Below are 288,358 nucleotides of genomic sequence, written 5' to 3' on the forward strand. Positions count from 1 at the left end.
ACTAGCTCTAGCCATACCATTAACCATAATCCTGATCCCAACTTTAACCCTAAGCCTAAAACAACCCTAAAACCTAACACTAAGATTAGCCCTAGCCCTAAAACTAGCCCTAAACTAAACCTAACCCTAGCCATAGCCATAGCCCAAATTATAACACTAATCCTAACCTTAGCCTTAACCCTAATTTTAACCCTAAGCTTACACCCTAACCTTAGCCCTAAACCTAAACCTAACCAAAGTGGTAGCACAAAACACTAAACCTGACCCTAAACCTAGCCCTAGCCCTAATCTTAACCATAACACTAACCCTAACCATGGCTATAAACCTATCCCCAGCCCTAACTATAACATTAAACCTAAAGCTAACCCTAGCCCTAACCCTAAGCCTAACCCCCTTAGGTTCACCCCTGGCCATGCTAAGCGCAGCACACTAACCCTAATCATAACCCTAACCCCAGCTTTAATCTTAAGCCTAACACTAACCCCAATGGTAGCTCTATACATAACCTAGCCCCAGCTCTAATCCTAACCCTAGCCCTAGCCTAGCCCTAATATTTATCCCAGTTCTCCAGGTGATTCCAATGTGCACCTAAGGACCTAGAGCAGGGGTGGGCAAACTTTTTGACTCGAGGGCCACAATGGGTTCTTAAACTGGACCAGAGGGCCGGAACAAAAGCATGGATGGAGTGTTTGTGTGAACTAATATAAATTCAAAGTAAAGGAGCGGAGGGGAGAGCAAGAGAACCGGATAGAACAGCCAGATCCAGCCCGTGGGCCGTAGTTTGCCCAAGGCTGAGTCCTAGAGGATAAACCAAACCCTAACACTAGCCTAGCCCTACCCCTACCCCGAACCCTAAACCTAGCCCTAGCCCTAATTTTAACTCTAACCCTAACACTAACCCTAGCACTAACCCAAACCTAATGCTAGCCCTAAACCTAACCTGAAACCTAACCCTAACTGTAACCCTAGCCCTACTCCTAAACCTATCCCTAACACTACACCTAGGCATAGCCCTAACCTTAACCCTAACCCTAACCTTTAGCCTATCCTTATTGCTAACCCCAACCCTAAACCCAGGTCTAATGCTAAAACTAACCCAACCCTAAAACCTAAACCTAACCCTAGCCCTAGCCTTGGCCCAAACATTAACCCTAAACTCAACCTAACCCTAATCCTAACCCTAGCTCTAACACTAACCCTAAACCTAATCTTAACCCTAATTCTCTAGGTGACTCCAATCTGCATCCATGGACCAAGATGCTAACTCCAACCCTAACACTAGCCCTAGCCCTAACCCAAACCCTAAACTGAATCTTAATTCTAATCCTAGCCCTAATCTTCACACTAAGCCTAACCATAAATGTAGCCCTAGCCCTTCCTCTAACGGCTAACCCTAACTGTAACCCTAACCCTAGCACTAGCCTTAACCACAATTCTAACTGTAATGTTAAACCTAACCTTAACCCTCACTCTAACCCTAGATCTAGCACTAAATATAACACTAACTATAAACCTAATCCCAGCCCTAAACCTAACCCTAACGCAAACCCTAACACTAACCCTAAACCTAACCCTAACGCAAACCCTAACACTAACCCTAACCATAGCCCTAGCCCTAACCCTAACTCTAACCCTAAGCAAAACCCTAAACCTAACCCTAATCTTAAACATAAACCTAACCCTAACCACAGGTCTAACCATAAATCTAACATAACCCTAAAATCCAACCCTAGCCCTAATTCTTACACGAATGCTAACTTTTCCAGGTGATTCCAATGTCAATGCAAGGACCCAAATGCTAACCTCATCCCTAGCCCTAACTCTTACCCTAACTCTCCAGGTGATTCCACTGTTCATCCAATGATCCAGATGCTAACTCCAAACCTAACACTAATCCTAGCTCTAACCTTAACACTAATCTTATTCCTAATCCTTGCCCTAGCCCTATTCTTAACACTAACCCTAACCCCAAATGTAGCCATAGACCTAACCATAAACCTAGCCTTAGCCATAACCAAATTCTAACTTTACCCCTAAACATAATCCTAATCATAACCCTAGCCCTAACTATAACCCCAACCCTAACCCCAACCCTAACCCTAACCCTAACCCTAGCCCTGGCCCTGGCCCTAACCTTAACCCTAAACTCAACCTAACCCTAATCCTAACCCTAGCTCTAACACTAACCCTAGCCCTAACCCTAACCCTAACTCTACCCCTACCTCTACCCCTACCCCTACCCCTACTCCTACCCCTACCCCAACCCCAACCCAAATCCCAACCCTAACCCTAACCCTAACCCCAACCCCAACCCCAACCCCAACCCCAACCCTAACCCTAACCCTAATTCTAGCCTTGCCCTACACCTAACCCTTACCCTAAACCCCAGGTGATTCTAATGTGCATGGAAGGACCAAGAGGATAAAGTAAACTGTAATCCTAGCCCTAGCCATAATTTAAACTCTAACCCTAACCTTAAATTTAACTGTCTTCCTAGCACTAACATGAACCCTAACCCTAGCCCTAGCCCTAAACCTAACCCAAAACCTAACCCTAACCCTAAATTTAGCCCTATTTCTAAACCTATCCCTAACCCTAACCCTAGCCTTAGCCCTAATCTTAATCATAACCCTAACTCTAACCCTAGGCATAGCCCTAATCTTAACCCTAAACCTAACCCTAGCCCTAACCATACCACTAACCCTAATCCTAACCCCAGCTCTAACCCTAAACCTAAAACAACCCTAAAAACTAAACCTAACATTAGCCCCAGCCCTAACAATAATCCTAAAATAACCCCAACACTAAACCTAGTCCTAACCCTTACCCCAACTCTCCAGGTGACTCCACTGTGCAACCAAGGACCCAAACACTAACCCTAACCCTAGTTCTAACAGAAACCCTAATCTTAGCCTATACCAAACCTAGCATGAGCTCAAACCCTAACCCTAACCCAAAACCTAACCCAAATCTAACCCTAGCCCTACTCCTAAATTTATCTCTAACCCTAGCCATAGCCCTAATCTTAATCCTAATCCTAACCCTAACCCTAACCCTAGGCATATATCTAATCTTAACCCAGCCCTAATCCTAGCAATAACCATAACACTAATCTTAACCCTAACCCCAGCTCTAACCCTAAACCTTAGATAACCCTAATATCTAATGCCAACCCTAACCCTAACCCAAACAGTAACCATAGCCCTAGCCCTAACCATAACCCTAACCCTAATCCTAATCCTAACACTCGAGCTAAAATTAACCCTAGCCCTAGCCCTAATTCTAACCATACCGTAACTCTCCAGGTTATTCCAATGTACATCCAAGGCCCCAGAATCTAAACCTAACCCTAAACCTAGCCTTAGCCCTAACTGTACCCCTAAACCTAATCCAAATCATAGCCCTAGCCCTAATTTTAACACTAATCCTAACCCTAACCATAGCCCTAGCACTAAACCTAACCCTAAACCTAGCCCTAAACATAACAGAACCCTATCCCTAACCCAAACCTAACCCTAGCCCTAAGCTTAACCTTAACCCTAACCCTAGCCCTAATCTTAGCCCTTGGCTTACCCCAACCCTACTGCTAACTCTCCAGGTGATTTCAATTTGCATCCAAGGACACAAACACTAACCCTAACCCTAGCTCTAACCCTAATCCTTACCCTAAATCTCCAGGTGATTCCACTGTGCATCCAAAGACCCAGTCCCTAAACCTAACCCTAACCTAAACATAACCATAACTCTAACCCTACTACTAGATCTAACACTAAATCTAATCCTAACCCTAACACTCCAGGAGATTCCAATGTGCATACAAAAGAAACAATAACAACAACAAAAAACCTAACCCTAACAATAGCCCTAACCCTCACCCTTACCCTAAATCTTCAGGTAATTCCATAGTGTCGCTTACCCTAACCCTAACCAAAGCCCTAGCCCTAGCCCTAACCATAACCCTAACATTAATCCTATATAATGAAAGCGTAATACGCAAATCGACTGGACAGCAGAACGACTGGCCAGCGCGGGGCAGGGCCACTGAGCAGGCAGTGCTAGGCCAGCCAAAGTGCATGCCTGCGGGCAGAGGGAGGGGATGATGATCAGGGAGTGGCGGCAACCAGTGGTGGCAAAGGGGCAATGGGAGGGGGCAGGGTTGTCTGGCCATCCCCTTATTGGCCTGCCTAGTCGTCTCCTGCAGAAGGAGGCCACCAGCCACAGCAGCTGTGGTGGTAGGGGGCGGGACTGCCTGCTCGCCAGCCAGCACCATCCCCTGATCGGCCCATCCGGTCGCCTCCTGAAGAAGGAGGCCAGACTGCGGCTTAGGCACACTTCCCCCCATCAGTTGGACATCCCTTGAGGGCTCCCAGACTGTGAGAGGGCACAGGCTGGGCTGAAGGACTCCCCCCTCCCCTGCCCTGAGTGCACGAATTTTTGTGCACCAGGCCTCTAGTCCTAAACATAACCCTAACCCTAACACTAACCCTAACCTTTACCATAACCCTAGCCCTAGACCTAACCATACAACTAACACTGACCTTAAACCTAACTGTAACCTTAGCCCTAAGTCTAACACAAGCTATAGCCCTAAAACTAACCCAAACCTTAACCATAGACTTTGCCCTAAACATAACCATAACCCAAACCCTAACCCTAACACAAACTATAGCCCTAATCTTAACCCTAACACTAAACCTAACCCTAGCTCTATACCTAACCCTAACTCTAGGCCTAAACCTAACCCTAACCCTAGCCCTAACCCTAAACCTTACCCTAACTCTCCAGGTGAATCCAATGTGCATCCAAGGATGCAGATGATAAACCATAGCCTAACCCTAAACCTAACCCTAATCCTAACACTAGACCTAGCCCTAACATAATTCTAACCCTAGTGCTAAACCTAACATGAAACCTATCACTAACCATAACCCTAACCCTAGCCCTATGCCTAAACCTATCTCTAACCCTAACCATAGCCTTAGCCCTAATCTTAGCCCTAATGCTAACCCTAGGCAGAGCCCTAATTTTAACCCTAACCATACCACTAACCCTAATACAAACCCCAGCTCTAGCCCTAAACCTAAAACAACTTTAAAGCCTAACCATGACACTAGCTCTAGCCCTAAAACTAACCATAAAATAACCCTAACCATAAACCTAGCCCTAACCATAACCTTTACCCTAATTCTCGAGGTGATTCCACAGTGCATCCAAGGACCCTGATGCAAACCCTAACCCTAATGCTAGCCCCAGGCCCAATGTTAACCCAAACCCTAAAAATAGTGCTAGCCCTAACCCAAACCCAAACCCTTGCCCTAAACTTAACCCTAATCTAACCCTAGCCCTAACATAAACCTAACACTAGCTCTAAACCTAACCAGAAACCTAACCATAACCATAACCATAACCATAACCCTATCTCTACTTCTAAACACTAGCCCTAACCATAACCCTACCCTTAGCCCTAATATTAACCCTAACCCAAACCCTAGGCAGAGCCCTAAACTTAACCCTAACCCTAGCCCTAGCCCTAACCATATCACTAACCCTAATCTGAACCCCCGCTTTAGCCCTAAACCTAAAACAACCCTAAAACCTAACCCTGACACTAGCCCTAGCCCTAGCCCTAAAATAAAACTAACCCTAACCCTAACCCTAACCTTTACCCTAACCCTTAGCCTAACTCTCCAAGTGATCCCACAGTGCACCTAATGATCCTGATGCAAACCCTAACCCAAAAACTAGCCCTAGCCCAAATCTTAAACTTAACCCTAACCCTAACCTTAACCCTAACCCTTACACTAACTCTCCAGGTGATTCCAATGTGCACCCAAGGACCCAGACAATAACCCCAACCCTAACCCTAGCCTTAGCCCCAACCTTACGCCTAACCCTAACCCTAGCCCTAATCTTAACCCTAACCCTAACCTTAGCCCTAGCCCTAATATTAGCCCTAACCTTAACCTTAATGTTAGCCCTTGGCCTACCCCTAATCCTAACCATAACTTGCCAGGTGATGTCAATGGGTATCCAAGGATCCAAACCCTAACCCTAGAATTAACCTTAACCCTTACCCTAAATCTACAGGTGATTCTACTGTGCATCCAAACCCAGTTGATAACCCTAACCCTAACCAAAACCCTAGCCCAAACTATAACACTAACCCTAACCCTTACCGTAACTCTAGCCCTAGAACTAAACATACCACTAACATTCACCCTAAACCTAACCATGAACTTAGTCCTAACCCTAACCCTAAAACAAGCTATAGCCCAAAACTAATGACCCTAAACATAGCCTTTGCCCTAAACCTAACTCTAACTCTAACCCTCGCCTTAGCCCTAATCTTAACCCTAACCCTAAACCTAGCCCTAACCTTTATACTAACCCTATCCTGAAACCAAATACTAAATGTAGCCCTAAATATAACACTAACCCTAACTCTAACCAAGCGTCCTCAAACTACGGCCCGCGGGCCACATGCGGCCCGCCGAGGACATTTATCCAGCCCGCCGGGTGCCGCTGCCTGTCCTGCTTAGCAGCTAACTCATCCCGGGCCTGCAGTGTGCATAGGAATTTGTTCATAGGTTTTTTTTTTTTTTTAAACTATAGTCCGGCCCTCCAACGGTCTGAGGGACAGTGAACTGGCCCCCTGTTTAAAAAGTTTGAGGACCCCTGCCCCTAGCACTAACCCTAACATTTATCCTAGACCTAGACCTAAACCTAGACCTAGCCCTAAAATTAACCCTAACTCTAGCCCTGGCCTTAACCCCAACAATAGCTACAACTTTAATCTTAACCCTAACCCTAACCTTAATCAGAACTCTTACTCTAACCCTAACCCCAGCTCTAACCACAAACCTAAACCTAAACCCTAAAACCTAACTCTAAACCTAGCCTCACCGCTAGCCCTAACACTGACCCTAACCTAACCCTAACACTAATCCTAGCCCTAGACCTAACGCTAACCCTAAGCACAACTCTCCAAGTGATTCCAATGTGCATCCAAGGACCCAACTCTAACCCTAACACTATCCCTAAACCTAATCCTTACCCTAGCACTCCTGGTGATTACAATGTGAATCCAAGGTACCAGACCCTAACTCTAAAACTAACCCTAACTCTAATCATAACATTAAACCTAACCTTAAACAAAACCCTAAACCAAACCCTAACCCTAACCATAACCACAACCCAAACACTAATCCTAGCCCTGAACTTAACCCTAACCCTAGCCCTACTCCTAAACCTACCCCTAACCCTAAATCTATTCTTAGCCCTAGTCTTAACCCTAACACTAGGCAGAGCCCAAATCTTAACCTTAAACCTAACCCTAGCCCTAACCATACCACTAACCCTAAACCTAACCCCAGATATAACCCTAAACTTTAGACAACCCTAAAACCTAATCCTAACCCTATCCCTAGCCTTAGCCCTAACACTAACCCTAACTCTAACCCTAGCCCTAAGTATAACACTAACCCTAACTCTAACCTAGCCCTAAACTTAACCTTAAACCTAACTAGAAACCTAGAACTAACCCTTATCCTAACCCAAGCCCTAAACCTAACATTAACACTAGTCCTAGCACTAATACTAACCCTAACTCTAGTCCTAAACCTAACCCTAACCCTAGTCCTAGACCTAACTTTAACACTAACCTTAAACCTAATTCCAGATATGACCATAACCCTAACCCTAGCGCTAACCATAACCCTAATCCTAACCCTAACCCTAGACCTAAACTTAACACTAACCCTAGCATTAGCTCTCACCACAACCCTAACCCTAACCCTAACCCTAACCCAACCCTAAAACATAACCTTAGTCTTAGCCATAGTTCTAACTCTAACACTAACCTAAACCTAATCCTAGCCCTAGCCCTAACCCTAATCCTAAAAATACTGGTGATTACAATGTGCATTCCAGGATCCAAACACTAACCCTAAACCTAAGACTAACCATAGCCCTAGCCCTAGACACAAACCTAACCCTAGCCCTAGCCCTTCTCCTACTCCTAGCCCTAACCTTAGCCTTAACCCTAACCTGATCCTAATGCTAATCCTAGCTCTAGTCCTACCTGTGAACTTAACCCTAACCCTAATCCTAGCCCCAGCCCTATCCTTAATGCTAATCCTATCTCTAAACCTAACCCTAGCCATAACCCTAGTCATAACTCTAACCTTGTCCCTAGCCTTAAACTTAACTCTACCCCTAAAAATAACCCTGGCCATAACCCAAACCCTAACCATATCCCTATATCTAATCCTAACCCTAGACCAGCACACACTATATCCTATAACACTAATCCTAACACTAACCCTAGCTCTAACCATAATCCTATCTCAATCCTAAAACCTAACACTAAACCTAGCCTGAGCCCTAGCCCTACCACTAACCCTTACCCCAACTCTAGGTGATTCCAATGTGCATCCAAGGATCCATACCCTACCCCTAAATCTAACCCTAACCCTAGCCCAAACCGTAATCCTAACACTAGTCCTAGCCATAACCATAACACTAACCCTCACACTAATCTGAGCCCTAGACCTAATTATACCAGTAACCCTAACCCTAACCTTAAACCTAACCCTAACCCTTATCATAACCTAACCCTAAAACTAATGCTAGCCCTAGCCATAACACTTAACCTAGCCCTAACACTAGCCCTAACTCTAACAGTAACACTAAACCTATCCTTAGCCCTAGTTCAGTGGTCGGCAAACTGCAGCTCGCGAGCCGCAGTTTGCCACTCTGTTGACCAATGAGTTTGTCATATTATACCCTTTACCTCTTTGCACACAATATGCCACAATTGCCTAATCCTCACAGCTTCCAACTACACGGTAACATTTATTCTAGTCCTGTGGTTGGCAAACTCATTAGTCAACAGAGCGGCAAACCGCGGCTCACGAACCGCACGCATGTGGCTCGCGAGCCGCAGTTTGCCGACCACTGCCCTAGTTGGTATCTTAAACCTAATCCCAACCCTAACCCCAAGCCTATCCCTATCCCTAAACCTAACCCTAGCCCTAAACTTAACCCTAAATCTAAACCTAGTTAAAACCCTAACCCAAACTCTAACACCAGGTATAATGCTAAACCTAACTCAACCCCAAAACCTAACCCTAACCCTAGCCCTAGCCTTAGCCCTAACATTAACCCTAAACTCAACCTAATCCTAATCCTAGCCCTAGCCCTAACACTAATCCTAACCCTAACCCTAACCTTAACACTAATTATCCAAGTGACTCCAATCTGCATCCATGGACCAAGACACTAACTCCAATCCTACCCTAGCCCTAGCCATAACCCTAACCCTAACCCTAAACTGAATCTTAATCCTAATCCTAGCCCTAGCCCTAATCATCACACTAAACCTAACCCTAATCATAACCTTAACCCTAGTGCTAGCCTTAACAACAATTCTAACTGTAACACTAAACCTAACCTTAACCCTCACCCTAACCCTAGACCTAGTGCTAAATATAACACTAACCCTAAACCTAATCACAGCCCTAAACCTAACCCTAACACTAATCCTAACCATAGCCCTATCCCTAACCCTAACTCTAACCCTAGCCAAAACCCTAAACCTAACCCTAATCTTAAACATGAACCTAACCTTAAACCCAGGTCTAACTGAAAATCTAACACAACCCTAAAACCTAATTCTAACCCTAGCCCTAATTCCTACACGAATGCTAACTTTTCCAGGTGATTCCAATGTCCATGCAAGGACCCAATTGCTAACATCAACCCTAGCCCTAACTCTTACTCTAACTCTCCAGGTGATTCCACTGTTCATCCAATGACCCAGATGATAACCCCATACCTAACACTAACCCTAGCCTTAACCTTAACATTAATCTTATTACTAATCCTTGCCCTAGCCCTATTCTTAACACTAACCCTAACCAAAAACGTAGCCCTAGCCCTAACTATAACCTTAGCCCTAGCCCTAACCATAATTCTAACTTTAACCCTAACCCTAACCCTAGTCCTAACCCTAGCCCTAATCCTAACCCTAAACCTAACCCAAACCCTAAACCTAGCCCTAAATATAACACCCCTCTAACCCTAATCATAGCCCTAAACCTAACCTTAACTCTAGCACTAACCTTAACCCTAACCCTCCCTTTAGTCCTAGCTCTAAACCTAACCCTAACCCTAGTGCCAGCCCTCACCACAACTCTAAACCTAAACCTAATCTGAAACCAACCCTAAAACCTAACCCTAACCCTAGCCATAGCCATAGCCCTAACTCTAACACTAACCCTAACACTAGCTGTAGCCCTAAACCTAACCCTAGCCCTAATCCTAACCCTAACCATAACCTTAACTCCAGCCCTAACCATAACCCTAACCATAACGCTAGCCATAACCTGAACCCTAACCCTCCCTCTACCATAACCATAACGATAACGATAACGATAACCATAACCATAACCATAACCATAACCATAACCATAACCATAACCATAACCATAACCATAACCCCAGGTCTAATGCTAAACCTAACCCAACACTAAATCCTAAATCTAACCCTAGCCCTAGCCTTAGCCCTGACACTAAACCTAACCTAACCTAAACCCTAATCCTAGCTATAGTCCTAACCCTAACCCTGACCCTAACTCTCCAGGTGATTCCAATCTGCATCCAAGGACCCAAATGCTAATCCCAATTCTAATCCTAGCCTTATCCCTAACCTTAACCCCAATGCTAATCTTAATCCTAATGCTAGAACTAGCCCTAATCTTAACACTAACCCCAACTCTTAATGAAGCCCTAGCCCTTATCCTAACCCTAACCCTAATGCTATAACACTAACCCTAACCCTAGACCTAATCTCAAAACTAACCCTAACCCTAACATTAACCCTAGCCTACTCCCTAACCCTAAACCAAGCCCTAGCCCCAACCATAACCCTAACCCTAACTCTAACCCTAGCCTAAACCTAACCCTAACCCTGGACCTAGCCCTAAATATAACACCCATCCTAACCTAATCCTAGCTCTAAACCTAACCCTAACTCTAGCACTAACCTTAACCCTAACCATCCCCTTAGCCCTAGCTCAAAACCTAACCCTAATCCTAGTGTCAGCCTTCACCACAACTCTAACCATAACCCTAACCCTAATCCTAACCCAAAACTAAACCATAATCCTAACCCTAGCCATAGCCTTAACTCTAACACTAACCTAAACCTAAACTTAATCCTAGCCCTAGCCCTAACCCTAACCCTAACACTAGCTGTGGCCCTAAACCTAACCCTAGCCCTAACACTAAACTTAACTCTATTCCTAACCCCAGCCCTAACTATAACCATAACCTTAACCCTAGCCATAACCCTAACTCGAACCCTCACCTTCACCATAACCATAACCATAACCATAAATCTAACCCCAGGTCTAATGCTAAACCCAACCCATCCCTAAATCCTAAACCTAACCCTAGCCCTAGCCATAGCCCTAACACTAAACCTTACCTAACCTAAACCCTAATCCTAGCCCTAGTCCTAGCCCAAGCCCTAATCCTAACCCTAACTCTTAATGCTAATTCTAACCCTTACCCTAACACTATGCTACACATTTCACAGCCTTTTAAATGTGAATTCTCAGTGTTTCAACACTTCGCTACAAATTTCCCAGTTATATACACTTGAATTCTAAGAGTTTCCCTGTATCAATGTAATTCTGTGTCTTTTTAACACTATCCTACACGTTTCCCCAACCATAACACCAATAGCCTACCTTAACAGTAATCCCATCCCATTCTTTGTGCTCCCCTGCCATATTGTTGCTGGTGCATTGCACCGTTCTGAAGTAAAGTGCCTTGTGGATCCATTTTCGAGTATCTATTTTCTAACATGGTCTTGTGTTTGTCTGTGTATTAAGTGTGGTAATTTTTCAGCCTCCAGATGACATTACTAGGATATAATCTTTTATTGGCCTATTTTTTTAAAAAAAAAGATTTAGCACTTATATAAATTAAGCAGAATTCTGTGGCCTGGACAAAATTTTTAATATTAAAACTGGTTTAAGTTTGATTAATGTCTTTTAGAGTTATTACCATAAAAAACATGTTTTTCCTAGATTTACAAAGAGTTTATAATATAATCATTTGGTTAAGTATATTTGATAATCCAAAGTTTAAATTTCAAGACTTTTTAACTAAGAGATGACTGAGTCATTCCAATGGGCCCTAGAATAACTCAAGGATTTATTATCTTGTCTTAAAAGAAATATTTAAAAACTAAATTAGGCCTATTTTAAATACTTGAAATTACATGGGAAGCTTTATCAAATAAAATTTAATAATAACTATTTCCTATTTATCCTATATAATAAAAGGCCAATATGCAAACTGTCCCCTCGATTGGAAGTTCGACCAGGAGTTCAACTGGGAGTTTGACCAGGGGATGGGGCCAGCCAGCCAACTGCCCACGGCCCCTCCCCCTGACCAGCTGCGGCCCCTCGCCCAACCAGCCCTGCCCCCAATCTGCTCCCCTCCCAACCCCAATCAGGGGCAGGGCTGGCTGGCCAACCGCCCAAGGCCCCTCCCCCTGGCCAGCACCACCCCCAAAGGCTCCCCACACCCCAATGGGGACAGGCTGGCCGGACCACACCCATGCATGAATTCATGCACTGGGCCTCTAGTATACATATATTGTGTTAAAGTAAATGTTATAGAAATTTCAGTCTGCTTCAGGAAGATACTTGCAAAGATTCAGAGCCAAGTTCAAACAGGAAACTCTCAAGGGTAGCAGGTGCTCTTTCTGCATCTATTGATATGATCATGTGATTTTTGTCTTTCAATGTGTTTATGTGATGTATCACATTTATTGATTTGTGAATATTGTATCAACCTTACATCCCTGGAATGAATCCCACTTGGTCATGGTGTATGATCTTTTTAATATATTGCTGGATCCAATTTACTAATATTTTATTGAGGATTTTAACATCTATGTTCATCAGGGATATTGGCCTGTAATTCTCTTTCTTGGTAGTGTTTTTATTTTATTTTGGAATTAGGGTAATTCTGGCCTCATAAAAAGAGCTTGGAAGTGTTCCTTTTTCTTGGATTTCTTGGAATAGTTTGAGGAGGATAGATGATAGGTCTTTGAATGTTTGGTAAAATTCCCTTGTGAAGCTGTCCAGACCTGGGCTTTTGTTTGCCGAGAGGTTTTTGATTACTGCTTCCACTTCATCAGTTGTACTGGCCTATTCAGGATTTCTGATTCTTCCTGATTCCATTTTAGGATATTGTATTTTTCTAGGAATTTGTGCCTTTGACTCAGATTATCCAGCTTGTTGGCATAGTTGTTCATAGTATTGCCTTACAATCCTTTGCATTTCTATGGTGTCAGTGGTTCCTTCTCTGCTTTCATTTCTGATTTTATTTATTTGGGTCATCTCTCTTTGTTTCTTGATGATTCTGGCTAATGGTTCATCAATCTTGTTTATCCTTTCAAAAAAACAGCTTTTGGTTTCATTGATCTTTTGTACTATGTTTTTTTATAGCCTCTATGTCATTTATTTCTGTTCTAATTTTTATTATTTCCTCCTTTCTAATTCCTGAGCTTTTTTTGTTGTTCTCTTTGTAGTTCTCTAACTTCTAGAGTTAAATAGTTTATTGTTAATTTTTCTTGTTTTTTTTTTTTTTGAGGTAGGCGTGTAGTGCTATGAACTTCCCACTCAGGACTGCTTTCATTGTGTCCCATGGATTTTGTATTGTTTTGTTTTCATTTTCATTTGTTTCCAGAATGTTTATTTCTTCTTTGACCTCTTTGGTAACCAATTCATTGTTTAATAGCATGCTATTTAGTCTCCATGTGTTTGATTGTTTTTTTATTGTTTTTACTAGAGGCCTGGTGCATGAAATTCGTGCACAAGTGGGATCCCTAGGCCTGGCTGGCAATCATGGCCGATCAGGTTCCCTGCCTCCCTACCGCACTACCTCCCCACCTCCCCTCCTCCCTGCCTCCCTGCCTCCTCCTTCCATCGCTTCCCATGTGCCACCAATGCACAGTTCCTCGCCTCCCCACCTCCTGCCTCCTCCTTCCTCACTACCCACACATCACCACTGCATGGTTCCCTGCCTCCCCACTTCCCTGCCTCCTCCTTCCCTTGCTGCCCCTGTCCGCTGCCACCCACCCCTGGTTCCCCATCCCAGCCCAGGGCCCAGCCCTGATCAGGTGATCAGGACCTGCCAGCTGGGGGTAGGGACCAGGAGTTTGGTCTGCAGGCCCTGATCTGGCAATTGGGGCCTGCTAGCCATGAGGAGGGGCCAACCACCACCCCGGCGGGTGGGCATCAGGCCAATCGGGGCCTGCTGGCTGGTGGGAGAAATGGAGGGAGGGACCCAGGAGATTGGCCACTGGCCCTGAGGAGGGAGTTGGCCCTTGGCCCTGCTGGGAAAGGGGCCACATCTGCCTCCACCCACCCTGCCTCCCCATCCCAGCCCAGGGGCCCTTCCTCAATCAGGCAATCGAAGCCTGCCAGCCAGGGGGAGGGACTAGGAGTTTGGCTGGCAGGCCCCATCGTCTATCAGGGCCTGTGAGTTGGGGGCAGCTCCTGCACTGAGCATCTGCCCCATGGTGGTCAGTGCACATCATAATGACCAGTCATTCCAGTCATTCTGGTCATTCTGGTTGTTCAGTCGTAATGGTCGCTTAGGCTTTTATATTTAGACTAGAGACCCGATGCATGAAATTCATGCACTGGGGAGGGGTCCCTCAGCCCAGCCCGCCCCCTCTCACATACTGGGAGCTCTCAGGGGATGTCCTACTGATGGCTTAGCCGCAGTTTGGCCTCCTTTTGCACGAGGCGACCGGGCTGATCAGGGAAAGGTGCCAGCCCCATCACCCCACTGCTGCAGCCACTGCCAGTCACCGCAGCCGCCAAGGTATTTTCATCAACACGGACTCCAGTCCCTTCACCATGAAAAAATGACAACTTTCTTTAAGCATTTTCAAGATGTGTCTTTCATAGGATATGACATTTCTTTCTTTATTTTTCTTTTTATCCTCAACTGAGGATATGTTTCCATTGATTTTTTTTCCCCTTCCCTCCGATCCCAGGCTCAGCCCCTGCCCAAGCCTAAAGCCTCCACCCCAGGCTTTAGGCTTGGGAAGGGGTTCCCCCTTACCCCTCTGATCACAGGCTCGGCCCCTTCCCAAGCCTAAAGCCTCTGCCCGATGGCTGGCTGGGAGTGACCTGGGTGCCAAGGAGGTTCCTGGGACCCAGGTATGTATGCAAATTAACCACCATCTTTTTTTGTTAATTTGCATACTCACTCTGATTGGCTGTGCGTGTAGCAGAGATACCGTCAATTTACATGTTTCTCTATTATTAGGTAAGACTAGAGGTCCAGTGCACAAAATTTGTGAACGGGGGCGGGGGGTGTGCCCTCAGCCCAGCCTGCACCCTCTCCAATCTGGGACCCCTCGGGGGTTGTCCGACTGCCAGTTTAGGCCCGATCCTTGGGATTGGGGCTAAACCGGCAGTCAGACATCCCTCTCACAATCCGGGACCTCTGGCTCCTAACTGCTCACCTGCCTGCCTGCCTGATCACCCCTAATTGCCCCCACTGCCAGCCTGATCACCCCAAACCACCTCTGCCTGCCAGCCTAATCACCCCTAACTGCCCCCCCTGCTGGCCTGGTCACCCCCAACTGCCCCCCCCACACACCAGCCGGGTTGCCCACAAATCCCCCCCTGCCAGCCTGGTGCCCTAACTGCCCCCCTGCTTGCCTGGTCACCCCTCACTGCCCCCCCTGCTGGCCTGTTGCCCCCACCTGCCACCCTTGCCAGTCTGGTCACCCTGAACTGCCCCCCCACCAGCCTACTGTTCAGTCATTTGGTCGTCCCTCACTAACCCCCCTGCTGGCCTGGTCGCCCCACGCAGCCTGCTATTTGGTCATTACTGTGACGGTGTCCTGGATAATTTGCATATTCCTCTATTATTAGTATAGATTGTAATTTATTTATAATTATGCCATTGTAATCTAAGAAGATGCTTGATATAATTTCTATCTTCTTGAATTTGTAGAGACTTAGCCTGTTCCCTAATATGTCATTTATCTTTGAAAATGTCCCATGTGCACTTGAGAAGAATGTATATTTGTAGCTTTGGGGTGAAATGTTCTCAAGAGATCAATTAAATTCATCTGATCTAGTGATCATTTAGGATTACTGGGTCTTTTTTTTCTGATTTTTTTTGTCTAGAGGATTTATGCAGTGATGTCAATGGGATATTAAAGTCCCATACTATGACTGTATTGCTGTTGATCTCTTCCTTGATATCTTCCAGAAGCTTTTTTATGTATTTGGGTGCTTCTGTATTGGATGCATATATGTTTACCAGAGTTAAATCCTCTTGTTGAATTGCTCCCTTTAGTATTATGAAGTGGCCTTCCTTATCTCTTGTAATGTTCTCCACTTTGAGATCAATTTTGTCAGATATAAATATTGCTATCCCAGCTTTTTTTTTTCATATCCATTTATCTGAAAAAATTTTTTAGCATCCCTTCACTTTTATTCTGAGGTAGATCTCTTGTAGACAGCATATACATGGGTCATGTTTTCTTATCCATTCAGCTTCCCTATGTCTTTTGATTGGAGTATTTCATCCATTTACCTTTAGGTTATTATTGATAGGTACTTTTTTGCCATTTTTCTTCTTTATGCCTGTGTTCCTTGTTTCCTTTCTATTTCTTCTTTTTATAGCAGTCCCTTTAGCATTTCTTGCACGGCTGGCTTGGTGGTAATAAACTCCCTTAGTGTTTTTTTGTTTGTTTGTTTGTTTGTTTGTTTTTTATCTGGGAAGCTCCTGATTTCACCTTCAATTTTGAATGATAGTCTTGTTGGATAGAGTATTCTTGGGTTCAGCCCCATGCTTTGCATCACTTTGTATATTTCATTCCCTTCCCTTCTGGCCTGATGTGTTTCTGTTGAGAAATCAGTTGATAGTCTAATGGGAGATCCCTAGTAACTAACTTTCTGTCTCTCTCTGGCAGCCTTTCAGATTCTTACTTTGTCATTGATGTTTGCCAATTTAATTATGATGTGTCTTGGTGTCTGTCTTTTGGGGGTCCATATTGTTTGAGACTCTATGTGCTTACTGGACTTGTGTGACCTTTTTCTTCCCAAAGTCAGGGAATTTTTCTGTCATTATTTCTTCAAACAGGTTTTCTATTCCTTGCTCAGCTTCTGTTCTTTCTGGCACCCCTATTATGTGAATGTTGTTTCATTCCACATTGTCCCAAAGCTCCCTTAGACTCTCCTCCTCCTTTTTAAGGTGTTTTTTTTTCCAGTTGCTGCTCTGCTTGGGTGTTTTAGTCTACCTTGTCTTCTAACTCGCTGAATTGGTTCTCAGCTTTTTCTAGTCTACTATTGAAACCTTCCATGTGTTCTTTATTGCAGCTATGTCATTCTTAATTTCATATTGATTCTTACACATGTTGGTGAATTTCTCATCCAGCCTTTTGAGCATCCTTATAACCATTATTCTGAATTCTTTCTCTGACAAATTGCTTGCCTCCATTTCATTTATTTAATTTCCTGGTGATTCCTCCTTTCCTTTCACATGGGGGTTGTTTCTTTGTCTTTGTATTGTTGCTGTTCCTTTGTGATTGTTTCTATGTACAAGATCAAACTACTATGCCACCAAGATTTTTTTAATTTGTCTTTTGTAGTAGTTATTTTGTGGGAACCAGTGATGCAGTCTCTTAGGTCTTCTGGTTTGAGTATTTTAGGGATGAACTCTACTTGATAACATTTGGGTTCTCTTGATGTAGTTGGGTCTTGAATATCATTGTCCTATTCATGGATGGAGTCTCCTCTCAGGGTGTCTGGTTATATGGCTTGCTCTTTACCTCATTGAGACAACCATTGTGGAGGTGCTGAGTGAGCAGTACAAAATACAACACATCCAGACATGACACAAAAGGAACAGAACACAAATGTACACAAAACACCTATAACCCCAATAAAAGTGACCACCATAGAAAAGAGAATTGTGAGAGAGAAAAAAGAATGAAAACGATATTGACAAAATAAATAAAAGTAAAGAAAAAGAATATGGGGAGAAAACACCATAAAACAAACAAATAAACCAAACACTGCACACAAAAACAATTAGAAAAAGAAGGGGCAGAATCTGTAGAGGCAGAGTTTAAATACAGAAAATAAGGTTAAGGAATTGTATGAATAGGGAAGGACCACAGTTTAGTATATAGGAGATAGAAAGAGAATGAGTGTATAAGAAGAAAAAATAAAAATAGAAAAAATTAAAACAATTATTTTTTTAAAGGAGAATAGAGGGGAAAGCAGATAGGCTTGAATTTAGAAAGTGAAACTAATTTAATAGTTAGGAGAAGAATAGAGCAAGAGAGAGAGGAAGAATAGAAAAAATTGAGTAGCAAAGAAAAAAGAGAAGGAAGCATGGAGTAGGAGCAGGGAAGAGAAAATGAGATATATTAATATGCCAACAGAGACTACAATAATAACTTATCAATAAATCAGATAAAGAAGATCAATTTTTAAAAAGGGGTAAAAAGAAAGGAAAAAGAAAAACTAAAGCAGGACAGGAGAAGAAAAACACTGGATGGAAAAGGGAGAAGCAAGGAAGAAAAAGGTAAAAAAAAAGAAAAAAGAAGAAGAAAACAAAATAACAATCCTATATAATAAAATAGTAATATGCAAATTGATCATAACTCTGCTACACCCACAAGCCATGCCCACCAGCCAATCAGGAGCAAGTATGCAAATTAACCCAACCGAGATGGCTGCGGCCTTGGAGAGAGCAGGAGGCTTGAGTTGCCCCCAGCAATGGAGGAAACCAAGCTCTCTCAGCCCTGCCCTGCCTTGGCCTCTGCTCAAGGCTACAAAATTTCAATTATAGAAGATAAATAAATCCCAGATACCAGGGCCTCCACTTGGGTCGCCGGGGGGCATGGCTGGCCTGCAAACCACCACAGGCCCCTCGCCCAGGCCACCTCACACCCCAAGGGAACCCCCACCCTGATCCAGGACACCCTTCAGGGCAAACCAGCCAGCCCCCACCCATGCACCAGGCCTCTATCCTATCTAATCCTATATAATAAAAGAATAATATGCAAATTGACTGTCACTCCAACACACAAGATGGCTGCCACCATGTGGTCAAAGATGACTGCCCCCATGTGGACAAAGATGGCCACCACAAGATGGCCAACAGGGGAGGGCAGTTGGGAGGGACCAGGTCTGCAAGGAAGGGCAGTTGTGGGCAATCAGGCCAGCAGGGGTGGGCAGTGGGAGGGACCAGGCTGGCAGAGGAGGAAAGTTGGGGGTGATCGGGCCTACAGGGAAGGGCAGTTGGGGGGGGACCCAGGCCTGCAGGGAAGAGCAGTTGGGGGGGATCAGGCCTGCAGGGGAGGGCAGTTAGGGGTGAGCAGGCCTGCAGGGGAGGGCAGTTAGGGGCAAACAGGCTGGCAGAGGAGCAGTTAGGCATCAATCAGGCTGGCAGGGTGTGGTTAGGGTGATCAGGATGGCAGGCAGAAGCGGTTAGGGGCAATCAGGAAGGCAGGCAGGCAAGCAGTTGGAAGCCAGCAGTCCTGGATTGTGAGAGGGATGTCCAACTGCCCATTTAGGACCGATCCCATGGGCAGTCGGACATCCCTCCAGGGGTCCCAGATTGGAGAGGGTGCAGGCTGGGCTGAGGGACACCCCCCCCATGCACGAATTTTGTGCACTGGGCCTCTAGTCCTATATAATAAAAGGCTAATATGCAAACTGTCCCCTTGACCAGGAGTTCGGCCATGAGTTCGACCAGGGGGTGGGGTCAGCTGGCCAACCTCCTGTGTTCCCTCCCCCTGGCTAGCCTGGCCTGATTGGCCCTTATCGGGGCAGGCTGGCCAGACCCCACCCATGCATGAATTCTAGTAAAATATAAAATAGAATTAAAAAAATAATAATAATAAATTTATTTTAAAAAATTTAAAAAGTGAAGTGTCATTTGCTTCAGCCAAGTTTTAATGCCCCATGGGGGCTGGTTTAGAACCCCACTCTTCTGTTCTGTCTTCCAATTCTGGGCTTCCTGTTAGGTACTTAGGTGCTGACCACTGTTAAGCACTGTTTTTGGCATTTAGCACCCTGTTGAAGCTCCAAGCGATCCACTGCTCCTCTGTTTGTGTCTTTCTCCACAGTCCTTGCCTGCAAGCAGGCAGGACCAATCTGCCTATTTCGCCTGTCTTCCAGCTGTCAATCTTAGTCACTCAAGCATCTGTTTCTGACAGGGCTTTAGGTGGGGTGGTGCTGTTTGGTTTTCTGGGAGTCAGATAGATGTTTCTTCCCTGACCCAGAGCTCCTCCTCCTCAAGTAGCCCAAAATATTACTCTGTCCTTAGCTGGTCAGAGATCCTTGTATGAAGACCAGTGGGGTTGGCTGGCAACCTGGAGTTTTATCAGTCTGGTTCTCAGATAGTGGGGCAGACTGGACCCTCTTCCAAACCAGTCACTGAGGGCTCTTTGAGGTTCTTCAGAGCCTTTGTTTCCTTTGTATAGCTCAAAATTCAGGCATGGTGTGGCAGGCTGTATTCCCTGCCTTGAGACTACTGGGAGGGGCTGGCTCTTCAGGAGAGAAATGACTGCTTAGGTTTGGAAGGTTATGAATGTCCCAGTGCAGGATCCTGGCCACATGTCCCTGCCCTGCTTCCCTCCACAGCCTCTCCTCAGCCTCCAAAAATCTGGGCCTCTGCCTGCACTGCAGTCTTGGGTGAGCATTTGCAATTGAAAGGTCCAATGGACTGGATTTAGTGAATAAAGGCAAAGACAAAACAAAGGCAAAACAACCACAAAACTGTGGGTTTCTCTCCCCCGGCCCCACACTGCTAGGGCCGCTTTTCAGGCCACCTTTCTGGATGCCTTTTTTCAAGGCTGTGGTCTTAGACCTAGATTCCTTGGCTGCCAGCAGCTTGTGGCTTTTCCTTTCCACAGTCAGATGTTACGCCTGTCCCCAAGGGACACAACTTTGGTACAATGCAGCTTCCTCCTCACCCTCTCAGCCCAGTGGTCCTGTGTCCGTCTCCAGCCCAGATCCCCATTCCTACAGTTCTCCAGGTGTCCTCTGCCTTCCTTGTTGTGAATTGTCTCCTCAGCTGTGTCTAACTTGTCAATTCTGGGTGTATGTTCTTCGATTTAGTTGCTGGCCTTGGAACAAGGTGCATGACATGTCTGCCTATTTGGCCACCATTTTCCTGCTTTTGAGAGATTTTTTTCAACCCCATCTTCTAATTCACTGATTTGATCCTCAGCTTTCATTAATCTGCTGTGTATTCCTTCCAATGTGTTCTTTATTTGTGGTATGTCATTCTTTATTTCTGTTTTCATAGTTACTGTATCTTTTCTCATGCTGTTGAACACCTTTACCATCATTATTCTGAACTCCATATCAGATAAATTTCTTATCTCTATTTCATTTATCTCTTCTTCTGAAGAATTCTCTTTTTATTTATTTGTGGGTTGTTTCTTTGTCTCCTCATTTTGGCTTCCTCTTTCAGCTTGTGCTCTGTATTAGGTAGATCTGCTACACCTCTCTCTCTCTCTCTCTCTCTCTCTCTCTCTCTCTCTCTCCCCACTCTCTCTCTCTTTTATGCAAAATAAAACTTTATTTCCAAAGATTGTAAACAACACACATACAAGCATACAAACAGAAGTATGTTCTAAAAGGTTGGCAATTTCACATAATGTCAAAAATGAGTATATGATGTTTGGAAGTCCTACAGGGATTGTCAAAGGGAGGTTTAAAGCCCTCGTTGGTGGCTCAGTTTTGGGGAATGTGGTCATGTACACCACAAAGGTTGCAGATTGGATTACCATTCAGGGCACATAGGTTTCAGGTTCAATCCCCAGTCAGGGCGAGTACAGGAAGCAACTGATTGATGTTTCTCTTTCACATAGATATTTCTCTCTCTCTCTCTCTCTCTCTCTCTCTCTCTCTCTCTCTCTCTCTCTTCTTCTCTCTCTATATCAATAAACATATCATCTGGTGAGGATTTAAAACAAAAGTATTTTACAGTGGTTAATACATAAAAGTTTATTCTTGAGTTATTTGTTATTAATTATTGTACACATTTGTATCACTACTGTCAACCTGCTTTTGCTCAGCCCTGTACATGAAAATTTTATAAAACCTGAGACAAAAGCAAGACAACTAGAATTCCCAAAAATTATATGGAAAGTAAATAAAACATGTATATATATATAATTGATTTCAGAAAGGAAGGAAGAGGGAAAGAGATAGGAACATCAATGCTGAGAGAGAATCATCCATTGGCTGCCTCCTGCACACACACTACTGGGAATCGAGCCAGCAACCAGGGCATGTGCTCTGACCAGGAATCAAACCATAACTCCTGACTCATAGGTCGATAATCAACCACTGAGCACACTGGCTGGATTAGAATGTGTTTCCTACCCAAACTTCTGACTTAGGTCAGTTAAATCTCCACAGCCTCCATAGAACTCAGCAAATGCAGCACAAAGATTCAAGGATACCCTTGCCTAGGGAACCAGAGTGTGTTACAACACAAAGTCAGAAGAGAAACTCCTGGTGGGGGTGTTTCACACCTGGGAAATTTTGCTCACAATGCCAATGGTGGTGACCAGATTGCATAGTCATGGTGGAAGCCATCCAAAATTGGTTTCAAAAGTTCACAGTGATGGTGACTCACCATATACCAAAAGAGTCTGAAAAAGTTTATTACTCACATGATGAGGTTTTTGCAGGAGAGTAGAGTGGATATTAGAGTAGTTCCCAAAATGACTGAGAACACAGGTAAAATGGACTAGCTTCTGGTGTTCATGGTGGCTACTGGGTGCTTCTGGTTGGAGCCTGCTGACACGAATGAAAACTTGCTTGATTGGAGCATCGCCCTGCACCCAAGGATGGAGCACCTGGACTTTCTCATCAGCTTTCCCATCAGGTGTAAGGTCAGAGAGGAGAGAAGGGTGCATCTTAAAAGCTTTCAATATTCAAGCATCAAAACTGGGATCAGGATCTTTATTATAAGTATCCCTTTCAATAACAAGGGAAGAAACTAAGCACATACCAAATTTCTTCCAAATTGTTCATCACTAGACTCTGATTATACTGATTGTAAGAGATTCTGAAGAAGATGCATTGGAGAAATAAGGCATACATTTTTCTGTAAATGTATCAGTGATTCCATACATGTATGACCAGTTATTCAAATTATAAAACGAAACCTCTCCCAACTCAAAGTCCAGGAAAATGCCAATCTTCTGCTGTCCTGTAGGGCCAGGGCCACATCTACGATTCCAGAGCTGATATTGCCAGCATCCATTGCTTGTGGATGGTGATATGAGAGTATTTCTGGGGTAAGATTATTTACACACACCTAAGAAATATTCACCTTTGCCACCTATTTTTACCACCCAAAACTGCCTGCCAGCATCAAATCCCTCAGAACTCAGGACAGCCGGGTAAGTAAGTACCTGGGGATCAGGCAGACCATCTGAGATAGTAAAATTTGGATGAGCAATTGCAAGATCCAGTGTCAAAATTACCTGAAACATGCTGATCATTTTATGCAGGCCCAATTAATGTGGGGGGAGAGTGAAAATCTCCTTTAATTCACATGAAAAGACTTCTGGGGTCTCCAGGTTTTCATTTCTGTTGTGGATACTTTCAATACCTATGAGTAAATCCATGTCTGTCTGCAAATACTTCTATTTAACTTAACAGATTGTTTAGTATGAACATATGGTATGAAATTTGCCTTCCATTTTTAATTAGTTTTTCTTCAACATCATTATCTTCTATAACAGTGGTTCTCAACCTTCCTAATGCCGCAACCCTTTAATACAGTTCCTCATGTTGTGGTGACCCCCAACAATAAAATTATTTTTGTTGCTACTTCATAACTGTAATTTTGCTACTGTTATGAATCGTAATGTAAATATCTGATATGCAGGATGTATTTTCATTGTTACAAATTGAACATAATTAAAGCATAGTGATTAATCACAAAAACAATATGTAATTATATATTGTGCAATATTTATTTCTAATTACAAATAAATGAAATTTTGTCTTGAAGCATGGTGTAGCATGGGTAACAGTCTTAATATAACAACAGTAAACTACATTGCTACATTTTGTGACAGTATGCATAAAAAGCCAACGTCAGTGCGAAGGTTGAGATTGCTTCTTTCTCACCAGATCAGAAATTCTCGGGGCAGTCTTTGCAAGAGCACAACGAAGATCATCTTCCACAACAAGTCTACTTCTGTATTTAGACTTGATAACCAACAAGGTGGAAAACCCTGTTTCACAAAGATATGTTGTTGGAAATGGAAGAAGAAGACGCAACACAGTCTCAGACAGAACAGGATACGACTGCAAACACTTGATCCAGAATTTTGTAACTGGCATTGTAGAGAAATCAGTCCTCGCTGCATCGCTGTTAATAAGTTCAATGAACTCCTCTTGTGCTGTCTCAGGAACATCTTCAACTTTGACTGTGAATGGGCTTCTGGCAAGTGCAAATGGAGTGTCACGTAGATTTGGAAAGTACGATGAAATTTCGTCTGCAAGCATGTGCAAGTGTTCTTTCACAGAAATTATCATCGTAATCCTTTTGTCTGGTTCAATGTCATGTTCCTCAAAGAAAGCAGATAAGGTAGGCAACATGTAAGTTTTATTTTCATCCAATTTTTTTTGCCAAAGCTGAAGTTTCATTTGCAATGATGGGATCTTTTCAGACAAATCGAGGCATGTTGCATTTGGTCCTTGCAGTGATAAATTTAACTCATTCAAGATGGCAAAGATGTCAACTAAGTAAGCTATTTTCTGCAGTTCACTTTTATTGCTGAAAAGTGCTTCGAACTGCGGTCTTGCTTTCTGACTAAAAAACGTTTTGAGTTCATCACGAAGCTCAAAAACACGTTTTAAAACTTTTCCTCTCAACAACCATCTCACTTCAGGTTGAAACAGCAGAGCATTGTTCGGCGCATCCAACTCGTTGCACAGTTGCGAAAACAGTCGACTGTTTAAAGTGCTCGCCTTTACAAAATTGACAGAACTTATGACGCTTTTCATTACTTCTTGTAACTCTTGTGGCAGTGTCTTCATTGCTAATATTTACCAAAGCATCATACAGTGAGTTCCGATGACTTTTGGTGACTCATTCAGTACCAAACGTTGAAATCCAGATTGACATCCTAGCATAGCTGGAGCACCATCTGTGCAAACACCACAAACCTTTTCCCAAGAGATCTTATGCTCTTTCAGAAATGAACCAACTGTGTCAAATACTTCACGTGCAGTGGTTGTTGTTTCAAGAGTTTTGCAAAAAAGAAACTCATCTTTAAAGTTGCCATCATTAATACTTCATGTAAACCAGTAACTGTGAACAGTTTGCAACGTCTATAGATTCATCAATCTGGATACTAAATATTGGAAGTGGAGCAGATTTAATTTCCTGGATTACCTGATCAAGAATATCAGCAGACATGTCATCTATTTTTCCGCAGACAGTGTCATTAGATAAGGAAATTGCACTCAATTTCGTAACAAATTCGTCTTTGATCATAACTCGAACAATGTCTTTGGCCACTGGCAACAGTAAATCCTAAGCAATGGAGTGAGGTTCATAGCTCTGGCAATTCTGAGTGCCACCAAATATGAAGCTTCAATGGCTGCTACGTTTTGTTTCTGGTACTTGCCAGCAGTGTCAAATCTGGCTTTCTTGAGTCCATCAGCTTTGCTTCTAAAATGGTTGGTATCCTTGCCGGCAAAGCTTGGATGCTCGCTATCAAAATGGCGTTTTAGTTTGTTTGGCTTCATAGATTCGGCTGATAAAACCTCACAACAAATAACACATTGCGGTTTCTCAATTCCTGCTGTAATTATTGAGGTAAAACCATACTGTAAAAAATCCTCACTATATTTTCTTTTCTTAATGTTTTTGTCTACACAATCCATTGTCATGGGATGGTTTGCTAATGAAAATAATATATAACAATAGCTTTAATAATACAAAAGATGATACATGGCATAGTTCAGTCAATTCAGTTCATTAAAGTTTCCTACAATTTACCATTCTCTGTGTTGTTTTTTTTACATACCTATTACTATCACAAGGGGGCGGTATTCACATCAACCACAGCTGAATATAAAAAGACCGATCAGCATCCAGATTAAGTTCCCATGGTACAGATTTTTTTTGGCAGTAGTTGATGATTTTACAGTACATGATTTTACATTTACCCAGTAATTATAATTCGTGAAGTGTCATTTTACCTCTAGTACTGCTGCTTTCAACACAGTAGCTGCTTTTAACAGAGTAGCTGCTTTCAACACAGCAGCTGCTTTCTACACAGTAGCTTCTCTCTACACAGTAGCTGCTCTCTAAACATGTGTGACTGGTCCACATAAGTACATTATGGCGCCAACCCTGTCACATATACCTGTATTTGTATGGGGTGTATGTGATGGGGTTGGCGCAATGATGTCATCATGCCAAGTACTTGTATGTGGGCGTATCTGCATGTGGGCAGACCCGCCTGGAGACGGATAGAGGAGCGGTGTCTGGGTTCCTAAGACCATCGAAAATATGTGTTTTCCAATGGTCTTAGGCAACCCCTGTGAAAGGGTCATTTGACCCCCAAAGGGGTCGTGACCCACAGGTTGAGAACCGCTGTTCTATAAGTACATTGTTATCAATTTCATCTTGATCTATTTCTAAGAAACACTTAAGTTCTTTACATTCATAGTCCAATTCCTTCCTCCATTTTTCCATCTTTCTCTTCACTTGCCAAGTATTTGCAACTTGGTTTTCATATACTGTCTCAGCATTTTCAAGGTGATTAGTGAGGGCCTCAATGTGTATTTTGAGCATCCTCTCCTGTGACTACCTGTAGCTTCCTGAATGGGTATCAGGGGCTGATTCTGGTGGTCGGGTGAGACCCTGCACTGGTGACACAACAGCTCCAGGTCATTCTCACAGAACAGGGTCAGAACCTCATGGTGCTTCTTACACAAATTATTTCTTCCTGTAATCTCCTCTTGCTCCCTGAAGTGGGAATCTGCTTAACAATATCAGTCATGTGACATAATTGGGTGTTCCTCTTCAAGTTCTTGTCAGGGCAATGGTGGAGGCAGACAATTCAGGGAAAGATACCCTGTAGATGGATGCAAGAGTGACAGAAGTTGTCCCCACAATCTATGTTCACTGGGTCTCTCAGGTAATCCAGGCAGATGGGGCAGATGGCCTCTGCCTGGAGCTTGGCCAGGGAAGCTGCAAAGGCCATTGTGCAGTGAAGGTGTCTATCAGAAGAGACTCTCTTCAGTCCGTGTGATCCTCCAGGAGCAAGGAACAGTGAGAAGCTGAGGTCTGCTCAGGCCTCCCCCTCTGTGGACATCAGTAGGAGCTTCTAAGAAGAACTCTTCTAAGAAGAGTTCCAGCTGATGTCCAGTCTTCCTGTCACCTTCTCCTTCTGTATTTAATGCCAGGTTGCCCCAAGTGAAAATCATCTGTGGACTCTGGTAAAAAACCAAGCACCATCCAAGTCATATGTGGTTTCTGGAACCTGCTCCTTTGAGTGAGTCTGTGAAGTGGGTCTCTAAGAAGAGTCTCTGAAGCCAGTCTCCTACCAGTTAAAAAAGCTGCTATGCCTCTCAATCTCTGGTGCAGGACAGTGTCAAACGCTGTTTCTGACTAACTAGATCAGGCAGAGACTCAAATCCTCCAGAGACCGCCTTTGGCTGCAGACTGATAGGATTCCATCTTGAATTGCCCTCAGGCAATCGTCCACAGGTGTGCCAAGAGCTTTTATCAGCAGGGTGGGGCAATTGCTTCTGCCCGGAGGCTAATGGTTATTCTCAGTCTCTTAATGGGTCTCAGAAACTACACAGCTGGGGCAAGGTGTTTTCCAATAGGGTGGGTCAGCTGTCTTCATTTCAGGCAAAGCCACCTGTATAGCAATTGCATGAGAAAGATGACCTCCACAGGGTGAGGGAATGACTCAGCACAGGAAACCAGGGTGTCTGCCTTCTGAACTCTAACCCCAAAGCCCCCATTCCTGGCTTTTGCTCACACAGCTTCAGTCCACTCTACCCTCCCTCTGCCAGAGCACAAGGTGAAAGCTCCACCAGAGATTTTGTTCACTGGCCCTTTAAAAGGGTGCCTGCATTTCCAGCAGTCACTCCCTGGCCGACAGCAACCCTGCTGCTTTTCACAGTGAGATGTTATGTGGGTACCATTCTCAGTTCTGCTGCTCTCTGCTGGGGGGCCCAGCTTGGAGATTAGACCCCAGAGTTCTCAGTGGCAACCCCCCACAGCTGAGATATCTCTCCAGAACTTTAGCTGCTGTCTGTGGGCACCCAGCCAGCCCTTTCTCACCTCTGCCCCACCTACCAGTCTCTATGTGGTCTCCACTTTTTGTCCTCGGTTATCAGGGTTCTCTCCAGTGAGTCTTTCATTGATTATTCAGGAAGTTTTCCTGTATTTTAGAAGCAATTCCAGTTTGGTCCTAGGAGCATGTCCATGCAGCATCCACTTACTCTGCTGCCATTTTTAATCCTCCTCTTCTTCCCATTTTTTAATTGGATTGTTTGTCTTCTTTTTGTTGAGTTGTATGAGTACTTTATATATTTTGGATATTAACTCCTTATCAGATGTATCATTTGTAAATATGCTCTCCCATTCAGTGGGTTCCCTTTTCAATTTTATGGTGGTTTCTTTTGCTGTGCACAAGCTTTTTACTTTGATGTAGTCCCATTTGTTTATTTTCTCCTTAATTTCCTTTGCCCTAGAAGATGTATATGTAAGCATATTGCTATGTGAGATATCTGAGATTATGCTGCCTATGGTTTATTCTAAGATTTTTATGGTTCCGGGCCTTACATTTAAGTCTTTTATCCACCTTGAGTTTATTCTTGTGTATGGTTTAAGTTGGTTGTCTAGTTTCATCTTTTTGGATGTGTCTGTTCAGTTTTCCACACCATTTGTTGAAGAGACTGTCTTTACTCCAATGCATGCTCTTGCCTCCTTTGTCAAATATTAATTGATTATAATGGTGTGGGTCAATTTTTGAGGTCTCTGTTCTGATCCATTGGTCTATATGCCTGTTCTTGTACTAGTACCAGGCTGTTTTGGTTATAATGGCTCTGTAGTATAGTTTGATATCTTGTATTGTGATCCTTCCTACTTCATTCTTCCTTCTCAATATTGCTGCAGCTATTCGGGGTCTCTTATGATTCCATATAAATTTTTGGAGCATTTGTTCTAGCTCTGTGAAGTATAGCCACATGCTAACCTGACAAACTCAGGGAAGGCCTGCATAGCAGTCTTGCAAACTCAGAGACCTAAAGTAACCACAAAGGATGGTCTGAAATTAAACTTTAACTAAAAGCAATTAAGGTGGGTAGTTATATCTTAGGCAGGTATCTTCACTGACAAGGTCAACCTTTACCTTAACTGAGCCCATCTGTCTTTTTGCATCTATAATAACATACCCTTTGAAATGTCTGGGTAACTTGTAACTTCCCTTTTTCTGGACCCCTTGGGACACAACCTAATGTGCAGGGTGCCAGGACAGATACCACAAATTCCTTCATTATCATGTTAATTGTTCCTGTACCCACCTAAGTATGTGTCTATCATTTTATTTTTTATCCAATCCCAGGAGTTTCCCGGATTTGCTTTCTCCCGCCTCTCTAGTCTATCACCAATGGATTTCATGTAACCCACCTATGTCCCTTTCCTTTGATTGCAATGTATAAATAAGATGTAACCCGCCATTCTCTGGAGCATTATCTCAATCCATCCAGGTTCTGCTTCCCAGCATATGTTGACAGTTTGGCTCAAATAAACTCACAAAAATTCTTTACAGGTTTCAATGTTTTTTTTTTTATGTTAACACATATGTCTCCTTTTCCCCCTGATTAACTTCCCCACTCCCTCTCCCACCCTCTAGCACATGCCTCCACACACACCCCTATTGTCTGTGTCCATTGGTCATGCTCATATGCATGGTTACAAGTCCTTTGGTTGATCTCTTACCCCCTCCTGCCAAAGCCTCCCCTGCCTTCCCTCTGAGGTTTGACAGTCTGTTTGATGCTTCTGTGTCTCTGGATCTATTTTTGTTCATCAGTTTATGTTGTTCATTATATTCCACAAATGAGTGAGATCATGTGATATTTATCTTTCTCTGACTGGCTTATTTCACTTAGCATAATGCTCTCCAGGTCCATCCAGGCTAAGCGTTCTTTCTTTTTTACAGCAGCATAGTATTCCATTGTGTAGATGTACCACTGTCTTTTAATCCACTCATCTGATGATGGGCACTTAAGGCTGTTGCCAAATCTTAGTTATTGTAAATTGTGCTGCTATGAACATAGGGGTGCATATATGCTTTCTGATTAGTGTTTCTGACTTCTTAGGATATATTCCTAGAAGTGGGATTACTGGGTCAAATGAGAGTTCCATTTTTAATTTTTTGAGGAAACTCCATACTGTTTTCCACAGTGGCTGCACCAGTCTCCATTTCCACCAGCAGTGCAAAAGAGTTCCTTTGGTCGCCGCCATCTGGAACCGGAAAGTGGAGCTTATCGGAAGCCTGAGAATCCACAACTGCGGCACCCACGGAACAGCTGCGAGCCCCAGAACAACGCTCCCCAATTGGCGCAAACACACGGGTTCAGAGGAGCTCTACACTCCACCACGGAAAGGTCAGATTTCGCCTAGGATAAGGTGAGGTCTCTGGTCCCAGCGCGAGAGAGGAACGCGCGTTTTGCGGGAGCTGGAGGACCAGGGAAGTCTGTGCCTAGAAAAATCGGTGGCTGCTGGGGCTGGCGTGATCTGTGAATGTGGAAGGGGGTCCTCAGAGCTGCTAACAGAAGGGCTCTCTAAAAAGCAACCCATTTTGATCTGAAGTGCAGGGACACCCTAAGAATTCCAGGGGTGTGCTAGACTTACGCGCAGCCACGGAGTGCGCACACTTGGGCTTTTTCCTCTTGAAATTCTTGCTTCTGATTACTAAGCCCAATTCATAGGTTCACCCAGTTGGGGACACCCTGGGAGACTGCAGGGGAAAGTTGTTTTTCTGGAACCTGGGGATCGGAGCGGGGAGTGACCATCGGAGAGCCAGCTCTGAGGCAGCCCACTCCCACAAACCGGCTCTAACACTCCCTAGAGAGGCCATAGATAAACCCGGAAGTCAATCCAGAAACACTGCCACCCAGGGGCTGAATCACAAATTGACTCTTGTGTAATCAAAAATAAAGGAATACGAATTAAGACACACCGCCTGCTTAAAATCAGGACTGGCTTACATCACTGAAGAGCAGTGGAACGCAGGGAACTGCAATACTGTCCGGACTGAGAAACAGGCGTGCCAAACAGAACAACAGAGGAAGTGAATGACCTTCACTACTCCACATTTTATTTTTATTTTTTACTTTTTTATTTTCATTTTTTGCATCTTTTACTCAAGAAACTAATTTTTTTCCTCACTTGATTTTACCTTTTTAATTATTACATTTTTATTTTCAATCCGTATTATTACTACTGCTATTTTATCTTTTTTTTTTTTAAGTGTCATTTTATTTTCTCTTCATTTTGTTTTGGGATTAATGTTCTACATTCTATTTTTATCTTTCCTTTAGCATCATTTTACTCTATCTCAAATCTACCTTTATGCCATCACTCTCTTCCTCACTTTTCCCTTTTCAGTGTCCTGTTTATCTTACCCCTTTCCTGCTTTAGATTTTCCCTATTCTTTCTGTTTACCCCCTTTTAAAATTTCACCCTACTTATATATCTAATCTCCAATCCCCTGCTCCAAGTCCATACACACCTCTCTCTTCGCTGTCTTAACTATCCAAAAAATTGTGTTTCTCTCTGTCCTTTTGTTGTTGTTCGCTTGAATGTAGATTATATCGAATTTTTATGCTTTTTTGTGAGATTGTTTTGCTTATTCTTCTTTTGTTTATTTTTTTGTTTGTTTAGTGCTTCAGCTTTCCCTTGCCTCACTCAATATTAGTTGGTGTTGTAGTTTGTATTAATCCCCAGGTACTTGTTGCTGGCATTTGCTGGGATAAGTGATTGTTCTATTGGAGTTTTATCCCCAATATATATAGTCTGTTTCCCTTTCTCTCTTAGTCTCTTTCTTGTCTCTCTTACTTTTTTTTCTTCTTTTTTTTTTCCCTTTTCCCAATTTCATTTTGACACCCCCCCTTTTTTTTTCTTCTTCTTTCTTTCTTTTTCCTCTTCTTCTTTCTCTAATATCCCCTAATTTGCCTTTCTCCGGTGGTCACCTTTATTGGAGGTTATTAATATCGTGAATACATTCCTGTTCAGTGCCTTGTGTGTTGTAACTGGTAGTGCTGTATTTTGTGCCTTTAAATTGACGCAGGAGAGAGAGAACTACATAACCAGACACCCAGAGAAGAGAGACCATGGGGAGACAAAGACACAGCCCGCATATGAAAGAAAAGCAGGCATCACCAGAAAAGGAAGTAAACGAAATGGAAGCAAGCAACCTTCCAGAAAAAGAATTCAGAGAAATGGTCATAAGGTGGCTGAAAAGAATGGAAGACAAATTCGACATTATGAGCAAGAACCAAGAGGAAATGAAGAAGAATCAAGAAGAAATGAAAAATGACATCGCTGCTGTAAAGAACTCAATAGAAAGCATCAAGAGTAGACTAGAAGAAGCAGAGGACCGCATCAGTGAGCTAGAAGACAAGATGGGAAAAAATACCCAAGTAGAGCAACTTCTAGAACAAAAAATTAAAAGGCAGGAGGAGAGCCTAAGGGAACTTTGGGACAACACGAAACAAAACAACATCCGCATAATAGGGGTTCCAGAAGGAAAGGAAGCTGAGCAAGGAATAGAAAACCTATTTGAAGAAATAATGACAGAAAATTTCCCTGATATAGAGAAGAAAAAACCCACACAAATCCAAGAAGCTCACAGAGTCCCAAGCAAAATGAACCCCAAAAGACCGACGCCAAGGCACATCATAATTAAATTGGCAAACACTAACGACAAAGTAAGAATCTTAAAAGCGGCCAGAGAGAGACAGAAAGTTACATACAAAGGAACCCCCATCAGACTAGCAACTGATTTCTCAACAGAAACTCATCAGGCCAGAAGGGAATGGAATGAAATATACAAAGTCATGCAAAGGAAGGGTCTGAATCCAAGAATACTGTACCCAGCAAGGCTGTCAATCAAAATTGAAGGTGAAATCAGGAGCTTCACAGACAAAAAAGGACTAAGGGAATTTATTACCACCAAACCAGCAATGCAAGAAATGCTAAAGGGTCTGCTGTAAAAAGAAAAAGAAATAGGAAGCGAAGAAGGAACACAGGTGTAAAGAATAGGAATGGCGACAAATAAGTACCTATCAATAATAACTTTAAATGTAAATGGATTAAATGCCCCAATCAAAAGACATAGGGTAATGGATTGGATAAGAAAACATGACCCATATATCTGCTGTCTACAAGAAACCCACCTCAGAAAAAAAGACGCACACAGACTGAGGGTGAAGGGATGGAAAAAGGTTTTCCAGGCAAATGGAACTGAAAAAAAAGCTGGGGTAGCAATACTTATATCTGACAAATTAGATCTCAAAGTGAAGGACATAACAAGAGATAAGGAAGGCCACTTCATAATACTAAAGGGAGCAATCAAACAAGAAGAAATAACTCTGGTAAACATATATGCACCCAATACAGGAGCACCCAAATACATAAAAAAACTCCTGGAGGATATCAAGGGAGAGATTGACAGCAATACAATCATAGTAGGAGACTTTAATACCCCACTATCACCATTGGACAAATCCTCTAAGCAAAAAATCAGCAAAGAAACATCAACCCTAAATGACTCACTAAACCAGATGGAATTAATTGACATCTTCAGAACATTTCACCCCAAAGCCACAGAATATACATTCTTCTCAAGTGCACATGGGTCATTTTCAAAGATAGACCATATGTTGGGACATAGGCAAAGTCTCTTCAAATTCAAGAAGATAGAAATCATATCAAGCATCTTCTCAGACCACAGTGGCATAAAACTGGAAATCAACTACAATAAAAACAACCCAAAGAAGTCAAACACATGGAGGCTAAACAGCATGCTATTAAACCATGACTGGGTTACCAGAGAGATCAAAGAAGAAATAAAAAACATCATGGCAACAAATGACAATGAAAACACTACAATCCAAAATCTATGGGACACAGCGAAAGCAGTCTTGAGAGGGAAGTTCATAGCTCTACAAGCCTACTGCAAAAAACAAGAAACAGGGGTAATAAATTACCTAACCCAACAACTCAAAGAGTTAGAAAAAGAGCAACAAGAAAAGCCCAGTGTAAGCAGAAGGAAGGAAATAATAAAGATCAGAGCACAGATAAACGACATAGAGACCAAAGAAACAATACAAAAGATCAACAAAACCAAGAGCTGGTTCTTTGAAAGGATAAACAAGATTGATGAACCTCTAGCCAGGCTCACCAAGAAGCAAAGAGAGAGGACCCAAATAAACAAAATCAGAAATGAAAGAGGTGAAATAACAACAGATCCCGCCGAAATACAAAGGATTGTTAAAAAATACTATGAACAACTCTATTCCAACAAACTGGACAACCTAGATGAAATGGACATATTCCTAGAAAAATATAACCTTCCAAAACTCAATCAGGAAGAATCTAAACAGCTCAATATGCCAGTAACTATGGAAGAAATTGAAGCAGTCATCAAAGAGCTCCCGGCAAACAAAAGCCCGGGGCCAGACGGCTTCACAGGAGAGTTTTACCAAACATTCAAGGAAGAAATAAAACCTATCCTTCTCAGACTATTCCAAAAAATTCAAGAGGAAGGAACACTTCCAAGCTCCTTCTATGAAGCCAGCATCACCCTAATACCAAAACCAGATAAAGACAACACAATGAAAGAGAATTACAGGCCAATATCCCTCATGAATGTAGATGCCAAAATCCTCAACAAAATTCTAGCAAATCGGATCCAGCAGTACATCAGAAAGATCATACACCATGACCAAGTAGGGTTTATCCCAGGAATGCAAGGATGGCTCAATATCCGAAAATCAATAAATGTGATACATCACATAAACAAATTGAAAGATAAAAATCACATAGTCATATCAATTGATGCAGAAAAAGCATTTGACAAAATCCAACACCCTTTCTTGATAAAAACTCTCAACAAGGTGGGAATAGAAGGATCATACCTCAACATAATAAAAGCTATATATGATAAACCCACAGCTAACATCATACTCAATGGGCAAAAACTAAAACCATTTCCCCTAAGAACAGGAACAAGACAAGGATGCCCACTCTCACCACTCCTGTTTGACATAGTACTGGAAGTATTAGCCATTGCAATTAGACAAGAAGAAGAAATAAAAGGCATCCAAATTGGAAAAGAAGAAGTAAAGCTGTCCTTATTTGCAGATGACATGATATTGTACATAAAAAACCCGAAAGACTCTATCAAAAAACTAACAGACTTAATAAATGAATTTGGCAATGTAGCAGGATACAAAATTAACGCCAAGAAATCTATGGCATTTCTATACACCAACAGTGAACTTACAGAAAGAGAGACTAAAAAAGCAATCCCATTTTCCATCGCACCAAAAAAATTAAGATACTTAGGAATAAACCTAACCAAGGAGGTAAAAGACCTATATGCGGAAAACTACAGGACACTGAAAAAAGAGATAGAGGAAGATGTAAACAGATGGAAGAACATACCATGTTCATGGATTGGTAGAATCAACATCATCAAAATGTCCATACTACCCAAAGCAATCTATAGATTCAATGCACTCCCCATTAAAATACCAACAGCATATTTCACAGACCTAGAAAGAACTCTCCAAAAATTCATCTGGAATAAAAAAAGACCCCGAATAGCCACAGCAATCCTGAGAAAGAAGAATAAAGTAGGAGGGATCTCAATACCAGATTTCAAACTGTATTACAAAGCCACTGTCCTCAAAACAGCCTGGTACTGGCACAAGAACAGACATATAGATCAATGGAATAGAATAGAGAATCCAGATATCGACCCAAACCAATATGCGCAATTAATATTTGACAAAGGAGGCATGAGCATACAATGGAGTCAAGACAGTCTCTTCAATAAATGGTGTTGGGAAAACTGGACAGATACATGCAAAAAAATGAAACTAGATCACCAACTTACACCATACACAAAAAATAAACTCAAAATGGATACAGGACTTAAATATAAGATGGGAAACCATAAAAATACTAGAGGAATCCACAGGCAGCAAAATCTCAGACACATGCCAAAAGAACTTTTTCAGTGATACTGCCCCTAGGGCAATGGAAGCCAAGGAGAAAATAAACAAATGGGACTACATCAAAATAAAAAGCTTTTGCACAGCAAAAGAAACCATCAACCAAACAACAAGAAACCCCACTGTATGGGAGAACATATTTGCAAATGGTATCACTGATAAAGGTTTAATTTCCAACATCTACAGGCAGCTTATACAACTTAATAAAAGGAAGATAAATGATCCAATAAAAAAATGGGCAACGGACCTAAATAGAATCTTTTCGAAAGAAGACAGAAGGAAGGCCAAGAGACACATGAAAACATGCTCAAAGTCACTTATTATCCGAGAGATGCAAATCAAAACGACAATGCGATACCATCTCACACCTGTCAGAATGGCTATCATCAACAAATCAACAAACGACAAGTGTTGGCGAGGATGCGGAGAAAAAGGAACCCTCGTGCACTGCTGGTGGGAATGCAGACTGGTGCAGCCACTGTGGAGAACAGTATGGAGTTTCCTCAAAAAACTGAAAATGGAACTCCCATTTGACCCAGTAATCCCACTCCTAGGAATATATCCTAAGAAACCAGAAACACCAGTCAGAAAGGATATATGCACCCCTATGTTCATAGCAGCACAATTTACAATAGCTAAGATTTGGAAACAGCCTAGGTGCCCGTCAGCAGATGACTGGATCAGAAAACTATGGTACATCTACACAATGGAATACTATGCTGCCATAAAAAAGAAGGAATTACTACCATTTATAGACACCTGGATGGAATTAGAGAATATTATGCTAAGTGAAATAAGCCAGTCAATGAAAGAAAAATACCACATGATCTCACTCATTTAGGGATAAAAAACATTATAAACTGATGAACCAAAAGATAGTTACAGAGGCAGTAAAGCATCAAACAGAGTGTCTAATTACAGCGGTAAGGTTAGGGAGAGGTGGGGGAAATAAGAGATCAACTGAAGGACTTGTATGCATGCATATAAGAGTAACCAACGGATGCAAAACATTGGGGGGTGAGGGCAGGTATGGGAGTGGGGTGGGGGGGGGCAATGGTAAGATATGTACACATATAATACCTTAATAAAAATTTGAAAGAAAAAACAAACAAACAAACAAACAAAAAAAAACAAAAGAGTTCCTTTTTCTCTGCATCCTAGCCAACACTTGTCATTTGTTGATTTGTTGATGAAAGCCATTCTAACAGGTGTGAGATGGTACCTCATTGTACCATTGGTATTTTAATAGAGATTGTGTTGAATCTATAGCTTGTTTTGTGTAGTATGGACATTCTAATGATGTTAATTCTTCCAATCCATGAACATGGTATATGTTTCCATTTCTTTGTATCTTCTATTCTTTTTTCAATGTCCTATAGTTTTCCAAGTACAGGTCTTTTACCTCCTTGGTTAAGTTTATTTCTAGGTATCTTTTGTTTTTGTTGCAATGGTAAACGGGATTGCTTTTTTTAGGTTCTCTTTTGAGAGCTCTTTATTGGTGTATAAAAATGCTACCGAATTGTGATTTTTGATTTGGTATCCTGCTGCCTTGCCAAATTCATTTATTAAGTCTAGTAGTTTCCTGGCAGAGTCTTTTCAGGTTTCTAGGTACAATATCATGTTATCTGAAAATAATGACAGTTTTACTTCCTCCTTTCCAATTTGGATGCCTTTTATCTCTTCTTCTTGTCTGATTGCTGTACCTAGGACTTCCAGTACTATCCTATGTAATAAAAGGCTAATATACGAATAGATGGAATAGCAGAACAACTGGAACAACCAAACAACTGAACAACTGGTTGCTATAATGAGCACTGACCACCAGGGGGCATGTGTGGAACATGGTGGGTGTTAGCCACGGTGGGATGGTGGAGAAGATGAGCAGGGGTGCCAGACCAAGGCAGGTGCCAGTCGCTGTCATCAGGGTGAGCCTTTGGTGGTTACTGAAAATTCTTTGCTCCCATGCACTGCTGTCCTGCCAGGTGCTCGCACCTGCTGCTGGTGCTGGAACTGTTGCTTGCATCCGCTGCTGATGCCCAGAGCCAGCCCCAATTGCTTGGCACCATCAGTGGGTGCAAGTGGTGGCTGCTGGCCCTGATCGCCCCTCAGGGCTTCTCCACCTCCCCCTGCTCCTGAGGGGCAATCGGGGCAGCAGCCATCGCTCGCACCCACTGACAGCGCCGGCCCCACTTGCACCCACAGCTGGTGCTGGAGCCACTGATCACTCCCGTTGCCAGTGCCTGGCACTTGTCCTAATCGCTCCATGCCATCAGTGGGTGCGAGCTGTGGCTGCTGGCCCTGATCGCCCCTGAGGGCTTCTCCATTTCCCTCTGCTCCTGAGAGGTGATCAGGATAAGCCGCTGTTTGCACCACTGATAGCACTGGCCTTGCTTGCACCTGCTGCTAGTACAGGCCCCAATTGCTCTGCGCCATCAGTGGATGTCAGTGGGGCCAGTGCCCTCAGTGCATGGGAGTGGTGGCAGCGGGAGTGGGGCAGCCGGCAGACAAGCGACCTGGGGCCATGGTGGGAGGGGCCAGGCAGGGGCACAGAGGATGGGCCGAGACCTGCCCCTGTGCCTACCACAGTCTCATAGACCACAGTTCCTTTCAAGGTGCACAGATTTATGCACTAGGCCCCTAGTGTTGAATAAGACTGGTGAAAGCGGGCATCCTTGTCTTGTTCCTGTTTTTAAGGGAAACACTTTTAGTTTTTGCCCATTGAGAATTACGTTGGTTGTAGGTTTGCAATATATGGCCATTATTGTGTTGAGGTATGTTCCCTCTATTCCCACTTCACTGAGTTTTTATAAAAAAAAAAAAAAAAAAAAAAAAGGATGCTGGATTTTGTTGAATGCTTTTTATGCATCTATTGATATAATCATATGGTTTTTACCTTTCAATTTGTTTATGTCAGGGGTCCTCAAACTACGGCCTGCAGGCCACATGTGGCCCGCTGAGGACACTTATCTGGCCCGCCGGGTGTTTTTGCCGCTGCTGCCTGTCCTGCTTAGCAGCCGACTCGTCCCGGGCCCGCAGTGCGCATGGGTGGAATGTGCGCCGCACTCTCCAACTCCCCTCCTTCTCTCTGTCTCTTAACTCCTCCTCTCAGTCTCGGGTGTGATCGATGAGTCACGAGCTTGCCTGTGCAGAGCCTGCTGCTGCCTGAGGACCGAGGTAAGAACAAGTTAGGATTTATTTTATTTTATTTTTTTGAAGTTAGGAGGTCTATTTTTTTTTTTTTTATTTTGTAGTTAGTAGGGCCTTTTTTTTGCGGTTAAGGGGGGCCTTTTTTTCTGGAGTTAGGAGGTCTTTATTTTGCAGATAGGGGGGCGCCTTTTTTTGAAGTTAGGAGAGCCTTTTTTAAGTTAGGAGAGCCTTTTTTTTTAAAGTTGGTTAGTTGGTTGGGGGTGGTTTCTAGGGGGGTTGCATCACAGTGATAACACAAATAGCGCTCAGTGCTAATGCAAATTGTCAGTGCTCAGAGGTAATGCAAATGGTCAGCGCTCAGAGGTAATGCAAATAGTCAGTGCTCAGTGGTAATAATTGTAAGTGCTCAGTGTTAATGCAAATGGTCAGCGCTCAGTATTAATGCAAATTGTCAGCGGTCAGTGTTGTCGCAAATGGTCAGCGGTCAGTGTTAATGCAAATGGTCAGTGCTCAGTGTTATCGCATGGGGGCCCCAAACTGGTAATCTGCCTAGGGCCCCATGGGAACTTAATCCGGCTCTGCAGACAGCAGAGGAGTAGGAAACCCAATTTAATTGACAGTAAGTGCATTTATATTTTGATTGCTATTCAGTTGTGTATGATGTTGTATGCTGTGTGCTGTGTAAGCCCTGGTTCACTGTTGCGATCTCTGAGCAGTGTGAGTTCAGCCAAAACTTTCCTATTGTTTTATGGCTGAACTCGCATTAGATTCGGAAGAAAAAAGGCATATGTGCCTTCTTTTTTCCTGCAGTGGAATCTGATTGCAAGGGTCTTCTCACCCATGTGATCAGATTCCTGTGCGAGTTCACAGATCGCAGTGCAGTTTGCACAGGGTAGTGTGAACTGGAAAGGTGGTGGAGGAACCGGCTCTGTAATTGTGCCGGTTCCCGCACCGGACCAGTGTGAGCCTGAGGTAAAAGCGGAGTTCCACCAATATGGGCACTGGTGAGGCTGAAATGATGTGGACTGGCAAGGCTGCATTGATGGACACTGATCAGACTGCATTGATGAGCAGTGCAGTCTATATGTCTCTGAGTGGGCAAAGTTATTGCTGGTATATTGTATTTGTAGCGCTGTATATATATATTGGTATTTTACTAATAGCAATTTGGAATCAATGGAAACAATGATATCAAAAAAGAGAAAAATTGACTCGGAGTGTAGGATATTCAAAGAACAGTGGACTTATGATTACTTTTTCATGCAGAACAAGGAAAGAGCTGTCTGTTTGATATGCCAGAATATAGTGTCTGTGTTCAAAGAATACAATTTGCGTCGACACTATCAAACTCAACATAAAGATAAATATGATTGTTTGGTCGGAGAAGTGAGAAAAGATAAAATATTAAAACTGAAAAATACATCGACAACTCAGCAAAATACTTTTGTGAAGCAGAAGCAGCTAAATATTTCATCACTGCGAGCAAGTTTTCAAGTTGCCAAGCTAATAGCATGCACTGGCAGACCATTTGTGGAGGGAGAATTTGTTAAAGAAGGCCTTCTTTCTGTTGCCAAAGAGATGTGTCCAGAGAAGGCCGATTCATTTAGTACAGTGAGTCTTTCAGGACCTACAATTACACGAAGGATCGAAGAAATGGGAGACAATTTGCATCAGCATTTGCAAAACTCCGCAAAAAAACTTTCCTATTTTTCCTTGGCACTCGATGAAAGTAATGGTGTTCGTGATTCTGCACAACTTCTAATTTTTATTCGTGGGACGAATGACTATTTCGAAGTCACAGAAGAGCTTGCTGCACTGCAAAGCATCAAAGGAACAACTACAGGAGAGGATATCTATGGAAAGGTTTGCCAAACTGTGAATGGTTTGGAGCTGGACTGGGCTAAACTAGCCAGTGTGACAACTGATGGTGCTCCTAGCATGGTGGGGTCTAAGAAAGGAGTAATTGCTCGCATTAACCAAGAGATGGACAAACATAACCATTCTCATCCAATAGCTATACACTGCCTCATCCACCAACAAGTGCTGTGTAGTAAATCACTGAAGTGGGACTCTGTTATGAAAATTGTGGTATCTTGTGTTAACTTCATTAGAACTAATGCACTAAACCACAGACAATTTCAGGAATTTCTGTCTGAGCTAAATGTTGCCTGTGAAGATGTTCTGTACCACACAGAAGTCCGTTGGCTGAGTCGAGGGAGAGTTTTGAAACATTTCTATGACTTACTTCCACAGATTACAGCTTTTCTGCTTTCAAAAAACAAAGAAGTACCAGATCTCAATGATGCAGAATGGAAATGGTACCTTGCCTTTCTGACAGATGTAACAGAGCTATTCAACAGTTTCAGTGTGCAACTTCAAGGAAAGGGGAAGCTCATCTATGATATGCAATCACATGTGAAAGCATTTGAAGTAAAATTAGGCCTCCTCATCAAACAAGTGAAGGAGGAAAATTTCTGCCATCTCCCCACAACTCAAAATCTGTCAGCGGAAAAACCATTGGTTGCATGTGAATCCAAACAAAACATGTGTGGATTCACTGGAAAAGTTACAAAAGGAGTTCCAATTTAGATTTAAAGAGCTTCATCTCCATGAACAGGACATACAGCTTTTCTGTAACCCATTTTCTATTGACATTGAAAATGTGGATACAATTTACAAAATGGAACTGGCTGAACTGCAGAATTGTGACTCTCTAAAAGACACATTCAAATCAAGCAGGCTTCCTAATTTCTATGCATCTCTCCCCTCTGAGACATATCCTAATCTCAGGAACCGTGCACTCAAAATGGCAACCATCTTTGGCAGCACTTATGTCTGTGAACAGACTTTTTCCAGAGTGAAACATCTGAAATCTCCAACCAGATCTAGACTAACTGATGCACACTTGCATCACTTGTTACGACTAGCAGTGACAAACATGGAACCGGCCATTGACCATCTCATTAGCCAAAAGCAGGCCCATAGTTCCCATTGAAATACTGTTAACTTTGTTGATTTAACTTTACTTGTTCTTCATTTTAAATATTGTATTTGTTCCCGTTTTGTTTTTTTACTTCAAAATAAGATATGTGCAGTGTGCATAGGAATTTGTTCATAATTTTTTTTTAAAAAAACTATAGTCCGGCCCTCCAATGGTCTGAGGGACAGTGAACTGACCCCCTGTTTAAAAAGTTTGAAGACCCCTGGTTTATGTGATGTATCACATTTATTGATTTTTGTCTAATGTACCAGCCTTGCATCCCTGGTATAAATCCCACCTGATTATGGTGTGTGATCTTTTTAATATATTGCTGGATGTGATTTGCTAATACTTTGTTGAGGATTTTAGCATGTGTGTTCATCAGGGATTTTGGCCTATAATTCTCTTTCTTTGTAGTGGCTTTATCTGATTTTGGAATTAGGAAAATGCTGGCTTCATAAAAAGATCTTGGAAGTGTTCCTTCCTCTTGAAATTTTTGGAATAGTCTGAGGAGGATCGGTGTTAGTTCTTTTTTGAAAGTTTGGTAAAATTAACCTGTAAATCCATCCAGTCCAGGACGTTTTTCTTTGCTGGATGTTTTAAATTACTTCTTCTTCTTTTCGTCAGTTGTTACTGGCCTATTCAGGTTTTCTGATTTTTCCTGATTGAGTTTTGGAAGATTGTAAGTTTCTAGGAATTTTTCCAGTTCACCCAGTTTGTCCAGCTTGTTGGCATATAGTTGTTCATAGTGTTTGCTTACAATCCTTTGTATTTCTATGGTGTCTATTATATCGCCTCTTTCATTTCTGATTTTATTTATTTGGGTCCTCTCTTTTTGGTTCTTGATGAGTCTGGCTAGGGGTTCATCAATCTTGTTTATCTTTTCAAAGAACAAGCTTTTGGATTTATTGATGTCTTGTACTGTTTTTCTTTTTTTCCTTTAAATCCCTATGTCACTTATATTTGCTCTAATTTTTATTATTTCCTTCCTGCTACGTCCTCTGAGCTATTCTTGCTATTCTCTTTCTAGTTCATTTAGTTTTAGGATTAGATAATTTATTAGTCCTTTTTCTTTTTTCTTGAGGTAGGCCTGCAGTACTATGAACTCCCCTCTTAGGACTGCTTTTGCCATGTTCCATAGGCTTTGGATGGTTGTGTGTTCATTTTCATTTGTTTCCAGGAAATTTTTAATTTCTTGCTTGATCTCATTGGTAACCCACTCATTGTTTAATTACCTGATATGTAGCCTCCATGTATTTGAGTGTTTTTTATTTTTTTATTGTAGTTGATTTCTAACTTCACGCCATTAAGATCTGAGAAGATGCTTGGTAATATATTAATCTTCTTGAACCTATAGAGATTTGCTTTGTGCCCTACCTAACATGTGGTCTATCTTTGAGAATGTTCCATGTGCACTTGAGAAGAATGCATATTCTGTTGCTTTAGGGTGAAATGTTCTATATATATCCATCTTGTCTAGTATATCATTTAAGGCACTGTTCCTTCTTAATTTTTTGCCTGGAAGATCTATCCAGTGAAGTCAGTGGGTGTTAAAGTCCCCCACTATGATTGCATTGCTGTCAATCTCTCCCTTCAAGTCCATTAAGAGTTTTTAAATGTACATAGGTGCTCCTATATTGGGTGCATAAATGTTTACAAGGATTATATTTTCTTATTGAATTATTCTCTTTAGTATTATAAAGTGGCCTTCTTTATCTTTTATTATGCCCTTTGTTTTGAAGTCTTATTTTGTCTGATATGAGTATTGTTACTCCAGCTTTTTTTCCCCTTTCCATTTGCATGGAATCCCTTCACTCTCAGTCTGTGTATATCTTTTGTTCTGAGGTGGGTCTCTTGTAGACAGCATATATATGGGTAATGTTTTCTTATCCATTCAGTCACCCTATGTCTTTTGACTGGAGCATTTAATCCATTTATATTTAAGGTTATTTTTTATAGGTATTCATTTATTTTTAATTTATTTTTATTGCTTTCAGAGAGGAAAGGAGAGGGAGGGGGAGATAGAAACATCAGTGATGAGAGAGAATCATGGATCGGCTGCCTCCTGCACGCCCCCTACTGGGAATCGAGCCTGCAACCTGGGCATGTATCCTTTTTTTTTTTTTAAATATATTTTATTGATTTTTTTACAGAGAGGAAGAGAGAGGGATAGAGAGTTAGAAACATTGATGAGAGAGAGACATCGATCAGCTGCCTCCTGCATGCCCCCTACTGGGGATGTGCCCGCAACCCAGGTACATGCCCTTGACCGGAATCGAACCTGGGACCCTTCAGTCCGCAGGCCGACGCTCTATCCACTGAGCCAAACCGGTTAGGGCTGGGCATGTATCCTTGACGAGGAATCGAACCTGGGGCCCTTCAGTCCGCAGGCCAATGCTCTATCCACTGAGCCAAACCGCCTAGGGCACTAATTATTTATTGCCATTTTAATTTTCTTTATGCCTATGATCCTCTCTCTCTGCTTCTTTTTAGAGCAGTCCTTTTAACATTTCTTGCATTGCTGGTTTGGTGGTAATTTACTCCTTTAGTCTTTTTTTTTTTTTTTTTTTTTTTGTCTGGAAAGCTTTTTATTTCACCTTAAATTTTTAATGATAGCCTCACTGGATACAGTAGTCTTGGATTTAGGCCCTTGCTTTTTATTACTTCGAGTACTTCATGCCACTCCAAGGGTGCTGGGTAGATTATATGATTTTCTGAGCTTCAGTAATCAGCTTTTTGCCAGCTCCCCTCTGCACTGGGAGGAGAGAGGCAGAGGCTGAGACACTTGACAATGAGCTTGGTACACAGGTATCAGGCCCTTCACACAGGGAGTTCATTGTTTTCCTCAATTTCATTGTAATTCTAATTTCTTTTTAATCAGTGACTTCTTATAACCATGTGTTATGAGGGCCTATGTAGGTACAAACAATAAAGCAACAGCCCAGGAATTAGTGGTGAGAAAGATGAGTGAAATGTCACATTTATTTGTGTGGTACAGAGCCAACTGCAGTGCTGTGGCTCAGGTGTGCTCTGCCCGCCCAGCATTTATCTCTCAACTCTCATTGCTCAACCTAGAGTCTTCCCCCCAGCCCAGGTCCCCACCACGTCCAGGGAGTATGCCAAGTCAGGGGTTGAAGTGCTGCTACCTCCTGGAGGGTAATAGTAACAGCAAGTGCAGGTGTCCTCACCCTGTGCTAGCTCTCCATGTCCTTTGCTGGCAGTGTGTTGGGTCCTGTTTACACACACATGCAGGTGAGGAGACCACAGTAGCAGGAGGTCATGGATCGAGCCTCAAACCCAAGTGCAAAGTGGTTCCGCCTCGCCAGTGCACGCTGGCCGCTCTCACTGAAACTCAAACCCCATACTTTCAATGTTGTGTGGTGGATCACAAATACCAAGGCACCTTAAAGAAAAGTCATGAATGCCCTTCTAAGACAAAGCAAGGAGTCTGTAAAGGTTGGGCCCTGGGCCCCCAGGCTCCCTCAGAAGACCCCGTAGTCTCCTGGGCCTTTAGGAAAACGTCAGGGAAAATGTGTTAGAGACTCAAAGTGATTCTAACTTTAAATACTAAAGGTTGGACTATAAAGTGGTCTTTGAATTGTGATTTCTCACTGCAGTGAAGGAATGGTATTTTTCTTGTAAAAAAATAAGGTTTTAAAATTGCTCATGGAGGAATTGGAAGATGGCTGCCGATGGGAAGGCAGGCTGCAAGATAGTGTGTAAGAGAACGAAAGGAGAGTGTGTGGACGTATGAGGAGTGTCTATTTGTGAGTGAGGGACAGCTATATTCCAAGGGACTGTTGGGGACTGCTGGATTGGACTCCCCTGACCAGGCAACCTCCACTGCTGCTGAAATCTCTCCCAGAGTGACCAGCTCTGCCACAGAGACCATGCCATCTTGAAGGGGAGAGTGGCTGTGATTGGAAGCCCAGCCTTACCTTCAACCTGGAAGAATCGGATACCTCCCAGGACTCTACAACCACAACACCCAGGGACTAGCTGCAAACCCACGAACACTGGATCTCAAACAGCACAAATATGCGAACTTAGACAAGCTCTGCACCTTCTCATGGAAAGGTTAGATTTCGCCCAGAGAAAAGTGAGGTTTGCGATCCAGGCTGGAGGGAGAAATGCATGCAGCGGGATCTAGAAGTTCAGAGGAAATGTGCGCCCCACCAAATCCATGGAGTTGGGGCCAGTGTAGTCTGTGAATGTGAAAGGGGGTCCACAGGGCTGCTGACAGAAGGGAACTCTAGAAATCAACCCATAGCTGAGCTGGGATCAAAAAGGCAGCCTGAAGCTTTACCAGTAAACCAGCTGCACTGTGCCAGGGGAAAAAAACATGCATAGAGACATGAGCAGAGTCGCACACAGTGCCAGGGCGAAAAAGTCATGAGTTCGCACATTTACTCTGGCTCTTTTTTCTCTTTAAATTCTTGCTTTTGATTACTAAGGCCAGCACATAGGATCACCCAATTAAAAACACTCTCAGAGACTGCTGGGGAAAGTTATTTTTGTGGAACCTGGGGATCAGAGCGGGGAGAAACAATCAGAAAACCAGCTCTGGGGCAGTCCATACCCCCAAACCAGTAGTAAGTGCAGCAAGAAAAACAAATTCTAAATACTGGGTAGAGAGGACTTATATCCCTGGATGTCAATACAGAAACACTGCCAACCAGGGATTGAATCACAAACTGATTCTTGTGTAAATACAACCACAGGCAGGCTGAGAAACAAAGAAATATTGCCTGCTTGAAACAGGATTGTGGCTTACGACACAGAGGAGCTGTGAAAAGCAGGAAACTTCAATACTGTCCTGACTACCTGACAGGAAACAGGCATGCCAAACAGAACAGTAGAAGTGAATGACCTTCACTACTGCACATTTTTATTTTTTATCTTTTACTTAAGAAACTAATTTTTTTCTCACTTGATTTTACCTTTTTAATTATTATATTTTTATTTTTAATCAGTATTATTACAAATATTATTTTACCTTTTTTAAAGTTTCATTTTATTTTCTCTTTATTTTATTTTATTTTATTTTATTTTATTTTGGGATTAGTGTTCTACATTCTATTTTCATTTTAACTTTAGCATCATTTCACTCTATCTCAACTTTACCTTTATGCCAACACTCTCTTCCTCACTTTTCCCCTTTTGCTGTTCTGTTTCTCATACCCTATTCCTGCTTTAGATTTTCCCTATTCCTTCTTTTTACCCCCTGTTAAAAATTCAACCTACTTATATATCTAATTTCCAATCCCCTGCTCCAAGTCCATACATACTTCTCTCTTCTCTTTTTTCACTATCCGAATTTTTTCTCTCTTCCTTTTTTTTGTTTTCTTTTGTTTGTTTTTTGTTGTTGCTGTTTTTCTTTATTATTATTTATGTTTTTTTGTTTTATTTTGTTTTGTTTTGCCCCTCTTTCTCTCTGTCCTAATGTTGTTGTTAGTTTGATTGTTGATTAGATTGGATTTTTTGTTTGTTTGTGTGATTGTTTCTCTTTTCTTTTTTTGTTTCCGTTTTTTCTTTTCTCACTTGTTATTAGTTGTCATTTGTAGTTTGCATTCCCATCTAGGTGTTAGTTGTTTGCACTTTTTTTGTATTAGTTGTTCTTCTATTGGAGTTTTCTCCCCATATAAATATTTTCCCCCCTTCTTTTTTATTCTCTTTCTTTTCTCTCTTACTTTTTTTCCTTTTCTCAGAATTAGGGGATAAAAAAGTGCATAAAATATCATTTATGCACTTTTTTTTTATCCCCTAATTCTCTTTTCTCTGATGGTCACCTTTATTTGGGGTTATTAGTATGGTAATTATATTTGTGTTCAGTGCCTTGTGTGTTGTGCCTTGTTGTGTTGTATTTTGTGCCTTTAAATCAATGAAGGAGAGAGAGAGCTACATAACCAGACACCTGAAGAAGAGAGATCATGGGGAGACAAAGAAACAGCCCGCATACGAAAAAAAAGGAGGCATCACCAGAAAAGGAAGTAAATAAAATGGAGACAAGCAATATGTCCGAGAAAGAATTCAGAGAAATGGTCATAAGGTTGCTGAAAAGGTTGGAAGACAAATTCAACAATATGTGTAAGAACCAAGATGAAATGAAGAAGAACAAAGAAGAAATGAAAAATGACATCACTGCAATAAAGAACTCAATAGAAAGCATCAACAGTAGACTAGAAGAAGCAGAGGACCGCATCAGTGAGCTAGAAGACAAGGTAGGAAAAAATACGCAAGCAGAGCAGCATCTAGAAAAAAAAAAAACTTAAAAAACAAGAGGAGAGCCTAAGGGAACTTTGGGACAACATGAAACAAAACAACATCCACATAATAGGGGTGCCAGAAGCTGAGGAAACTGAGCAAGGAATAGAAAACCTGTTTGAAGAAATAATGGCAGAAAACTTCCTGATATAGGGAAGAAAAAACTGACACAAGACCAAGAAGCTCACAGTCCTGAACAAAATGAACCCCAAAAGACCAATGCCAAGGCACATTATAATTAAATTGGCAAACACCAACGACAAAGTAAGAATCTTAAAAGCAGCCAGAGAGACAGAAAGTTACCTACAAAGGATCCCCCATCGGACTAGCAACTGATTTCTCAACAGAAACACATCAGGCCAGAAGGAAATGGAATGAAATATACAAAGTCATGCAAAGGAAGGGTCTGAATCCAAGAATACTGTACCCAGCAAGGCTATCAATCAAAATTGAGGGTGAAATCAGAAGCTTCACAGACAAAAAAGGACTAAGGGAGTTTATCACCACCAAACCAGCAATGCAAGAAATGCTAAAGGGTCTGCTGTAAAAAAAAAAAAAAAAAAAAAAAAAAAAAAAAAGGAAGCGAAGAAGGAACACAGGCATAAAAAATAAAAATGGCGACAAATACTTATCAATAATAACTTTAAATGTAAATGGATTAAATGCCCCAATCAAAAGACATATGGTAGCTGAGTGGATAAGAAAACATGACCCATATATCTGTTGTTTACAGGAATCCCACCTCAGAAAAAAGGACTCACACAGACTGTTGGTGAAGGGATGGAAAAAGGTATTTGAAGCGAATGGAAATGAAAAAAAAAAGCTGGGGTAGCAATATTTATATCTGACAAATTAGATCTCAAAGTGAAGGGCATAACAAGAGATAAGGAAGGCCACTTCATAATACTAAAGGGTGCAATCCAACAAGAAGATATAACTCTGGTAAACCTATACGCAACCAATACAGGAGCACCCAAATACATAAAAAAACTTCTGGAGGATATCAAAGGAGAGATTGACAGTAATACAGTCATAGTAGGAGACTTTAATACCCCACTGCACCACTGGACAAATCCTCTAAACAAAAAATCAGCAAATAAACATTAATCCTAAATGACTCACTAGATCAGATGGAATTAATTGACATCTTCAGAACATTTCACCCCAAAGCCACAGAATATACATTCTTTTCAAGTGCACATGGGTCATTTTCAAAGATAGACCATATATTGGGACACAGGCAAAGTCTCTTCAAATTCAAGAAGATAGAAATCATATCAAGCATCTTCTCAGATCACAATGGCATAAAACTACAATAAAAACAATAAAAAAAATCAAACATCTGGAGGCTAAATAGCATGCTATTAAACAATGACTGGGTTACCAGAGAGATCAAAGAAGAAATAAAAAGCATCATGGCAACAAATGATAATGAAAACACAGCAATCCAAAATCTATGGGACACAGTGAAACCAGTCTTGAGAGGGAAGTTCATAGCTCTACAGGCTTACCTCAAAAAACAAGAAACAATGGTAATAAATTATCTTACCTTACAACTCAAAGAGTTAGAAAGAGAGCAACAAGAAAAGCCCAGTGTAAGCAGAAGGAAGGAAATAATAAAGATGAGAGCGGAGATAAATGACATAGAGACCAAAAAAATATATATATATATATAAAAGATCAACAAAACCAAGAGCTGATTCTTTGAAAGGATAAACAAGTTTGATGAACCTCTAGCCATGTTCACCAAGAAGCAAAGAGAGAGGACCCAACTAAACAAAATCAGAAATGAAAGAGGTGAAGTAACAACCAATCCCACAGAAATACAAATGATTATGAAAAAATACTATGGACAACTCTATTCCAACAAAATGGAAAACCTAGATGAAATGGACATATTCTCAGAAAAATACAAGCTCCCAAAACTCAACCAAGAAGAATCAAAAAACCTGAATACGCTGATAACTACCGAAGAAATTGAAACAGCGATCACAAATCTTACAGCAAACAAAAGCCCTGGTCCGGACGGCTTTACAGGGGAGTTCTACCAAGCATTCAAAAAAGAACTAAAACTTATCCTCCTCAGACTATTCCAAAAAAATTCAAGAGGAAGGAACACTTCCAAGCTCTTTCTATGAAGCCAGCATTACCCTAATCCCTAAACCAGATAAAGACACCACAAAAAAAGAGAACTACAGGCCAATATCCTTGTTGAACATAGGTGCTAAAATCCTCAACAAAATTCTAGCAAATCAGATCCAGCAATACATTAGAAAGATCATACACCATGGCCAAGTGGGATTTATTCTGGGGATTCAAGGATGGTACAATATCCGCAAATCAATAAATGTGATACATCACATAAACAAACTGAGAGACAAAAATCACATAATCATATCAACTGATGCAGAAAAAGCATTTGACAAAATCCAACACCCTTTCTTGATAAAAACTCTCAGCAAAATGAAAATAGAGGGATCATACCTCAACATAATAAAAGCCCTATATGACAAACCTACAGCCAACATCATACTCAATGGGCAAAAACTAAACCCATTTCCCCTAAGGACAGGAACAAGACAAGGATGCCCACTTTTACCACTCCTATTCGACATAGTACTAGAAGTACTAGCCATAGCGATCAGACAAGAAGAAGAAATAAAAGGCATCCAAATTGGGAAAGAAGAAGTAAAACTGTCCTTATTCTCAGATGACATGACACTATACATAGAAAACCCCAATGACTCCATCAAAAAACTACTAGACCTAATAAATGAATTTAGCAATGTAGCAGGATACAAAATTAACACCCAGAAATCTATGGCCTTTTTATACACCAATAATGAACTCAGAGAAAGAGAAATGAAAAAAAAAATCCTTTTCACCATTGCACCAAAAAAATTAAGATACCTAGGAATAAACTTAACTAAGGAAGTAAGTGACCTATACTCAGAAAACTATAGGACATTGAAAAGAGAGATAGAGGAAGACATAAACAAATGGAAGAACATACCATGTTCATGGATTGGTGGAATCAACATCATTAAAATGTCCATACTAACTAAAACAATCTATAGATTCAATGCAATACCTATTAAAATACCAATGGCATATTTCAAAGATCTAGAACAAACTCTCCAAAAATTCATCTGAAATAAAGAAAGACCCCGAATAGCCACAGCTATCCTGAGAAAGAAGAACAAAGTTGGAGGGATCACAATACCAGACATCAAACTATATTACCAAGCCATGATTCTCAAAACTGCCTGGTACACAAGAACAGACATATAGACCAATGGAACAGAATAGAGAACCCAGAAATTGACCCAAGCCATTATACTCAATTAATATTTGACAAAGGAGGCAAGAGCATATGGAGCCAAGACAGCCTCTTTAATAAATGGTGTTGGGAAAATTGGATAGATACATGCAAAAAAAATGAAACTAGACCACCAACTTACACCATACACAAAAACAAACTCAAAATGGCTAAAGGATTGAATGTAAGACAGGACACCATAAAAATCCTACACGACTCCATAGGCAGCAAAATTGCAGACATATGTCGTAGCAATATATTTACAGACACAGATCCTAGGGCAAGGGAGACTAAGGAGAAAATAAACAAATGCGACTACATCAAAATAAAAAGCTTCTGCACAGCAAAAGAAACCATCAACAAAACAATAAGAAAGCCCACTGCATGGGAGAACATATTTGCCAATGTTATCTCCAATAAGGGTTTAATCTCCAACACTTACAGGGAACTCATACAACTTAACAAAAGGAAGATAAACAATCTAACCAAAAAATGGGCAAAGGATCTAAATAGACACTTTTTGGAAGAGGACATTCAGAAAGCCAATAGACATATGAAAACATGCTCAAAGTCACTAATCATCCGAGAGATGCAAATGAAAACAACAATGAGGTATCACCTCACACCTGTCAGAACAGCTATCATTAACAAATCAACAAATGACAAGTGTTGGCGAGGATGCAGAGAAAAAGGAACACTCCTTCACTGTTGGTGGGAATTCAGACTGGTGCAACCATTGTGGAAAACAGTATGGTGTTTCCTCAAAAAATTAAAAATGGAACTGCCATTTCACCCAGTAATACCACTTCTAGGAATATATCCTAAGAAAACAAAAACACCAATCAGAAAGAACATATGTACCCCGATGTTCATAGCAGCACAATTTACAATAGTTAAGATTTGGAAACAGCCTAAATGCCCATCAGCAGATGAGTGGATTAGAAAACTATGGTACATCTACACAATGGAATACTACACTGCTATAAAAAAGAAGGAATTCTTACCATTTGCAGCAGCATGGATGGAACTGGAGAGCATTATGTTAAGTGAAATAAACCAGTCAGTGAAAGAAAAATAACACATGATCTCACTCATTTATGGATAATAAAGAACATTATAACCTGATGAACAAAAAGATACAGAGGCAGAGAAGCATTGAACAGACTGTCAAATTACAGTGGAAAGGCTGGGGGCGGGGAGGTAAGAGATCAACCAAAGGACTTGTATGCATGCATATAAGCATAACCAATGGACGCAAGACACTGCGGCGGGGCGGGGGTGGTGGTGAGGGAATGTGGGGGGGGTAGGGGAAGCCGAGGGAAGGTCAAAGGGGGGCGGGGAGGAGACATATGTACTACTATTTGTAATACTTTAACAATAAAATAAAATTTAAACAACAAAAATTAAATTGCTCATGGAGTCGCTGTGCTGCATCTGCAGACACCTGCAGACAGATACCTGCAGACAGACACATGTAGACAGACACTTACAGACAGACACCTGAAGACAGACGCTTACAGACAGACACCTGCAGACAGACATTTACAGACACTTACAGACACTTACAGACAGACACAGACAGACATCTGAAGACAGATGCTTACAGACAGACACCTGCAGACAGACACCTGCAGACAGACACTTACAGACAGACACCTGCAGACAGACACCTGCAGACAGACACTTACAGACAGACACCTGCAGACAGACACCTGCAGACAGACACTTGCAGACACCTGCAGACAGACACCTGCAGATAGACACTTGCAGACACCTGCAGACAGACACCTGAAGACAGACACCTGCAGACAGACACCTGCAGACAGACACCTGCTGCCACCTGCAGACAGACACCTGCAGACAGACACCTGTAGACAGACACTTGCAGACAGACACCTGCAAACAGACACTTGCGGACACCTGCAGACAGACAGCTGCAGACAGACACAAGCAGACAGACACCTGCAGACAGACACAAGCAGACAGACACTTGCAGACACCTGCAGACAGACACCTGCAGACAGACACTTGCAGACACCTGCAGACAGACACCTGCAGACAGACACTTGCAGACACCTGCACACAGACACCTGCAGACAGACACCTGCAGACAGACACTTGCAGACACCTGCACACAGACACCTGCAGACAGACACCTGCAGACACTTGCAGACTGACACCTGCAGACAGACACCTGCTGCCACCTGCAGACAGATACCTGCAGACACTTACAGACAGACACCTGCCAACAGACACCTGCAGACAGACATTTACAGACAGACACCTGCAGATAGACACTTACAGACAGACACCTGCAGACAGACACCTGCAGACAGACACTTGCAGACAGACACCTGCAGACAGACACCTGCAGACTGACACCTGCAGACAGACACCTACAGACAGACACCTGCAGACAGACACCTGCAGACAGACACTTGCAGACACCTGCAGACAGACAGCTGCAGACACCTGCAGACAGACACTTGCAGACACCTGCAGACAGACACCTGCAGACAGACACCTGCAGACAGACACTTGCAGACACCTGCAGACAGACACCTGCAGACACCTGCAGACAGACAGCTGCAGACACCTGCAGACAGACACTTGCAGACACCTGCAGACAGACACCTGCAGACAGACACCTGCAGACAGACACTTGCAGACACCTGCAGACAGACAGCTGCAGACACCTGCAGACAGACAGCTGCAGACACCTGCAGACACTTGCAGACAGACACTTTCAGACACTTGCAGACAGACACCTGCAGACAGATACCTGCAGACACTTGCAAACACCTGCAGACAGACACCTGCAGACAGACACCTGCAGACAGACACTTGCAGACAGACACCTGCAGACTGACACCTGCAGACAGACACCTACAGACAGACACCTGCAGACAGACACCTGCAGACAGACACTTGCAGACACCTGCAGACAGACACCTGCAGACAGACACCTGCAGACAGACACTTGCAGACACCTGCAGACAGACAGCTGCAGACACCTGCAGACAGACAGCTGCAGAAACCTGCAGACAGACACTTGCAGACACCTGCAGAAGGACACCTGCAGACAGACACCTGCAGACAGACACCTGCAGACAGACACCTGCAGAAGGACACCTGCAGACAGACACCTGCAGACAGACACCTGCAGACAGACACTTGCAGACACCTGCAGACAGACAGCTGCAGACACCTGCAGACAGACAGCTGCAGACACCTGCAGACACTTGCAGACAGACACTTTCAGACACTTGCAGACAGACACCTGCAGACAGATACCTGCAGACACTTGCAAACACCTGCAGACAGACACCTGCAGACAGATACCTGAAGACAGACACCTATGAGAAATCCAGAGCCAGGAACTCAAGGAAGAAAAAGCAGAGTAACCAGACAAAAGCCAAGGGAAAGGACGACCCAGGTCAATATTGTTTCTTTTAGTGTATTATCATTATTATTATTATTATTTCACTATCTACTTGCCCCATTTTTATTATTACTATTTCACACCTTCACACTGCCCTGTCCCATGGACCTGGACATTGTGTGTCCACCTAGACCAGATTCTATGGGTGACCTTCCCCGCCGCCCCCTTCTCTTCTCTTGCCCTTGCCAGCAATCCCTAATCAGTCTTCCATTCAGAGAGCAGGCTCAGGTCCTCCAAGCATCTCTTAACTGCCTGCTTGCTTCCAAAGTCACAGGACGCTCCTGGTTTCCATGGTCACTTCTGGTCTGACCTTGTCAGCTATGACATGGCACCAACACACAGGCATGCAGCCGACCTTCTGGCCTCTGTGTTCCTTATGAAATCCGAGTCATTAGCAGCGTTCGTTGGAAGACCTTCCACAGTCTCCCATGCTGGCCCCTGCCTAACACAGGCTCTTTCTCATCACATCCCCAGGCTCCCCTTTCATTCAGAGGGTGAGGAGGGTAGGCAACAGGAATGAAACGGGCCAGGGAGGCCCAGGCCACCCACCCTCAAGTCCTGAGCACACGCGTGTCCTCCCCGGTCACTTGGCCCTGCTCTGGGCTTATGTAAAGTCTGGAGACACGCCTGCCATGTCCTTCACATCGAAGCTCTTAAAATAAAGCTTTTAAAATCCATCTCATCTGTCATCTACCTACGACTTTTTGTATTAATAGGAAGTACACTAGAAAATCCCTTAAAATTGAAATAAAAAATGATTCTAATAGACACGATGTGTGTATTGATCTGTTTTTATAGCCCACCATCAGCAAGTCACAACACTTCCTCTTTGGGGGAAAATGGAGACACTCGGCTGCAATCCTTCCAACGGGCACTAGAGGGAAACCTGATGGGGTTTACAGCTTCCTGACTATTGAAAAAAAAACCACACACACAAAACAAAAAAACAAAAAAACAAAAAACAAAAAACATCTGGGGGAAAGGCAAGTAACCCAGATGCTCTTGGGGCTTGTTTGTTTCTCTGGTTTCTGTGAATGTTTTGGTCCTTCTCCTCCTCACCATCTTACCCCTCCCCCAGCAGCCCCGAGGGTTTGAGGGTTCAAGTCTTTCACTTCTTGCTGCTGCCCAGGCTTCCCTGCAGATGACCACATGCCAGGGGGGTCAGGGCCACTGGGTAAATCTTTGACATGGAAGGTGGTGATGAGTCCTTTGCCTTTTCAGCCCTTTATACCTGGCGTGACCACGTGTCCTAATTTGCTGGGGACAACCCCTGTGCGCTGCTGCCTAGCCGTCATTGAGATAGCACCCCCTCTGCCCTTTCGGGTGCCCAGTTTATAGGGCACACGATCTGCTTCCTTCCTGCCTCTTTCCTCCTGACTCTGGGTACCCCCATCCTAGTTGGCTTCTGGGGGACCACCCCTTTCGAGATGTCAGGAAGGGAGTGATGGGCAGGCCTGAGCCCGAGACAGCAGCTCAGTCCAGCAAGGACAGGCTCCTGGCAATGCTCAGACAGGGGGTGGGGCTTTCTGAGGTGGGACATTCAGGGGATAGGAGCAGCAAGTTGTGGGAATTTTGGGGGGCACTCAAGCCATCAGAGGATGTGGTCGAAATGGCTGATTCTAAGTTTTGGGAAAGCCTGGAAAGAGTGCCCCCCACCTTTGCTGCTACCCCCAAACCCCAGCTGGGGGCATCTTCCTATCAGTACAAAGAAGGAGAAGCAAGTCTGAGGAGGGGCCTGGGGAAGCAGGGGACAGAGAACCCACAGGGGTCTAGACTATTTCATCCATCACAACCTCCTGGAGCCTCCTGGGGGTGAGGGGCATGAGAAGGCACCCCTGGATGGACTGCATCAACTTCAGGAAAGGAGGTGCAAACTCTGGGTGGGAAGTGGGGGAAAGGCTAGAACAGAGGTGGAGAGAGATGGACAGACAAGAGGAGAGAATCAGAGACCAAACTTCCTATTTCTACTCTGGACCTTTTGTATAAATGCCTTCATGCCCTGTGTGGCTCTGTGTGACCGCTCCTGCCGCTTAGCTGTGTGGTCAGGGCTCGTCATGCTGTGGTGTGCATCAGCACGGGTCCCTTGTACTGTCCATCATTATCCCACTGCACGATAGATCGCATCTCACTTGCCCATCCATCCATCAGTGGGCATTTGGGTTGCTTCCACTGTGGGGCTATTATGAACAGCCATTAACCTTTTCTTGGGTACATATGTCTCCACTCCCTTTGAGTATATACCAGTACATACCTACGAGTGGCATATACCTGAGACCCGTGAGGTTCTGAGGAAGCTTGAGGTCCTACTTGAAATACAGTGGAAAAGGAAGAGCAGAGGAAATGTTGATTGTATATGAACAGAAATGTGGACACGTGTTGACTAGAATGCCAAATTGGGTGAGTTTTAGAAAACTCAGGGGACCCAGCACCTACATGCGATCACTGTGGGCTCTTGCCAACCTCACCCTCAACCTCTCAGATGTGCCTCCAGGAATTGGGAACCCTGCCCAAGCTTGGCTGCACGCTCCCCAGTGGCCACTGGAGGGCGCCCGGACCACTCCCTGAGTCTCAGATTCCTGGAAACAATGTGGTTTCTGAGAGATTTTTCCCAGAGCTGAGCCACTGTGCTCACCCCAAAACTTCTCAAGGGGACAGTGGTGGGCTTAGACCCTTAACCTGAATCAGCAAGTGGATGGAAGACAGAGTAGTGGAGTATCCCTCAGCTGCAGGCAAAGCTCACCCCAGAGCAGTAGGGCCTTGGAATCCTTCCCTGTGGCCACTCAGTGACCTTGAACCCCTGTCCATCTCTGTAAGATGCTGAGAAGCGAGGGCATGCGGGGCCCATGACAGGGGACATAGGGCCAGCACACAGCCACAGTAGGCTCCACAGAATGGCCGCCATTGCTGTCTGGTTACCCTTTTGCTGTTTGACTGTGTGTAGGGGCCATTTAAAGAGATTCACAAACTCAGCAGCAAAGGAGATGAGAGTCCAAGTGGGGCCTTAGGCTCATGATGACCCGGAGAGATAGGATGGTGCAGAGAGAGGAAAACAGAGCGGGCGTGCAATGGGGCTAGGCTTCTGCAGAGGCACAGACTGCTTTCCGAAAAGTCCCCTCCGGGTTGGTCACAGTGCTGGGCCTGCCCCAGGCCATCTCAGGGCCTGTGAGGGGTCAGGAGGGGCTGGGGCCAAGAGCCAGTTCCTGGAGTTAGAGGCACTGGGAGGTAAAACAAGCATTTCAGCCCCAGAGCCTTCATTGCTTCTGACTCGGGCTTGGACGTGCAGAGTCTCCGATTTCTAAAGGGAACACAGGTTTCCCTGAGACACCAGGAGAGGGGTGCGCACACACACATAGTCACACACTCACACACATGTCCACACTCAGTCACACAGTTGCACACACATTCACACACATGCTCACACACACACTCTCACATTCACACTCCACTCACATACACAGTGTACACACACACTTGCACATAATCAGCACACACACACTTACATACTCACAGTCACACACACACTCACATACTCACATAGTCACATACTCACACACAACCACCCACATTCACACAGTCACATTCACACACACTAGTCATGCGCACACTCACACTCAGACACATATATACACACACTCACACACACACTGTTCACACTCACCCAGTCACACACACACACACACACATACACACAATTTCTCAGTGTGCCTTCTCCAGATTCCACCTTCTTGTTCATCATCCCAGCCATTCTGAGTAACTTGTGGTGACTTTTTTTGAGAGCTTGCTTTTCTTTTTAAAACAATGTATTGAGGTGTAAATCGCATCATATGGAATTAAACATTTTTAAAGTGAACAATTCACTGGTATACCCCATGGCGCCAAAGCAGCACCCCTATCCTCGTGGCCACTTTTTAACGCTTACTTCTTAATCATTTATTGGATGTCTACCATGAGGCAAAATCTCTGTGGTGCTGAGGATTTTTAATAGTTGAGCCTCCATAGACCAACTTCCTGAACCGTCTTTGAGAACAGAAGCATGGACTGTACTGATTGGTCAGACTGGGTCACAATCCCACCCCCAGCAGTAGGGAGGGGCCTTGGCTCCACCAGAGTTGGGGAGGAAACTACCCAGAGGAAACTGCAACTTTTGTTACCAGCGAGGAGGACTGAGGCTGCAAAACATGTTCACTGACTGTGAGTGTGCCCGCCCGGGAAGGCAGTGTCTGGGGCCAATGCTGTCACCTACAACCCCAGCACAGGGAAGCACGGGTAGCCGCGTGGGACCGGATGTGATGTGGTACGTGACCAACAGAGGGGTATAGCAGTACATGGGGCAGCCAAATGCATGGGGAGGAGATGCAGAAGGCTGAAGGAAAGGCCTCCGAGCAGAGGCGATGTTTCAGCTGGGTCTTGAGGATGAGTAGGAGTTCGCCAGGGAGTGCCCACTGGGCTGGGCAGAGAGCAAAGGTACTGAGACATTGACTGGAGTTTTAATCCTGACTCCTTCCTAACTTCCTAGGGCAAGTTACTTCATCTCTCTGAGCCTCAGTTTCCTCCTCTAAAAAGTGGGGGACAATCATAGTATCTCCCATGAGATCCGATGGAGGAGGAAATAGGATAAAGCTGGGGACAAAGCAGTGGACATGACAATATCCCTGCTATCCCGGAGTTTGAATCTTCTCATCTGTGAGGTGGGGATGATTGTGCCTCCTCTAATTGCCAGCAAGCTTAAGTGAATGCGTGCTCGGCTCAGCGCCACCTAGTGTTAGCTGTTCACCATTGTCGTTGCTATTGGTACGAAGTTCTGAAGATGATTGAGCGGTGTGGCCAGGGGGGCTGCAGGTGGGTAGGATGCCCGATATCCAAGTGCTAGCGCTGCATTCAGCGCCACGTGGCCATGGACAGCTCCTCCCTCCTGGCCGCCTGCACTCTGCACGTGTGACGGACAAGATGCCGCAGCTGCTGGCGGGATTGCTGGGGTTTGAACAGGAGGATCCTGGGACCCTAAGAGGAGCTGCCCTAGAGAGCGCTCAGAGAAGGGGGGTGGGGGGCGGAGCACGTGCTGTCCCTTGGGCTCTGAGGACCTGTGCCCGCCACACTGAGCCGGGCAGTCTATGGTCACACTCGGTGATGTTGACTGAGTCCGTCTCAGGCCAGAGACCCTGCATCCAAGTCAGCAGAGGCTGCGAGCTCCGGGACCCAAGAGGCCCCACGCAGTGGTTGGAGAGGGGTTATTGTCGGAGGCAGCGCTCAATGGACTTGGGGTGCGGCTGGCTCAGCCCTCGTTCTTGAGCTGGCTGGTCCCACATACCGTCCTCATTAAGCTAAATATTTCTGTTTTATCTTGTTTTTGAAAAAGGAAACATACATATCACTTGCTTATGAGAACGCATGTGTGGCAGTTAGTAAAGGCACCCAGGCAGCTCCTGCGCGGGACGCAGGGCCAGGCTCAGAGCACCTCCTTTCACCCTCCCAAGCCCATGTTACACCGAGAGCGCTGGTCTCAGAGAGGTCAGTGAGGGGCCCAGGGGCCCACGGCGGCTCTAGCCAGCCTCTTTACAACGTGGTTAACCGGCGGCCTCTCCTCCGGCTCTGCTGTCCCTTTAACGTCGCAGAACGTCCCTGGTACTGAGGTCCCGCATCGCGGTCTGCAGCGCGGGCTCGGGTCCGGGGAGATCAAGGTCACGGCGGCGCCCCTCCGCACCCCCGCCCGGCGGAAGGGCTGGCCTCTTGTAGCGGCCCCGCCCCCGCCCCGCCCAGCCGGTCCGCGCCTCCCGCAGCCCTAGCCCCGCGCCCTCGCCCCGCCGGCGCTTCCCGCAGCCCCGACTCCGCGCGGTGCAGGGTGGCCCTGCGGAGGCAGCCCCGAGCGGCCCTGCGGCGGGATGCGCGGCCGGGGCGGGGGCCGCGCCAGCTGGCCGGCGCCCGTGCGCTCGCTGCTGCGCGCCTTTGGGGCCCGGGACGCCGCCGCCGCCGCCCGAGGCCCGGAGCAAGGTAAGCGACACGGTGGGTGCCCGAGCCCTGCCCTTGGCCGCTGCTGGGTGGCTCAGATACCCGCTGCTGCGCCCCCAGCACCACTGGCTCGGACTCCCCTGCAGCTTGGGCGGGCGCCTCTGGCCCCAGACAAGGGCAGTGCACGCAGCAGTCCGGAGCGCTGGCCTTGGGGTCTGACCCCTCCTTGGCCAGCTGCGTGACTGGTGGGTGCTCAGGGCATTTGGCTTCTTTGTGCCTCAGTTTCCACATCTGTAAGAGGGGGGAGATCTTATACTTGAGTTGTGAGGCAGCAGCTGGGATCACATAAGCCCTGCTCGCCACCCAGTGAGAGTTCAAGCATGTTCTGTCCAGCGGGCCTCCAACTGTGCGGGGCAGGAGAGGCCAGAGCCCCTGCAGGCAGACACCTGGTCCTGGAGCGGGTCCAGGCGCAGTTAAAGGGACAGGATCTCAGGAGAGAGGCCGAGGAAGCTGGAAAATGGTGAGGGCCCACCTGGTCCAGGGAAGGGGAGCTGGGAGTGGGAGCGGCTGAGGCCCTGGGAGGAGGCCAGAGCAGCCCTGGGTATAACGTGAGCAGCAGGCTGAACCCTGGTGGGGCAGGAGCGTGAGGCGGTGTTTCCAGACTGGCCCCGGGAGAATGTCCTGGACCTGGGGCCACTTATTACAAACAGCCGGAGGCCCCACCAGGCTGCCCCTCAGCTTCCTGGAATCTGCATTTCTGACCAGCGCCCCAGGTGATTCCAGAACAGGTGGTCTGGAAGCTCTGGTTTCCATATTCCCTAGTTCTTATCAGTGGCTCCAACAGGGGTGATTCTGCCTGCCCCCATTTTTGTTTGTTTACAACTCCCCCAGTTACTATGGCATCTGGTGGGGAGGAGCCAGGGGTACAGCTGAGCATCCTGAGGTACCAGGACAGCCCCTCCCCAAGAGAAAAAGAAAAAGGACAAGAACCATCTAGGGTACAAGTCAGGGTGTGGAGTTGGGGAGATACAGGGAGTCACAGGAGGAGAAGGGGGGGTACTGGGGCTGTTGGGACCAGCAAGTGTCATTGAGAGCCTGCTGTGTGCCAGCTACTGGGTGGTGTCCCGAGGGTGAGCCGCCCATGGTGAAGCTCTGGGCACTTACTAATGGAGCACCCAGGCCCCCAGCACAGGATGGGTGGCCCTTCTGTGCCTCCACTAAGTGTGAGACCTTGTCCTCGGCTCTGGGGTCCAGCGGTGACCCCAGGACACACACGCTCTACTGGGCACGTAGCTCCCTCCCCAGCACCGGAGCACAGTGGGTGCACCAGGCTGCCCCACCAGGGTTCAGCCTGCTGCCACCAATTAGTGCCCTAGGGCTGCTCGGGCCTCCTCCCCAGGGACCTCGGCCCCCCACTCGCAGCTCCCCTGCAATGCTTGGGTCCTGCGTTTGCGCCAGCCCACTGGGGTTGGATTTTGAGAAAAGACGTTTCACATGCTGACCTTCAGCTGCTCACGGTGTATTCAGAGCCCTTGCAAGGGTGTGGTCTGCCTGTGGACATACAATTCCTGCTGCACAAGCTCCTTTCCATTGTTGGGAGTTTTTAAAATAGTTCTGTGGCTGCTGTCTAGGCCGTGAGGGTGGCAGGCTGAGCCACAGCTAACCCACTTTGGCCAAGTTGAGAAAGCTGGCCATTTAGGCTGTGGGTCATCAGATGTTTACTAATCATTGAAAAGGGGGCAGGCACTGACCTAGATGCCAGGATGAGGGGAGCAAGCAGGTTTGCTTCCGGGCCCCAGGAAGCTTTTCTTGGGGGGTAGGGAAAGGGGGACATGGGGGAAAGGCAGTAAAACGAAACCAAAGGCTCATTAGTGCAGGGACATGTGGGGAAGACTAGGCGAGTACAAGGCAGCATTGACTGAGGATGTGAGGTGCTTGGCCAGGGAAGGCTCTGCAAAGACGGGTGTTTAGCTACAGACTTGAGTGGGGAGAAGCGGGAGCCACGTGAGGATGGGGGTGAGAGCATCCCGGCTGGAGGAAGAGCAGGGGCAGAGGCCCTGAGATGGTAATTGGCTCCATGGAATTGGGGAGCAGAGAGGGTCATGAGGCCGCAGACCTGTGTGCATGGGGAGGTGGGTGGGTGCCCTGGACTCCAGGGTCAGCCATGGGCATTTCATACAGGCGGTCGAGGCCACTGGCAGGCTTTAGGCGGAGGACTTGCCTCTCCTGCTGTATGTGAGAGAGAGCTCATCTTGTGGTCCAGTGGCAGCGGGCTCAGTGGGCAGGGAGGAGCCTGCTGCTCTCAGGACAGAGAGGTCTAGGTGGCTGAGACAATAGGGCCTGCTGATGCCCCCAGGGCCTGAAAGCCAGGAAGCCACCTAGGTTTTGTGTCTAGGCACCTGGGGTGAAGGCTTGGCGAAGGAGGAGGGAGGCTGGTTGTGGGGGAGGGGTTGGAGGGAGGAGGATGTGCCTGTTTGGAGAGGCCTGTTGACATCCTGAGGTTGTGGAGTGGGCATGTCTGAGTCTGGAGCTGGGGGCAGTGGTTGGCCTGGAGCCCCCCTCGGAGGACCCAGGACCATGCTGTCCTCACCAGGAGTGGGGCTCAGTTTCTGTCTCTCGGTGTGGCGTCAGGCAAGACCCAAGTCCAAATACCAAATGTTGGTTTGGAGCCATCAGGGACCCAGGATAGAGCCCAGCTGTGTGCCCACAGCTCTGGGCATGCTAACGGCTGGACCGGCGGAGGTCCCCTGGCCCCTCTCCCCTGTGCCCACGAGGATTTGTCCAGCTGCCACCTGCAGCCTGGCTCCCAACTTGTGTGCAGCTTCCCAGAACTCTCTCTGGGCGGGTCCTGGTTCCCAGCCCTGGAGGGACAGTCATGGAGGGACGGTCATGGAGTGATGGTTGTGGAGGGACGGTCATGGAGGGACAGTCATGGAGGGACGGTCATGGAGGGACAGTCATGGAGGGACCGTGTGCTATTTCTGTGGCCAGTGCTGCTTTAATTTAGGAACAAATCAGCCAGCCATTCTTCCAGATTTCAACTTCTGATTGGAAGCTCTGACTCGTACTGGGATATTTCTGCACCAAATGAGTTTTTTTAATTTTAAATTTTTGGAAGGGAAAGGCGTGATCGATGATATCATGACACATGTCAGCTGATGCTCATTAAAAGTCGTGTCTTTGGGGCTGTCTGAGGCAGTTGGAAGTGGTGCTGTGTTCCCTGGCCAGCTCAGGGCTAGGCCAGGCTCCCCGAGGGCAGGGACTCTCCAGACCCATGTGGGCTCTGAACTGCGGGTTCTCCTGAAATCCTAATGACAACCAGCTGGACCAGCAGGCTTTTCCCGTGGCAAGTGACCAGACCTTTGGAAGCAAAAGGAGCATTTATCAGCTCAGGAAACTGGGTGTCCAAGGCCAGGCGGCCTCAGGGGCTCCAGCTAGTGTCCCCTTGTGTGTCCCGGTCTTGGCTGGGTCATGCTGCCCATCTTTGACCCCTTCACTGTGGCCTGGGAATGGGGGGAGCTGGACGGCTAAGGCCCAGCTCATGGGCCAGCTCACTGGCCCCACAGGCCTGAGATCCCCAAAGAAAACTAGGGAGTGCCGGCCAAGATGGAGAGAGAGCGCGGGGCATTGCCAGCACCAGCAGGGTTCCAGCTGCACCCTCACAGTGTGAGGCCCAGCCTGTGCTCATCTGACCTGCACCTCGCACCATGGGCTGGGGTCACCTACTGGCAAGTCCAGGCGGAGTAGAAGGCTGTGAGTCACTTGCCCAGGTGCCCGGGGCATTTTCTTGTCACTTGCCCCTCACCCAGGTGTATCTGCCCCAGCACCGTGAGGACTGCTGTCGCTGAAAAGCTTGGCTGATGAAGGTGGTGGCTCCATTTGTGTTTTAAGGGACGTGAGTGATCCTCAGGCGTGGGACCAGGCCTGGCCTACACTCGTAATATTCATCAGGTAATTCCTAATGTGTTCTATTCAGGCAACTGGTTTCTTTGTGGGGGGAAATAATGACCCAAAGTGTTTCCTGAATACTGTCTCCAAGTGAGGAGTGAAGACCCCAAACGAGGCCAACCTTTGGAACCGGCTCCCTCCTCTCCCCCTCCCCCCCTCCTCCTCCCCCTCTCCTCCTCCCCCCCGCCCCCCAGGTGACCATTAGAGTGCAGGGTGCCCACCAGACTCCTGGCACTGCGCTGGGTCTCAGGGGGCCGGTCAGCACTCTTTCCTGTAAGGATTTTAAAGAAATGGCATCTGAAAACAGGACGTCCTGTTCTGAAACGTATTGTTTCCATTCAGTGAGTCTTGGAGATTTATCTGGGTTAATAGAGCCTTCCTAATTGCTGTAGAGTATTCCACTGTTGTGTTAGCCTTTCTGAGGCTGATGGCCATGGGGATTGTCTCAGACCTGCTCCACGGGGGGTGGGCCTGCGTGAGCATCATGCACATACACACACACACACACACACACACACACACACACACACACACACACACGTTCGCCTCCTGGGGCCTCTGTACCACTCGCGCGCAGCTGTTCCCAGCAGCAGCGGCTGAGGGGCCCTTCCTCCAGGTACCTTGAGGGTTCAGTCTCACAGGGGCCCTCTTGCAGGAGAAAAGGGGAAATTCCTGGGACTAATTTGCATTCCCTTGGTTGCTCCAGAGGCTTTTTCTGATGCTCATTGACCTCTGGGATTTCACTCTTTCCTTTTGCCTGTGTTTCTGCCAGGTTGTTAGTCTCTTTCTGATTGGTCTTCAATAGCTGCTTATGTGTCTCTCACTCTGTCTGCTGCGATTTTGGGTCTCTCTGTGGCTTGCCTTTTGACTTGGTTTACAGTGTCTTTGGTTGTGAAGGTTTTTTGTTTTGTTTTTTAATATAACTGACATGTAACATGTGCTTCCGGGTGTGCAATACAATGACCTGATGTGTATGCTTATTGCGAAGGGACCACCACAGTAAGTCTAGCTAACATCCATCACTTCCGAGTCACAGCTGTTTTCCTTGTGGTGAGAACTTTTAAGATCTACTCTTTTAGCAACTTTCAAATATGCAAAACAGTGCCGCTAACCGTAGTCACTGTGCTGTGTGCTACACCCCCAGGTTTTTACTTTTGATGTAGTAAAATGTATCACGTTTTTTCTTTATCATTTTGTGTCTTTAATAAATCTTTTCTGGCCTCAACTTCAAAGTAGCACCTTCTCCCAGTCTGCCAGGGTGGCCTGGCTTTAGCTCTGGGCATCCATAACCCAAGGACCCCTGTGTCCACATCAGAAATGTCCAAACTAGAGAATTTTTGTGTGTTTATTTGAACCAAACTGATGACAATTGCAGGGAAGCAAAATCTCAACGGACTGAGAAAATGCTCTGGAGACTGGCAGTTTTGCAGCATATTTTATACATTAGCATCAAAGGGAGGAGATTTAAAGGGGTTGCACAACACCCCTGGGTGGCAAGTTAAGGAGGCGGGAGAGCAAAGCGGGGAACCTCTTAGGTCGGATGAAAAGCAAGAGGGAGAGACACATCTATTTTATGCTGAAGGGCTCAGGGCAGTTCACATCGCCGGTGCCCGGAGATGGTGCTTCCAAAACAGGAGAGCATGGGGCTCTGTGGCCCCTGTGCTGTGCCAGGGTGAGCCCCGAGTGCTCTGGAAAGGAAATCACCTTGACATCTCAAAGGTCTGTTATCTTAGATGCAGGAAGACAGAGCCAGGCTCACTTTGGGGAAAGACTGGCCTTGTCAGGGAAGCTGCAGGCCTGGGACAGACCCGCTCCGAGAGGAATGCGTGTGTTCAGACCATCTATCTATGGGGTGCTTCGGTTCTGAGTTCCTAGGGCCCACCCTGCTGACCTCCCCGGAGCTTGTCAGGTTTTGGGTATGGCCCTCTTGTCATAACACCTGAGTCCTGGGCAAACCAGGACGTTGGTAGTGAACATCCAACCATGTTTCCTGGAATGAGTGTACAGCTCTTTGCGTTACATCTCCTTTCACACCCACTCTAATCTACTTTCAGGACCATGTGAGAATGCACCGTTTTAATGGGAAATCTGGTGCACAGTTTATGCTGACACCGCTTGCCTTCCGGGGTCTGGAATCTGGGTATGTGCCAGGCAGCAGGTGTCTGTGGGGCCTGCCCAGGTGCACACCCTGGGTGCCAGGTCTCCGTGGCGCCTGCAGGAGACAGCACTCCTCATGTCCGCACAGCTGGCGCATCTGGTGCATCCTGGCGTCTCTTGCAACTCCACTGGGAAGAGATGAGGCCTCCCGCTCCCCCAGACTTCACCCCGTGCACCAGCCGCCCTTGTGTCTCTTCACTGTCATCAGTCACAGTGTGAGTATGACTGTGTCTGACCTGGGCATCCTTCCTGTGACCCCTGAACCGGAGGACTCGGGGACCCCTGCGCAACTCGTCTGCTTACTGGCCTATTAGTGATGCTGCAGATATGTGCACACATGTAGCCCAGGGCCTGGCACATAGTAGGTGCTTTGTAAGTCTCTCGGCCTTGCTGAGAGCATGAGCAGCAGGTCTGTGGTGGAGGCCCTTCCTCCTCCCCTCTCTGCCCCCACCCCCCTTGTGGAAACAGTAGAGCCACCCCCGGGCTCACAGGAGTGTCTTCCCTCTGGCCGCATCTGTTGCCACGCAGAGTCTCTGGCTTCTCCCCGAAGGTACGGCATTCAGCACCAGAACTCCAGATCCAGCTGCACTTGCCCTCTCGAATAGCAGGAGGCGGGCTCAGGAGGCGCCAGACGTCTCCTGGAAGCACATCACACTTCCATGCAGTTTGGAACGACTTGCACACGTGTGAACAGTGCGACTTGAGGTGGGTGCTGTGAGCTGCTGCAGCCTCTTCTCGGGCACTGACCCTGTGCCTTTGCTCCCGTGGGTGCCTGGCAGTCAGCGCACCCTCAGTCAGCACACCCGCCCGCTCGGCTCTCCATCTGTCAATGTTTGACTCCTCCTGCCACCAGGGTGGCCCTGGTGGGTGACAGGCGTGTGGATGGTGGGTTTCCCAGGGGGAAGCACTGAGAAGAGACCGTGCCCTCCATGAGGTCTCTACTGCATGTTAGGGACTGCCTGTCTGCACGCCTGTGTGTCCACGCAGCGGTCTGACCTGAGTGTTACCTGCCGTCCGTGACGAAGCCCCTGTAAGCACCGCCCCGCATGCACTCAGGTGGGAGGGTCCTGGCACAGTAGAGGTGGGCTGCAAACTTCAGTTTCTACTTTTATTTTAATGGCTTTGCTGTCTGATTTTCCTACAATCCACTAATATTCATAGTAAATTAACTCCATTTTTTTGCCTTTTGGTTAAACGTTTGGAAAATTAAAAAAAAAAGGAGGCAGTCCTCTTATTTGCAGATGGGAGTGATTTCAAATGTGGAGAGTAAAAGTACAGAAGATTTCACAGTTGTCATTTGCACTGGGTGTGTGTGAGAGTCACCTGTGGGGCCCTTGAGGAGCCACCAGAGGTCTCTCTGTGGGGACAGTGGTGGTCACAGGAGCCGGGTCTGGACACGGACGAGCCTGGCCTTGGGTCTGCTCCTTCCCCTGCTCAGCTGCACGTGAGGTGTGAGCCCATTGTGCAGATGAGAAAACGGAGGCACAGAGAGCTGGACTGACTTGTCCAAGGCCACACAGCTGGTGGGGCTGAATTTGACCCTGAGGTGAGCCTCGATTCTTAGTTGTTTTATTCTCCTGCCTCCCATAAAACTTAATTCCATTCTCTACCTTTTGTTCTGGAACGCAGTGACGTTCTTAGTGCCTAATTCAGGGATCCAACTGGATGCCCCCACTTTGGCTCCCCTGGGAGCTGTCTGCCTTGGGAATGAGGAGGCTGGCGGCAGAAAGCAGCCCGTCCTGACGGTGGGATGCCATGGCCCACCCATCTTCCCCTTCACTTTGAGGGTCATGTGATTCCACAGGGCCATCTGGTCTCCATAATGGCCTCCCCATCCTTGGCCAGCCCACTGGGGCAAAGCCTTCCCAGCAGGCCCGGGCAGTGTCTGGCCGAGTGACAAGGGGCAGGAGTCCTGGGGGATCAGAGTTCTGCTGGCCACACTGTGGGTGAGCGGACCAGCCAGGTCGGCCCCCAGCAAGCCGCTCGGTACAGATGGGGTAACATCACTGTAATGTGACCTCTTTGCATCAGCTGCGTGAGTTCATGGGGCTGGGACAGCTGAGTCCTGCTGTGAGGAATCCTGACATTAAAATGGAAACTTCCCTCAAACTTATAGAGTACATGAATCAGTTGGTAATTGTCTGAATTTTAACAGTAATTGTGTGCAGGAATTTTTCCTTTATTGCAGGTTAGCTGCAGGGTACCTTTGAATTAGGAGATGCTGAGTACAGTTGCAATATATCCAGGTTCCGTCCACTGCTCTGCATTCCCATTGCCCCCGCCCTGGGCCAGGCTGCCTCCCCCCCCCCGTCCCTCTTGAATACAGAACCCCATGTGCCCCCTTGTCTCCCAGCCCCTCCTTGCCACCCTCCACTGTATTCTACTCCCCAGGACCCAGAACCTTTCGAAAGAGAAGGTAAATCCACTCTCTCTCCTGGCTGGAGGCGCTGCTGGGTTTTCCATTCCTCCTAGGATAGCTCCACCTTGCGTCCCATGGTTCATGAGGCCCTTTGAGTTCTGGGGCCTGCACCCCACCCTCACCACATGCTGCTCTCCCTGTCTCAGCTCCTCAAAGTGCCCAGTGCCTGCTCACCCCAGGGCCTTTGCACATGCTGTTGTCTGACTACCAGTACTCCTTCTCCTGTGGAATGACTGGCATATACTCTGTGCTCAATGTACTAGTATACTCATTGAACAATGAGCCAGTGAATCAACGAATGAGTGAGTCAATCAATCCAACCCAAAGCAGGGCCTGAAGTTCTCCAGGACGTTTCTCTGGGATCAAGCCTGGTGGATACGTGTGGTCTTCAGGCCCGTGCCTTTCCTGACAAAGGCCAGCTTCTCAGCTTTGCTGAGAGTGAAGGTTCTGGCAGGAGCCGAAACCACCCTGCCATGAATCTCTGTACCTTCACTCCCTCCCGACAGCCCTCCAGGGCCCACTTCCCTAAAATCCTGGGGCTCCGTTTTATACCACAGCCTGAGTGAACATGGGTCCCCAAGTAGCCCTTGAAGAGAGCCAGGAGGGCCAGGGGTTCTGAATGCTGCCGTGTGAAATGCCAGGAATAATTTCTGTTGCACCCCAAGTCCCTGGACTAGTAACAGACATGAATGTTAATCTGGAATCCCTGGCACTGTTATAATATACAGAACAGAGTCTGGTGAAGGTGCCAGGATCTAACTGCCAAAATCATACTGCCCCAATGCAAAACCTCAGTGGATGTACCAGCTGCAAAGTGTACAGCGGTTTAAGGAATTGTGGGCCCCCAAAGAGACCGCAGCCTCTGTGAAAACATGGATGCAGCCGCCATTATTTATAGGTCTCAGCAAGTGGGCCCTGGGAGTTATCGCCGCAGCCCCAGGATTATGACTTACTTTGAAAGTACTACCTATAAACCGAGCCTATGGGTGTTCTGTGACTTATGGAGCAGGCATGATGCTGCAAACATGCAGGGCCCGCTGTGTCTGTGATGGGCCTGGTGGCATTGACCCCCCTCCAGGAGTCCGTAAGTCTGGCTCTGCTGTATCCCTTGGGAAAAGAGACGTCCCTTTAATATATAAATCCAATAAACATATTAAATGTCCGCATTGAATTGGGAGAAAGAGCTTGGGTGACACAGACCATTTTGAAACATGAATTATCTTCTTTAAAGAGGGCTCTGGCATGTGCAGCGCTGTCCACAGGGATTGCGTTGGCCCTTTTATTCAGTTGGAGCATTCGGAGCGTGGAAGGCTGCAGGACCTCCTGGTCATGAAGAGTGGAAGCATTGCCTGTGGGATGGCGATGGCCCCAGCATGGGCCCAGCCCTTTCCTCTCTCCTGGAGGCAACACGCCCTCAGTCCGGGACAGAGCTGCCCAAACCCTGCCGCCACTTTCATGCTAACTTGAGCCTGTGGAGGACGGAGGGAACGCTGGGGTGTCTGTGGCTACTGGGGGATCATTACATCATACTGCAATGTACCAACTCGCCCAGGAAGTAGGGAGTTCCAGTGATGTTCGAATACACAGATTTATGTCAATAAGAAGAAGCTGCTTGTAATATTTCTTAGTGTGGATATCCTACTAGCCAACCATTTGGAGTTAGGTTATTTTCACTTTATCTGCCTTATTCATACCCCCCTGTGTATTGGGATCTTATGCAGGTGAGATCCTTGGTAAGCTGCAAAAATGCAGTCATCCTTCAATGCCACCACTGCCGTCTCCTGCTCCTCCCCCTCCTCATCATCCAGTCAGTGACTTTTAGGGGGATCCAAAAAGGCATGAGGCTGCCGGATCTGCCACTTAGGATGTGTTTGATGCAATAGTATCCCGAGCTGCAGAGCAGAGGGCCTGACGGACCTGGGCGGACCTTGGCCCTGCTGCTGGGGCAAGAAAGGACTTTGCATCTGATATGCAGAACATGAATCTAAGTACCTGCCATGTGTGGTTAATTTTTAGCATTAGTCGTATTAATAATTACAAAGTTCTTAGAACAGTGTTTGATACGTGATGAGAGCTACATGTCAAGTAAATGAATACAAACCAACTCAGACTTAAGCTGTAGGATGTTTGCTTCTGTTACAGGAGATCTGCAAGGGCTCGTTCAGGTGTCTGTCCTCAGTTGCTGGCATTCCATCCTCACGAGTGTCACTGCAGTCACATGGTGCTGGCTATAGCTTCAGACCCCATGGGACACTCAAGGGCAGGAAGCATGCAGGCAGGTGGCCACGTTGGGCGCAGTTTCTCATGTGACCAGCAGAGGGCGCGGCTCACTCCCTTATCATCTACTCAGTGGGCGTGGCTTTGTCTTCACTCTTGTCTATCCCTTGACCTGGGATGGGTTTTGCCCTCTTGTCCCACTCACTTGGTTCCCTAAGAGCTTGAACAGCGATGCTGGCCTGAGCAGTTCATTTTGTTGTGTTTTTTTTTTTCAGTTTGCTGGTTTAAATCTGTTTCTGTTGACGGATGAGAAGCCACATGGCCTGTGGTCTGGGGGGCGGGGGCAGCCTCCTCTGTGCCTCTGAACCATTGGAGGTGACTTGGGCCCTGGGGACCCAGCCCTCACTGCTGCAGCAGGGGTGCCAGTGACAAGCCACCACCTTGTGCGTTCACTCATTCAGTTAGCAAATCCTTGTTTTCCAGGTGAAGAGGCCAGACAATCCCCCTGAGCATCCGACACCCAGTGCCAGGTCCTCAGCTCCAGCTCTCCCAGGGTCCTGGGAAAGAAAGAAGTCTCTAGCAGAACAACAGTCAGCATCGCTGTAACCCTCCAGGTCCTGCCATTGCAGCCTCACATCCACGGTCGCCTGGTGCAGAGCCCACCACGTGCCTCGGGTGCCCTTTAGTGTGTTTGGTAGGAGTGCGGCGGGCCTTCCGGAGCTGGAGCTGAAGCCCAGCAGGAGGTTCTGTGAGAGCCACCACCACGCGGCTCAGCACTTGTCCCTGGATGGTCGTCATGGAATGGCCAGGCAGGGGCGACCATGCTTGTTCCAAGATAAGGAATCAGAGGCCCAGAGAGGGGCCACCAGCCTGCAGCTGGTACCAGCGGGTCTGTGGGACCAGAGTTCATGCCCTTTCCATCATCCCCCCATGGGACAGAAAGTATCCATGACTCTAAGTGGGTGTGGCACCAGGACAGCAGGCTTATCAGCATCACGTCTAATGCCAGGTGTCCAAATGGGTCCTCCTCTTCTGCCCCATCCCGCCCCTTCTCTGACCCTCCTATTCCATTGTAAATATTAGACTTGAAGGTTACCTTGCTCCCCTCCCCCCATATCCAGGCAAACATAAAAAAGCAAAAGTGTGGGAGTCCCTTGGCTAATGTTTCAGGGCCCATCATGTTGTGGCAGGTGGCAGGGTTTTGTGGCTGAGTGAGGTTACAGTGGACGGGTGGCTTGACCACATTTATTTATCTATGTATTGGTTGATGGGCATTGGTTTCTATTTCGGGACCATTATGAAGCTGGGCTGGCCTGTAGGGTTTCCAATAGTGTGCTTCCCCATCAGGAGGGACAGTTGATGACATTCACAAAGACCTCTTGAGGGTCCTCCAGGCTGGGACCTCCTACAGAGAACTGTCTTCCACTAACTGTTCCCAGGCCCAGCGTCCTGGTCGCAATGAGTGACTTTTAGGGCCAAATTCACCAGGAGACTTTATTTTCTGTTGATCAGTAGGCATGGGGCCCCTATTTTTTTAATCTAAAACTTTTTATTACAGAACATTTCAAAACCCAAGAAAAATATAATAACCAGCCCCATCCCAAGCTGTAACAAATCACAGCACTTCATTGAAGTATATATTTTAAGAAATAAGCTTTGTTGCCTCTTGTCCTCTGCCTCCTCACTATCCTGGGCAAACCCGAGTCCTGGCCTTCTGTGCCTTCAGCCCCGCCCTGAGGTGGGCCAGGGAATGGGGACTGCACTAGACCACCTGAGTGACAGCAGTGATTTTAGGCGGAGCCCAGACAAGGCAACACAGAGCACTGGCTTCCATAGCAAAGCCCCCTGGAAACACGAAGGAGAACACGTCTGCGTGGTGCCTGGATGGCAGAACTCCCCGCCCACCCCGCTCACCATCCTTTCTAACAAGGCGGAGCACAGAGGGGACTACCCCAGTCTGCACCGTGTTCGTGGTCCTTCCAGGGGGCTGCATTTCTGTTGCTGATTTCTTTTAAAACACTTTTAAGTGCAAAGAGTTCTTTTAAAGGAAATTCCCAAGTCAGGGGCAGTGCAAGTGGAAGGAGGGAAGGCCAAGAGGGTGGTGAGTGAGGGCAGAGAGCAGGAGCCATGGTGCCTCTTCCTTCTCTCTTCCTCCTGCAGGTGCCCTGGGCTGCCCTCCCTGCCCAGGGCCCACCTCTGCACCTGCTGCTGGCTGGGCAGCCAGAAGCCTCCTCATGTGGCTGTGGAGGCTGGCAATGTGAGGTGGGGGTTCTGAGACTTGCCTGGGGGCCAGGTCTCAGCATGGCTGTGGAGCTCTGGGCTAGGGGCTACCCGAGGACCCACGGGGACAGACCCCAGGCGGACAGTATCCCTGCCCTGTCACGTCCTGGCTTGGACCTGGGCAGGTGACCTCAGCTCTCAGGTGGGGTCTACAGCCACTCACCTCCCAGGGTCCTGTGGGGGGAGTTTTATCTGGGGCTGAAGCACTTGGCCCGAGGCCAACCATCCAGCCTCTAATGTGGATAAAAGTGTGGAGGATATGCCCTGCTAGTTTCTCTGTCTCACTGTACTCATTGTCAACTGTCATTAAATGTTTTGAAGGCATCTCTTGGTGGGTCGCACCCTTCCCGGCTCCTCTCTCCTCCTGGAGCCCCCTGGGGTCTCTACATTTGTTCACTGGGGATCCCCATGCCTGGGTGGTGCCCAGTGGCAGGAGGCTCGGTGCACATTTTGGCTGACTGACTGACTGACTGACTGAATGAGCGCTTTCTCTGGGCGACTGCTGCAGAGCTCCATGCTTTGGACGGTGCCCACGTTACTTCCCCACATCGTGTCCTGTCTCGGGCCCTTGGTTGGGTTTCATCCGACACCAGGCTGCTCTCTCCAGGCCTTGCTCCTCTTCGGATGCTGGCCAGATAGGAAGGAGCCATTCCTGTCCCTGGGTCATTTGAGGGGCTGAAACAGGACCACTGCACACAGCTCAGTACACACCTCAACACACACCTCAGCACACACCTCAGCACACACCTCAGCACACACCTCAACACACAGCTCAGCACACACCTCAGCACACAGCTGGGCTGGCCCCACCTCGTGAAACAAGCATGTTGCCTGCACTCTCCCCACACCACCCCCTTGGAATGCCAGCCTTGCTCATCAGCACCTGGGAGGACGCCTCTGTAAGTGGCAGCCCTGGGTGTCACCCCCTTGCCTGTCCCACCCCTTCATCGAGGGCGCTGGGGAAGCCTCCCAGGAAGCACCGGTGCCCCCCTGCCTCTCCACGGGCTAGGGCCAGGGGCCTGGAGGATGAGGGTGTTCATTCAGTCAGCCAGTGAGTCAGTCAATGTTCAGAATGGGCCGTGGGGAGGGGTCGGGGTGGGCGGGGATGAAGCCGGGATGGGGCGCTTCCCCCTGGTGGAGCCTGGGCACCAGGAACCAATGGCCTTCAAATCCCAGGACACCAGCTGCCTGCGCTGCTGGGGAGATTGGCCCTGCCTCCAGGGGAGGCGCCCTCGGGGTCTCCTCCCTCCTGTGGGGGAGGGGAGGGAGAGGGACCTGGAAGCTCTCTGGGTTCTAGAGCCTCTGGGGGGTGGGGGGCGGTCCCTAACTCAGAATCCAGCCCCACCTCCCCAGGGCAGGGCTTGCAGTCCAGGTATTTGAGACCCCTCCCCAACACCTCGCTCATTCTCACTCCCCTCTCTTGTGACGTCATGCTCCTCTCGCGCGGCATGATGGGAGAATCCTAATGTTTTCCAACAGATGCTCCAAGAACAGCTTTCAGATTAAAGCAATTGCTATAGCAAAGATTCTTCATTTTTCCTTTTTCACTGGGGGGTGGGGTGGGGTGGGGTGGGGGGAGGAAGCGCCCTTAGAAATTCTGGACATCACCCCCGGCCCCAAGCACGCACTAAACACTGACAAGAAAAAGTTTTTATTTCCTGGTTCAACTTTTTTTTTTTCCTGGAATACAGACTGAAGAATGGGAATAAACACGAATAAATAACAGCGCGAGGCCGCGCGCAGGGATGCGCTTGGCTGCGGCCGCGAGGCTATTGTCTCGTGGCCCCAGCGCGGTCCTCCGGCTCCTTCCCTCTCCGGGGCCTTTTTCATTTTGCTTTTTAAAAAGACGCCCCCTCCGGCCCCCTCGGCAGTGACCTTGGCCGCCTCGGATGCTCTGATTCCACGCGGCTCCCTCCAACTTGCCCCTGCGCCCGGGCCATGGCTGCGTCCGAGGACGGGAGCAGCTGCCTCGGGTCTCGGGGCCGCTCGCAGAGTGACCCCAGCGTCCTCACTGACACCGCGGCCGCCTCCTCCGCCGACGCTGGGGAGAACCCAGGTAACGCGCGGGCGGGGCCGGGTGGATGGGGAGGCCTGGGCAGCGGTGAGGAGCGCACGTCCCGGGCACTGCTCCACGCCCCGCCTGCATTTGGGGAGCCCCTGCGGGACCGGGTGCCCAGGCTCCGCAAGTCGCATCCCCCTGTCACGCGGCTGGGGCGCCGCCGAGCCCTTTGTCCAGAAAGAAGAGGTTTCACAGGGAGAGCCCGGTGCTCCGTCGGCCTCCTCGCAGGCTGGTGGGGGCGTGGGCCCTCCCAGGGTCTTCCCTGCGTGGGTGCTGGCCTGGGAACGGCAGACCTGTGCCGACTCCGCCGCCCTGCACGGGCTCTGCCCCTCCCCCGCCCCAGCCCGGGTGGCCGGCGGCCCCGCCCTGGCAGGCCGGCTCCTGGGCCACGCGCAGGGGCTTCCTCAAGGCGCCCAGCTATAGAGTGGCCGGCGCACCTGGGCGCTGCCCACCTCCGGGACAGGTGTGCTCCCAGAGTGGCCAGCAGGAGATGAAGGGGCGCGTGCGCCACAACAGAGCCCGTTTCAGTAAATTACATGGACTTCGTCCACTCCCCACCCAGGGCAGCCTCGATTGTGTAGGTGATAAATCCGGTCACAAAGGCGGCTGTGTGTCTTGATTGATTACTTTCCAGAGAGGAAGAAAGGCCTAATAAAGCAGGAGGGGGGTGGGCTCTGCACGCCTGGTTGCCATGGAGACGCAGGAAGCAAAGTGATCATTAAAACCTTTCTCCACCAGAAGGCAATTTTCACTTCACAGGCAGAAGTCTGAGCTTCTGAAGCGCAGGCTCAAAAAAGAACCAGAACGGGTGCTCTGGATGCAGCACAGGACCGAGTTCCCCTCTCATACCAGTGCCATCCTTCCGAGATGCTATTTTGACAATAAGTTGTCCTGGCCTTCCCTTGAAGGGGTTTCTCTCTAAATGCACTGACCCCAGATGGGGACTCCATCGAGATACACGGTGGGCATCCAAGTCAAGCCCATCCCTGGGGCTGGGTGGGCCTGGCTCTGGGGGGCAGTCCCTCCCCTAGAGCAGAGGGGCTTTCCTGTCTGACTGCAAAGAAAGACCCATTAAAGGCAGCTCTGTGGGCACCAGAGCCCAATTTGAAATTTTAAACAATAAACCCATTCAAGGCTTGTGCAATTTCTTTGTTAGGACTATTGACGCTATATCATTCAGTCAAACTAAGGTACTGGCCAGAGGAAATCCCTGGCTTTTCTCTATCTGGGAGGCCAAGTTCATTCCCATGGAGTTTCAAGCAGAGGCTGCCACAGCAGACCCTGAAGCCTTAATTAACGCTTTGATTAGGAACCAAGGATTAAGCCCTCAGCGCTCTGAGTTGGGTTGGTGTTTCTCTGCAGCCAATGCAGAGCCACGATCATTCCAATTATGGAAGTTGGGTGGCTCATCACGAGAGAATCCTTCCCGGCTCCTTTTGTCTCTCTGGCAGCCAGAGGAAGCAAACTTGAAACGGAAAAGATGGAGGGTTTGGCTTTTTGACTGTCTGAGGGGATGCCTCTGTCGGTGGGAATGGAGGGCTCTCAGGTAGAGCCCGGCAGGTCCCTGGTGCCTGTCCACCAGGAGAGGCTGAAGGGGCTTGGGTGTCCTTGGCCAAATGCTGCCAGGGTAGGGAGAAACACCTGAGTTCATCTCTGGGTCGGTGGTGAACCTGGGACCAGCGAGCAGATCTAAGGTGTCAGTCATGGTCTGTGTAACTCTGTGAGTGGTGGGACCTTCCTAAACAGCAGCCAGCAATGAGGTTCTCAGGGACTGTGTTAAGTAGAGGGGTTCTGGCGGAAAGGAAGTCAGAATCTTCAAGTTGGAAGCAACCTGGATGCTTAAAGCAGGAAAGGTGGACGAGGGGAGCATTTTCTACGACCGCCTTGCCTGGTTGGCGTGGCATGTGCTTCACATCCCTTTGGGTGGGGACTCACTTTCTTCTGATGCACGGCATGCTTCTCTTTGCGCACCTAGTTCAAGGTTCTTTTTCAAATGGCTCGGAAGAGTCTGCTGCCCACCAGTCCCGAGGGGACCCTCTCCTGCTGTGTGTTACTGGGGCTTTCAGAAAGTCTGGTGTTTGGGGCCTATTATGGCACCACCCTGAGTCATTTTGTCACTAGGCTGAAAAGCCCCAGTCCCTCACCCTGCTCTCCCTGTGGGATCTCTTTACCTGTCCACCTGCTGCTCTAAAGGGCTACTCCTGAAAACTGAAGCCTGTGCGCCCGCTGTGGGCTTACCTGGCACCAAGTCAGGTCGCACCCTTCCATCTATGATTTTCTATTTTATAAACCAGCCCGCAGTGGCACTTATCTATGCCCCAGACGCATTTTAGTGCATCGATATCTCTTAGTAAAATCTTAGAACACTGTCAGGGTGAGCTGTGACACCCCTTTCTCTCTCCAGGGGTGAGAGAACTGCTCTGCACCTGTCACAGGTTAGAGCTACCTGTTCTGGGAAAAGGCATTTTATGAACCTCAGGCTCGAGTGCAGGCACGCGAGGCTCTTCAGCTGGAGAGCCTGCTCCCCTTTGAATGGCGGAGCTCGCACCACATGCCACTTCTCCACCTTCCTCTCTCGTTCAACAGCCACCTGTGGCCCAAGGAATGTACTTTTGCAGTTCAGCTATTAGATATTTGTATTGTGTTTAGTTTTACCCACAACAAGCAACAAGGTAGCGATTACCCAGGTGAGCTTCCTTGTGCTCACCTGTGAGTTTCCTCCAGGGCTGGTCCCAGCTGGTGGGATGTCTGGGTCACAGGGATCCACATGTTTTATTTCTGGCATCTTCCTGGAAAAGGTACCCATTGAAACTCCTTCCAGAATCTCAAAGGGCGCTTTCTCCAAAGCCTCACCAACACCTGAGATCATTGATCTGGTTTTTCTTGCACAAGGAGTGACAAATGCTGTCTCATTGTGGAAATTTGTGGCTCCTTGATTGCTGGTGAGCCGGAGCATCTCTTGTGGCCATATTATTATTAGTGCACTAAATCTCTCAGTGGCCGCAGACTGAGTGGCAGGCAGGAGAGATATCCCCAAGGGCCAACCCTTCACTCTACATCATTGCTCCATTAACGACTATCTGCATCTCTACAAGGCTCTCTCCGTAAGCCCTTCCTCTGTTCCCACACTGTAGGTCTTCTCCCCAAGGTAACATTTCACAAGGTAAGCAGCGTCTCCACACCCTCTGCTCCTTCAGAGGGGTTCCTGCTCACCAAGGGTATTGCTTCCTCTCCCCGCGTGTCCCCAGGCCCTGGGAAGGCTGCCTGTGCCTCCACAGCATGTGGCCTCCCCTGGCCGGGGTCCAGCACAGAGAGGGTGGTCTGTGACCCCCTTCTTGTCCAATCCCCTGCCATCTCCTCAGCCTCCTCCGTCTTGTCCCCTCACTGCCTGGCCCTGGCTTTGGTCCACTGCTCTCCCCTGCTCCCTGCCTAACTGGTGCCTTGCCCTCCACTGCCAGCTCCCTCTCTGGGCGTCTCCTTGGTTCCGGATGCCGGGACCAGGGACTGGGCCAGGGGTCACCTGAGACAAGGTTCAAAACATTTCCGTATGGCCTTCAATTTGCCTTTTTAAAGATTCTCCTCAGGAGGGACTGATGTACAAGCAGGTGGGGGAGCCTCATTCTTGGTCCAGGGCAGGGTCTTCACCTCAACACCGCTGAGGGGCATCCATGCATTTGGGGTGTCAGCAGCATCCGTGGCATCTATCCACTACGTGATGGTAGCACCCTAGCTCCTAGTTGTGACAACCAAGAATGTTATCAGACATTGCCAAGTGTCCCCTGGGGCTGACATGGATCATCATTGTCAAACCCGAGTGCATGTTAGAATCACCTGCGAGGCTTGGTGGCCATGCCCAGTGTTCCTGACTCAACTTGTCCGGGGCGAAGGTGGGGGCGGAGGGGAGTCTGATAATGTGCATTTCCAACAAGTCACCAGGTGATGCCGAAGGGGCTGGTCAGGTGACCACACGGAGCCCATAGCTATGGTCTTGGACTCTTCTGACAACTTCTGTGTCTGTGTGTCCGTGCGAGTCCCGCCTGACCTACCTGGCTTCTATTTTCCAGACTTTGGTGTCCTGCCTTCCCCTTCTCCTCCTGCAGGTCTTGGGCCCATGTCACCTCAGAAGGCCCTCCTGTCCACCTGATTGGATTCCAGCAGCTGCCCCGCTCCAGCCAGCCCTGACCCTGTCCCAGGTTCAGACTTGCCCATGGCGCTCATCCTGGCCTAGGGTTTTGGTCTCTCCCATTCTCTGTGGACTGTCCCCTCTCGGCCAAGAGCCCTGCCCAGACCTCACACGCAGGAGCCTTCAGTGAGCTTATGGGGAGCGAACGGGCACAAGCAGCAAGCAGACGCCAGGCTCTAGCTGACAGGTGTGGGGCTGGCCGGGCGCTGGGCCCTCCTGCCAGCTGGACCGGTCTCTGTGGACAAGCAGCTGAGTGACAAGCCATCCCCCTTCCTGCAGGGACAGTCCACCCCTGAGCTGGGGACACCCGCTCAGAGCACCGCTGTCCTCCCAGCCGCAGGCAGACATGGACACATGGCCACCCAGGGCAACTCCTGGTCCCACGCTGGTCCCTTCCTTGTCACACACTCCTCCTGGGGACAGAGTCGTGTTCCCAGTGGCTGTGTGTCCTGTGCTTGTCTCAGCCACCACCTTCTGCCCCCAGACACCTCCGCCCGGTCACAGGCCTCTCCTCTGCCCATTGCCCGCGGCATGGCGAGTTTTCCAGACATAAATCTAGTCGTGTCTCTCCTTGGTGCCAGCCCTGGAACAGCACCCAGCCTGGTGGGCGATGGGGGCAGACCCGAGGCCCCTGCAGGGGCTCTCCCAGTCTATTCCTCAGACCTTCCCTGGCCCGGAGTCCTGGGTTCTGGGGACCTGCCCTGGCACCTTACGGAGTGTCTGTGTGGCTTAGTTAGCAGTATACTATGCACTACTTACCTTGTCAGCTTCTTCGGGGTTATTAAAAATAGACGCTGGCCACTCTGAAAAATACGGAGTTTAAAAAACTTAGAGTGTTTTCTGATTGCGAAAGTTCTGCGCATTCGTTACAGAAAATGACTGGTTGCTTTTGAAATTTCTGTTCCTACCCCCTTGTCTCCTGACTGGCAGTGAGGAGGGACCACTTTGTCCCGGGGCCTCCCAGGGCCTGCATGGCTGTTTGGCCCGAGAAGGTGAGCTGCCCACCAGCTCCTAGCACCTTAGCGGATTTCCTCTTCTTGTCTCCCTTTGAACTGATCTCACTTTTTATTTGACAAACTAGCTCATTATTTGTCTCTCTCTCTCAGATAGTCTTGTCCAGTACAGTAGCCACTAGCTACCCGTGACAATTTAAATCTGCTAAATAAATGAAAATGAAAATTTTTCCTACCAGACCACATTTCAAGTGCTCAGTGGCCACATGGGGCAGGCGGCTGTCGTAATGGACACTGTAGACCTAGAATATTCTGTCTTCTTGGAGGCACGGTCACACTGGTCTGGACTGGGCCCCGAGCACCACAGTGGGCCAGACTGGGGGTGCAGTGACGAGGGCTTCGAGCTCCACTGTGGACTCCGCCGCCCTCACTCTCAGAATCTTGGGCTCTCAGGAGAGACACCGCACAGAGACCTCTGATCGCCGTGTATCCGTAACTCCGTCTTCTGAAGTCAGGAGGCAGTGGACCCCAGGGCGGGGGAGGCACAGCAGGTGGCCCGCGGGTCTGTCACCATCCACCCCAGCTGGCTCTGTCAGGGCCAAGCCAGTCAGCCCCTCGGCACCATTTCCCCCACCTGTGAGATGCAGGTTCGTGCTCTGCCCGCTGGCCTGGGGCTGGTCAGGACTTGGGGACCCCGCCCCTCTGTGTCTCAGGGCAACACCAGCCACAGGGTCCGTGCCCAGGAGCTGGCGATGAGAGCAGCGGGAAGAACTGAGTTCTGGCTCTGATTCTGGTCCACGCGGAGGGCAGCAGCGGCTGCTGGGTGCATGCTGCCTCTATCAGTCTCTTCCTGCCCAGCCTTCGCGCTGACCCCTGTGCGCTCCCATCACGGCCATTTCCCAGGCCGCCTCTGCCCCCCAACTCCTCCCGGATGCTGCCCCACTCCAGGGGCCCCCACCTTCTCTGAGTTATTGATCCTGATCCTGTAATTATGGGCTAGCTCACTGCTGGGCTTACGATTTGAATGTGTTCTATTGTTTCACTCTTAACTCGTTGGCTTGGTGAGCACTTTTTGGAAAGGGCACCTTCTTGAAGGACTCGGTGAGCCTTTTTAACATGAGCCTGTGCAGCAGCCCCAGCGGCTGTGGCAGCAGCCGTGGGTGTGGGTGTGTGGAGGGTGGGTGCTCTGCGCCCACCGGCGACTCCACTGGGGTGGGTGGTAAGTGTCACAGCAACGGGCAAAAGGGAAAAGCTAGGGTATAACCGAGACGTGCTGGAGCATTTGAGACACACTGCTGTTGGATTTGAGAGCTGGGATCTACTCCACGAGCTAGGAACTGTTTAACGTGGGGTCCCCAATGTGGGGCCCAGGGGCTGGCATTCTCGCCAAAGGGGGGAAGCAGGTTGCGGGGCTGTTTGTGTCGAGCGGGTCATTGCTGTGCGGGAATGCGGGCTCAGGACGGCCAGATCATCCTATTTTCAGAGATATGCTGGAAATTCATACTTTTGTGTGAAATGGGATTTTAAATATTGGCAAGTTTGTCAGTTAGGAATTGTTCTGGCTTCATGGGGTAAAGAACCTATAGCACTGGCTAGAATAAGATAGGGGTTGTTTTTTAATCAGAAGTGTAAGACAGCCCACTGGCCTTGGTTTCAGGGTAAGGACGTGGCCACTCGCCGCCAGCTCCTGGGTACATGGCGGTTCTGCAGCTCCAGCAACAAATACAAGTTCCAGGCGGGAGAAGGGAGTGGTGGCAGGCCAAGGGGTATCTTCCTGCTGAGTCAGGACTTTGCTTTCCTGGAAGCCGACCCAGTGAACACACCTCCCTGCCCAGAAGGGCGTCCAGCGCCACTGTCAGCTCTGGGGTGTGGGAAGCGTGGGTTTGTTGTTGTTTCTGGGCTGTTTGTCTTAGGTATGTGCACGACTCCCCTGACAGGAGCGGGACAGAAGGCAGGGAGAATAAGAGTGGCTTCTGCCTCGTCAACGATAGTCCTTATTGTGTCAACTGAAACACAAGCAGAAGAGCTGGCCCCAACCTGACGCATCAGGCTGCATGTGCCGCTTGCGGGCTGCCCTGTGAGACCTCCCGTAGAAAGAATCTCAGGAAGGCCAAAGCGACTGTTATGCTCCATGGCATTTCTTTGCTAAGAAACTAAATGTTGTACTGAGATGTGTGATTCAAGCCTGAGCATTATGTCTGTCCAAATCTCATCTCATAACATTTATCAGGGAAACAAGCCTGGTAAGGTCACTGGCCCTCACCGAGCTGACCGTCTGGTAAATTAGCGATGGCTGGAGTGAAAAGGTGCTTGGGGCCATCATACTTCTTTTTATTCAATCTTCCTCTAAACTCTTAAGTTAGAGTCCCAGGACCAGAGGTCAGAGAGGCTGGGTAACCCGGCCATGGCACATACGTATGAAGAGGTGGTGTTGAATCCAGATGAGTTTGATGCCACGCCCACCCTGTCTGCCCCGCCTACTCTGTCTGCCGGGCCCACTCCACCCCCCAGCTTCTGCTGGCCTCATCATACATCTTGCTGGACGCCATGTGTCCTTTAGAGGGAAGGGTAAATGTGGTTCATCCCACTCCTGCTTCAAGCATCCATCCCACAGATGTATACATATCTGCAGTGGCATAAACTCTCAGACACAGCCGTGGTCTTCCATTTCCCAGCTCATTTAACTAGAATGGCCACTAGAACAAGATTTATTTATTAGCCCTAACCGGTTTGGCTCAGTGGATAGAGCGTCGGCCTGCGGACTCAAGGGTCCCAGGTTCGATTCTGGCCAAGGGCATGTACCTTGGTTGCAGGCACATACCCAGTGGGGAGTGTGCAGAAGGCAGCTGATCGATGTTTCTCTCTCATCGATGTTTCTGACTCTCTATCCTTCTCCCTTCCTCTCTGTAAAAAATCAATAAAATATATTTTTTTTAAAAAAGATTTATTTATTGGAAGTCAAGCCAGGTGACAGCAGAAAATCAGCAGGGTTGTCGAAGATCTCGTCTTTAATGGTCTGGGGCTGGTGTCTCTTTGTTAAAGCGGGTCACTTGGATGGGAACTTGGCCATGCCCCTTATCTCATGGTCATGATGACATAAACAGATGCCTTAGATTAGTTGGCAGCCAGGAGATGAATCTGCCAAGAACAGAGGGTGAGCGCTGTGCTGGCAAATACATTTGTTGCACATTGTTATTGGCTCTTTACATGTGACACTGTTAAAGTCAGCCCTGGTCTCCATACTACTGATTAGTTATACTTTTAGTACTTTATACATGCTGTTGCCTACTTCTTGGAAGTTTGTGTCCACAGGCAGACAAAATGTTTTCCTTGTCACCATCAGCTCAGGGGATTTAAATCAAGTCAGGGAACTGTGCCAACAGTGACCTTTCCCCTCCCTGTGGCAGGAAGGCATCATCTCAGGCAGCATCCACTTTGGGGCAGCTGTATCTACAGCCCAATGAGCCAGGCTGCTGCTGGCCTCGGCGCATGTGTCAGCCGGTGCTCGTGTGCAATGCTCTGGAGTACGCCCAGCGTCGGGCTGCCTCCGCACCCGGGGCTCCGGGCCGGGACCCCTGGTGCTTTATTTTCCTGTTTATCCTCATGTATGACTGGGGACACATGCCAATGAAGATGGGCTTAGAGTATTAATAAAGGAGTGGTAGTCATACACTGAAGTGTGAAAGGATAGGGATGTGGCAAAGTCACAGAGGTGGTGCAGGTCTCAGCGAAGTGAAGGTGCTGGTGTATGCGGCTGGCACAGTCTTCGTTCCTGTTTGTTTATCTGCCCACATGGTAAGCATCGCTGTGTGCGGCGAACATGGTGCGGGGCTGATGTAAATGCTCCCACTCATCCTGGATGCTCGCAGTCTGGATAGGGACATACCATGTGGACAAGTAAAAGGACAGGGCACATCTGTAGTAAGTGTCAGATGCTCACACGTGTCCACTTCTGTGTTGTGTCCAGTTTGTTGTCTACCAGGCATGTCGGTCGCTGCAAAGGCACCTCCAGACCTTAGGGGTCTGTGGCGCTGAGTGACCCTCCTGGTGTCAGCAGGTTGATGGTGTTGCCGATATGGCTGAGATCCAGGCTGGGCTCAGCAAAGTGGCTCATCTCCACATGCCCCTCTCCTCCTGGCCCCAGCAATGTCACCTCGTGGCAGTGGTGGAAATGCACAGGACCTCTGAGGGCTGGGGCCTGTTCTGCCTAGTTTTACTAGAATGGTACATGGGCCAGGTCAAGGGAGCATAGGCTCCTCCCCTCTGGGAAGAGCAGGCAAGTGCACACAGATTCGGGTGGGGGAGAGGGCCTGGGGCCATGGGCTCCTGCACAGCAGGCCTATTGCCCTGGTAGACGAAGGCCTCCCAGGGCTAAGGCTCAGTCAGGTCCATATCAGAACCTCCTCCTGCCTCTAACATGGGTGAGTCTTGACATTGGGAGGCCAACAGGCAAGGTCTTGAGGGCAGCGGGCAGGTGCATGGATGCTTTGTGTCCGACACTTGGGTCTGTGTGACTTTGACGGACCCCCCTGCCATCTCTGAGCCTGGGCTTCCCAGCTGTAAAGTGAGGCTTGGAACAGCACCTTAAGTCCTGCACCCCCCAACAACAGCAATGGCAGAGCCTGGTGACTCCAGGGGAGCCTGCCACCCTCTGTGGGAAATTCCAGGAGCAAATGAGCAGCCAGAGGGCAGGAGCTCAGAGCGAGACTTATTAGAAATAGCCTCTGCTAAAAATAAGCCTAGAAATTTGTTAATAATTGGTCTCTGTGCCGTTTTTAAATTAACTAGTAACAGTTTATTCCAGGAGGAGATTAGCACAGAGCAGCTGTTCTCTCGAAGGAACAGCTGCTCTATCACTTGTCTTGAATTTCTTCGTCTCTGGTTCTGACGTGGGAAGGCGGACATAGCCTCTTGCTTGAACTCTTCATCCAGGAGGCTGTGGGGTCATTTCTCCCATTAGCACCTGGGGGCCCAGTTAACATTTCTGGGGTGACGTCCCAGGAGCCAGCGCAAGTTGGAGGGGGGGGGTGTTAATTGATGTATGCCCTGAAAGGAGTATAGAGCCTGGATGGGAGAAAAGAAGTCACACCAAAGACGGATGACATACGCCCTGGTTGGTGTTGCTCAGTGGTTAGAGTGTTGGCTCAGGTTCAATTCCCAGTCAAGGGCGCGTACCTGGGTAGCAGTTCTCGCCCTGGCACTAGTCAGGGCATGTGTAGGAGGTAACCGATCAACGTCTCTCTCACATTGATGTTTCTCTCCCTCCCTCCCTTCCACTGTCTCTCAATGGACAAAATATCCTAGGGTTAAGGTTAATAGAAGGAAGGAAGGAAAAAAGGAAGGAAGGAAGGAAGGAAAGAAGGAAGGAAGGAAGGAAGGAAAGAAGGAAGGAAGGAAGATGACATACATTTAGCGTGTAGGAAGTGTTAGAAAGAAGGCGAGCCCCAAAACCAGGGGTCCTGGTAGGACACAAAGGCTACTCGGGAGCCAGACAGCAAGGCAATAACTTTATTCCTGCAGGACGGTATGCAGCCAACAACTGTATGTAAGCACACTGAGTCTGTATGTAAGCACACTGAGCTGGGCAGTCTGCTAGGGTTTTATCCCTGACACACAACGTCTGTCCCTCGCTCTTGGTTGGTTAGAGTTTAGCTTCACATTCTTGCATGATTGGCTAATTCAAAGGACAGGGAGGGGTTGGCATTTGTGAAGTCAAAATGGTGGCTGCCAAGTCATGCGAATCAAAGTGGCAGCGCTTAAGCTAAGAAACTTCCTTCTTTGACAGAAAAGAGTATTTGTTTATTCTCACAATTCTCACAGCCCCCCTTTTCTTATTTAACTCTTTTCTTCAAACTCGGCTAACATTTGTTCACTTTCATGCTCTGCAGTGTCTAGGAGAAGGAGATTACTTTGTTGGTTGGATACTGGGGTCTGTTTGGCCAATGCAGTTTCAATTAATCTTTGGATAATGCCCCTCATACACAGATAATACAACATCCCATCACTGTAACGCCTAACCCAATTATCAAAGATGTGAATATAGATGCCATCATCCCCTTCTGTTTTCAGAACTACCACTCTAGTGAATCCAAGAAAGGATCCTCAATCCCAGGTTCCAGCTCACTCATCAGCTAAAGCTGCCACTCCCTAGGGCAGCCGTGGGCAAACTACGGCCTGCGGGCCGGATCCGGCCCGTTCGGCTGTTCTATCCGGCCCGCAGAGCCGAAAGAGCGGAGGGTTCTCTTGCTCTCCCCTCCGCTCCTTCACCAGCAGCAGTGTTAACATGGCAACATCGGGAAACATGGCCACAGCTCCTTCTGAGTGGGCGGATTTATATCCGCCCATTCAGTAGAAGGAACAACCTCTCAATCTTCCAGAGGCTCCTTGTAATGCCCGTGGACGCGTCCCCCGACATCACCCTGGGAATGCGTAGACACCTTATCGTGGTGATGTAGGGAGACACGCCCCTGGAGAGCACAGTATCAGAGCATTAGCTAAAAAGGAGACCAACAACACTGTTCCCACTGAAGTTGATGTTTTAAAGACCAAAAACCTTTCAACCCAGTCTACATTGCCATCTACATCTACATCCCGGGCATAATTTGGAAGTTGCACTAAAGAAAATGTTTAATTTACTGTTTACACATTTTGTTCTTTTCTATTTGTTTTAGTTTTAAATTATTTTATTATATTTAAGTTTAATTTGAAAGGCTTTTGTACCTTTCCTTTGTTAGGCAATTTTATTTTGCCTTTGCCATCTTCAATATAAGGTATGTTATTGTGCTATGATTCCTCCATTTTTTGAAGTTTCAAATGATAATAATTAGTGTTTACATTCTTCTTGTTAAAATGTTTGAAATGAATAAAACTATTGAAATAAAAAAAAAAGACCATACCCTTTTATGTAATGATGCTTACTTTGAATTTATATTAGTTCACACAAACACTCCATCCATGCTTTTGTTCCGGCCCTCTGGTCCAGTTTAAGAACCCATTGTGGCCCTCGAGTCAAAAAGTTTGCCCACCCCTGCCCTAGGGCCTTAGCGATGGTCCATCTGGCTGTGTTGTTGGGGATGAATGTACAACACTGGCCCCCATCATTACACAAACTCCTCCTTTCCTGCCAGAATCTTATCCAAAGCCACCCTATTCTCCAAGGTCACCCTGCTGCTGGCATCTAGCTGTTCAGCTATCCCTTTAGCTGCATCTCGAGCCTAGTTAACAAGACTTTGATGGTTCTAGTAAATATAACTAATCCAGCACAGGACAGATTCAAATTCTGCAGCAATCTGATTTCTAGCCTTAAACTCCTCGGCACTCCTCCTGAACCCCAATGGGATCTGTGTGTATATGAGGATCAAAGGGGCCCCCTGGACTCTCTCCTCTTCCTAGTCTGTCTGTTGAAAAAGGTTTACAATGTGCCAAAGGGAAAGGGATAGCCAATTGTATCAGAGCTCAAAGTCCACTCCATTCGCTAGGCAAGGCCACAAGTCAGGGTCCCCCATGACACCACCAGACACCAGCACGGGGTACTGACAGTGCAGCATGATGGGCTTCTGAGGATACTTGGCCATTTACGCATCCGGATACATTTCTCATAAACTCCGAGCACTGTTCCCCTCCTTGAGAGGCAGGAGGTATAGTTTACGTCGGAGGATGGGTCGGATTGTTGTCCTAGCTCTTTACCTCTGTTGGATGGGAGCAACAGGACGAGAGTCTTACAGGAAGCGTTTCCCCAGGCGGTTTCCTCCTGGTACAAGGCAAGCACACATTCCATCCCGGTACTGTCTGAGGTCCATCCGAATGGGAATGGGACCACTTGGGCCTCTAGCTTTCCTGCCACACAAGTGTAACAGTCGCTTTTATTTAGGACGTGTACAGAATATTTAATCCATTCCACCTAGGCATTCATTTCCTTATAACCTACTTCTATTTGCAAAGTTTGTCTTAGATTCTCGATTTTAATTAGGGTCACCTTTGTAGGGTCATTCTGTGGTAGGAAGGGATTTCCCCGGCTTAGGGGTAGAGGTAGCAATGGTGGTGGCAATGGCGATGTTCTTGGGTGAGACTACCATCTCAATGCGAGCCTCCCTCAGGGATTTCGTCCTGTGACGTCTGCCCCTAGCTCATATACTCGAGTGGCTACCTCAGGCGACTGGGGCGGGCCAGCCGGATCAGTGATAGGTAGGAGTATATGGTTGCACTCTCATTTTTGCAGCTGTCCAATGGGATACCTTTGGATAATTGTATTTGGCCTTAAGAGATGCCCATGAGTCTCTCATGGTCCACCCCCGGTATTTAGTCGTCCACCTCATGTCATTCCAGCTGGGGCAGGGCCCGGTCTGGTTCAGGACAGAGATGCTTGCCCTCTGCCGAGAGTTGTTTTGACTTTCTAAATTCCCACAGGGTAAGTAAGACCTGACAGATGACAAACCTGATAGTTTGAGGTGATGGGGTTCTGGTTATAGTTATTACTAATCTAACTGGTTGATTAAAGCTCATAACTGGGTCACAAAGCACCCAAGCCAAAGTAATCTGACCCAGCCCATGATAACTGTTAAGACAGTTTACGGCTTCTTTAGCATTAATTTCAAGGGGTTATGTCCAGGTATGGCTGTTCAAGTTGAGGTATCCCCACCTGGAGAGGCTGGTGGTACCCCCTTAACCCACATGTGATGGGTCCAACCTCATTCTGCAGTCCAAACAGTGGTTTCTGTGGTGAGCAAGACAAGGTAAGGTCCTTCCCAGGAGGGTTTTCCTTCAAGGTCTTGATGAGAACCTAGTCTCCCAGTCAATGGAGATGAGCTGAAAACTCAAGAGGTCTTTGAGCTAGGAGGCCTTCCATCCTGAGAGAGATCAAAGTAGAAGAGACACCCAGTACATAGTTCTTTTTTTAAAAAATATATTTTATTGATTTTTTACAGAGAGGAAGGGAGAGGGACAGAGAGTTAGAAACATCGATCAGCTGCCTCCTGCACACTCCCCACTGGGTATGCACCCACAACCAAGGTACATGCCCTTGACCGGAATAGAACCTGGGACCCCCCGGCCTGCAGGCCAACACTCTATCCACTGAGCCAAACCAGTCAGGGCAGTACATAGTTCTTAAGAAGTTGACCTTTAGTTTCCATTGTAGGAAGATCTTGAGGCCTTCCTAAGTATGGAAGGCCATATAGCATCTCATAAGGGGATAGCCCTATATCCTTCCTTGGGGCTGTTCTAATCCTGGGAAGTGCAATAGGGAGACATTTAGTCCAAGGAAGCTTGGTTTCCAGTATCAATTTGGTAATCTATCTCTTTAAAGTTTGGTTCATTCTTTCTGTCTCTCCAGAGGAACGTGGGTGCCAGTGGGTATGATACTCCCATCTTATACCCAGCCCTTCCATAACATCCTTAATAATGGTGGCAGTAAAATGGCTCCTGTCATCAGAATCTATGTTTTCAACAAGACCAAATCTGGGGATAATGTGTTCTAAAATCATGTTGGTTACATTTATGGCCATAGTACTAGGAAGTGGAATAGCTTCAACCCAATTTGTTAAGTGATCTATCACCAGTGGGTATTTCTGTCTTCCTACTTTGGGCATCCTATATAATAAAAGCCCAGTGACCAAACGGTGGAACAACCAGAACGACCAGTCGACCAGTTGCTATGATGCGCACTGACCACCAGGGGGCAGGAGCTGTCCCCTGGTGGTCAGTGTGCTCTCACAGTGGGAGCAGCTGCTCAGAGGGTGGGTCCACAGCTGCTCGGTTGACTGGGATGAGTGGCGCTCCCACAGCAGGCTGATCCACACAGACCACACCCCCACCAGTGCACAAATCCTGTGCACTGGGCCTCTAGTTTCTGGATAATCCACCTGGATGCTCTGGGACGGCTAAGTCAGAGGCCTTCCCTTGGGGGTTGCTTCATCAGGCTGGGTATTAACCTTCCTGCAAGCAATGCAGCCCTCTTGGACCCGTTTGCCACTGTCCTTAGAATGACATCACACATAGCTTGTGGTACCTTGGTGAAGGAGGGCCATAAGCTCTCTCATAATGGGTTTTGTAATCATTTCCCTCCCATCAGGCAATTTCCACTTTCCTTCCTTATCCTTCACAGCTCCCCCCTGTATGGACTTCCTTTTCCTCCAGGATAAACTTTGGAATAGCCTCAAGTGGAGGCAGGATTGGGACCAGAGTAAATGTAGGAGTTTCAGATTGTTGTGCTGCCTCTTTAGTGGCCTCATCTGCCAACCTGTTTCCCCAGGCTTCCAGGGTACCCCCTTTTACGTGGGCAATAGCATTTTCTTCTGGCATCACCAGATCGTCCAATACCTGAGTTATTAACTCCTTATGAACAACATCTCTCCCCTTGCTGTTGATTAACCCTCTCTCCATCCAGATTTTTCCAAAGGTACATACCACTCCAAAAGCATACTTAGAGTCTGTATAAATCATTCCTTCCTTTCCTGTTAGCATTTTTAGGGCCTGATTGAGAGCATAGAGTTCATAGGTTTGAGCTGACCAATTGTTTTATAACCTTCCTGCTTCTAGGATGCTTGAACTTCCATTGTGTCTTTTGCCTTGTATTACTCTAGAAGACCCATCAACAAGCAGTTTAGGACCTGTATGAAACAGGGTAGTCTTGTCAATCCAGCCTGACCTTAGATTGGTACTCTGTTAAACCAAGATAAGCATGGGCCCATGGCTCTGAGGTTTCTCCACCTAATAGGAAACTTGCAGGGTTCACACAGTTGTCTGTGGTAAGAATCAAATCATCTCTTTCTGATAGGATTGCTTCATATGTCAAAATCCTGGAATCTGTCAACCATGTTCCTACCTTCTGGTTAAGGATGGTCCGGACCTGAGGAGGGTGCTCACGATGAGGGCCCCTCCGAAAGTTCACTTTCTACTCTCTTCAGTTAGAATGGCTATTGCTGCGACCGATTGAATGCATGCTGGCCATCCCCTAGACACAGGGTCCAGCAGTTTGCATATAAAGGCCACTGATTGTCTCTGTCCCCCATGCTCCTGAGTTAAAACTCCAAGAGCGGTCCCCTGATCCACAGTGACAAATACACGAAAGGGCTTTTCTAGGGAGGGCAGAGACAAACAGAGGTCGTAATAAGAGTTTTCTCTAGGATATCCACCTGCCTGATGCCCTCAGGATCCCAAAGAAGGGGGTAAGGTCCTTCATCCAGGAGTTTGGAATATAATCTTTTGTTTTAAGAGCATATAGTCTGCAATACCTGACTAGTCCCAAGAATTTTCCAAGATCCCGCTTTGTTCTAGGCAGAGGCATGTTTATTATTCCTGAAACTTTTTCACGGTTTAGCTTCCTTTTCCCTTCATTAATCAGGTGACCCAGGTACTTAACATCCCTCTCCACACATTGTAATTTCATTCTGGAGAGTCTTAATCCTTCTTGTCCCAGGAAAGTTAGGAGACCTATAGTTGCTTCGGTGAGTTGGTCCTTTCTGACCCCGGAGATCAATAGATCATCCACATATTGGAGAAGTCCTAAAATGGTGGTGGTTCAAATTCGCTAATATTTGTTCTAAAATTTGCCCAAACAAAATTGGGAGATTCTGTAAATTCTTGGGGAAGGACCATCCCCCTGCACTGCTGTTTTCGACCTGTCGTGGGGTCTTCCCATTTGAAGGTAAACACTTCTCTGCTCTCCTCAACCAGGGACAGGCCCAAAAGGCATCTTTTAAGTCTACTGCACTGAACCGTTTATGGTCATAAGGAGTTGTACTAAGCAGAGGGTAGGGATTTGGAACAACCGGATGTCTATTTTGGATAGTTTGGTTGACCGCCCTTAAGTCTTGCACCAGCCCGTAAGAGCCGTCTGGTTTCTTAACTGGCAAGACGGGAGTATTATAGGGTGACATGCAGCGTTCAAGTAACCCATCCTTAACCAATTCCTCTGTAACCAGCTGTAAACCTTGTTTGCCTTCTAGAGGAATGGGGTATTGTTTTTGCCTGACGGTTTCGCCCTTATTCTTAAGTTCAGTATGGATGGGCGGGATTTTAAGACTCCTCTGTTGCCCTTTTTAACCCAAACCTCTGGTTGAATTAGATGCTCTTCCTCCTCGGAAAGGAGGTTTAAAGTAACTAGTATCCATTTCTGATTAACTTCCAAGCCAATCCCCAGCTTTATCATGAGGTCTCACCCTAATAGGTCAGCCTCGGGCACAAAGAGGAAGGCAATGCCAGCATATTCATCCTTATACTTTATAGGTGTTTTGTCACAGATAGGAACTTCAAATCCTCCCCCTTTACCCCTGAGACCAATACTTTTGACTCTGATAAATGTTACCCTTTAGGAATATGGGTCAGGGAAGAGCGACAGCACCCGAGTCTATAGGAAGGCTACTGCCCCCCTGGCGGGCCCCACCTCCACATCCCTCAGGGGCTCCTGGTGGGACCCGAGTAGTAAGAGCCCCTGACTTCCCTAGTCCTGGTCAGAAGTCATGAGCAAGATTACCTTACTCTCCCTCCCCAGCCAGGACTCTCTCTTTGGAAATGCCCGCTCTTCCCCACGCGGAGCACCTATGACTTCCTCTGTCCCTGCCCACTCCTACCAGGTGAGGACCACCTGAGGGCTGTGAAGGGGCTGGGCGAGTGCAGACAAAGGGTCCAAGGGCAGTGCTACTTGAGTTGAGAGCCCAAGTAGGAAGGGAAAGGCGTGCTGGGCAGAGGGAATAGCCCGTGCAGAGGCCAGGAGGGGAAGGCAGCGTGGGGAGTGCAGGGGGCTTCGGAAAGCCAATAGCTGGTCTTTGGGCTTAGCGGCCGGCCCACCAAGGGCCCAGGGCTGGACCAGATTTTAAAGAGTGTTCAACCCAGGCATTTGGAGCCAGGTGTGCTCCTTGTAACCCTCATGGGAGCTTAAACATGAAATCCATCCGAACTCTGTCCGTGGGATTCGTGCTTGGGGCTGGGGATTGGGGTCCCAGGAAAGTTAGGAGACCTATAGTGTTAGCTCCGCACCCAGAGCTAACACGTGGAGGGGGTGGTCTGGCTGCAGCGTACAGATTGGACTGTCCCCGGCAAGGCAGGGGTGGAGGGTCATGTCCTCCCTAGTGGTGGCTGGGAGCACCTGCCTGCAGCAGACGTCATGATGTCTGCATCGCACTCCCTGGGACCGCCCTGCCTGTCCTCAGTGGTTCTGAGTCCTCTGCAGGCTGGGTGACAGGGGTGGGACGTGTGGGCGTGGCTCAGCCTGGCACACAAGAGCTGCGCCTGCATTTTCGGGAATGGTTCGAGCTGGTGGGCATCGTGTTGGAAGGGTCTCCCCCCGCCCCAGCTGTGCCTTCCTGTTTAAGAAATAGGTACTGTTTTCTTCCTGTCTTCCTTCCTTCCTTCCTTCCTTCCTTCCTTCCTTCCTTCCTTCCTTTCTTCTTCCTTTACTCTCTCTCTTTCCTTTTTATTTTTTCTTTATCTATCTACCTACCTACCGATCTGTCTATCATATATTTATCTATATCTATCTACCTACTATATCTACATATTTTTCTATATCTGTCCATTTATCTACTATCTCTATCTGTCTATCTATCTATCTATCTATCTATCTATCTATCTATCTATCTATCTATCTGTCATGTATCCATCCATCCACCACTTGCCTTCCTCCATCCTTCTTTAGTCTTCCTGCCCAGTTAGTCTTGTCCCTGCTTCAGTGCCCCAGGTGACAGGTGAGTTCCTCCCCTTAAGAATCTGCTTGGAAGTTTCCAGTTCCAGTGTGGTCCGGGAGTGTGCTTCCCTCGCTTCCTGCCCAGGGTGTGTTTAGTGTTTACACTCCCACTTGCCCTTGGAGGCACTGGGGCGAGGGGCCCTGTTCCCTGGCAGGCCCGCCCCGCTGCTAGAGCACAGAACGGGGCCAGTCAGCGGCATCTCCACTGCAGCCTCCCTCCTGGGCTCAGGGCAAAGGCGGCTTTGTGCTCCCGGGACAAGGCCCGCCATTGAGGCAGGCCAGGAGACACTGGGAGAGGGAACGAGGGCTGGAAACTAAGATGAGGTGTCACAGAGGAGCCCTGCACCGGGTCTGCAGTCTCCGGTCTCTGCAGGAGCTTTGTGCGGCTGCCAGGAGGCTCCGGGCTGGACCCCTCTCCCTCGGGGAGAAAGCAGCCCTGCTCCTCCCAGGCTCTGTGACTGGCCACACGCACGGAAGGATGGAGGTGCAGGTGTGGTTGTAGAAAGAGCAGTACCGGCCTGGCCTCCGTGCTGGGGAGAAGAGTCCTCAGGGAAGCGTCGTCTCCAGCTAACATTCCGGGCCACGTGCCCATGCTCCGGGCCCTCGAGTGGCACCATGAGCAAGAATAGGTCTAGGCTAAGGAGGTCCAGCGCTTCTCAAACCTCTCTGTATGCAGGACCCCTGGGCGTCAGATTGGAATGTGGTTCTGACTCATTGGGCCTGGGCTGGGGCCTGAGACTCTGCATTTCCAATGAGCATCCAGGGAATGCAGCTGCTGGATTCCCCCCGCCCCCCACCCCACCGCCACACCCCCACATCAGCTCACTGCCATCCCCTCTCCAGTACCGGGACCAGAGTCCTTGCAGGGCAGTGGAGGGCGGAGAGGGGAGGGAATGCTTATCTTGGCCCCTTTGTTAAAGGCGATTCAACCAAGAAAGGAAGGTGAGCACGGGTGGCCAACTTTTAAATTTGGGTCAAATAAGGATGCTTAAAAACAAAAGGCTGATGAAAAAAACAAAAGACACATCTAACTATTATTTCCTAAAAGAAATGGAATTTTAGTCCAAAGAATCAGGGAGCCTGCCCCCTCAGAGGCCAGCTTCTCCCGGGTGCAGAGCTGGACCCCCCGCGGTGCTGCCCATTGTGGGGCCTCTGGATGTCACCGTGGCTGGCCTGGAGCCATGGCTGCACATGGGGCTGTGGCTGTAAGATTGGGACGCCACATCCTCAGAGGTGTCCTCATGTTCCCGGAAGCCACATGCAGCATCCTGTGGCCACTCTTCCTTTCCTGGGGGGAGCAGCCTGGGCTGTGAGACAAGGAGGCAGTGGCCTTCTCCCTGCCCGCCCTCCCCTCCCCCTGGGCGCTGCACCAGCTCGGGCCTCTCAGCTGTGAGCCAGAGGCATTGCGGACTTGGTTTCCCCAGTTTCCGAGCCTCCATCCCAGGTCGTGTTGGGCTGAGCACCAAAGCTGGGGCGGCCCTAGGAGTGCACTCCTCTTCCACACGTGCCCCCCTGTCCAGTCGTGAAGAGCACACCTCCTGTCTCACCTGTGTCCTTCTGCCCATGTTCTGTGATCCTTGGATGACACAGGACTTAGGTGGACAGAGTCTGGCCCAGGACCGCAGTTGGAGCTTTGGGAAAGAGGCATTCTCTGTCCACGCAGAGGTCACAAGCTGGTGGGTGTGAGCCTGCAGTGCGGTGCCATTCACACCTGCTCGGGGCGTTTCCTGGGAATGCAGCTGGCACAGAAGAAAGCCGAGCAGGGACCTGAGGGCTGGTTTCCCGGTGGGGAGTCCAGCCCTGGATGAGCTGTGTGAGGCCCGCGCGCCTGGACTTCTAGTTAAACAAAGGTTCCCTTTCATGCTTCCGCTGGTTCCCACTGGGGTTCCGCCACCTTCCACTAGGAGCTCTGGCATCGCAGGCACGCAGATGAAGCAGGTGGCTTTGCCCAGATCACAGGACACATGGAGTCCAAACGCCCACCTGCACCCCCACGTCGCTCTCCTTCCGAGCCCAGGCCCCCACCTGTCGAGCCCAGGCCCCCACTTGTCTTCAGGTGCTGCCCAACTGTGGTTCCTGAGGGTTTTGAAAGTAGAGTGTCCTTGAGAGCTGTGGGAGCAGAGGGGGCGAGAGGAGACGTCTATGGGTGCCCTCGGTGCTGGAAGGACTTGGGGTGCCAGGGGCTCGGGCTTTTTCATAACAGTGGGGTTGCTTGGATACTTTTACACTGCCTGGCTTACGCGTCCCGGAAGCTCTGTACGTCCCTGAGAAGGCGTCTGGAGCTGCTCAGAACATATTTAATGTTAGGAACATGCCCCCGTGCTCAGGATTCTGTCCTTGATCGGAGGGAGAGTTAGGGTTAATGGATCACATGATTGATTACTGAGGACATGGAGACAGGAGGTTCTTACAAAACCAAAGATGTTGTAACTGATTAACTAATAGGCTCCTACCTTAACTATCATTTTGAGTTTCCCAAAGGGTATTTTCTCCAAAACCACTCAACTGTATACAGTTATTGGGAAACATCTAATTTTTACATTATTTCTTTGCTAGGTGGAAATACTAATGTTCTTACTATTCCGTAGCTACTCAGTTTAGAGCTTTGGGCCTTCATTCCATTGCCTGTGAGATACATACAGTGGATTCGGCCTCTATGATGCCCACGGAGGGGCTGCCACCTGAGGTGACATTTTCATGCCTAAGGGGCCAGGGTTTGATAGAGGTTTCATGTCATTCCCCTGAGGGGCTGGTTGTGGTTACACATGCAGCCTCTAGGCTCCCATGTGTCTAGGGGTGGATCCAGCCCCTCCCCTTGCGTTGGTTAATTTACCTCTGTGACTCAGTTTCCTCTTTTGTTCAATGAGGATAATAATAAGATTAACCTGGATGGAGAGGGGGAGTGAAGATTAAATGAGAAAATTCGGGTAGAGCACTTACTAGTAAGTAAGTACCCAACACAGGGCAGTAGTATGGTTAGGAGCGTTGGCTGCTAGTGATGATAGTAATACTAGTAGCACTAGGATTCAGTAGGACAACGACCTACTTTCACGCGATAATGGCAGAATTGAGTAGTTGCCCAGAGATGTCTCACCCACAAAGTCTGACATAGGAACTCTCTGGCCCTTTTCAGGAAAAATGTGCTGCCCCTGCTCTAGAGCCAGGGGCTCCTGCTCGCGCCGCCTCTGGTTCCGCGTTGGAAGTTTGCCACAGCTGAGGGCTGTCAGACCGCTGGCCAGGATGGAGGAGTGCTCGCCTGTGCTGTGCTCCCCACGTGGCAGCCACCGGCCACACGTGGCGACCGAGTGCTTGAAATGTGGCTGGTGTGACTGCGAATGGAATCTTACATTTTATTTGGCTTTGATGAATTTAAATTTAAACAGTGTCGTGGCTAGAAGCATTGCTTTGGACAGTGCAGTGACATGGCCTTATCCTGTCTCAGAGTGTGATGGCAGGTGACACCCCGTGTGGCCCGCATGCTGGCACCCCGTTTGGAGAGTGCTGAGGTGGAGGGCACTGGCTTTGCTGGAGTGGGAAGGGAGGAGGGCTGCCTGCTTTGTGTTCCATGCTTACGGCAGTTCCCACGGCTCCCTGGGACATCCATGTGCATTGCACGCCCTGCAGAACATCATCTCCCACATCGTCCCAGTTCCTACTGGGTCCCGAATGACTAAGAATTAGGGTGCAGAATCCGGGTCTTCGTCCGCCACTGATGGGCCGTGACCCTGGGTGGGCTTTTTCGGCTCAGTTTTCTCGTCTGTGACGTTGGGGTCTGGATTGCACCATTTTTCTGGTTCCTCCCAGGTTTGAAACTTTCTGCCTGACTCTGTCTCATTTAGACTAGGGACGTTGGATTACATTCTTCTGACTGACTTATGGTGATGTGGGCTGGGCGCCTTCCCATCAGCAAGCTCTTCATTGGATCAGTCAAGATGCTTTCAGTTGCCTGGGGCTTTATTTGTTGGGGACAATCCAACCCCACTGGCTTCACCGTAGGAGGGATTTGTTGGCTGACCCATGTGCTTAGTCGGGGCAGGAGACGCAGGCTCCCCTCATGTCACGGCCTATTCTCTTCAGTTGGCGCCTCCTTCTCTGGGGACCCTCATGGGCTTCGGGCGCCAACCGGCCAACTTGGGGAAAGAGGCGAGTTTTTCTGTTTTCTACTAGTTCAAAACAATACTCCAAGACAGTGGTTGGCAAACTCACTAGTCAACAGAGCGGCAAACCGCAGCTCGTGAGCTGCTTGTGGCTCACGAGCTGCAGTTTGCCGACCACTGCTCTAGGAAATTGTGTTTCATTGGCCTGGAAGTGGTCGGCCTCTTTCAAATCATATGGACCAGGTGGGCAAGGGTGCAACCAGAAAAGGGTGTTGGCTGTTGGGAGGGAAGAAAAAGCCCACCTCAGAGTCTGCAGGGAAGTTCTTCACCACCACCAGTGACTCCTTACCCAGCAAGAGGATGCTGGAGTCTGGCCACCCTAGCCGGGCTCGGGGCAGGATGCGGGAAGGGAGTTGAAGACTCAACCTGGGGTTGAGGATACCATTGCTTCCTTCCCAGGAGCAGGCTTGCACTGACCTTGGTGCTGAACTGGGTCTGTCCTCTCCCTGCTCCCCACCATCCCTCACTGTCGAGTCCTGCACTAATTAGAGAGGACACGTTTGGATTAGGGAAGTGATGGATTGGGTAATGTGACATTGTGGGGGGAGGGAGAGAGAGAAGCTCCCTGAGTGGGCAGACCTCCTGCTTCCCCTGCGGGAGCACTTGGCAGTGGCGGCCCCTGCCTCCTCTGGAAGAGGTGCCAGTATCAGAGAGGCCTCGTGCTTTCGCTGGGAAATACCTGCGTTGAAATGACGAGGCATGAAGTGTGCGTGTCGAAGCCCCAGCTCCCCTGGCTCCATCAGGTTAAGCTTTGCTGACTCCAGAGTCTGATAAAGAAACGAATGGTTTCCCCAGAATTTATGTGCTGGGTAGTTATTTACTTAGTTAATTTCTGAGTTTTATTTCTATGACTTGGCCTCACAATAAAAAAAAAAGGCTAATGAGACTGAAATTTTATGTCAAGCATATTAAAAAGCAAATAGCAAATAGACCATCTATGAAATGGTTATAAGAAAAGTTATCATGGTAATGGTGAGAGCAAAATGCCTCTATTTAATGCTTGGTGGTTATAGAGATCTGGCTACGATAGAGAAATGTACTTTTCTTAGAAGATTTTTCAAGGCACACATGTTAGGATCTCTGTACCGCACAGGCACAGGTATCAGTGAAGTAAATTCAATAAAGGGCTAACCACAGGCCTAGCCTTATGTGCAGCAGGTCCAGAAATACCTGTTCCTATCCGTGCCATTTGTCTGTGTGGAGTTTGCATTCCTCCCCATGTCTGTGTGGATTTCTCCAGGGCCCCCGCTTCCTCCCCAACCCCACAGATGTGCCCCATTAATTGGGGTGATGTGTTTTAAGTTCTCCCAGTCCGAGTAGTGTGGGCGTGAGTGACCCTGTGATGAAAGGTGCCTTGTCTCTTTTGCGCCCTGAGCTGCTCTGGTCACCCACAACACTGAACTGGAATAAGTGGGTTGGAAAATCATGATTTTACTTGTTTTATGAATCTCTCTTAAATAGATGTATAACTCACATTGATCTCAATGTTTAACATTAGAAGTGTTTCAGGTCTTCATTAGAAGTTCGATGATGTTTTTGTGACTAGAAATACACCCTGGGATCTTAACAGTTGTTGCTGTCAATTAGCCTGTGTGTGGTCAAATTGGTTTCTTCGTCGTTTTGCTTAAAGTCACAGTTTCCAAGAACCTATTGACAATGTGAAGTGAGATTTTATGAATTTCCTGTAAATTAGGGGCTAAATATACAAGATAGATTTTGTGGTAATGTGATGGGTATTTGGGGTCTTATTGGTTTTCTATTTATTTTTATTTGTGATTTGAAGAACTCTGTACCTCAACCTATTAAAAAGCATCCTCCCATTAGGATCAGTTGGAAATGCTTTTCCTGTTAAGAACTCAAATGCCAGTACAAATGGATTATTTTGAAGACTTTTTATCAGTTTGTGACTCAGCAATATTCAGTAGTATGGCATTTCTTGTAGTGTAGAAGTGCCACTGATAAATGGGACCATCTTCCATATAAGACACAAATTATCCCATAAGCACTGCCTCAGTGTTTACCTTCACACATTAAAAATAAAGCAAAAACCTTAGCATGTGGCTTTTCACATTATCTTTGCGGTGAGGATATGCTTTTACAAATGAGCTCTTCTTTGCGGTACGTGAGCTGATTCGGAGGTTTTATTGCATACTTGCTAATGGGTGGGTTTCCAATTTCTTCACTGTTGAAAGGCAAGTAGTATTTTCCCGTATTTCCTAATATTTCCCCCGCAAGATCAAAAGGTAAATTTGGCACATGTGTCAAACTATAGATGAATAATTTATAGATGTGCACATCTTTTATTTTTCTAGGTATAAACACAGATATAAAAGGATGTGGGGAGAATTTCCTTTTGGAAAATGAGCATACAAAACTCCAACTAAAAGAATGAGATATTAGGCTCTGGGTACAGTGTGACATTGATAATACAAGACGTGAAGGGGTTTTGGCCACGTTTTCTAAGACATGGTTCTTGAAACCTGTGTTCTGCTGGGAACATAGAAAACCAAAATACTCAAGCTCCAGGAGAGCCATCGATTCAGACACCAGCCGGGGATTCCCAGTGGACCTGCAGGGGTGCGCTTGCATTTCCCCCTAAAATTCACCACCTGGACGTAGCCTTATATGTGGCGTGTTCCTAAGCTTTCCACAGGGTAGCAGATGAGGATGCCGAGTTCTCAGGGGAGAAAATAGAACGCAGAAAGCTGTTCTCTGTCTTGGCATTATGGCGATTGTTCCTGTGGGAGTAAAAATTAATTTGAAAAAGCCAATTGAAAGCAGATTTTACCATTAAAGAAAGATACTGTGGTTTTAAAACGGTGCCTCATTCAATGCAAATTAAAACGAGATACCATTTCCACCCATTTTAGTGGCAAAAGTAAAAACATATAATAATGGCTAGGGTTGGCGAAATCTGGAGAAACAGTAGCTGTCTCACATCGCCGGTGTTGGCAAAGTGGGTGTAACCACGTAGGAGAGCAATGTGGAGTATCTCCTGGAGTTCAAAACGCTACGTTCCAGCCCTGACCGGTGTTGCTCAGTGGTTAGAGTGTCACCCTGTGCACCAAAGGGTTGAGGGCTCAATTCCCAGTCAAGGGCACGTACCTGGGTTGCAGGTTCGATCTCTGGTTGGGGTAAGCATAGGAGGCAACCAATCAATGTCTCTCTCAAATCAGTGTTTCTCTCTCTCTCTCTCTCTCTCTCTCTCTCTCTCTCTCTCTCTCTCTCTCTCTCTCTTTCTCTCTCTCTCTCCCTCTCCCTCTCCCTCTCCATCTCCCTCTTTCTCTATCCTCTAATCCCTCTCTCCCTCCCTTCCACTCTTTCTAACAATCAACGGAAAAAATATCCTCTGGTGAGGATTAGCAAACAAAACAAAGCAAACACTATGGTTCTGCGATGCCCATTCAGACTGTTGCCCTGGAAAAATCACAGACAGGCGTTATTAGCAGGGACAAATCCAAGGGTGCTCATTACAGCAATGATTCGATAGCAAAAATGGGGAGGGGCCATGACATAGGAAACCCCAGCAGGAAGCTGCTTGGCATTCACTTTTCCTGGTTTCTGCAGAGGTGGCAGGCTCAGGGTGCCATTGGGGCTTAAACTCCATCTGTAATGTTTGCTGCTTCTAATAAAAAGCCATCTTCAGCAGCTGTGTGCAGAGATTACTCTTTGCTAATTTTCGCTACTGGACACATGCATGTGTATAATCTGTGCATGTGTATTACTCAAAAGAAGTCAACCCATTCAGATTGCATCTTTAAAGTAGTGGATTTTCTTTTAGCATCAGAAACTAGACTACATCAAACCTCAGAAGCATGTAGCACATTATGAACTATTGTATTGCCTCCATAGTGGTTGACAAAATATCTTGCCAGTGTGTATAAATTAGTAAAAAATATAAACATAGGTATTTGGACAATTAAAGCACGATGTTAGACTGTCATTACAAACTAGCCACATAAGCCGCATGGAAGGAAATTTGGCTATATTTAGCAAAATTATGGATTCAGTACCCTTTGAACCAGCAATCCCACTTCTGGAAATCTATCCCCAATATCTTGGCAAAACATGAAAGGGCACATATGCCAGGCTATTCATTTTGTCATTCTGTGGGAGACATCCCACATATTCATAGATAGTGGATTGGTGGGGTAAACAATGGTATATCCACACAGGGATCAAGTGAGGACTCTATGCCATGTGGAGTCACCCCCTGGATATATCATTGAGTGGGGGAAAAATCAAGATACTGAAGTGTTGGTAGGACACTGCCTTTTATGTAAGGAGGGAGGAGGTGTGTGTGTGTGTGTGTGTGTGTGTGTGTGTGTGTGTGTATGCACACATGCACTTGTGTGCACACTGGAAACCTAAGGCAAAAGTTAAGACAGAAGCTTGCGTATAGGGGAGGGACCCCCCTGGGTGAGGCCCAGATAGAGAAGTGAGACCCCTATGAGTGTACTTTATTACATAACTTTGAGTTTTGAAACATATAACTATCCTATATAATAAAAGCCTAATATGCTAATGATATGCTAAAGCCGCTTAACCACTCGCTATGATGTACACTGACCACCAGGAGGAAGATGCTCCGACCGGTAGGTTAGCTTGCTGCTGGGGTCCGGCTGATCGGGACTGAGCGAGATGGGCCAGACACACCCTAGAGCCCTCCTGTGGCCCCCGCCCCCTAGCTGGCCAACTTCCCATGTCCCTCCCTGGCCCCAACTGTGCACCGGTGGGGTCCCTTGACCTGGCCTGCACCCTCTTGCAATCTGGGCTGAGGGACACCCCCCCTCCTGAGTGCACGAATTTCTGCACTGGGCCTCTAGCTTTACATATTTTTAAAAGTTAAATGTTAAAAAGGAACAGATTAAAACAGATGTAGTAATTGAACTTAACTATATACAAGTTGGTAGCTTTACCTCGGAGAAAGTAATTTTTTCAAGTGACTTTAACACCCAGTATTTTAACTATCCATCCCTAGTGGGGTATAGTTTAAGGACACATATGCATATATAAATACAAAGAAACCACAAACTACAGTAATTAGTATTGTGAGCTATAATATTGATATTGATACTTTAAAATTATTATAGGAATAATTTTGGAGAAAGCAAATAAGTGATATGTTAATGTTAATGTTAATAATCATGATTCCTTGCATGATGAAAAAGAGATAAAACATATATTTTAAGTTACCTAAAGTTCTATAATTTTACATTTGGGTTGGAAGTATCAATATGAATTCATAATATCCTTTGCTTTTAAAAATAGTTACTCTATACTTTGTCCACTGAAAAGACCTAGAAGTAGTAATAACCCCATGGTGATAAATACCCCCAATTGTCCAGATTTTACTCATTAAATACCATTTCCTAACAGGAAGAGAGTTCCTTGGAGAAGTGACTGATTCCTAGTCTGGTAAAATTTATTATGCCAGAAAGCAAGGACAGTATTAAAAATAATGGAGTTATGTAAAAAAAAATATAGGAATTACATTGAATGATTTTCTGATGGCTAAGATGGGCTACTTGCATATCAAACAAAGTAATTACTTAGATGGATTCAAATACATCAAAATTATAAAAAGGTATGCCTTCAGAATGATATTTCAAAAATAATTGGTCACCAGTACATATACTAGGCTACCAGCTCATGTTACATATATATATGTTACAAACATACATTGTTATAATTATTATTTTACTAGAGGCCCGGTGCATGAAATTCATGCATTGGGAGGGGGGCGTGAGGGAGGGAGTGTGTCCCTCAGCCCAGCCTGCACCCTCTCCAATCTGGGACCCCTCGAGGGATGTCCAATTGCCCATGGGATCGGGCCTAAACGGGCAGTCCGACATCCCTCTCACAATCCAGGACTGCTGGCTCCCAACTGCTTGCCTGCCTGCCTGCCTGCCTGCCTGATTGCCTCTAACCGCTTCTGCCTGCCAGCCTTATCACCCCTAACCACTCCTCTGCCAGCCTGATCGATGCCTAACTGCTCCCCTGCAGGCCTGATTACCCCTAACTTCCCTCCCTTGCCAGCCTGGTCGCCCCTAACTGCCCTCCCCTGCCAGCCTAGTCACCCCCAACTGCCCTCCCCTGCTGGCCCGGTCACCCCTAACTTCCCTCCCTTGCCAGCCTGGTCACCCCTAACGGCCCTTGCCTGCTGGCCTGGTTGCACCCAACTGCCCTCCCCTGCAGACCTGGTCCCCCCCAACTGCCCTCCCCTGCAGACCTGGTCACCCCCAACTGCCCTCCCCTGCAGGCCTGATCGCCCCCAACTACCCTCCCTTGCAGGTCTGATCCCTCCCAACTGCCCTCCCCTCTGGCCTGATTGCTCACAACTGTCCTCCCCTGCTGGCCATCTTGTGGTGGCCATCTTGTGTCCATATGGGGGCAGCCATCTTTGACCACATGGGGCGGCCACCTTGTGTGTTGGAGTGGTCGTCAATTTGCATGTTACCCATTTATTAGATAGGACTAGAGGCCCATTGCACATGAAATTGTGTGCGAGTTGCTCGCTTCGGCCTGCCTCAGCTGGTCGCCCCACCCATCGCCACTTGTAGCTTGTTGCCCCGCCCTCCACCACTCATAGCTCTCTGCCACTCGTAGCTCTCCACCACTACTAGTAGCTCGCTGCCCTGCCCTCTGCCACTCGTAGCTCTCCACCACTAGTAGCCCTGCCCCGCCCGCCATGAGAGCCGCTGTTCGTTTGGTTGTGACGGCATTACAGCATGATGGCCATGGGCCTTTTATTATTGAAATATGAATTTATGTCTTTTAAAGACGTGAAGATAAAGGACAGCAAGTATATATTTATAGAGTTTGTTATATTAACCATCTTATTTACCACTTATGGTTCTGTTCATTTGTTCCTGTGAATTCAAGTTACCATCTGGTGTGATTTCCTTATCCCAAATACAGTTTTGTTCCCACACACTTTCTTTGTGTTGTTATCGTCACACATATTACATTTCTATATTTAATAGGCCCAATAATATGTGTATATGTGTATTTGTGTCATCTTATGCAATTGGTTTTTAAATCCGTTAACAGAAGAAAGCAGAAGAAATATGCATTCATGCTTCTTTTATAATTACCTAATCAGCTGGTGGGTGTTGTGTGTGTGTGTGTGTGTGTGTGTGTAGACTTGAATTACTGTCTAATATCACTTGCTTACAGCCTGAAAAACTTTCCTAGCATTTCTTATAGGGCATGTATGCTAGAAATAAATTCTTTGTTTTATTTATCTGGGAATGTCTTTAATTCAACTTCACTTTTGGAAGATAGTTTTGCTGGATATAAGATTCTTGGTTGACAGCCTTTTTTAAAAGATCAGTTTGAATTGTCATCCACTACCACCTTGCCTTAACTGTTTTTGATGAGAAGCTAGCTGTTAATCCTCTTGGGTTTCCCTTGTATGTGACTGACTACTCATTGTCTCTTGTTTACTTTCAAGATGTTCTCTATGTCTTCATCTTTCAACATTGTGTCTAGGTTTGGATATTATTGCATTTATCCTGTTTGGAGTTTATTAAGGTTCTTAGATGTATAGATTATTTAAATAAACTTTGGGAAGTTTCAGCCATTATTTCTGCCATTGTTTTTCCTGCTGCTTTCCCACCCCCCTTTCACTCTGGTACTCCTATTATGCGTATGTTGGTGCCCTTAACGGTGACCCAACATTCTCTGAGTCTGTTTATTTTTCTTGACCTTTTTCTTTATTCTCTTTTCTTTCTTGTCAAGTTTGATGATTATTCTGCAAGTTCAAAGGTACTGCATTCCTCATTTCTGATACTGTACCTTTCATTGTAGCATTTTCATTTGGATCATTTTTCTATTTTCTATGTGTTTCAGTTCTTCATCTCTTCAGACATGTTGTTCACCTTCCACACACTATTCTTTAGAATTTTTATCATAGTTATTTTTAAGTCCTTATCTGATCATTTTAATAGGTAGGCTATTTGGGGTCTTCTCCTATTGTCTGTTTCTTCTCTTGATCCTGGATAACATTTTCTTGCTTTTTCCCACATTTTTTATGCTTTTTTTTTTTTTTTTTTTTTTGCTAGATGTCAGACATTTTATATCATATAGCAGTATGTGTCTCTTCATTCAGGCTATCAGAGTTGGCACCCCGAGTCAAGCTTGTCTGTCACTGAGCTGAGTCTGGGTGGTTTTTTTTATAGCTTTACTTTGATTCAGTTCACTACCAGCTTCAAGTGCTTTGAAAGCAGAAATTGGGGTTTTCCCTCAGCATGGCTTGGGCTCTGAGCACTGAGGGGTCTCTTTGGGCTTTACATATTTGGTACCAGCTTCCTGGACCTGGAGAGTTCTTCCTCTGCATTACAGCCTGGCCAGCAGGTGGAGGGGTCAGAGGGGGGTGTTCTATGGGAGAGCTTATCTCCCTGCTACTCTGCTTCCAGACTTGGAGGGAAACTTTCTTACACTCAGCAAAAGCTTGCAGTGCCTGGGAGGAGTTTCCTCCAGCTCTCCCGTGTGCTCAGACTTCTGTGGCTGAAAGCCTAGAATCTCCAGGTTGGATTTCTCTTGACTTTCATCATCAGCCCCCTACTTTCAGAGGGCTGCTGCCTTTCACTTGGCACTACATGTTTCAGGTGTCATTCAGTTTTGTTGCTTTACCTGTGGAAAAGCATAGCCAGTGGGTAAAAGCTCTCTCTGTGGCTGGGGCTGCTTAACATTCTAATCCATCACCTGACTGTCACAAATTAATTAAAATATCAGCATATTTCTCCTTCCGATTCTTCCCTCATCACTCAACAGTCAGCTGGCAAACTCCTGAAATAATGTTTCTATCACTCTATTTCCATACTCTGGATTTCATACCAGTGTTAATCATATGCAAACACTGCTATCTGCAGTAAGGGCATCGTTCTTTCCGAGAGCCAGAGAGTGAGTTGTTTTATGAAACAACTATAATTTAGTCATTTTTCTAAACAGGGAAACTCTACAATAGTCATTGTCTTTTCCTGTGAAAGTTATAGAAGGGGAATCAGATGATAACAATTGCTTCACCTCTGGAAAACACTTTCTGTTTGCCTTTACTTATTCAAAGTTTTGATGGACAAGGAAGGGGATGTGGTAGCTTGACTGTCTGATGACTGGACTCCTCATCCTATGGTCTTCATATTCCTAATGTCAAATTTCAAAATGTTAAAACAGACTGTGGATTATCCAGCTTCTCAACACCCCTTATGCCCCAACAGTGAAGGGAACGTTGGGCTCAGGGCTGGCGGTATCAGCAGCCGATGAGACTATGACTTTGCTCAGGACTAAGCAAGTCTGAGCCGGGAAAGTGGTCCTTTCCAGCGTGACTCTTGTGTTGTTGTTGTTGTGTTGTTAGGTGTGTGGTGCCAACGTTATCCCCTGTGTCAGGACAAGTCCAGGTGGCCATTCCTATCCTCACACTCCCTGGAATATTGCCAGGATCCCTATTTTAGGACTTTGTTTTTCAGCCCCTGTGGTTACAACGTGTGTCAGCAAATATGTTTGCTCCAATCTTCTTATCCACGTTGGAAACTTGTCCAACTTGACCTTCCATGGGCTATTTCTGTGTCCAGAGAAGCCAGTACATGTTATTTCCTACCTGCTTGGAGCCTTGGCTCCCTTGCACTTCATGCTAACCATGCAGTGACAGACCTGCTCTCACTGGGGGGCCTCAGGCTGTCTAATCAGATGGAAACTGACCTGTGTGCATGACTACCTTTGGCAGGCAGACAATGCAAAAACCAATCTGCCCTGACTTCGCTCACCCACAAAATGACCAGTAGCCACAGGCCTGCTTGATCTGGGCCTATTGTCTCCTGGTTGGATTGCTATGGGTTGTATCAGTTTCTTCCGACCCCTGTACAAGGGAATCGTGGTGATACTTGTACTCAGAGCTGCATGGGGGACCATTTGGAGGCATAAACCTTGTACTCTAGAGCTTTCTGTGTGCATCTGCAGACCCCTCATTCATTCGCTCATTCACTCATTCACTCATCCATCCTCTCGCCCCATTCTATTCTGCTTCTACCATGGCCCAGGCTTCCTGCATGGTGCTGGGGTTATAGGGATAAGAGGCGACAGTTCCCCTACAGGGGCTTGCAGTCTGGAGGGAGAGACAGACAAGGAACGAGAAATAACACATGGAGTGTGTGAAGCGGTCAGGGGACAGTCAGGCAGGCAGGGAGACTGAACCTAGCTGGGGGCAGGGGCCAGGCTGAAGTGTTTTCCTCAAGGAAGCAGCCTTTCCACTGAGGAATCACATTCCAGAGGAGGAGGGAGAGGTGGGAATGAAGGGGGCGGCAGGAGGAGTGTTCAGGCTGAGGATTTTATCCCAAAATCCAGGGGAAAGAAGTCAAAGGCTGGTAAATAGGGAAGTGGTATAACTGCATTTGCATTTTTAAGGGATCCCTCTGGTTCAGAAGGAGCTGGTAGGTGCCTTGCTGATGGAGGGAGGAGGGGCTGATTTGGATGCCCAGGCAGGAGTTTCGGGAGGCTGGTCCTGGCCATGGGTGTGGAGTGGGGTGGGGCATGTGGAGTAACCCAGAGTTATTTCGGAGGTAAACTTCATGTGCCTTGGTGAGGGAATTCAAAGGGAGCGTGAAGGCTTTGTGAGTGTCCCAGGACCAGAAATGTCCTGGAGGCTGAAGCCTGAAGGCCCGGGTGAGCAAGCTGCTCCCTCCGCCTCCTCAGTCCCGGGGCCGCTGGCGTCCCTGGCTTGCGCTGGGTTACCTTGACTTGTGCTCTGTCATCACGGCCCTCTCCGTGCCTGTGGCTCTGCATCCTCTCCTCTCCTTCCGAGGACACCAGTCCCTGGATTTAGGACCCACTGATTCCAGGGTGACCTCATGTCAACTTAGCTAATTACAACTTAGCTAAATTTGTGCAGGGGGAGAGGAGGTGTGTCATTCAGCCCAGCCTGCACCCTCTCCAATCTGGGACCCCTCAAGGGATGTCCGACTGCCCGTTTAGGCCCGATCCCAGTAGGATTGGGCCTAAACGGGCAGTCGGACATCTCTCTCACAATCCAGGACTGCTGGCTCCCAACCGCTGCTTGCCTGCTTGCCTGCTTGCCTGCCTGATTGCCCCTAACAGCTTCTGCCTGCCAGCCTTATTACCCCCTAACCACTCCCCTGCCAGCCCAATTGCCCCTAACTGCCCTTTCTGCCGGCCTGGTTGCCCCCAGCTGCCCTCCTCTGATGGCCTGGTCACTCCTAACTGCCCTCCCCTGCAGGCCTGGTTGCCCCTAACTGCCCTCTCCTGCAGGCCTAGTCGCCTCCAACTGCCCTCCCCTGCTGGCCTGGTCACCCCTAACTGCCCTCCTCTGCAGGCCTGATCACTCCCAGCTGCCCTCCCTTGCAGGCCTGGTCCCTCCCAACTGCCCTCCCCTGCAGGCCTGATTGCCCCCAACTGCCCTCCCTTGCAGGCCTGGTCCCTCACAACTGCTCTCCCCTGCCGGCCATCTTGTGGCGGCCATCTTGTGTGTTGGAGTGAGGGTCAATTGGCATATTACCTCTTTATTATATAGGATTCTACCATCTGCATCAACAGGAGAATGCCCATGATGCTTGTGGGACCTGCCACGCTCCTCTTTTTTTATTGATGACAGTATTACAGAGTTCCCAATTTCCCCCCTTTGGGCCCTCTCCACTCAGTCCCCACCCCATCCAGGCCTTCACCACATCCCTAAATTATTGGCTGGTGCCTGTTTTCTGGTGAGGGTTCTCCTTTTCCTAAATACCCAGGAGAGAAAAACCCCAACGAACCATAATTTTCATTAAGGATATACTTTATTCGGTAGCCTGGACAAATGGTGGTCAATGGATAAATGATAAACAAATGGATAAGGGAAACAATAAGCTTCCCCTTAGAGAGAGGGCTGGGAAGTGACACCTGTGGTCAGAGCAGTGATGGAGAGACAGCCAGATACAGTTATCTTCCCTCCGGGGCCGCCCGCCTCCATGGCCACAACCTTGATCTTTGCACGGATAATGACTCTTCCTCCGCAATTGAACTCAAGCAGCCCGCTCTCAGTACAGTCCTGCTGCCCTCAGCCCCCAGTGACCTCCCCAACCCCCACTTCCTGTCTCAGAGCCATGTCCTGGCACAGCGTCCTCACTGACCTAGCCTGGGCACCCGGGTCTCAGGAGTCCCAAGGTCACTCTCCAATGGATCTCAGCCTCAACCTGCAGCCTCCAAACATCCCTCTCCTGGTCTTGGGAGCTGGCTCCTCATCGGCAGAAATCACCTGATCAGCTTATATCCGTCTTCCCCGCTTCGCCCAGGGCCACAGGGCTGCCAGCCAGCCTCTCACATGTCCCAGCTCATCAGAGTCGCTGAGACCTTGGTTCTAGTCTCACCTGTGACTTAGGAGAAGCAGCCCATCTTCCAGCCACTAGTGCCCTCGCTCACAGCAGCTCCAGCAACCTGCCCTTTGCCGCCAGCCTCTGCCCTTGCTCATCAGAGGAGAGTGTCCTGTTCAGGGCACAGCCGGCCACGGGGCTGCCCACCACAACGTGCCCGGCCCCCACACCTGCACTGTGTGCTGGCTCTCGCCTCCTTGTCCCACCCCAAAGGATAAAATCTTCATTCTGCACCTGGTTCACGTTTTTAAAGTTTCATAATCAAAGAAAATGGTTTATTTCAAGTTGTCCAAAATTGCAGGCATCAGCCATGTTTCAATAGAATACCCATTTCGGTAAAACGTACCTAGCTGGTCCCTGCTGCTGGGTAGCTTCAGAGCTTCCACATTTCAGTGTGACCCTCAGAGCAGGAAGGCCTTCGTGCGTGGGGCTTCTCTGTATTTAGGGTTCTTCAGAATAGATGCCGAGACTCGGAGTTAAGAAGGGAAATATTCTAAGCCTCTTGAAAAAGAATTCAGATTGCCACACGCAAGGGTTGAGCTCGTTTTCAGTGCCACTCTAGTGCTTGATTTCACCGCACCCCCACGAGGACTGGAAATGGGATAGAAAGTCAGCTGGGGTGAGTAGGGACCCCAAAGTGCTCGGTACTCAGCTGAAGCCACGTGAATGAATTTGTTGGAGAGCATGGTGCCATGGTGGCATTTTCCCAGAAGCCACTAAGCTATCTGCTTGGAAGCAGAAATGAGAAAAGTGGGTGGTGGGGCCAGGTGGTGGTGGGGGCGTTCCCAGGAGTGAATGAGCCTCTTGTGCTATTGGCCACGTCGACCACAGTGGTGGGGAGGCTGCCTTGGAGAGAAATAGCAGCTAGGAGGAGCTGGCCCAACCTGGACAGATGGGAGGCTGGGGGGTGGGAGAGGTGAGATGGGGGGCATCACGCTTTCTGTCAGGGTGCCTCTCTGAGCCTGTTCCCATCTCTAATGTGCAGATGAGAATGCCCACCTCTCCCAGGTGTGGGGTCGGTAATGAGATGACCTGTGACTTTGGTGCTGTGGTCACAGCTAAGACCTTGGCTCTGGGATCCCACTCTCTGTTCCTTGTGACCTTGGCAGGTGACTGTCCTTGCTGTCCTCGGTTTTCTCACCTGGACATCAGGGAGAGGGATAGCGCACCTTCTGAGATGTGAGGAGAAAATGGGACTTGTACTCTGCACGTGGTACCTGAAGATGCAGGGGGTGGGGTGCACGCGGGCACAGGGGGGCAGGATATCTGGCCCTCATCCCACAGAGGCTCTCCCCTCAGCACACCTGTGCCTCTCCTCGTCCCCTCCACCATCCCTGCTCCTCAACCCCATATCCACTCTGTCCCCCTCCTCCAGCCCATTCACCCTGGTGTGTAGACCCAGGGTGGCCGGTAGGGCCGGGAGACGGAGGCAGCTGCCCCAGGCTGGTAGCCAGAGGTGAGTGCGGGTCACTAGGATGGCGTCCAAGCGGTTGGTGAGGAGGGGGAGACTGAGCCAAGGAGTTGTCCATAGACCAGACGTGTCTGTGGCAGTGCATTGTGAAGGGTCTGAGGGCAGAGGGCGCCCCACTCCTCTTGTGTCTCCCCAGTGTCCAGACCAATATGGTTTGTCGATTTGTAAACATGGGGCTTTCTAGGACAATCCTAATTCAATGAGATTCATGCCATCTCATGATTAATGTATCAGTTTGGCCCCAACTGTGCCAGGCCTCCCTTCCACCTGCCCCTTGCTGGCCTCCTTGGGTCTCAGTTTCCTCCTCTGTAGAATGGGGCCAGAATCCCTCCCTCCATGACCTCTTGGGAGAACCTAGTCAGATATTGGAAACTCCTGGCAAAGTGAGAGCTCCTGAATCTCTTGGGAGGAATCTGATGAGGGACCATCTTCCTGATGCAGGTCCCAGGGCACAAATGCCTCTTGAGGAGCCTGGCATTTGCTAGGGGAGTTTCTTGCTGCAGAGCACAGCCCCATCCCTGAATTGACTCCATCAGCGGAAGGGTCAGGGCCCCTCACATCTTTTGTTCTGCAGTTGGGGTCAGGACCCTGTTTTTCCGCTGTGGGCCTGGGCCTTGGCTCAGGGCAGCCACCCTGCTCTAAGATGGGGGCACCCACCTCACGACTGTGCAGGGCCAAGCTGCCCTCTGGCCAAGGTCTGCATGGCTGCAGGGGGCAGGGGATGGAGAAGGGTGAGCACCCCTATAGTTAGTTACTGGATCTTGCCCGGTGGGCGTTGTAAATGGATTTAGGGCTCTGCTTCTGGCAGTTTTTGCCAGGTTCCGTCCAGCTGCCTGCCTGGGCCCTGAGCAGAGCTGGGGGCTCATTGGAGACTTGTGTGGGTGCTTGGGCACTGAGCTGACTCCTCAGGCCCTGGGCGGCCCCCTCACCCCCAACCCCACCTCCACCCCCACCCCCACCCCCATCCCCACCCCACACTCCTGCACCGTCTGTATTTTAAAATGTTTACAGATAATAATGGTGTTCAGCCCCAAAAGGCAGACAGGAACTTCCTGACAATTGCAGTTCTGTGCACGGTGGGGGTTGTTCCCAGAGCCATGAGTCGGGTCCTGAGAGCCCTGGGGCTCTTTGCCAAATACCTCTGGGGGAGGTTGGGGAGACAGGACCCAGGAGCCTCCAGGATGCCCTTTCCTGAGAGGCCGAGGACCTTAATTCAGAGCGCGCCTTTCACCATGGGGTAAGTGGAATTCCCTCAGGCTCCTGGGGGTGGTGGTGAGGGGAGCGGGCATCCTTTGGGGGTGCTTTCGGGGTCCTTTGCACAGCAGCAGGGCTGGCAGCTGGAGAGTTCCCTCTCTCCTACCTTAAGTCAAGTGGCCACAGTGGGGTCCAGGGTGAGGAATAGCCAATACCCCTTTCTAGTATCTCGTTGTTGGAGGTGGGAGGGATAGCTGGCTGAGGCAACCAGGAGCCTCAGCCAAGAACCCCAAAGAGTCTTTTGTTTCCACACGAATGTTATTTAACCTACTCCTCTGGGCTGAATTTGGAAGTTCCATTTGGTGCCCTTTCACCTCCGGCTTGTAAGAGCAGTTCCAGGAAGTAATGGCTTGTGGCTGCTGTGCCTGGGCTGCATGGGTCCTCCTCTGAAGCCGGGTTTGTAAAAATTCAAAGCAGGGGAGGTTTCCGATAGGGGCAGCTGCAGCCTTGGTTTAGCGGCCGGAAGAATTCGTCTCTGGGTCATTATCCCCGGAATCTCCGCCAAGACACCCGGTGGGGCGGGCAGGAGTGTACACTCTGCCCCTCTGGATTCTGCATTTAGGATCATCTGTGGGTTTTTGCAAGTGGGGTTGGATATCTGGAGTTGGGAGATGGGGAAGCTACTTCCTGGTGTGAATTTCCTGGAAGCAGGATTGGATTCTGGATGGGATGGTGCCCTGCTGTGCTTCTGAGCTGCGTGTTTTTGGACCTGGAGGGAAATGGTCGCAGGGAATAAAGGGGAGGGCGGGTGTCTGAAAGCCGGGCCCTCCCCGGGCTGCTCGCTGCTCCGCGGGGGAGGAGGGTGGCCAGCAGCCTCCTGTGCAGTTGCTGCTGTTACTTTCCGAGGATGACAGACAGAATTAAGCACACGCACGAGGATGGTTACCGATTACTAATCTCCATGTCGCACAGCATAAAGACACCGCTTGAGGTCCCTTCAGAAACAGTCGGGGTGTGTTGTCTCACTGAGGAGAGGAGCAGGGACAGTTGTCCTGCAGCCTTCATCATCGTTGTCACCTGGTGCCACTCTGCCGGAGGAGCAAACATCCCAGCACATTGGCTGCGGTTCAAGCCCACACTGCCCCCAGGCCGGCCCAGGGACCGGGCCGCTGAAAACCACTCTCCGCCCCATAGACCATCTTCCCTCCCTCACCACACCCCGCGGAGCTCGGCTGTTTGCAGTTCCCTGCCTGCGTGGAATGGACATTTCAGTCCATATACAGATGCATATGTATTCACTTAACGCTTGGTTGCCAGCCAGTTGAGCCCTGAGTCAATGGATTGGACCCGCAGTCTGCGACTTCATGTGGGTTTTAATCACATCATGGTTACATAATGCTCTGCTTGTGGGGTGACTGCTCCTATCATGCACATTCTATTTTTAAACTGGAAGACGTCATCTTCAGGAGGAACCTGCCTGCTCCCGCCTCCCCGGGTCCTTGGCTTTGCAGGCCTAAAGTTGTGGCGCGAGGGCATGCAACCTATGGGCAGTGTCTGGGAGCTGAGGTGTGGCTGCGGGCAGCTTCTTCTTGGTCCCCGGATTGCTCAGCCGTGTGCTGCTATTTCTAGCCCCCTCTCTTCATTGCATCTTGACATAATTTGACATGTCACAGCCAAATCCCGTCCATTTGCAGAGGTACTGCCATCTGCGTTATGGGGCAGAAGTCCTGCCAGAGCATACTGAATTGTTACTACTCAGGTGAGAAGTCGAGAGATGACCAGTTAACTCCCAAAGATGCAGACAGAATAAAACCTTCCCTTTCATTTCTATGCTGATTGCCCAGCTGGCCCTGTGCACGGGGGTGGGGAATGGGGAGTGGGGGACCTGCCTCCAGCTGCTAGTCCTCTGGGTTGAGGACCTGCCTCGGGTCCCACCCCACCCATGAGGTCCTGGTTCTGCAGGTCTGGGCCGTGAGGACCTGCATTTCTAGCATGTGCCTAGGTGCTGCTGCTGGCCCGCACCGCTCTTAGAATCAGCGCTGTCGACCTCCGTGGAGGGTCAGTAAAATTTAGGGGGTGGGCTAGCCTACCTGTCAAGAGGCAGCTTAGACATTCAGAAGGCAGAGAGGTTGTGTATTCTGTCCATATGGCTGTAGATGGACTTCATTATAAAAGAAATGAAAGTTTAGGGAAAACCTTTATTTAATCATAGAGGCTGGGTATTTCTTAACGGTGTTAGATGAGCTAAGGCTATGTCAGTGGGATGGAGGCTGAACCCTTTGGAGGTGAGGTCTCCTCTCTTGGGACAGCAACGTGGAGACAGTGAGCAGGCCCACGTCTGAGAGAGAAGGATGTGGGCATGAACCTGTGACGCCAAGACAGCAAGTGTGAACAACTGCCGAGCCTGGGGATGTTCGTTATCCTATTCTTCATACCTTTCAGCAAGTCCAAAGATGATATCGGCATGTTAAAAACATCGAGAGGGCTTCGGACCCAGCTTTCCTTTCTCGTGGGTGCTAAGTGTGGGGAAGTTGAGGCACCGTGGGTGTTTAGAGCTGAGCTCTGGGTGTGTCACGCATGTGCGTGGACACACGGCTTGGAGGTGCTATTGGTTGTTGATCCAGTTAGTCCTTGGGATGCGATTGTGCATCTGGTCCATGTCTCCTATGGACTGTCCTACTACTACTCTGGGAGAAAGTCCTCTCCTAGAGCTGGGTTAAAAAATTTGTGGATTCTTACCCCAAATATAAGCTCCCTGCTTCCTGGGAATTATCCCCTCTGCCCCCCAATAAACACTGGAATTCCATACACGTAGGACCTGAGACACTGTGGCTGCTTGCCTGTCATTTCCTCCACTGTTAGTGCCTAGACCAGACCACTGGTAACTCTCAGATGAACGAACAAATGAACAAATGATTGAATGAAGGCATGGGTGAGGGCTGCACCATTCACCCTGCATGGGGTAGGGCTGCATACTGTTCCTGCCTTTTCCTGTGTGAGGGTTTTCCTTCTGAATTCACAGGCCTGGTCTCCATACCATGTGGTAGACCCCGACAAGGTGTCTGGCTCTTGGAGCACAGTGTGATGTCAGAATGAGATCAAAGGGGGATGAGAAGGGTGGTCTGGAGCCAAAGGCCCACGTGTGACCCTGAGTTCTATCCAAGTGACATTGGCCAACTCTATTTGAATGCTTTATACTTCAGTCTCCTCACCTATAAAATGCATGCATGGGTAGGGTACCCAGGCCTGGTCGGCAATCAGGGCCAATCAGGGCCTTCTAGCTGCCGGCTGGCTGTCAGCCAGGGCCTTCCTTCATTCCATGCTGCCCCCTGGTGGTCAGTGCACATCATAGTGGGCAGTTGAACTCCCAAGGGGACAATTTGCATATTAGCCTTTTATTATATAGGATTTAAAGGTCCTGGAGCAGTGTCAGTGCCTGGCACCTGGCAATTGATATGTAAATGGGAGCTGCTGTGATGATGGTGATGGTGGTTATAACAGATGATGATGGTGATGATCATGACCGTGATGGTGATGGTGACGGTGATGATACCAGATGATGATGATGGTGATGGTGATGATGATGGTGATGGTGAAGATGGTGACAGTGATGATGATGGTGATGATGGTGATGGTGACAGTGATGTGATGGTGATGATGGTGGTGATGACCATGACAATTATATGATGGTGATGTTGATGGTGATGGTGCTGATAACAGGTGATGATGATAGTGATGGTGATGATAACAGATGATGATGCTGGTGACAGTGTTGATGATGGTGATGATGATGATGGTGACAGTGATGATGATGGTGATGATGATGATGGTGATGGTGATGATGATGGTGATGATGATGATGGTGATGGTGATGATGGTGATGATGATGATGGTGATGATGATGACCGTGACAATGATATAACGGTGATGATGATGATGGTGACAGTGATGATGATGGTGATGATGGTGACAGTGATGATGATGGTGATGATGTCAGATGATGATGGTGATGACCGTGACAATGATATGATGGTGATGATGATGATGGTGATAGTGATGACCGTGACAATGATATGACGGTGATGATGATGGTGACAGTGATGATAACAGATGATGATGATGTTGATGATGATGATGGTGATGGTGACAGTGATGTGATGGTGATGATGATGGTGATGACCGTGACAATGATATGACGGTGATGATGATGAGTGGCAGTGAAGATGATGGTGATGATGATGATGGTGACAGTGATGATGATGATAATGGTGATGGTGATGATGGTGATGACGGTGATGATGACTGTGACAGTGATGATGACAGTCACGATGGTGATGATGCTGATGATGAAGGTGACAATGACAGTGGTGATGATGATGGTGGTGACAGTGATCATGATGATATTGTTTTGTCATTGATTTCAAAACGTTGTCAGTGAGAAGAGAGCAAGGACACAGGGAATGTTTGCCAGCGAGTGAATGCATTGAATTCGGTCTCATGAGCTTCACTGAAACAGAAAGGGGCTGAAGCTGCCGGCACCAGCCCCTGTGCGGCCCTGTGCGGCCGCAGCCCAGTGGCATCAGAGGGTCTTCCAGGGATGCATCTCACACCTTCTGTGGGGCAGGGCCTCTTTTAAAATGTCCCATCCGTTGCAAATGGATACTTTCTTGAATGTGGAGAGAAACATTGTGACCCTTTTCCTTAAGGGAAGAGTTTGAAGTGGGTTGGTACCCGGGCAATCCTTACCTGGTGGCCACCTGCTGCACACATTTCCCAGGTGGCCGGTGGCCAGGCACCTGTGAGCACCACCATTTTCCATGTAACTCGCATGGCAGGATCCTGTGGTCAGATGGAGGTTCCCCTTGGATTCTCTCTGAGTCGTCTGGCATGTGCATCAGGGAAAAAGTTTTAGTTTGTGGCTGCTGAGTTTTTGATGCCGAATGCTGGCTGATCTCCCTTTCCTAACAAGCGCACAGCCTCAGGCATGGAGCCCTCACAGGGTGTGATGTCTGCCAGAACATAATTACACTGACTTGTTACCTCTGCATTTATTGTGTGGCCACTTAGCATTTCTGGAAATTGATTCTGACATTTTTATCAAAACAGAGGTGTAAAGTTTCTTTAACAGATAAACTTATTTAGGTACATAAAGTCAAAATAAATTATGCAGCTGATTGTGCATATATTGCAAGAATCGTGACAACGGTACATGGATTTCTGATAGATTTGCAGAGGACTCTCAGAAAGGCAGGGTGCGGGAGGGGGAGTGGGTGGGAGTCCTCGGGCCGGGCGGCCTCCTCCCTCTGTGAACTGGTGGGACAGCATGAAGAGACCACAGGAACCACTATGCTTAGTTCTGGGGAAGCCTGCTCTGCTCTGTCTTTTGGATTCTGAGACTCTCAACTTGACGGTGTTTCTTCCTTCACCGGGCTTGCTAGGAAGCCCAGTGCCCAGCCTTTATTTAAACTTCCAGTCTCTCTCTTTTTTTTTTTTTTTTACAGAGAGGAGGAGAGAGGGATAGAGAGTTAGAAACATCAATCAGCTGCCTCCTGCACACCTCCTACTGGGGATGTGCCCGCAACCCAGGTACATGCCCTTGACCGGAATCGAACCTGGGACCTTTCAGTCCGCAGGCCGACGCTCTATCCACCGAGCCAAACTTCATGGACCCTAATGTATGTACTGTGTGAACTTAAGCCAGAATCATGTATTTTCTTTCCTCCCCGTGTTTTCTCTCTGGCCTTTCCTTGATTTTATCTCTCTTTTTTAAATTTTTTTTTTAATATATTTTTTATTGATTTTTTACAGAGAGGAAGGGAGAGGGATAGAGAGCAAGAAACATCGATGAGAGAGAAACATCGATCAGCTGCCTCCTGCACACCTCCCACTGGAGATGTGCCCGCAACCAAGGTACATGCCCTTGACCAGAATCGAACCCGGGACCCTTCAGTCCGCAGGCCGACGCTCTATCCACTGAGCCAAACCGGTTTCGGCTTATCTCTCTTTTTTAAAGTGCCATGGGCAATTTTGTGAGCTACCTCACCCCCTTTTGGAACAGGGTGGGGGTTACGAATGAATGGCGCATGAATAAATAATGACGAGACTCTGTCCTCAAACTGTGATATGGGGCAGCTTTGTTACTGGAGATATTTGGGAGCAACCTAGACATTGTAGGACGCGAGCCTTTGTTCTGGGAGGCTTGGGCCAGGTGACGTCACGGCTGTGCTGAGCGCTAATTTCTGTTTTTTGGTAGTGCTCATACCTCGGGCCTGTATTTAAGATCAACATAGATTTCTTCAAGGCACACATTTGCATTCTGTGTGGGCTGAGGTGCCTGGCTTCTTTCTCTCCATACCCACACATCCCAGGGGTATTTTTAAATGCAGGTCTGAAGAGCCAACTTCTTCGCAGAGCGCAGGCTTACCATTGCGCAGGGAGTGTCAAGGCTGAGGGCAAAGCTGTTAAGTCGTTGGGGGGAGCTGCTCTGGTGGCTGCCCCTGGGCCGGTCCCCCAGCGGTCCCCCTGGGGGCTGTGCTTAGGGTTGTTGACTGGCCAGAAGGCCAGGTGGACTGCAGGGCAGGTGTGAAGCCGCAGGGAGGACGGCTCTGCCAGGATGAAGCTGGTTTTACCAATAGGAGAGCGGGACAGACAGACAGCAGGGCAGGTGAAATCACTGATTCCTGTGTTTTTTCACACTTGTTTGGGGATATTTCAAAGTCTCGTGAGGTCCACTCAGAACTGAGGGCCATGCCAAGCTCTCCACCCTGAGTGTTCCATCCCCTCTCTTGTCTGACGTTTTTGGGTACCAGGACTGCGTGCATTGATTTCGACTCCAGATGGGCTGATGAAACTAGTTGGAGAAACCTGAAGTGGCCCAGCCCCCTCCCTGGACACTGGGGAAACCGAGGCTCAGAAGAGGACTGAGTGCATGTCCTTGTCCCCTGCAGTGTCCCCAGGGCGTGGCACCACTTTTCACCTGCTGCCGAAGCCAGAAACTGGGAGTCAGCCTCCCTCCACCATTTCCCTCCTCGCCCACCCGGCGTCCTGCAATGTCCCTGCCCCCTGCAGATCCTGTCCAGAGCGCCTGCTTCTCCTCATCTGCACCCCCACCTCCACCCCCACCTGAGGTCCAGGCCTCCTGGGCTCTCTGGGAGGGTGCAGCTGCATCCTTACTGCCCTGCGTCCTCCAGCAGGCCCACCTCATCACGTTTCTGCTGGGTAATTAGTGATCTTTTGAAACCTCAAATTAGACGGTATACTTTGTCCACTCCCTGCCATGTTCCCATCTTACCTAAAATTCCTCAGGGGCTGCTCATGACTTGTGAGATTAAAACGCCCAACTGCTCCTCGGCCTGCCCCTCTGGCCTCCTGGTGGCTTGGTGAGCCTTCCTGCCTCAGGACCTTGGCACATGCTGTAACCTGCCTCGGACCTCTAGCTTGTGAGCTACACCCCTAGCAACATGTGCGAACATGGGTCGTCCCCAGAGTGACTCCTGCTGCCCCCACCATGTCCGAGCACCACTTCTTCACCAGGCCCTGTCTCGTGAAGGTCCTTGGACACCCAGAACCATGCCCGTGTCCCGGCTCTGAGCACAGTGTCTCCTAGAACAGCCGGTGCGTGCAGATGGATGGAGACCCTAGGTCAGGGGTGGGCAAACTTTTTGACTCGAGGGCCACAATGGGTTCTTAAACTGGACCGGAGGGCCAGAACAAAAGCATGGATGGAGTGTTTGTGTGAACTAATATAAATTCAAAGTAAAGGAGCGGAGGGGAGAGCAAGAGAACCGGATAGAACAGCCGGATCCGGCCCGTGGGCCGTAGTTTGCCCAAGGCTGCCCTAGGTGCTGTGAAGACTTCATATTCTGAGATCCAAGCAGGAAATGGCTTTTCCTCCTGCTCGCCAGCTAGAAAGCCCTTCCTCCCCATTGGGTCACTGAGGCATCGTGTTGGGGGTAGTTTCAGACTGGGATCCCCAGAGATGGGAACCAGCTGAGACTCACCACCCGCAGAGCCCCACCTTTCGTCTCTGGCAGGGGCTTGGCGCTGACACCTCTCACAGTCAGTACCTAACTAGCTACCTGCTGCATGTGTGGCCAAAGCCCGCCACCAGCGGCACCAGCGGGTCCTGAGTCACTCAAGCATTAGGCTTTAGGGGGCTGGTGGCAGCGCGGGGACAGGCCACCGGGGCCTTGGCAGCGTCCAGTATGAGGGCCAGGGGTGCTTCTTATGGGGCCAGGGCATGAGCTGGATGATTCCAGAAGGAACGAAAGAAGCGAGAGCTAGGGCTGGATTGCTATTGCAAGAAAGAGGCCTTCCACTGTGGGGTAGCTCAGTGGTTCTTGCTGGGAGGACAAATTGGGGTCAGGATGTCATGGGTAAGAGCCAAACTCCCTCCCATGAAGGTCACTTGCAGCGTCCACCCAGCCTCGCCTGTGTCCTGGTGGAAACCCTGTCGCTCCTGTCAGCATCCTGCTCGGAACATCCACAGGGACTACCTCCCCTCGCTCCTGCTGTCACTGGCTTCTTTTTCTCTTCTATTTCCCTAAACTCGTGAATTAGGGAGCTTAGCTCTTTCCTGAGATAGGAGTAGCAAATATTTTTTTCCTTGTTTTGATGCTCGTCTTTCAGCTTTGCCCATAGTGATTTTTGACATTTTCATGTAGATGAATTTATCAAGATTTTCTTTCTTTTATGACTTCTGGGTTCCATATCTTAGTTAGAAAGGCCTTGTTACGCCAAGATTACTTTCCCAGTTATTTTTTTACTCTTTTTATGCTTTCATTTTTTAGTATTGAACGCTTTGATAAGTCTGGAATTGATTCGGATGGGAAATGTGATGGTCAGATCCCACCTGCTGTTATTCCAGTTTCCCACCGATTGTCCTCCTCCATTTGCTGCGTGATCCTGCTCACCCCGGCTTTCTTTGCCTTCTTTATACGTATGTTAAATCCCACGTGGTTTCAGCTTTGTGTTTGGACTTTCCATTTTGTCCCATTGAAATCTGTCGTGGTGCAACAAACCCACGTTTTAAAATTATTATCACAGTTTTAGCTGTTTAATGACAAAGAAGTTTGTCCCCTCATTCCCATCCCTTTTTTGCTGGTTCTTCTTTTTTAAATTTCACCTCTTCCACTATGTGTCTTATCAATCAATGGCTGATAACCTCAGCAGGATTATAGTCATGGGAATTGCTGGATTTAAATCTGGAAGGGTGCTCGGAGACCCTTCTCTAACATTTTCTAGAGAGTAGGGCGATTTTGTCAAAGTGACGCTGTGAGCTGGTGGTGGTGACAGACCAGGAAATCCCCACACCTGCTCCTCCCCTGGGTCCCTACCCCCACCAGAGCCCCAGGCTTGGCCACTTCTTCCCACTGCCACAGGGGCCTGTGGTCAGCAGGTGACCTGTGGGCTCTTGTGATTGAAACTTGACGCTTTGAGTCCAAGCACCTCTTCGTCTGTTGATCTTAGAGGGAAGGACAGCGCTAAGGGGTGCAGCCTGGACTTTCCTTCTGCTGGGTGTTCTGAGGAAAGCTGCGAAGGAGCCAGTGCCACTTCTTGGTTTCGACCTTGAAAGGAAGCTGTGTCAGAGGGTTGGCTCTGTTGACCCTGTGGATGGAATCTTACAAGTGCCCAGGGCCCGGTGTTCAGCAGGGAAGCGAACGGTAATCCAGCCCGAGGAACCCAGGCCTCCCAGCGGCTCCCAGCAGCTCCCAGCGGCTCCCAGCAGGCCATGGACTGGAGCGTGAGAAAGCGTGCTGGGAGGAGGTGGTGACTAGGGAGTCTGCGCCTGTGCTGGCGCTACAGGGCTCTGGGGACACCAGGGTTCCCTTCTTCCCCACAGCTTTCATGCCGCTGCCGTGAGTCCGGGGGCCTGGGCTCAGAGAGGCAGCACTTTGTGGGGTGTTGGCAACTCCCACCCACTCAGAATGCCCCTCTTCCTTGCAAACTCCCAGCGGGTGGTCGGACTTGTGGGGGGAGACAGGGGTACCTTTAATGTGGTCTTATTTTTATATAAATACATACACATGCACGTGCACACACACACACACACACACACACACACACACACACACACACACACACGTTGGTTTCCAGGCAAGGAGATGACTCCTACATCTGGTCTGGAAGGACTAAGTCAAGGGATTTCTAAGCACAGAGGAGACTGGCCGCTGTTGGAGAGCCAGGATTCTGTCATATCTCAGCATCTTGAAGACCTAGCACGATGCCTGACACTATGCAAAAATCGATCTGAGGAACTGAACCGTCAACGAATAAATACTTTTTCCACTATGGGATCAGTGGGAGAAAGTGTTTTATTTGGTCATTGGCTTGGTGTCATCTAACAGGGAGAGTGCGTCCACCTGGCGCTAGCAGTCAAGCACCCAGAAGTGCCGGGAGGAAGATGGGCTATTTCATTATGAATGGCACCGCCCAGGAGAATCGGAAGCCAATGCTCAAAAAAAGCCCGATCCCTGATGCATGAAGGTTACAGATTATGGAGGGCAAAACCATAAGACCCTGTGGGTTAGGGTTCGATGTCGTGCTGAGAGCTGATTGGTAGGAGTGAGGTAAGAGTAGTAAGTCATTTATTCAGGCTTGAGGACAGTTGTGAGATCCATTCCAGCGTCCCTCTGTCTGGTTTCATGGGGAAGCAGCCAGGGATCTCTCCACCTTAGGGCTCTGGGGTTGAAACATATTAGGTCCAGATGTTGTCTTTAGCCACCAGAGGTCCTAACCTGTGACCCCAGGTCCAGCTACTGTCTGCTGCTGCCTCGGGGTTGCTGATTATCCAAGGGAAAGGCTAGGTCTCTGAAGGGTCTGGAAAGAGAGATAATTTCTAAAGTTAGGATTTAAAGCTAAATTTAATCAAAAATCATAAAGACCCTCAGTTGCATTAGAGCTCCAGTCTGGAATTTTTTTTTCCTGTCTTTTCTTTTTCAGTTGGCCTATTAGAAAACTCTTATCTTCATTTTTTGTTTTTTAGTCAAAACCTTTTATAGCTGTACTAGTGGCCCAGTGCACAAAATTCGTGCACATTAAAAGGGAATTAATTAGAGGAAATATTTTAATATTGCTATTTGCCCTTTCTCATAATAGAAGTGTCAGAGATGAAAGGAAATTAGTAAAATGTATATGAAAACAACATATAAATTTATTAATAAACAATAAAAATGATATAATAACAATAAAGACATGATATAAAAACAACAAAAACATGATATGAAAACAACCTTGATGCAAACAATGAAGTTCCAGTAAGGTGATAAACTTGGCTGTGTATTCTAAAACAGTATGGCCCATATCCTGATGGCAATGCAATATTTGCACCCATTGAAGCAAAAGCAAAACAACTATTTATGGAATGAATATTTTCCATGCAATTTTTACTGTCAGAATCTTCGTTTGTCATTAGTCTTTTTAAATATGCTGGGTATTTTGGAAAATGTATATCATTTGGACAAACTTTACTTTTGCTACAACATTGAGTAAATTTTCCATCGGATGGTTTTTCATCAGAGAAATTTAGTGATAGGCAAAATTAGCATCTAACTATGAGGTACACTGACCACCTCAACTATGTTTGAGAATTGCATCCTCATGTACTCCATTTTCGCTGAGAAGGCAGTTCCTACCAGTATTGGTAGTACTTGTTGATGACTGTCCTTTAGACATATTCTGTCACCACTGCCACCTTCTTTCAGCTTCAGAGGCACACTGCTCTTCAGACATTTTCTGTCGATGACGCCAGCTTCTTTCAGCTGCAGAGCTACGTTGTGTCAATAGTTGCTCTTTAGACATATTCCACCTCCCTGCTGTCAGGTGAATGAGAGTCCTGGTTGTCAGGCCGCTGAGAGCTGGCTGACCAACAGCTGATTCTGGCTGATTCTGTGGGAGATGGGACTCCCTCCTTCCTGCTGTCAGAGTCTGGGCTGGCGCCCCATGGGGACACAGTGTCAAGTCTGCCTGTGCTGGGAGACCCAGAGTCAAGTCCCCGCCCACTTGCATGTGCCTCAAAATACTGCGAGATCCAGATCTGCCTGCGCCCATGCAGACGGACACAACAACAAGCCGCACGGAGCTGCGGGACCCTCCGCGGAGCCTCCCTCGTGGCGTGCAGGGTTGAGAGACCCAGTGGAAGCTGCGCAGAGCAGCAGCTGGGACCCGCCCCCCAGCGGGGCTGAGGGAACTCCAGCAGCAGGTGCGCGGAGCGGCAGCTGGACATCCCGCTCCTCCACGGGGCCGCAGGAACTGCGGCAGCAGGTGTGCGGAGCAGTTGGCCCCGCCCCCGCTGTGCATGCCACCATCTTGTGATGGTGTTATGGCGTGAGGGTCAATTTGCATATTACCTCTTTATTATATAGGACTAGAGGCCTGGCGCATGAAAGTCGTGCGTGGGTATGGTCCCTAGGCCTAGCCCGCAATTAGGGCCATCTTCCCTGACTGCTGGCAGCCAGCCCTGCCCCCGCTGCCACCCACCCAGGTTCCCAGTTTGCCATTGGGCGATTAAAACCTGACTGCCAGGGGGCGAGGGACCAAGAGGTCGGCCAGTCCCGCCCATTCGTGACCCCCCTCTGTGTGTGGGGCGACCGGCAGGGCAGGGGCTTTGGCCTGGCGCCGCCCGCATCCCCCGCCACCCACCCCAGGGTCCCCATTCACCATCAGGCGATCAGAGCCTGCCGGCTGGGGGAAAGGACCAAGAGGTTGGCCGTTCCCACCTGCCTGCCAGCCCCACCCCAGCCACAGGTCGCCCTCTGTGTGTAGGGCGACCAGCGGAGTGGGGGTCTTGGTCTGGCGCCACCCGCATCCCCCACCACCCACCCCTGGGTCCCCATTCGCCATCGGGCAATCAGAGCCTGTGGACTGGGGGGAGGGACCAAGAGGTGGTCAGTGTACCTCATAGTGACTGGCCGAGCGGTCATTCTGGTCATTCTGCCATTATGGTCGCTGGGCTTTTATTATATAGGATTAGTAACACTGCTTTTCTTGGTCTTAACATAGCCTGGAAATCTTGGCCATGTTCTTAAGCTTCAAATATTGTAAGAAATCAAACAATTAAAAATTTGTAGCATATTTTTGTAATAAAAACCTGAAATACAAAGAATCAGCCCAGCCGATGTGGCTCAGTGGTTGAGTGTCAACCTATGAACCAGGTGGTCATGGTTTCGATTCCCAGTCAGAGCACATGCCCAGGTTTTGGGCTCGATCCCCAGTCGGGGGCAGGTAGAAGGTGACCAATCAATGATTCTCTCTCATCATTGATGTTTCTTTCTCTCTATCGCATCCCTCTCCCTTCCTCTCTGAAATCAATAAAAAAAAAAAAAAATAAAAAAAGAAGAAATGAAAGAAGCAGAATTGAGTGAGACCCCAGAAGGTCCTGAGCTTCAGCTCTGGCGCCCTGTGTGCTTGTTCCGGGTTAGCATCTGGCCAGCAGCCCAGTGATGATGTTGATCCCTTACCAGAGGCCTGGCCTGGTGGCTTGGTAGTGAGTCTGCTATGGGTCTCTGTGACCTCCGAGAGGAGGGAGGTGGACCACAATGGATTAGGCTGCTGTTAGCAACCCACATGTTTGGACAGCAGTGCCCGATGCCATTCTCTGCACTCTCCACAGGTTAACCCTTTAGCCCCCAAACAACCCTTTGCAGGAGGTGCTATTTTTATCCCCATTTTATAGATGAGAAAACCGAGCTCTGTGGAGGGGACGGGAGAGCCACCACCAATTGCCCACAGCCCCACTAGGATGTAGAGATATGACAATAAAAATGTCAGCCATGAGCCCACCACCCAAAGACAAGCACTGTGGACATTCTGGTCTGGCTCACAACATACTAGCCCTGTTCATGTGTGTGCAGCTTAGATTCCAGGAGGAAGCTGGAGTCAGGCTGTTTATGGCCACCATCTATGTAGCCTCTATTTTAACCTGATATCAGTTGTTAATGCCTTTCTCTGACTTTCTTATTGACTGAGCATTTTGGGGCCTGGTATTTTTTCATTTTACCTCTGGCACTCAATTTCTATCTAGAAAATGGGGATAATAATAATATCTTCCTCGCAGAGAGGTTTATGTTGCTTTGATCTGGGGATGTCTCCATGAGCAAATGCACTGGGCCTGCTCTGTAACCATCACCGCTACATGTTTATTACATATTTGGGGAGAGAGCAGGGTGCTGGGTTACTTGGAAGGTCAGACATGGAAAGAAATGCTTTGGCCGCTTTGGTGGTAGCACAGAACAGAATACACGGAGGTCAGAGAGGGGCTGATGGACTCCTGCTGAAGTGCTCGCGCCTCCGCACAAGCTGTCAGTCACAGACCCTGGCCCGCAGCGCTGCCCCTGGCTCTAAACATGGCCCCGCCCCAAGAGCCTCCAAAGAGTGGCATCAACATCGATGGAGAGATGGAGGAGAGGTGCCAACACCACCTTCATGTGGGTTGACCCATCTTGAGGGAGGACCTGCCTGTTCGTTCGATGTGGCCGAGTGTGGCGGGTCCACGCTTGCAGCTGTTTTTTGCCCCCTTGTCTCCTTAGGATGCGGTTCACGCCCCCAGGGAGTTGTGCATTTGGGCTTCAGCATTTGTATGCCAGCCGCTTTGCTGAGAAGTTCCAGCAGCGACGTGCGACTGCTAAGGAGCTGCCCTGCCCGGGTTCGGAGGGGCCAGCTTCCTGGGCGGCTGCCTGGGGAGAGCTCAGCCACTGCCTTTGGAGAGGGGCCAGCTCTCCGCCACGTGGGGTTGACAGGTACCTCAGCTGCCCCTCAGGAACCTGGATCTGCTTGTGGGAGCCTCAGAGGCCAACACGCTTTCCTCATTCCTGCTCTCCCTGAGTCAGTACTGGGACATGGGCCTTCCTGATGTGTAGTCTCTGGCTCACCAGGTAGATGGACACTAAGTCTATGAGCTACTCCAGAAACCGCCCCAGGATTGCACAGAGGCCCGGTGCTCGGCGGAGGGAGGAGGGGCTGGGTAACACAGTGATGAAGATAGTTAACAGGTCTCCCTAGGCTCTAGGAGGTTAGTGCTGCCCCACTTACAGGTTATGAAACTGAGGCTCAGAGGGTTGGCGTAAAGTTCTGGTGTGGGCAGGAGCCAGCAGCCTGTCTCTAGATTCTGCGATAAAAGACGTGGGCACATGGTACCCGGTGGGGCGCTTCCCTGTCTGCTCTCTGCTCGTGTTTCATTGATGCTGCTGGAAGCCCGGATTCAGAAATCTTGCTGCAAATAGGAAAAGGGTGCTTGTCCTCCATGGTGGCCCAGGCCTTCCTTATCCCTGTGTTCACACACAGGTAGGAGGCGGAGCCAGGAGACATGGCTCCAGCCCACTCTCAGCCAGGGGCCTGCTGCAAGGCGCTGCCCGCCCTTGGCCTCCGGGGGTGGCCATCGCCGTGAGGGGCTCATGAAGGCAGGGCAGGTGTCACTGTGGGTGCAGTCCTAGGCCTTGCACAGGCTATAAAGCAGCAAAGATTAGAAGGAAGAGGGGAGAGAAAAAAGAAAGGGCGGGACATGTTTCACCCAAGAGATTGACAAATAATTTTTATTAAATTATTTGTTAAAAATTTGTTAAAAATTATTAAATAATTTTTATTAAATTAAATTTGACAATGTCAAGTGTGGAAACCATGTGGGGAAACTGCTCTCACACTTCAGATGTGCATAGCGTGGCCATTCTGGAGTGGCTGCTCGCAGCACCAGGTTACATTGGGGTGTGCTGGCTCCCATGTCTGTGTCCAGGTGGGTGAGGTGGGCACGAAGGCATGTGCTGGGGTGATGTTACAATGGGAACTTCGTGTGTAATCTCAGAAAATTGAACACAACTGGATGGCTGTCGGAGGGCCCAGGTATGTGCGAGGTAGTGTGTCCCGACCCAGGGACACTGGACAGTGGGGAAAGCAGTGAACTAAAGTTCTGTGACAAGGGCAGATTGCAAGACAATATGTACAATGTGATTCCATGTTTGTAAACCTAAACCCACAATTAAATATCATGCTGATCATGTAAGTGTGATGTGAGGAAGGGCAGGGAGGGGACCGTGTGATACATACCAACCCGGGGTTGGAGCTCACCTTTATCAGTAACGCTGCGTTTCATATAAATTATGCATATAATCTCATACACACACACACACACACACCCCAAAACAGAAGTCTGAGACACTGCCAGTTTGGTGCAATATATTATACTCTGTGCTTTTTTAGTTTTAAAAAATTATTCAGAGAAATTAGATAAGTATTTTGAAAAGAGAGATGTATTGGGAGAGGCATAGAGGGGGCGGAGAAGGCTGGACAGCTGCAGATTCATATTTTAAGTTCAAGGTCTGATCTGACTTACCTCCCAGAGAAGGTCTTACTCATTGCCTGGCGTGCGCAGAGGCCACGGAACTGTCTGTGGTGCTGGTTCGTAAGCTGCCAGGCATGGGAACTGAGTGAGTTTGTCTTGGATGAGTCTTTTGTTTGTTTGTTTGTTTGTTTGTTTTTCTGTGTTTGATAAGAATTCGCATTGTCCCACTCTGGCGGTCCTAGCCACAGGATGTCGCAAGCAGGCAGAGCCTGGGATGCATGTGAAGAAAGAGGACTGTCCCCAATGCTCCAGGCCTTCTGCCAATCCCAAATCCCAAGGCCAAATCAGTGAAAGGCCACATCTCAGTTACAGAAACATCCTCCCGTTACTGGAGCATTAGGTGGAAGGGATGTCTCCTCTTTTTATCTTACCGGCCCAGAGGACGCCAAGCCCAGAGAAGCTCCCAAACCAAGTCAGGAAAGTTAAGAGGTGCCCCGCCCCCTGCCACCATCTAGGGCTCAGAGCAGCTTCCTTATGTTGTTGCTAGTCCTCACCAGAGGGTATTTTCCCATTGATTTTTTGAGAGAGCAGAAGGCAGGGGGAGGGACAGAGAGAGGGACACATTGATTGATTGCTTCTTGCAGGGACTCTGACCGGGGCCAGAGATTGCAACGGAGGTACATGCCTTTGACTGGAATTGAACCCGGGACCCTTCAGTCTGTGGGCCGACACTCTATCCACTGACCCAAATTAGCCAGGGCTCCTTTTGTTGTTTTAAGTCTTGGGACCAATGTGGCTAAATCCTCTAAATTCAAGGCCAGGAGGTACAGGAAACATGGCTTGAGTCAGCAACTTCAAATCCAGGGTCACCGATTCCTGAGGTCCCGCTGACCCTCAGGTGCCCCTGTGGCATGTGACCTGGTATTTCCTCTGTACGTGATTGAAAAGAAGGCCCCAGCTGTGTTGACTCCCGCCTCTGCTATGTTATGATTCCTTTCAAATCTCCGTAGAGGGCCAGCCATTATGTTTAGTCTGGAAAAAGTTTTTTCCCCTCTTCCTCCTTACATTTATTTTAAAAAACTATTTGAATGGCTAATACACGCATATGGTAAACAGTTCAGCAGCGCGAAAAGGTGCCCTTTGCTGTTCATTGTGGAGGTGCTGTTACTGTCATCAGCACTTTGGTTGGACAGTGGGAAGTGTCCCTCCTAATCTTCTCTGACCATCCAGTTCTCTCCCCGAGGCGACCTTTGGGACGAGCTCCTTTGGGACTCCTCACGGAGGTATTGAAGTCATACTTCATAGACAGGGTGTCCCCCAGATGTATGCACACTTTAGCAGCTGATAATTCATGGTGCCACTAGACATTTTTTATGGGGATACATAAAAGATAAAGTTTCCGCTGCAGAACCAGCAATAGTCGACGGGTTGTGGGCGTACAAATACCGGAGGAAATGATTCTTGATGTTTGTGATCCTGTTGCTTCTCATTATCAGCAGCACCTGAACCAGAACGGCCATCAGTTTGAAAACAGGCATTGATTAAAAAAAAACACAAAAAACTTCATTTCATTAGATTCTTTTAAAATTTGAAAATGAACTGTGTGAGTAAATGCTGACTTACTAGTCATTCAAAGTGCATATCCATGCTGGGGACACCTGTGTGGGTCCTGGTGCCTGTGTTCCTGCTCCCACTGCTGAGGGCCTTCCCGGACACGCTGGCTTGTACCTTTCCTTGCTCGCCAAGATTTCTTGTCGGTCTTTCCCGGTCAATCTCCGCACTCTTTTTAGATGCCTGACAGTCTAAGGACAACATGCAGTGAAGTGTTCTTCATCGCCAGCCGGCGGCTCTGAGGCGCTCTCCAAGCATCTGTCATAGAATCAGTCTCCCTGACAAGCCTTTCACTTGTGTGGGCCTTTATTCTCAGGTTCAAGTTTATGTGCCACATGCTCCAGTGATTGTAACTGCTGAGTCACATGACAGGTGCATTTTAAGTTTGAGTAGATGGGAAATTCGACACGAACATATATTAGACCGATTTCTAATCACACAGAAGGTGGTAAGGACACTGTTCCTCGGCCCGCACCAGGCCCGCCACTGTCAGCAAGAGCAGTTCTTGAAAACAGAAGGCACTTGGGGCTTAAGTTAAAGCCATATTTGCGATGGAAATGATATCATCTCTGGTATTTTCTTCAAAGTGATGCAGTGGTGTGTGGGAGTGTGGGGGGTCCACGACAGAGACCAGCCGCACCCGGAAGCCTCGGGGAAGGGGTGGGTCCCGGCACTTCATGTTTTCATGACTGTTCATTTGTAAGCATTGATTTCTTTATACTTTAAAGTATTTTTAAATTATTTTTTATCCTCACCCAAGGAGTGAAGATATTTTCCCATTGATTTTGAGAGAGAGTGGAAAGGAGCACGGAGGGGGAGAGAGAGAGAAACATCAATGTGAGAGAGACACATTGATTGGTTGGCTGCCTCCCACAACCCTCTGGTGCGCAGGCTGATGCTCCAACCCTGAGTGATGGGGCCAGGCCTATACTTTTTTTAAAAAATATATATTTTATTAATTTTTTACAGAGAGGAAGAGAGAGGAGAGGGACAGAGAGCCAGAAACATCGATGAGAGAGAAACATTGATCAGCTGCCTCCTGCACACCCCCCACTGGGGATGTGCCTGCAACCAAGGTACGCGCCCTTGACCGGAATCGAACCCGGGACCCTTCAGTCCGCAGGCCGACGCTCTATCCACTGAGCCAAACCGGTTTCGGCCCTATACTTTTTAAAACAGACTTTTTCAGGTCAGATGTGAGACAGTTTCACCATCTCACCCACACCATGGAAAGGTGGACAGTAACTTACGATACCCTTTACTTTCCTGCCTGCATGCTGTAAAAGCTTGAGGTGTGGTGGGCAGCAGGCTAAGAGCCTGGCCCGGTCACCTCTCTCCTCGGGGCTTCTCTGCAGATGGGAGGTGATGGCTTTAGCTCCCTTTCTCAGAAGAGAAAACAGAGTCAGAGAGATTAAGTAGGTGGCAGAACCGGGGAACCCAGGTTCAATGAAGTGTCCCTGCATGTGACCAATCGTCCCTGTGCCAGTGGCTGCCCTGAATGCCACCTGCCTGCCCCTCTCTGGCACTGGTCACCTGAGGGTCTGGTTAGACAGGCCCCAGTGGGTGGGAAAGATCAGGACACCTGCAAATGGATTATACAAGCACTATAACAGCAACTCTTGAATTAAAATAAATTTTATTTTATGGAGCAGTTTTAGGTTTACTAAAAAAAAAAAAAAATTGTACAGCCCTAACTGGTTTGGCTCAGTGGATGGAGCATCGGCATGCAGACTGAAGGATCTCGGGTTCAATTCCAGTCAAGGGCACATGCCCAGGTTGTGGGGCTCAATACCTAGTAGGGGGTGTGCAGGAGGCAGCCGATCAATGATTCTCTCTCATCATTGATGTGTCTATCTCTCCCTCTCCCTTCCTCTCTGAAATCAATAAAAATAAATTTTTAAAAAAATGTAGACAGCACCAAGTTCCCATAAACCTTCTCTCCCCCACCCAGTTTTTCTCACTGTTAACATCTTGCAGTGCTCTGGTACTTTTGTTAGCTGATGAGCCCATGTTGATGCGTCATTGTTTCCTGAAGCCCATGGTTTACGTTGCGGCTCACTCTTGGCATTGTGCCTTCCATGGGCTTTGATAAATAGATAGTGTCATATGTCCACCCTAACAGTAACTCACAGAGGGTGTCACTGCCCTACAGGTTCTCTGTGCTCCCCTCTCTCATCCCTCCCTCCCTCTATACCCCTGGCAACTGCTGATCATTTTACTGTCACTATAGTTAGCCTTTTCCAGGATGTCATAGTTGAAATCATATAATATGTAGCCTTTTAGACTTGATGCTTGGAATATGCCTTTTTCTCGTGTCTTGATAACTTATTTCTCCTTGTCATCGAACAACATGCTATTGTCTACTTGTAGATGCACCACAATTTGTCCATTTACCTGTTAAAAGATATCTCATCCTAAAAATTGGTTGCTTCCAATTTTTGACATGTAGCCTTTTTACATATTTTCAAAATGGTTAGATTTCACACATAAATCTCATTGCACTTAGCACTTCATCCCAGATGCTCCCCTGACCTGAGGCCCGAGTGGCCTGTATTCCGCTGCCCTCACCCTGCCCCATCTGGCTTCCTCTATCCTGTCCCCTCCTCCCACTGTGGCCACTCCAGCCTCTTCCTGTTCTCCCACATGCCACCCAGGTCCTGCATTCAGCACCTTCATGCTTATTCTTCTCTCTGTCCAGAAATCTCTTAGCCCAGGTCTTCCACTGTCTAGGTCTCAGCTCAAGTGACACATCCTCTGAGCAGCCCTCCCTGCACTTTCTTGAAAGGAGTCAACACAGCCCAGCAACTGTCCTTCACAAACTCCTGCTTTGACTTCCTTTATTGGGTTTTTCACTCCTTGAAATGGTCCTGTCTGCTTGTTACCTGCCTCTGCAGTGAGGGAGGGACCACACCAGGCCACATCCCCCAGCCTCGAACAGCACCTGAGCCAAGGTGCAGAGGTTTGCAGACTGTGTGATGAACGAGAAATTCAGTGACCACGCTGATGCTCCTCAAGCTGACAGCCTTCCTCTATGCTGGTCACATCCTTCCATTAAGAGAGACGGAGAGCGCAGCGTGGGGGACGTGGTCGCACTCGGGCAGTGTGGGTGGGGCCAGGACATGCTGCCAGGCACCTGCTGCTGGACAAGGGTGGAGCCGTCCTTGTTGGATCGTCCTAAACGAACGTGCTGCAGGGATCACGTTCAATGAGACCTTCTCTAAGGGCTCCTCCTCGCCCTTCCTCCCTGTCTATTCCACCCTGGACAGTCCCCGTTCTTGAGTGTGGATAAGCAGCATAAATACGTTCGTTTTGAGCAGGACTTGAAATTACCGACATAATTCCCATCTTCTTGTCGGTACCTCGGAGCGGGACGGCCTTCTTTTGGTGTGGTGAGTTACCACAGTTGGGGACGGTCTGAAGGTATTTTTACGAGGACATTTAGTCACTAGGATCACTTGTTTCTGAGTCATGGGTTTATTTTAGGTCCAAGTCTTTCGAAAGGTCATTTCAATTTTTCAAATATAGTAGGCCAATTGTTGCTGCAGATTCTTCCCCCTCGCCCAGTCTTGCTTCTAACAGAGGGAATTATTTTCAGGGAGAGAGATTTAGGTGACGCCCAGCAGCCCAGGAGGGCAGCTTTCGGCACATACTGGCCAGGTGCTCGTGGCTGTTCCCAGGGACGGATTGTGTCCTAGTAGGAGGTGGAGAGGGTTTCAACCGAAGTCTCATTTCCAGTCACAAAAATGGGACAAGTGAATGATGGAAACATTTTCACTTAAATGTAAGAAAGAACATCGTTACCCCTAGTTCTTTAAATATCGTTAGCCTTTCAGTGTATTTTCTTCGTGTGTGTGTCTGCACCCACACACACACACAAACGCGCGTGCGCATATGTGTGTGATCTCGTCAAACCCTAAATCCCAGCCAGGCAGGCCCTCCCTGCCTTGTTCACTCTCTGGTGTGTCTGCCCTGAGAAGATGCCAAGGTCACCTTACCGACTGCGTGAAAGTTGCGAGTATGTGCATCGCATCTTTGGGAGCAAAATGCAGGTAGTTGTCTGTATTTAGTTTTGCATTCTGCTTTTTTTCATTTAAATTCCTCATTTTCGAAAGATTTCTTTAAAAACGTGATTTTTAGTAGGGAATGGTATTTCATTGTGTGAAAACTTATGCTGGAAGCTGCTTCCCACTGGGATCTGAGACATCTTCTTTCCTTTCCACAGTCAGCCTGTAGCCTTGGTTCTCGTGTGCAAGGGCCTGAACATGCTTGGGCTTTTACATGCTTCTGCTAAGTAACACTTCAGAGAGAAGATGCCGAGCTTCAAGCTCATCAGCAAAGAATGAAGTGTCTCCTCCAATCAACTCCCACCCCCTAAAGAGCGGTGCGGGGGTCCACTTACTGGACTCCTACATTCTTGTAAATGTTAAAAATATTTTCTCCACTGAGTAGCATCCTGTTTTTTTTTTTCTTTAGATGGTGTGTTTTCATGGTCAGAAGATTATTTAAAGACTAGAGGCCTGGTGCACGAAATTTGTGCATAGGTAGGGTCCCTAGGTCTGGCCGATGATCAGGGACGATCAGGGCCTTCCAGCTGCCAGCCAGGGCCTTCTTCGTTCTGCCCGCCCCCCGGAGGTCAGCGCATGTCATAGCGAGTGATCGAACTCCTGGTCTCCCAGTCAATTCCCGAAGGGACACTTTGCATATTAGCCTTTTATATATATAGATTATTAGGTAAATGTATGAGTATTTTTTCTTTTTTTTTCTTTTTTTTTAAAATATATTTTATTGATTTATTACAGAGAGGAAGGGAGAGGGATAGAGAGTTAGAAACATCGATGAGAGAGAAACATCGATCAGCTGCCTCCTGCACACCCGCTACTGGGGATGTGCCCGCAACCAAGGTACATGCCCTTGACTGGAATCGAACCTGGGACCCTTCAGTCCGCAGGCTGATGCTCTATCCACTGAGCCAAACCGGTCAGGGCAGTATTTTTTCTTTAAGGCTTTGTTAATTGCTTCTCTCTTAGATGGTCCTCCCAATCCCCAAGTCAGATAAGTAGCTACTCGCTCCTTTTTTTTTTCTGGTTCTTATCTTTATATTTGTTCTTCATCTCATGACACCCTGACCTCCTGAGTCAGGTCAGAGACTCAGCTCAGCCTTTAAATAGTCCATTGTTGCCACAGATGTGAAATGCATGCTTCACAGTAGACCCGCTTCTCTTATTCACACTAAGTTCTTCTTCTGGATTTTCAATAACTGCAGCTTCCTTATATATATAACCACCTAGCCTCCCTCAGCACATATTTAGATATTATCTATTAATTATAATTTTACATCATTATGAGGAAATGACATGGCTAGGTTCCAAAACCTCAGCATGTTTGAAATATTTACCCCTCCTGGGCTCCTCTGACTGTATGGACCGTCTCTTCTGAGGCTTTTGTGAACATGGGGATCGTGACAGTGACGCTCAGACCCCAGCCGGTGGCCAGGCTGTAGGATGCTCACATGGCCCCTCCCAGGACCGAGACCAGCATTCCCACCTCCCAGAAGCCAGTGCTCCTCGGGCTCCTGCCCAGATCCCATTGTCGTGAATGGACGTTCCGCTCGGGCCTGGAAAGATGATCGAGCCTTTCCCCAGAGCTGGTAATTGGGAAAAGAAGTGTTTGTTCTGCTTTGCCCGTTCCAGGCTTGTTTTTGCTTAGAAAGTGGACACACAGGGTCATTACACAGGAAGCCGGATCGACTAGCGCCCCCCCCCCACCCCTGTTTGGCAACCCAAGCTCGACAGACAGGGACCGTCCCCAGCCTGGCCTGGGGGCCTGGCCTGGGGGCTGTGTGGTGTGGAGCTGGAGGCTTTGTCTGCCGGGGTTCGAGCCCCGGAGTTGCTTCAGATGGTGTGCGGGCCTTCCCACGGTGCTTCTCTCAAACCCGCTCTGGTTCTCTTCCTATAAAGATGCAGAATTGAAGTGTTTAGTGACAGGTGTGGGGCAGAGATGACTGAAGTGGGTGAGTGCAGAGGGCTCATGGCCTCGCAAAGATGCGCCCAGGGGGTCACCCAGGGAGTCACATGGGCGCTCCATCACCCCATGGCTCCATCACCCCATGGCGCCAACCATGTCAGCAGGAATCTCTCCTTAAGGCCTGCTCTGCAAGTGGCTGGGAAGAGCCCAGGATGGTTCTCAAAGCCCAGCAGTCCTGCTGTGGGACAACAAGTGTCAGTCCCAAGTTCCTAGCAAGTCCTGGCACTCGGCCTCCTGGGCCCAGCTGAGTCCCACCGCTACCCGGAGCCTGTCACTGTGGCAGTGACAGTGCTGCTCCGATTCGGTCAGGCTGGGCCCTGTGTCTGTACACCGGGCAGGGGGCGTGGGCCGGGGCGGGGGAGAGGGGCATTAGTCAGGATGAGCTGGGCTCCTGCTGCTGTGACCCCCGGGACATCCGTTCCTCTCCGTGCTGTGCGTTGATCACAGGCAGCAAAAGGACTCTGCTTATCACACCAGCTTGGCAGGTGCTCCTCCCTACCACCCCACCCCCACATGCCTGCAGGGCCACAGGCAGGAAGCAGGAGCGCGAGAACAGGAACGTGGCTCGTGAGGATCTGTCAACACTAATAGTCTGCGATGAGCTGGTCCGCTGGTCCCCAAATATTTAGTTCCTACCCCTTCCCAAGGAAGACAACCCCCAAGCCCCAGCCAGTCACTGCCTACGGCTTATCGTCCGGGATCTGTATAGCGACTCGTCTTTACATCTTGTTTGCATGTGGCTCTCGTGGTCAGAGACTTTGACCCCCTTGCAAGCCCTCAAATTTCCGATTCTCCTTCCCGAGGCGCCGGGTTATCTGCACGGCATCTCCCACATCGCTTGGCTCTGTTCCTGAGGAAAGGGCGTGGTACATTGCCTTGTCTTGGACGCGGGATCAGAATGCTTCCTATGCCCAGCACTTCCATCTGGTCCCATCGGGAAGGGGTGAGGACACTGTGGTGGTGGCCGAGCACCAGCCGGTTCTGAGCCCCAGGGCCAGTGCCTCCACTGGCCGGGCCATCTGCAAGGCGCAGCGCTTGGGGTGGAAGGCAAGGACAGTGGAGCAGCATGATGGCACGCACGGACTCAGTGTGGGGGTGAGGATGTAGGAATAAGTCTCCCCCAAATGGTCCAGCCATATTCCGTCTTTGTGTCTTTCAGCGAGACCTAGTTTCAACCTACAGCGGGGTCATCTATAGGAATGGACATTTGGAAGTCAGTGACAGCCGCAAATTGGCAGTTTCGAATGGTCTGGTCTGAGACAACACGTCGGGTTAAACCTTGAGGAAATCAGCACCTGGCACAGCTCTGTGTTCAAAAGGAAGCCACGGTCTTTTAGCCGCAGTCTGTCCCGTGCCATGAGCAGCTGTTCGTGAAGCCACCGTGGCTGGCCTGTGTGGCCTCCTGTCCTCAACAGAGAGCCTGGTGACAGGGACCCCCCGCTCGAGAGCGCCACTCCCTACCCAGATGAGCGCCCATTAGATCTCATGAAAATTTAATGTGTTGAGTGTGTCGTTCATGAGGTTTTTTTAATAGATGACTGTTTAGCCCTTGGGAATGCCAAAGGAATACATTAATGATGGGCCCCCAGGGGCTGGGGCAACAGGTGGCACACTGGGGCGAAAGTCACTTTTCCTTATTTGTAGCTTATCTTTACAGGGATTTTCTCCCTTTACTTCTCTTCCTGAGGTGACCGCAAGGACGCCAGGTTCTGTGGGGCTTTAGCTGGATTCTGTGCTCTTAGCCTGAAGGACACACCCTCCCCCCTGGGAAATGGTTGAATCAAATGAGTACTCCCAACTCAGCCTTGGTTTGGGGAGATCCAAACGGACTTTGGGGGACTTTGTGGCTGGCTTCTCCCCCAGTGTCATCATGGGTGTGACTGGTGTGAACATGAGCAAGTCACACATGCGAGCTGACTTCAACAAGGTGGGCACTGAGCATCTGCGAACACTAATGGTCTGCGATGAGCTGGTTGGTCACAGTTGAGATCCCCTGAGAGCCCCAGGGAAGGTGACCTGACCACGGGGGGCCTGAGAGAAGGTGACCTGGTCATGGGAGGGCCCTAGAGGAGGTGACCTAGTCATGGGGGGGCCTAGAGGAGGTGACCCAGTCACGGGGGGTGGGCCCTAAGAGAAGGTGACCTGGTCACGGGGGGGAGGGGCCCTAGAGAAGGTGACCTGGTCACGGGGTGGGGGGGGAAGGGCCCTAGAGAAGGTGACCTGGTCACAGGGTAGGGGGGGCCTAGAGAAGGTGACCTGGTCACGGGGGGGGCCCTAGAGAAGGTGACCTGGTCACAGGGGGGCCCTAAGAGAAGGTGACCTGGTCACGGGGGGCCTGAGAGAAGGTGACCTGGTCACAGGGGGCCTGTGAGAAGGTGACCTGGTCATGGGAGGGCCCTAGAGTAGATGACCTGGTCATGGGGGGGCCTGAGAGCCCTGGAGGATGTGGTCTGACCGTGCTCCTGCCTGGTGTGAGGTGGAGCCCGCTGCGTCCCCTGTGCGGAGGCCCCGGCTGTTTCTGAGTGTCTGTGAGACCGCAACCCTGAGAAAGTGGCCGGGCTGTGTTTCTCCAAATCCCCGTAGCCTCCAGGTCTCCCCAGCAGCACCGACACGGGCAGAGGGATGGTCTGTGCTGGCGGCCTTCTTCAGGGAGAAGGGGCACCACCCCAACCCCTCCCGCGGCACATGCTGAAGGGCAGCACAGTCTCCATAGGAGGCCAGCATCGGGACACACATTTCCTTGGGGGAGCCCCGCACCAAGGGGTCCTCATCACACCTGCCGGCTCCTGGAGGCCCAGGCGGCTCACACAGACGGAGGCCATGTCCTCTGTCTCTTCATTGCATCCTCTTTGCTCACTGGGCTGGGCACCGTGGTGTGTCCTGCGGTGCTGTCTCTGGCTGAACCCTCCAGGACACCCAGCAGACGCATCCACTCACACGGGCTGTGTCCCAGTCGGGCTCCCCGCGCAGCCCCAGCCCTCCCACCTGAGCCCTTCCGCAGGAGCCTGAGCTGCACACGCTTCCCTGCGTCTCCGTTGATATCAGGACACGGGCTCTGCGAATATCCTTGCTGTGTATTTCTTTCCAGGTCTTTGACTGGGATTGTGGCTCTCCAAGAACCTTAAGAATCTGCCCTGGGCCACCCCTCCTGGCAGCATCTCACTCAGACCTTACAGGTTCCACCAGGAACCCCTGGTGGTTTTCCATTCGTCTTTGTGTTTTGATGTCGGAAGGGAAAACCCATTCTGTTGAAAATCAAAGACTTGATCAAAGCGCTTGCTTTTTGTGATTCCCTTGAAAACTGCAACTTTGCCCAGGGCCTGCATCATGTCTTCACTCATCCGCAGATATTCACTGAGAGGCTGACTGTGGCCAGAGACGGCAATGCGGGAAGCCAGCCGGTGACCCAGGATGCTGACGAGGGGGCGGCAGCTGTGCTGGCTAAACAGCGCCGTGGCCAGACACCGCAGGGAGCTTCCATGAGCCTGCAGGTGCTCAGTCCTGACGATGGCCATTCCCAGGCGATGCTAACGCCATCCCGTTTCATAGATGTCAGGAAGCCGAGGCGCGGGGAGGTACAGGGGATTTCAGCAGTGAGTGGGGACTTGCGTTCTCAGCCAGTCCATTCTGGCCCATGGAACCCTCTGGGCAGTGCCACCCCAGGCTGCGCAGAACCAGCCCACAGCCCGCTCCGTCAGGAGGTCCTGGCTGAGTACTAAGTTTGTGTGGAATTCTGCCCTGATTGATGGAGTCCTTCTAGCAACAAGTGCAGGGACCCGGCCGTGCCATGGCTCTGTGTGGGATCAGTGCCAGCCCAGCTCATGAGGGCTCCGGTGCCCCACATCCTCGCCCACTCTCATGATTGTCCCAAACATCTCTGACACACCCGGTCACACTGCTCTGAGCAGTTGCATGTTGAGTCACAAAACTGGTGCCCACAAGAGCACCCACCGTGAGGCTCCGAGCAGCGCCCCTCCTGCTCCCCGCAGTGCTCTGGACGTAACTTCATTACTTAATGGGCCAGGAGGGATGATGGCTGAGGCCAGACCCAAGCGGTCCCCACGGTCTCACTTCTAACAATGCATTTAAACCACCACAGGGATTGCCTCGTGGGCTGGGAACTGTGACCAAGAACCTTCTGACATTTTATGCTTATAACGGGAGTTGGAGAGTAATGACATTTAAAGAGGCATCTCAATGGGGAAGGCTGGGGTCATTTGGGGGCCACAGCCTCTGAAGCAGGTGTACAAGGTGTGTGCTTTGTCATGCTCTGTGCTGGGCACCCGTGGGTGGGTGAGCAGTGGACCTGTAAACCCTCCTTCGCCTGGTGAGAGGCTCCTGTCCACGGGGAGCCTTTCTGGACTTTACTCGTCTCTTTACCACGCAGCGCCTAAGGAGAGGCAGGCGAGACGAATAGGCAGTGAAGCTCTTTGGAGAGAGGTGTGAATGAGTCCCTTCCCAGGGGATTTGCCCTGCTCATTCTTGTTACCTGAGCTTGAGTCACCTCTTGTAGGAAATGTGTCCAGCTCCCATTACGTGCTCTCTCCTGGTCCCCAAACACTTACCTGGCTGCCACGATATACCTGTGCATTCGATTCATTGATTGATATCTGAGAGCCCAGGTGGGCCGTGAGCCCAGGTGGGCCGTGAGCTCAGTGAGGTCAAGCACCGCGTCTAGTTTTGCTCATCAGCACCACTCCAGCACCCAGCACTGAGTAGATGTCTGTGTTAGTTTGGGGGTTTTGCAAGGTGACTCCAGGCCAAGGGTTAGAGGGAAAGTGCTCCCAGGAGACACTAGTGACAGACAGGGGAAGCCACACAGGGAAGGGGCCGGGGCCAAGGCGAGGGGGTGCAGAGGGCAGCTGCTCCTCAGAGTTGGCCCCACCCAGAGGCCAGGGGGCTGGGTGTGGCTTGCGTGATGTCGGTCATTGGCTCAGGCCAGCTTCTGTGCCTGCTACGGGTCAGTGCAGGGCCGTGTTCTGCTCGCCCCCCGAGACACTCCTGGAGGAGCAGACTGCCACCTCATTCAAAATCTGCACAATTTCTGATGTGCTCCGACACAGGGCAGTGTTAAAGCATCAGCTACAGTCCATTGGTGGTCACGGGAGCACATTTACAAGTCCCACAGCTAGAATGCTGTGAAATACGTCATCTTTACCAAATTTATAATTTAAGGCTAGTTCAAAGTTTACACACTGAGTGAACCTTTGTTTTCCTGGCTCGTTCAAATCTGCGTGAGTCACAGTTCTGGTGTGTGTTCTCTCATCGTGCAGTGTCCAGACCAGCCTCCCCTGGACTCCAGGCGCCCAGCTCTGCAGAGGGCAGGCTGGCGTGAAGGGAGACGCCAGGCTGGCTGCTGCAGAGGGAGCTGCCACAACAGCGGGAGCTTTGGGATGTTCTGAGCTGACAGGCTTCAGTGGCAGGGCAGGTTCCCAGGCTGGCCTGTTACCGTGTGACTTCCCAGAAAGTGTGCACTGAGGACTTGTGGCTTGTTGGGTTGTATCCATCTCACTCTTCACTTCCATAAAAATCACCAGCGGAGCCAGAGCCCGGCCAGGGCCCACGGTGAGGCAGGAGGCCATGATGATGACGGAAGCACAGACACCTGCAGGCTTTGGAGCCCAACACCCTCCGCTCTGTGGTGGGAGCTCTTCAGCAGCCGCCGCAAATCAACTGCTTGGTGCCAGAACGAGCAGAGCCAGGCAGAGTGTAGGGTAGCAGAGAATCACCCAGTTCAGGAAGGAGCCAGTGTAGTAAGTCCCAGACACCTGCCTTGTTCCGGTGGGATCATCCGTCCCTGATGTGCCTGGACCAGCTCCCCATGCTTAGGGGCTGGGAACATGAGCAGCGCCTTTCCTTCAGGTTCTCAAATGCTGGCTGACACCTTGCGGGGCCTCCCTGGATTCTGTTTCAGAGCCTGGGCAGCGAGCTACACAGGATGCATGTGGTCTCTGTTTTCATGATCAGTTAGCTAAGAGGGACATTAAAATAATGAACACACACATCAACAGCTAATTATCAGAAAAACCAAGGTGGCGGCATAGGTAAACACCTAATGTGCTGCCTCGTACAACCACTTTAAAACTACAACTAAAAGACAAAACGGACATCATCCAGAACCACAGGAAGGCTGGATGAGTGGAAATTCTACAACTAGAAGAAAAAGCACAATGAGACTCAGAGGAGGTGCGGAAGTAAAGTGCAGAGGTACAGAGGCGCGTGAGGAAAGGGCTGGCAACTGAGGACACAGTTGTCTTTTTCAATCTGGAGGGAGACACAAGCTCCTGACTGCTCTGAACTCCAATTCCAGGCGAGACTCTGGGGACCCAGACTCATACTGGGGAGAAACTGCACTGTCTGGCATTGGGCAGAACTCGAGGGCGGTTTTCTCTCAGAGGTGCTTACAGTGAATACCGAGGGACACTGAAACCTGGGGGCCTCTTAAGGCAGGGCTGAGGATCAGCCATAGCTGTTTGCTCCACCCTGTTGATTCCCTGAGACCCTGCCCCACCCAAGCTGTGCACAGAGGCTTTTGCATATGAATGGCCTGGCCCTTTGCAATCTAAAATTACCTAACAAACTGTAGCTGAGTCAGAGAGACTCTGAACATCAAAAGAAGGCCCAAGGCCCCACAGCAGCTTGCATTGCTTCACAGCTGGGCCTCATCTGGGCACCTCCAAAACCCAAACAAAGAAGAGGAATCTACAGATCTCTCCATAGCTCCTGCTGGGTGGCCTCAGGCTGAGGCTAAATTTGCACCTCCTTGGAGACCCAAAAGCCAGTGTACCCAGTGGTCAGAGTGGGACCATCCAGATTACAACTCTTCAGATCCATAAGGGACACACTCAGGGGATAGACTCAGTGAGCACCAAAGCCCCACTGAAGCAAGTCTTGCCCCATAAGGGTGTCTCCAGCACAGAAGTTCTCCCATCGCAGACACAGCTGATCCTCACAGCCAACTGGCCTGGAGGTCAATTCCTCCCAGTGATACCAACAACAATCAAGGCTTAACTACAACAAGACTGTGCACACAGCCCACAAAGGGGTGCACTAAGAGTGTCCACCTCAGGTAACTGGGGAGGCTGAGACACTGGGCCCTATAGGACACCTAGCACACAAAGCCACTCTATCAACACAGGGAAGCAGCCAAAATGTGGAGACAAAGAAACAGGTCACAAATGAAAGAAATGGAGGAAAGCAAACTACTGGATATAGAGTTCAAAACCACAGTTATAAGGTTTTTCAAGAATCATCTAGAAACCACCGATAAATTTAGTGAGACCCTCGAGGATATGAAAAAGGACCACCTAGAAATTAAGCTTACACTGACTGAAATAAAGAATAATATACAGAGATCCAACAGCAGACTAGAGGAACGCAAGAATCAAGTCAAAGATTTGAAATACGAAGAAGCAAAAAACATCCAACCAGAACAGCAAAAAGAAAAAAGAATCCAAAAATATGAAGATAGTGTAAGGAGCCTCTGGGAGAACTTCAAGTATACCAACATCCAAATTATGGGGGTGCCAGAAGAAGAGAGAGAGCAAGATACTGAAAACCTATTTGAAGAAATAATGACTGAAAACTTCCCCCACCTGGTGAAAGAAATAGACTTACAAGTCCAGGAAGTGCAGAGAACCCCAAACAAAAGGAATCCAAAGAGGACCACACCAAGACACATCATAATTAAAATGCCAAGAGCAAAAGATAAAGAGAGAATATTAAAAGCAGCAAGAGAAAAACAGTTAGTTACCTACAAGGGAGCACCCATACGACTATCAGCTGATTTCTCAACAGAAACTATGCAGGCCAGAAGAGAGTGGCAAGAAATATTCAAAGTGATGAATAGCAAGAACCTACAACCAAGATTACTGTACCCAGCAAAGCTATCATTCAGAATTGAAGGTCAGATAAAGAGCTTCACAGATAAGAAAAAGCTAAAGGAGTTCATCACCACCAAACCAGTATTATATGAAATGCTGAAAGATATTCTTTAAGAAGAGGAAGAAGAAAAAGGTAAAGATAAAAATTATGGACAACAAATACATATCTATCAATAAGTGAATCTAAAAATCAAGTGAATAAAAAATCTAATGAACAGAATAAACTGGTGAATATAATAGAATCAGGGGCATAGAAAGGGAGTGGACTGACAATTCTCGGGGGGAAAGGGGTGTGGGGGTGCGGGAAGATATTGGACAAAAATCGTACACCTATGGATGAGGACAGTGGAGGGGTAAAGGCAGAGGGTGGGGGTGGGAACCGGGTGGAGGGGAACTATGGGGGGAAAAAAGAGGAACAACTGTAATAATCTGAACAATAAAGATTTATTTTATAAAACAGCTAATTATAAATTGCACTGAAGACTACGGCGGAAAAAATAGCAGCAAACCTAACAGATGGGTATGGAGGATGAGACCACAGGGGATGAATAGGAGTTCGTCGAGGAAAAGTGTTGCCTCCAGAGGGACTGGCATGGGAGGCAGCCCTGTGGTGTGAGAAACTTGATGAGTTGGAGCAGACAAGAAAGAGCTACACCTGGAGCATAGGGGGGAGGGCATGGTGTGAGATAAGCTTAGAAAGCAGAGGTCAGGAGGTTGGGGGGTCACAGTTGGGTTTAGTGTTTCATCCTGAACGTCACTGTGACATTAAGCGTGGAAGTGGTGTCAGACGCTGTTTTCCTAGTGAGGCAGGAATCCAGGCGTGGGGAAACCAAGGAGGCAGGCGGCTACAGAGTTGCTGGGGGAGACTGAGGCTGGCCTGGGCCCCCAGGTTAATGTGGGGGGCAGGGAAAGGGATCAGGATCAGAAACTATTCCTTCTCTCCCTCTCCCTTCTTGGAGCACCCACTGGAACTGTTTCCCTGAAGACATTGCCAAAGGGACCACTGAAGGCAGAAGTTGGCAAATGAGGGCCCGTACACCAAATCCGCCTGCCGTTGGTTTCTGTAAAAACAGTTGCATTTAAGTGTAGCCCTGCCTCGTAACTGGCACGCCATCGACAGCTGCATTCACCCTGCAGCATCTGAGTGGGGGCGTTGCAACAACGTGGGGCCCATGGAGTCTGAGATATTTACTCTCTGGCCCTTCCCAGAAAACACATGCCTATTTCTGACCTCAGCTAACCGAGTGTAGAACATGTTTCAAAATACAAATCGTTTGGCTCAGAATCTTCCCAGCATTTAAAATGTGTTTAATTCCTCTAAAAAATGCTAGGGTATGCATATTTCTAAAAAAGTAACACTTGTCTGTCCTTAAGCTTTGACTAATGTGCTGAAGAACCTCATCTCACACCTGAGCTTTAGAAAGCCAGGGTTGGGCCCTGGGCAGTGTGGCTCCGTTGGTTGGAGCGTCATCCCATGAACCAAAAGGTCACCTGCTCAGGGCACATGCACGGAGTGCAGGAGGCAGCCAATCAGTGTTTCTCTCTCACATCGATGCTTCTCCCTCTCTCTTCCCTTTTCCCTTCCCCTCTCTCTCAAATCAATAAAAACATATTTTTAAAAATTAAAAAAAAAGGAAGTCAGGGTTGGGACTCGGGCGTTGAAGAAGTCAGACAATATTATTTGTCTAAACTGACACTGCTCTGCTAATCTGCTCCCTGAAACATTTTTTCTCTTCTGTCAAACACGGTCTTTAGGAGGATGTCTGTCAAAGCAGTTTTTAAGTCTTTGCAGAGTCTTGGGCATCTCCCAAAAACATTTGTGTGTTTGTGTGTGTGTGTTTGTTAATCCTCACCCGAGGATATTTTTCCATTGATTTTTAGGGAGAGTGGAAGAGAGAGGGAAAGACAGAAAGAAACTTCGATGTGAGAGAAACACAATTGGTTGCCTCCTTCACGGGCCCAACCAGGGTCCTGGCTGGTGAGGAACCTGCAACCAAGGTACGTGCCCTTGACTGGAATTGAATCTGGGACCCTTTGGTCTGCAGGCCTACGCTCTAGCCACTGAGCCAAATCAGCTAGGGCCCAAAAGCATTTGTATAAGAATTTGTGTGTGTACAAATACCTGGCGTCCTACTAGGCCCCGTAGCAACAAAGGGCTGGGATGATGCAATGACGAGGCAGCTTTCCCAGGTGTCCCCCCAGCTTCCCGGAGCCGACCTCTTCATGTGTAACTCCTGGTTTGAAGCTCTGTGCGCTGTGTCTCAGAACCGCTTTATTTATGGAGCTAAGCTGATTTTCACTTGGAGAACTGGCCATATGTCTGGCAGGCACCCGGGCCCGTTGGCAGAATCACGGGGTTGATACTAAGCAGATGGGCCTTCTAGTGAGATGCGCTGTTTTTTCCACCAGACATGTGAGGGTAAAGAAGGCACTTTAATCACTTTAATAACGTCTTGATTTTTCCACTGGTTTCCCAGGCACAAAGGGTGCCCAGTTATCTGGTCCCAATTTCAGCATCCTTGCTGGGGGCGGGGGGTGGGGGAACTGCTCAGACAGCTGGAAGAAGCTTAGAGACTTGGGAAAATTTGAGGCCCAACCTCTGCTACGATCTTAGAGAATCCTGTTATCTTTGGAACAGAGATATCAGGGAGGATCTTGTATATTCCAAAACTAGGTCGTCATTAACACTACTCAGCAGGAGTGCGTTCCTCAGGTCTATTGCGCCAGCTGTGTTTGACAGCTTTCGTGTAGGTATTGCTATCTGGGCATCAAGGTGTGAATAGGGTTGCCTGGCCCATCTGTTTAGGAAAAGCTGGCTCAATGGATGAATAGGAGTGCTTACTTCAGGACTTGTCAGAGCCTTTCCTCTGATACTATGTGGTGGGACTCTTCAGGGAAGGCTTTGAGTGTAGACAGTGTTTTCCACCCACAAAGCATCTCCCATGTTAGGGTTCCATGGAACACACTTTGGGAAACGCTGGTGCCATGCCCAGATGGTGAACATTAGATCAGTGAGCCTGGATGCCCGTTCCAGACCCGCCAATTAAGAGCTGTGTGGCTCCGCCCTCAGTCTCCACTTCCTGACTGTGAAATGGAGCTGAAAAGGTCATCCCTGCCCCCTAGGATTGTCTGCTTGAACTCACAGAAGAATTCTGCAGCCACCCCTGGGACATTTAAAAATCTCATCTCCTATGTTCAGGCAGGATCCGACTCACCATACTCCAGGGCCTTGCTTCCTCCTCTGTGTTTCTTAGCACCTCCACTAATGAGCAAGGGAAAGGGATGCCATCCATGTTGAGGGCGGCTTAGGTGGCTGCCGGGAGAGGTGACCTGGCGGTTGCTTAGGAATTGCAATTATTCTGCATTGAGGGGCACAGAGGTGAGCTCAGGTGGTTGTTGTTAACCACGGACCTGCATTTCAATTTTGTTTCAGTTTTCATATCTCAGGATGAGTCTCTCTCATTCATTCATTCCTTCATTCACTCACTCACTCCTTCATTTCTCCACTCCATGTGCCAGGCACTGTGCTGGGTGCCAGAGGAGGAGGGCGAGGTGCTGTCCGGGTCCTGGTCCTCAGCACCAGGATGGTAGCTGTGCTTCTGACATGGGCCATTATTGACCTTGGGTTCTGATGGGTGTGCTCTCAGCCCAGGACAGCCGGCAGAGGCCCTGGGAACGCAGCTCCCCTCCCCCAGAAGTTGTCCCCTTTGAATGAATTAGCCCTTCTTGCAGCCTCCACCTGCCCTGCCTGCCCCACCCGCCCTGCCCAGTTCAGTTCTGCCATGCTGAGAAGCGACAGTGCTCCTTCCTGGACGTGCTCACGTGGAGCCCTAGTTCTGTTCATATTGATCAGTGCTCCCAGAGTATCCCCTCTCCCATTGTTACTCAAGAATCTTCCGGAGGAGTGGACCAGGCCAGGCAGGAATGCTTATACATCTGGGAGACTTCAGATCTGTTTTGAAGATGTGGCTTGGGAGGTCCAGACAGACCCGTCCTGGTTGGGGAGGGATTGGAACGCCCAGCACTTGCTTTGTAGACGAGGTCAAGCTGTGTCTTGCAGCCGGGACATGTGCCACTGGTCTTTTGGACCCTAAATGCCCTGACTTTACCACAGTTGCTGCTATAATGACCTCTGCCCTCCCTGCTTCTCCTCCCTCATCCTGTGTCCCTGATGACAGTATCTGTTCCCTGTGCTCTAACCAGGGGTCAGGATAAGGGTTTTGGCCGCGTGACCAGGGAAAATGATTTCACTTCTCTTTGCCTCCATTTTTGCCTTTGAAATGTGGGCAATGAAAACAGTCATCTGTCCTCTAGGGTCTGGGTGGGAACGGGACAAGCTCATCCATGCTAGGGGCTCAGGGCACAGCTTGTCACACGCACGGGCCATGATGGTGGCAGCAAAACAAAGTTTGGTCTTCTCGGTTCTTCCATGTGCGTCCATGTCTCCCCTTGATCCCTCTCCCTGTTCTGAGGAGGAACCTGCTTTGGTGACATCTCTGGTTCCCTCCCTCCTTTCTCCACTGGTCCCCTGCCCTCACCTGCCTGTTCCTTCTCAACCAGCCTCCCTGCCTTCCATCTTGTTCCCCTGCAATCTGCCCATCGCCCCAACATTCTGTGAGGTCTTCCCGCAATGCTGATCTCACAGCAGGTTCCCCAGTGATTCCTGCACCCTCAGGGCTTCTGTCAGAGCCACACACAGCTCCTCATGGCCAGGCCGCAGCCTCGCTCCATCCCCTCCATTCTGGCAGCCAGGAGCTCCGGCCTAAGAGTTCTCAGATTCAAGTGCAGAGACCCTGCCAGCAAATTAGTACATGAAGGACAACATGGCCTCGTTATTTTTTTCATGAATCGATATGTGTTTAATTTAAAGATTCTTTTCTTACTTTGAGATTATATCCTTCCTATTTAGTTATGGATGCTAGTTTTGTGTATGTTTATTTGTGTGTGTGTGTGTGTGTGTTGGTCATTAGTCAACCCCATAGAAACTTGGCATCTCACTTTTATTCATGGAAATGTTACTCAACCTCAGGCTAGGAACATCAGCTCTCACTTCCCTGCGTTACTCCCCATTCTCCAATCACAATGTCCTGTCAGGCTTTGATGGATCTGCACCTTTTATTCAATACCTACTCAATCTGCAAGGCCCAAGTCAAATGTCCTCCCTTCTCAGAGTTTTCAGAACTGCTTCTCAAAAGTGTTTGCTCCGCAGTTGCAATCCCCATCTATTCTTCCTGCTGATTCCTTGCACAGGTTCTCCTGTAGTCAGTGAGCCACCAGAGCAGGAGTCCAGCACCACTTCCTTCTGCTTCTGGGCAGAGACGGACTCAGGGAAGACACCGAGGCCACACGCTGTTGTTCCTTATCCCGGCTTCTCATTTATAGCTTCCGTAGCGCATGTTTGTTTCAAGGGGTACCTCATTGTTCCCTTGTTCATTGTCTTCCTGCTCCCTCAATAAGCAGGTGAGCTTCCTGCCGTGTGAGACAGCACCTCGTGTTGACTGGATTCAGACTCAGCGCGGCCCTGGCACATAGTAGGCCTAGGCTGATATTGATGAGTGAGGTGGTGAGAGAATAATAAAAACACTCAGAAATCATGTTCCGACATTGTCTAATACAGATGATGCCTGTCTCCCGAGAGGCCAGACATGCAGCACATGGTATTGGTGCCTGACCTCTCTCCTTCCACTGTGCTTTAAGGCCAGGTGTCCCAGGGATGTGGAAAGAGGAGACAGGGTTGGGTCAGTGGTCAGGAGGCAAGAAAGCAGAAATGCCTGGCATGACTAAGGCGTGGACTTTGGACTCAGATGGACAGGGCCAGGTCCTGGCTCCCGCACTAGCATCCCAGGTTCACAGGTTGAGCAGGGATGTTTATTGGAGCACTTCATGGGTGCTGGGCATCGGTGAAGATGCCAGGGACAAGTGATGGGCAAGACAGCCACAGTGCCTGTGCTCATGGAAAAATAACAATAAGCCCTACACCCAGGATGATATCGAGTGGCCAGGGCTGGGATGGAAGGGAATCCTATCTAATAAAGAGGGAATATGCTAATGGACCATCACTCCGTCACAAAGATGGCTGCACCCACAGCTGAGGCCAAGTTCCCATAAGGAGCCTTAACGAGCAATCAGCAGGGACCTGAGGCTACACCCTCCCCTGCCCCTGTGGGGCTTGACAGGAGACCTCAGGCCGCGCCCCCTGCCCTGGCATCAGGCTGGGGGACCTCAGGCCACGCCCCCTGCCCCAGTGCCAGGCCAGGGGACCTGAGGCTGCGGCCCCCTGCCTGGCTGGGCTTGACAGGGGACCTCAGGCCGTGCCCCCCACCCAACAGGGCTTGACAGGGGACCTCAAGGTGCACCCCCAGTGCTGAGTCGGGGGAACTCAGGCTGTGCCCCCGACCAGGTGGGGCTTGACAGGAGACTTCAGGCCACGCCCCCCACCCCAGCACTGGGCCAGGGGACCTGAGGCTGCGCCCCCCTGCCTGGCTGGGCTTGGTAGGGGACCTCAGGCCATGCCCCCCACGCAGTGGGGCTTGACAGGGGACCTCAGGCCACGCCCCCCACCCAGCAGGGCTTGACAGGGGACCTCAAGGTGTACCCCCAGTGCTGGGTCAGGGGAACTCAGGCCGCGCCCCCTGCCCAGCGGGGCTTGACGGGGGACCTGAGGCTGCGCCCCACTGCTGGTGGGGTTTGATGGGGGACCTGAGGCTGTGCCCCCCCACACCTGGAATGGCTTGATGGGAAACCTCAGGCCATGACCCTCACCCAGAGGGTCTTGACAGGGGACCTCAAGGCACGCCCCCCACCCTGGTCTGGGCTGGGGGGACCTAAGGCCACGCCCCCCGTCCTGGCGCCGGGCCAGGGGACCTGAGGCTATGCCCCCTGTCCGGCAGGACTTGACAAGGGTGGGACTGGCCAAGTCTGGATCTAGCCCAATGGGGGAGGGGGGCCGGCCGGGTCTGGGTCTCACGTGATTTTGAGGTGCATGTGGGTGGGCGGGAACTTGACTCTGGGTCCTGTGGTGCGCCCCAAACTCTGACAGGAGGAAGGTTTTCATATACATTTTACTAATTTTCTTTCATCTCTGACACTTCTATTATAGAGAAAGGGCAAGTAGCAATATTAAATTATTTCCTCTAATTAATCCCCTTTTAATGTGCATGAATTTCGTGCACTGGGCCACTAGTATTATGAATAAGGGAGTTGGCCCTGCGCTGGGCTTGAAGATGAGCTGTAAGCTCAGTGAGTGAGGCTGTGGCATTGGTGTTCCTCGCTGCCTGTTCTAGAACGTGCCTGACTTGCAGGTTTATGGGATCCACCGATGAGGAGGTGGGTGGTGTTGGGTACTGGGGACGAGCTCCAGCTGCCCTGAGCCTGATAGGAGACTGGGAGGGAGTGGTGCCTGTGCCTTCAGCTCGGTGTGTAATGTCAGCAGGCGCCCGCCACTGCCCCCATCCTTCACCTGGGCACCCAGGGCCCCGCCTGCCCTGCGGCTGTGTGTTGTACCTCCTCAAACCACTGTGGAAACACTTTCGTTAATTAATGGCTAATGTATCATAGGCAGCAGAGGTGCCGGGACTTAGCACCTGAGCTATTTAGAGGGCAGAGGGCCTGCTAATGCATCTTCCCCGTGGATTCTCCCAGGGTGGGAAGGGCACGGCATTCCTTGGCAACTCCAGAGACACTCAGAGATTCAGAGGCTGAGACAGAGGGAAGCGGCAGCATGCCCAGCCCACCTTTCTCTATGGGCATACATGTAGGGGTGTATGCACACCCATCCAGGTATGGACATGCTCACCCACATACATAAATGCCCACCATGCAGGTCCACACATTCCCACACACCCATCTCCTACATAACCACACACCCACCCATATTCATACCCACCCTCAAGCGTGCAGAGCCCACTCCATGCCCAGAAGGACCCAGGCCCACCTCTGCTCACTGGGACCCCGATGCCCACCGTTGTTGACACACTCATGCCCTCTCTGCTCTCAGGTGTTTATACGGAATTCCTTCACTGAGCGGCACAGCCTGGCTCCTGAACTTTCTATTCTTGGGTTGCAAGTCACAGTGTTCAGGAGCCCTCACCCACCTGGCCCTGGCCTGAGCCACCTGGGGAGGTGGGGAGCAGGTATGTCCTCCTTCAGGCCCCTGGGCTTGGGGTTCTGTGCTCCCTGATGAGAGCAGGCCCTGAGGGGTCCTCCAGACTAAGCATGCTGCATGTCCAGCACATGAACGAATTAGACCTTTGGAGCTAAAGGTCCCCAGGGCCCTCACAGCTGCATTCTTCCTCCAAGCACTTGACCTCACCCTTTCTGCATCTGGTGACCTGGCCCAGGGTCTCAGCAATGCAGGTAGCAAGTGGGGTGGGATTTGTGGTCCGATCTGTGGTCTGTCCTTCGTGCTGCTCCTTTCTGCTTTGCCCACGAGAAAGCTCAGAGCTGCATGCGTGCCCTCCTCTGGTGCCCATGTGAGGTCTCTACCCCTGGCCGCTGCAGCCCTGTCCAAATCCCCCTTCTCCGGATTTCCTCCATGTTCATTTTACCTTGTTAGGTGTGTGTTTCTCATACCTGTCACCCATCCTTGGTGGAACCAGGCGAGGTGGTATAAAGAAAGGGGTGATAATGCTCCATCATTCCCAGCTCATCTCTGGGGTCTTGTCTTTATCTTCAAATGAGCCCCTGCCTTGGGGAGACCTGGCCAGGTCTTTGCAGATTATGCTCACAATGCCTTCAGACAGCCAGCGCTCCCGGAACAGGTGGCACTGGCCATTCTGTTCCATCTGGCGCCTATGGGCGCAGGAAGGAACGGCGAGGATATCAGGGAATAAACTGCCTCCAGGAAAGGAGGACCAGCTGCATCCTACACACCTCATGTGGAGCTGGGGCAAGGATGGCGGAGGGATCCTGCCCGGCACCCTTGGGTCCCCCTGGCTCTATCATCCCTCTCCTGCATGTCCCAGGCTCCTACTGGTTGCAGGGCCTCGGGATTACAGTGGAAAACAAGTCGAGAATGTCATTCCCTTTGTGCCTTGCTGGTTGCTGAGCCTGGAGGGAGAGGTTCTGAAATAAGACGCCCAAGTTTGTCCTGGATAAAATGCCTCCCACCTGGCCAGGGTTGTTCTATGAACCAGCTGTGGCCACAGCCCGCGCACACACAACTCATGCTCAATTAACAGAAAAAGAGGGGGGGGGGCACACACCCGTTAGCCTGGACCCCGTTGGCCTGGCTCGTCCAGACTGGTGTCCCATTGTCGACTCCCAGATACATTGACACGGTCACCCTAGAATCAGCTTAGAGACCGAAGAGGCGTCTCTGGGGTCAGGCTGCTCGAGGTCACACCTCACCTCAGTATTGCTCACTCTGTGACAGTTGACACAATGGCTCCCTGCTCTGAGCCTCAGCGTGCTTGTGTGTGAAGTGGATGAATAACAGTGTCCACCCTACAGATTCACTGTGGGAGTAAAATAATACATGTCCCATGAGGCATTGCGCAGGGCCCGACAGTGACGGTTCCATCCCGGGTCCCTGCCCCTCTGGCTGCAGGTGGCCTCGTTTCAGCCAAGTGACACGGGAGGTTAAATCTGAGAGCCTGCAGGGACCTCAGGTCCTTGCCACTGCCCCATCCCAGGAGGGGTTAGGTGCAACTTGGCATTGCTTTCTCAGTTCTACCACAGCAACGCCTGAACTTGGGCTCGGCTCTGCCCATCGGTGGGGTGCGTGAACGGACAGGCAGCACTGTGCCTTCAGAGGTCCACCTTTCAGCATTGCCTTAGTCGTGTTTTGTTTTCCATTCTATCTTTAAAAAAAAATACACCTCTCATATGGCCTGTGGGGAGCCCACGCCATCCTCTCTCCCAGTCCCTTCCGACCCCCTCCCCTCAGACTGTCCCTGAGACACAGCAGGTGTCTGCTCACACCGTCTGCTTTATCTTCCCACGTGTGTGCATGGTTCACAGAAGGAAGGACGATGACCCAGCTGCACCCTGTCCACGGGCATGTGGTTGCCACCAGTCTCCTGTGTGGCAGCAATGCCGTGCGCTTCCTCAGCCCCGTCTCTCTGCTCCCTGCTGAGCATGCCAATGGCCTCGTTTTGTGAATGAGGAAGGGATCTGGTCGCTTTGCTCTGTCCACTCCTGGACTTAGTCATTCTCTGCTGTCCATGAGGAGCATGGCCAGGCCTGCCCGGGGCCACAGCAGAGCTGGCAGCTGAATGGGCAGGTTGGGGCCAGCTCGTTGCAGCTCCTTGGTGGCCGTGTGGGTCACTTCTGGAGCAGGGGCCAGGGCTGGACCTCACCTGGGACAGGAGGAAGACAGACTTCCTGAGGAAGCCAGGCTCAGCTGAGCAGCTGAAGGGCACAGAGCACAGAAGCAGTGGCAGGGCGAGCAGCACAGGTGGAGGGCGCAGCACAAGCAAAGGTCCTGGGGTAGGAGAGTTCCGCCCTGGAACTCGCTGTCTTCAGATTGCTGTGCTGCAGGCAGAGTCCGGTTAGGGCTTTCAGTGGGCTGTGGGAGGGCTGCAGGGGAGAGGCTCACAGAAGGAAAATGAAACACACGCTCTCTGAGGGCCGGCACAGGCCACCCGGGACACACCCGGCTCTGCAGAATCGCAGTGGCTCCTCAGGGAGTCATGTGGGATTAGTGACCCCTGAGCCCCCTCGGTGTTGTCTTACAGATGAGATGGACCCCATGCCCCCAGTGCGCTCAGAATATCTGGTCTCAGGGATTCGCACGCCCCCTGCCAGGAGGAACAGCAGGCTGGCCACCCTGGGCAGGATCTTCAAACCCTGGAAATGGAGGAAAAAGAAAAATGAAAAACTGAAGCAGACCACGTCCGGTGAGCCCCGGGAATGTGGTGGGTGTCATTGTTGCTGTGCTTTTAGTGGCCAATGTTGTCTCCCCAGCCCCACATGGAGCGGGCTGCCCATGGCCTCTGACAGCCAGGAGCTGCTCAGCCTCCCCTGGTCGCTCCCTCCAGGGGGCCTTCCAGGCCCATCCACCTGCTGAGACAGGTCAGCACCATGACCCACTTACCACCCAGACCCTAGGGGCACACACGTCACCCGGGACCTCGTGAAAAACGCAGGGCCAGGCTGCACCGAGACCCTGGCTTGTCACAAGCTCTCCTGGCTGACCCCCCTGCCCCGAGGAACAAGCACCCGGCTCTCCTTCACGGCAACCCACTTTGACAATGCCGGGCCCGGGGTCCCCAAGAGCCCCCTGAAGATTTGGAGGGCAGCCCTCAGCTCTGCACTCTTCCTGAAGAGGCTCCCTGCGGGGGTACTGTGTCCCCATGCCCTCCTCTTAGAGGACCCGCAGGTCCCCCACCCACCTCCGGCTGCTCCTCTCACATCAGGGAGTTGTGCCGCTGCCCCGCAGGCACACTGGGAACTGTGACGGTTAGACAACCGATAGGGGGCGCGTGTGGCAGCAGCAAACAGGCCATAACAGCAAATAGCAACAGCACGTTACTAATGCAGTCTTTGGCAGCACCTGCGGCCAGTGCTGTTGCTGCGACCTACCCGTCTTAGGGAAGGACAGGCTCAGAGGGAGGTTGCACTCGCGGGGCCAGGTGCCCGGAGTCGGGGGCTGGGAGTAGCCCGGCAGCCCTGTTCAGTCCAGCCCTGGACCACAGCGTATCCTTGGTGAAGGGAAGGTCGGCCTTGAGAAGCAAACCCACGGGAGACAGCATCTCACCCACAGGCCCTCGCTGGCGCCTCTCAGCTCTGCTGGGAGCCATTCGTAAGCAGCTGCTCGTGTGCAATCGGCTCCGGCCATGGGGACTTGCCCTGGCGAGTGCTTGGCTCAGGCCGTGGCCGCTGCGGTTTTGGGGTCCCCATTTCCTTCCCGGGGCTCAGAGGCTGCCAGGGACAAAGCCAGTAGGGGACCACTCATAGTAGTAGTTGGCCCTCCTCTCACCTTTTTACACTTTTTACATAATTATTATTATTAGTTTTGTTAGTTCTCACCCAAGGATATTTTTTTCCATTGATTTTTAGAAAGACTAGAAGGGAGAGAGGGAGGGAGAAAGGGAGAGACAGAGGCAGAAAGAAAAGCATTGATGTGAGAGAGACATATCGATTGGCTGCCTCCCACATGTGCCCTGACCAGGACCTGGGATCGAACCTGCAGCCCCGGTATGTGCCCTTGATCAGGAGTTGAACCTAGACCCTTTGGTGTGTGGGGGTGATGCTCTAACCACTGAGCAACCAGCAAGGGCTACATAATAATGTTTATTTATTTTCTTTATTAAGGTATGACATATGTATCCTTATCCCCCCACCACCTCTCTACATGATAATTTTTTAACCACCCACGAAGTTGATTGACTAATTCTTCTTGTCCAGAATGAAAGCAACAGACACTGTTTTTCAGCAGGTACAAAGCAGCTGGTCAGCTGGGCCCTGTCCACTTAGAGCTTCCCCTGATGTCTGGCACAGACCGGGAGCCATCACGACTCTGGTGGGGCCTCACAGGGGCTGCTGGGGCGGAAGTGGGCAGGGTGGGCGTGGCTGGGGGTGGGTGGCCTGAGAAGACGCAGGTGAGGAGGTGACATTGAGCTGAGATGTAATTGGTCCCCTTGAAGAAGGCAGGGAAAAGCATTGTAGCAGTGGGAACAGCCCATACAAAGGCACTGAGTTGGGGAAGACATGTCCTTGCATCCATGGAAGGCCTAGAGAGCCAAAGCAAGTTGTCCTCTGTGACCTCAGGGGAGCCCCTGACACTCTCTGGGTTTGACAGCCGCAGCCGTGGGATTGGAGAGGTGAGCTCTGCGCTCTGAGGATTCCATGCCACGGCCCTCAGTCAGTGGGAGAAGGGCCTACGAGGTCATCGGGATGCTGTGCGTCCCTGCAAGGGCATGGAGGGGCTCCAGCTTAACCCTGCAGGAATCCCACCTTCAAGCAGGAGTTCCCCACCTTCAGGCCATTTGTCCAAGCATTTAGGAATCCCAGGAACAGGATGCATTCATTTACTTCTTCTAAGCCAGTCTTCCCCCATAGTGAGGGATGTATTTACTTCAGCATATCAATCCCTGGTTTCACAGGCATCCTTGGTTAGGATGAGATGAAGTCAAAACAAAGGTGATTTAAAGAAAAACAGTGGTTGGGGTGGGGTGAGGATCGAGCTGCACCTGGAAGATGGGTCTCAGACTTTCGGGAAGCGGAGTCTGAGCCCCTCGGTGCTGTGGGGGGCTCAGGCAGTGGGCACCCCGTCTCCTGAGATGGGGACAGCAGACCCCCACAGCTGCACCTTCGGGTCATTGGGAAGACCACGAGTCAGGGCAGGTGACACCTGCATCGGAGCTGGCCCCGAGCCACCCAGGGCTGGCCGGGTGATGAGTCCCCTGCTCTCAGACCTCACCCTCAGGCTGCTCTTCCCTTTTCTCAGGTGGATGGCACCTCCCAAAGTCTGAGTTCAGATTTTAGTTTTGTCCACACTACAGGCCCCAGGGAACGGGATGGGAACTTGGACTAAAGAAAGGAAATGATGTTCCTCTTGCCCTATCCCATCTTCTCCCTGAAGTCCCTGGGTCTGTGATTCATCCTTCAGTCAGCAACCACCCCCCCGTCCCCTGGGAGCTGCAGCCCCACCCTCAGGCCTTCTGGTTCTGGTGGGAGTTGGTCATCTGTCCTTCCCAGCCCGCTGGTCCTCAGGCAGAGGCCATGCCATGATGCTCCTCTGTGCCTGGGGCACAGTTGATGCTGAGAAAAGGCTCTATTGGTGTGAATCCACTGAGGAACCTCATTTTCACTGCTGCTCCCTGAAGGGGGCTGAGTTGGTTCTGCTCCCCAGTGACACCCCCCACACACTTGCTTAGCACCTGACACATAGTAGGTGTTCAGTCAGTAATTGTGAACAAATTAAATAACTTTGTTGTCATTACCTGTTTGTCCACCACTGCTGGACTTCAAGCTCCGACAGGTGGGCGGCTCTGGTCCCCTGCAGCTGGCGTGGGCAGTGCTTGCACACACGGGCGACCTGCAGGCCCTCTGTGGCCCAGGCTTCACAGCCGGCTCTGTCTGCGTCTTTTAAAGAGAGAGTCCGAGAATTACATAGGTTTGTACTTGGAAACTGGGTTCGACTGTAGTTGATAGTTTTCTGGACACTTAGAGGAAAGAAGGGAGAATGTGGGCGAGTTGCTGAGTGCTGTGCTCGGGCTGGAGGTGGGAAGGGCTCTCCCAAGGAGGAACTGAGAGCTTTGCTGGGGTCTGTGGAGGGGGGCCAGGTCCTCCTCCTCCCTGATCACCTGGTGGATTCTTTAGAAACATAAGCTGGGGAGTACAGGGAAGCTCTGGGGCAGCAGAGGCAGACTGTGAGCAGAGAGTGGTCAAGGAGTGTTTAACTGATAATAGGAACCACAGGAAAGTGCCCCAGGGCATTGGGCAGAGAGAAGAGGTTCCAGCTGGTTAATTAAGGAGCATTTGGTGGAGGGCAGAGTGGGCAGTGGGGGCCAGCTGAGAAAAGGGTGTCATGCCAGGCTTGCTGCTCAGGTGCGACACTTGGCAGTTTGGTCAGTGAGAAAGCTTGGGGCTCCCAAACAGGGGGCCCAGGCCTCTTACCCCACCTCCTGGGCCTCCCTGTGTGTCTTCTGGAGGCCCCACCCTGACTCACCTGGCTGTTTGTGTCTGTGCAGCGCTTGAGAAGAAGGCCGGCCGGCAGGGTCGGGAGGAGCTCATCAAGAAGGGGCTGCTTGAGATGGTGGAGCAGGGTAAGTGGGGGACAGGGTGGTGGGGGTCAGGGCAGATGGGGGGCAGGGTAAGTGGGGGACAGGGTAAGTGGAGGGGCAGGGTAAGTGGGGGAAGGGCAGGTGGGGGCAGAGTAAGTGGAGGGGCAGGGTAAGTGGGGAGCAGGGTGGGTGGGGGAGGGTAAGTGGGGAGCAGGGTGGGTGGGGGAGGATAAATTGGGAGCAGGGTGGGTGGGGGGCAGGGCAGGTGGGGGGCAGGGTAAGTGGGGGGCAGGGTAAGTGGAGGGGCAGAGTAAGTGGGGGCAGGGCAGGTGGGGGAGGATAAATTGGGAGCAGGGTGGGTGGGGGCAGGGTAGGTGGGGGGCAGGGTAAGTGGAGGGGCAGAGTAAGTGGGGGCAGGGCAGGTGGGGGAGGATAAATGGGGAGCAGGGCGGGTGGGAGCAGGGTAAGTGGAGGCAAGGCAGGTGGGGGGAGGGTAAGTGGGGAGCAGGGCAGGTGGAAGGCAGGGTAAGTGGGGGGCAGGGTAAGTGGGGGACAGGGCAGGTGGGGAGCAGGGTGGGTGGGGGGAGGGTAAGTGGAGGGCAGGGTAAGTGGGGGGCAGGGTAAGTGGGGGCAGGGTAAGTGGGCAGCGCTGAGCCCAGGGACACAGAAGTGGGCATCTCTCCTGGGCCCAGGAAGCCCTTCAGGTGGAGTGGAAATTGGAGAAGTCTGGTGTCCTCCTGTGGCTACTGGACCCAATGGGCTCCGTAGCTGCAGGAATTCCCGGAGTCCAGGCCCATGGGCTCAGCCCCCAGGCCTCTGAGAGCTGAGAGGGAGTTGGAGGCCCCTCCCCCAGGCACAGCTAAGAGCAGTCTCCTTCCCTGGGAGGCCTGAGGCTTCCCGCTGAGCAGTGCGTGGGGTTTAGCTTGTGGCTCCTCCCTGAAGTGGTAGCAGTGGCTTTGTTACTTCATATTCACATTGAATCCTTGACTCAGGTGAGTTATTTTTACTGCCACCTACCACTGCCGCTAGCATATGAACCACCCTGACGGCACGCCGGTGCTGCGCTGGGCGGCGGGCCCCCTACCCCTTTGATCCTCACAGCATCCTGGCCTGTGCGTCCTCCCCCGACATGCAGGTAAGCAATGAGGCGGCCGCCAGGGTCATGCTGCCGCAGGGCCCCGACGCCATCAGTCCCTACTCGTGGTAGAGTCTGTGTGGCCACCGGTGTTTGCATCTTTGAGAAACATGGGTCATTATGGATAGCACCGCTCATCCGTGAGATACCCGAGTTCCTAGTCTTCCTCTCTCTGATACCAAAAGGTCTGAGGCACCGGATGGGGGTCCCTGGTGTCTCTGGTCCTCTGACACCCCTGGGCTCAGTGAGAGGTTTCACAAACCTCATTCTCAGGAGCTGGGCGGACTCTCCGTCCTGACTGAAGGAGCCTGGCCTCAGTGGGGGGTTCCTATCAAAACCCCTCTCCCCCCTCATTGTCATTTCTTTAGATTCAAAGATGGAAGTGTTCTGATGATGTATGTAGGGCAAACCCACGTGGGCACATACATGGCGCCAGTACTCAGACTTTGCACGTGAAGGAAAGCCGTGCTGACTTAGACCTGCAGGCCCGGCACTGCTGAGCGAGGACTCAGGACTGTTTTCATCTGGATGGGACACAGTGAGGCAGTTTGAATGTGTTGCCAACAAACCTTACTTTGGATCTTGGAGAAGTGAAAGTAAAAACAGAGTTAAGGCCTATTTATCAGTTATTCAATGTGATCACTGCGACTGAAGACTAGATACACATGTGGATTGACTCCTGGAAGGACAGAGGGAGGGGATGAGGAAGGGAAGAACGTCTAGAGGGCAGCTTGCCGCTCCTAAACACCGAGTCTGGTGACCATTTTGTTTGATGGCTAAAAACAGAGACCCAGCGGGGCGGACGTGGCGGCAGCCAAAGTGTCGGGGTGACTGCCAGGCGGTGTTGCCGCGGAGGAGGCGCTCCTGGCCTCGTGGGTGTGTCGTGTCCCCTCCCACCCCCCTCCAGCTCCATCGGGCTGGCAAACCTTTCCCACAGAGGATCTGATAGCACAGTTTAGGCTCTGGGGCCATGGGCCCAAGGGCAACTACTGACAGCATTGAAAGGCAAAAGCCAGTAATATGTCTCAGCATGGGCATAGCTACCAGGACACCCTTATTTGTGGACTTTGAAATTTGAATTTTGTGTAACTCATGAACTACTCTATTTCTTTCTTTTTGTTTGTTTTTCATCCTCACCTGAGTGAGAAACATTGGTGTGAGAGAGCCACATTGATTGGTTACCTCCCACACGTGCCCCCTGCCCCGGGCCAGGGTCAGGGATCGAACCTGCAACCCAGATACGTGCCCTTGACTGGGAATCGAACCCACGACACTTTGGTTCACGGGTCGATGTTGTAACCACTGAGGAAACCGGCCAGGGCTACTATATTTCTTGTTATTTTTTCAACCACATGAAGGCAAGGCGTCCCCTCTTCACTCGGGCATGGAGCAGGTGTGGGCTGGGCTCGGGCCCAGGTGCAGGCAAGCACAGCCCGCTCTTCCTCTCAGGAGTGATTATGGAGCAGGAACTAGAGGGGCCTGCAACACCATCTCTTGCCTCGGGAGTTGAAACTGCATTTTTACAGCATTTCAGAGAGGGGCGCCTGCTCTGTGCAGCGGTGTGCCTGCTGCCAGGGTACAGGTGAGCCCACACCACCCTCCCAGAGCTCAGAGCCTGGGGAGAAACAGCCGAGTGTTGGTAACTCGGCCCAGGAAGGGCTGAGAGAGCCGCTTTGTGAAATGCCTGCCATGTCTGAGCCACCGCTGAGGTGAGTGCAGTGAGGGGCAGGCACGTGGCCCCTCAGAAAGTGTGAGGGCACTGGCCTGCTGGTTCTCCATGCGCACAAGGGTCACCGGGCAGCTCGGAACTGAAGTGCTGTAGGGCGGCTGCCATGCGACATAAACCGCCTGGTGCTGTCAGCCGAGGTCGAGGATCCAAGACCCAGGAGGCAGAGGTGTCTTTACCCGGAGGAGCAGGGCCCGTGGTGGGAAGAGGCTGGCGCCCAGTGAAGGAAACTGGAGAAGGTGGGTAGGTGCAGTGAGGTCAGAAACGGGAACGGGAAGGCGGTCTGAGTCCAGTAGAAAATCTTGTCTTCTCTGCCCCTTCTCTCTCCCACAGCCAGAGTCAAAACAATTCGAGTCCCCAGGCAGTGGCGGGCTGGGGGACAGGCACCTCCAAGCCTCAGTGGGAGCAGGGCAGCTGTGGGCGAGGTGATCTGCAGCGAGCCAGCCCGTCTCAGGCGCTCCCTCTGGAAGGGGCGTGGGTCAGGGAGGGAGTGGAGGCTCTCTCAGCCTTGGCGGTGCTGCCTAAGTTCTCTGTCACCTCTTCTGGCTGCAGGTGGTGACAGGGCCTGGGGACACCTCGCCCTGTTCTTTCTGTTGTCACCTGCTCAGAAAATGCCTTTTCTCACTGGGGGTGAGGTCAAGCTCAGGCCAGGCCCTGTGCATTCCTAATTCTTGCTGGTGTTGGGGTGACGGCTCCTGCTGGGTTGTAGGATTCTGTGGCATCTCCCTAGCCCAGAATGGTGGGCGGTGAGCACCGAGGCTCCCCAAAGTGGGAACCCCAAGTGGGAAGGCAGCACCCTCTCCTCTTCCTCAGGTGCAGCTATGGTGAGAGTACCCCCCTCCCCAGGAAGCAGCTATAGTTTCCTGGGTTTGGGTTAAGGCAGTTTGCCACTCTGTTGACTGAGTTTGCCGAGCACTGCCTTAGGGAAAAACACTTAAAAAACATTTTAATATTGTACTAATGTCTTTAACCTGAAGTCAAAACTTATGGGTAAGGGTAATGCCTTACAGCAGTGGTCGACAAACTCATTAGTCAACAGAGCAGCAAACCGCGGCTCGCTAGCCGCATGTGGCTCGTGAGCTGCAGTTTGCCGACCACTGGGTTAAGGGATTGCTCATTGGCCAGCACCTGCTCCTAACCAGGAGAACATTCTTGCAGCCAGGAGCCCTGCGCTGTCACCAGGACTCCACACCAGACTGGTGCCTGAGTGGCTGAGTGGGTGACAGTGATGGAGGGGCCCAGAGAAGTCCCCACAGGCTCAGGCCACAGATCCTCCCAGAGCTGTCTGGAGCCCTAAGCAGCCCGAGACCTCATACTTGAGCTTTGAAGGCCAGGGCAAAGCCTGGGAAGGAGGACCCTCTGCCCTGCACATGCATGCACGCATACACAGGCACACACACTGCATGTGTGCATTCATACATGGTGTGTATGCACGCGCACACAGTGTGTGCCACATGCGGTCATACATGCTGAACATGGACACACAGTGCATGCACATATGTGGTACACACACACACGGTGCACACACAAACAGTGCACATGCACACACTGTGCACACATGGTACACGCACCAGTGCACATGGCATACAGTACACACACACATGGCACACACATATGGTGCACACACATGCCCCCACGCACACCTGCCTCACACACAATGCACACATAGGCGTAAGTCAACCTGGAGTTTGCCCACACAGCAGTCACCAGCGCAACAGTGGGAGCTGACCCTGGAGCCTTGTCCAGGACACGGTTTGCCTTCCACACTCACGGGGTTTGGGGTGGATTTAATGATATTGTTTGCCCTGTGTGTCTGGTCCCTCTGCTCTGGCTCCTGGATGTCAGGTAACCTTCTGAACCCAGGCGGAACCACCTGTGCGGTTGTACAACAGATGAGATGGAACAAATCTGTGTGGGGAGGGAGGAGGTGACCCTTTTTCTCTGTCTTCACTGCTGTGGCTGTTCTTCTCTGACACATGCTACCAGTGAGGGCCGGCCAGCCTCCCAGCCCCTCCACCGGGCCCCGCCCAAACGCTGGGAGTGAGGGCAGGAGCCCGCAGGTGTCTCCACTCCAGACACTGCGTGTTCCTGGGTAACTGTCCTCCATCTTCCTGTTCATGTCCACGTGGCATTTTCTTAAATAACAAGGAGCTTCATACTCTATCACGGGCTGTGAGAGTGAGCTGCCACCCCTGTTGTGCTCAGCAGCCCTTTCCTCGGGGGACTTGGGCAGGGATAGCAGGTCTGTCTGGAATGCCAGGGCCAATGTGTGCATGTGTGTGCTCTCAGTGTGGGTGCTTGCCTGCACACGTGTGTGCACATGTGCACGTGTGTGGGTATGTTTATGTGCATGTGTATGCAGACGTGTTCATGGCATGTTCCCTCTCTCTGGCTACTCTAGATGACACAGGCTTGGCCTCGTGCTCCCCTCTGTGGCCCTCAGAAGGAAAAGGGCGGCAGTGGAAATGGGGCCATAGAGGGCCGCCCACAGCTCCCCTACCCCTGCCAGTGTTTCCTAGCAACCGCCCTGCCACCAGGGCTATTTTGGGAACTGTAAGTTTTCATTGAACAAGATTCCGAGCTGCAGCTCTGAGCCTGCTGGAAGCAGGGGCAGCCGGGCCTGCATGCTGGTGGGCAGCTCCACTGAGTCCTACAGAGGCTGAGACCGTGGTGCCCTCCGACCAGTGTTCTGACTGGCTTGTCATTGATGTTGATGAGGAGGGAGAGGGGTCATTGTGACAACAGCACGATAGTTGTGGCAGCAAATGGCTGCTCCTTCTAAAACTCGTGTCCATGTCTGGAAGCGGTGGTGGCAGCCTCACAGGAAGCACGAGGCCTGGGGAGCTGGGGCTGGTGATGCCGTGCGCATCTCAGCAGCACACCCTCACTTGGTGCTGCTGTCATTCTCCTCCTTACAAAGCAAGCTGGAGGCAGAGGTGGTCACGATCCTGTGTCAAGCACGACAAGGCCAGTCCTGAGAGGGGCCGAGAAACGAGTTTGAGCCGGTGACAGCAAATTTTGTCCACTAGGCCAGGGAGCTGCTGGCGCTTGTCTGGGTCTTTCTCTAAGTCAGAGGTCAGTTGGCAGACTCTAGTTGTGGTCCCAAACCACCGCCTGTTTTTATAAGGCCCTGAGTGGAGAATGATTTTTACACTTAAAGGATTTTTGTAAAAATCAAGGAAGAAAACGCAGCATGGACCGTATGGCATATGGCCCACAGTCTAAACCAGTGGTCAGCAAACCACGGCTCGCGAGCCACATGCAGTTCGCGAGCCACAGTTTGCCGCTCTGTTGACTAATGAGTTTGCCGACCACTGGTCTAAACGATTGGCCATCTGTCCCTTTCTGGGAAAAGCTGGCTGGCCCCTGGCCTGGACCCCTGTCAGGCGACATGGCTGTACAATGTGAGCTTTCTAGTCCAAATCTACAGACTCCCCCCATCCCGCCCCCAGGAGACAGGTGTGCTGCAGAGGGGATGTGATGAGCCATGTCCAGCTAAAATCCCTCGTGTGCTGCACGCATGGGTCTGGCCAGTGCCCTGGGCGTGGGGCAGGCCCTGTAATGGAGCCTGTTGTTATCACCTGGGCACATCGGCCTAGGCCTGGTGACCAGACCATCACCACCTCCTCCCCATCAGAACTCCCATCAGTGGCCTGTGGTGTGGCTCGGTTGGAGGATCATCCTGTGCAACTAGAGGTCGTGGGTTGCATTCCCCACCAGGGACAAACCTAGGTTTCAGGTTTGATCCCCAGTCAGGACGTGTACGGGAGGCAACCGATTGATGTGTCTCTCTCACATCGATATTTCTCTCTCTCCCCCCCCCCCCCACTCTCTAAAATTAACAAAAATATCCTCAAATGAGGATTTTTTTTTTTTTTAAAAACCCTCATCAACAGCAATAATGGCAATTGCTAGCACGTTGGGTGTTTGTTCCAGGCACATTGCATGTATTAACTCACTTAATTCTCACACCTTTGCTGTGGAGCAGGTGGTCAGATTCCCCTCATTTTATGGCTGAGGAGACCGAGGCCAGGCACACTGTGGGGGCACAGACAGTTCTGCCATGAGGGTTGGGGTGTGAGGGTAGGGTGACCGCACATGTTTTATCCGGTTGTGGCACTCTAGGAGTGACAGCACACACTGTTGGTGGATACAAGGACAGCAGGCAAAGGGGGCCCCTGACTCCAAAATACACTTTACCCTCACCTCCCACGCTGTGATGGGAGGCAGCCCAGAGGAAGCTCTCGAGTCCCAGTCCCTGCCCTTACCCTGCTGCCTCCGGGCTGCGTGAACCTGTGCAGGTCACACTGCCGCTCTGCACTGTAATGGCCCGATGACACGGCTATGGGGACGAGGGGGTCCTACAGGGACTGTGGTATGTGTCTCAGAAGGGGCACGTTTTCAGCTGCTGAGTCTCCCAGCCTGGACTGCTACCTTGTGGCTGTGGGACCAGGACTACTTACTATGCTCCTGAGCGCCGGACCCCTCATCAGTAAGATGTGACCCTGAAGGATCAGGGGTCAGACCCTCAAAGGCTCCACAGCTGAGCCCCAAACAAGGGGAGCCCAGGTCCTCCTCTCCTCCCTGCTAGGTGCCTGGTGTCATCCTTCTGGGACACCTGCTCTGTGATGCCCCCGGTTTTTGGCAGCCCCCCCATTTCTGGGCTCATGGGCCTCAGACTGTGAGTTAAAGGGGTAAGAGTCACGGCTTATTACTCTCTGCCTTCCTGGGGCCGCCTGAGGCCAGACACACAGTGGGTATTGAGAAACATTTGTGTGGCGGAGACCCATGGGGCAGGGGGTGCTGAGGTGAATATGTTCCTGTAGCCACAATGTCACCTAACAACCCAGCACCTGGGGGGGCATTTGTTGTCACCTGTCGGGGTTGTTGGCCTTGACTGGCAGGATGGAGGCAGCTCAGCCCCGCCCCCCAGCCGCGCATCCCCCACCCCCCACCCCTGCGCTAGCCAGGTGTGTCCTCCAGGCGGGGCCCAGTACAAGGAGCAGCAAGCAGGAGTGAGCATCGCTTTTGAGGCCGCTGTTGCGTCAAACCTGCTGGTGTCCCACTGACCAAAGCAAGCCACAGGGCAGAGCCCAGGGTTATGGGGAGGCATCCAAAGCTGCAGATATGGGTGGGGTCACTGTCCAGTCTGCACAGGTTGGAGTGAGAGGGCACAGGCAGGTGTGCAGAGGCTGGGGTGTTGCGATGCTCGGTGCTGCCTTAGGAAGACAGGGTGTGCACAGGGACTCCGGGGCCCGGGCAGGCATATGCCCAGCAAGGCTTTGGCATGGAAGCTGCAGAGCTCGGGCCAGAGTTGCTAAGTGGTTAGAGCATCAACACCAAATGGTCGCAGGTTCGATTCCTGGTCAAGGATACGTACCTTGGTTATGGGTTCCCTCCCTGCCCCCATTCGGGGCATGCGTGGGAGGCAACCAGTTGATATGTCTCTCTCACATCAAAGTTTCTCCCTCCCTCCCTCCCTCACTCCCTCGCTCCCTCCCTTCTACTCTCTGAAAAAAAAGCAATGGGAAAAAAAAAAAAAAACACAGGTGAGGATTAATCAAAAAACATAGAGCATGTAGGGAGGGAGGCTAGGCTGACAGCTGCATTTCCTTGCAGATGCTGAAAACAGAGCAGGCAACCGAGCCACACAGAGTGAGCCATCCACTCCCAAGCAGCAGTTTCTCGAAGATGCCCAGCCAGGAACCCCCTCGGCCACCAGGACAGACCAGGCCTCCCTGGAGGAGCCACTGTCCTCGGACACCCTCTCCGAGGATGCAGGTACTGGGTGGAGACCATGTGGGGTTGAGCTGCTTTCAGGATGGCCGTTGGCCTGGATGGCAACTGGGGTTCCCGGCCTGGGCCTGGGCTCCATCAGGAGCTATCCTCGAGGCACAACCGCGGTCCGGCTCGAGCTCCGCCACACTCTGCCATGCGGTTGGGTTTAAATGTTTGCTGGAGCATTTTCAAACGGTGTTCTCCCAAGTCTGGCATAGCCAGTAAATGGAAGTGCTCACGATGCTCACAGGTGCACCCCCATGCACCTGCCTCTGGACATCTTTGCTTCTTCACTGTGAACTTCAGGAAATTTTTCCCCAAGGAGCCAGTGTCCAGTGGGAGCAACTTCGTTGAGCCCAAGACCATAGGGCAGAACGGAGGTGGAGGGGCCCACAGCATCCTCCACAGAGCCTGCCTCTGTCAGGGACAGGACTTCAGTGCCCGCTGCATGGTGAAGCCCAGCATGCTGGGCTCCTCCAGAGGGGAGGTGCTTCTCACCACTTCTCCACCAGGCATGCTTGTTGAACTGCTCCAAGCTTCACTGGTTCCCTCTGTTATAAGGGACAAATGGTGGGGCTTGTGTCAGGTGGAAGGACTCAGTGTGGCAGGCACTGTGCTGATTACTGGAGATGGTGGTGGTGGCAGTAATGGCGGAGATGGTGATGGTGGTGGTGGTGATGGTGGTGGTGGTGATGGTGATGGTGGTGATGATGGTGGTGGTGGTGATGGCGGTGGTGGTGGTGATGGTGGTGGTGGTGGTGGTGGTGGTGGTGGTAGTGGTGATGGTGATGGTGATGGTGGTGGTGGTGGTGATGGTGACAGTGGTGGTGGTGGTGGTGATGGTGGTGGTGGTGATGGTGGTGGTGGTGGTGGTGATGGTGACGGTGGTGGTGTGATGGTGGTGGTGGTGATGGTGGTGGTGGTGGTGATGGTGGTGGTGGTGATGGTGATGGTGGTGGTGGTGGTGATGGTGACGGTGGTGGTGGTGGTGGTGGTGGTGATGGTGGTGGTGGTGATGGTGGTGGTGGTGGTGATGGTGGTGGTGGTGGTGGTGGTGGTGGTGGTGATGGTGATGGTGACGGAGGTGGTGTGATGGTGGTGGTGGTGGTGATGGTGGTGGTGGTGATGGTGGTGGTGGTGGTGATGGTGGTGGTGGTGGTGGTGGTGGTGGTGGTGATGGTGATGGTGACGGAGGTGGTGTGATGGTGGTGGTGGTGGTGGTGGTGGTGATGGTGGTGGTGGTGGTGATGGTGGTGATGGTGGTGGTGGTGGTGGTGGTGATAGTGGTGGTGGTGGTGGTGGTGGTGGTGACAGTGGTACAGTGGTGATGGTGGTGGTGATGGTGGTACAGTGGTGGTGGTGATGGTGGTGATGGTGGTGATGGTGATGGTGGTGTGGTGGTGGTGGTGGTGGTGGTGATGGTATGGTGGTGATGGTGATGGTGGTGGTGGTGGTGATGGCAGTGATGGTTGTGGTGGTGATGATCATTATTTTAATTGAATAGACTGGGTGGTTGCCAGCTGAGAAAGGAGAGAAAAAGGAAATGATGGAGAGGAAGGAAAGCATGAACCCAGGAAAGACACCTGTGGTGCTTTGAGGTGACAATCCCCTGCTCTCTGACCTCTTAGCAGTGTTTGTGGAGATGTCTCCCAGGAGACTTCACTGTGGAGCAGGAAGCCTGTTCCTTAGTAAAGCTGCAGCCGTAAACATGGCAGGCACGTTGTGAGGGCTGAAACTTAAACTGTGTCCCTGCAGTTGTGGATGTCGGAAGTCCAGGCCATGAGGACAGGCTCACCAGGGCTCTTGTGGACGGCGGGGTCTTTCGCTTCACAGCCAGGCGAGCATCTGTCCTCAGCTGCCTCCTCCTGCCCAATGGCGCTCTCCCTGTGCTTCTCCCACAGTGTCCCTTCAGCATTTGTAGGCACCTGCCAAGAGGGGCTGGCTGTGCCTCTCCAGTTTCACCCTGACTTGGGGAAACAATGAATTTGGGGTCTGAAGAGCTGTGGCTGGTGGGACACCCTGGTCCCTCCTGCAGAGGCCCTGTGGGCACCGGGTACCTGCCTTCCCCCAGGCATCAGCCAGGGTGGAGGTTGGTGGAATTCCCATGGCCTCACTCAGCATTGCCCTCGGCCACTGAGCCTGTTGCTCTGCGAGGCAGCTGCCTGGCCTGCTGCTGGCGCCCGGCGCTCCTCCGTGGCAGGTCCTATCTGCTTGTTCGGCTCTGAGGAATGTGCGAGCTCCCATCAAGGCCCGTCTAACCTCAGGTTCTCTTGCTAACCAAATGGTTTGGGGATGGATTTCAGAGCAGACTTGGTTTGTTGAGCACAAATTTGTTATTAAGAATCTTCTTGTGGGCGGGGCATGCTATTGAATGTAGGGTCATCCTCCCAGGGTAGTGGGAGAAGGGGAGCTTCTGTGGCTTCACTTCTAAGAGATCTGAGCCCTGCACTGGGGTTTGCTGAGTGTTCAGTGGGTGCGCAGCTCCCTCTGCCGGTCAGGGCAGGACAGGGACAGCCCTGAGGGAGGGATCTCCAAATCAGAGAATGCGCAGAGCTCTGTCTTCTAAGGCTTTCCCCCCCATACTTGAGATTTGAAGGGGTGTTAACATTTCAGTTTCGATAAGATTCCCAACTATAATGGTAGCTACACACACTCTCATAGGAGATGCAGAGGAAGATGCAGGCCGAGAGAGGAGGAGAGGCAAGCCCTTCAGACAGGTCAGGCTCTCCCGGGGTCTGTGCAGTGTGCAGAGACTAGGTTTGTGGAGAGGCTTTGGTGGAGGACTTGGAGCGTTGCTGGTGTGTGGAGTCCAAGGCCCTCTGAGCAGAAGGGGGAGCCGCATTCCACCCCGGACTGGTGGGGCAGGACACCTCTGTGGAGCAGTTAGAAATCAGCCCTCTGATTCAGAGCCCAGGCTGCCTCCTGCCTTGGAGGGAAGGGGCGTTTCCTTTCGCGGGTTGTGCTCCGTGGCCAGCAGGAGGGCCAGCCCCTCTATGGCAAGGTCTCCATTCCCACGAACTTCACAAGAGAAAGGGATTGGCCTGAGAGGCTTGCCTCTTCCGATGTGGACATTGAAATAATAGAAATGCTGATGAGTAATGGGAGCCCTGGGACATACAGCGCATGCTCCCAGTGTCTGTGGACGTTCCCTAAGGGCAGGGATCCTGTCCTGTCCGCAGCACGTACTTTCAGCACCGCGGACAGCACCCTGCCCCTGCCTGCCTGCCTGAGGAGGTCCGATGGATGGGGGGATGGGTGGGCCCACTCTGATTTTAGGGTCCACTCTGAAAGGTTGTTCCCTGATGTTAGTATCCTCAGGTGATTGTAAAAGCGAAACAGCCAGGGCCTTGCACAGGCCTGGGCACCTGGGGTCCGAGGTGGGGACAGGAGGCTGCCTCTCACATCAGAGAGGGATGGAGGGAGGGAGGGAGGGGGGAGGGAGGGGAAGGAGGGGTGTAGGGACAGTAGATTTGTGTGAGAGACAGGATTGCCCCTGTCTGATGGCCTCAGTTTCCCCTGTAAACCTGGAGGTGAGGCTGCATGGCAGGAGGGAGGTGGGAAACTGTAGCAGGAAAAAGCCAAGCAAGGTGTGAAGCAGAGTGACTGAGGGTGGAAGCTGTGCTGAGTGTGGGGTTAGGGGGCAGGTCCCGAGGTGGCTGGGGCTGGGCCTTCTGTGGCACCTCTGCAGGGGTGGGATCATGGAGGCTCCATCCAGAGGTGGGGCTTTTCCAGATTTAAATGGAAAGGAAGTCAGGCAGAGGACCTGGGGGGTGTGGGTGAGATCCTTGCTGTGGTGGATGGTGGAAATTTTGAGCTGGATGGAGAGAGTGGAAGGGGGAGGGTTGATGGGTTGGGAGAAAGCAGGGGAGTATGGCACTCAAGGGAGTTGGGGGGCCCTTCCTGGGGGACCCTGGACATGCAGGTGGAAGAAGAGGATGGGCGGGGTCTGGGTAGGCTGACCTTCCCTATCACTCACCTGGCTGGTGTGCCGAGGGGCAGAGCTGCTGAAAACCAGACCTGAGAAGTCAGTAGCTGCTAAATTTGAGCATCTGTGACGTGAAGGCACACGTCATCTCTTTTATTATTATTATTTTATTATTTACTTATTTTTAACTATATTTTTATTGATTTCAGAGAGGAAGGGAGAGGGAAAGAGTGATAGAAACATCAATGATGAGAGAAAATCACTGATTGGCTGCCTCCTGCACATCCCCTACTGGGGATGGAGCCCACAACCCTGGGCATGTGCCCTTGACTGGAATCAAACCCGGGACCCTTCAGTCTGCAGGCCAACTATCTATTGAGCAAAACCAGCTAGGGCATGTCATCTCTTGTTTAAATGTCACAGCTGTCTTGTGAGGGACCCCTGTTATTAGTTTGATGTCATGGAAGTTCGATGTGCGAGTAAATGAGGCACAAAGAGGTTTAGTGACTGACCCAAAGTCACAGAGAAAGTGCATGGGGCCAGCTGGAGCCCAGGTGTGTCTGATCCCAAAACCTGTGATTGTGGACGACTCCCCTGCCCCCTTTCCCCAGGCCAGGTGGGAGCTTTGGCACCACCCAGTGAGTGAAAATGGAACTGAACCACTCGCTCTTGAAATGATTTCCTCCTCCTCTCTGCTTCTGACAGCTCTATTGATTGTTGAACTCACAGGAGGTCAAGTGTGTATGTGAAGTGGCCCCTGTGGATTCTGCTCCAGGCCGCAGTCCCCCCCGCCCCTGTTGCCCTCGCTGCCCTCGCTCACCTTCACCAGTCAGAGGAACCATGGTTTGTAAACTCTGTTTTGTCTTTGAACCAGTCAAGATGCCCTCAGCACCCAGAGGTGAAGAAGCAGACGCCACCAGCAGCCTTCCACCCACCACGGACGAGTCCTCTCAAGCCTTAGCTGGGTCAGACTCCCTGGACAGTCCTCCCAGAACCCTGGAGAGATCCGTGGGCCAGCTCCCCAGTCCCCCGCTGCTGCCCACCCCACTGCCCAAGGCAGGCTCCAAAGCCACAAAAAATGCCACAGGTAGGTCCTAACGCATTGTCTGTCCACTCATCCATCTCCCTTCCTTCCTTCCTTCCTTCCTTCCTTCCTTCCTTCCTTCCTTCCTTCCTTCCTTCCTTCCTTCCTTCCATCCTGATGGGGCTCCTTCTGGGGGCTGCTTGGGCCTTTGGGCTCTGGGCAGGTCCAGGGAGCAGAGCTGGGGCAGGAGGGCTGTTCTTACTTAGTAAGGATCTCTGGTTGTCAGAAGCAGACCACTCAGGATCCCTCTAGCAAGCAGGGCAGTCCCTTTGCAGTGGTCTGAGGCCTTCTGAGGGCATGAGACACAGCTAGCCCCCAGACGAGGTCTTTCTGTCTGTCTGGGTGTCCAAGTGTCTGTCCTATGTTTCTCTCTCTTTCTCTGACTCCCCTCCCCTTACTTATTCTCCCCTCCCCTCCTCCTCTCTTCCCTTCCCTTCCTCTCTCTCTCAGTCTCTCTCACTGTCTCTGTTCATCTGTTTCACTGATTATCTCTCCCTCCCTCCCATGAGCTCTGTCCTGGAAGGCAGGTTAGGGTGGTGATCAGAGAGGACAGCATGGCCAAGCAGAGGCCCCCAAGGCCTCCCGTCTGCAGCTTTGGCCATACCAGCTGAGTAATTCCAGGTAGTTGAGACATTTCCTCTCCAAGCTTGTGCTCTCTTGTGCCATAATTGCTGGAAACAGGGACGGCACTGGCTTCGGGAAGAGCAGGCCCTTCCTAGGAGGGGATTGCTTTAGGAGCGAGTCCTGGCAGGTAGCCTTGAGGACAAAGGTGGCAGATGAAAGTAGAGAGGCCAGGGAGGTGACACGAGCTCTCAGCCCTTGACCTCCACCTGTAATATGACTGCTTACCGCATGTGGGTGCACCAGCCCGGGCACCCAAGGACCCCGAGGGCACATGGCCCTGTCACAGTCCTTGAGTGGAGGAAACTGAGGCTCAGGGGCTCCAGCAGCTTGTCCAGGTCCCCCAGCTAATGGAGACTTGAGCTGTTTGGGGCCAAAGCTCATACCCTCCACACGCCTGCCCACCCCACCCCCCGCTTTCCCTGCTAGAATGTTCTTTCCTCTTACTTCACCAGGTCAGTGCATCCCTGTCCCTTCTTCCAGGAGCCTGTCCTGACCACAGCCCCCAGGCGGGCGCACGGTGCCCTCGGCATTTACCCTGTCGGTTCACCTGGTATAGAGGAGCACCCAGGGCATAAATCGGACACGTCACCCAGTCACCCAGGCACCCACGGATATGGGGACTGGGACAGGAGCGGAAGGGACAGGAGGGTGGCCACAGGGCTTGGGCCGGGATCTCTCACAGCTGAGGACATTTGGGAGTGTCTTCATTTTCTCCACCAACCTTTTTCCTTTTCTTTGGGGAAATGTTAGCTTCATCCTGTGAACACTAGGTGGCAGCAGGGAGGACAAAGGCCCCTCACCTGGGCTTACCTGGCACTGGATAGATAGCACACAAGCTGGTCCCATGGGCACTCTCTGATCTGAGACACAGCAGCCCCGCCCAGGGCATCCTCACCTGCCCCAGATCCCACTTCGGACTTGCTGTGCTAGGCTTATATGGTGTTTGATATTTTTTAAAAATGGATTGCCAACATTTAAAACATATTAAAGTCTATTGAAGTATTAGATATTAGTATGTATAAACACAGGAGAATTTTCACCTGTAGTCCAAATTTCTGGCTTTTTTTGAAAAGTTCATATGCAACAGTCCCCTTTAGATGGACCCACCTCCTGTTAGCCACAGTCCCCCCCTTCCCTTTGTATGAATTGCCCCCTCAATGGCCTGTATTTCACTGACCTGGACCCTGGAGACGCATGACCTACCCCTCAAGCAAACTTTCCCTGCCCCGGCCCAGCGGATGACAGCTCCTTGTATGGGGTCCTGTGACCTCAACTACACCTGGGTCACCTGCCAGGTTCCAGTCCCAGCCCCCGCCACCTCCTGAAGGTGCGCGACCTGGAGTTGGCTTCTGGGCCTCAGTTTCCTCACCTGCGAGAGAGGTGGTGACAGGGCCCCGAGGCAGGTGCAGCTCACTGGCAGCATTGCTCTATGCGGCTCTAGTGGACAGTGGGGCACAGGCCCCGGGAGCCCAGCTACACCGGCATTGGCGGGCTTACCCGGAAGGGACCTGCGTCCTCTCTGCTCCTTGGCTCGTGCCCGTGAACTTAGGTTCTCCTTGGCCTCTCACTCCCCAGGCCAGGCTGTGCTCCTCCAAGACTCCAGCAGGAAGAATACTGACCCTCCCCTCCAAGGACAGCTTCCCACACCCACAGGGTCCCCGCATCCCACCACGATCCACCGGCCGCTGCCCCCCAGTCGCGTGATCGAGGAGCTGCACCGGGCACTGGCCACCAAGCACCGTCAGGACAGGTAGGCCCTGCCTTGGCCAAGGGACCTGTGTGCTAAATCCCCTGCTGGCCAGCTTGTGGGGTGCACCTGGGAGGTCTTTGGGCTGGGCTCACTGCTCTGTGTCACCATCTTGAAGTTCTCAATCATTTTTTTTGGCAAGGAGCTGGCATTGGCATTTTGCACCCAGCTCTGTAGCTGGTTTGTGGCTGGTCTTGGTCACGCTCTGTGAGGGGTCCCAGGTGGTTCCCGAGGCTCACCCTGGTCCTGATCTCCCGTGGTTTGTTGCATGTGAAGGAGAAGCAAGTTGTTGGTGGGCAAAGTGGGTGATGGGCCCACCCAGGGCTTGGCGGGAACGCCAGACACAGTGCCCTTCCTGGCTCTTGGGAGCCTTGGCCTGAGCACTTGCTGTGGGCAGTGAGGCAGGTTTTGTTACATGTGTGTCTGTGCTGCTCAAAGCCCCATGTTCTCAGTGGCCACTGCCGCAGACTCAATGCCATGTGTGCACGCCTCTGTGCTTCTTGTCCTGTGTGTTCGGGACAGAAGCCGAGGAGTCGCTCTGGTACTTGGGTCATTGCAGTGCCCAGACAAGCACCCCTGCCCATCAGCTTGGCGGCTTTTCCAGGTGAAGGGGACAGCGTCTGACCTGACCTGCCTTTCTGATTCAGTTTTCAAGGGAGGGACAGCAAAGGGTCCCCGAAGAAGCGGGTGGACGTCCGCCTGTCGCGAGCATCTAGTGTGGAGCGGGCCAAGGAGCGGGAGGAGGCCTGGAGCATGGAAGGCACCTTGGAGGGCAAGTGGGCGGCCGCCAAGGCATCAGAGGAAAACAAGGAGAACTTGTTGGTAAACTCAGAGCTCCAGGACGACCTGCTCCTGTACCAGGACGAAGAGGTGCTGAATGACTCTATCATCTCTGGTGAGCGGGGTCCTACTGGGTCCAGCCCCCATGAGGTCGTGTCACTGGGCACCGAGCCTGAGTTTGAGGTGGCGCTCCTGCCATAGCCCAGGAGGACGGGGCGGGGTCTGTACCTGTGAGGATGAAGGAAGCCCCTCCAAAGATGAGCAAGGGGGGTACAGACGGGCTCAGGCACCGTGACATGAGTGAGCTGGGTTTGTTTTGATAGTGGCGTGTTCACGTGTGCGAGGAAAGATCACTGTGCCTCGGCAGGCGGCGTTGACTGGGCACAGCATGCACAGGTTGTGCTCAGGAGCCCGGGTTGGGGAAGGGAGCAAAGTGCTAACGGAAAGCGAGATGAGACCTATGGGGAGGAAGAGAGGGAGAGAGGGATTGGTTCCAGTGGCAACGAAATGGTGTCCGTGTGACAGCCCGCGCTCTGGAAGTCCAGCTCTATCAGTCTGCACAGTGTTCAAGGTCAATGTCACGGTTACTGCTCTGTCCTACCCTGGGGACTGGGGACTTGGGGAGACAGCACTGTAGACACCCCCTTGATGGGGGGGTGGTGCCCAGGCCAGGGCAGGCCGGCTGAGCAGCACTGTCGCTGCAGGAGGGTCTGGGTAGCCTGGCTGCAGGCCTTCCAGGTGGGTGATGGCTGTTGAGTGATGTGTCATCGTTCTTCCTGGAAGCTCCTCCTGGTGAGGTTGCAGCCATGGATAGAGGAGGGGCTCTCAGCAGTGGGGCCAGTGGCCGGGCTCAGGACGACCAGCTCCCGTGGCCCTGGCAGGTCCAGTCTCCTTGCATCCTCATGACCAGCTCACCCTGGGCTCCAGGGCGGCACTGTGCATGTCCCTCAGAGCTCCAACACAGCGGCAGTTTTACACGAGTTTTTGTCATCTCACTAGGTGCCCGTCTCTCCACTAATTTATCAGTTCCTGATCATTTCCATTCCCTGACATATGCGTCTGACGGTTGTCCACCCAAGGGCAGTGCCTACGTGCTCCCCTGGTCCTCACAGGGCCTGGGTCCAAGTTAGTGTCGGCAAGCAGCCGCTGGCCGGTGGCTCTGCATGCTGCCTGAGCACCCATGGGTCCCGGTCACTCCTCCAGCCCATGGCCCCCAGCACCAGGTGTCTCTCCATTGACTGGCTGACCAGGTGTCTTCAGGTCCGAGTTCGGGACCTTTGCCTCCAAACCTGGACTGTGCCTACCCCTGAGAACGGGGACATGGAGCCTGCAAAGTAGGGCTATTATGGCCCAGGGAGCCCTCGTCCCGGCCGTCATGAGAAAATGAGCCGTTTCTCCAGGGCATGTCTAACTTGAGTCTCCTGGGCTTGTCTCTTACAACCTGGTGTTTTTAAGTGAACACAGGTTCGTGGTCTGACAGGATGCAGGGCGGGTCAGCCGGTTCTAGAAGCTCCGCTGTGACTACCATGCCCCGTTCACTGCTGCTGAGAGTGCCAGCCAACTCCCAGCAGAGTCTCCACCGACAGAGGCCTTCTGTGGGCACCCGGGTCCGGGGCTCAAGGTCAAAACTCACGCTCAGCTCCAAGAACACCGTGTCGAGGGCTAGGCCCTCTGTGCGTCAGGCCTGCTGAGATTCCTGCCATCTCACTGAGCTCCCAGTGCCGTCCTGGCGGAACCTGGGTCCCCAAGTCCCTGCAGCCAAGCCAGCACGCAGGGTTAGCTTTGATCATGTTCTCATGTGTCACAGCTCCCTCACCATTAGCAATGTCTGAGGCAAAACGCTTGGAGGGAAAAATTCAGTGCTGGTTATAGAAAAGTCTATAAATGAACTGCCACTGTGGGGGAAGTTATGCACAGTAGGAGAGACCCATAAACCACTCCGTGCTGCCTGGCGGGCTCCAGCAAAGATCCGTGGTTATTTGTTTCTCCCGGGTCCAAACCCGCTCCCTTGTCAGGGCTGCCTCGTTGTTTGTGGGGCTCTGTGGTGCCGAGGCCAAAGGGCGCCAGGCAGCACATTCATCTGTTATTCATCATGGGAACTGTGCTGTTCGTTACTTCCTTCCTTACTCACTGAGCTACTGCTGCCAGAGCCCTGCAGGCATCGTCTCACCCACTGGAATCCTCTAATCGTCAGCATCAGATGCATCACAATTTCTAGGGCTGGGGAGGCCCCATCCCAGCAGCCGGCCCTGTAAACCCACCGGACGGCGTCCTGCTTGACCAGGTTGTAGTGAAATGTACCTGTTTCAAGCCGAGTGTGACCTTTGGGTTTCCATACAGGACACATACAGTGTCTTGGTCAGCGCGGAGAGGCTCATCGCAGTGTGTGTGCCTCGTGCAGTCGCCACAGCCTGCAGTGCGCACACGCATTGTGCAGCATGCTTACACATGCACATGCCCGCACACACAGGTTGCCACAGCCTGCAGTATGCACACATACTCCGCAGCACGCTTACACATGCACATGCCCGCACACACAGGTCGCCACAGCCTGCAGTGCACATACACACTCCGCAGCACACTTACACACGCACATGCACATGCCCGCGCACAGGGCATCTTTTGCATGTGCAGTCAGCACCAGGAAAAAGCAGCGCAGGGTGGACATTCTCAAAGATGATGTTTAAAAAGGTTTTGTTTTATGGAGCAGTTTTAGATTCATAGCAAAATTAAGTGAAGGGTACAGAGACTTCCCGTATACCTTCCCTATTGCCTTTCCAGACCCGCATAGCCCCCCATTATCAACACCCCCACCGATGAGCCCGCATTGGCATGTCACCATCACCTGAGCTGTGGTTTACATGAGGTTCGCTCTCGGCGTTGTACATCCTGTGGGTCTGGACCAGCCGTGGGCAAACTACTGCCCGCGGGCCGGATCCGGCTCGTTCGGCTGTTCTATCCGGCCCGCGGAGCCGAAAGAGCGGAGGGTTCTCTTGCTCTCCCCTCCGCTCCTTTACTTTGAATTTATATTAGTTCACACAAACACTCCATCCATGCTTTTGTTCCGGCCTTCCGATCCAGTTTAAGAACCCATTGTGGCCCTTGAGTCAAAAAGTTTGCCCACCCCTGGTCTGGACAGATGTATCACGACGTGTCATCCATCATTGTAGCATCGTGTGGAACATTTTCACTGCCCTAAAACCCTGTACTCTGCCAATTCAGCCCTCCCCCTCAGCCTCTGGCACCCACTGATCTTCTTGTGTCTCCACAGCTTTGCCTTTCCAGAATGTCACAGAGGTGGCATCGTGGCCACCTCTTTCAGATTGGCTGTTTCACTCCGTAACGTGCATTTAAGATTCCCGCATGCCTGTGCATGGCTTGATAGCTCATTTCTTGTTAGCTCTGATTAACAGTCCATTGTCTGGATGGACCACTGTTGATTTAGCCCTTTCCTTGTGGAAGGCCGTCTTGGTTGCTTCCAATTGCTGCCAGTTAGGAACAAAGCTGCTGTAACATTGTGTGCAGGTTCTTCTGTGGACATCGGTTTTCAACTCCTTCGGGTAAATACAATGGAGCATGATTACTGGATTGTATGGGGAGAGTATGTACATTTAATTTTGTAAGAAATCTTCAAACTGTCTTCCAAAGTGAGTGTATCATTTTGCGTTCCCACCAGCAGTGACCGAGAGCCCCGCTGCTCCCTGTCCTCGCCAGCACTTGGTGGTGTCAGCTCTGGGTTTGGGCCGTGCTGACAGGTGTGCAGTGGAATCTCATTGCACTTCCCCAATGACATGGGATGTGGAGAACCTTTTCATTGGTTATTTGCCACCTGTGTGTCTCCTTTGGTGAGGGGTCTGTGAAGGTTTGAGCCCATTTTTCTATTGGGTTGTTTTCTTATGGTTGAATTTTAAGAGTTTGTATATATTTTGGATAATAGTCTTTTCTTTAAAATATGTTTTTATTGATTTTTAGAGAGGAATAGAGAGGGAGAAGAGAGAGAGAGAAACATCAATGAGAGAGAAACATTGATAGGCTGCCTCCTGCACACCCCCTACTGGGGATCGAGCCCACAATCTGGTCATGCGCCCTAACTGGGAATTGAACCAGTGACCTCTTGGTGCATGGGCCAATGCCCAACCACTGAGCCACACTGGCCAAGCTTGTTATAGTCTTTTATCAGATATTTCTTTTGCAAATATTTTCTCCCAGTCTGTGGTTTCTCTTCTAATTCTCTTGACACTGTCTATTGCAGAGGAGAAGTTTTTAATTTTAATGAGGTCCAGCTTATCAATTCTTTCTTTCATTGGCTGGCACCTTTGACAGTGTTACATAAAGAGTCACCTCCATATTCAGTCACCTAGGTTTTTTCCTTTGTTAAATTAGGAGTTTTGTAGTTTTGATTTTACATTTAGGTCTGTGATCCACTTTGTAAAGCGTATAGTCTGTGTCTAGATTTATTTTTTAAGCTGATCTGCTTCTGGTAGCTGCCCTCACATGGAAACCACTTAAACACTGGATGGGGTATAGGAGCCCGTTGTTTGGGACCTCAGACAGCAGGTCATGTGGGACTGTCCTCCATGAAAGGGAGCCCCACGTGGGCTGTTCTGAGGCCTGGGGTGTTTTGTGGGGGTGCAAGGCGGTGGCCGCAAGCAGAGTGTGGCCTCGCCCCAATGGCAGCATGGGCTGCACGACAGCTGGGGTTTGTGGAACAGGGACCTGGATGAGAGAGTGTGTGCATGGGTGTTGGCCAGGCTGGGCTGTGCCTGTGTAGTCCACGGACTTGGCACCCATGGGCGTGGCAGCTGACTGGTGATCCCAGAGCTGAATGGTGACCCCAGCCCAGGCAGTGAAGACAGCCCCATAAGCACGCAGTCAGTCTCTCTTTTTTCCTTCCCGGGACCCTGCGGGAGGAGGTCTCTGAGACTTTTAAAAGGCTCTCAAGTTCAAAACTTTTCATAGTGGCACTGAAACTATTTGCCTTTCCCACTCGCCTGCCTCACGGGTGCAGAGGGAGTTTCCCGGGAGCCGCGTGTGGACACAGCTGTCTTCTACCAAGCCTGCTGTGACTGAGAGGTCCAGACAGTCTCTGGAAACCTCAGGAAACCCAGGCCTAAGGAGTAACAGCGTGTTTCGGAGTAAGGATCATGTTCAAACCATGGAAGACCCGGCCTGGGAGCATGTCCAGGGTCTTCAAGGACAAGGTGAATAAACAGATGGAGGATCTTAGCAGAGAAACAGAAACTATCAGAGAGAACCCAATGCAAATTCTAGAATTAAAAAGTATAATCTCTGAAATGAGGATTTCACAGCAGCTGAAGATGGCCCCACAGTGTCCCTGCTTGTGTGAAGACAGGAGTCGCATGCAGGGACTCCTGTGGCCAGGACAGGGCGTCAACCCTGCCGGCCTCCTCTCTCTCCTGACACCTGTCCCTCCTCCCACTCAGCGTCAAAGGCTGGCACGTGAGCCCACACGGCCTGTGCCCACCAGGTTCCAGCGTTGTCATTTTGAGTGGGAAACAGCTGCATTAGCAATGGGAGGACACGCTGGCATCCTTGCCGCTACGATTTTGTGCATCTCCATAATTATCCTTAGGGTGCGCTCCAAAGTGAGAATAATTGAGAGAAAGATGGCGAGTTCCTTTCTAACGCTAGAGCCCCTTGGCCTTGTGTTCCCGTTTGTACATTATTTCCTCCTCCTCCCCAGAGGGTGCCCAGGACCGGTTCTGGAAGCAGCAGCTAGCCAGGACGTGGGTGGAGCGGGACCAGACGTGCCCATGGAGACCTGAAAGAGGCAGCGGCCTTGGCTCGCAGTCCTGCCCGTCCCAGGGATGGGGCTGATGAAATATTCATACATGTGCAGGGAAACACGGAATGAGGACATTCCCTACAGCTTTGGTAAAAGAGCAAAACCAAACAGCCCCCAGATGTCCATTCTCGGTGGGCTGGACCCGCAAGTGATGAGGCAGCGTGGCATCCACACTCTGAAGAACGTGCTGCCGGGAACCCGAACCTGACGCCTGAGCTCGGCCATGCTGTGGGCATGGTGTGGAGTGGGAGTCACAGGGGGAAGTGAAGTCAGCGGGGACTGTGAGCGTTGATTGAGTAGACGCAGGTCTGGAAGGAGAATGGGCGGAGCTCTGGTGGTGGTTTCTGGAGGTACGAGGGGGTGCGGGGAGGTGATCTTCCACCACAGCTGTTAGCTGTGAGCTGTTCGCAACGAGCATGTGTCATTTCTGTGCCTGAGTGAGAGAACATGCTTCTCTGAGCCAGACCTCTGCTGGGATCCAGGGCAGCTCACGTCTCCCCGAACGGCACTATCCCTCCCCTTACTTCCCAGGCCAAGTCTCTTGGGTCCCTTTCAGCTCCGGGCCAAAGCCAGGCCCGAGGTCAAAGCATGGCTGTTAAGGTCATCACATGGCTTCTCCTTTGAAGTTTGTTGATCTGGAGAGTGATGGTGGTTGCTTTTCAAGTGCCGGGCCCCCTCGCTCCCAGCTGGTCAGGGTGGGTTTGCACTTTAGCTGTCGAAATGATTTGCTGAAATTTTGTTTAGAATTTTACATCGATGTTCATAGGAGCTGTTAGTCTTTCATTTTCTTTAATTCTCTTTTCTGGTCTTGACATCCCAGAGAACTCTAGCCTGATGGCATGAGTTTTAAGTATCCCCTTTGCTTCGATGTTCTAGAATAATGTGTATAGAATTGTTGTTTACTTCTCAACGTGTTTCACAGAGTTTATGAGAACACCCATCTGGCCCTGCAGGGGTTCTACTTGTATGTGGAGGAAGGTTTTTAACTGGAAATTACATTTGTTGATAGTGGTAGGCCTGTTTTGGTGCTATATTTCTTCCTGAGTGAGCCTCGAGGGCTGGCACAGAACCAGAGGCAGCTACTGCCCTCCGCTTCCTGACATCGGGTTCTCTCATTCACCCGCCTCCCCGATAAGTCTGGCTAAGTTTGATCAAATGGTTTTTTAAAATATCTTTTTATTGATCTCAGAGAGGAAGGGAGAGGGAGAGAGAATCATTGATTGGCTGCCTCCTGCACGCCCCCTGCTGGAGATCAAGCTCACAACCCAGGCAGGTGCCTCGACCAACGGGAAATTGAACCCTGACTGCTAGTTCATAGGTCGATGCTAACCACTGAGCAATGCCGATTGGGCAGTTTGATCAATTTTATTGCTCTTCTCAAAGAACCAGCTCTTGGATTCAAATATTTTCTTTGTTGTTTTCTGTTTGATTTTATTGGTTTCTGCTCTGATCCTTATTAGTTTTTCTACTTCCTTGATTTTATTTGCTCTTCCTTTCCTAGTTTGTTGAGATGGACTCTGAGGGCACTGATTTGAGTCCTTTCTTCTTTTCTAATAGCGACATTTGGTGCTGTAAATCTTTCCCCCAAAACCCTTAAGATAGGTTGTATTTTTATTTACTTCAAAATGCTTTCTAATTTCCCCTTTGATTTCTTCTTGAAACTATGGATTATTCAAAAGTTTTTTATTTAGTTTCCAAAGAGTTGGGTATTTTTCTAGAGATATTTTTATTCTTGATTTCCAATTCAATCGCACTCGAGCAGAGCACATGCTTAGTGTGACCTGAGTACTTTTAAATGTACGAAGATGTCGTGCGGTCCAGAATATGGTTTCTCTTGCTAAAGGTCACAGTGCGCCGAAACCGGTTTGGCTCAGTGGATAGAGCATCGGCCTGCGGACTGAAAGGTCCCGGGTTCGATTCCGGTCAAGGGCATGTATCTTGGTTGCGGGCACATCCTCAGTGGGAGGTGTGCAGGAGGCAGCTGATCGATGTTTCTCTCTCATCGATGTTTCTGGCTCTCTGTCCCTCTCCCTTCCTCTCTGTGAAATACCAATAAAATATATTTAAAAAAAAAAATAAAGGTCACAGTGCACTTTAAAGAATGTGTATTTTTTGGTTTGGGGTAGCATCCTATCTAATAAAAGAGTAATATGCACATTGACCATACCTCCACTACACTCACAAGCCATGCCCACCAGCCATTCAGGAGTGAGTATGCAAATTAACCCAACCAAGATGGCTAAGGCCACGGAGCGAGCAGGAGGCTTGGGTTTCCCAGGCAATGGAGGAAGCCAAACTTCCCGCACACCCTGGCCGGCCCAGGCCTCTAGTCAAGGCTACAAAGTTTCAATTATAGAAGATAAATAAATCCCAACAAAAATGGCAGCAGCCATGGAGCTGGAGAGAGCAGGAGGCTTGAGTTGCCCCCGGCGATGGAGGAAGCCAAGCTTCTTCTGCTCAAGGCTACAAAGTTTCAATTATAGAAGATATATAAATCCCAGATACCAGGGCCTCCACTTGGGTGGCCGGGGGGCGTGGCCGGCCTGCAAACCACCACAGGCCCCTCACCCAGGCCGACTCATGCCCCAAGGGAACCCCCACCCTGATCCAGGACACCCTTCAGGGCAAACCAGCTGGCCCCCACCCATGCACCAGGCCTCTATCCTACCTAATAAAAGAGTAATATACAAATTGACCATCACTCCAACACACAAGATGGCTGCCCCCATGTGGTCAAAGATGGCTGCCCCCATGTGGACACAAGATGGCCACCACAAGATGGCCAGCAGGGGAGGGCAGTTGGGAGGGACCAGGCCTGCAAGGGAGGGCAGTTGGGGGCGATCAGGCCAGCAGAAGAGGAAAGTTGGGAGGGACCAGGCCTGCAAGGGAGGGCAGTTGGGGGCGATCAGGCCAGCAGAGGAGGGAAGTTGGGAGGGACCAGTCCTGCAAGAGAGGGTAGTTGGGGGTGATCAACCCTGCAGGGGAGGGCAGTTAGGGGTGAACAGGCCAGCAGATGAGGGAAGTTGGGGGCAACCAAGCCTGCAGGGAAAGGTAGTTGGGAAGGACCCAGGCCTGCAGGGAAGAGCAGTTAGGGGGGACCAGGCCTGCAGGGGAGGGCAGTTAGGGGTGACCAGGCTTGCAGGGGAGGGCAGTTAGGGGAAATCAGGCTGGCAGGGGAGCAGTTAGGCATCAATCAGGCTGGCAGGGGAGTGGTTAGGGGGTGATCAGGCTGACAGGCAGAAGTGGTTAGGGGCAATCAGGAAGGCAGGCAGGCGAGCAGTTGGGAGCCAGCAGTCCTGGATTGTGAGAGGGATATCCGACTGCCCGTTTAGGCCCGATCCTGGTAGGATCGGGCCTAAACGGGCAGTCAGACATCCCTCGAGGGGTCCCAGATTGGAGAGGGTGCAGGCTGGGCTGAGGGACACCTCCCCCCCATGCACGAATTTTGTGCACCGGGCCTCTAGTGTTTTTATAAATGTTAGTCAAATCCAATTGCTTGAGAATGGTGTTCACACCCACTTCATCCTCACACGTCTGCCTGCCCATTCTGCCTGCTGCTTGGAAGTTTCGACATCTCCAACTGTGACTAGTCTATTTCCTGTCTCTAACCTGTCAGTTTCTGCTTCATGCATTTGAACCACTTAATAGGGTCATAAGCATTTAGGATCAGTCTGCCTTCCTGACGTCATCCCCTTATTGCTGTGAGAGACCTGTCTTTGTTCCTGGTATGGCTCTTTGCTTGTCTGACAGTAGCAGACACTGCAGCTTTCTTCTGATTAGTTTTAGATTGGAATATCATTCTCCTATGTCCTTTCAATCTATTTGTGTCTATTTTTTCTTTATTGATTAAGCTATTACATATGTGTCCTTACCCCCCCCATTGCTCCCCCACACTCCCCCCACTCATGCCCTCACCCCCTTAGGGTTGGGGTTGGGGTTGGGGTTAGGTTTAAGGTTGGGGTTGGGGTTAGGGTTAGGGTTGGGGTTAGGGTTAGGGTTGGGGTTGGGGTTAGGGTTAGGGTTAGTGTTGGGGTTGGGGTTGGGGTTGGGGTTAGGGTTAGGGTTAGGGTTGGGGTTGTGTCCATTGGTTAGGCTTACCAGTATATGCATGCATATAAGTCCTTTGGTTGATCTCTCCCCCTTCCCCCTACCCTCCCCTGCCTTCCCTCTGAGTTTTGACAGTCTGATTGATGCTTCTCCATCTCTGGATTGAAAGTTTTTATTTTTAAACAATTACTTAATTTCAGAAAACTATAATTCAGGGTTAAAAAAATACAGGAAACTAAACTTAGTAAGTTAAATGATTCATTTCTGGCATTACTCTGCCAGTGTATAGTAAGATCATATATATACTTATACAATTAGATACACAACTGTATTTCTGTACGTATACGCAAGCACACCTTTCTACACGTTGCTTCTCACAACCTCATCATTAATGTCTTTGTCCCTCAGGGACCTCTGCCACCACTGTCTTCCTAGGCTCACCATATTCAGATGGTACAAGTCCCCTCTTGTGGAAAATCTAGGTGGCTTCATTTCTCACATTCATAAATGAACCGATGGTCCTCCTGTAGGTGTCTTTTATGTGCTCATCCATTTGTTTTGGGAGGCAGACTCCTGGAGGTAGGACTTCTGGCCCAAAGCTCGGCCAGCAGGGATTTTTGGGAGCCTTTGGAAGGAGATTGCTGGCCCCCAGTCTGGACAGAAGGGTGTCCTGGCTGGTTCTCAGCCACCTGGCTATCCAGTGTGCCCTGGGCCACGTGCTGGCCAGGCTCTCGCACCAGTTGGGTAGGTGCACCTCTCCATTCATGAAAACTGCTCGTTTTAAGCTATGTGTTTGGAAATGTCCTTTGCTGACTTTTAAGTAGCAAAACCTGGTAACCTCCTGATGCCTTGGGAAGACCTGAAGTGTGTTTGTTGCAGCCCTACTGTGTGCCCAGTACGTTCATGGAGGCTGGATGGTGAGCAGAGGAGGACTTGGCCCATACACAGATGTCATGTGGGTGAATTATCAGTTACATCTGGAGATCTCTGGTGAAAGGGTCTTCAGTTAAGGACAAATGAGACTGAAGTTTGTAATGACACACCTGATATATTTGCGTAGGCTTAGGGACTTGATCAAAAGCGGAAACGGTTAGCTACAGTCAGCATAGTTTTGTGGTTAAGCATATTCTAGTTCTCTGGGAATGGCAGTCCCTTCCCGCCATGGGTTAGACCCTTGACATTCACGACGGCTTGGTCCCTTTGAAGTGCCTTTGACTCGCGATGCCACCATAGCCAGTCTCCCTCAGAGCACGCAGTCAGGACCCGCTGAGACAAGCACGCAGTCAGGACCCGCTGAGACAAGCACGCAGTCAGGACCCGCTGAGACAAGCACGCAGTCAGGACCCGCTGAGACAAACACGCAGCCCTTCAGGGTCTTCATGGCTCTGTAAGCACAGGGCCCGTGCCCGCCACAGAGCTGGGACAGCAAGTCAGGCTGGAGCCCTTGCTGACATGGTTTTGGGGGTCATTATTTTTCTCTTTTCTCTATAAAGCACATAAACTATTTCAGATTAGAAATCCAAGCCTCAGCTGAGTCCAACTTTTTGTTTTACTTCATCCCAACCTTCTGTTAAACCATCATGTTATTAGACTTATTTCTTTGAATTTTCATCTCCCACATGAGGAATTGACTTTCTTTTGGAAGACTTTTTTCTTAAGAAATAGTTTGTCTTCAAACTATTGTGGGAGAGACCATGTGGGGTGATGGTTTTAGCCCCAGGATTTAAATCTATGCTCCCAGCAACACACCCTACACACCTGCGGTCTATGTCACCCTTTGTGAGGGCAGGTGGGGCTCTGCTGTTCAGGAGGGTCAGTGAGCTGGACACCCCATTTCCCAGCTGAGTGACCCCCGCCTGCGCTTGCAGCCACACTCCAGTCCTGCTCTGAAGTGAGTCCAGACATTCTGTCCCCTAGGACCCTTTTTTAAAAATATATTTTTATTGATTTCAGAAAGGAAGGGGGAGGGAGAGAGAGAGAAACATTGATGATGAGGGAGTCATTGATGGGCTGCCTCTTGCACGCCCTCTCCTGGGGATCAAGCCCACAACCCAGGTATGTGCCCTTGACCTGGGAATCAAACCTGGGACCCTTCAGTCCACAGGCCAACGTTCTATCCACTGAGCCAAACTGGCTAGGGCAGTGGTCAGCAAACTCATTAGTCAACAGAGCCAAATATCAACAGTACAACGATTGAAATTTCTTTTGAGAGCCAAATTTTTTAAACTTAAACTTCTTCTAACACCACTTCAAAATAGACTCGTCCAGGCCGTGGTATTTTGTGGAAGAGCCACACTCAAGGGGCCAAAGAGCCACATGTGGCTCGCGAGCCGCAGTTTGCCGACCACGGGGCTAGGGCATGTTCCCCAGGATCTTACTCTTGCCCAGATTCCACCCCCTGACTTGACATGTGCAGAACACAGGCTTGCCTCCGCCTCCTGGACCCTGAGCCAGCCCCACCCCATCTCTTCACTCAGCAGCGATCATTAATAACCTACTTTGCCAACACTGTCCTGGGACCTGGAGGGCAGGTGACAGTTGAAGTTCAAGTCTCATGGGAGAGACCGAATAAACTAACAACAGAGAGGCAGATGAGGGCAGAGTTAATGGGGGTGATAGTGACAGAGCCCCGGCGGACCTGTCTGAGGAGATGGTTCGAGGCTGGCACAGGGCTCAGCAAGAGGCCAGCCCCAGACGATGTGGCAGAGCAGGTCCCTGCGGAGGACGGACATGGGTGTGGACCAGGGGGGACGTTCCAGGAACTGAAAGAGCCACCTGGCCAGAGGGTAGTGGGCAGTGGGGAGGGTTGCCATGGGCAAAGAAACTGTAAGTTATGACCTAAACGTGGACATTTTTGAAAAAAACAAGTGGGTGCTATTAATAATTAGCTGGGGCAACTGGTGTCACCCAGCACTGGCCCTGGAGACTTGGCCATGTGACCGACCCGCCACCATAGAAGTGGGAGATGGCCGTCCCGTTGCCATCCCTGTCACCCGCTGTTCCCCTGGAAGTCACCACAAGCTGACAGTGCCCCTCTGTCCACACCCCTTCCCCAGGCAGGTGAGGGCTGCAGGGACACGCCTGCATGCCCTAACACTGTCTCTGCTGCCCCCTCCCTGGCTCCCCCAGGAACTCTGCCGAGGAAATGCAAGAAGGAGCTGCTGGCCGTGAGACTGAGGAACCGGCCCAGCAAGCAGGAGCTGGAGGACCGGAACATTTTCCCCCGGAGGACGGACGAGGAGCGGCAGGAAATCCGGCAGCAGATAGAGATGAAGCTCTCCAAGTAAGTATGCCAGGGGCCAGAGCCGAGGCTGGCAGGCTGGCCGCAGTGGAGCCCCGCGAGTCTCCCCTCTCCCCAGGCGCCTCCGTGGGCTCTGAGTGCAGCGCCTCCGTGGGTTGCTGGGCTCGCCACTCCCCACACTTGGCCCTTGTGGTGGGGCTGGTCCTTGCAGTCACGTGCTCAGCAGCATCCTTGGCCTCTGCACATGTCCTCCTGCGGGAGTGGTGTCACAGCGTGCTGCCCTGCTCTCCAGGCTTTGCTGCGTTGCTCCTCAAAGTAGCGGTCCTGGTTCCATCTCTGCCAGTTAGGGTTGGGGTTAGGGTTAGGGTTAGGGTTAGGGTTGGAGTTCGGGTTAGGGTTGGAGTTCGGGTTAGGGTTGGGGTTGGGGTTAGGGTTAGGGTTGGGGTTGGGGTTAGGGTTGGGGTTGGAGTTAGGGTTAGGGTTAGGGTTGGGGTTGGGGTTGGGGTTGGGGTTAGGTTTAGGGTTGGGGTTGGGGTTAGGGTTAGGGTTGGAGTTCGGGTTAGGGTTGGGGTTGGGGTTGGGGTTAGGGTTGGGGTTAGGGTTGAGGTTGGGGTTGGGGTTGGAGTTAGGGTTAGGGTTAGGGTTGGGGTTGGGGTTGGGGTTGGGGTTAGGGTTAGGGTTAGGGTTGGAGTTCGGGTTAGGGTTGGAGTTCGGGTTAGGGTTGGGGTTGGGGTTAGGGTTAGGGTTGGGGTTGGGGTTAGGGTTGGGGTTGGAGTTAGGGTTAGGGTTAGGGTTGGGGTTGGGGTTGGGGTTGGGGTTAGGTTTAGGGTTGGGGTTGGGGTTAGGGTTAGGGTTGGAGTTCGGGTTAGGGTTGGGGTTGGGGTTGGGGTTAGGGTTGGGGTTAGGGTTGAGGTTGGGGTTAGGGTTGGGGTTAGGGTTATGGTTGGGGTTAGGGTTAGGGTTGGGGTTAGAGTTTGGGTTAGGTTTAGGGTTGGGGTTGGGGTTAGGGTTAGGGTTGGGTTTGGGGTTAGGGTTAGGGTTGGGGTTAGGGTTGAGGTTGGGGTTGGGGATAGGTTTAGGGTTGGTGTTGGTGTTGGGGTTGGGGTTGGGGTTAGGGTTAGGTTTGGGGTTAGGGTTAGGGTTGGGGTTGGGGTTAGGGTTGGGGTTAGGGTTGGGGTTGGGGTTGGTGTTAGGTTTAGGGTTGGGGTTGGGGTTAGGGTTGGGGTTGAGGTTGGGTTAGGGTTGGGATTAAGGTTAGGGTTAGGGTTGGGGTTAGCGTTAGGGTTAGGATTCTGGTTAGGTTTAGGGTCAGTGTTAGGGTTAGGGTGAGGGTTGGGGTTAAGGTTAGGATTAGGGTTGGGGTTAGGGTTAGGTTTAGGGTTGGGATTTGGATTAGGGTAGGGTTAGGGCTAGGGCTAGGATCAGAGTCCTGGTCAGGTTCTGGGTTAGGGTTAGGGTTAGGGTTAGGGCTAGGGCTAGGGTCAGGGTCCCGGTGAGTTTCTGGGTTAGGGCTAGGGCTAGGGTCAGGGTCCCGTTAGGGCCTGGGTTAGGGTTAGGGCTAGGTTTAGGGTCTGGGCTAGGTTCAGAGGCTTCCCATTTCCTGCCGCCCAGCTACGTGGTGCTCACTGTCTCAGCGCAATGAGCCCCGGCTCACTGATGCAGGTGCAGTCACACAAGTTTTACTTGGTCATTTCTCATTTTTAGTGAGATCAACAGTTTTTCAGTGTGTATCAGCTCTTTTGGTTTCTTCTTCTTTTTAAGTCTTTTCCTTCGGTGTTCTTCATTGTTACATTGTAGGATTGCTGTGGAAGCACTGGTTCTATCCCTGTGTCAGTTCTCTGAATTACGTAGTCCTCCCCGTGAGAGACTTGCATTTTTGTTTTGTTTGCTTCCCTTGTATGTGCAGCATTTGGCACTTTTAAGGTCACAGGTTACCAATCAGATACCTTAGGTGCCAGCAGACTTTTGATTCGAGGGGCCAGGTTGCGACGGTGTGGCTGTGTGGGCCCGTGTCTCCTGTACCTACACAGTCTGCTATTGTAGCACTGCTGCGGCCCTGGGTGCTGGGTTAGCGGGCAGCATGGACTGAATATAATGCATAATTGTGCCAACAAAACTTTATTTACAAACACAGGCCCACAAAGTTTGCTGGCCTCTGTTATAGAGTATCGCTCACCCTGTCTTTGCCATGTTTCAAAAACCCTTCGCTACTCAGAGGTGAAAAACATATTTACTCACGAGATTATTTTTGCAGAGCCCACTGCACAATGATTTTGTATTTCATAGAGGAGCCACGTTCTCCTTCAAAGTAGATTATTAAGTGAATTAATTTAAGGAAAGATCGTGAGACCCCGTGATTGTACCTGTGATTCAGATACAGGACGAGGTTGGCCGTGCTGAGTGGAGAGGCAGGACCCCTCCTGCTGTGGTGCAGAGGGTAGCCGGGCACCAGGAAGTCATGTGGGGAGCCTCCATGTCCTCCGTTACCCAGAGACTGTAATTTTACACCTGGATTTAGAATGTGGTAGTAGCTCCTTGGATGTTTGTCGTGTTCAAAAAATGGAAAAGCACCCCCCGAATTTGACACGGAGGGAGCAGCCTGTGAGAAGTCGCCGGGAGGTCAGACTCAGCCCAGCCGGCCCAGTTGGTTTCCCTGAAGAAAGGATTTAATGGGTTCCCTTTGTCTTTATTTTGCCTCCTTCCTGAGGTTCTCCTGCCAGCGCTTGCTGACTAAGTCAGCCTCTGGTTGCCATGGCAACGTGCCATTCTCTCCATGTCCTGAAGGGCAGTTGGTGTTTTTGTTTTTTCCAGATCCTTAAAATTTCATTTCTTTGAGTGCTCCTGGGGCTTTTCTGGTTGAAGTGGTCACAGTGTTCCCCCACCCCCACTGACACCCTGTGTTGGACCTGGGCACCCAAGTACATTCAGTCCCCTTTGGACAAACCCCACCCCCTCAGCAGGGGCCCGCTCCTTCAGCACCTGTGTAAGTGACGGCGAAGCTGGGGACCCCAGCTCCCACCCCCGCACAGTAGGCGTGCCTTGGAATTCAGCACAGAGGCGCACACACCGTTGACTAGTAAGAGGCATCTGCGGTCAGGGTGCCAACATAGTTTTAAGGGCTGACCCTATGCACAAGGGTTGCTTACTTTCCCTCCTTTAATCCTTACAGGAACCCAGTAAAGTAGGTATTATTGTCATTGCCATCCTACAGAGCAGAAAACTAAGTCTTATTTTTTTTCTTTATAAATTAAAAAATGTTTTTCAATTACAACTGACATCACTGTTCCATTAGCTTCAGATATGTAGACATTTACATCCCTTACCAGGTGTCCCTAAGAAGCCTAACACACCTGGCACCATTACACAGTGACTACAACGTTGTGGGCTGTACTCCGTGTGCTGTACTTTATATCCCCGTGACTGTTCTGCAACCACCAGTCTCAATTCCTTCACCTTTTCAGCCCGTCCCCCAGCCCCCTCCCATCTGGTGGTCATCAGTCTATTCTCTGCATCTGTGAGTCTGTTTCTATTTTGTTTAGTGATTTTGTTCTTTAGAGTCCACATAAGTGAAATCATATGGTATTTGCCTTCCTCTGTCTGACTTATTTCACGGAGCATAATGCATCTAAATGTCTATGTTTTCATGGCCAAGTGATATTCCATTGCACGTGTGCACCACTTCTTCATCCACTTGCGTGCTGATGGCTGCCCCCACGTGTTGGCTGTTGTGAATAACATAGCAGTGAAAGTGTCTTTTCAAGTTAGTGTTTTGGATTTCTTTGAATAAGTACCCCAAAGTGGGATTGCTGGGTCATATGAGAGTTCTGTTTTTAATTTGTTGAGGCGCCTCCATACTGGGTGAAAACTAAGTGTTACTGAGAGGTTAAGGGATTTGCCCAGGGTCCCACAGCCAGGTGCATTTTCCTTGTGTTGATTTAGCTTCTTTGGGGTGCACTCAGACCTGCAGCAACATGCTCACCTCTGGGTGCAAAGTGCTTCGTGCCTCTGTTAGGGTTGGTGGCAGGACATGACTCCACCATCCCCGACACGGAGCCGTGGGAGGCAGAGAAGACACCGGAAGACTCCTTCCTGGCTGAGCACAGGCTTGGGAAAGGCCTGTGAGGTGTGCGGACACCGTCTGCCAGTCTCCCTCCTGGTTGAAGTGTTGGCCGTGACGGCACCTTTCTCCCTGCGGCCCTTGGGAAGGTTCCCGGCAGTCCCTGTAAAGACACATAAAGGCGTGTTCCTGTCAGGAGGTGCTCCAGGGCGCTGTATGGTCCTGGCCCAGCCACTCCTGGGCTGGTTGTCACCTCTGTGTGGGGGGGTGGGGGCGGGGGGGATGCGTGCCGCAGGCCTCATGAGGGTGAAAGGAGCTCACTGGCTGAGCAGCTCCTAGGGCAGGGCAGCAGCAGGCAGGCCAGGTCCTGGTGTTCTCCTGTTGTTGATGATATGATTGTGGTTATTCCTTCCTGAGTGCTGCTGGAACCTTCTATTACCTCTCCCGGCGGGGAGGGGGGGGGGCGGTCCTTTTCTCTGGGGCCTTGTGAGGAGCCGATCCACGCTCAGTGTGTCCTTCAGGAGGGGCACTTAGCATGTGAACACAGGCACTGGGTGACCCTGGAGCCCATGTCTTTGAACATTCTGTTCTGCAGCTGAACAGGCTGTCGACACTGGGCCTCATGCAAGCGCAGGTCCCTGGGAGGGTACTGTGGGCGGGGAGAGTTCTGTGGGCGGGGAGAGTTCTGTGGGCGGGGAGAGTACTGTGGGCGGGGAGGGTACTGTGGGCGGGGAGGGTTCTGTGGGCGGGGAGGGTACTGTGGGCGGGGAGGGTTCTGTGGGCGGGGAGGGTACTGTGGGCGGGGAGGGTTCTGTGGGCGGGGAGGGTTCTGTGGGCGGGGAGGGTACTGTGGGCGGGGAGGGTACTGTGGGCGGGGAGGGTTCTGTGGGCGGGAAGGGTACTGTGGGCGGGGAGGGTTCTGTGGGCGGGGAGGGTTCTGTGGGCGGGGAGGGTACTGTGGGCGGGAGAATACTGTGGGCGGGGAGAGTACTGTGGGCGGGGAGGGTTCTGTGGGCGGGGAGGGTTCTGTGGGCGGGGAGGGTTCTGTGGGCAGGGAGAGTACTGTGGGCGGGAGAGTTCTGTGGGCGGGGAGAGTACTGTGGGCGGGGAGGGTACTGTGGGCGGGGAGGGTTCTGTGGGCGGGGAGGGTTCTGTGGGCGGGGAGGGTTCTGTGGGCGGGGAGGGTACTGTGGGCGGGAGAATACTGTGGGCGGGGAGAGTACTGTGGGCGGGGAGAATTCTGTGGGCGGGGAGGGTTCTGTGGGCGGGGAGGGTACTGTGGGCGGGGAGGGTACTGTGGGCGGGGAGAATTCTGTGGGCGGGGAGGGTTCTGTGGGCGGGGAGGGTACTGTGGGCGGGGAGGGTACTGTGGGCGGGGAGAGTACTGTGGGCGGGGAGAGTACTGTGGGCGGGGAGGGTACTGTGGGCGGGGAGGGTTCTGTCGGCGGGGAGAGTACTGTGGGCGGGGAGGGTTCTGTGGGCGGGGAGGGTTCTGTGGGCGGGGAGAGTTCTGTGGGCGGGAGAATATTGTGGGCGGGGAGGGTACTGTGGGCGGGGAGGGTACTGTGGGCGGGGAGGGTTCTGTGGGCGGGGAGAGTACTGTGGGCGGGGAGAGTTCTGTGGGCGGGGAGAGTTCTGTGGGCGGGGAGAGTACTGTGGGCGGGGAGAGTACTGTGGGCGGGGAGGGTACTGTGGGCGGGGAGGGTACTGTGGGCGGGGAGAATTCTTTGGGCGGGGAGAGTACTGTGAGCGGGGAGAGTACTGTGGGCAGGGAGAGTACTGTGGGCGGGGAGAGTACTGTGGGCGGGGAGGGTTCTGTGGGCGGGGAGGGTACTGTGGGCGGGGAGGGTTCTGTCGGCGGGGAGGGTACTGTGGGCGGGGAGGGTACTGTGGGCGGGGAGAATTCTGTGGGCGGGGAGAGTACTGTGGGCGGGGAGAGTACTGTGGGCGGGGAGGGTACTGTGGGCGGGGAGAGTACTGTGGGCAGGGAGAGTACTGTGGGCGGGGAGAGTACTGTGGGCGGGGAGGGTACTGTGGGCGGGGAGAATTCTGTGGGCGGGGAGAGTATTGTGGGCGGGGAGAGTACTGTGGGCGGGGAGAGTACTGTGGGCAGGGAGAGTACTGTGGGCGGGGAGGGTACTGTGGGCGGGGAGAGTACTGTGGGCGGGGAGAGTACTGTGGGCGGGGAGAATTCTGTGGGCGGGGAGGGTTCTGTGGGCGGGGAGAGTACTGTGGGCGGGGAGGGTACTGTGGGCGGGGAGAGTTCTGTGGGCGGGGAGAGTACTGTGGGCGGGGAGGGTTCTGTGGGCGGGGAGGGTACTGTGGGCGGGGAGAGTACTGTGGGCGGGGAGAGTACTGTGGGCGGGGAGGGTTCTGTGGGCGGGGAGGGTTCTGTGGGCGGGGAGAGTTCTGTGGTGGGGAGAGTACTGTGGGCGGGGAGAGTACTGTGGGCAGGGAGAGTACTGTGGGCGGGGAGAGTACTGTGGGCGGGGAGGGTTCTGTGGGCGGGGAGGGTTCTGTGGGCGGGGAGAGTTCTGTGGGCGGGGAGAGTTCTGTGGGCGGGAGAATATTGTGGGCGGGGAGGGTACTGTGGGCGGGGAGGGTACTGTGGGCGGGGAGGGTTCTGTGGGCGGGGAGAGTACTGTGGGCGGGGAGAGTTCTGTGGGCGGGGAGAGTTCTGTGGGCGGGGAGAGTACTGTGGGCGGGGAGAGTACTGTGGGCGGGGAGGGTACTGTGGGCGGGGAGAATTCTGTGGGCGGGGAGAGTACTGTGAGTGGGGAGAGTACTGTGGGCAGGGAGAGTACTGTGGGCGGGGAGAGTACTGTGGGCGGGGAGGGTTCTGTGGGCGGGGAGGGTACTGTGGGCGGGGAGGGTTCTGTCGGCGGGGAGGGTACTGTGGGCGGAGAGGGTTCTGTGGGCGGGGAGAGTTCTGTGGGCGGGGAGAGTTCTGTGGGCGGGAGAATACTGTGGGCGGGGAGAGTACTGTGGGCGGGGAGAGTACTGTGGGCTGGGAGAGTACTGTGGGCGGGGAGAGTTCTGTGGGCGGGGAGGGTTCTGTGGGCAGAGAGAATACTGTGGGCGGGGAGAGTACTGTGGGCGGGAGAATACTGTGGGCGGGGAGAGTACTGTGGGCGGGGAGAGTACTGTGGGCGGGGAGGGTACTGTGGGCGGGGAGAGTACTGTGGGCGGGGAGAGTTCTGTGGGTTGGGAGAGTACTGTGGGCGGGAGAATATTGTGGGCGGGGAGAGTACTGTGGGCGGGGAGAGTACTGTGGGCTGGGAGAGTACTGTGGGCGGGGAGAGTTCTGTGGGCGGGGAGGGTTCTGTGGGCAGAGAGAGTACTGTGGGCGGGGAGAGTACTGTGGGCGGGGAGAGTTCTGTGGGCGGGGAGAGTTCTGTGGGCGGGGAGGGTTCTGTGGGCGGGAGAATATTGTGGGCGGGGAGAGTACTGTGGGCGGGGAGAGTTCTGTGGGCGGGGAGAGTACTGTGGGCGGGGAGGGTACTGTGGGCGGGGAGGGTTCTGTGGGCGGGGAGAGTACTATGGGCGGGGAGGGTTCTGTGGGCGGGAGAATATTGTGGGCGGGGAGAGTACTGTGGGCGGGGAGAGTACTGTGGGCGGGGAGGGTTCTGTGGGCGGGGAGGGTTCTGTGGGCGGGGAGAGTACTGTGGGCGGGGAGGGTTCTGTGGGCGGGGAGGGTACTGTGGGCGGGGAGGGTACTGTGGGCAGGGAGAGTACTGTGGGCGGGGAGAGTACTGTGGGCGGGGAGAGTACTGTGGGCGGGGAGAGTTCTGTGGGCGGGAGAATATTGTGGGCGGGGAGAGTACTGTGGGTGGGGAGAGTACTGTGGGTGGGAGAGTACTGTTAGCTGCCCACCTGGCCTGCACCTGCAGGGTCTCCAGGAGGAGCTGCAGCTTGGAAGGGTGAGGAGTAGGGACAGCTTAATCGTGGTGCCTGGACCCCAGAGCATTCGACTTGGTCCCTTCTTTCTATGGAACCTTCAAGAAAAACTGGGCAGGGAGCCGGGGTCTTGGTTCTGTGGACACAGAGTTTTGAAAATACAGAAAACGTTTTTTTCTGCGCTTATCAAAAAGAGGGAGAGAGACGTTTAATTTGCTAGAAAGGAAGCCACTTGGGAGGTGTGGGTGGGCCGTTGTGGGGGGTGCAGGTTAATGGGCCCTTGAGAACTAGTTGCTCATTTCCCTACTCCCAACCTGCACTGGCTGGGAACTCAGCTTGTCCCGAGGGACTAAAATCCAGTCCCTCAGGCGTCACCCAAGATGGGGACAGAGAAGCAGTTGTTAGTAGTTGAGGAGAGGTGCAGGGGGCAGCGGGAATGCCTTCTGTGTACCAGTTCCTGCTGAGCACCCTCGTGTGTACATGTGCGTGTGCACTTGTGTGTGTGTGCGCGCGCGTGTGTGTCTCCTGGAATATGCTAATGGGCCTGTTTCTCAGATGAGGAGTGGCTCAGAGCCCCTGCTCACACAGCAGAAACGTGGGGGTAACGGGAATCTGACCCATGCCAGTTCCCACTTCTGACCGTGCATCCAGATCACCAGGGAGCTCTGTGCGAACACAGGCTCCTAGACCCCACTCCAACTCTCTGGGGTGGGACTGACACATTAGCAGTTTTCTCTCCCGAGTGCCCCTGCTACACCCTCCTCAGCACCTTGGAAGACTGTTCTCTGAGACGCTGGGCTCAGAATAAGCTGTGTCTGCATCGTAGCCCCTGTGAGTATTTTAGCAAAGCAAACTCTGTAATTGCGCTTCCTTTTTTGCTTTGGCCACCAGTCAGCTCAGAGCCAAGTGTGTAGCACCTATGGGAACTGTGTTGTTTCATTTTGAGTGTGTGCCTGTGTTTAACCTTCTGTTGTATACCCTTGGCCTCGGTTTTCTCAACTCTTTGCTTTATCTTTATGGAGTAAAGATACATGATTTCAAGTCCATTTCTAGATTTTATTACATATATATTGTTCATCCTCACCCAAGGATTTTTTTCCATTGATTTTTTAGAGAGTGTGGAAGGGAGGGTGGGAGGGGGAAAGAGAGAAACACCAACATGAGAGAGACACATCGATTGGTTGCCTTCCGCATGTGCTCCAACTGGGGCCAGGTATCAAATCTGCAACCCAGGTACGTGCTCCTTGACCAAGAATTGAACCTGCAACCCTTTGATGCTTGGGCCCATGATCTAACCACTGAACACACTGGCCAGGGCTAGTTTTATTATAAAGATACATCTATTTTATGGTGTCCTTTTTAGCATGTGAGATTTTCCCACATGACCCAGTTCACAAGAGTTGTGTATCCATCGCCACGATTGTAGGACATTTTCCTCACCCACACAGAAGCCGTTACCACTTACCTGTTTCCCACCCCTGGAGCAGTGCCAGGTCCTGTGGACATTTTCCCAGTTACTGTCACCAGTGGGGGGAGGGGGGGGCACCACACCTGAGGCCCATCCCAAACATTACCAAGTGTTAGAGTCACCATCATCATCTTCATCAGCTTCGTCATTTTCATCACCATCTCCATCTTCTTCCTCAAGCTCTTCATTATCATCACCCTCTTTGCCTTCATCACCATCTTCACCACATTTTTGTCAACATCTTCATCACCTTCATCTTCCTCATTATCTCCTTTGTCTTCACTGTTAACATTGTCATCAACATCTATATCATTATTGTCACCATCTTTGCCGTCCTCATCCCCTTCATCATTGTCATCTTCATCACAATCATTAGTGTCTAGTCCTTGATAGGTTGGTGGGAAGCACTTAGGAAACACGGGCTCTCAGCCCCCGGGACCTCTGGGGCTTCCTCTCTCTGTGGTCCAAAAGAGTGAAGACCACATCTACCACCGGGCCAGGGGCCTCCTGCAGACTCCCGCCTGGACAAAAAGGGAGACTTGAAAGTGGTGAACAGCAGAAGGTGGGGCAGGATCAGGCTATCACAGACCCTGCAGGTCCCACGAGGACCTCACTCCCCAGTAGTGAACTGGTGGATGGTGAGGTAGGGCCACCCCTTGGCTGGCCTGGGCAGGGTCCCACTCTTTGGATTTTGAGCTTCAGGAACAAAGACAATTTGTGTTTAGCAATTGCCTCCTTTTGTGGATGAAGCACATTTTACCCCACTTGCTTCCCAAGCCCTCAGGGCATCCAGTGAGTGGCTAGCGATTCAGTCTCTCCACTCCAAAACCTCAGGGCCCAAGGAGGTCAGGTCTGTTCTGTCCAGATAAACCCTCCCAGACCCTCACTCAACATCACCTGCCCGCTCGCTGCTGCTATGGCAAGGAACATGCCCTCGAATAGTGCACAGCCTTCAAGGTCAAGAAGGCCCTGATTGTTAAGGCACTTTCAAGGATTTATTTCAAAATGCAAAGGAACCTGAGGGCCCTGTGCAATGTGGTGGGGAGGGTGGGTCAGGGGCGGGCCCATGGGAGGGTGTGGGGAGGGTGGGTCAGGGGCGGGCCCATTGGAGGTTGTGGGGAGGGTGGGACGGGGCTGTGCGCAGGCCCTGGGAAGTTGTGGGGACAGTGACATGACCCCTGTCCTGGAGGAAGACAGGTGAGGCCAGTGCAGTCCTGGATGTGAACTGTGGCTCGTATACCTTCTACTTTTATTTATTTACTAGAGGCCCAGTGCACAAAATTCGTGCATGGGGCAGTGGAGGGGGGGCGGGGCTCAGCCAAGCCTGCGCCCTTTCACAGTATGGGAACCCTCAGGGGATGTTCAACTACATTTTTAAAAAATCATCCTGTACTTAATTTTCTTACTAACTCCTCCTTTTAAACTCCCCTCACTCTCACATTCTGTTTCTCCTTTTTATTTAACTATTTTCCTGGCCTCACCCCATTTTAGCATCCTTCTCTTTCCTGCTTTCTTTCCCACCCTCCCTTTGAACCTCCAGCGGCCCCTCTCCCTCCCTCCCTCCTCCCTTCTCTCCCTTCTCTCCCTTCATTCCCCGCTGTCTCCTTCTTACTCCTCCCACCCTCCCCTCCCATTCACCTTTCCCTTGTGAGCCTGAACCCTGCCTCCCGCCCTCCTTCCCTATTATTATCCCCCACCCCCAACCATGTTCACTGGTTTCTCTTTTAAACCTTCCCCTTTCCTCTCTGGGACCTGCTTCCAGCCTGCCTGAGCACACTTTGATATTAAAGCTTCGGTTCAGGGGGCATTAACCCACAGCCCAGGGCCCAGCCCCGGCCAGGCCTTCACCACCCCCCCTTCCCTGGCCTCCCCACCACCATCCTCCTCCCATTCCCTGCCCAGGACACCCCAACTTCTAGTCAACAAAGTACAGTTAACGTACCACCAACCTAACCCTGGCCAGTGTCTTTGGGGTCCAGCCCTCGGGGACAAAAGTGGTACCCTCCTTAGTGTCCAACTCCACCCCAGCTAAGCTGTGCCTCCCCTCCCAGCACAGGGCGCCCAGCCCAGCGAGGGTGGCCGAGGCCTGTGTGGCCCCGGGCGCTGCTGCCGCGAAGCAGGAGCACCTCTGCCCGGAAGGCCTCAGACCATCCACCCCTCCGTCCCAGGACCCATGGGCGCCTCCCCGCCAACGGCCCGTGCCGGGGGCCACTGTCCTCCTCCTGAGTCTGGGCAGGAATCCCCGCTCCACACCGCCTGTGTCCCACCCCTCGCTGGGTGCACCTGCTCTGCCCCTCCGCGGTCGCCACCCCCGCCCACGTGCAGCCCCACATTTCCTTCCCTTTTCCATTCCTGTGTCTTTTTCTTGTTCCATTTCAGTATTTCTGTTTCTCCTCTCAGCCTGTCCGCATGCAGGCCTGCCTTCCTCTCCCTTTCCTTCCTCATCCCCTCCTATCGTATCCTATCCTACCTACCCTAGGCCTTGCAGCTGCCTGAGCAGGGGGCGGGGACACAACCTGCTGATCGGTCATTACATGATGGTGTCCTGATTTATTTGCATATTATCCTGTTATTAGATAGATTTTTGTTAATCCTCACCCAAGGATTTTTTTCCATTGGTCTTTAGAGAGTGGAAGGGAGGGAGAGAGACAGAGAGAGAGAAACATCAATGTGTGAGAGACACATTGATTGGTTGCCTCCCTGCATATGCACTGACCAGGACCAGAGATTGAGCCTGCAACCAAGGTATGTGCCCTTGACTGGAATCAAACTCGGGACCCTTCAGTCCATGGCTGATGCTCTAATCACTGAGCACCGGCCAGGGCACCTCTGCCTTTTGGTGTAGGTAGCTAAGCAACAGGAAACAGCTCCTGAGTGGGAAACGTTTGACAAAACCTAAGCCTTGGGAGCACATAAGCATCAGCCTTGGCGCTGGCGCAGCACTGAGGGTGTCCGGGAGGGAGAGTGCAGGTGGGCTGTGGCCCTGCAGGGCAGGCTCGGCTCCCTTGTTTGGTGCTGATGTGGAACACGCTGAGTCCTTAGAGTCATCCCTGGGTCAGTTGCTGTTGCTTCAGGTGCTTGGGAATCTGTCCAGGAAGGTACAGTATGTTTTGTAAGAAAATGCAAGACCACATCCATCTCCTGTCAGTGTCCATAAACATGACTCCTGACCCGGGGGAGCAGGTGGCCTGCTGGGTTTGAGGTCGCCTGGCGGAAGCGAGGACTGCGTGAGCCCTGAGGAGTCACCTGGCCTGCCTGAGCTTGGCTGTTGCAGGGACTGACTGTACCGGCCCGCCTTACCCGGACAGGGCTCATGCTGTGTGAGCGGCAGTCGTAGCAATACTAGTGCAACGACAGTTTGCTAACATTTACTAACTCATGTTTCATGCCAGGGACTGTGCTGCGCCTGCATTCAGTCAAGTCTGAGATGTAAATGCTTGGAGAGTGTAGCTAGGATGTACCAAGTCACACAGCTGGTAGGTGATGGACTGAGCTTGGACCTAGATGGCTAGCTAGCTCTGGATGCCAGACCTGGAACCACCCTGCTTCATGAAATAGTTGTAGACAGTCAGGCCTGGCCTGGTGGTTCCACAGTCCCTGAGGACCCAGGCTCCTTTAGCTTCCTGTTCATGTAGCCTCTATGGTCCAGTATGGCTGCTGGAGCACCAGGTATCACGTTCAAGTCCCAAAAGTGCATACATCCCAGCCAAGACAGTCTCCAGGAAGGACCCCCAGAAGCTCCTCAGCACACCTTTACCTGCAGCCCCTGGGTCACAACTTCATTATGTGACCATCTTCACTGGCAAAGAGGCTCCACTGAATAGTCAGCTTTCTGATGCTGCTTCAGGAGAATGGCGATTGGGCTGGAAGCCAGCAGCTCTGCTACGGCAGGAGTGCAGGTCAACTGTGTGGACTAGGCAGATCGAAGGAGCAAGGAAGGACTGAGCAAACAGGTGCACGCGCAAGCGAGACATGTTCCTTGTCAGGTCGTAGCCATCTCCAAAGCAGTGTGATCGAGGCCACACGGGAACTGTCCCGTGCCCCACACACCCACTGTCCAGTGCTGGGCTGGGCAAGCTGAGGAAGAGGGGGCGAGGGTAACTCTGAGAGTCCTTGGGTGACGTGGACAGCTAGGCTGTCCCTTCCTCAGGGATGACTTCCGCCTCGACATTTCCGCTCAAGGACAGACACTTCTGAGCAGCCTCTGTGTGCCACTGTCAGTATCAGATCCTGGGGAAGGAGGAGGAACCAAGTGGACGTGGGCACGGCCTTCAGGACAGGTCACAGGGAGGAGGCCAAGGTAAACAAGGGCAGGTGATGTGCACAGGTTCGGGGCATGTGGTCGGGGACACAGGGAGTGCTTCTAACAGGCCCTGGGCACAGGCGCTACTGGGGCCTCAGGAGGTTACCAACCCCCCCTTGCTGGGCTGGTGGGGGTCCATGTCCCGCAGGCATTGGTGGGTAAGTGATGGTGTTTCTTTAAAATCCGGGACAGACCGGAGTTTGTGTCTCTCTGTGCCTCGGTATCTTTTGTCCAGGATGCTCTTGCTTACCCGCATTGTTGGGCCTCTGCCTTGTACCTCAGGCACTGGACTGGACCCCACCCCACCATTGCCCCCAGGCTTGCTGAGGTGGGGGAGGCACCGTGGGAGACCCCATGGAGGAGCTTCTTGGCCCGCAGGGGGCTGTCAGGCTTCCCGAGGTGAGGGGCAGAGAGAGGAGCCCGTGGGGTGGGGCCCCTGCCCAGGAGACTTTGCCCAGGCAGGAGGGGAAGGGTGGGGAAGGCCTGGAGTGGGGCCACCTGAGCAAAAGCTCGGAAGTGGGGATGCTGTGACCGAGGAAGGACGGAGGCCGGGGCCATGGGCAGCGAGGGAGGGAGGCAGGGCCGGGTGCCTGCGGGCACTCCATGAGTGCTTGTGCACCGCCAACCACATGGTCTCAGTGCCAGGGCACAGGCAGTGGATGCTTCCTTGTTGTTTTACATTTTAAGATCAGAATATGGGACAGATGTACCTGGTGAAAACGAAACCGTAATCTCACCCCCACCCGCCACACCCTCCATCCAGAGGCAGCCGCTGTATTACAAACTGTGGTGCTTGCAACCGCTCCAAAGCTGACAGGAGTGGAAACATCCACGAGGCAGTTAGTTGACTCGCCCCTGCTGCCGAGTGGCCTGTCACCTGGAGGGGGCCACAGTCCCCTCGGGAGGGGGGCAGACCTCCCTGGTGGACCCAGAAGCGGATGAAAGGAGAAATCACAAACGTGATGTGCTCATGCCCTGAACACCTGACTTGCACCCTCCCCCTCCAAGCTGGAATCCAGCATGTCTCATGGGGGGCATCATCTACGCTTCTAGGGGCGGCTCTTGGAGACGAGGGAGACTTTAAGGGCACATGGAAGCCACCTACGGCAAACCTTCTGAGTTGTACGGTTTCCTGGCTCCCACACACTTTACTCCCACACAGGCAGACAGAGTATTCTAGCTCCAGGGCCTTCCACTCAGTTCCCCTTGAATGGACGTGCAGAGGCAGAATGAACTCACCTGACCACAGGCACAAGCAGGCCAGGGAACAGCGGACCCGTGCCGTATCCGGGGAGCCCAGGCGGGCAGGGGCTGCTGGGGGGCGGGTGTGGCGGGAGGGGGGGGCTGGTGTTCCATGTGGACTGGGTGTTGATTAACCTAAAGCTGAGTGAGCAGCTGAGTGAGAGAAGGAGGCTCTGTCGGTCAGACAGCAGAGAGACAGAACCAGCAGATGAACTAGAGATTATCGTAAGGTGTGGGCTTAGGCTGCTGTGGGACCGGCTAGACAGATCCGGGATCCTGGGGCTGGGCTGTCGGGAAAGGCTGGACCCCGGAGGCCACAAAGGCCACAAAACAGAAAATATGCACTGAGAGCGAATAGTGCAGAGAACAGTTGGCTATTTCAGCTGAGCAGTCAGGGCAGGCTTCCTGGAGGAGGAGATGTTTAGGCTGAGCCATGGGGAAGTCTAGAGAGGGAACAGCACAGGTAGAAGCTCTGAGGGAGGAGTAAGCTTGGCATGCCAGTGTGACAAAAAGAAGCCATGGTGGGAGGAAGTGGGAGAGGGAGGGGAAGCCCAAGCACCAGAGGGGCAGCCAGGCCTGGGCATTCAGCAGGTTTTCTGCCCAGGCCCCTGGACCATGTGAGCCAGGACCTCACTGAGTTCCTGCCCAGCAGGCCAGAGGGCAGCAGCCCGGCCCAGGCCATCGTGGGGCCGGTATCTTGGTTCTGGGCTGGGCTGGCAGCTGGGCCCAGAGGAGGCCAAGCAGGGCATTGGGGACCCCATGGGCCCTTCCTGTGCAAGCTCCCCTGCAGCCCCGCCGCCTCTCCTGGTCCCTGGAAGGGCTTTCTCCAGCACTGCCCCACCCCTCGTGTTGGCCCCTCCCCTTTCTGGTGACTGAGGTCCTTTCTCCTGAAGGAAATCACCTGGAGGACTCAGGGCCTCTCCTCCAGCCAGCCCTGGGCTCCCGGGCTCCCCTCTGCTCACCACTGTGCACCTGCGGCTGCAGCCGCCCAGATGATGCCCCTTCTAGCTCACTCACAGGTGCCCTGGGGCCTGCTCTCAGCCTGGGACACCCCCCCACCTCAGCCTGGAGGGGCCCAGCAGCCAGCCCAACCTGCTCTGAGGGGCAGGACCCATCCTTTCTGAGATGTCTGAATTGGATGACAGGCCTTTCTGGGAACTCGGTCCTTGACCCTGGCAACTTACAGGTTACGTTTTCTTGACACTATATCCCAAGACAACCCTTTGATGTGTTACCTCCTTCAGTTCTTGCCTCTGGGAAGAGGTATTATTGCTCCTCATCTTGAAGGAGACAAGCTTCCAGCAAGGAAAAGGCTCTTTGGTGGCCACGTCCACAGAGGTTTGGGGGCATCTCAGGTTTGAGGAAGTATGTGGCCTCCCTCCTCAGGTGTCCCTGTGGGCCCCCCTGCTGGTCAACTGGCAGTCAGGAGGCACCAGGCTGTCGTTAGGGATTCTCTGCAACTTGGTGGACGTCTCCTCTTCCGTGAAGCCTGCCTTGATCGCCCACCCTCCTTCCTCCTGAGGACAAGCCCAGCACATGCTCAGTTAGGAGACACTGTCTAGAGAGGTGATCTTCCCAGGGTCTCCGCCTCCTCTTTGTGGGGTCTCAGTAGTAATGGATCTCCCCTGAGACCCCCCATTTCATCTCCCCCATGACTGCTCCCTGGATTACTCTTGTTCACTTGTTTTCCGTTTTCCTGTCTCCCTCTGTAGACTGTGAGCTTCCCAAGGGCAGGGCAGGCTGCTTGTGGGCCTCCCTGTGCCCTAAGGCTTGGGACAGTGCCTGGCACTGGGCACATGCTCCACGGTCATGCTCAGAGCGCCTGAGTGAGTGGCATTTAGGATTCTGACCAGGCTGAGGGAGCCCACCCTCTGAGCGAGGCTTCATGCTCCTGGCCCTGGACAGATCTGGACTTGTGGGGGCCAGTTCCTGTTGCCTCAGCCATCAAGTCAGGGTGTGCATGCCAGGCCACACGCAGCCCCCAGGGGCCACCCAGCAAACTGTCCTGTTTGAGTGGAGGGAGGAGACGGTGCCCTGGGGACACCCTGGGCTTTGTGCTGGAACAGGGTTATAAATAGCAGACAAGTATTTCTGGGGGCAGCATCCTCTTTGGGGCAAAGCATTGTGCCCCAGTGGCTGAAAGATCCGGAACTGGGGGCTCTGGCTGTGGCCCAAGCACAATGTTATTGGTAATACAGAACCAGTTGGAGCTTGGCATTAGTTTCGGGTAATTACGCCTCCTTCTCCTGACAAGCCTTGTATTTATTTGTGTTCGGGGGCTGCATCCTGCAAGCCCGCCATGAGAAGCCGTTGAGAGGAAATAATAATGTGTCCTCTGGTCGCAGAAACACTGGTCTGGGCGGGGCGAGTGGGGCAGGCTGCGCACCAGGAGATCCCTCAGGCGCTAGTGCCGGCGCCCTCCCTGGGGCTGTGGGCTCCTGGAGGAGGCGGAGGCGGGGCGCGCTCAGTCACGCTGGCGCGAGGCTGGTTTGGCGGCGGGAGAGCAGGAGCCACCCGGAGGGGCAGGCGCAGGTGTCGGGGACCCAGGGGAGGTCGCAGCTCCTGCAGAAGCTGAGGCGGGCGCCCCTCCCTCCCACTAGCTGGCAGCCTTTCCTGCGCGGATCTCTGTGCTTGCGGCTCAAACGCTCGTCCCTCCCGGACCCTCAGGACCGCCAGGCTGGGCGCGGATCTGGACATGAGGAGCCGCCCCTGGAGAGGGGGCGCCTGTGCCTCCCCCGCTCCCCCCAGCGCCCCTTGACAGCGGGGACCTCCCTCCCATGGGGAGGTCTGACTGGACCTGCTGGCAAGAGGCCACCACCAGAGGTTCCCTTCTCTCCTGCAGCTTTTGGGGAGGGATCTTGAGGGGTGCACCAGCCACCTCCGACCTCGAGGACCCCGTGGAAGGTGGACTCCGCAGGGGCCGCTATGGTGCACAATGTGATTCTGGTGTTTTTCCGCAGACGGCTGAGCCAGAGACCCGCTGTGGAGGAGCTGGAGAGGAGAAACATCTTGAAACGTGAGTAGCAGGGTCCCCAGCCCCTGCACCTGTGCTGAGCCGTGGCCGGACCAGCGGCCGCTGTCCCCTGGTGCCCCCCTTCTCGCAGCCCAGCTCCTCTGTGTCCTCAGGGAAGATTGCAAGCTCTGGGGAGAGTTGGTGTCCCCAGAAGCACCCCTTTAAAATCCGGGGAGAGCGCCTCCTGGCACAGCGGAAGGTGCCTGGGTGGGGCCATCAGTCCTGGGTTTCAGGCAGGTTCCCCGGCAGATTTGAATGGGGCTCCTTTGTGATGGCCACAGACCGCACAGGCAGCGCAGACCTTGTGGTAACCCACAGGGACACGCCCCCGTCACACCTGGGGCACAAGCCCACAGCTCTAAGGAAGAGTGCAGCAGTGCAGCCAGGGCAGCTTCACGCTCCCTGTTGGGTCCCAGGAGGTGTATGACATCGCTGTGTCCTGGCACAGCGTGCACAGGTCGCCTCCACTGCGTAGAGAGCACGGCTCTCAGTTTCGTCACTACGAGGGGGGGACCCTTCCGAAAGTGCTCTCAGCCAGGTCTTCATAGCGGCTCCACAGGCTTTCCTTTTCAAAGCATTTTTCTGCAAAAAGTGGCGTCTTAGGGCCTGGATTCTAAGTGTTTCCATTTCTTCTCCTCTGAGTGATGAGCACTGCAGACATCCTCTGAGTTTGGTTTCTGACCGGTGAGCTCCTTTTCACAAAGTTACAAGCTGCCTTTCAGTCAGAAAGCAGGCGGCAGGGCCCTGGCCCTGGGGCTGGAGTCCCACCTGGGTTTCTGCCCGGCCTTTGCTCAGTCAGTCCGCTCCTTTAGAGACAATTAGAAACATTTAACCTTAACATTAAGACTTCTTCCTTTTATTTTTTAAACATAAGCCATAACAACTACATTCTCTATTGTGAGTGCTAGGCTGCCTGGGAGGACATACAGAAAAGCTTTTCATGCCCTAGCCAGTTTGGCTCAGTGGATAGAGCATCGGCCTGTGGACTAAAGGGTCCCAGGTTCAATTCTGGTCAAGGGCACATGCCCAGTTTGTGGGCTTGATCCCAAGTAGGGGGTGTGCAGGAGGCAGCCAATCAAGGATTCTCTCTCATCATTGATGTTTCTATCTCTCTCTCCCTCTCCCTTCCTCTCTGAAATCAATAAAAAATATTTAAAAAAAAAGAAAAGCTTTTTGTTGGTAACATGCTCAGTCACATGGCCAGCTAAAGGAGTCAAATATTAGGTTACCAGCCCAGCTGGTGTGGCTCAGTGGTTGAGCATCAACCTATGAAGCAGGAGGTCATGGTTGGATTCCCAGTCAGGGCACAGACCCAGGTTACAGACTCAATGCCTAATGTGGACCATGCTGGAGGCAGCTGACCAATAATTCTCTCTCATCATTGATACTTCCATCTCTCTTCCTCTCCCTTCCTCTCTGAAATCAATAAAAATATATTTTTTTAAATATTAGGTTAACAAATTTTTTAAAAAATCCTGACCTGAGGATATTTTTCCGTTGATTTTTAGAGAGAGTGAAGAGAGAGGAAAAGACAGAGAGAAATACCAATGTGAGAGAAACACATCGATTGGTTGCCTCCTGCACGTGCCCGGACCAGGTCCTGGGCCAGGGAGAAACCTGCAACGGAGGTACATGCCCTTGACCGAAATTGAACCCGGGACCTTTCAGTCCACAGGCTGATGCTCTCTCCACCGAGCAAAAGCAGCTAGGTCAGGTTACCAAGTATTTGAATTTTTAAAAAGTAAGTCACTCATCTATAAAGCTCATAAGTCACAGATGTCCTGAAGTAACAGTTCAAGATGTGAATGGCACAAGTTAAAGACCAGACTCAGAGAGGTCTGCTGCCCACGGCCAGTGGAGCCTTTGTCCAGGGACTGCTCCCCCGGCCGTGGTGACCTGTCCCTGTGGTAGAGGCCTGCCCGGGCCCCACCAGCCAGCGCTCCTGACTGTGTGGTCTTTGCCAATCACCGGGCAGTCTCACAAAGAGGGTCGGTGTTTAGTGATTAGAGCCGGCGAGGTGACTGACTGCGCCGACCCTCCGTGTGCAGGGAAGGAAGGCGTGGGTTTCCCGCGCGTGGCCTTGGCTGTGCCGTCCCTCCTTGCCATGGAAGCAGCGCCTGTGCCTGCAGCTCGGAGCCTCTCGCACCCTGAACCGCCCTGCTGTCTGCAGGAACTGTTTGTTCCGGGAGGATGAGAGCAGTCAGGTCTCTGGTCAGGGAGGAGCCTCGCACTCACAGGCCCGACCCAGGCTTCCGGGGCTCCTGCTCTGTCTGCTATTTCTGCTCAGGATGGTTCTGCGCCTCCCATTGCGTGGGCTCCCCTCGGACTGAGGGCAGGAACACTCCCGAACTCTGCCTGCATCCTCAGGGTACGAGAGCGAGTGACACCGTGGCCCTGTCCTGCAGGTGGCACCGAGAACCCTGGTTCTGCCCTTGGCCCGCTCTGTGCAGGCAGCAAACTTGGCGCTGGTTTCATTTCCTCGTTCCATCTTCACGGCAAAGTTGTGAGGCTTGCATGCCGTCCCCACTTTCAGGAGGAAGCTGGAACTCACGGGGTAGCAAGCAGGACTCCTTAACATGAGTGCTGGGAAGGGAAGGAGCCCGAGTTCTCACCCAGGTCTGCACCCATGCCCTCGCTGCTGCACCACGAGGGATACCACTGCCCTGCCAGCTTATCCCATGGGAGTCTCCGCTCCCAGCACTATTTCCGGAGAATCTGGGAATGGAGGCTGCGATCAGGGCCCCTCGCCTCGGGTGAGCTCAGAGATCCCCAAGCCCATGGCTGAGTGGAACTCAGGCAGGAGAAATGCAGACACGTGCGTGGACCAATGCTTGGTTGCCCGTGGTCGATCAGCTCACAGGGGCGGGGGAAAGGAAGAGCTCCGTGGAGGTGGTGACAGCAGAACCCTGGCCCTGCCACTCTCGCAGACCCGCTCTCCATGGCACCTGCAGTGCTCAGTGACCTTGGTGACAATGCTGACCACATTCACAACTGGAAAAAGGAAGATCCAATTTGTCTCAGTGTTTCCCACAGAGGCTGTCCTGATAGTCCACGCCTGGACAGTTAGTGTGGCTTCGTCGTTGAAACCCCTCCTAGTTGGCCTTACGTGTGATCCTTCTACATGTCCCCCTAATTGTGTTACCAGCTTTCTGATTAGAGGTGGTTTCTTCTGGTTTATTTCTTGGATTCCCTTTATAAAACACCCAAATGCAAGATGACGCTTCCTTTTTTAATACATACATACAAGATGACGCTTCCTTTTTTAATACATATATATATATATATATATATATATATATATATATATATAGAGAGAGAGAGAGAGAGAGAGAGAGAGAGAGATTTCAGAGATGAAGGGAGAGGGATAGAGATAGAAACATCAATGATGAGAGAGAAACATTGATTGGCAGCCTCCTGCACGCCCCACACTGGGGATCAAGCCTGCAAACCGGGTGTGTGCCCTGGCCAGGAATCAAACCATGACCTCCTGGTTCATAGGTCAATGCTCAACCACTGAGCCATGCCAGCCATGTAATGCTTCCTTTAAAAAAAAAAATACAGTCCAGTGGCTAACACATGAGACCTCTGTCCACCCAATTCCCCAAGTGCATGATGTTTGAAATGCTTTAAAGGAAGGCAGACCATGTGACATTACATTACGTGCAAGCCACGGGGTTCCCTTTCTGGAACCTGGGGGCGTTTCCAGGAGCTGAGAGGAGCCCAGGAGCCGTGGCTTTATTTAGCAGCAGAGCGCCAGAAATAGGGCATCCATCACCTCGTATCCTAGGGCGAGGCAGAGGTTTCCACTACCCCTCAGCATCCGCTCTATTTTTAGCTCTCACGGGGAGCTGTGAGCGCTGCTGAGTGCTCAGTCGCACTGGGGAGCAGAGCCAATTTTGGTGAGAGACGGCCCCTTTAAGAGGGGTGTTGCGGTGTCGCGTGAGAGTTACGGCTCCTGCCAGCAGTCAGCTGGTTCTGGGTGTGTTTGCATTGGAAATACCCTTGAAAATATAAATTCCAGGCAAGCATATGTTGCCCAGACTCTGAAGAGGGTGTTCCTCGGCTTATATTGCTTGGCTAAAAATAAAAGTATGTCTATCTAGTAAATGAAAAAGAAAAAAAAAAAGCAAGCAATCACAGTTCTACTAGTATTTATTCATTGATGCATATGTATGAATGTGTTATGGATAACTTACCCCTCTACGCTGTCTGCTTGCCACCTGTCCCCGTGGATGTAAAGCTACCCACAGGGAGAGTAGGGTAGAGGGGAGCTGCTGCCTGTGTGCCCTGCAGATGGCCCAGAGCAACAGCAGCATAGTTACTGTGACCCAGGAGGCCGGGGGAGGGGATGATGGCGGAGCTTCCCTCCCACACAGTTCTGTGTGTCGGTGAGACCACAGTCTCCTGAGCAGTGACCGGCAACGTGGAGAAAACGAAGTGCAATGTGGATAGGTGTCACCTGCCAGATGGCCACGAGAGCCCATCTGCGGCCAGAGGTGGACAACCAGGTGCACTGCCCGCGGGGAAAGGAGGGTCTCACCTGTTCTTCCCCTTCTTTCCCGTTTTCAACCTTTCACAGAAAGGAATGACCAGACAGAGCAGGAGGAGAGAAGAGAGATCAAGCAGAGGCTGACGAGGAAGGTACTGAATTTAAGCACCCTGTCTGCTGAATGTGACGGTGACGGTGGGCACGAGGGAGCTGGGCTGGCACAGGCCCGAAGGGCGGCGATGCGGCCTCCTTGAGTGGTCCTGAGTGCCGGCTTCCAGCACAGCGAACGCACTCAGCAGGCGCTGGAGACACGGTGCCTAGTGTGTGCCTGCTCACGCTGCCATCCTCACCCAGGGCCGGCCTGCGGGCAGGACCATCTGGATGGCCTGTCCCTTTGCTTCCGGGGAGCCAGGCGTGGGCTGGGCATTCCCTCACTGACGGGGCTCTTTACACGATGCCCAGGAAAGCAAGCACACCTGATGTCAGGGTTTGGGTTACCTTTAGACTCTCTGGAAACCTTGAATTTGTGTAGAAGCCCCTGACGGCAGAAAACTCCATCAGCCCTGAGGGCTTGGGTGTGGGACTCCGTTAAGTTAAAGCTTGTTGAGGCCCATCTAGGTAATGACTGCACACTGGGCCTTTTAGAACCCAGATCCTCTAAATTCACATGTGCTGGCATTTCCCTTTCTGCTGCCTCCACTGTGCTCCATAATAATGACAATAATAATAATAACAATAATAAAATCTTGTCCTGCTTGGAGAGAATACCCTTCCCTAACTTGAGCTTGACTTACGAATACTAGTTGTAGTTAGCACTTTATCTTTAACTTTTTTAAAAAGCTTATCTAATGAGAGTTGAAAAGAAGCCACTTCTGCCCTAAAATGTATGTGTAAATTCATCAACCCACCCCTGAGCCTGTGCTATATACATGCTGGGAGGTGACAGGGTGCGTAAGCCCCTCCGAAGACATATGCGTCACTGGGAGGGCTGGGCCATTAGACGCATAATCTAAACCAGCGGTCGCCAACCATTGGTCTGCGGACCGCTGGTGGTCCGTGAGGTCCAAAAGGTTGGTGACCACCGATTCTAAACCCTTCTCCTCAGAGATGGTTTGCATTAGGGTGAGAGTTCTCAGTTGCAGAGTTTTCTGTTTCTTTATGAACATGTGCTGTTTGTTCCAAGTACTTTAAGAAAGCGAGTTTGGCACAGGATACCTCATGGTGACGACCTCTTATTTTAGCTTAATCAGAGACCCACCGTGGATGAACTGAGAGACAGGAAAATTCTGATACGATTCAGTGATTACGTGGAAGTGGCCAAAGCCCAGGACTACGACAGACGGGCAGACAAGCCCTGGACGAGGTTGTCGGCAGCAGACAAGGTACCGGTCTGAGCTGGTCGGGGGCAGTTGTGGGCAAGGGCACCGGCGCCATGCGGGGAGTGTGTTCTTGCCGTGGGCCGTCAGCTGTGAAATAACGCTATGCCTTGACTGGGTGTTGGCTTCACAGAGGCACCTGGATCAGGGCCGTGTTTTCAATTAGGGGACCGTTTCGCCCGGGGACATTTGGCAATGTTTGGAGATATTTTTAGTGTCACCAATGGGGGGCGCTACTGTGTCTAGTGGGAGGAGTCTCTGCACTGGGCCCCTGGACAGCCCACAGCAGAGACTCCTCCAGTCCCCAGTGTCAAGAATGTGTGAGCAGAGACCTGAGTCTGGGGGTGAATCAGGCAGGGCTGGCGAAAGAGCTGGGTGACAGGCTTACAGAAAGCCAGCTGCAGGGGGGCAGGGAGAAGGAGAGGCCCAGGAGGCATGGAGGAGAGCTTACCGTACAGGGAGAGGTGGCTCTGGGTCCGCCCTGGTCGGTCCCTCTGAGCCGCAGCCAGAGAGACAGGAAGAAAGGAAGGAGGTCTCGGGGCTGTGAGGTGAGTGAGCCTCCACCAAGCCCTGACTCTGCCCTGTATTGAATCCCCCTGTCAGAATCGTTCCATGTAGTCCTCAAAAGAACCCCTGTAAGAGGCGGTGCTACTATCCCCGGACAGAGCTCGGGAAGTGCTGGCCGTGGTGAGCGCTGTGGCCTGGCTGGAGTCAGACCTGCGGTGTCTGCTCTCTGCCTGCCTGCCCACCGAGCCCCTGCCTCTGACTCCTGCAGCCTTAGGAAGAGGTTGGAAAGCGTGCCTGCAGCCAGGGAGCCTGCGGGGTTGCTAACTGTCCCTCCCACTGTCTGTGCTGAGTGGGAACGCCAGTGGGTTTGCACCAATTTGGAGAAATGCAGACACGCGTGGACCAATGCTTGGCTGCCCATGGTTCATCAGCTCACAGGAGCCTGAAGTGGTGGGGAAAAGTGTCTGACAGCCACTGTGGAGGTGGGAGCAGCTGCCCTGGAGTCCTCCCCTCAGAGCCCGTCCTCACCTAGAGGCGGGTGTGCCTGCTGCTCCTGGGTCACCTGGCCCGGGAGGGTGGGCCTTGGGTGTTGGAGGAGGTCCGGGCGAGAGGCAGTGTCACCCATGGGCAATGACCATGTCCTATTTCAAATGACACAAGGCATAAATGCACACTGAGGTTAGAGTGACTCCTCTGTAAATTTCCCGAAGCTGCACTTGGCGCACGAGGGACGGGGTTCCTGCTGCGTCAGTGCCCTGCGCCCCAGCAGGTGTGGGCTCCCCCTGTGCCAGCCAGTGCAGCCCATGAGCTCCCTGTGCCCTCCTCAGTCAGTCCTGGCCACACTGGCTTGGTAGGGCCATGAAGATGAGTAAGAATCTAAATCTGAGCAAAAAGGTGTTTCTTCCTTTCTGCTTAGGAACATGTTACCAAATCCCAGAAGGCAGCACTGTTAGCAATGGTGGTTAATCCATATCCATGATACATGTTCCTATGTTAACTTGACTGTCCTGTGAACCAATGTGCTGTTTTTCATTCCAGGCAGCAATTCGTAAAGAACTCAATGAATACAAAAGTAATGAGATGGAGGTACACGCATCAAGCAAGCATTTGACAAGGTCAGATTTCTATTTGTGTGAAGTTCATACCATACTTTATACCATGGTATTCATAAAAAAAGAAAGAAAGAAAAATGCCACAAAGAAAGAACTCTGTGTTCAGGTGAACAAAGTCAGTATCTGCAGAGAACTGGATGGAACAGTCAGAATGCTTCTCCACGCGGAAGGGCGTTCGCTCCCAGGGTCCCTCCCAGGGCCTGGCGAAGGGAGTGGTTATGTAGAACAGTATTGCAAGGTCATTGGCTAATCTACGTAGTTAATGTACATGTAAGAAAATTAGTCTCAAGGCAATGAAAGTAATTTGCTTATATATTTACTTACCCTCCTGGTGTTTCTGACACTCCAATTTACAGAGCTCCCTAATTATCCGCTGTGAGTGCCGACACCTGCCCGTTCCCTTTCCCATCTCATTCACATTTATGTTCACATCTTTACACAAACTCACGCTCCCCCTCTGCTCAGAGGGCACTTACTTCCTCTGCAGATATTTGAGTACCTACTGTGGGCCAGCCCCATTCGAGGTGCAGAGGTGAAGCAGTGCCCATCCCCACAGAATGTACATTCCAGTGGGAACACACTGGCCGGTTCTTCCAGAATCAGGACCTTGCAGCGAGGCTCGTCTCTTGTCCACGTGGTCCATTGAGATGACACGGGTCTCTTGTTGGTAGAGAGTGGAGATCAGCTTCTCTTTGCTTGTGGGCTGCATGTTCTCTCAGCACCCCCTTCTGTTCCGTGGCCGCCACATGCAGTCTCCCCTTGAAGTTCTCACATGGCCTTCATCCCTCAGCAGCAAGCCTTCCCCTTCCAAGCAGATGTTTTGTCCTCTCTCCCTTGGTCTAAAGATGCTCAAGCCCTGGATGCAAGGAGGAAGGAAAGCCTGCCTTAAACTAGTGGGTCCTCCCCCTCTGTCTGTCACAGAATGGCCACAGCACTGTCATTTAGCAGGTTTACCCTGTAAAGCCAGCATAGCTGTGGAACTGAGACCGGTGCCATACGATCCTGTCCTACCAGCCACTTTTATGATGAAGCTATTGAGGGAAGAAGAGGAGGCTGTGAGGGCAGGAGAAAATGAGGAAGTAGATAGTCTGTTTAAATTTTTTTGAAGTTTCCCCCAGCACTGATGTATATTTAGGAAGGAATGGATCATCTTGTTTTCGATTATTCAGAAATCAAAAACATTTAGGGAAGAAAGTCTCCAGTCACGGTTCAAAATTATTTTTAATGCTTAGTCTGTGTTAAAAGGATGTAATTCCCACATGTTTTATGTATGGTAATGTAAAATATTTAATACATTTTCCCATCATACTTATTAAAAGAAATGACTAAGATGTTTTTTTCTCTCCTAAGTTCTTGACAGCTGTCTTAGATGATGAGATTTTGAGAGTAAGCCCAAAACTTAGACATCAGGAAATAATTCTAAGATTTTTATACTACTGCATTTTAGGATTTACAGTCCACTTTTAAAAGTCTGAACAATATTTTTAGTCCTATGAGATTTTTTAAGTGCATTAAAGCACAAACACATTACCAGTTGTAAAAGCAGGCAAAACTGTAACTCACTGTAATTTCCAGCAACTGGTCTCCTCAGCCCATTACTTCTGATTTGCAGTCCTGGCCTTTCTGAGTACATCCTGGATTTAGCGAGCCCCTTTCCAACTAGGTGTAAGGTAGTCTTGAGACTTCGGGGTATCAATCCTTTGTGGGTACAAGGGAGGCTGAGGGTTGGGGTGCCCCCTGAGGTGCTTCATACACTTAAACAAAAACAGGTTTTCCAGGTTGGACTAAAGAGACACTTTAAATAGCAAAAGATTTCTTTGTGGGAGGTTTTGGCAATTTCAACTTCAAAATGTATGACCTGAAATTATTGTGCTTTTTAAAATAATTTCTAGATTCCACAGACCGTAGAGATTTTCTTCTGAGAAGAATCTGTGTTTAACTTTTGATACCAACACTGGATACTCATCAGGGGACTCTCCTGAATTCAACTCAAGACTCCCCGCTATGTCGGGAGGAGTGAGCAGGCAGGAGAGGTCACCCTCGCTGTTCTCCAGACATGGACACGGACACGGACACGGACACATTTCGCTCTGGTGTCCCAGGAGTGAGCTGTTGGGTCCTCAGAGACCCGGAGTAACTCTGCAGAAGAAAACTGTTGGTTGCCTTTGAGCCTTGTTTTCAGTTCTGCGGTGGACAGAGGGCGGAGATACGCAGGTGCAGGCCCAGCACTCCAGACCTCGGGCCTGAGGGCATGTGACGCCGTGTCGTTCTGTATTATGTTGAAAAGACATTTTTATTCCGATCATGATTGAGTTGAGAACTCTCTAAGTTCATGTTATACAAAATTATTTCCTGTATTATATTTCTCCTTTTTTATATAATGTCTAACAGAAATACAGCTGCAACATTTTGATTCCTGTTAATTTTGTTCTTTAATTAAATGACTACTCATTGCAGGAAATTCACCTGGGCTTTACATTTTCTTGGGGTTGGAATAAGAGTTTTGTCTGAACAGTAGTCTAAGAAACAAGTCAGGTTTTATTTCCAAGCCATCAGAATCCAAACACATAAGAGAGAATTCCAACTTTTATATTTTGTTTTATAAACTGTTAGTGCCTGTGGTTTGTGCCTTGGAAAATCAAACTGTTTTTGTTTTTTTTTCAGATTAATTGAAATTTATGTATCACTTAGTAACAAACCTAGAAATAAGTACTGATTTGCTGAAAAATTCTACCAAGGTGAAAAATCTGCCCTCCTTAAGGCTCTTTTTAAATTCACATGAAAAGTAGTAAAAGCTGTTTTAAGAGACAAAGGTTTAGATGGAGTGGAGATTACCCAGCACACAGGTGAAAAGTAATCCTGGCACAAGGGGGGGAACGTTAGGCAGGATGCATGGTCCCTGGAGGGGACTTTTACGTGGGTTCTGAACAAGTGTCCTCACAAAGTGAGTCCTCCCCACTCCCTGCCTCCCTCCCTCCCTCCCTCCCTCCATCCATCCATCCATCCCTCCCTCCGGGACGCGGGGCCTTTGGGAGCTGGGGGAGCCATGCCACACGCAGCCTGCCCTCTTCAGCGCACTTGTTTTCTCTATAGGGGCATCATCTCTGTGTCCAACAACATTGCTGTAATTTTTTATTTTTCAGCCACAGTTCACATCAATACCATTCCTCACCAGGTTCAGATGGACCACAAAGTGGCCAGAAAACCATACACTCTACAGAGGGCCCCCTCCCGCCTCTAGTACCCCCCTGGCCCCATACCCCATTATCTCAACATTATTGACTGCATTCTCCATGCTGCAATCTGCATCTCTGTGACTATTCTGCAACTACCAGTTGGTACTGCTCAATTCCTTCACCTTTTTCACCCAGCCCTCAACCCTCCTCCCTTCTGACAGTTGTTAGTCTGTTCTCTGTGTCTATGAGTCTGTTTCTATTTTATTATTTTATTTTGTTCATTAGATTCCACATATAAGTGAAATCATATGGTGTTTGTCTTTCTCTGACTGGCTTATTTCACATAATATAATACCCTCCAGGTCGATCAGTGCTGTTGCAAAAGGTAAGATGTCCTTTTTTATGGCTGAGTAGTATTCCATTGTGTAAATGTACAGCTTTTTTGTCCACTCGTCTGCTGATGCACTTGGGCTGCTTGTAAATAATGCTGCAATGAACGCAGGGGGGCATATGGGTGCATATTCCTTCAAATTAGTGGCTTGTGTTTCTTCGGATATCGTCCCAGAAATAGAATTCTTGGGTCATAAGGCAGTTTCATTTTTAACTTTTTGAGGAATCTCCATACTGTTTTCCACAGTGGCTGCACCAGTCTGCATTCCTAAAGGGTTCCCTTTTTTCCACACCCTCACCAACACTTGTTTGTTGATTTATGGATGGTAGCCCTCCTCCCTGCTCCTGCCCCCTCCCCAGGCCTTCAGTGCACTGCCTGTGTCCATGGGTTATGCATACATGCATATAAATTCCTTGGTTAATCTCTTCCCACCTCCCACCCTCTGAGATTCTGCCTTCTCTTCAGTAACAGACACGGTATCTGAGTGGTCAGAATTCTTCGTTACTAGTAGTCATTAACAAGGTTCCTGTGCATCCACTTTACAACTCATTTGTTCATTTTCACAAAATAAAACATAATTAACTATTAAAGTAACAATGAATATTAAAACATTAAAGAAGCTCTTAAGGATTCTTTTAAGTTTTAAGAAAATATAATGGATAATTTTGTGAAAGACAAATCACTTCTAGAAGCATCCATTAAGTTTTAAGCCAATCTGATAGGGGAAAAGGTAGATCATGACTTTTTATAAAAAGTTTTAAAGGTACTTTGCAATTATGTAATTTTTGGACAATAGAAAAGGATAAGGAAAAACACCGAACATCAAGAGGCCCACCTTGTGGACATATATGGTAATTACAAGTCTAAATTTATTCTATTCTATATTGGAGGTGAAAGCGTTTTTAGTTACATGCCCACAGTTCTTCAATACCAAATGCAAGTTCAAAAATGCAAAATTCTAATTGTACTATTAACATTGTTAGTCCAATATGCTTCCAACACCCATTTTCCCAGTTCTTTTTCAGAGATTTTTTTTGTGTCTCCAATGAAACATTTCAGAAGCAACTGAACATCTTGAAAGTCAAACTGAACATATGGAAATACTTTGAAGAGTAAATCAGTATAAGTTACATATTTAGTTTTCTGTAAGTTTATTCACTATGATAGTAGAGACATATCATGAATTCATATTTAGACAATGTCTTGCTAGAATGAGAAATGGGAAAGCTGCCAGTTATCATGTCCACAGCTCTATGAAAACAATGGTGTTTTGTGTTTAGAGTAACAGAGAGTAATTTGTCTTAATACCAATTATAAATCTCCTTAATAAGAGTGGGAAATTCCTTAAAGTCATATTTTCTTGATAATGAGCAATGGTAGAGAATTCTGGATATGGCATACATGCTAGTAATTTTTAGAGTTGATAACTTAATTTAGGCACTATTATTTTTTAAATGCAGTTTATTATCCCTTTTCAAAGATGCATATACTGAAAATGTGTCTACAGTTCTCTAACCATGGAGCCATGCTGGCCAGGGCCATTTTGCTCCAATTTTTACATTCCAAGTTACATTTGTTTATTACTATTATTCCTTGCATGTTATTTTGCTCAGCATTCTACTTTAGTTGCTTATACATAGCATTGCTGATTCCTTCCATACTTAAACTTTTAATTCGAGGGGCTAAGGAGCTTAGAGGTGTGGATTCGTGTGCAGGAACTGTGATTGGGTCACCTGGTGGCAGATGGTGGTAACAGAATGGCTGAAGAACGACCACCAGCAACTGGGCAGCTTCCCGCCAGGCCCTGGGTTCTGAGTTGGCAGGACTCGTCATTGTGGTCTCCAGTTTAACCCGAATGCAACGTTGGATAAAAACCAGTCTATACCCAATCAAGGGATCTGCTGGGATCCCAGGCATCAGGATTTGGGTCATTTAGGTCTCTGGGGTGATGCCTGTGGAGTTCAGTACTTAAATCTCTGCGTGGCTATATGATACTCCAACATTTCCTCTTTCCCATGTCTTTTTCCATGTGTTCTTCTGGGACTGTTACCACTTTCAGGCTCAATGTGGCTGATGGAGTGCAGGAACCTACACCAATATGGTGTGGAACTGTGATCCAGGTAAGAAATATGTCATTGGCTACAATGATCACTTGTTTTAACATGTTTGACAGGAAAATTGAGAAGTTTTAGCTATATTAATTAACAGTCTTCAGCCTCTGCTAATGCAAAATCGATTTAAGTCACTATTTTTGTTACATAGGAAGGTAAGTTAAGGAATAAATCTATATACATAAAAGGTTAATATGCTAAGTGTCCCTCCGACTATCCGACTGGTCACTATGATGCGCACTGACCACCAGGAGGCAGATACTAACTCAGGAGCTTCCATGACGTGCACTGGCCATTTACAAAGAAATGGCACCACCTGGCATCAACAAAGAAACACTCAGCTTCCCCCAAGTGGGATGCAGGCCCCGCCACCACCCCGGAGTGACAGCCCACCAAATCGCAGTCAACGCTGCCGAGACTCGATGGCGCAAACTGTGGCCCACAGCCCAGCCCAGCCCGGAAACAGTGTCTGTGGGCCCTGGGTAGTGACATAATGTAGCAACACCTAGCTTCCTCTCCCTAGCAACTAGCCTCCTTGCAGTTTCTTCAGCCCAGGAACACGGCTTGGTTTATAGCCAGGTGCAAACATTTTACACTGTAACCAAATGTCTGTGAAACGTTTTCCTGTGTCTCATCTCACTTGATCCTCACAGAAGTCCTGGAGTGGGTAGATAGGAGACTTGGTGGAATCCTATTTTCTTTTCATTAGCCAGAAAATGGAGATTTAGAAAGCTTAGAAACTTGACCCGACTGAAAAGAAGTAAGAAATGGTGGACCTTGAATATGACCTCAGATTTTCTCACTGTGCAGAATATAGTCAAACACTGCTTCAGTTAAATATTTTACCCTTTTTTCTCCCTGCGTGATCTACAATAATAATCTGCTTTGTGTTGATATTTTCTGCTGTATTGCTGACAATTACCTGAAAGAGAAGTTGGGGTGCTTCACTGGGCTGGAAAAAGTTTAGCTACATGAGAAACAGGTCTAATTAAGCAAGTTTGTTCGATATCTATAAAAAGCTAAGTTGACTCGCGCATGCGTGATACATATAAAGCTCTCGCTGGCGCCAATAGCACGCGTGTGTTTCCATCTGTCATCGTTGATCGTGAATTTGGTTGACACTTCTATTATAGAGAAAGGGCAAATAGTGATATTAAAATATTTCTTCTAATTAATTTCCTTTCAATGTGCATGAATCGTGCCCCGGGACACTAGTTTTATAATAAAGAACAGAGATCTGATCTTTAAACTTTTTCTTGAAAACTCAGGGTCTTGCATACTATAGCTCACAGACCGAATCTGGCCCACTTTTTTTAATGTCCTGCAAGGTAAGAATGGTTCTTACATTTTTAAATGGTTACATTTGCCATGTTCATACTAGTACCTGCATGATAGCCTTCAGTTCACCTTTTGGCCCAAAAGACTTAAACATTTACTATATGGCCCTTAAGACAGTTTGCCAACTCCTACTCTAAATTTTTTTCCAAAAAGTTTAAGTAATAGAAAATGGTAAAAATGAATTACACAGAACAAACTCAAACAGCTACAGTTTGTTTATAAATAAGCTTAAAAAATTTAACATCAAATCTGTTCCAAATTCTGACATCATTTTAAACTCGTTGCTGAGTCACTCAGTAATTCACATTTACCTTTTTAAGGAACTGGCAGTTTTCCACAGCAGCTGCATTATTTTACACTCCCTTAGAAATGCACAAGGGTTTCAGCTCCTACACATCTGTGGGAGCCCTAATCAGAGTACGCTGATGTTCAAGGCCAATTTGAGTGTGGGGGCCCTGTCCAGAGTACACTGGATGTTCAAGGCCAATTTGCCATATGCAGGTGCAAAACCAAGGACACAGCAATCTTACTGTATGCACTGCACAGGCATGCCTTTCTATAACCAAAATATTGATGTCATTATTTGGCAAGAAGCCTTTTTTGTCTAAGTTGGTATAAAGACGTGTTGTTGACCAGCCAGCGCATGACTGCTTGGTCAGGCTGCTTGTTAGCAATGGCTCCTGTGTTTGCTACTGTATTAGCAAGGGTTGCTTTGTGCAGCTACTTTTTAAGGCTACTTTGAAGAACTGTCTGATGACTCCCTGTTAGCAATGGCTACTGGGTCTGCAATAAAACTCTCCTGTATGCCTATTCTCATGTCTTCTCCGTCTAATAACTGGCGTCCATGGGGATAGAGCTCCTAGTAGAGAAGGACCTGTGTTCCCACAGTTGGTGTAGTCCAGCAGGATCAAGGAAGGACTTGCTCCCGCAATTGCTGCAGCAAGCAGGATTCAGGAGTAAGTACTCCGACAACATCTTAGCCAAAACTTTTTTTTTTTATTCTAGCCATCCTAGTGGGTGTGAAGTGGCATCTCATTATGGTTTTGATTGCATTTTCCCAATGACTAATACTGCCCAGGATATTTTCATGTGCTTGTTGGCCATTTGTGTAGCTTCTGTGGAGAAGTGTTTATGCAAGTCCTTTGCCCGTTTTTTTAATTGGCTCTTTGTCATTTTGTTGTTAAGTTTGAAACATTCTTCATATATACCCTAATCAGGTATATGATTTGCAAATATTTTCTTCTATTCTGTCGATTGTTTTTTCACCTTTATGAATGCATTCTTTGATGCACAAAAGTTTTTAAAATTTTTTATGAAGTCTAATTCACCTTTTGTTTCTGTTGCTGGTACTTTTGGTGTTACATTTATGAATCCATTGCAATTCCAGGGCCACGAAGATTTACTTCTATATTTTTTCCTAAGAGTTTTATAACTTAGCTCTTACTTTAAAGTTTTTGATCCTTTTGGAGTTAATTTTTGTATATGTTGTAAGGAAGGGTCCAACCCTATTATTTTGCATGTGGCTATCCAGCTGCCCCCAAACCGTTTGTTGAAGAGAGTATTCTTTCACTATCAAATGTTCTTGGCACCTTTGATGAAACACAGTTGACCATAGGTGAATAGGTTTATTTCTGGACTCTCAGTTCTATTCCATTAACTAATATATCTATACTTCTTTAGGGATCACACTGTTTTGATTAATTTAGCTTTGTAGTATTACACTGGGAAGTGCAAGTCCTTTAACTTCATTATTCTTCTTTCAAGAATGTTTTGCTGTGCAGGGTCCCTTCCATTTCCATGTGATTTCTAGGAATGGCTTTTTCATTTCACATAAAGGCCATTGGGGGTTTTGATTGTGATTGTAATAAATCTGTAGCTTGCTTCATGTAATACTGTTGTTTTAATAATATTACCTCTTGCAATTAATGAGCCTGGCCTGTCTTTCCACTTACTTAGGTTTTCTTTTATTTCTTTCAACAGTGTTTTGTAGTTTTCAGTGTACAGTAAATCCTCACGGTCATTGATAGGATTCTGCCACTTCAATTGTATAATATAACCAATTTTACCATGGGCTAATTGATATAACAAGAGTTAAGTTCCTAAGGCATCTAACTGTTAAAATGAAACATTTAACAAGATGTCATTCAAGGTCTTGCTGCACAAATCTTGCACCTCCTTCATTAAATGTCCTTTATATGCTGCTGGATCCAGTAGGCTAGCGTTTTTTGAGAATTTTACATGTGCATTTGTAAGGGATACTGGTCTGTTCTTTTTCCTTGTGATGTTTTCATCTGGCCTTGGTCCCACGGTAATGCTGGCTTCCTAAAATGAGTTAAAAGGGTTTCTCTTCTTCTGCTTTTCTGGAAGCATTGGAGAAGGACCGGTACTAACTGTTCTCTAAATGTTTGGTAGGATGCTTTGTTAGGTTTGTGATTGCTGATTCAGTCTCTTCACTTGGTACAGGCCTGTTCACACTTGCTGTTTCTTCCAGTCAGTGTTGGTAGTTTTTGTCAGTGGGAAGTCATCCATTTCATCTGTTATTCAGTTTGTTGGTATTAAAATTGGTCACAGAATTCTCTTATCTTTTCTATTTCTGTTAGGTCAGTAGTAATGTCCACAATTTCCATTTCTGATTTTAGAAATTTTAGTCTTCTGTTTATTTTAGTCAGTCTAATAGTTTATCAATTTTCTTGATGGTTTCAAAGAATTGTGGACGGGGTGGGGGGGTGGGGGGGGGTGGCGAGCAGGAAAGGCCACATGCTGACCTGACCAGCTCGGGGAAGGCCTGCATGGTGGTCTCGCATACTCAAAGACTTAAAGTAACCACAAAGGATGGTCTGAAATTAAACTTTAACTAAAAGCAGTGATGGTGGGTAGTCATGTCCTAAGCCAGTATCTTCCCTGATAAAGGTCAATCTTTACCTTAACTGGGCCTGTTGCCTTTTTGCATCTAAGATAACCTCCCTGTGAAATGTCAGGGTAACTTGTAACTTTACTTTTTCTGGACCCCCTGAGGCACAACCAAATGCCCTGGGCGCCAGGACTGAGACCATAAATTCCTTCATTGTTATTGTTAACATGTTAATTGTTGACTCTTAACTATCCTGCACCCATCTAAGTAAAAGAACTATGTGTCTAGCATTTTATTTGTTATCCAATCCCAGAGGTTTTTCCCCTGCTTTGCTTTCTCCCGCCTCCCTAATCCATCACCAATGGGTTTCACGTAACCCACTTACATCTCCTCCTTTGATGTAATGTATAAACAAGGTGATGACCTGCCATTCTCCAGAGCACTACCCCAATCCTTTGAGATTCTGCTTCTCAGCAATTGTCCACAGTTTGGCTCAGATAAACTTACAAAAATTCTTTACAGGTTTGAATGTTGTTATGTGTTTAACGTGTTTGTTTTATTCTGATTAACCGTTTGGTTTTACCTATGTTCTCTTGTTAACATCCAGGTGCATTTGGTTGTGCCCTTGTTACAGAAAACCGAAGAAGAACAAAACAATATTTAGAGAGATGGAGTTACATTTATTACGCGCGGGTCCAGAGGAGAATGTCTCTCAAATTCTGGGCCCCGACATGCAGGAATTTTCCCTATTTATGTTTTTACCTTCTTTGTCTCCCAAATATGGGGTGTTTCCGGCCCCTTTTGCAAGTTCTTAAAGAACCCGTATGTGCTGGGGCCTTGAGACCTCAACCAGAGGCCTGGCCTGGCGCCAGCACTGATAACCTTGTCTGGGGAAGGTTTAATGGCCTCTCTGAAGTGGGAGTAGTCTTAGCAAGCAAGAATTTACAGAAGCCAAATAGCAAGGCTAAAATTTCAAACAGCAGTATTTATATAAGATGGATGCTTCATTCCCCACTGGTTTTATGTACATGAGTCAAATCATTGACTCTTAGTCATTGTAGTTATATTTACCCCTGAGGATTATAATCTTAATTTTCTGCCTAATAAAGTTAGTGGGCCTGCTTATAAGATAAGGGCCCAGAATGAGGGCCAGGAGTAATCTTTAGAGAGTCCGAAGAGTCCTGGACTCTCAATTTTTCCTGGGCTGTCTTAAGCTGGGTGTGATGAAGCCATGTTGGGATTCCGTTGACCTTGACTGCCGTGGAGGTGGTCCTTTCCAGGTAGGAGTCAGTCCTTGGGTGGCAAATTTCTTTACCCAAGCAGAGTCACTAGGGTGGAAGAGATGAACCAGATCAGAAGTTGGTACAGGCAGAGCATCTCAGATGTGCTTCTGGATTGCTTCCTGGGTAGACTGTAAAGCCTGTAAGAACTTGAATAAAGATGGTTATGGATTTTAGCTTTCCTAGATTGGGTAGGTCAGGATCTGGAAGAGTCACTAGAATCTGTAGAGGCCCCACTGGTTTTAGGGCAGCCTCCTGGGCAGCTTCATCTGTGGCCCAGTTCCCTCTTGCTTCTGTGGAGAACCCTTACCTTGTAAATGCGTACCTGCTATCAGTATAAATTGTTACTGATTTTTCTTTTGTCTACTAGAGAGCCTGAAACTGGGTGACTCAAGTGTTTGATATCCAGTGCTCTAGTGTGTTCTGGAGTAAAACCTCGACCTCATGTGGGGCAGTTAGGATTAGTTACTGCCCTAGGGTTAACTTATTTGCTTTTTCAATAAGTATAGCTGTGGCTGCTACCGCCCAGAGGCAAGTAGGTCACCCAAATGCAAAGGGGTCAAGTTTTTTGGACAAATAGGCTACCAGCCTTTTCTAGGGGCTGAGACTTTGGTGAGTACCTCTTTGCCTATGCCCCTTGTCTCACATACATAGAGGTAGAAAGACTTAGTTACATCTTGTAGCACTAGTTGGCCCATTATCCCTGCTCTGCTCATGTCTGTCTAACTGCCTAATATATTACCTCAAGGATCCTGGCTCTGAATTCTTTTAGGGAAAATGGACGTTGAATTTCTTCTGTAGCTGCTTCGTGATGAAGAGGGACGGAGTTTTCTCTCAGAGCCAAGAGATCCTTGCTATCTGTCACAGGGATGATGAGGCCTGGGCCCAGAAGGAGGTGGGCTTGTGACCTGGCAGAGACAAACTATAACAAATGGTCCAGTGGAAGGGAAAGAAAACATTTCAGTTTTAATGACCTCTATTGAAATAGAATTTTTCTCCTCAAAATTACCTCTATGTTTATCAAAAGAGCCAGATAAAGACTAATTTACCCATTGTATTTAATTTGGCCTGATTGTTTGCATAAACACAACAAGAATTGTAACTGACTACCTTTGCCAGAATTTCATGATTGAATCATATTGTGCCCCGTAGGGCCAGGAAGCCAATCAGCTGCCGTCAGGCCTGCCTGTAGTATCTGCTGAGTTAGGTGAATCCCTCACCTGCAGCGACTCCACCTGGGCCCACGCCCTAGGTTTTAAGGCCCATCTCAGTAGCTCTCCTACTCATCACAGCCTAGAGTGTGTGGGGTTCCGCAGGGACGCAGAGTCATCCTTATTGCTCCCCTTCTATTCTGACCAACCACCAGTGATGGTAGGGCCTGAGCCTGATGCTCCAGCACCAGCCATTTTCAGGGCTCCCAAGCAGGATACCAGGCTTTTCCTTGGCACTCTTATTGGCTTCAAGTCTTCAGAGTTCAGACAGGGCTCTTTAAAACATGACACTCCAGTCAAAGTTTCTGGTCAATAAAACCACTATTAGAAACCAGTCTTATTGAATTTATGCAGAGAAATGTATTGCCATGATTTATTAAGCATTGCCAAATTTCAGAGAAATTATATAAGGAGAAAAATATACTGACCTGCTTTATGATCTTCTGATTTTCCTTGTCAGTCCTTTCTATGGATTCTTCAGAGTAATATAACTGTCTTCAAATGACAAGGAGAAATTCAAAATGTGTCTATATTCAAGAAGACAATTATAGCTGTCCTTGTAGTAGGGTTCCCCCTACTTAACTTGTCCTTAAAATTTCATATGGTCTCTGGGGGGGGGGGGGGTGACATGCCCTCTCAGAAAAAACTAAGGGAGCTTTATTCCTTTGTAGGGTCTCACATGTCACAGGACCTCACGGGGTCTGTAATTCCTGTAACAAAGGACTGGTACTCACCACTTCCCTCTGTTCCAAATAGGCCTTCCCCAGTTTCCTAAAGTTGAGGTTTGTGCCACACCTGACATGGGCATAGTCACACAGGCCTGTAAGACAGTATACAGGCTGTCAATTGCCTTTCAATAGAGACCAAAACCAGATGGGTATTTTCCTTGTCCATTTGGGTACCTGCCCTTTTGGCAACTGCATTCAAATCTGTAAGGTTAATGCAATATTATTAACACAATGAAGTACAATATTGGCACTGTGGCCACCTTACGTAGCCAAATCTTCTGCTACCATATATGGCACATGGTAGGGCTATACAAATATCTTAGGGAGGTGACTAAAGTCTATTCTTGACCTTCGCACACAAAGCAAAATTGTCCTTGTCTTTCTGGAGTCATGTCCATGAAGGCGCAGGCATCATCTAAGTCTATTATACAGTTTTCTGCAGGCCACTGTCAGGGCTGTACATGGTGGCCAGTTCTTCTTTCTAGCCACAAACACAGCCTGTCTAATTTCCCTAAATTTTATTCAGGCACGGGAGAAAGTTGTTTTGCTGTAAACAGGCAGCTTAACCCCTACATTTCTGGGCTTGGACATCTGCCTAGAAAGCCGTAATTTATAAGTTTAACATGCGGCCTTAGGTCCTTCCAACCCAACAGGGTCTCTGCCATCCTTCAGTCAGACTCCTCCTCTCTTGGAGAATCTCAAAGACCTGAAAGCTCCCCAGTCCAGGGAGAGCGCCTTTCCTTTGCTCTTTGACTTTAAGCTGCCAGTCCAAAACAGCCAGAGTTGCAGTTAGAAACAGCTTTGCATACTGCAAAGCGCTTCTGCGGCAGTGGCTTGGGTTTTAGGCCCCTTGTCTTCCCACCAGTCCCCTTTGTGGCAGAGCAGCGACCAGGCCTCTCCCAAGAGAGTGCATTGGAAGAGGATCTCAGCCCATCCTCTTCCAGCAGCAACAGGTACTGAACCCTTTCAGTACATTTGCAAACAGGGAGCTTTCACTAGCTCTTTCTGCTGCTTTTACAGATCCCGGGCCTGCTGCTCTATTCCTGGGGCTGCAGGGAGACTAGTAGCAGTCACTGGCTTCTGGTTTAACTGTTGTAGCTAGCAAGCCAAAGGCCTAAGTCTTGTATTGCTTGTAAAACACTCATTACTCACTGGGCAGCAGCGGGGCAGCTCTAGTGTCAGGTAAATGTCTGCTGTCCCCCACTTTTCTTGCTGCTGTGGATCCTAGGGCCACTGCAGGCAGCTCAGGCATCCAGCCCCCCTCACCCCCTTCTTTCATCTGGGTCTCGGGGGCTGAGTCTGCCTAGCAACCAGTTTTAAATCACCAGGGCAGCTGCGGACTTCAGCTCCATTTCTCCTCCTCTTGGCTTCTGGGAGTTTAGTTTTTTTTTGATGTATTAATTATGCTTGCAGAAAACTTTCGACCTTGAATCTAGTGAAGTTCTGATAAGACACCTGGAGCGGTCTGCAGCCAGTAAAAATCAACAAAAACCTATCTCTCCCTGCTTCATAATTAACTGCTGACCCCCCGCCCCTTTTTTCTGCATTAACCATTTACTCTGTCCTGAAACAAGGCAAATGGTATGAGATCCTGTATATTTAGGCTTTTTACATTTAAGGATACTTTTTTCTTTTTGTAACCATTGTTTTCCCTCATAGATTTTCCCTTTTACTCTAAGCCCCTAGAGGATCTTAAATCCTCCTCCTTTATCATTCTTGATTTCTCCGACCATCCCCTCCCCACCCCGTCTCATCCCATCCCGTTGCTTGTCTCTCTTTCCAATTGTGAGTCAGAGGAAGACAATTCCTACAGAGGGGAGAAATAGAAACAGTGGGAGTTTCAGAGAAAACTACAGACTACCGCTGTAGCAGTCCTCCCTTTCGAAGACTGAGGTCTGACCTGTGGGGAAAAATGACTCTTAGCCTGGAAAGATAGGGAGGAGGAAGATAAGGGTGTGTAGGGAGATTTCTTGCGAACTGAAAGCCTGGATGGCCTCCTGAAAGAAATGATCTTTAATCCAGTTACAGATGCTATTAGAATCAGGATGAGAGAGGAAGGGAAACCCAGGTTATGTCCTCTATGAGGATCCTAATAACTGAAAACAGCAAGTCAAACAAATGTTGGACTATGCTGTCACAGGCAGGGACAGGGCCTGTAAATCTCTCCGCCCCGCAGAGCTGTAAGCCCTGCCCTGGAAGTCTCCAACCACCAAAAGAGATAAGAAAGCCATAAATAAAAGTTCTTTGTTCTTTGAAATGTCACAAATTTATACCTTTAAATTAACCCTAGGACTTTAAAATTTCAATTTAATACAGCAATTTCACAAATCAGAGCAAACTGAAACCCTTACTTATACAAAATTAGAGAGAAATTTTTATTAGCTAAGTGGGCTGATTCCCTCCCCCTGTGATAGAGAGCAAACATCTCTGAGAAAAATAACTCAGCAGCGCTGCTTAAGACGATTGCAGACCATCACAACAGGTCCGCCCTATCTTTAAACAAATTAAACAATAGAAAGAGATAACAAATACTCTCATGTGTACAGCCAGAATGCACAAAGTGGCTTTTGCTTCACACAGACCAGTTAATGAGCAGATAATTATGCCAAGACAGACAAACATCCATACTCACACTCTCTCAGTAGACTAGCCCAGACTGGAACTGAGCAGATAAATGAAACAATGCCCAACTCCCCAGATGGGCATGGGGGCACTCCCAGCACCCATGCCCCAGAACAGAATTCTCAACCAACGTCTTGGTGAGAACCTACTGGAGGAGTTAAAACTGCATCCAGTCCCCCTTCTCGGTAGCAAATTGGCTAGTCCCACACAAACAAACAGCAAAGTGAACTCATAATTCCTTTATTCACCTCCAGAGTCCCACATTTATATACTAGCTAGTTCGAGTTTTTGACTTCTACCAGATATTTACCCAGAGTTTAAATAGTCACCTGATTCCTGACTCCTGATTAATTTGCCTGAGGAAGCAGTATGGCTTCCGGGGAGGTGATCAAGCTCCCCCTTCCACTCACTTGGAGTGGGCTGAACTGACGGGGTCCCTACCTTACAGATTCTCTCGACAGGTCCAGAAGTGTCCGTCCACTCTCTCCAGATGCCGGCCGGGTCCTGGGCTGAGGTCTGGGAGTGCCCGGAGTCCCCCGGTTCAATTCTGCTAAATCAGCAGAGCGGCACCTCCCGGAGGCCTATCCGACTCCCCCGGCCCCAAACCCGGCCCATTCACCGGAGGCCAAAAAGGCCAAGCACAGTGGTTCCTCGGTTCAGGGAACCAATAATGTTACAGAAAACCGAAGAAGAACAAAGCAATACTTAGAGAGATGGAGTTACATTTATTACGCACGGGTCCAGAGGAGAATGTCTCTCAAATTCTGGGCCCCGACATGCAGGAATTTTCCCTATTTATATGTTTTTACCTTCTTTGTCTCCCAAATATGGGGTGTTTCCGGCCCCTTTTGCAAGTTCTTAAAGAACCCGTATGTGCTGGGGCCTTGAGACCTCAACCAGAGGCCTGGCCTGGCGCCAGCACTGATAACCTTGTCTGGGGAAGGTTTAATGGCCTCTCTGAAGTGGGAGTAGTCTTAGCAAGCAAGAATTTACAGAAGCCAAATAGCAGGGCTAAAATTTCAAACAGCAGTATTTATATAAGATGGATGCTTCACCCTGAAGGATTCGGAAAAAGGGAAGTTACTAGTTACCCTGACTTTTCATAGTGATAGGTGATTTTTGGACTGGAATATGCAGTGTTCCCTGGATTCTTTGTCCATCGGAGTCTAAGAATGAATCCATAGACTGAAGATGGTACAGCAAAGGTAGAGATTTATTGAAGAGCAAGTCCAGACTCCCACATGGGGAGAGGGAAAAGGTCGGACATCCCTTTCACAATCCAGGACTGCTGGCTCTCAACCACTCGCCAGCCTGCCTGCCTGATTGCCCCCAACTACCCTCCCCTGTTTGCCCGGTCACCCCTAACTGCCCTCCCCTGCCGGCCTGGTCACCCCTCACTGCCCACCCACAACTGCTTTCCCCTGCCGGCCATCTTGTGACGGCCATCTTGTGACCACATGGGGGTGGTCATCTTGTGCAAGGGGTGATGGTCAATTTGGATATTACCTTTTATTATATAGGATACTAGAGGCCCAGGGCATGAAATTGGTGCACTCAGGGGGGTCTCTCAGCCCAGCCTGTGCCCTCTCATACTCTGGGAGCCCCACAATTGATCACCCTAAAGAGGTAGGCCCTGGTCGGTGGGTGGCCTGGGCCTCCCTCTTTGGGGCAATCATGGGGCAATGGCTGGGCCCCTGACTAATTGCATTGCACCTGCCTTGGCTGGCCTGGTGCCAGTGGGTGTCATAGTGTGGTCGTCTGGATGGTTGTTCTGCTGTTCAGCTGTCCAGTCGATTTGCATATTATGCTTTTATTATTATAGATAACTAGTGGCACGGTGCATGAAATTCATGCACATTAAAAGGGAATTAATTAGAAGAAATATTTTAATATCGCTATGTGCCCTTTCCCTATAATAGAAGTGTTAGAGATGAAAGAAAATTAGTAAAATGTATATGAAAATCTCCCTCCTGTCAGAGTCTGGGGCATGCCGTGGGACCTAGAGTCAAGTCCCCACCTACAACCCGCATGTGCTTCGAAAATGCAGGAGACCAAGACCTGGCCGGCTCCACCCCCATCAATCCCCTGCAGGCAGGGGCCACAGCCTCAGGTTCCCCAGCTCAGTGCCAAGGCAGGGGATGTGGCCTGAGGTCCCCTGTCAAGCCCTGCCATGTGGGGGATGCAACCTGAGGTCCCCCGGCCTGGCGCTGTGGCGGGAGGCGCAGCATTAGGTCTCCCAGCTCAGCACCAGGGCAGGGGGCACAGCCTGAGGTCCCCCATCAAGCCCTGCTGGGTGGGAGCCATAGCCTGAGGTCTCCTGTCAAGCCCCGCCCAGCGAGGGACATGGCCTGAGGTCCCTGTCAAGCCTGACTGAGTGGGGGGCATGGCCTGAGGTCCTCTAGCCTGGTGCTGGGGTGGGGGGCATGGTCTGAGGTCACCCGTCAAGCCACGCTGGGCAGGGGTGCAGCCTGAGTTACCCCAGCCCGGTGCTAGGGCGGGGGGCACAGCCTGCGGTCTGCTATCAAGCCCAGCCCCCCTGCAGCATCACGTCAGCGCTGAATGGGGACGCATGCAGGCAGTGTCACATCCCCAGCCAGGGACGCAGACAGGCAGCTTCACCTCAGCGCTGGGCGGGAACGCACGCAGGCAGCGTGATGTTAGGGCTGGGCAGGCCTGAGTACACCTGCACTGGGGGCAGAAGTCCCCATTCCCGTCCCCGCCCACCAGCTCCTGTGCGCGGGCAGCCCATTGACTGGTTGTGACTGGGACACAGTTAGAACCAATTAGCATATTACCTCTTTATATATATCGATTAATCCAGCCACATTCTTGTTCACAGTGGTCCACAAGATTCAAACCCAGCAGCAATCAGTTCTAGCCTTAAACTCCTTGGCACCCCTCCTGGAACCCCAATGGGATCTGTGTGTATATGGGGATCAAAAGAGCCCCCTGGACCCTCTCTCTTCTTCCTAGTCTGTCTGTCCATTGAAAAAGGTTTACGATGTGCCAACGTGAAAGGGATAGCCAATTGTATCAGAGTGCAAGGTGCACTCCATTCGCTGGGCAAGGCCACAAGTCAGGGTCCCCCATGACACCACCAGACACCAGCACGGGGTACCAACAGTGCAGCATGATGGACTTCTGAGGATACTCGGCCATTTACGTATCCGGATACATTTCTCATAAACTCCAAGTACTGTGCCCCCCACCTTGGGAGGCAGGAGACATAGTTTACATCGGAGGACAGGGGCCAGATCATTTTGGGGGATCCTTGCTCTTTACTTCTGTTGGATGGGAACAACAGGGCAAGAGTCTTACAAGAAGCGTTTCCCCAGGCAGTTTCCTCGTGGTACAAGGCAAGCACACATTCCATCCCGGTACTGTCTGAGGTCCATCCGAATGGGAATGGGACCACTTGGGCCTCTAGCCTTCCTGCCACCCAACCGTAGCAGTCACTTTTATTCAGGACGTGAACAGAATATTTAATCCATTCTACCCAGGCATTCGTTACCTTATATCCTACTTCTATTTGCATGGTGGCGGCAGTGGCCTAGGGGATCTTGTCCTGTGACATCTACTCCTAAATCTAGTCCTAGCCAATCTTTTGACCTAAAGGATGAAATATCCAAGTCATTCAAGTTATCTGTAACTTAACTGGGTAAGCATGATCCGGATTGTACACATTTCTCCAGCCCACATTGTAAACCCCTACAATTTGCCAGATCCCTAAAGCAAAGAGTACATGATGGTTATTAAGATAGCTCACAGTTTTTAGCATCAATTTCAAGGGGATATGTCCTGGTATCCCCTGTTCAAGTTTAGGTGTGTCCACCCTTAACCCATGTGTTATGGGTCCAACCTCGCTCTGCAGTCCGAACAGCAGTCTCTATGGTAAGCAAGACAGGTAAGGTCCTTCCCAGGAGGGTTCCAACTTGCTTCCCTTCCAAGTCTTGATTAGAACAAACGTAGTCTTCCAGTCGATGGTGATAAACCGGAAACTCCAGAGGACCTTGGGTCAGGAGGCCTTCTAACCTGAGAGAGATTAAAGTAGAAGAGATACCTTGTACATAGTTCTTAAGAAATTGGTCCCTAGTCTGCATTATAAGAAGATCTTGAGACATTCCAGGGCCTATTGGAATCACCTATAGCCAACTCTAGGTCAAAAAAAACTTTTCTTAAAATTTAAACCCTCGGAAGGTTGTCAAACCCATTCTACCAAAAGATTATATAGCATTCAAAGTGACAAGAGGTTATTAAACACAAACATAAGCTAGTAAAACTTTAGTTCCCACAATTAAGATTACTTTTTGAAAAAAAAATGGCTGATTAATATAACGTAATAATTTATAAAACTTTTGCTTCAGAAAAAGGACTTCATTTGTCCTTGGGTGCAGTAAGCAAATGATACTAATTGGATTTCTGCTATCAGTCTCCCTGAATACATTTATATAAGCTATTTACTCTCTGTTTGGGAGGCAATATGCAAATCATTTACTCTTTTTCTTTTTTTTTTTTTTTGAGAGGATTCTTTATGTATGTTCTAGTTTTTTGTTTTGCTTATTTCCAAAAAGTGAACCAATCAAATCATCTTTCAAATGGTAAGAATTCCTTCTTTTTTATAACAGCGTAGTATTCCATTCTGTAGATGTACCATCGTTTTCTAATCCACTCATCTGCTTTTGGGCATTGAGGCTGATTCCAAATCTTAGCTATTGTAAATTGTGCTGCTATGAACATAGGGGTACATATATCCTTTCTGATTGGTGTTTCTGTTTTCTTAGGATATATTCTTAGAAGTGGATTACTGGGTCAAATGGCAGTTCCATTTAAAAATTTTTGAGGAAACGCCATACTGTTTTCCACAGTGGCTGCACCAGTCTGCATTCCCACTAGCAGTGAAGGAGGGTTTCTTTTTCTCCACATCCTCTCCAGCACTTATCATTTGTTGATTTGTTGATGGTAGCCATTCTGACAGGTGTGAGGTGGTACCACATTGTTGTTTTGATTTGCATCTCTTGGATGATTAATAATTCTGAGTATGTTTTCATATGTCTCTTGGTTTTCTGAATGTCTTCTGTCAAAAAGTGTCTATTTAGGCCCTAACTGGTTTGGCTCAGTGGATGGAGTATCAGCCTGTGGACTGGAAAGTCCCAGGTTTGATTCCGGTCAGGGGCATGTACCTTGTTTGCGGACACATCCCCAGTAGGAGGTGTGTAGGAGGTGGCTGATTGATGTTTCTCTCTCATCGATGTTTCTGACTCTCTGTCCCTCCGTCTTCTTCTCTGTAAAAATCAATAAAAAATATATTTAAAAAAAAAAGAAAAGAAAAAGTGTCTATTTATGTCCTTTGCCCATTTTTTGATTGTATTGTTTATTTTCCTCTTGTTAAGTTGTATGAGTTCCCTGTAAATGTTGGAGATTAAACCCTTATCGAAGATAACATTGGCAAAATATGTTCTCCCATGCCGTGGGCTTCCTTGCTGTTTTGTTGATGGTTTCTTTTGCTGTGCAGAAGCTTTTTATTTTGATGTAGTCCCATTTGTTTATTTTCTCCTTAGTTTCCATTGCCCTAGGAACTGTATCGTTAAATATATTGCTAAGACAAATGTCTGCTATTTTGCTGCCTATGGCTTCTTCTAAGATTTTTATGGTTTCCCATCTTACGTTTAAGTCCTTTATCCATTTTGAGTTTATTTTGGTGTGTGGTATAAGTTGGTGATCTAGTTTCATTTTTTTTTTTTTTGCAAGTATCTGTCCAGTTTTCCAAACATCATTTATTGAAGAGATTGTCTTGACTCCATTGTATGGTCTTGCCTCCTTTGTCAAATATTAATTGAGCATAATGGCTTGTGTCAATTTCTGGGGTCTCTGTTCTGTTCCATTGATCTATATGTCTGTTCTTGTGCCAGTACCAGGCAGTTTTGAGAACAATAGATTTATAGTAGAGCTTGATATCTGGTATTGTGATCCCTCCCACATTGTTCTTCTTTCTCAGGATTGCTGCAGCTATTTGAAGTCTTTTTTTATTCCAGATGAATTTTTGGAGAATTTATTCTAGGTCTCTGAAGTATGCGGTTGGTATTTTAATGGGGATTGCATTGAATTTATAGATTGCTTTAGGTAGTATGGACATTTTAATGATGTTGATTCTACCAATCCATGAACATGGTATATTCTTCCATTTGTTCATGTCTTCCTCTCTCTCTTCTTTTAGCATCCTAAAATTTTCTGAGTACAGTTTCATTATCTCCTTGGTTAAGTTTATTCCTAGGTATCTTAATTTTTTTGTTGCAAAGGTAAATGGTATTGTTTTTTTAACTTCTCTTTCTGTGAGTTCATTATTGGTGTATAGAAAAGCCACAGACTTCTGGGTGTTAATTTTGTATCCTGTTACATTGCTGAATTCATTTATTAAGTCTAGTAGTTTTTTGATGGAGTCTTTGAGGTTTTCTATGTACAATATCATGTCATCTGCGAATAAGGACAGTTTTACTTCTTCTTTTCCAATTTGGATGCCTTTTATTTCTTCTTCTTGTCTGATCACAATGGCTAGTACTTCCATTACTATGTCAAAAAGGAGTGATGAAAGATGGCATAGCTGTCTTGTTCCTGTTCTTAGGGAAAATGGTTTTAGTTTTTGCCCATTGAGTATGATGTTGGCTGTGGGTTTGTCATATATGGCTTTTATTATGTTGAGGTATGATCCTTCTATTCCCACCTTGCTGAGAGTTTTTACCAATAAAGGGTGTTGGATTTTGTCAAATGCTTTTTCTGCATCAATGGATATGATTATATGGTTTTTATCTCTCAGTTTGTTTATATGGTTTATCACATTCATTGATTTGCAGATATTGTACCATCCTTGCATCCCCAGAATAAATCACACTTGGTCATGGTGTATGATCTTTCTAATGTAATGCTGGATTTGATTTGCTAGAATTTTGTTGAGAATTTTGGTGTTTATGTTCATGAGGGATATTGGCCTGTAATTCTCTTTCTTTGTATTGTCTTTATCTGGTTTTGGGATTAGAGTAAAACTGGCTTTGTAGAAAGAGCTTGGAAGTGGTCCTTCCTCTTGAATTTCTTTGGAATAGTCTGAGGAAGATAGGTTTTATTTCTTCTTTGAATGTTTTATAAAACTCCCCTGTGAAGCTGTCTGGTCCCGGGTTTTTGTTTGTTGAAAGTTTTTTTTATTACTGCTTCAATTTCTTCCATAGTTATTGGCCTATTCCGATTTTTTGCTTCCTCCTGGTTGAGTTTTGGAAGGTTGTATTTTTCTAGGAATATGTCAATTTCTTCTAGGTTGACCAGTTTGTTGGAGTTGAGTTGCTCATAGTATTTTTTTTACGATTGTTTGTATTTCTGAGGGGTCTGTTGTTATTTCACCTCTTTCATTTCTGATTTTGTTTATTTGGGTCCTCTCTCTTTGCTTCTTGGTGAGCCTGGCTAGAGGTTCATCAATCTTGTTTATCCTTTCAAAGAACCAGCTCTTGGTTTCATTGATCCTTTGTATTGTTTTTGTTGTTGGGTTTTTTTTGTTTTTGATTTTGTTTTGCTTTTTTGTTTTTTTGTCTCTATGTCATTTATTTCCGCTCTGATCTTTATTATTTCCTTCCTTCTGCTCACACTGGGCTTTCCTTGTTGCTCTCTTTCTAATTCTTCAAGTTTCAGAGTTAGATGGTTTATTACCAGTTTTTCTTGTTTTTTGAGGTAGGCCTGTAATGCTATGAACTTTCCTCTCAGGATTGCTTTCATTGTGTCCCAAAGATTTTGGATTATTGTGTTTTCATTGTCATTTGTTTCCAGGATGTTTTTCATTTCTTCTTTGATATCTTTGGTAACCCACTCAATGTTTAACAGTATGATATTCAGCCTCTAAGTGTTTGAATTTTTGTGATTGTTTTTACTGTAGTTGATTTATAATTTTATACCATTGTGATCTGAGAAGATGCTTGATATGATTTCAACCCTCTTGAATTTGGAGAGACTTCGCCTGTGTGCTGTATGTGTTCTATCTTTGAAAATGTCCCATGTGCACTTGAGAAGAAAGTATATTCTGTAGTTTTGGCATGGCATGTTCTGAAGATGTCGATTAAATCCATCTGATCTAGTGCGTCATTTAGGATTGAAGTTTCAATGCTAATTTTTTGTCTAGAGGATTTATTCAGTGATGTTAATGGGGTGTTAAAGTCTCCTACTATGATTGTGTTGCTGTCAGTCTCTTCCCTGATATCTTCTAGAAGTTTTTTTTATGTATTTGGGTGCTCCTGCATTGGGTGCACATATGTTTACCAGAGTTATATCCTCTTGTTGTATAGATACCTTTAGAATTATGAAGTGGCCTTCCTTGTCTCTTGTTATGGTCTTCACTTAGAGGTCTATTTTGTCAGGTATAAGTATTGCTACCCCCACTTGTTTTTCATTTCCATTTGCCTGATAGATATTTTTCCATCCCTTCACTTTCAGTCTGTGTGAGTCCCTTGTTCTGAGGTGAGTCTCCTGTAAACAGCATATATATGAGTCATGTTTTCTTATCCATTCACTCACTCGATGTCTCTTGATTGGAGCATTTAATCCATTTACATTTAATGTTATTATTGATAGGTACTTGTTAGCCTTTTCTGTACTTTATGCCTGTGTTCCTTCTCCCTTCCTATTTCTTCTTTTTACAGCATTCCCTTTAGCATTTCTTACATTGCTGGCCTGGTAGTGATAAACTCTCTTAGCCTTTTTTTGTCTGCGAAGCTCCTGATTTCACCTTCAATTTTGATTGATAGTCTTGCTGGATAGAGTATTCTTGGATTCAGACCTTTGCTTTGCATCACTTTGTATACTTTATTCCATTCCCTTCTAGCTTGATGTGTTTCTATTGAGAAATCATTTTGATAATCTGATGGGGGATTCTTTGTAAGTAACTCTTTGTCTCTCTCTTTCAGCCTTTAAGATTCTTTCTTTGTTATTAACATTTGTCATTGTAATTATGACGTGTCTTGGTGTGGGTTTTTTGGGATTCATCTTGCTTGGGACTCTTTGTACTTGTGTAACTTTTTTCTTCCCCATAGCAGGGAAGTTTTCTGTCATTATTTCTTCAAATAGATTCTCTAAATTTTGCTGCTCTTCTTGTCCTTCTGGTACCCCTATTATATGTATGTTACTTTGTTTCAAGTTTTCCCAAAGCTCCCTTAGGCTCTCCTCCTGCTTTTTAATTTTTTTCTCCAGTTGCTGTTCAGATTGGGCTTGTTTCTCTTCCTTATCTTATTCTAGTCCTCTGCTTCTTCTAGTCTACTGTTGAAACCTTCCATGGCATTTTTGATTAGAGCTATATCACTTTTGATTTCTTCTTGATTTTTGCATAGGTTGTTGATTTTTCTAATCCATCCGGTTTATGAACTGTATGACCATTACTCTGAATTCTTTTTCTTTCATGTTGCATGCCTCAGTTTCACTTATTTTCAAATCATTTACTCTTAAGTGTCCTTGGTTTAGGGAAGATAGGATTTACTAGATGGCTCCAAATTGGTGTGTTGTTGTTGTTTTTTTTAACTTTCCTATTCTATTTATTCTGGCTTACTGGCCTGTGTCATTTATTTAACTTCTTTTCAATATTTTTCTTTACAAACATTTTATATCTTTCACAAATTTTTCTTTAGAAATCTTACAACTTTAATTAATAACCAGCTTTAGAAACCATTTTATTTCTCCTTCAAAATGCATTTTCATGCCTCATGCTTTCTCTATTATATCAAAACCATAATTTATTTTCATAATTTTTAAAATTTTAACCCTTAGAAACCTTAATTTTTATGTGGCATGTAATTAATATTCTTCAGATTAGCAATACATTCACATTTTAAGAGATATTTCAAATAAAATACAAGACTTATTCATTAGATAGATTCAAATCCATCTTCTATATTTTCCTTAAGAGGCAAACACAAATTAATTAATGTTTCAGTATCCTGTTCCTTCAAAATATTTAGATGTTTATAATTTAACCCAGCAATGCCTTTGATTTATCAAAGACTCTGGAAAATTATGTATAGGCCTATGAGGCTGGAGAAAAGGGTGCGGGGCGGGGGAATGTGGGGAGGGAGCAGGCCCCCCAGTCTGTTCCCAGACCTCTAGCTCTTGGATTCAAAACTGCTACATTTTTTTTTTTTTCTTAGAGATAACATGCTAAGGTTTGGGCGATACTGCTGTGGCTTCTGTTTCTGGCCCTCTGGGCCAGCCTTTCCCCTGGTCACTTGTTGTACAGTTGTGAACATTATGTTAGCTTTCTGTTTCTGCCTTTCTTATCTTTATGTACATAGACCTTCTGAGCCTTTTTTTTTTTTTTAACAGCTCTTCTGCACTTCTATCCTTCCAGTTCTCTAACTTTGTAGTTTTCTTGAGATTCCAGGCCAACTATTGGTGACAAAATGTAATTTTTAATATTTCTTGGCCCAACAGGTCCTCGGGGTCTGGCACAGAGTACTTTCTCATTTGATCTTTTAGTCTTGGTACAATTTGGAAGGCCCTTCTTCTTTGCCTTGCTGAATATTGAAGGCTTTATTTAGGTTCTGAGACTGGGGAACTGCTCCCCTAATCCCTTTAATTATTAGTTCCCTGAGAGATCTCTCATGTATCCCCTATAGGCCTTGTTGTTAAGGTTCCACTGGGGCTTACGGGTTTGTAAATTTTACATCTGCTGGAAGCACACCACAGCCAGCCAGGTGCTCCCTTTCCCAGATAGCCAGATCTGACCTTCAAATCATTCCCCCTTCTTCTCCTGAGAATAGTATTCTCAAGATAGACATTAACTCATTAACTCAGGTCTACATATTCACTTGTGGGCCCCAAAATGGGTTTAGCTGGTCAACTAAGCCACATGGGTCTTCCAGTAGAGGTTTTAACTCTTTTCTTTTTATCTTCTTTTTTTTTTACTGCTCCAATGCCTTTCGCAACCAGAAAAGCTGGTTTCCGGTGGTGCAGTGGCCTCAGGGCTGGTTGGAGCCTTATCAGGATAGCTCTCCTCCCAAGGGGGAGGCTGGAATTGTAAATTGCCATCTTGGATGTTCCCTCAGATTGTCCCCCATGCCCTACACTCCCCGGTTGCATAGGGAAGAGAAGGCAGGGCAAGGGATCTCATTTCTCTGTCTGCCCTTGTTCTCTTTTAGGCTTCTCTGCCTTTATAGGACTAGCTCCTTCCTCCAACAGAGAGCACAGTCAGTCTCCTCTTGAGTGACTTGACTTTCATTATTAACATATTTATAATTATTACTGAAAAAGCGTTATCATAAATTCTTCATTTTAGTTACATCTATTTATTATATCTTACTGTTAATGTAAAAAAACCATTGAAACCTGTAAAGAATTTTTGTGAGTTTATTTGAGCCTAACTGTCAACATATGCCGGGAAGCAGAACCTCAACGAATTGAGATAATGCTCCTGAGAATGGCAGGTTACATTTGTATTTATACATTGCAATCAAAGGAGGGACATAGGTGGGTTACATGAAATTCATTGGTGATAGATTAAGGAGGTGGGATAAAGCAAAGCAGTGGGAAACCTCTGGGATTGAATAAAAAGTGAAATGATGGACACATACTTAGGTGGGTACAGGAACAATTAACATGATAATGAAGGAATTTGTGGTATCTGTCCTGGCGCCCAGGCACATTAGGTTGTGCCCCAAAGGGTCCGGAAAAAGGGAAGTTACAAGTTACCCAGACATTTCAAGGGTATGTTATCATAGATGCAAAACGACAGATAGGCTCAGTTAAGGTAAAGGTTGACCTTGTCAGTGAAGATACTGGCCTAGGACGTAACTACCCACCATAACTGCTTTTAGTTAAAGTTTAATTTCAGACCATCCTTTGTGGTTACTTTAGATCTCTGAGTTTGCAAGACTGTCATGCAGGTCTCCCCTGAGCTTGTCAGGTCAGCATGTGGCCCCTTTCATCCTCCCATCCCCCTTTTGGTCATAAATCAATCCAAAAGATGCATTGATGACCAACCTTTTGGTTGGATAACAGAGTCCCATATACTAGGAAGGCTCATTCCTAGGATGTCTCAGTGTCAGCATGTCTTGCTGAACAGGTGGACCACTGGGGATGGGGCAAGACCATAACGTTAGATGGCATGTAAGGTCAAATTATTATTATTCAAAAAAGGCAGATAAGTGGGAGGCAGTTAGATCCTATATGTCCTTGTTAAAAAGTATTCTGGATCATTTCTAATTTTTGAGCCACCATGATCCGAGTCTTTTTGCTGTTTGTCAAGTTTTGTTTTTCTGCATCTAGTATGACATTTACATATCAGGAACAAAAGTAACAATACTAAACCAATAACATTGATTAGGAACAGAAAATGTCTAATACTAGACAAGGAAAAGTCTGAGGGGAACAAGCATCCAGCCAACCGAAAAACGCTTTACATGTATTATCATAATTCTTAATTAAGCTAATTACATGTTTTCCTCCTTCATCCACTGTCAGTTGTACCTTATGATATGTTTGGCCAGATGAATTTCATTATCTACTATTTCATTATCTAGAAGCTCTAATTTTCTTCTGGCCAGTTAGTTCCCATAAAAATGACTTCATGGGGAGGAGTTCAATTTCCCAATACATTGGTTTTTCAGTATCAATATTATCACAGATTTTATGAACATCAGGCAAAGTCATTCTGCCTATAATTTCAGTATTACACCATATTCTAGTATTATTTAATGTAAACTTGGTGATATTACAATAAAAATTGCCTAGTATAACAGAAGAGTCTTTTAACCCTTCCCAGCAAAAATGCCCCTTGCCCATATACCATATATTGTTATTTGTTGGGGTAGATACAATAGGCCAGGACTGGGTGAATTCAGTATTCCATATGGATTGGGGGCATAACCATTCATCTTTCCAATTTTCACAAAGAAACAGTGAGATGGGTTCACATTGTTTATTATTTTTAAATATAGCCCTTCTACTTCCCATTGGAAGTATTCTAGTATTGTTGAGGATGGTCCCTATGCCAGCCAGTTGAACTACTGGAAATTTAAGCTTAGGATTTAACTGGCACCTGGGCTTTTAAAACACAACGTCGTAGATCGCATTTCCCATTCAAATTTTCCAAATTCCTGGAGAACCATATGAGTCCCATAAGTGTCTGGCCTGGGCTCCTGCAGCCATTATAGTTGGCCATTGTTTCATAGCCACTTCAGATTCCATTTGCATTAACATAGACAATAGGCCCAGTTGAGTTAGGGCACAGGCATGTTCCCATTGTTGGGTTTGTGCATGAGTTTTTATAGTCTGTCTAGTCTGTTCTATCCATGAAACTAAGGCTTTATTGTGTTTCCATGCTGCTTCCCACCCTTTTTCCTTCTTCCTGAAACCGCATTCCCTCTATATGACCTATTTGAGATAAAAATCTTTTTCTAATGAATGACGTTCTTCATTAGCTGCAAGTTCAGCTTGTCCTAGGATACCAAGGCCAGCCCTACTCCTCCAATTATTCCCCTTTTGATTCTTTTAGGGGGGGCCAATGTTGTTGGATCCACCAGGAATGTTGTTGCCATTGGGTAGTTATGGCTTGGGAGCAGTTAGGGTAGACTGAGAGGACCCAAAAATGTTGAGTTTCCCATGCCATAGTTAAATGGGTGAAGGTGACCCCCAAATGAGCTAGAGTTTGAGTATTCCATAGGGCTTCTCACAAGTGTCCAGGATGCAAGGACGGTGGGGTAATTATAGACATCTCTACCCACCAAGTGATCCCAATAATTTCTGAAATGCGATCCATTGATTTCTTTCTTGTTTCACAGACATCCAGCCATAAGAGCATGGCTGGTGAGTCTGAGGACATGATATACTATGACAGATAGGACAGGCTGCTGCAAGCCTTTGGCTATCATATCCTGGTGTTTTTCTTAGCTATTCATCACCCATCTCTATAGCTATACAATATTCATCCAGATTAGATCCATATACAATTCTACCAGTGAAATTATCAGGGAGGTATTCTTGGAGGTATTTGCCTAAGGTGGCTCCTTTGTAATAGATATAGCCAGAAAAAAAACAAAAACAAAAACAAAACAACCAAAGCTTATATTGATAGTAGGAGAAGACCAATGTGTGGCTAACAAAGCATTAATTTCACTATCATACCTGATAATCAGAACATAATTGTATAGTAGGTGGGAAAGATTAGCAGGTATCCAAGTTAAATTTTTCATATCTAATAAGGGAAGAGGTCTGGGGAGGTAAATATTGTTTCCACTAGGGAACCATAAGGATAATAATAATATGAAAATCATTTTATGTACATTCAATTAATATCAATCAGATGATATAAAAAGAAGCAATATCAGCATACAGGCCTTGTTGACGTCGTCTTGGGATAGCTGTCTGCCTCCGTGGTCAGCAACTGCTTGTCCTTGAAAGGTCTTTGATCTCCACTGCAGACAGGTGTCAGAGATGGGAGTAGACATCCATTCACAATCAGGTGCCTTTTTTAAATGAGAAATGTGAATCCATGAGCTAACTTCTTTAAGTTTGGCAGCACATGGGTTAATTAGTAATACCTGGTAAGGTACCCTCCAACGAGGTTGAAGAGAGTCTTTTATTTGGTGTCTTTTCCAATACACCAAATCTCCTGGTTGTAAGCCATGATCTTGAAAACTTCGTCTCCCAAAAGCTCACTGTGAAATGAATCTGCTACCAGTTTGTTAGTTCCTATAATGCAGAATGTCTGCTCTTTACTTTTCCTTATATTTGGGAAACAAAATATTTAAAAGTCAACAATATTTTAAATAGTCATAAGAATAATTATCCTCAATTCATTTAGTCCCATAGTTACTTTTGTTTATCCGGATTATTTGCCAGTAGTTTTTGAATTCAGTTATTCCTTGAAGTTCTATAAATCTTCATCCAGTTCAAAAATGTGACCTGCTTAGAAGCCTGCAATTTAGAATAAGTCCGAGTCCTTTTCATGGATTTTTCTAGACATATAATATACCTACAAATGCATCAGAATACAGCTGTCCACAAATGACAAAAATTTAAAAGTGGCATGGTTATAGATTTGATAAAAAAAAAACCTTTGCTTTTCTATAAAATATAACATTCTAAGACAACAACTTGATGGTAAGTAATAATCCCTGTAAAATGACATAGAGAATATAAAATTTGCATACCTTTAGATTCAATTATAATTTCAACATATAAAGAATAATATGTAAGATTTTAAAATGAGGCACATGGCTTATTGCAAGCAGTCTATTGAGCATTGAAAATAATTCATAAACTCCCAATATGTGAAACGCAAATACCCCGAGTATCACTGGCAGACGCCCCCACAGGGAATCATGACGCTTGGCTTGCCCGGTGTCCCTGACTGGACACATGCTACCCACCTGAAATTTCCTGTTTGAACTTGGCTCTGAATCTTTGCAAGTTCCTTTCTGAAGCAGAGTGCCTTAGCAATGCACGTGACCTGTCCCTTGCTCTTGATTGGAGTACAGGTGCACGGTCTTTCCCAATTGGCTAATTCAAAGGGAGGGGTTTCCCTTTGCTGTTTCAAGATGGCAGCCCCCAGGGGAGCAGCAAGCCATGTGGCCAACAAGGTGGCTGCCAAGTCACAGTCCAAAATGGAGGCTGTCTAAACTGTTCTTTGACAGAAAAGATGATTTGTTTATTCTCACAATAAACAAAGAAAGAGCAAACCGAAATCCCTAAAAGATAGACAGCCACAATTATATTGCAGACAAACAGACAGAAATCTCACTAGCTGTTTCTGGAGGCTGAACCCTGAGAGGGAGAGCAAGAAGAGCCTCCAAGATTAAGAATTCTTGGCAGTTGCTGGGACATTCTTGCAATCTCTCTCATGCTTTCAACCCCACCACACACAACTAGGCTTCCCCAGAGCGGGACTTGCTTCTTCTTTAAACTAATTAAACAACTACAAAGAGACACAAAAACATCAACACTCTTATACAGGCATGCAGAACACACTAAAAGTTTACACCAGAGAATGTCCAGCATTAAAAATTACCAAAGCAATGTCTTTTGTCCCTGGTTCAGGAACTGCCCTCTCTAGAATTTCAGTATATTCCCAATGGACTATTCAAAAAAAAAAAAAAAAGGGGGGGGGGGGGCTGGGATCTTTTTTAGTTGCCTCTACCTCCCTTTGCCTGGGGGAATTTTCTATGAAGATAAATCAGAGGCATGCTTCCTATGGGAAAAACGAGGTGTAGACATTTATTAACTTTAGACTAGTTCTGAGACAGTCTCTAAAATTTTTTTATTAATTGCCATCTTATTGGAAGAAATTTTTTTCTATGCTTTTCCTTAGAAGCTTCTAATTTCCAAATCAAGATATGCTTCCCATATACTCATTCAGTTTAATTTCAGAGCCGGCATTTTCTAATTTCTGCATGCAAAATATTAACACAGGTACCCCAAACAAACTGCATTTTTGGCCATTTCTCAGTTAATATTTTCTAGTTAAATCTTCTCATTTCTGTAAAGTACTTGCAAGTAAAGGCTTCCTATCAGGAGTATTAAATGAGGGCTGGGGTCTTGGGAGCTTCTGGCCTTGGAGGCACAATTTCCCATGTTAATTTTTTTTTTATTTTGGCTATCTGTAGTCTGAGCAAACTTTAGACATGTTATATAGTGGGTCAAATTTGGCCTCAGTTTCTCTCCTGGCTGTCTAAAACCACAGGAAAGTTTCGGGGCCCGGGCAGACCAAGCCTTATGGTGGCCCCCTAAATGAGCCATTTAGTTAACAGTTGCATTGGGACTTCCATATGGGGCTCCTGCATTTCTGACACCTCCACAAAGATTCTTAGCCACCTAAGAACACCCCAGAATCAGACTATTAAAAAAAAAAAAAGTTGCCCCTTTATCTTCAGAGCTAAATGAATTTAGCTCATTTATACGGCGAAGGTTATTTTTGCTCAGGCTCTCAGCAATTCCAATTGTAAAGCCAAAATCAACACCAGCCACCCATTTTTTTCCTCCAGTCCTGCCTTAGCCTGGGTTCTGTCAACCCTGGTTCCACCTCGAGGATTTTAAAACACAGCTCAAATAAAGTCAGACCCTCTACCAAAAGCAAGGGAAGGTCCTGCATCCAAGAGACAACTCACCCAAGCTCACCCAATGGGCGGAGAACCAGTGGGCTCAATGGGCCCTTTGCTGGACCTTAGCACTGAGTCTGTGTCCAAGGGGTGGTCCTGGGTGAACTTCTTTGGAATCCTGACATGACTACACCAAGTAATGTTAATTCAAAAAACCATTGAAACTTGTAAACAATTTTTGTGAATTTATTTGGGTCAAACTGTCGACATATGCCAGGAAGCAGAACCTCAACGAATTGAGATCATGCTCTGGAGAATGGCGGGTTACATCTATATTTATACATTGCAGTCAAAGGTGGGTTACGAAATCCATTGGTGATAGACCAGAGAGGCCGTAGAAAGCAAAATGGAGAAACCTCTGGGATTGGATAAAAAGTAAAATAATAGACACCTACTTAGGTGGTTGCAGGAACAATTAACATGACAATGAAGGAATTTGTGGTATCTGTCCTGATGCCCAGTACATTAGGTTGTGCCCCAAGGGGTCCAGAAAAAGGGAAGTTACAAGTTACCCAGACATTTTTTTTTTTAATTTAAGAAATCTTTATTGTTCAGATTATTACAATTGTTTCTCCTTTTTCCCCCCATAGCTCCCCTCCACCCAGTTCCCACCCCACCCTCTGCCTTTACCCGCCCCCCACTGTCCTCATCCATAGGTGTACAATTTTTGTCCAGTCTCTTCCTGCACCCCCCATACCCCTTCCCCCCTGAGAATTATCAGTCCACTCCCTTTCTCTGCCCCTGATTCTATTATATTCACCAGTTTATTCTGTTCCTCAGATTTTTAATTCACTTGATTTTTAGGTTCTCTTGTTGATAGATATGTATTTGTTATTCATAATTTTTATCTTTACTTTTTTCTTCTTCCTCTTCTTAAAGAATACCTTTCAGCATTTCATATAATACTGGTTTGGTGGTGATGAACTCCTTTAGCTTTTTCTTATCTGTGAAGCTCTTTATCTGACCTTCCATTCTGAATGATAACTTTGCTGGGTAGAGTAATCTTGGTTGTAGGTTCTTGCTATTCATCACTTTGAATATTTCTTGCCACTCCCGTCTGGCCTGCATAGTTTCTGTTGAGAAATCAGCTGACAATTGTATGGGTGCTCCCTTGTAGGTAATTGTTTTTCTCTTGCTGCTTTTAATATTCTTTGTCTTTTGCTCTTGGCATTTTAATTATGATGTGTCTTGGTGTGGTCCTCTTTGGATTCCTTTTGTTTGGGGTTCTGTGCACTTCCTGGACTTGTAAGTTTATTTCTTTCACCAGGTGGGGGAAGTTTTCTGTCATTATTCCTTCAAATAGGTTTTCAGTATCTTGCTCTCTCTCTTCTTCTGGCACCCCCATAATTCTGATGTTGGTACGCTTGAAGTTGTCCCAGAGGCTCCTTACACTATCTTCAACTTTTTGGATTCTTTTTTCTTTTTGCTTTTTCGGTTGAGTGTTTTTTGCTTCTTTGTATTTCAAATCTTTGACTTGATTCTTGCATTCCTCTAGTCTGCTGTTGGGTCTCTGTATAATATTTTTTATTTCAGTCAGTGTATGTTTAATTTCTAGTTGGTCCTTTTTCATATCTTCGAGGGTCTCGCTAAATTTATTGGCCTTTTCTAGGATATTCTTGAAAAACCTTATAGCCATGGTTTTGAATTCTATATCCAGTCATTTGTTTTCCTCCATTTTTTTCGTTTGTGATCTTTCTTTGTCTCCACATTTTCGTTGCTTCCCTGAGTTGGTAGGGTAGCTTTGTGTGCTAGGTTTCCTATATGGCCCAGTGGGTTGGCCTCCCCAGTTAACCTGAGGTGGACACTCTTGGTGCACCCCTTTGTGGACTGTGTGTACAGCCTTGTAGTTATGTCTTGATTGTTGTTGGTATCACTGGGAGGAATTGACCTCCAGGCCAGTTGGCTGTGAGGATCAGCTGTGTCTATGCTGGGAGAAGTTCGGTGCTGGAGACAGCCTTATAGGATCAGACTTGCAAAATTGCAAAAGCCTCTGTGCTCAGCTTGGATGGGGTGGAGTCTCAGGGCAGAGCAGACAGTCTTGGCTTCCCGTCAGCCCTGCCCTTGTGTGTGCGTGCCTCCAGACCTCTGCCTTCCGCGGTTCCCCTGAGTTTCCACCTGACAGTCCAGATTCCCCCTGTAAGAGTGTGGGTCCCCAGGGGCTTGCCCGGAACTGGGGTTCAGTGCAGTCGGAACTGGGGTTCAGTGCAGTCAGGAGCTTCCGACTCCCTTCCGCTAGGGAAAGCCTGCGGCAACCTCCAGATTCATTCTTCTCTGCAAGCACTCACGTGTGCGCGCCTCCAGACCCCTGCCCGCCACAGCTCCTCTGAGTCTCCGAGTGCCTTTCTGTCTACCTGACAGTCCAGACTCCCCCTGTATGAGCCTAGGTCCACGGTTACCCAGACATTTCAAGGGTATATAATTATAGATGCAAAAAGACACATAGGTAAAGGTTGACCTTGTCAGTAAAGATACCGGCCTAGGACGTAACTACCCACCATAACTGTTTTTAGTTAAAGTTTAATTTCAGACCATCCTTTGTGGTTACTTTAGGTCTCTGAGTTTGCAAGACTGTCATGCAGGCCTCCCCTGAGCTTGTCAGGTCAGCATGTGGCCCCTTTCATCCACACCACCTTATGCCTCATTGTTTTCAACTGCAAAATGGGAGAACTAATTGATCACAGGATTAATGAGAATGAAGAGAGCTGAGCCTTTTAGAACACTGATTGGCACTCAGGAGGTGCTCCATCAGTGTTAGAGATTGCAGTCTAGGAGACAAGAGATCTGGAAAGGGATTTGTTTAGCCTTGGTCCCCAGCACAATGCCTTACACCAAGAGCGCCCTATAGCAGACCTTGCAGAACTCCCTGAAAGCCACTCTCCCTCCCTATGTCCTTATCCACTGAGCCTACCCACACCAGCCACCAGATCACCAAAGACCCTTTGTCTTCTTCTGCAGGCAGAGAAGTGGAGACTTCAACATCTGGGCTGACTGCCACTTGCTACACAGCATCCTTGGGCAAGGTGCTTTCTCAATGTTCCCAAGCTTCTGCTTTCTCATTTGTAAAAACAGAAATACTAAAACCCATCTGCTAGGATTGTTGTTGGGATTATGTTGAAAAGGAAAATGGGGGAGCAGGGATGGGGGGTGGGGGGTGGGGTTGCCACCTAGTTCAATATCTAGTTAAAACTTACCCACTCTGACTTGAGTGGAGCTGCAGAGCCTACCCCCAGGGCCCCACCACAGCTGACCTGGGCGGAACTGTGGAGCATGCCCCCAAGGCCCCACCAAGACTGACTTGGGAGGAGCTGTGTGGACCCTCAGGGGCCACCACAGGAGGAGATATATGGGTCAGAGCCTCCCCACGAGTTCAGTTCAGGCTTTGGATCCAGAATTTCCCCTGGACTAGCAGATCTGCAAAATAAAGGTTAAACTTTCCTCCCTCAGAGTGCTGGCTGATCGTTCTCCCGTGCGTTCTGCTACAACAATGTGCCTGGCACCCGGTTGGCCCTTCCTCAAGTGGACAGATTTGTGCAGATCTGCCCCTCCCTCTCACCCTTGCCCTGCCCATCACCACCAGGCTAATTGGAGAGCAAGAGGCCACATTCCTGGATTCCTGGTCTCCCTGGCTCTGACACCCAAACCTTGAACCAGAGTCATACTTCTGTGAAGACCAGCTGGAGAGCTCCATTCCTGGCTGCCTGAGTCAGGGTTCACCAGGAATTTCTGTCCCTGTCACCACAAGCTCCCTGCCAGAGTGACTGACTTGAGTCCTAAAGTGAACCCCACAGGAGAAATCTGCAGCCTGAGTGCTAGGCAAAGGCCTCAACCTGCTGGGGACTGGGATGAGGGTGAAAGGTGGGTTCCCCATTCCATTTCTGTCCCCATCTTTAGGCATGTGGCCAATCATCCAACTTACTCACTGGCACAATGAAAGGGGAAGGTTTGAAGATAGGATTGTGACCTGAAAGAGCTAGGGGTTCTCCCACAAAGGCCCTTTACCCACAGTTCCTGAGAACTTTAGTATTCCCATTGCTGGAAGGCAGAGTTGAGCAGTAAGAACTCACCATAGGTGGCAACAGAGTCATCAACACACCCTTCCTCACCCCCATCAGTGAATTAGGATACAAGGTAAAAATGGCTGCAATTTGCTCAAAGGGACAGCATTTTAATCTAGTGCGGTGTGTGTGTGTGTGTGTGTGTGTGTGTGTGTGTGTGTGTGTGTGAGACCCTGGGCAAGTCCTTTGATCTGAGTCTCAATTTCCCTGTTGTAAAATGGTAATAATACTGGAGTGACTCATTAGCGTGAAGTTGAAATGGAATGCAATTTTATTTTTTAATTCAACAACAAATATCCAAGACCTACTGTGTGCAGGGTCTATATGCTAGGGACCAGTGGGACATCCTATATAATAAAAGCCTAATATGCAAATCGACTGAACAGCAGAATGACTGGTTGGTGGGGGACAGGGACGGTGAGCGGGTGGCTCCAGGCCAGCCAAAGCAGGTGCCAGTGGGAAGAAGGAGGGGATGGCGATCAGGGGGTGGCAGTGGAGGAGTGATTGGGGGGCAGGGCCAGCTGCTCACTGGCTGGTGCAGTCCCTGGATCAGCCAGCCAGTTGCCTCCTGCAGAGGGAGGCCACCACCAGTTGCTTCCCACAGAGGGAGGCCAGAGTGGAGCAGCCCTAAGCCATCATTTGGACATCCCCCAAAGGCCTCCCAGACTGCAAGAGGGTGCAGGCCAGGGTGAAGAACCACCCCCAACCCCACCTCAGTAACCAAATTTCATGCACTGGGCCTCTAGTTAATAAATAAAACAGCCTGGCTGGTGTAAAAAAGAAAGAAAACTGATATACTTGTTAGTCTGAAGGTTTCCCAGGTTTGATTCTGGTCAAGGGCACATGCCCAGGTTGTGGGCTCAATTCCCAGTAGGGGGGCATGCAGGAGGCAGCCAATCAATGATTCTCTCATCATTGATGTTTCTATCTTTCTCATTCTCTCTTCCTCTTTGATATATATATATATATATATATATATATATATATATATATATATATATATATATATATATTTTCTTCTTTTTTAAAAGAAAGGACATTCTAACTCATTCTAACTTGGCTGGAAGTCCCCCCCCGCCCCCCCTTCCCCGCCCCAGACCTGGGAGTCAACCTTGGAATATGGTCTATTCTCATTCAAGAGAATTATCTTGGAAAGATTAACAATCTTGTTGCCCAAAAAATGGAATCCCTCCCTAGCCCACATTGCCTACTTCCCCATGTAATTTCTATCCTATATACAGAGCTGGCTTATGGGGAGCTGCAGAGCAGATGTTTGTGGATGATCTGCTGCTCTCCCATACTGCCCTCAGTATTGGAATAAACACTCCTATAGGATTTAACTGTTTCCACTTAATTAGCTCCAGAAGTGAAGAGGAGGAAACTGGTCTTGCAAGGCATGTCAGGCCATAAAAACTGTGAACAATGCACTGCCCTGGGGGTGGGGTGGGGAAGGGTCGTTATCGCTGGCCCCAGGACAGATCATCGGATATGGCCTGGGGACCCCCAACACCTGGGGCCCTTCCTGTAAGCCCACAAAACAGGGCAGAACCATATCTGCAAGACAAAGACACCAGAAGGTTATAAACAGTGAAGCCCTCTGCATGTTTCTTCACTCTGATTTGGAAATTATTCCCCGAGTCCACTAGTGTTAATAAACAGGGTCCCTCCCTTTCTCTAGGAAGTGTGCTTGGTATTTCTTTGGTCTTCTGCAACATTGATAGACCCATTGATTGGTTACAAAAATGCAGTCAAGTGAGTTAAAAGAGGTAGAGGAAGGATTACTGAGTGTGAGAAATGGCTCACCTGTCCAAATTTCAAGTGACATATTGGGAAACAGAAACATAGCGAAAATGAGACTTTTAATACACTTTTGGAAGTATTATACAGGAACACACGTAGGGCAGGGAACACAGCCTATTCATGTAGTCCCTCCTCTGGTTCCTCATTGGCTGAGTCCTATGAGGTCCCCTGTTTCCTCATTCGTTGCCTAGGTCTTGCTGTCTCCCAGTAGGCCATTTAAAATATTGGGCTGAGACCTTTCTAGCTGCCTCCACCTCCCTTTGTTTAGGGCAGTGGTTGGCAAACTGTGGCTCGTGAGCCGCCGTGGTTTGCCACTCTGTTGACTAATGAGTTTGCCGACCACTGGTTTAGGGGAATCTTCCTGGGAAATGTGCTATCAGCCAGGTGCGCAGCTCTCACACCCACTCCCCACCCCTCACATCCTGTTTGCTCTGGGAAATTTCTGTAACCGCCTGATCACATGCTGTTCCTTTTCGATGAAGATGAATCAAAGGCACATTTCTTACCAATTCCCTCCTCTTTCTCTTACACTGATTCTATCTTCATTAGCTGTTCTAAAACCTGTTGGCTTTCTTAGAGGAAGGGAGAGGGAGAGAGCCCACACAGGTTCCTTTATTGCCAGCTTCAGAGCAGTTGGAGTGGTGAGAAGCACAACTCAGGGTTGGCCCATCCATTTCTCCTTCAGTTGGCCCATGGTCCTTGCTCTGCTTATGTCTAACTGCCTACCACATCCTCTGAAGAGTCTTGGCGTCAGGTCTCTTAACTGCTTCCATGCTGAGGAGGGAAAAAAAGTTTCTCTCAGAGCCAAGAGATCCTTGTTCTCTATCAGAGGGATGATGGGACCTGAGCATGGAAGGAGGTGGGCTTGTAACCTGGTGGAGACAAACTGTTATAAAATTTAGTATTATTGGGCAAAATTTAGAACAGCAAGAATTACAACAAATGGTCATATAGAAGGGAACACATTTCAGATTTTTTTTTATTAAGGTATTAAATGTGTACATATCTTACCATTGCCCCCCCCACCCCACTCCCATACATGCCCTCACCCCCCAATGTTTTGCATCCGTTGGTTATTCCTATATGCATGCATATAAGTCCTTTGGTTGACCTCTTATTTCCCCACCTCTCCCTAACCATCCCGCTGTAATTTGACAGTCTTTTTGATGCTTTACTGCCTCTGTATCTATCTTTTGGTTCATCAGTTTATGTTTTTTATTATCCACAAATGAGTGAGATCATGTGGTATTTTTCTTTCATTGACTGGCTTATTTCACTTAGCATAATGTTCTCTAATTCCATCCAGGTGCCTACAAATGGTAATAATTCCTCCTTTTTTATGGCAGCATAGTATTCCATTGTGTAGATGTACCATAGTTTTCTGATCCAGTCATCTGCTGATGGGCACCTGGGCTGTTTCCAAATCTTAGCTATTGTAAATTGTGCTGCTATGAACATAGGGGTGCATATATCCTTTCTGATTGGTGTTTCTAGTTTCTTAGGATATATTCCTAGGAGTGGGATTACTGGGTCAAATGGGAGTTCCATTTTCAGTTTTCTGAGGAAACTCCATACTGTTCTCCACAGTGGCTGCACCAGTCTGCATTCCCATCAGCAGTGCACGAAGGTCCCTTTTTCTCTGCATCCTCACCAACACTTGTTGTTTGTTGATTTGTTGATGATAGCCATTCTGACAGGTGTGAGATGGTATCGCATTGTGGTTTTGATTTGCATCTCTCGGATAATTAGTGACTTTGAGCATGTTTTCATGTGTCTCTTGCCTTCCTTCTGTCTTCTTTAGAAAAGATTCTATTTAGGTCCGTTGCCCATTTTTTTATTGGCTCATTTATCTTCCTTTTACTAAGTTGTATAAGCTGCCTGCAGATGTTGGAGATTAAACCTTTATCATGATAACATTTGCAAATATGTTCTCCCATACAGTGGGGTTTCTTGTTTTGTTGATGGTTTCTTTTGCTGTGCAATTTTTATTTTGATGTAGTCCCATTTGTTTATGTTTCTCTTTGGCTTCCATTGCCCTAGGGGCAGTATCAGTGAAGAAGTTCTTTTGGCATATGTCTGAGATTTTGCTGCCTGTGGATTCCTCCAGTATTTTTATGGTTTCCTGTCTTATGTTTAAGTCCTGTATCCATTTTGAGTTTATTTTTGTGTATGGTGTAAGTTGGTGATCTAGTTTCATTTTTTTGCATGTATCTGTCCAATTTTCCCAACACCATTTATTGAAGAGACTGTCTTGACTCCATTGTATGTTCATGCCTTCTTTGTCAAATATTAATTGGGCATAGTGGTTTGGGTCGATATCTGGATTCTCTATTCTATTCCATTGGTCTATATGTCTGTTCTTGTGCCAGTACCAGGCTGTTTTGAGAACAGTGGCTTTGTAATACAGCTTGAAATCTGGTAATGAGATCCCTCCTACTTTGTTCTTCTTTCTCAGGATTGCTGTGGCTATTCAGGGTCTTTTTTTATTCCAGATGAATTTTTGGAGAGTTCTTTCTAGGTCTGTGAAGTATGCTGTTGGTATTTTAATGGGGAGTGCATTGAATCTATAGATTGCTTTGGGTAGTATGGACATATTAATGATGTTGATTCTACCAATCCGTGAACATGGTATGTTCTTCCATCTGTTTACTTTTTCCTCTATCTCTTTTTTCAGTGTCCTGTAGTTTTCTGCGTATAGGTCTTTTACCTCCTTGGTTAAGTTTATTCCTAGGTATCTTAATTTTTTTGGTGCGATGGTAAATGGGATTGCTTTTTTAGTCTTTCTGTAAGTTCACTATTGGTGTATAGAAATGCCATAGATTTGTTGGTGTTGATTTTGTATCCTGATACATTGCCGAATTCATTTAAGTCTTTTAGTTTTTTGATGGAGTCTTTCGGGTTTTTTTATGTACAGTATCATGTCATCTGCAAATAAGGACAGCTTTACTTCTTCTTTTTCCAATTTGGATGCCTTTTATTTCTTTTTCTTGTCTAATTGCAATGGCTAATACTTCCAGTACTATGTTAAACAGGAGTGGTGGGAGTGGGCATCCCTATCTTGTTCCTGTTCTTAGGGGAAATGGTTTTAGTTTTTGCCCATTGAGTATGATGTTAGCTGTGGGTTTATCATATATAGCTTTTATTATGTTGAGGTATGATCTTTCTATTCCCACCTTGTTGAGAGTTTTTATCAAGAAAGTGTTGGATTTTGTCAAATGCTTTTTCTGCATCAATTGATATGACTATGAGATTTTTATCTCTCAATTTAAGTGATGTATCACGTTAATTGATTTGCAGATATTGTACCATCCTTGCATTCCTGGGATAAATCCTACTTGGTCATGGTGTATGATCTTTCTGATGTACTGCTGGGTCCGATTTCCTAGAATTTTGTTGAGGATTTTGGCATCTACGTTTATGAGGGATATTGGCCTGTAATTCTCTTTCATTGTGTTGTCTTTATCTGGTTTTGGTATTAGGGTGATGCTGGCTTCATAGAAGGAGCTTGGAAGTGTTCCTTCCTCTTGAATTTTTTGGAATAATCTGAGGAGGATAGGTTTTAGTTCTTCCTTAAATGTTTGGTAAAACTCTCCTGTGAAGCTGTCTTGCCCCCGACTTTTGTTTGCTGCAAGCTTTTTGATGACTGCTTCAATTTCTTCCATAGTTACTGGCATATTGAGCTGTTTAGATTCTTCCTGATTGAGTTTTGGAAGGTTATATTTTTCTAGGAATATGTCCATTTCCTCCAGGTTGTCCAGTTTGTTGGAATAGAGTTGTTCATAGTATTTTTTAACAATTCTTTGTATTTAGGCAGGATCTGTTGTTATTTAACCTCTTTCATTTCTGATTTTGTTTGGGTCCTCTCTCTTTGCTTCTTGGTGAGCCTGGCTAGAGGTTCATCAATCTTGTTTATCCTTTCAAAGAACCAGCTCTTGGTTTTGTTGATCTTTTGTATTGTTTCTTTGGTCTCTATGTCATTTATCTCTGCTCTGATCTTTATTATTTCCTCCTTCTGCTTACACTGGATTTTTCTTGTTGCTCTTTTTCTAACTGTTTGAGTTGTAGGGTTAGGTAATTTATTACCATTGTTTCTTGTTTTTTGCAGTATGCTTGTAGAGCAGCCATGGGCAAACTACGGCCCGCGGGCCGGATCAGGCCCGTTCGGCTGTTCCATCTGGCCCGTGGAGCCGAAAGAGCAGAGGGTTCTCTTGCTCTCCCCTCCACTCCTTTACTTTGAATTTATATTAGTTCACACAAACACTCCATCCATGCTTTTGTTCTGGCCCTCCTGTCCAGTTTAAGAACCCATTGTGGCCCTCGAGTCAAAAAGGTTGCCCATCCCTGTTGTAGAGCTATGAACTTCCCTCTCAAGACTGCTTTCTCTGTGTCCCACAGATTTTGGATTGTTGTGTTTTCATTGTCATTTGTTGCCATGATGTTTTTTATTTCTTCCTTGATCTCTCTGGTAACCCAGTCATTGTTTAATAGCATGCTGTTTAGTCTCCATGTGTTTGATTTCTTTGGATTGTTTTTATTGTAGCTGATTTCCAGTTTTATGCCACTGTGGTCTGAGAAGATGCTTGATATGATTTCTATCTTCTTAAATTTGAAGAGACGTTGCCTATATCCCAACATATGGTCTATCTTTGAAAATAACCCATGTGCACTTGAGAAGAATGTATATTCTGTGGCTTTGGGGTGAAATGTTCTGAAGATGTCAATTAATTCCATCTGGTCTAGTGAGTCATGATTGATGTTTCTTTGATGATTTTTTGTTTAGAGGATTTGTCCAATGGTGATAGTGGGGTATTAAAGTCTCCTACCATGATTGTATTGCTGTCAATCTCTCCCTTGATATCCTCCAGGAGATTTTTTATGTATTTAGGTGCTCCTGTATTGGGTGCATATATGTTTACCAGAGTTATTTCATCTTGTTGGATTGCTCCCTTTAGTATTATGAAGTGGCCTTCCTTATCTCTTATTATGTCCTTCACTTTGAGATCTAATTTGTCAGATATAAGTATTGCTACCCCGGCTTTTTTTTCATTTCCATTCGCCTAGAAGATCTTTTTCCATCCCTTCACCCTCAGTCTGTGTGCATTTTTTTCTGAGGTGGGTTTCTTGTAGACAGCAGATATATGGGTCTTGTTTTCTTATCCAATCAGTTACCCTATGTCTTTTGATTGGGGCATTTAATCCATTTACATTTAAAGTTATTATTGATAGGTACTTATTTGTCGCCATTTTTATTCTTTACCCCTGTGTTCCTTTTTCTCTTCCTATTTCTTTTTTTACAGCAGACCCTTTAGCATTTCTTGCATTGCTGGTTTGGTGGTAATAGATTCCCTTAGTCCTTTTCTGTCTGTGAAGCTCCTGATTTCACCTTCAATTTTGATTGATAGCCTTGCTGGGGACAGTATTCTTGGATTCAGACCATTCCTTTGCATGACTTTGTATATTTAATTCCACTCCCTTCTGGCCTGATGAGTTTCTGTTGAGAAATCAGTTGCTAGTCTGATGGGGGTTCCTTTGTATGTAACTTTCTGTCTCTCTCTTGCCGCTTTTAAGATTCTTACTTTGTCATTGGTGTTTGCCCATTTAATTATAATGTGCCTTGGCGTCGGTCTTTTGGGGTTCATTTTGCTTGGGACTCTATGAGCTTCTTGGATTTGTGTGGGTTTTTTCTTCCCTATATCAGGGAAGTTTTCTGTCATTATTTCTTCAAACAGGTTTTCTATTCCTTGCTCAGTTTCCTTTCCTTTTTGGAACCCCTATTATGCAGATGTTATTTTGTTTTGTGTTGTCCCAAAGTTCCCTTAGGCTCTCCTCCTGTTTTTTAATTTTTTTTTTCTAGAAGCTGCTCTACTTGGGTATTTTTTCCCATCTTGTCTTCTAGCTCACTGCTGCGGTCCTCTGCTTCTTCTAGCCTACTCTTGATGCTTTCTATTGAGTTCTTTACAGCAGCGATGTCATTTTTCATTTCTTCTTGGTTCTTCTTCATTTCCTCTTGGTTCTTACACATATTGTCGAATTTGTCTTCCATTCTTTTCAGCCACCTTATTACCATTTCTCTGAATTCTTTCTCTGGAAGGTTGCTTGCCACTATTTCGTTTACTTCCTTTTCTGGTGATGCCTGCTTTTCTTTCATATGTGGGCTGTTTCTCTGTCTCCCCATGGTCTCTCTTCTCCGGATGTTTGGTCATGTAGTTCTCTATCTCCTGCATTGATTTAAAGGCACAAAACCAGGTACAACACACAAGGCACTGAACAGAAATGTATTCACGATATTAATAACATCCAATAAAGGTGACCACCAGAGAAAGGCAAATTAGGGAATAGGATAGAAAGAAGAGGAAAAAGAAAGAAAGAAAGAGAGAAAAAAAAGGAGTGTCAAAATGAAATTGGGAAAAGGAAAAAAAAATAAGAGAGACAAGAAAGAGACTAAGAGAGAAAGGGGAACAAACTATATATGCGGGGATAAAACTCCAATAGAACAACCACTAATCCCACCAAATGCCAGCAGCAAGTACCTGGGGATTAATACAAACTACAACACTAACTAATGTCAAGCCAGGCAAGGGAAAGCAGAAGCAAAAAACAAACAAAAACAAAGCAAACAAAAAACCACACAAACAAAAAAAAGAATAAGGAAAACAATCTCACAAAAAAGCATAAAAATTCGATATAATCAACATTCAAGCAAACAACAACAAAAGGACAGATAGAAAGACAATTTTTTGGATAGTTAAGACAGTGAAGAGAGAGGTGTGTATGGACTTGGAGCAGGGGATTGTTGATTAGATATATAAGTAGGGTGAAATTTTATCAGGGGGTAAACAGAAAGAATAGGGAAAATGTAAAGCAGGAAAGGGGTAAGAGAAACAGGACACCAAAAGGGGAAAGGTTAGGAAGAGAGTGATGGCATAAAGGTAGAGTTGAGATAGAGTACAATGATGCTAAAGGAAAGATGAAACTAGAATGTAGAACACTAATCCCAAAGTAAAATAAAGAGAAAATAAAATGATACTTTAAAAAAAAAGTTAAAATAGTAGTAGTAATGATACTGATTGAAAATAAAAATGTAATAATTAAAAAGGTAAAATCAAGTGAGGCAAAAAGAAAAACAATTAGTTTCTTGAGTAAAAGATGCAAAAAATGAAAATAAAAAAATAAAAAATAAATAAAATGTGCAGTAGTAAAGGTCATTCACTTCCTCTATTTTTCTGTTTGGCATGCCTGTTTCTCAGTCCGGACAGTATTGCAGTTCCCTGTGTTCCACTGCTCCTCAGTGTTGTAAGCCAGTCCTGATTTTTAAGCAGGCAGTGTGTCTTAATTTCTCATATTCCTTTGTTTTTGATTACACAAGAGTCAATTTGTGATTCAGCCCCTGGGTGGCAGTGTTTCTGGATTGACTTCCAGATCTCTTTGGCCTCTCTAGCCTGTATTTACATCCTTCTTTCTCTGTGGCACTCAATACCGGTTTGTGGAAGTGGGCTGCCTCAGAGCTGACTCTCCAATGGTCACTCCCTGCTCTGATCCCCGGGTTCCAGAAAAACAACTTTCCCCTGCAGTCTCCCAGGGTGTCCCCAACTGGGTGATCCTATGTATTGGGCTTAGTAATTAGAAGCAAGGATTTGAAGAGGAAAAAGCCCAAGTGTGAGAACAATGGGTCTTCGCGTAAGTCTAAGCAGCCGGCACACCTTTGAAATTCTTAGGCTGTCCCTGCACGTCAGATCAAAATGGGTTGCTTTTTAGAGATCCCTTCTGTTAGCAACTCTGAGGACCCCCTTCCACATTCACGGTTCACGCTAGCCCCAACAGCCATGGATTTTTCTAGGCACAGACTTCCCTGATCCTCCAGCTCCCACAAAACGCACGTTCCTCTCTCCCGCCGGGACCAGAGACCTCACCTTATCCCAGGCGAAATCTGACCTTTCCGTGGTGGAGTGTAGAGCTCCTCTGAATCTGCATGTTTGCACCAATTGGGGACCGGTGTTCTGGGGCTCGCAGCTGTTTGGTGGGTGCCGCAGTTGTGGGTTTTCAGGCTTCCAATAAGCTCCACTTTCCCTTTCAAGATGGCGCAGACTCCGCGTCCGAGCCTGTAGCTCCAGGAGGGGACCCAGCGGCAGTGGGGGCTGCCCGGTCAGGGGAACCCCATCTATCAGTCCCCCACCTTCTCCTGGAGTTTAGCTGCCCCTTAACTTGCCAACAAACACTCCTCATGCGACCACATTATTATTTTTTTAATAAAAGAGAATAATAGCCGTAACCGGCTTAACTCAGTGGATAGAGCATCGGCTTGCAGACTCCACATTTCAGTTTTAATGATTCCCTATTGAAATATAATTTTTATCCCTAAAATCACCCTTGTTTTTCTTAAAGAGCCAAATTAAGACCAATTTATCTATTGCATTAATTCTAGTTTCAATTCAGCCTGATTGTTTGCATAAACACAACAAGAATAGCAACTGACTGCCTTTTGCTGGAATTTCATGATTGAGTCTGTGGACGAAAGGGGCCACATGCTGACCTGACAAGCTCAGGGAAGGCCTGCATGGCGGTCTTGCAAACTCAGAGACCTAAAGTAACCACAAAGGATGATCTGAAATTAACCTTTAACTAAAAGCAGTTATGGTGAGTAGTCATGTCCCTGACAAAGATTAACTTAGATCTTTACTGAGCTTATTGTCTTTTTGCATCTAAAATAACATACCTGTGGAATGTCAGAGTAACTTGTAACTTCCCTTTTTCCAGCCCCCTCAAGGACAACCAAGGCACTAGGGCGGAGACCACAAATCCCTTCATTGTTACTGTGATCATGGTATTTGTTGACTGTTAGCTATCCTGCACCCACCTGTGTAAAAGAAGCCAGTGTCTATTTTACTTTTTATCCTATCCCAGAGGTACCCCGCCCCCCTTTACTTCTCTCACCAATGGATTTTATGTAATCCACTTACATCTCCTCTCCTCCTTTGATTACAATGTATAAAACAAAGTGAAAAACCACCATTCTCTGGACATCATCTTAATTCATTGAGATTCTGCTTTCTGGCAATTGTCGACAGGCTGGCTCAAATAAACTCACAAAAATTCTATACAGGTTTGAATGTTTCTTAGGATAAAGAGAGAAAGCTGGAGAGCTAGGAAGGTAGGGGATAAGGATGCTGGAAACTGATATTCAGAGGGACAATGACATGGACACAGCAGCAGGTTCGGAAGAGCAGGGAGGAAGTAGGAACCTGGGGTGGATTACACACACAGTGCAGTAAGGGAGGAAGTGTGATGTATGAGTTAGGAGTCTTATACGTCTGGCCCGGATGAGGTAAACATGTCCAGATAGGGTTCTAAAAGTCTCACAGGCAACATGGAAATGCAACTCCTGAGTAGTCTTTAATAGTGTAGCAGACTTGTCACTGTCTCTTGAAATAGGATCCCTAGCATCCTATCAATAAATCTTAGCTGACAGTAATAATTGAATGAAGCTAAGAACAAGGCACTTTGCCACTGAATTGAAATACTGGTAGTATTCATATACTCTGCTACCATTAAGCAGGCAAGCAATGGTGAGTAAGGCTGCTTAGTATTATATTGTACTTTGCATATCTGATAGGAGAAGGATACTTTGTATGACCCAATGTTTGTAAAATAGGGAAATAATGATTATAATATTTATCCAAATGATATAGCATTTATTTCAACTTTAATATACTATGTGATAAAGGCAAACTAAATGTGTACTGATTTTCATAAAGTAATCTTGAAAATTACTACAGTGAACAGCTTAATAAATACTTGTCAAAACAGCCTGCTATGAGTTAAGATGTCTACCTAGAATTAAAATATTGACAATATAGTAATTGTTTTAGGCTATTTAGTATTTTGGAGACATAATTGAATAAATATATTCTCCCACAGTGTGCTGAAAGTACCAATTTACACTTACACATTTTAAATCAAAGACTTCTCCAAATGTAGATTAATTTTTTTATTATTTATAAATATTCTTAACTAGTAGACAAGTTTAATACATCCTATATAATCAAAGGCTAATATGCAAATTGTCCCCTCCAGAGTTCGACCCACTAGGAGTTAGACCACTCGCTATGACGTTATCATGTGTGCTGACCACCAGGGGGTGGTGTGGAACGAAGGAAGGCCCCAGCTGGCAGCCAGGAGCCAGGGGAAGGAAGGCTCCAATTGGCCCTGATCACCAGCCAGGTCTAGGGACCCTACCCTTGCATGAATTTCATGCACAGGGCCTCTAGTAGTAATATAATATATAAAACTGTATATGTTAAAATACTTTTTATGTGATAAATTTTAGTTGATTAAATTAGTTTTGTAAATAAATATAATTCAGTATTCAGTATAGTTAACTCAGTAATATCTGCCTAATGCTGATATTACTACAAAAAAGCCAAAAAAAAAAAAAAAAAGAGTGGTATTGTATAGACAAGTTTGGGGGTTTGGAGTCATAATGTTTGTTTTCTCATACATAAGATATTTCCTTGAATTCAGAGTCAAAGGCACTCTTTCCTGGGGTACATGTATTTTTTCTTTATATTTGGTATTTCCTCAGTTATATACAAAAAGGAATTGGATGGAACTTGGTAACAGCTAGATCTCCACATTAACATTTGTTTCACAAGCCATGAATAATGACAGCAGTCCTTTGCGTACATTAAGAAGCTCCTCTTCTTGCTATGGCCAAGAAAAAGAAGATTATGCTATTATTAGGGATTCATTTTAAAACAACCCTTTCCATAAAGCTATAACGAATGTACTCATTCTATCTGCTCCCCCAGCATCTAGTCCTAGATATCTACAGCACTTGGTGATCATCACTGATCACCAACTGAGAGAAGACTTTCAGTCTTTTCAATCCCAAATCAATGAAATTTATATTTAATATTTAAAGAAAGTAAGTAAATTAAGTATAGGCTAGGAAACAATTTCAAAAAGGATCAATCTAGTTAGCTTGTCTGCTTCAAGCTCAACATCCTGATCTTCAACTATTTCAGCATGTTGAGATTCTATTAAAACTTATTAAATACATTATTACTAGTATGTCCTATATAAAAGGACTAGTACCAAAGTATACAAAAACATGTCTATTCTCTTTGAGAAAAAACCAGACATGTTCACTTGGAGCAGTGCCTTTAGACCCCACACAACTGTACTTTCCCCCCTGAACCAGCACTGGACTACTAGACCTGTAAGAAGTCACTTAATTTTATTCCCAAATCTATGTAAACAAAGTCTTATTGTCCAAGTGGACAATAATTTTTTTTTTGGGGGGGAGGGGTTCCTGACACCCCTTCTCCTTGAGAAGGCAGAGTTCTACTGCTCTGCATAGTGCTTAGACTCATTCTTCTAGAGAACTGTTCAAGGGGCAAACTGATAGTCTTTTTTTCCTTTAGGAGGTCTCTATTTATTCATTATTTATTAATGATTTACTTTTAAAAAATATTTTTTATTGATTTCAGAGAGGAAGGGAGAGGGAGAGAGAAAACATCAATGATTAGGTGAATTGAGCCCCCAACCCAGGCGAGTGCCCTGATGGGGAATCAAACTGTGACCTCCCAGGTCTAGTGGTAGGCAAACTGCGGCTCGTGAGCCACATATGGCTCTTTGGCCCCTTGAGTGTGGCTCTTCCACAAAATACCATGGCCTGGGCGAATCTATTTTGAAGAAGTGGCGTTAGAAGAAGTTTAAGTTTAAAAAATTTGGCTCTCAAAAAAAATTTCAATCATTGTACTGTTGATATTTGGCTCTGTTGACTAATGAATTTGCCAACCACTGCCCTAGTTCATGGGTCAACGCTCAACCACTGGGCCACACTGGCAGGACAGGAGGGTCTCTTTTAAATCACCTCTATTATTTTACTATAATTATGCTCCCATTATTCTAATTTAAATAGCAATGTCAACTAAGCTAAAACTGCCTCCTCTCAATCTAAAAAGAAGAAAACCTGTGAAATAATTTCCCGTTAAAAGAAATAAAGGCATATTTATTCCATTTGAAAAACCCATGCTAGATAATTGATTTACCATTTTCTTAAGAAGCTTGTCTTGCAGAATTTTCATGTTTTCTTTCATGAAACACATCTGTAAAATCAACATATGTATTTTCCCCATGAAATTTACTATAAAATTTTCACAGCACAAAGATAGACTAACCAATACTGAAATTATATAAAAAATATGAAATTGATACCTCAGATGTACAAATAGTTTCTTCTCGATCCGTGCCATAGAAGACATTTTTGTCCAAGGAAGCTTTCAAAAGGTAAAGCCTAACAAGTAAAATAATGACAAGTACAAAGGTATTTATCAGGAAGTCAAATTAAATCGCTATAGTATAGTATATAAATTAAACATTATAAATAATATGAACTAATTTTATAGATCCTAGTAATAAAAAGTGTCATACTAACCTCTCCTGTTCACTTTTTTGATAGACACTGAACTTCTGAACCATCTTTTCTCCAAAGTCCTAAATTTTAATATAAAAACTAGTTATGCTTTAATAGCATTAAATATTCAAAATTGACAGAATTTACTATATTTCTATTTCTAATTTAAATAAACAAGCTGGCTACATGCTAAGAACATTTCAGATGTCATAACTCTTTCTAGAAAAAAGATATTGAAAGTAAAATCTCTCTTGATTTCTCCCTCATCATAAATTTAGTCTGCAATTTAAGTATGTTTATAAGAAACTGACTAAAAATATTTATGGTGGCTCTAAAAGCAGGACACTAGAGGTTTTCCTAAGTATAGATCTTTAAAAATGAGGTTTTATAATTATTTCTAAATTCTTAAAACACAAACCGCAAATTCCTTCTCCAAATCTTTTAAAGACTGTGAATCTTTTTCAAAATTCTCCAACTCTTTTATGATGCTGAACTGGAATTTATCGAGTTTTTTTATCCTGTTAAGGAAACAAAATAAGATTATTTTTAAAAACTATAGCACTCGGAACGTACAACGTCCAGAAGAGATTTTATTACACACCTGTATTCCTGAATATGATGGTTCATTATTTTCAGATGTTGTTGAGCTGTTTTCCAAGACTGCATAGTAAAATTATCCATCAATTTGTGGTGACTCTGAAAAATATTTATTCTTAACAAAATAAACAAAGAACAAAGTCTTTTCCACAAAATGTAAATGACTAAGAACTTAGAAAAGTGAAAAGTTAACAACTCAGTGATTGAGCTGGAAGTGTTAATGAGTAAGCTCAGGCAGAGCAGTGTCTGCTTCCATCAGAAAGGCTTTGACTAAGGTCTGAACTGGCAACTACTCATTTTCATAAGGACACTACACTCTATAATATTTTTTAAAAATGCTAGTGATTACAATTCTCTTCAGGAACACAGCCTCAAAGTCAGAGTCAGAATTATTTATTACCATTTTTCACAAAAACATATTGACATCTAGCCACAGAGTTATAGTACAGGGTATGGCAAAAGTAGGGTTACAGTTGTGCATAAGGATAATAAACTGTTTTGAGTGCTCACAACTGTATACCTACTTTTGCCCCATCCTATATGTAAGTCAGGGCTCCTCTATTGAGTCTTCAGGGGTCCTCAAACCATGGCCCGCGGGCCACATGTGGCCTGCTGAGGACATTTATCCAGCCTGCCGGGTGCCACTGCCTGTCCTGCTTAGCAGCCGACTCGTCCTGGGCCCGCAGTGCACATAGGAATTTGTTCATAGTTTTTTTTTTAAACTATAGTCCGGCCCTCCAATGGTCTGAGGGACAGTGAACTGGCCCCCTGTTTAAAAAGTTTGAGGACCCCTGGTCTAGGTCAACCTCAGATAAATCAACATGACCACACTGGAGCCTCAATAACTAAGGATCCTATGTAATAAAGAGGTAATATGCAAATTGACCATCACTCAAAACACACAAGATGGCCTCCCCCATGTGGACACAAGATGGCCACCACAAGATGGCTGGCAGGGGAGGGCAATTGTGGGTGATCAGGCCTGCAGGGGAGGGCAGTTAGGAGGGACCAGGCCTGCAAGGGAGGGCAGTTAGGGGCAATCAGGCCTGAAGGGGAGGGCAGTTAGGGGTGACTGGGCCAGCAGAGGAGGGCAGTTGGGGGGAACCAGGCATGAAGGGGAGAACAGTTGGGGGAGAGGGGCAGCCTGCAGGGGAGTGCAGTTGAAGGGGACCAGGCCTGCAGGGGAGAGCAGTTAGGGGTGACTAGGCCAGCAGAGAAGGGCAGTTGGGGGGAACCAGGCATGCAGGGGAGGGCAGTTGCGGAACGACCAGGCCAACAGGGGAGGGCAGTTGGGGGGGACCAGGCCTGCATGGGAGAGCAGTTAGGGGAGACCAGGCCTGCTGGGTAGGGCAGTTGGGGGTGACCAGGCCTACAGGGGAGAGCAGTTGGGAAAGGGGGCAGGCCTGCTGGGTGGGGCAGTTGAAGGGGACCAGGCCTGCAGGGGAGGACAGTTAGGTGTGACCAGGCCAGCAGGGGAGGGCAGTTAGGGGCAATCAGGCCAGCAGGGGAACAGTTAGGCATCAATCAGGCTGGCAGGGGAGTGGTTAGGGGTGATCAGGCAGGCAGGTAGGTGAGTGATTGGTAGCCAGCAGTCCTGGATTGTGAGAGGGATGTCCGACTGCCCATTTAGGCCCAATCCCAGTGGGATGGGCAGTCGGACATCCCTCAAGGGTCCCAGATTGGAGAGGGTGCAGACTGAGCTGAGGGACAGCCCGCCCCCACCCCCCAGTGCACGAATTTTGTGCACCGGGCCTCTACTAGATATGTAAGTACAGAGCTGGTCAAAGTGATATGGGATTTCTTTGACAGGCTGCTCATCATTTAGTACCCTCACTAGCTGTCACTTCTGAGATAAAAACAACAACAACAACAAAACACAAAAGAGTCAAAATGTTAAACCAATTAAAAAGGAAAATAGGACAAAGAGAAAGAATCTGTAGAAAAAGAAACAATAGGGATAATGCACAGCTTTTAGAAGAGAAATTCACTCATGAGATAAAAGATTTTCACCTAGGAAGCATTCCAATTTTTCACCAGTACATGAGGACAGTTGAATTCACAAATGGGTGTTTTGTTGCCAAAAGATCAAACAACTGGGATAGTCTAGTAGAAAGTGGGGTATATTATCATGAACTGGGTATAATTTAAATAACTCACATTATATTTCTTCTTAAATTCTCTATTGAACTGCTCACACATCATGTCTACATCTGAAATTTCAGTTCCCCAGTTCTTCCCAGGAATAGGAAAGTCATTTGCTGATAATGGAGATGTACTTTCAGACACTAAAAAATGAAGACAAGCAACCAAAGTTAAAATACACTTTAAAAATTTTGCCTTACTTGTCATGAGCTGAGAACAGAACCTTATTTTCAGGTTCTATGTATAAAAAAAGGTAGACATATTTTTAATTTAAAAAGTTGATTTATAAAAAAAATTTTGGCATGGGTATTTAAAGCAGAAATGGTAACATTAAAATGGAACATTTTTAGATTATTTTTAATGGTTTTAGCTACTTCCATATTCCCCCGTATTTAGTAACACACTAATTTCTTAGTAAGTTCACTCTAGTACAATTTATATGAGGTAATCAGTAATAGAAAGATGAGGGATATTTACAAGCAAAAAAGACTCTTACTGCATTATTCACATCAGTACACTTGTGACAAAACATGACCCTTCTTGGACTTGACCAAAGTTGTCTTTACAAAGGATTTGTTTTGTAGATGGAGTCACTCAAGATCTAAGACACTACCTTCCCAAATAGCTGCATTTTGACAAACACATTTGATCTACCTACTTTGGTGACTATGATGATCTGCATTTTCCATTTTAGACAGTTTTTTGGGGAGCAAGTTTGCTCTCCCTTCCTCTTCCTCTTCCAATCCTACTTCATCAGGATTAATGTTTTCTATGTACATTCGTTTGCGATTAAGATGGTGTGTAGGGCCTTAAGAACAGTTAAAAAATTAATAGTGCTATAATCTTGATTAAAATACCTAATATGTTCTTGCTTTTATGAAAAAAGTATTTGTTTCATTAAATATTTATGTCATTTTAGGCAACTGTGCATTAAATTCTATCAAGTTCCTTGTTTTCATTTTGATATGAACTAACAAATAATTTAGTAGGACTTAAAATATATAATTCCTTTAGATGAACTTTCACAGCATTTCAGTAACTAACTTAGAAACAAAAGCAAGGCTGTGATTCAAACCTGATACATGAGCAGAGTCACAGGGCATGTCACATCTTATTTTCTCTCCTTCTTCACTAGACATGGATAGTAGAGATGCTGAATGACTTTCCTAAAATATATATTCAAAAAAATAGCATAAGTATTCTTGGTCTCACCTTTGACCATCTCTCAAAACCCTAAAGCCAGGAAATTACAAAAGCTGTAAATTCTTTTTTTTTCAGATTGTTTTGTTTGACTTTTCATCTTTGACACTATTATGCATTAATCTAAATTCCTAGGTGAACCTCAATCTTAAACTATAGTAATAATTTTGAGCTGGCTTTTGCGACTGCTCCTGCTATTCAATTCTTTCTTATTAGGGTTTTAATTTATTTGAGTCAGAAATGGGGGGAATATAGAAATAATTCTAAACTTTTTTTCAAGCTATATCTTTAAGACATCTTTTTCATCTAATCTTGTGTTTTACTGTTTCAACAAAGTGGTTTCTTTCTTCCAGTCAAATTTCATGATAGTGTGTGTCCACTTCCAGTTCCCTTCCTTTACTTAGATTACTGTTCTTTCTCCATTTAGGTCTAGGGCAAATCCCTGCCCCTCCATGCTTTAAAATTCTGTTTTAACTTTTTGTATTTTGCAGATTATTAAAATATTTTTGTTGATGGAGCGATGGACTTTTTAGTGGCAAAAAAATTAACCAAATTCCTATATAATCATGAAGCCAGAAAGTCCTAGTTATAAATATATAAGTCCTTACTACTTCTCATTTTAAAAATTTCAGCTTTTTGCCCTAACCGGTTTGGCTCAGTGGGTAGAATGTCGGCCTGCGAACTGAAAGGTCCCAGGTTCAATTCCAGTCAAGGGCACATGCCCAGATTGCAGGCTCTATCCCCAGCTGGGGGCATGCAGGAGGCAGCCAATCAATGATTCTCTCTCATCATTGATGTTTCTCTCTCTCTCCCTCTCCCTTCCTCTCTGAAAGTAAATATATATATATATATATATATATATATATATATATATATATATATTCTTTTTAGAGGCCCAGTGCACGAAATTTGTGCATGGAGGGGTGTGTGTCTCTCAGCCCAGCCTGCACCCTCTCCAATCTGGGACATCCCTCTCACAATCCAAGACTGCTGGCTCCCAACTGTTCTCCTACCTGCCTGCCTGATTTCCCCTAACCGCTTCTGCCTGTCAGCCTGATCACCCCCTAACTACTCCTGTGCCAGCCTGATCGATGCCTAACTGTTCCCCTGCCGGTCTGATTGCCCCTAACTTCCCTCCACTGCAGGCCTGGTCCCCCCACCTTCCATCCCCTGCAGGCCTGGTTCCTCCCAACTGCCCTCCCCTGCAGGCCTGGTCCCCCCCAACTGCCCTTCCCTGCAGGCCTGGTCCCCCCCAACTGCCCTTCCCTGCAGGTCTGTTCCCCCCCAACTGCCCTCCCCTGCCAGCCCAATCACCCCTTACTGCCCTCCTCTGCTGGCCTGGTCCCTTCCAACTGCCCCCCCCTGCTGGCCTGATCTCCCACAACTGCCCTCCCCTGCGAGCCATCTTTTGGCAGCCATCTTGTGTCCACATGGGGGCATCCATCTTTGACCACATGGGGCGGCCATCTTGTGTGTTGGAGTGATGGTCAATTTACATATTACTTTTTTATTAGATAGGATATATATACACACAAACATATATAAAGTATTGTATTCTGTTAAAAAAAGGAAAATAAAAATTTCAGTTTTCTATGATCCAATTATCCTAGATATTTTAAACATGAGATTTACAGATAATAGTTGAAAATATTAAAATATTACAACAATTATTAAAGGCCAATAATTGAGTCTTATCAGACTACTTTAGGGAAAGTTTTATGGCCATAGTACCATACATATCTCTCCCTTTTGCTTTGTATATGATTGTCATTGATATTTAGAGGTTCAATATCCATAAACTGTTTGTTTTTTTTTCTGAACTATAATTGCTTATATCTGAATAGCTATTGCAATTTTATGTTTCTTGTTTAAGTACCACAGAATTTACATTTTTTTCTATTCACAATAGTATTATTTTTAATACCTGTGCTATGGATGAGCAAGACATAATAGAAACCCAAAAAATTATTTAAAGCCAAAACTATTAAACCAAAACTATTTAAATTTTGAGGGAATAATTCATTTTCTGCTAAAATTCAACATCTATTAAAAATTTAAAAAGAAATGCTTAGATAACTAGAACATTAATTTGACAACAAGTATCTAATTATCTGGGGGCAATCAGGGCTGCAGGGGAAGGCAGGTAGGGGGAACCAGGCCTGAAGGGGAGGGCAGTTGGGGGAAACCAGACCTGCAGGGGAGGGAAGTTGGCATGCTACCAAAACTATGGCTAAGCATGCCTGCTAGTACAATATCTATTTAACATTGCTCCAGAGACTATAGTCACCTTAACAAACAAACAAACAAACAAAACCCCCCAGAAAGTATAAGGAGTGGAATAGAATGCAAAATTATCAGGAATAACAGTTTGTGATTGGTTATACGCAAAATCCAAGAGAATCTAGGCAGGCAATTCTGGTAGAACTGTCAAAGTTGTGGGGGATATAAAGGCAAGATAAATACTGGAAAAAGAATGTTTACGTTGTATATAACCAATACAGAATTAATATCCAGAGTATATTAAGAACTTCTATAGATTTGTAAGGAAAATCCAACAATGCAATTTAAAAGTTAGGAAAAAATAGGCAATTCACAAAATGGTCAAAAAACATATGAAAACACTAGCTACTGTTAATCAGGAAAATGCTAACTAAAGTGAGATACATTTCACAGGCATCAGGTTGGCAAAAACAGAAACATTTGATAACAGCCAGTTAATGAAAACTATAGAGAAATGGGCACTGTTGATGAGGGTAAAGTAAGCAAGCTGGTATAACTAACTGATAGAGCAAATTTCCAATACCTAATTAAGAGTATACAGTAACTGTCCAATTTTCCCAACACCATTTATTGAAGAGACTGTCTTGACTCCATTGTATGTTCATGCCTCCTTTGTCAAATATTAATTGCTTATAGTGGTTTGGGTCAATATCTGGATTCTCTATTCTATTCCATTGGTCTATATGTCTGTTCTTGTGCCAGTACCAGGCTGTTTTGAGAACAGTGGCTTTGTAATACAGCTTTAAATCTGGTAATGAGATCCCTCCTACTTTGTTCTTCTTTCTCAGGATTGCTGTGGCTATTCGGGGTCTTTTTTTATCCCAGATGAATTTTTGGAGAGTTCTTTCTAGGTCTGTGAAGTATGCTGTTGGTATTTTAATGGGGAGTGCATTGAATCTATACATTGCTTTGGGTAGTATGGACATTTTCATGATGTTGATTCTACCAATCCGTGAACATGGTATGTTCTTCTATCTGTTTATGTCTTCCTCTATCTCTTTTTTCAGTGTCCTGTAGTTTTCTGCGTATAGGTCTTTTACAATCCTTGGTTAAGTTTATTCCTAGGTATCTTAATTTTTTTGGTGCGATGGTAAATGGGATTGCTTTTTTAGTCTCTCTTTCTGTAAGTTCACTATTGGTGTATAGAAATGCCATAGATTTCTTGGCGTTAATTTTGTATCCTGCTACATTGCCGAATTCATTTATTAAGTTTGTTAGTTTTTTGATGGAGTCTTTCGGGTTTTTTATGTACAATATCATGTCATCTGCAAATAAGGACAGCTTTACTTCTTCTTTTCCAATTTGGATGCCTTTTATTTCTTTTTCTTGTCTAATTGCAATGGCTAATACTTCCAGTACTATGTCAAACAGGAGTGGTGAGAGTGGGCATCCCTGTCTTGTTCCTGTTCTTAGGGGAAATGGTTTTAGTTTTTGCCCATTAAGTATGATGTTAGCTGTGGGTTTATCATATATAGCTTTTATTATGTTGAGGTATGATCCTTCTATTCCCACCTTGTTGAGAGTTTTTATCACGAAAGGATGTTGGATTTTGTCAAATGCTTTTTCTGCATCACTTGATATGACTATGTGATTTTTATCTCTCAATTTGTTTACGTGATGTATCACGTTAATTGATCTGTGGATATTATACCATCCTTGCATTCCTGGGATAAATCCTACTTGGTCATGGTGTATGATCTTTCTGATGTACTGCTGGATCCAATTTGCTAGAATTTTGTTGAGGATTTTGGCATCTATGTTCATGAGGGATATTGGCCTGTAATTTTCTTTCATTGTGTTGTCTTTATCTGGTTTTGGTATTAGGGTGATGCTGGCTTCATAGAAGGAGCTTGGAAGTGTTCCTTCCTCTTGAATTTTTTGGAATAGTCTGAGGAGGATAGGTTTTATTTCTTCCTTGAATGTTTGGTAAAACTCTCCTGTGAAGCCGTCTGGCCCCGGGCTTTTGTTTGCCGGAAAAAATGAAACTAGATCACCAACTTACACCATACACAAAAATAAACTCAAAATGGATACAGGACTTAAAACATAAGACGGGAAACCATAAAAATACTAGAGGAATCCACAGGCAGCAAAATCTCAGACATATGCCAAAAGAACTTCTTCACTGATACTGCCCCTAGGGCAATGGAAGCCAAAGAGAAAATAAACAAATGGGACTACATCAAAATAAAAAGCTTTTGCACAGCAAAAGAAACCATCAACAAAACAACAAATAACCCCACTGTATGGGAGAACATATTTGAAAATGTTATCACTGATAAAGGTTTAATCTCCAACATCTACAGGCAGCTTATACAACTTAATAAGAGGAAGATAAATGATCCAATAAAAAAATGGGCAACGGACCTAAATAGAATCTTTTCTAAAGAAGACAGAAGGAAGGCCAAGAGACACATGAAAACATGCTCAAAGTCACTAATTATCTGAGAGATGCAATTCAAAACGACAATGAGGTACCATCTCACTCCTGTCAGAATGGCTATCATCAACAAATCAACAAACAACAAGTGTTGGTGAGGATGCAGAGAAAAAGGGACCTTCGTGCACTGCTGATGGGAATGCAGACTGGTACAGCCACTGTTGAGAACAGTATGGAGTTTCCTCAGAAAACTGAAAATGGAACTCCCATTTGACCCAGTAATCCCACTCCTAGGAATATATCCTAAGAAACTAGAAACACCAATCGGAAAGGATATATGCACCCCTATGTTCATAGCAGCACAATTTACAATAGCTAAGATTTGGAAACAGCCCAGGTGCCCATCAGCAGATGACTGGATCAGAAAACTATGGTACATCTACACAATGGAATACTATGCTGCCATAAAAAAGGAGGAATTATTACCATTTGTAGGCACCTGGATGGAATTAGAGAACATTATGCTAAGTGAAATAAGCCAGTCAATGAAAGAAAAATACCACATGATCTCACTCATTTGTGGATAATAAAAAATATTGTAAACTGATGAACCAAAAGATAGATACAGAGGCAGTAAAGCATCAAACAGACTGTCAAATTACAGCGGGAAGGTTAGGGAGAGGTGGGGGAAATACGAGATCAACCGGAGGACTTACATGCATGCATATAAGAGTAACCAACGAATGCAAAACATTGGGGGTGAGGGCATGTATGGGAGTGGGGTGGGGGGGGGCAATGGTAAGATATGTACACATATAATACCTTAATAAAAATATATATAAAAGAAAAAAAAGAGTATACAGTAAGTAGGAAACAAAATGTTTCATATAAATGTCCAGCCAATAAATATGTAACCACTTAAATTCCATCTAGTACAGAGTAGCATCAAAGAAAGTGGGTGGTGATTACCTAGGTTTTGAGATTTGAAGAACAGGATACCGAAAGGATAAAGGATTCCATGAAAGTAAGGCTGATAGAGTAATACTGACAAAGGACCACGAATGATAGTCTAGTGGGAAACTGTTTTTCAAACTATGGTATGCAAAAATTGAGAGCCCTGCGAAAGTCCCTTGGGATTACTGGAGAGAGGCTGAGTAGGCTAAGGTTTAGATCTCCTATCTGCTCTAAACAGCATAGTTCATTTTTATCTGTTTGGCACATTGGAGGTTTCATATAAGATTCTCTTTGAAAAATATGGTCTGTGAAATCTACTGGTTAAACAGAATAAAAGGACCTTAAAACATCCTAGGAATAAAAACACTGAAATAGTAAAACTCAAGGTTGTTTTTATTAGAGGTTGTAGATCTTGGCTATAGGTGTTCTGAACTGTCATTAATTCCACTTTATATACAGAGGTTAGTACATATCAAGAGAATTTACTATGTAAATATTTGAATATTTACAATGTATCAGGTATTATGCTTACATAATCAGCCTATTTAATTTTTCACAGCCCCATTTTACAGATGAGAAAACGGAGGTGCAGAGGCAATCATCAACTTGTAAAATGTTACATAGGCAGCAAATAATGGAGCCAGGTATGGTTTGATTCTGGTTGGGGCACATGCCTGGGTTTCGGGCTCAATCCCCAGTGTGGGGGATGTGCAGGAGGCAGCCAATCAATGAGGCGCTCTAATCATTGATGTTTCTATCTCTCTCCCCCTTCCTTTCTAAAATCAATTAAAAAAAGAAATAGTACATATAACAACACATAAAAGGAATTTTCAATATATTAAATATTCATAGTATTTACCTACTAGTTTTAAAGTTCCTTATGAAACTCTAAAGCAAATACTATAGTCATGCTGTTTTCCTTCCCTTTAAAAAAAAATAATCTTTATTGTTTTTATTACAGATGTCCCTCTTTTTTCCTGCCATAGCTCCCCTCCACCCAGTTCCCACCTCATCCCAGGCCCTTGCCACCCTATTATCTGTGTCCATAGGTAATGCATACATACATATAAGATCTTTGTCTAATCTCTTCCCGTACCCCCCTACAGCCCCACCCCTCTGAGAATTGTCAATCTGTTCCATTTCCATGCCCCTGATTCTATTCCACTCTCCAGTTTATTCTGTTCATCAGATTTTTTATTTGTTTGATTTTTAGATTCAATTGTTGATACATATGTATTTGTTGCCACTTTGTTGTTCATATTTTTTATCTTTACCTTCTCCTTCTCCTTCTCCTTCTCCTTCTCCTTCTCCTTCTCCTTCTTCTTAAAGAATAGCTTTCAGCATTTCATATAATACTGGTTTGGTGGTGATGAACTCCTTTAGCTTTTTTTTTTGTGAAGCTCTTTATCTGACCTTCAATTCTAAATGATAGCTTTGCTGGGTAGAGTAATCTTGGTTGTAGGTTCTTGCTATTCATCACTTTGAATATTTCTTACCACTCCCTTCTGGCCTGCATAGTTTCTGTTGAGAAATCAGTGGACAGTCATATTGGCACCCCCTTGTAGGTAACTACTTTTCTCTTGCTCCTTTTAAGATTCTCTCTTTGTCTTTTGCCCTTGGCATTTTACTTATGATGTGTCTTGGTGTGGTCCTCTTTGGATTCCTCTTGTTTGGGGTTCTCTGTGCTTCCTGGACTTGGAAGTCTATTTCTTTCACCAGGTAGGGGAAGTTTTCTGTCATTATTTCTTCAAATAGGTTTTCAATATCTTGCTCTCTCTTCTTCTGGCACCTCCATAGTTCAGATGTTGGTATGCTTTAAGTTGTCCCAGAGGCTCCTTATACTATCTTCATATTTTTGGATTCTTTTTTCTCTTGTTTGGGTGTTTTTTTGCTTCCTCATATTTCAACTCATTGATTTGATTCTTGGGATCCTCTTGTCTACTGTTGAATTCCTGTATATTATTCTTTACTAGGGGCCCGGTGCATGAAATTTGTGCACTGGGGGTGGGGGATCCCTCAGCCCAACCTGCCCCCTCTCACATACTGGGAGCCCTCAAGGGATGTCCTACTGACGGCTTAGGCCCGTTTCCCATGGGGAGCGGGCCTAAGCCACAGTCTGGCCTCCCTTTGTGGGAGGCAACCGGGCTGATCAGGGGAAGGAACCAGCCCCATCACCTCGCTGCTACAGCCACTGCCAGTCACCACAGCCACCAAGGTGTTTTCATCAACATGGACTCCAGTCCCTTCACCATGAAAAAATGACAACTTTCTTTAGGCATTTTCAAGATGTGTCTTTCATAGGATATGACATTTCTTTCTTTTTTTTTTTTTTTTTTTTTTATCCTCACCTGAGGATATGTTTCCATTCACTTTTAGAGAATGTGGAAGAGAAAGGGAAAGACAGAGAGAACTATCAAAGTGAGAGGAACACTTTGTTTGGTTGCCTCCTGCATGAGCCCTGACCTGGGCCCCAGCCAGAATTGAACCCAGACCCTGCGGTTGGCAGGCCGAGGCATTATCCACTGAGTCAAACCAGCTAGGGCAGGATATGACATTTCTTAGCCCTCTAGCAGTGGACCTTCATTTTTTTCTCCAGAAGTGTGGTGGAAAAACCCTAGATCACCTTTTTGGATTCTTATTACCCAAGTTACTAAGAATATTACCAGTGGCATACAGGAAGCTTAGCCAATGAGCAGTCAGAAAACGTGTTTCCTCTGTAGTTCACACCAATCGCAGACTGGGCCCTGCCCAGACCTAAAGCCTCTGGCCAAAGCTTTCGGCCTTGAGCAGGGGACCCCCAGCTCCCTCCAATCACAGACTCCGCCCCTGCCCCCTCAGCTCTGATCACAGGCTTGGCCCTGCCCAGGAACCCCCTCGCTCAGGCCCTTCCCAGGCTGCTCAGGGCCCATACAGGCTTACCTCAGAGTGACCTGGGTGCCAGGATGTTCCTGGGACCCAGGCACTGGGCGCCTACGTATGCAAATTAACCGCCATCTTTGTTGGGTTAATTTGCATACTCACTCTGATTGGCTATGGGCATAGTGGAGGTACAGTCAATTTACATGTTTGTCTATTATTAGGTAAGATTTCAGTAAGTGTATGCTTAATTTCTGACTGGTCCTTTTCCATTTTTTTGGCATTCTAAGATCCTTGAAAGTCTTACTAAGTCCCTTGGAGGTTTCTAGAAGATTCTTGAGTAACCTTATATCTGGGATTTTGAACTCTATATCCAGTAGTTTGCTTTCTTCCATTTCTTTCATTTGTGACTTGTTTCTTTGTCTCCACATTTTGGCTACTTCCCTGTGTTTGTTTCCATGTACTGGGTAGCTGCTAAGTCTCCTTGAGTTGATAGAATGGCCTTGTGTAGTAGGTGTCCTATAGGGCCCTGTGGCTCAGCTTCCCCAATCACCTGAGGTGAACACTCTTGGTGCACTCCTTTGTGGGCTGTGTGCACAGTCTTGTTGCAGTTGAGCCTGATTGCTGTTGGTGTCACTGGGAGGAATTGACCTCTGGCCAATTGGCCAATTGGCAGCTGCAACTACAATGGGAGAGCTGTTATGCAGGAGACACCCTTAGGGGGCAGGACTTGCTTCAGTGGGGCTTTGGTGCTCACTGAGTCTGCCCCTTGAGTGTGTTGCTTATGGATGTGAAGAGTTGTAATCTGGTATGGTCTCACACTGACCACTGGGTACACTGGCTCTTGGGTCTCCAGGGAGGTGCAAAGTCAGCCACTGCCTGGGGCCATCCAGCAGGAGCTACAGAGAGATCTGCAGATTCCTTCTCTTTGTATCAGGTTTGGAAGTGCCCAGATGAAGCCCAGCTATGAAGCAAGGCAGGCTGGTGCTGGTGCCAGATCTTTTGATAAATTTGGGGCCCTGACCCAGCTGCAGCTTGTTTGACAGGTTTTTAGCCTGATAAAAGACAGAGCATTCATATGCAAAAGCTGCTGCGCATAGCTTGGATGGGGTTATAAATTGGGTGGGGCGGGGTCTCAGGGAATGACCAGGGCAGAGCAATAAGAAATGGCTGCCAGTCAATCCTGCAACTGGGGAGATCCCTGCATAGGAACAATGACCACTGCGAGCCTCTCCTTCTGGAAGAAAGCCACCCCCGAGTTCCTGCCCTGATGCCAGACAGTCCAGTTTCTCCTCATTTGTGTCTGAGTCTCCCAGAGCCTCGCCCATCACTGGAGCTCAGAGGAAGTGGGAGCTTGTAATTTCATTTCCTGGTACTGGCCTTTTAAGAGGAGCGGTTGGGTCTCCAGCAGCCTGTGTGTCACTCAGCTCCAATCTGCACTGGTTTTTAGAGCCCATAGTTCTTACTGCCTGTAGGGACTTATTTTCCCAGCTCTGGGATCCTGGGCTGGGCGTCTGGGACCCATTGCCCCTCCCAGTGGCCTTCGCAGATTAAGAAAGAGGCGCACATGGGTGCAGGACCAGCCCCTTCCACGTCTCCACACTTCCTACCAGTCTCAGTGTGCTTCCTTCTTTACTTCTCTAGTTGTAGTACTTCCATTCAGCCAGCTTTCCGGCGGTTCTGGATGATAGTTGTTCTGTATTTCAGTTGTAATTTTGATGTGGTTGTGGGAGGCAGCGAGTACAGGCATTTGCCTATACTGCCATCTTGGTTCTCCCCCAGTCATACTGTTTTCAACTGCAATTCTTGGCAATTGGCTTTGTCAACTTGTGATTTAGTAACTAAAGGTTACAAACTTCGAATTACGGTAGAATCTGAAACAAGTGTCAGTGTTGCAGGACTAAGCCTATTCAAATCTAGAAAATAAATTTTGTAGTATTGATCAATAGACAAATAAGCAGTGCCTCTTTGGAAACAGGCATTTCCATCACAGCACTCTTGTCAGCACTCTGTGCTTCTCATACCACCACTTTCCTCCTGAACAGCAGCTCTAATCAGTCTATTAGGTTTATTGAGGCTATTTTACTTATCAGTAGGATCCTCTTCTCCCCCAGACCAGACACAAAAGCTTAAGCAATGTGTATTTGATTAGAGAGAAATGATTTACCCACTTCAAATATATCTGATTAAGGAAAATATTCTATAATCTTACCAAAGAGAATGATTGTGGAATTGGTGAACTTGCTCGTGCACACAGTAAATTTTTCTCACTGTTTTTCAGTGACTTTACTGGACCTTCCACTCCATATTTACTGTTGAAGGATTCAGGTGAGGAAGTTTTTGTATTAGGTGATATGGATTTTGTTATACAGTCATGAGCCTGAGTAAAATCCCTTTCTGTTATTTTTTCTGTGCCTATATTTCCTCACAAGACACAAACAAAAGAGAGATGGCAGGTTTTAATGATGTCTGCTTTAGAATAGCATGATTAATTTAAGTTCTAAGAATATATAATTTATCAAATTCTCAAGTCTTAGCTGTATTTAAAAAGGATAAACTTTCACTAAATCAAGACCAAATTATGTTTAAAATACTATATAAGACTTTGACAAATATTAAATGGGTCCATTTTAAATGTAATTGTAACCATAAGAATATTCAAAATATTTCCAAACAAAATTATCGATAGTATAAGCTGCACTATAATGAGCAACTTGAGTATTTGACATCAGTACTATTATATATAAGTCACAGAATTTTATGGTTGGAAAGTCTTGGAAAATCGTTTTGTTTAAATCCTTCATATATAGATGAGGAAATTCATGGCTGCAATAAATCTTAATATAAGTGAGTTATCAGTTTTCAGATCAAAACAGGGCATGTGCATCTGTCTTCTTGAGTATGTGCTTATCTGAGATGACAGTGTTCCCAAGCATTATGAAAATATTACAGAAAAGAACAAAATAGCCATTTTAGGGGAAGTGTATATGTTAACTGATTTAAGTCTTGAATTTTAACTGAAATTATAGACAATTAGAAATGCTTTAAAACATCCTTTAAAGGAACTGAAAGTATAAAAAGTGCAAATATGAACAACTTCAGTGTCATAGTAACATTGATCCCAAGTCTACTTATACTTAGCAAAGACCAAGTTCTGAGCATTAACTAGTTTAAAAATAAAATTTTGACTACCTATAATCTTAATACACCTCTCAAAATTAGTCTTCAAATTATATTTTCATATAATTAGTCATAATAAGGCTTTTAAATATTCGACTAAAGAAAGAAGAAGATACTGACATCTCATTACTTCTATAGAGGGTGGACTCCCAGGTAAAGACACAGAAGATAAGTCAAGGCTGTTGTCTCTTATAGTAGTACTTTTTAGGAGAGATGAGCTTGCCCATTCTTTTGATATATCCTTGTGTGTTTCCGCAAAGAAGGCATTCTGCTGTTTCTTTGGCAGTTTCATGGTTTTGCTTCTGGAATGGATATTCTCCTCCTAAATGTATTGATAATTTTCAAATTATACTATAATACAAGTAATTTAAATTACATTGAAATATTTATTAAATGTCTTACATTACTACATATGAGCATAGCAGGGGCTGCAACACGAGTAGTGAAAGACTCTAATACACTCAAAGACATATGGGAAATTCACCAGAAATATAACATATACACTATAATAAATACCATAAGAGATAACAATAAAATACTCTAAAGTTCAGGAGATTATACTCAGTTTAGTGAAAGCAGAGAGAGTTCCTGGGTTCCAGGGCTCAGGAGTCTGGAAAGGAGGGTGGGGAGAGAAGGAGTATTGAGGGGATGGGGGCCTGCTGGCACACAGATAGGTAAGTACAGGTCTCATTTGGAAGCTGCAGGTATTCTGACTGTCACAGCCCTGGGGGTACACTATAGAGGAAGGGAAATAAGCTTGGAAAGGTATTTTGATGCTTTGAATGTCTGACTACATGGAGATAGATACTCAAAGGTTTTCTTTGAAGAGGGATAAGATGAGAAGGTGGCCTGGGAAGACTGACCTGACTACATGTATAGTAAATTAAAGGATGAGTGATAGAAATTATGGAGATAAGTTACAAAGTCCTTAATGTCTTCCAGGTAAGAGATAAGAAGGTTACAAACAAAGGGATATGAAGGTTTAATGATTTAAAATCAGAACAGTGTAATGGCCAGAGACACATACTTATAGTGCCATACTTTTTAGGTTCAAACCATTTGTTTACCACTTCCTAGCTGTGCTGATTTGGGCAAATTCCTTCATCTCTCTGTGCCTCAATTTTCTCATTTGTAAAATGAGATGTCAATAATAGTACTAGTAAAGGGAACACTAGTTCACTGCTGGTGGGAATGCAGACTGGTGGCAACAGTATGGAGTTTCCTCAAAAAAATTAAAAATGGAACTTCCATTTGACCCAGAGATCCTACTTCTGGGAATTTATCTTTAAAATCCTGAAACACCAACCAGGAAGAATAAATGCATCCCTATGTTCATAGCAGCGTTATTTACAATAGCTAAGATTTGGAAACAGCCCAAGTGCCCATCAGTAGATGAGTGGATAAAAATGCTGTGGGACATTTACACAATGGAATACTATGCAGCTATAAAAAAGAGGGATCTCTTACCCTTTGGGACAGCATGGATGAACCTGGAGAATATTATGCTAAGTGAAATAAGCCAATCTGAGAAAGACAGATATCCCATGATCTCACTTATTTGTGGAATCTAATGAACAAAATGAATTGACCAACAAAATAGGACCTAAGGAATGGAGGCATAGAACAGACTGACATACCTTGATGTGGGGTTGAGGGGATGAGAAGAGATAAATCAAAGAACTTATATAGTTATATGCATAGCCCATGGACATGGGCATAGGGTAGTGAAGACTTGGGGGGTGGGTAGGGGCTGGGAGAAAGGGAGGTAAAAGGCGGGGGGAACGGGAGACATCTCTAATACCATCAACAATAAAAATACATATTAAAATAATAATAGTACTAGTCACCTATAGTACTTATGAGATTTTAAGAAGTCAAATTTACAAAGTACATATACATGTTCCTCAATTTACAGTGGGGTATGTCCCCATAAGCCCACTATAAGTTGAAAATATGGTTGTCAAAAATGCACTTACTACATCTAACTACTGAATTTCATTAGTCTCGTCTATCTTAACTGTGCTCAGAACACAATATCCAAAAAACCCTGGCAACACACTGCACTACAGTGTTGTTTGTTGACTCTGGCGATGGTGTGCCTGACTGGAAGCTGCAGCTTGCTGCCCCTGGCCACAAATTGCTAGCCTGGGAAAAGATAAAAATTCAAAACCTGAAGAATGGTTTCTACTGCTTTCACACCAGTGTAAAGTCAAAAATTATAAGTTGAACCATTGTAAGCTGAGGACTGTCTGCACTTAAAATAGTACCAGGCACACTATAAACAACATTTAAAAAATATATTTTTTATTGATTTCAGAGAGGAAGGAAGAGGGAGAAAGAGACAGAAGCATCAATGATGAGAGAGAATCATCGATTGGCTGCCTCTTGAATGCCCCCCACTGGGGACTGAGCCCACAACCCAGGCATGTGCCCTTGACTGGCATCAAACCCGGGACCCTTCAGTCCTCAGGCTGATGCTCTATCCACTGAGCCAAACCGGCCAGGGCTAAACACCATTTTTCAAAACTTCATTTTAAAAAGCTTTCAATCACAAGTGAGTAGGGATGTCTGTGACATTATGAGATTTAAGGAAGAAGTCAGGGATGCTCAGAGATGGAATAGTGTATGAGAAGAACCTCAGATACAGTAGTTTTACTTTCAATCAATATCAGTCCGTACTTTCTTGAAGCATAATTTTGGAAAGATCAAGTACTTCTCTAATTCAAGGAGAAGTACCAATTCTTTTTTTTTTTTTTAATGTATTTTATTGATTTTTCTTACAGAGAGGAAGGGAGAGGGACAGAGAGCTGGAAACATCGATGAGAGAGAAACATCGATCAGCTGCCTCCTGCATACCCCCCACTGGGGATGTGCCCACAACCAAGGCACATGCCCTTGACCGGAACCGAACCCGGGACCCTTCAGTCCGCAGGCCGACACTCTATCCACTGAGCCAAACCGGCCAGGGCGAGAAGTACAAATTCTTAAAGTTACAATTCTACTAGAGTCAAACATCTGTTTTGTAACACTAATGCCAACTTATTACAAACATTATATTGCCTAAGGATCAATTTTTAGAATTATGTAAGTTTTCTCATACAGAGAATTAAATCTTAAAAAGAAGTTAACAGATACATTTGACATTTTTTAAAAATTATATATTTAGTATTTTAAAGGCTTTTAGAAATTATTAATCTAAATTTTTTCTATATACCTTTACTAGCAATTTCTCTTTCAATGAGTGTGAAACTTCCTGTTCACATTCTGATTCTGAATTTGAGAGATCTTTATAATTTTTTTTGGTGTTTGCTGCTCTTCGTGGAAGTCTGGTTCTCCCATCTGGAATGGTTTCATCTACCTTTTTGGTGATATTCTTCTTAGGTGTCTTTGGGAGAAAAATTCCTGAATATTATATCAATATTTGAGTTACAAGAAACACAATTTATTTGCTATAATACATTTCTAGAAATAAAAGAGATTTCTGATTAATATTTTTAAAATGACTGGAGAGAGAATTTTATAAAAAAGACTGGAATACACCAGAATAACACTTAGTGATAAAAACCTAGAGAATATCACGTACTGTATGATTTCAATTACATGTGGAATCTCAAAAACAAAACAAAACAGAAACCAATTCATAGATACAGAGAGCAAACTGACAGCTGCCAAAGGGGGAGGGGGGAGGACAAAGGGCATAAAGATTAAGAAGCACAAACTTCCAGTTATATATTTTAAAAAGACTGGATTTTATATTTCCATTCCAAATATCTTCTCTATTGCCTTTTTATCCCTGTCATTAAAGGTTTGAAAGGCCTGATTTATATTACCTAATTTAAGTAAAAAAGAGAGAAAAAAAGATGTCAAAAAATATCTTTCACCACAGAATAAAATAGACCTAAAACAGGCTAACATGTTTAAAAAGGCAGAAGGTAGGAGTAAGGGTGCAACGACTGACATAATTATGAGAAACAAGTGACAGATAAGGATAAAATTATGTGATGACACATGAATTTTTTTTTTTATGACAAAGAGAAAAATAGTTTTAAAGGATAGTTTGAACACAAACTTCCAAGTTTTACCATTTTAGATCTTGGTTGTTCTCTTTCCAAAGATGGTTCTGCAATTCAAGACAATAAGGTTAAAATTCTCAAATGGATAAGAACTGGCATTAAAACTTATTAGATAATGGCCACTCAAACAGGTATAAGATATCTCATTGTAGTTTTGATTTGCATTTCCCTAATTGGCAGTGAGGTTGAATAAGCCAGTTAGAAAAAGCTAAGAACCATATGATTTCACTCATATGTAGGATATAAAACTGAAACTCATGAACACAAACAGCAGCATGGTGGTTGCCAGAGGAAAGGGGGTGGGAGGAGAAGGGGGTTATAATATAAGGTTACAGAAGATTTGACTTTGGGTGGTGGACACATGGTACCATATACAGATCTTGTAATATAGAAACCCACACCTGAAACCTCATTCATATTGACCAATGTCACCCCAATCAATTTAATAAATAAATAAATAAATAAATCTTATTAGAATATTTCTGTATATAAGTTAAAATCACAGAAAATAAGAATACATCTTTAAACTCATTCAAACTTTAAATTTAAAGATGATTTGAGGACAAATTGACTTTGAAACCTTTAACTGTATAGTATTTGATATGAAGTGACTTACCCATTTCCCTTCTCCTTTATATTATAAAACTTTTTAAACATACAACAGAATATGTAATGTAAGTTATAAAGTTAACACCCATGATGCTACTATTCAGTTTAGGAACTACAGTGGAACCTCGGTTCTCAAACTTAATGCATTCCAGAAGGCTGTTCGAGAAGCAATTTGTTCAAAAACTGAATCATTTTTTCCCATTAGAAATAAGGTAAATTGAATTAACATGTTCTAGACCCCCAAATAATTCCATTTTATTTAACACTAGAGGCCCGGTGCATAAGATTCATGCAAGGATGGCGTCCCTAGGCCTGGACAATGGTCAGGGCCAATCGGGGCCAGGCCGATCAGGGCCCGGCTGGAGAGGAGGCGACGGTTGCCGGGCCAGGTGCGGAAGGAACAGACGCCGGTCACCACCACTGTGTGGTTCCCTGCCTCCCCACCCTCCTCCCTCCCTCACCACTGTGCCCCCACCGCAGTGGGCAGGCAGCGTGCTGATCGGGGCCTGCCGGTCAGAGGAAGAAACAAGACACGGAGATTGGCTGCTGGCCCTGAGGAGGGAGCCAGCCCTCGGCTGCCTGGGAAAGGGTCCGCATCTGCCGCCACCCATCCCTGGTTCCCCATCC

General features: G+C 48.2%; 2 protein-coding genes and 2 pseudogenes across 10 annotated transcripts in view; 1 reads left to right on the forward strand and 3 right to left on the reverse strand.

The window, feature by feature from the left end:
- Window positions 1-23,120: 23,120 nt before the first annotated feature.
- On the reverse strand, window positions 23,121-25,766 carry LOC308256619 (tripartite motif-containing protein 60-like; annotated as a pseudogene). The gene is made up of 2 exons: window positions 25,730-25,766; window positions 23,121-23,825 (listed from the first exon to the last, which is right to left on the reverse strand). The product of its transcript is annotated as a tripartite motif-containing protein 60-like (transcript).
- An 875-nt stretch (window positions 25,767-26,641) lies between these two features.
- Window positions 26,642-27,320, reverse strand: LOC308256620 (putative tripartite motif-containing protein 61; annotated as a pseudogene). Its single transcript has one exon. The product of its transcript is annotated as a putative tripartite motif-containing protein 61 (transcript).
- A 33,961-nt stretch (window positions 27,321-61,281) lies between these two features.
- PHACTR3 (phosphatase and actin regulator 3) lies at window positions 61,282-218,835 on the forward strand. Of its 7 annotated transcripts, none has more exons than XM_080684765.1 (13): window positions 61,282-61,518; window positions 157,022-157,183; window positions 160,982-161,056; window positions 169,495-169,656; window positions 174,453-174,665; window positions 176,862-177,036; window positions 177,681-177,928; window positions 190,796-190,949; window positions 208,835-208,890; window positions 213,467-213,528; window positions 214,618-214,758; window positions 216,298-216,374; window positions 218,264-218,835. In XM_080684765.1, exons 1-13 carry the CDS (start codon window positions 61,410-61,412, stop codon window positions 218,277-218,279), a joined length of 1,650 nt encoding a protein of 549 aa, XP_080540891.1. In that variant the 5' UTR covers window positions 61,282-61,409; the 3' UTR covers window positions 218,280-218,835. The 7 variants fall into 7 exon arrangements, with proteins under 7 accessions (XP_080540891.1, XP_080540889.1, XP_080540894.1 ...); XM_080684763.1 differs by having other exon boundaries at window positions 61,315-61,518; window positions 157,022-157,201; XM_080684768.1 differs by lacking the exon at window positions 61,282-61,518 and adding an exon at window positions 65,286-65,427.
- A 46,204-nt stretch (window positions 218,836-265,039) lies between these two features.
- The window catches only part of SYCP2 (synaptonemal complex protein 2), a gene marked incomplete at its 5' end in the record, with an annotated part of 87,325 nt that continues 64,006 nt past the window's right edge, over window positions 265,040-288,358 (reverse strand). Inside the window, 13 exons of the mRNA XM_080684815.1 lie at window positions 265,040-265,746; window positions 267,096-267,152; window positions 267,262-267,340; window positions 267,482-267,540; window positions 267,879-267,978; window positions 268,062-268,156; window positions 270,215-270,342; window positions 270,858-271,007; window positions 271,275-271,365; window positions 282,082-282,284; window positions 283,170-283,371; window positions 286,264-286,434; window positions 287,132-287,169. Of these exons, the coding sequence (XP_080540941.1) occupies window positions 265,663-265,746; window positions 267,096-267,152; window positions 267,262-267,340; window positions 267,482-267,540; window positions 267,879-267,978; window positions 268,062-268,156; window positions 270,215-270,342; window positions 270,858-271,007; window positions 271,275-271,365; window positions 282,082-282,284; window positions 283,170-283,371; window positions 286,264-286,434; window positions 287,132-287,169 (1,457 nt within the window). The 3' untranslated portion in view covers window positions 265,040-265,662. The remainder of the gene's footprint in view (window positions 265,747-267,095; window positions 267,153-267,261; window positions 267,341-267,481; window positions 267,541-267,878; window positions 267,979-268,061; window positions 268,157-270,214; window positions 270,343-270,857; window positions 271,008-271,274; window positions 271,366-282,081; window positions 282,285-283,169; window positions 283,372-286,263; window positions 286,435-287,131; window positions 287,170-288,358) is intronic.

Source organism: Plecotus auritus, assembly GCF_963455305.1.
Source record: "Plecotus auritus genome assembly, chromosome: 8".
NCBI classification, from domain to species: domain Eukaryota; kingdom Metazoa; phylum Chordata; class Mammalia; order Chiroptera; family Vespertilionidae; genus Plecotus; species Plecotus auritus.

Bases quoted from the DNA above. Each gene is read 5' to 3' on its own strand.
- PHACTR3 (XM_080684762.1), top strand. From the start codon at position 76,436: ATGGCTGCGTCCGAGGACGGGAGCAGCTGCCTCGGGTCTCGGGGCCGC. The intron at 190,950-208,834 runs GTAAGTATGCCA...GTTTTTCCGCAG, and splicing joins ATAGAGATGAAGCTCTCCAA to ACGGCTGAGCCAGAGACCCG. The intron at 208,891-213,466 runs GTGAGTAGCAGG...AACCTTTCACAG, and splicing joins GAGGAGAAACATCTTGAAAC to AAAGGAATGACCAGACAGAG.